The sequence below is a fragment of the Boleophthalmus pectinirostris genome, unplaced genomic scaffold, assembly GCF_026225935.1.
Source record: "Boleophthalmus pectinirostris isolate CB_2022bp ecotype Guang Dong unplaced genomic scaffold, ASM2622593v1 HiC_scaffold_17, whole genome shotgun sequence".
Lineage (NCBI taxonomy): Eukaryota > Metazoa > Chordata > Actinopteri > Gobiiformes > Gobiidae > Boleophthalmus > Boleophthalmus pectinirostris.
The window spans coordinates 22917032-23200647 of NW_026571115.1; the positions used below are offsets into that span (position 1 = coordinate 22917032).

Consider the following 283616-nt stretch of genomic DNA (forward strand, 5'->3'; position numbering starts at 1 on the left):
AAATGTTATTGTCATATATATGTTCATGTATATGTACCTGTGTTAGGAGCGTTAAAAAGGAATCAGAACCTTTCACACACTTCTTTCAAGTGGCCCTAAAAAAACTGAACTGTGACCTGCCTGTCCTCGAGGCTCTTAACAGATGTAGACCTTTAAACCGAGCTCTTCATTCATGCCTGACCCCTCTGACCTCGTGCAGAGACATGTTCAGGCATGTTCTCTCTGGTATCTGGACGATTTTGCTCCCATATATTTAATGCAGTGATGCTAACAGCCTGAACAATGCTTTGATGTAGCACCTTCATATTTTAGTTACTTTTAATCTTTACATTTTGTTTATTTTACAGTGTTAATATATTGTGCAGCTATTTGCATGTTTTTCCAATCTGATTTTTAACTACAAATGGCAAATAACCTAACATAACCTGTGGTATTTAAATCAGATAATGTTTCTTATTTTTTGTGTTTATTCTACTCTTTAGTATTTGTTTTTATACCACATGGCCTACCCATCTTTTACCCTCTTGAACCAGCAGCATTTTTTTTGAATGGGCTGATCAAGTAACAAAGTGTTGTTGGTGCTGTTCCTCAATAGCAAATATAATTTATTATATCAACTTATTTTATTTATTTTTGTGTGGAGATATGCCCAGACGTAAATACAAAAATAGTAATTTCCAAATTTTATAGTGTTTCAGGTTGTTTTATTAATTAATGCTTAAAGTTCAATACAAAGAGTTTAACTTCTGTCACTCACACAGTTTTCACTGTTTACTAATTGATTTATGTAGAAGTGCTTTCTTTCATCTCATATTGGACCAGATTCTTTGGGGGATCATTGTGGAATTGTGTTTTTTTAATTTCTGGTTTGGGAACAGAGGTTATCTTAAAAGGATTTGAATTATCACTTATTATTATTGCTTTTTTTCCTGTGAATTGTTTGATTGCGATTAGTGCAGGAGCCAGCGTGAGTGGGGCTGCAGACGGGATGGTGTGACAGCCCAAAATGTCATCTGTTCACTCCATCGCACAAACACACAAACACACAAACACACACACACATGTGTACACACACACACATGCATCTATGTGTGTGGCGCCTTAGTAATGTCTCCATCATCAGAATCTGACGCACTGAACCTCCTACCTGCCCCCCACCCTCGGCACCACTCGCCCCTCCCACCTCCACCGTGGCTAAAGTATAAGAGGAGATGCACCACAGTTTGGAAACAATGTGGACGAGAAACACTGACTGAAACCAAAACATCTGCAGATCTGACCCACTCCTGCAACAGCACTCAAGTAAGTCCAGCATTTTTATCTTATTTTGTACATATAGATTTTTATAAAATACTATTTAAGTAGCTGATTTGTAATCTTCATTAAATTTGTTATTACAAAAAAAGTTTTTTTTTTCTTTTTTTAATATATATGATTTATATTCTATTTTCATATCATAAATGATAAATAAGTGACCAAATTAAATATTAATTGGTTTAGCTTTAAGAAAGTGCAGAAGAATGCCAAGAAAACCAAACAAACAAAAAACAGCAAGGGAGATCTCAAATGTCAGCACCATGGACAGCACCATGTACTTTTTTTCTGTTTTTGTAACTCTCCTAGACTTTTTCAAATGATATATATATATATATATATATATATATATATATATATATATATATATATATATATATATATATATATATATATATATATATATATATATATATATATATATATATATATCCTTATCTTTCTTCTCTAAAGGCTTTATGCTAAATCAGAAAATTGTAACCAAGTCATGTTTTTTTTTTTTTTCTGGAGATGTGACAACAGATTATAACTCAGACTGCGCTCATTCGGTCACTTCTCACCTGCAGGGGATGTGCTGCTTTCAGCTTTATAGATATTGATTTTATTATATTTCTTTTCCCACTTCATTTTTCCATGTTGATTGGATGCCTCTTGTGACAACTTAGAACAGTTTCATAAATGCATTTATATCTCAAAGTTAATACTTCCATGTTTAGGGAATACCTGTCACCCCAATCTCCATGTTGAGATACTGTATGGTCATGAATTAAGAAATGGTTAAGAAAAAAAAAATTTTATCATCTAACAAAAAATAGTTCATTACAATGTTTTGGCTTATGTGATTTTTATTTTTTTTTTAAATGTCAGATGCCTTTCCTGTCAAAGCCTCATGTAATGTGCTCTGGGGAGAACATTAAACCCACTATTTCCTCACTAATCAATAAAAATATGTTGGTATGTTAAATGTAAAAAAAAAAAAAACATGCACATTTTTCTTCATCGTTGTTCTTCAGATGGCCATGATTTTGAAGCCCTGGACAGTCCTGGTGGCTGTAGCTCTGTGTGTACTCATGTGTCTGAGTACTCTGTCTGACGCCTACCCCCCCAAACCAGAGAACCCCGGAGAGGACGCCCCCCCAGAGGAGCTGGCCAAGTATTACACCGCTCTGAGACACTACATCAACCTCATCACCCGGCAGAGGTACTGTTCTCACGGTGCACTTATGGTCATATGCTCACGTTAGTGTGACATTCATAGTGTGGTTAAAATGAGAGTGGACAGTGATATTTATATTTTTTCATCATCTGAAAACAATCAAAATAACTTTTACTTTATCTGAAGCGACAGAAAAGAATCGGGATGCAACAGGTCCATGCATGAAATAAACATATTCATCATAGCATCATAATAAATAAAACAAAAACAAAAAAATCCACAAATCAAGCTCTGCCTCAGTGCAAAGTTGACTGCGGTGTGGTATATTAGCTGTATAGCAGTTCTCACTATATTGGCTGTTGGTGGTGGTGTAGATTTGTCAATCATTCAGTTGTTTCAAATAGGCAAAAAAAAAAAAAAAAAGTCTAATTTAGTCAAATTCATCAACACATCAGTGCTCACAGGACATGAAGTTCACAATGGCTGTTTTTCTCTAAAACACAAAATATGATAATTAGCCTGTGGTGAAATCTTCTCTCTGGACATTTAAAGGAGTCCAACAGACAGGGGTCAGTCTGGTTAATGAGAATAATCCAATGGAGATCTGTAAATGGCTGCTTGATGCAATGGACCAATACAAAAAAAAAAATCATTTGCATTCACTTTTTCCTCTCATGAGAAAATGTATTTATGTTTGGAAAGCAATCTAAGAAGCCTACTTCATGCCCACAGAGAATACTCTTAACACAGACACTGAAACGGATCAGCTCCATTTATTGCATTTCTGGAGATGTTCACCTTTGTTAGTTTGCAGCCTTATTGAACATAAGATCCAAGATGGAGGAGGTGACTTAAATTCTGCGCTCATATTTTACCAGGGGCAGTCTCTAGGTCTCACATGATGACAAATGTAGATTGGATTATGTACTCTCTCCCAAAGCTCCAGGTCTCCACATCAACAGGTCCAGAGCAATAAGAGAGGCCAAAACAGTCCCAAATATAGTTAGCGTGGCCTGCCGCTCACACCTCCAGACAGCATGTGATCTGTTCTTATTCATGAAAGTCAAATGCGCCATTGATATTTCAAAGAGGAGCTGCTGCAGTCTGCTTCATTTTTATATAGACTACATTTAACAGAGGTTTGAGGAAGATTGACTGCTCTTATGGTGAGGCACATATCCATAAAGGAAAGAAATGTCTATTGAATTGCATTCATACAGTGTGGAAAAATGTGATGTCCAAAGATAATAACAAATACAAAACAAATAGTAACTTTGACAAAAATCTTTGAAAATGTACTGTAATTGTGTAGATTTATATTTCTAATATTACATCGATCCAGTGTGTTTTCATTTCTACATTTGATGGCTACATTTTAGGGACCTTCAGTTTAAAAAATAGGAAAAAAAATAAATAAAGAGTGGATTAAGGGAAAGACTGGAATAGCACCATAGATAAGGAGATGTTTAAGATGAGGGCCGTCATACAGAGCAAAAGTGCAGACAGTGGTTTGGTGTGACTCTTGGAGACTGGTGAGCCTGTCATAATGAGTAAAAACATTTTCTTTGGAAATGTGCTCATCTGACAGCTGGGACCAGACGCCTGCGATCGCCCTCCCACAGGCACGAGTAACCGACCATAATATTGGATGAGGGTGTTACCGGGCTGCTGGAACAGGTGGTTGATGGGAAATAAAGGGAGGCACAGGTTCCACAGTCAGTTTGGCTCTCCACATACACACAAATACAAGCCGCTTCTATGGTTGTGTGGCTTTGCATTTGCAGCTCTCATGGACACGGATCTCTATATTATGGGACAATAACATTGTCAGTGACACAGAATATAACCTGAGTAAAATACAATGTGTGCCACTCATCGTGGATGATAAGATGAGAATCTGCCAATTTTGTTATTGCCACTTTTTTGACGTCATAGGTTGTAAAATTTCTTCAATTGTGCACTATACAAAATAAACCACTTAGATTATCTTGATAATAATAACAATAATGTTGAGAGCTATATTGTGTAGTAAACCAGTTGATTGGTGTTTGATGGTTATTTGTATGTGGCCTGAGATTAGCTGGCTATCAGAGGTATCCCTATGTTCTAGATACAAGTGCAGACAGGGCAGCCGAAGCACAAGGAGCTCAATGAAAACATTGTACTAATCTTTTGACATGTTTTTCTCATTGAAGTGTGGCCTTAAGATAAAATACTGAACATTTTTCATTGTCCATTCCAGGTACGGAAAACGTTCCGCTCAGGAAGACGTGGTGGCTGAGCTGCTGTTTGGGAGTGACAGCAGAGATCAAAGGTCACGGTGAGTTATCAGAATAAGTCATGTGACCTGCTTTACAGTTTAACCCTAACGTGTTTGTGTCTTTGTCCTTAGATATGATGACTCCTTCATGTGGTGACTTCATTGTGCTCTTCCTCTGGGCGTTCCCACTATGCACCTGGAGGGGGCGTCGTTGACTGTCAAAGATCACCCGATCATTCGCCATCACTAACCGCAATGCACCTGTCTCACTTCATTGAAGTACAGTGTACATAATTTGTTATTAATAAAGGACATGTGATACCAGAGCTAACCAGTAGGTGGAGCGGTCTGTCTGCGTATGTGTGAGCTGTAAAACATCATTGGTCGTCTCACTCTCGCTGCTGTAAAGATCTACATCTGAATAAATTTATTTAAATGTTTCTCTGTGTCTGTCTGTCACATTTTACTACATTTTTAAGTATGCTTTAGTAGCCTAAGGATTCAAACTCCGGACTATGACAGACAACAAGGAGCCAGTGGGACTTACAAAGCTATACTTTGCCAAACGGGTCCACTATGACTGTGCGGGTCCCATAACTTATCGTGTATACTAACATTTTCAAATATAGTAGTAGTATTTGTAGATGGCTGGTAATACCAGCTGCCCAGGTGGTGCAGCAGTAACTAAAGTGCAACCTGTCGTTGTGCCCTTAAGCAAGACCCTTCACCCACATTACCGGTCGGAGGGGCAGGGCCGATGGCGCAGACTGACAGTGCAGCTGTGGCTACAATAACAATTTACCAGCCCCGAGTTTGGGGCAAAGTAAAGGGATTTGGGTGTCCTAAAGACCCATTAAATTATAATTATTACTTTTATTATTATTAGTATTATTATTATTAGTAGTAGTAGTAGTAGTAGTAGTAATATTGAAAATAAAATGAAATGTACAACCATCTTTTCTTGTGTCGTTCCTTGAAAAGTGCCTTTAAATAGCCGTGTGAGCTGCTCATTGACTTCCTTCAAAACATACATTTAAAGCATAGGCTGTATTATTTAAAGCCTGCACAAATATGAGGAAAAAGTGTTTTACTTTGAAATGTGGCCGGAGGTGGAACCTGTATCATTAAAATTGACGACAGGAGAACGCAGACGACAACAAGGAGCGCACGAGACATCACTCACAGCTTTTTGTAGCAAAGGTAGGGAATGTGATTTTAACATGTGACAGGAACAAACCATTTAACTGCAAGCGAGATTCATCCGGATTTCTTTCGGACCTAAATGGAGGTTTGAGTGGAATCGTTTCCCTTGACTGATGCGCGCGTATTGGAAGAAAGCGGCTACATCGGACAGGGCTGACAAAGGTGCGTCGGTGAACGTGTGCGTTTCAACTCCTCTTAAAATAGCGCGCAATCCAAAATACATTATTGCTAGTCCATTCCATATCATTCCCATTGAAAGATGTTAATTTCTCCCCCCTTTGCCATATATACATGTTCTCATGCTTTGTTTTTTCAGACAACCATATCAGGAGACCAATCAAAATAGCATATTCCCCTCGGGTCTCTGCGTGGGGTAGCAGCTCCAGCTAAACCCATGACCATGTTAACATTTGAAGCTGCCATAAGAAACCTGGCTTGTACGTAACGTAAAATAAATAAGAAACGTGACTACGCATGGGACACCACCCCTTGGCTTTCTCTGTCATCTCCAGTATATCTATGCGTAATATGTGGCCCGAATAAACTATGAGACAGCGAAAGACCTATTGTAGTTTCTCTTCTGTTGATACTGAAATACTCTGTGCATTTGTGTCAGAGAGACTTTAAACTGTAGGAACAATTTTAGGTCAGACTGCCTATGTAATGAAGTGCCTCACAGTAATTGTCCCGGCACCTGGGTCCATTTGTTTTGTGCTTCTTTACATACTGGCGCAGAGGAGCAGATGGGAGATGGAGGAGCACGAGGGGAGGGAGGAGGGGCACGTGGGGTGGAATAAATCAGAACAGAAGATGGGGGTGGCTAGGTGGGTAGGTGGTGGCTGGGGTGCAAATGGATAAAGAAAGGGCAGCCAATTAACTAAAATTAGCTCGTTTTTGCAGGCAGGTTACTAATTGTCCCCTTCCCTTACGTCACCTCCTGTGCTCCAGCCTAGGTGTTGTGTAATGCCCACTCTGAAGCAGTCAAGAGGAGACTAGCCCGTTTCCATGGCAGCCACGAGCACTAGCACCAGCATGGCCATAAAACAGTCCAAGTAGAATAAGACATGGCGGTTTGATAAACATAGTTATTAGTTCCAAGTTACTGCTCAGGAGCCCTCCCTGAAATCACAACGGCAGCATGTCGGTTGTCATGGTGATGTATAGATTAGTCACGCCCCACTCCTCTTTCCATTTTCTCTCTGGTGAATTACTTTAATATTTCTGCCAAGTTTGTCGATGCAGAAATAAAACAGTCACTAAACTCCACCATTTAATCATTTATTGTAGCAGTTCCTTAAGTCTCCTATGTTAGACTTTGATAAAGATGAATCTGTGTTGTAACAATTTATGTACCAGATTAAAAGAAGCACAAGCAAGACAGAAGGTCATTATAGCTTTGAATAATCATCCATCTTTCAATTAGGGCTGCACAATATATTGCAAGCAAAATCGTAATTTGAGTAGGTGCAATTATCAAATCACAAAACTGCAATAATTTTGGTAAAAGAATAGTCCCTGTAAACAATTAAATATCTTACTGTTTAAAAAACTTGTAATTTAAACCTCTACAAACATGTTCTGAAATGCATTCAATTCTTTTATTGGTTTGGAAGTTAAAGTCATATTTGAATCTTTTGTTAAATGCTCCTGAGTGTCTGAAATGTGCACTCAGAACAGAATCCTTTTATCTACTGTATACATGAACTGCAAATCTAATTAAAATCACAATATGTGCCAGAAAAATCACAATTTGATTTATTAAAAAAATTGTGCAGCCCTACTACAAATATGCCTATACGTTTAGTTATGAAAATCACATAAGTAGAACAAAAATAGTGGTAATTAAAGTAATATATTGTGGTAAACCAAAGTTGATGGGGATGTGATGTCAGAGAGAATTTAGTACAAAAAACCTTCTACTGCAAACTACAAGGATTCGATCTTAATATGGCTCTGTGTCGTAGCAGATGTAGAACATTATGTGACGTTCATAACTTTTTACTGTACATGTTCTGCCATGTTTCTTGTGTCTCAGATTGACTGAAGCTGTACCATGCCTGTGGCCTCCACCAGGACAGAGCCTGGTGAGAGCACTCTCTTCATCCGCTCCTATTACATCACAACACCCCCACATTCACAATGACTCAAACACAGAAGACATTGTTACTGTACATTTGGGTTTATTGATTCTTTGTCTTCTCTTTAGCTCCCCAGGTGTTGGACGCCATGAGTGACAGCACAGCCAGCTCCACGACGGCCAATGACCTGGACCTCATCTACCTCAAGGGCATCATGGAGAACCCTCTGGTGAGCACCATTCTATTTTACCAAATCACATCAAGAACACACACTACACATTGCAATTTGTATATCTTTGAAAACAGTGATACACTTTCCCTTACTAGTATGTCTTAAAGAAGACATGTCTTAAAGAAGACATACTATGCAAGATTTACTTTTTTGAGTTTTTAACCACACTATACTGTTGTCTCCTCATCAAAAACAAATCTGGAGTTGTATTTTTGCTTCATTCACACACTTAAAGCCGTCTTCTATGAGCAGTAAAATGCTTAGTTTACCATTTAGTTGCATTACAGACTGATTCTGCGGTCTAATTGTGTTCACAACAAACGCATGGCCTCATTAGCATTGCAAGCAATGTTGTTCATCCAATGCCTAAATTGGAAATAGAAGTGATGTTTATAAAGTACATTCTCCAAATGCAAAGTATTCTCCAAATGCAAACATTATTTTAAACATGCAAACATATTTAAATGGAAATTAAAGCCACAAGAATGCATAATATGTGCTCTTTAATACTTAAAGAGTTACAACTTTCATATTGTGGGCATTGATTTGATCAGTATCTACACAGTTACACAGATTAGTATTGTGAGGTTGTATTTGTGAGGGTGTGAAGCCTTTTCGCTTCCTCACCAGCTGCCTGTTTTTTTCCAGGAGCAGGATGAGAGCCTGAAGGCACCACGGCTCTCTCCGGTGCGAGAGAACAATGTGGAGCTGCTCCAGGAGATCCTCCGAGACCTGGACCCGTTCAAGAGTTGCTCCGACACAGCGGCCGAGCTGTCCAACATCCTCACACAGCCACACTTCCAGGTACCATCCACAATATACTGCTATAAATACTTCTTTACATATAGGTGAATGGGATTTTAAAACATTAAGATATTTTTTTGTTTTAATCTTAAAGAAGACATATTTATATTTTAGACAAATTTATTTTATATTTATATTTCAAATTGTAGTAACAAAGTAAGTAAAGAGTAATGGCCATGCATGAGTGGTAAAGGGAAATTTTGTGAGCTATGGCATAGAAGACTACAGGAGAATAAGATTATTAAAACAGCATGAGAAGGGAACCTAAAGACAAACCTTCTTCATCCACTGGAGCCTCTTTTGTCTAATGGCCGCTTTATGTGTATTTCCAGTCCCTGCTTGAGACCCATGATTCAGTGGCATCCCAAGCATGTGACAGCCCACCACCCAGCCCCTGTGACTTTGTGGACCATGATGACGAAGACGAAGATGAAGACGAGTGCGACACACACAACCACCACCCGCCAGACGCAGTCCGCATGGTGGGCATACGCAAAGTGGCAGGAGAGCATCTGGTACGGCCTATTTTTAAAGGCATTTTCTGTATTGATATGGTTTTCCTTTGATTTTCTTTTTTTTTTCTTTTACAATTTCAGGGAGTAACGTTCAAAGTAGAAAATGGGGAACTCGTCATAGCCCGCATTCTGCACGGAGGAATGGTAGACCAGCAAGGCCTGCTGCACGTTGGAGACATCATCAAAGAGGTATTTTGGGGGATAGGATGAGATGTATAGCATTTTTATATCGCATGGGGTCAGGGTTTATGTCAGTAATTTCATCATTTCAAGCTTATATTTTCAGATTTAAAACAGGAAAAGTATTCTTAAAAAAGTTTACACTTATAATGTTTTCATCAAGAAACAATAATATGATCTTAAATCATAGTGTTTTTTTAAATGCCATATAAATAATGATGTGTTGGGGAAACTGCAGAATGCTTTTGAGATGTGCATGTGAGTTATTTATGAGCTGAGATCTAAAACTTTCAAAAGGATATTTTAGGAAATTATGTCCTTGTAAGTGCAGATGATTGAAAGCAAAACCAAACTTGAAGAAACTTTTATCTCTCTCTCCCCAGGTAAATGGGCGAGAGGTGGGCCGAGACCCTCGGGTGCTGCACGAGGAGCTGCAAGCTGCCAGTGGGAACATGGTACTGAAGATTCTCCCCAGCTACCATGAGGCCATCCCCCCACGAAAGGTGAGAGAGCACACAGATGATCAAACGTGGACATAAAATAAGACATTTTCCTCCCTGTGTTAGGTGTTCTTCAAATGTCACTATGACTATGACCCGGCCTATGACACCCTGATTCCCTGTAAGGAGGCTGGCCTAAGATTTGAGACCGGGGATATTCTGCAGATTGTCAACCAGGATGATGTTAACTGGTGGCAGGTAGACAAAAATACTTAACATATGAGATATTTTAAATATTTGTATGTGATTTAGAATGTAAGATGTCTTTTTTTGTTTTGTTAATAGGCACGCCATGTGGAGGGAGGAAACACAGGGTTGATACCCAGTCAGATGCTGGAAGAGAAGAGAAAGGCCTTTGTCAAGAGAGATGTAGAGCTCCCGCCAGCAGGTAACCATCAGGACGCAGCTGAGTCAAAATAACTCTTCCAACTATTTTAATTATTCTACTACTGAGAGTCATCTAGTTTATGAAGTAAAATTGTTAGTAAGGCATTTATAATAATAGTATCTAAAGGTCCTATATTACACAAAGTTGATTCTTCTGTTGATCATACATGTCTGGAGTTGTGTATTGTTTAATTCACACATGTTTGAGTAATCTTTTATTATCAATGTGTTTATATCTTCAAAGCTCAAAATGTTTCCAAATTAACAGCTACCTTTTACCTTTTGTTCAGTAGAGATTGGAAATTCCACAGCTGAAACTCATCCAAAAAGGAGTTACATAAAATATTTAAAGTAAAATGGTCGGTGCACCTGCTTTGCATCACCACAAGGAACACGAAATGTTCTCCTTGTACTATTCCAAAAAAAGATCGCTAAGAGTTTTAAGTGGAGTGGATGTTCATGATTACATCTGTAAAGTGCTTGAATCTGTGTTGAACCTGGTGCACTGGCAGGAGGGCGGTTTCAGATTAGTTACAGTAATCTCTTTGTGTAATTGATGTATAATGGTAGTTAGTGATTAGTTGGGTTAATTTTGGAAGAGAACGCTCCAAAACCTAAATACTATAATTACTGGACATGTCACCATGCACTGTACAGCTGTGTATATATACAGGGTATATCCAACATTCAACGGATGCTCTGCACATTATGCAGTGTAATGGAGGACACAACAGTAAGAAAAAAGAGCTATTTTAAATGTACCAGTAGCTATTTTTAAAAAACAAAGCTTGCGATATGAATAGCTGCTGCTTTTACTGAAAAGGACAATAAACAATTGTGACGACGTGTCACAATGAAACAGTGGAACTTATGTGTGTGTAGCATTGTTGTTTCAAGGCCATATGAATATTGTACTCTTTCAAATATTTGGGAAAGCACTGTTTTGTGTTAAATTATTATTATGTCTGGTATTTGTCAAAAGTGCAGTGCCACAGCTGCACACTCAGTTGTTAGACAGTGCCCTCTGATGGTGTCACAGTAGATGACAATAATAATATTTTATTTCTGAACACGTGACAAAAACAAACGCTCCAAATCTAATTCTGATCATTTTACAGGTAATCTGTGCACTGGTGTTGGATTAAAGAAGAAGAAGAAAATGATGTACGTGACCACTAAAAATGCAGGTAAACAAATATATTTATCATTAAAACCAACATAGTGACTGCTCTTCTCTTTACTTTACTTACAGTGCACCTTTTCTCTTTTTTAGAGTTTGACAGACATGAGATTTTGCTGTATGAAGAGGTGGCTAAAGTCCCGCCTTTCAAGAGGAAAACCTTGATTCTAATTGGTGCTCAGGGAGTTGGGAGGCGGAGACTGAAAACCAAACTTCTACTGAGAGATCCCCTTATCTTTGGCACCATTATTCCTTGTAAGACCATCAATTATTTTTACATGTTGTTTATTTGTATGAAATGATAAACACAGACAAATGAGTATCACAGTACTGTTCATCAATGTCACTATTATACTGACTATATTCCCTCTCTCTTTCTCCAGACACCTCCAGAAAGCCTAAAAAGGGTGAGCGTGAGAGCCGCATGTATGCCTTCACCAGTCGCAGCAAAATGGAGGCGGACATAAAAAACGGGCGCTACCTGGAACACGGCGAGTACGATGGGAACCTGTACGGAATCAAAACCGAGTCCATCCATGAGGTGGTGGAGGCTGGACGTGTGTGCATACTGGACGCCAACCCACAGGTCAGAAATACAAGACATTTCACCACTTAAATTGTCTTCAGTATAAAGCATTTGTTCGAGTCATGCTTCTAAAAGTCTTGCTGTTTTAAAATATGAAAATTAAAATTAAGTGCACATGACAGGTTAGACTTAAAATTTCACAAAAAGAAACGACTAACATAATTTTATTTAAAGGTACAACTTTTCTGGTGGAGGCTTCTGTTATTGCGTTGCCTAGAATGTTCCATGGTACGACATTAACACATCTGTCTCACATTTAATCATTACAGATGTTTCTATTGCTCAAAAATACAATAATTCCTTGGTTGCCTTTCCACAGATCTGACCGGTAATGTAGCCTATTGTCTCCCTTGAGATACATGGTTTTAATCTCTACCATGGGGCATTCTAGACAAAGCAATAACATCTCCATGAAGACAAGAAGGTGACAGACCCTCCACTAGAAATGTTGCTCAGTATGCCTTTAAAAACGTGCATACACTGCAAAAACTAAAATCTAACCAAGTTAAGATCACTTGAATTAACAAAGTTTGACCATGATTTGAGTAAATTTCAACTCAACAAGTAAAATGGAAGACTTTTTGTACTTAAAATATAGCACTGAAAGTTAAGAAAAACAACAACTTTTTGCACTTAAAAATAAGAAACAAAATTGAATGTTGCTTGAATTAAGAAAAACACACTTATTACATTGGTAATTAAGTTGAACTGACTCAAATAAAGTAAAATGTTGTTAATTTAAGTAATTTTAACTTACCTAGATATAGATTTTTGCAGTGTAGTTTATTTACTTAAGTATAATTTTACTTCCTGCTTCGACATCGGCAATAGATGTGACATGCGTAGAGGTCACATCTAGCAACTAGCCACTGTACTGCTACCAGCCAAAATCTAAATTGCACAAGTTATGACTAGACTAATAAAAAGTAAACACCATTAATGATGAAACTGCTCGAAAAATGCTTCCTTGTCCCTGAGTTTTAGATTAAATTTTCTTGGCTGATGAAATAGGCAGAGGTGTTCATTTTAGATTTCACTGCTATTTATTTTTTTGTACTTCTTTTCAACAAACTGCCACTCAACTGATGTAAAACTGTGATAAATATTTCCCACCAAACCAAGTAATAATCAGATATACTTTTTTTTTAAGTAACACTGTCGCGATAATTACTATATTGTTCAATACATGACAGATGGAGCGATAATTTTTTGGCGTCACTATTTATCGTGGGAACTTTTCTTTGTGCTAGCGGGACATTTTTTGCAATATAAAAACATTTTAGCTGTATAAGATTTGTGGTTTAGTTTCAGGATTATCATTAACTGTCTATATTTACTTAACAACTGGAATATTTGTTAAAAAAAAAAAAAAGAGTGCCTGATTTTGCTACATACTGCCTTTTATTTTTGGAATTTAGGTTTGAGGTTTAGTTTTTATCTTTGAATTAAGCTCATCGCACGGCATTCTTACCACACTAATTTGTTTAATGCCGTCACAGACTTCTTGGGGAATAAGTAGCTTCAGTTTTGAGTAAATCAGCTGGATGTCATGTGTTTAGTTCTAAGCTCTAAGGCTTATTTAACAGTCAAACATGAGCCTTTCTTTGTCTCGTCTAGTCTCTCAAAGTGCTGCGGACTTCAGAGTTCCTACCCTACGTCGTCTTCCTCCAGGCTCCAGAGTTTGAGGTGCTGAAGGCCATGAACCAGTCGGCCGTAGAGGCTGGTGTGGTGCCCAACACACTAACGGTAAGACAGAGCAAGGTGCCCAAACGCTTCAGACGCACACGCAAGTTTTAGTCAGTCAAGTCAAGTCAGTGTCTCCAATATGTCACAAAAGCAAAAACAGTGAGGGCATTCTTACACTTGTTTTGGGAATATCCCCTATTACAGAAGTTCTGGACAAGCAGTTTTTTCTTTTTTGGTCAAGGGTGTATTCAAGGATATTTTCTCTAGACAGATTTTGCACAGTTTGAAACCTCTGAGTCTTCACTGTATCTATCAGCCATGTTATTGAGCACCATCAGAAGAAAAGACTAATATTAAATGTTGGCAAGAGAGGCGCTACTATAAAATAACAAAAAAAAAACTATGAAATAAAATGCTTACTGCCATTCACGACAGTTACATGAAAATTAAAAAAAACAAAAAAGAAAGTTTAGGTTAGGGTTGTCAGAAGTACTGAAAATCTTGTACTAATCGATACTAAATTAGTATCGAAACTAGATACTCAAGTGTCACTACTGAGAATAAATCACATAACTAGATCAAATTTGACCTTTCCTGAACAGTTTCACCTTGAGTTTTATTAGAACTAGCACATACTATTATTTTGTTGAAAATTACAATACTGTCTTAAAAAAGAGCTTTAACATTTTGTATCAAAATCGGTATTGGAGAATTGAATCTATTCTTTAGTAATGAAGTCAAGTTTGAAATTTTAATATTGTGATAAGACTAGAACAGGGTTGTCAAACTCAAATTCACAGCAGGCCAAAATTAAAAACTGGGCCTAAGTCATGGGCCAAACTAAATATTTATTGAAAATTTTCAAGAACATATGCATGTTTTCTCTTCTTTCGAGATATGTACTGGGGCCCGGTCAAGCAAGGCCAAAAATTCAAGTTAATGCATCTGATGTAAAAATTTATTCAACAGATACATATGTACTCTAGTTTATGAAACTGTTAACCTTTTTTCTGTACCATTTTTGGTTCTAAAGTTACATACATTTTAAACAGACCATGTATGCAACATTTATTTCCCAAATTTCAAAGACCTGCAAATCATGTAAATAAATGGATGTATTTCATCATATCTTGTGTTATCCATCTTTGATCTATTGATTAAGGTACATGATTTTTCAAAAAAAAAAAAAGTATTTAAAATGATAAAAATTTGCTTGGAAGGACTGACATATTTTATAGAAATAGTTTCCTTTCATTTTGAAGTAATATTAAAGTATTCGGAAGAAAAAACTGACAAATTATGCAAAATCATGCACCTTCTACTTGCTTGCACAATTTTCCCTCCGTTACTTTTCCCTCCATTACTATGACCTTTCTTAATAAAAAATCTCATTACTCAAAAAGTAAGAGGTTTTTCAACCTAATCTTGTACCATATAGTAGAAAACTATATGAAGCAAATATTCAAACCAGTTTGTTAAGGATATGTAAGTGAGAACCGCTAGTTATCACTGTTTGTATTTATTGCCCAAAAAGTGCTGCATATTTCATTCCCTCCGTTACCAACATTAGTTTTTTAAATTTTTTGTCAACAACTTGAAAGAATATCGCAGGTTTAACTATACCCTGTTGGAGTTCTAACTCTTTCCTACATTCTGATACTTTACTTATTTCAATAGTCCCTCTAGTTTCTGAATAAGAGCTATTTGAATGTAAAAATCTGCCCCTGTTTCCCTCCATTACCACTTGACCGGACCCACTGTTAAACCTTTTCTTATCAAAGTAAATGTTTAATAATAGTTTTGCTCAAACACTGAATCCAGAACAAGCATAATATAAAATAATAACAAAATTTTAAATAAATAATGTCTCTATACCCTATCTGTAGCTTTTGAACTCTTTTAAATGTTTTTTTGTTGTTGTTGTTGTTTGTTTGTTTTTTTTTTTTTTCCACAAACCAGCAACCAGTCAAAAATAACACCTTGCTTCAATAAATAATCTTAATAAAAATGTACTTTCAACTATGAACAGTCAAAAATCATAAAGAAACATTCATCCAAGCTCAGACTACACTGTGATTCACTCTGATGCACATGGGTCCAAAGCAAATACTTGGCATCTATTCTTAGATACAAGTTCATCAAAGTAGTAGTAGTAGTAGTAGTAGTAGTAGTAGTAGTAGTAGTAGTAGTAGTAGTAGTAGTAGTAGTAGTCATCTGACACTAGAACAAGCATATATGTAGTATAGTTGAATTATTTGTGCTGTGTCAATATGCTCCTGTCCAGCAGAGGGGGACAGAATCCACAAGCTTCACTCAAAGGTAAAATGAAAAAGAGAAAAGACATTTGTAACAAAGCAAGGCATTTAACCTTATTTGTCTTCAAAGTCTGTATATATTGGTGTACGAATGACTGCTTTGAGTGGCCATTGGTGCACTGTATACATGTGACTGTATATCATTCATTTACCTCTCATATTCCACTTCACATGTATTTCTCAGGACGAGGAGCTGCGGCCGAACATGTGACCAAAGTGCCAAACTCCAGGCAGCCTTCGGTCATTACTTTCGACCTGACCATCGTCAACGACAACCTAGACGAGACCTACCGCACCGTCAAGGCTGCCCTGGAGACGGTGTCCAAAAACCCGCAGTGGGTCCCCGTCACCTGGGTCTTCTAAAGGCAGACAATAGGGAATGGCACAAGTAATGCGTAAAGGAGACAACAAATAATTTCACTACTGCTTTTACTAGAATTACAAAGACAAGAGGTGGAATTAATGGGCAAATATGGTGCAGAATAAAAAGCCACCATAGTTTACATAAATCTTGGAGTATTCAATAATGTGCCAACACCACTGCCTCTTTAAAGGGCCTATATTATGCAATTTTTTTTCTGTTATAATGCTTTATACACATCAAAAAATACACCCGGATTTGTGTTTTGTTTCATTTACACATGTTTAACACACCAACCCTGATTATTTTTGGCCGACTTCTTCTCGAAAAACACTCCACCTTGTGATGTCATGTGATAATATAAGAAGTGCTGCACTGTTTTATAACTTTGTACACCTTCACTAGAATCATTTGGGTTATTTCAGACCAAAAAGAATGAGAACTTTGCACATCAATTACTTGAGACGAGTGCGTTGGAGGAGAGGGAGCAGCCCAAGAACATAGAGAAAAATCCCACACACTGTTTAACTTGCAAAATGTGAGATTTATTAGGACAAACCGTTTCTACAAAAGGCCTTTCATTTTTTGTTTTTTTTGTTTTTTGTTTGATGAAGACCTAGTGCCAAAACGTTGCACAGTTTGTCCTAAGAAATCTCACATTAATTAATTTATTTATTTATAAGGGAAGGCCCTTGAGATGTAGTATCTCGTTTGCGAGGGGGTCCTAAATACATTAACAAAAATAGCGTTTACAGAAAACACAAATCAAAACAGAACAAAATACAAACACAACACAAAGATAACATTCACACAATACACAGACAACATTCACACTATACAATACAGGATTCTAAGATATACGTCTCTGATTTTGTCATCAACACATCTTTTTTATAAATAAGATGGTGTGTGGGATTTTTCTTTAGGTTATTTTAGACCTGGAATGATTAATCTCTACTGAACTAAAGGTAAAAGTTAGCTGTTAAATTGAAAACGCCTATGTGAGATCACAAGGTGGAGCAGAGCATTTTGAGCTTTGGAAATGTAGACAGACTAACAAACCAGGATTACTCAAACGTGTGTGAATTAAACAAAACAACTCCAGGTATGTTTTTGATGAGGTAACAGCATTTTAACATGGATTAAAGGTCACAACAATCCAGTTCATGTAATATAGAACCTTTAAAGCATCCCTACAATTTTCAACATTATTAAGCGATTTAAGAAAATTTGCTGACTTGATATGTCCTCATGACTTATTCCACATCTTTATGACTAGACAAGCTGGATTTTAGTAGCGGGTGTAAAAGGATGATCAAGGTGCTTTACTCTCACATGATGAATTGAATGTCAGTAAACCACACATTTTACATTACATGGTTCCAGGAGGGGGAATGGTGGTTTATACTGGACGGGTACATGTGCGTGAGCCATTAAGATTAATCTACATTTTGCCATATTATCTTTATAGTCTTTGTCAATGTTTACATGTAGTATTATGTTTACACCGTCAATCAACAATTTCATCAAACATATTTCTATATACTGCCAGCAATAACCTCTTATCTGTCCCGTTTTATAGGTCATACATAGAAATCCTGGTGTGTACATAGAAGTCACGTTTCAGACATATACAAAACTCACACTTTGCACATTTATTTGTTATAAGCATTGTATAGCTGAATATTTTGTTATAAGTTCTCCATTGTAAATTGTTGTAGATAGCATGTAGATTGACAAGTATATTCTAGACACTCATATATTAGGTATGAGTCTTTTTCCTAGTACATTAGCCAGAGCAGCCATCTTCTAAGCAACACTTACTGTAGAATTCATTATAAAGGCATTTCCACACATATAACTTGTGAATGGGCATGGCTGTCTACTAGTATTTGCATGTCAACCGTGCATAGATGTAAAGCACACCAGAGCAAAGTGGTGACTATAGTCCTACATTCAAATCGGGCAACGCAAAAGTCATTATACAGTATTTTCCTAGCCCGTGGATGGTGGATGGTGGATGGTGTGCTTTGCTCTAATTGTCATTTGTGCCAACACTGCAGAGGTGGAGATTCTTATTTTGTGGCAGCTAATAGTACTTGGATGCACAATATTTTATTTAGAATAAACATATCTGGCAGCTTCTTTCAGATACATTCCAATAACCTAACTGTGTCTTTTTTTACTATCCTCATAAATGCAATAAATGCATACATAACCTGTCCTTGTACTACACATACAGTATAAAATAATATGCACAAGATAACATTCACACTATTGACGAGTCTTGCTTTAAGTGTTGAGATTTTGTATTTCCAATTAAACATTGTATTTATATGTACTGGTATAGGCTGCCACTAGCTACAACTTTGTTTAAAAAGTCCACTCCAAGCAGGAATGTGGTCTTCATTGGAGCGGCTGACTTTGTTAATGCTTTTCTTGTGTAATAAATGAGCAATTTGCTTTTTAATTTGTACAATTGTTTAGTTTTTTTAAAATATATATATATGTTATATATAGATGTGATATGCATGGACTATTGGAGGAGCCACTGAAACTGGCTTCTCTTACACAATTTATTCAACTGCCTTGAATATAATGGCATTTTAAAGGACTTTGAACACTGGGAAAAACAATATCTAAGTAAGTTTAAATGACTTAGATTAAGAACATTTTACTTTATTTGAGTAGATTCAACTTGACAAGTAAAATTATCTACTGATGGAATAAGTGTGTTTTTCTTAATTCAAGCAACATTTGATTTTGTTTCTTATTTTAAGTACAAAAAGTCTTATTCTACTGGCAGATAATTTTACTTGTCAAGTGAAATTTATTCAAATCATGATAAAACTATCTGAATTCAAGTTATTTTAACTTGACTAGATTTTGTTTTTTGCAGTGAAAATGTTATGGCTCTTTTTAAGACAAGAGCAACTATGATTATACCTGGTTCATCTCTGGTTAAAAGGGTCTATTTGAAAAGGCTTGATAACTATCAACATCCAGTCTGAGGTCCACTCATGACTCCATAGGGTTATATGGAGAGCATGCATGTTTTCTATAGAGTTATCTTTGTGTTTTTAACAGACGATGAACATTTTGTGGTTTCCTTTATGCAGTGAAATGATCTGTTGATGTCACATAGCCCAAAGCTTTTCTGTAACAAGCAGCAAATGTGGCTAAACAGTTTTTAAATATGAATAAGAAGTACTTTTCTCTTGCCTAGTCTTGTGTCTGTGGTGTGGAGAATGTACTTCATGTCTCCCTGGTGACTTTCCCAGATATCATAATTCATTAAACATCATTATTGGAAATTTTAACCATTCTTGAACTGCACCATTCAGTCGCTCCTGTTGTAGAGCATTTGTGTGCTTCCTTCACAGTCTTTTAGGTTCTGCGAGGCTGAGGCAGTATGTGGTGGTGGGTCTTGGGTATTTTGAGCTGTGTTCTGCTGGCTGGAGTGGTCCTCTTCTTCCTGACCACCGGGCAACGGTACAAAGTCTTTAGTGAGAAATGTTTGAGGCCCCCGGGAGCTCTGGTCATCGACAGCAAGAAAAGGGATGAACGGCTCAAGAGAGGTGAGTACTGTTTATTCACGAATGATCTGAAGCGTTAAGAGGTTTCAGTAGGACAGTTTTTTTATATGAGAATAAATGGTAATGTAATATAAATGTTGCTGAGTAATCATGAAAATAAAATATGATCATTTGAATTTCAAAAAGGATGATTCATGAGAACAAATGCAGTAAGGAAAGTGTATTGCAGATACTTAGCATAACCTTCAAATGATCATGAGTACATATACAGTCCAAAAGGTATTCCCTTGTTTCTCTATTGACTGTTGAACATGTATTAATTAACTTCTTATTGTACATTTCTTCTAAATTATTGTAATAATTATTATAATCATTGAAATTAATATTATTATTATTATTGTTGTTATTGTATCATCACTGTACACAATTAAACCTGTGGTAATTGTTTTTGACAGATTTATTGCCCCTTTATTATTTTCAGATGAACAGATATTTTTAGATAAGTAGTGGCAACAGGAAACCAGAGTATGGATTAAATGATGCAAATGCCACACACTGGCGTCGAGAAACCTGTAACCTGAGCAGGTTGTTTTACATCTTAGGCTTTAAAATTTGACTTACACAAACTTTATTGATCCACAAAGGAAATTACTTGGACACAGTGGCTCACATCTCACATTATATTAAAATAACGAGTAAATAAAGAGTAAATTAAAAGTATATTAAGAGGATATTAAAATAAAGAGTAAAACATTTAAATAGTAAAAAATACATTCTAAATAAGCAGCAGAAGAAAAAAAAAACAGCAAGAGACTGGTGTCATACAAGGCATAATTATATAAATGTATATGACCAAGTAAAAATAAAATAAAAAATAAGTAATAAAAATATCTATATATACAAGAGGTAGTTAGGAAAACAGTGCAAAGATGATATAATGATTGACTGGACATAGGGTTATTTGCTATATAAGTGTGCTGTAGGTGTGCTGTAGGAGACTGAAGGATCTGTTGACAAAAATAGAAATAAGAACTTCATAAAGAATTGTGTTTCATTTTCACCTAGGTTTTCGGGTGGAGCGTGTGCCCCCGTCCTTGGATGCCATAGTGATTGGCAGTGGAGTCGGGGGGCTGACAGCAGCTGCTCTGTTGGCCAAAGCTGGTAAGAAGGTTGTGGTTCTAGAGCAGCATGACCAGGCTGGGGGCTGCACACACACCTTTGAGAACAAGGGGTTTGAGTTTGATGTAGGTAAGAGCAAACACAAAGAATTAAAAACTATTAGAAATGTTCTTGTTTGTTAGAAGTTAGTTTTGCCTGTCACCTCAGGAATCCATTACCTGGGCCAGCTCCACCAGAACAGCTTGCTGAAGGTGGTTCTAGACCAGATCACAGATGGACAGCTGCAGTTCACACGGTTAGAAGAGCACTTTGACACAGTGATCCTGGGTCAGGCTGAACAGCGCAGGTATGACCACCATACATAGAGAAAAGGCTTTGTTTTATAATCACACAGATGTAAGACCTAGTGCCATCTCAACTTGGAAAATTGACTAAGAGGGTAACTATGGCCAAAATAAGATGAATGCATGTGTTGTTGTCAAACTGAGATAATTTCTCAGCCAGTTTCACTTTGTAGAAACCATCTGACCTTGCAGTGTTAGAATTAGTTCGCTTGACGGTAGGCGGGTACTTTTTATAATTTAAACAATCACTGCTATTTGGTCGTGACGTATGTAATGCGCCGCTAATGGGATTAACTGGTATATAAGTTTTTCCCAAATCCTGTAGGAAGAAGGGCAATAACGTCTTTCCCCTTGATGAAATTCACCAAACATTCTTTTTTGGCTTTAAATCCTCGATCTCGGGAATCTTTGACAACGCTGAATATATGGCTCTTCGCTGATTAGCTGGTGCCTGAACTTGCACTTTCGGGGTTTTTGTGAACCTATTGTATTGTGAATCTATTGTATTTTGATTCCTGACCTAGTTGCTGGAGAGAAATGAAATTGAGCAGCGGCACTAGGTGGCACCAGCCCTGCTAGGTAAAAGTAGTCATTAAAGTTAAATCTATTTTGTGGAAAAAAGTGCTATAGATAAAAACCAAGCATTGTCAACTGATCTCTGAGGTTTGCTTGAATTAGAAATGACATACTAATAATACCATGAAAGTATGGTGTCATAATTTGAACTGCTATTGTAGGGAATACCATATTCATGCTGGAAAAACCGAAATGGCAGCTAGCCTGAAGAAACAGTTTCCTGGAGAGGAGAAGGCTATTGAGGAGTTCATGAGACTGATGAAGGTACTGTTGTAGATCATGGTAACTGTTGGGAATGATGATGAGATGAAATGAGATAATGTAATTTGAATGGATAAGTGTTGTAGAATAAATTTAATCTCTCAGCTACTTCAAATTATACTACAAAAGTATGGGACACCACAAGGATCAGTTCTAGGGCCACAACACTTCTTTTTCATTTTAGTATTTGAACTATATGAGAACAAGTTCTACATTTGCCTTCTGTTTCCCCTTTTTTTCTTGCAGTTAGCCTCAAAACGAACACCTTTAATCGCCATACTCAAAATCATTCCATACTGGTTGGTGAGGTTCCTTGTTCGGACTGGCCTACTAGACCACATTTCATCTGTGTTCCGTCTAGCTACAACCAGCCACTCAGTACTGATGTCGCAACTCACACAAAACAAGGACCTACAGGCCCTCTCAGCGTATCTTTTCTACGGTGCCGTACAAAAAGCTAACATTATTTAGGCAAATAGCTGGATGTGTGTCTGAAACTTGTACTTTCATCATAGGTGTCTCTCCAAAAGAGTCCAGTTTTCTCATCAATGTTCTCCTTCTTCATCACTACAAGCGTGGTGCATACTATCCACGAGGGGGCGCTAGTGAGTTTGCTTTCAATATCATCCCTGTCATTCAGAGGTCAGGGGGAGCTGTGCTAGTCAGAGCCCCAGTGCAGGGCATCCTGATCAACAATCAGGGAAAGGCCTACGGTAAGTTTACTAATGAACTCTTTTCTACTATTTGATTTTTTGTGTCTCATTTATTTCACTTTCATTTAAATCAACTAATAGACGTTGTATGCCAAACATTATAGAATCTTCATTCTATAATACATTTATCATAACTTCCCATGTGGTCCTCATGGTTCATAAAATGTCTTCTGCTGCAGGAGTAACAGTGCTCAAAGGCAAAGAGGAGATAGAGGTCCATGCGCCTGTTGTCATTTCCAACGCAGGAATCTTCAACACGTTTCAGAAGTTTTTGCCCCAGCACATACAAGAGAAACCAGGCACACTATTCTGTTAATTTGTTAAATGTAATTAAGTTGAGTTAATATTGTTATGTATATGTAGAGATTCATTCATTGCTGGGAATGGTGCGACATGGAATGGGCTCCTTCTTGGTCTTTGTTGGTTTGGATGGAACAAAAGAAGAGTTGGGGATTGTGTCCACCAACTTTTGGATGTACAAAGACAACAATCTGGATGAACTGTGAGCTTGTATCTATTTAATCTATTTCTTTAAAGCTTTGATTTCCATCAACAAGATGTAGTGATTAAAGTGTCTTCATTGTACCTGTGTGTTGTTGTAAAATGTTTTGTGCTATTGTACTTTAGCCAATATGAGCTCAATGCTATGCAATTACATTGTCCATATCACTTGGTCTGCTGGTAATGGAAATTTTAATGCAGATTTGTTTTGAAAATATGCAGCCATGAATGGAATTTAAACACCTGTTATCTTAAAACAGGTTGAACATGTCTTTTTGGCACAATCTAGAAACACTTCTTTTACATGTTGAGTTCATGTTGGTTTCTCTGATATCGGCAGAATGGAACGATATTCCTCTCTTAGCGGGGAAGAGGTGCTGGGCAACATTCCGATGATGTTTATCACATTCCCTTCTGCCAAAGATCCCACAGCCAACATGAGACATCCAGGTACCCCCAGCAAACTGTTGAAGTCAAGGATCAACAGCCTTGATTTGTCTGTGTCTCATACAGGAAAGTCCTGCATGACGTTGTTGACCATGGCCCGCTATGAGTGGTTTGAAGAGTGGAAAGACACTAAGCTGGGTAAAAGAGGGCAGGACTATCAGGATCTGAAAAACAGCATGGCCCAGGAGCTGCTGGACTGGGCTTTAACTGTCTTTCCTCAGTTGAGAGACAAGGTGTGTGTTTGATTAAGCAGTGACCTATTATACTTGTATCTTTTAGTATTCAGTGGCAAAATAAATATAGTGCTCCTGATTTTGTAACATATTACAGGCTGATCGCAGGTGAAGTAAGATACATGTATATTTTAGTATATTATTTTGCATTTTTTGCATATTATTATTATTTTTTTCTTTTTGCCAACTTTAGTACTGATAATTTACATCAGTATTATAACATACAAGTCTCTAGCTGCTCAAAGTTATACAGCTTTCCAGAGCTTGAGCAACATGTAACCCTTTTATGCCAAATGTAAAGACGGAGGATCAAGTCTTGCAAGTTCATATATTTCCTCTTGCAGTAATTTGATCTCGCTAGATCTCGTGATCTCTTCCCATCCCTTTTATATGCCAGTGTAATGCTTCTTTCATGTAGGTGGTGATGGTTGACGCTGCTACCCCTCTCACTAATGTGCACTACCTGGGTGCACTGAGAGGCGAGATGTACGGAGCAGAGCACAACTTGGAGCGCTTCACACCGGACACTGTGGCCAGGACGCGGCCACAGACCCCAGTGGAGGGCCTCTACCTGACAGGTGAGCCCACAGCCTCAGAGAAGGGTCAATGGACTACTCTATGTGTAACACTCCACCTGTGTTTGCATTTAGGTCAGGATGTGTTCTGTAATGGCATGGCAGGAGCTCTTCATGGGGGACTGCTCTGTGCCTCAGCTGTACTTAACCAGATCCTCTACATTGATCTTTTGGCTCTGAAGACACGCCTCAAACAGAAGCAAACCCAATAGCACCATTGTGTAATACTTAAAGGCATATCATATTTGGTTTATATTTATGTGGTTCTATGATATGTGCTATTTATAGATTTTTCATATTTTGAATTCTATAGAAAGTGAAGTGATAGTGGTGTTTGAAAGCTGTCCTCCTCCAAGACTGCTGCATGTATTGGATGTCAGTTCAGGTGCTATAAAGAAATTGTAAACCTTTATACTATGGTCCCAGGTTAATGTGACAGGAGATGGTTATTCTGGTTTAAGGTTACTGAATCTGGATGGTTTGTGTTTAAAACATTTCTATTTGCCCTTGTGTTTAAAACATTTCTATTTGCCCTTTCTGGCACACATTTATATTAATATACTTAATAATAATAGTGTGACATTGCATAATTTATTTACTGAACAGTTAGAAGTTACATAGTGAAGAGTCACAGACCAATGTAATAATTGTATTTTCTTTTTATTCAAGGTTTTCAACTGTGGTATATGGAACACTTAGTAATATATATTTATATTTTCATCTTTATAAGTGATTAGGAGCTTCGTTTTCGCTGAGTTCGATCTTGATAGTGGCAGTGGGACAGTTGGACATGTTGGCCCTGATGGTCACAAGTTCACTGCTGTGGGTGAGACTGGACCCTTTGGCTTTCTCTCTGCTGAAGGCCAGATCAGTGTTTTTGGACATCCTCCGGAAAAGCTCTTTGTTGCACTCAGTGCTCTTGTCTACAACTCCTAGTGCATATGCATTATGTTTAATGCAGCGGTCAAAGGGCACTTTGTACATTACTGCCATTCTGCCCATGCACTTCTTGGTTGAGTTATTGTACAGGTCATAGGTGAACACTCCCACTGTTCCTCATGCTGTGTTTGGGGTCTTTGAGAAAAGACCATCTCCAGATGAAGATGCTTCAATAACAGATGGTAAAGGCTCAAAGCAGTTGCCACTCTCTGTATGCACTCTGCATGGGCAACAACAGCACACAAATACAGGTCATGTCTCTTAGATTACAGGGCCAAGATCGTGTCAATAAGAGAAACTCTTACCAGGGGTCACACAGGCTGTAACTGGAGCACTTATTCCTGACGGAGCATTTCCGATCTGTTAGTGTGGCTTTGCCAATAGATTTACCAAAGGTTAATCCCATATCCGTTGCATTATTGCCAATGTCAAATGCAGATTGGATTTTCTCAAACGCATCCATCATAGAGAGTGAGAAAGCTTTACCTGTTGCTCTCACTGTCGCACGCACAAATGTAGTGTGACTGCTGTGTACACACTTTTAAAACAGGCATGGAGGAAGTAATTGTCAAATTGTTATGTTTCTTATAGTATAGCTGAGAATCAGCAGTCGTGAGTCAGAGTAATTTCCAGAAGAGAAAGCTATCTGTCCTCTTCTGTCTTCTTTAATCATACAGGACAAGCAACATTTCTATAGTCATGTTACTGGTATGTGTAAACGTGGGCAGAGTAAGGACGCATGTTTTCTTTTTTCTTTAAAAATTGTTCAGTGCATTTAAAACCAATATTTCAGTCTATTTTTTTCTAAAATTTACATTATGTGGCTTAAATTTATAAATAAATACATCTAAACTAATACTTGATTCTGTCTTTACTATGTATATACTTTTTTCTCAGTATATATGTAATATTCCATTAAGGTTTGACAGGTCAAAATTCCTCATTGCATATTGTCACACTGATTTATCATAGATTATATTCTTAATGTTATTTTTTGCTTTATGCTGAACCATCTTGCCAAAGCAAGTTTGGGAATTTGGCTCACTGACAAAGGCAATAAAACTTTCTGATTCATACCATACGCTCTGCCTCTAATATTGGCACTAATGACAAGCATACTTGATATACACACATGATTTTATTTTAGAAGTAAATACTGAATCAAACATGTTCTAGAAATGAATATATTATACCAAGGAATAGACATGATTCTATCCAGAAAAACAATGTTGGTCAAGAGTCGCTGACATGTATTCTCATGACTGCAGAGCAGCTGGTGGACATGGCTGCTCGGACAGTCACAGTGTCTCCCTTGTGAGTGAGACTGCCGCTTTTAGCTTTGCCTTTGACAAAGCTTGGATCAGTGCTTCGGGACATCTTACGAAACAGCTCCTTGTTGCATGGAGTATCAGTGTCAAAAAACCCTATTGCATATTCGATTCTCTGCATATTGAGGTCAAAGGGCACCTTGTACATGACTGCGATTTTGCCAGTGCAGCTCCGTGTGCAATTGTTGAGGAGGTCGTATGTGAAAACTCCCACTGCTCCACGCGCCACCACCGGAGCTTTTGTGAACCTCGCCTCTCCGGATGTCATTGACTCGATCATGGGGGGCAACGGAACAGAGCAGAGCCCACTCCTGGTGTAGAAGCTGCAAGATTATTTTGGGGTCAACCTTTTAACAAACATTTGTATTTACCACATCTAATATATCAAAACAAGCCCAAAATATGAACAGGTAAAATCATGAAAGTATACCTAATAACTACATAAATTAAATGTAGATTACTAACATTCATAAACATAGTACATTTTGCAGTTTAGCAATAGAAAGGTTACCTGGGATTGCAAAGAGAGTATTTAGAAGACTTATTGCATATTTCCACAGAGCACTCTCTTTTTATAGGAGATGCTTCAGCTGCGGCACCCCCAATTGTGCCCGCTGCACCGATGGAACTGGCTGTGATCTCCACGATGGCAGAAGCTAACTCCATCTTGACAACACAACAAGAGACATGCATCTGCACTGGAACTCAACTTCAGCATTCTTTTGTAGCATATAAGGAAGTTTGTTACATCACAAACAATAAAAATTTTTATGCAATTATCATTCAGTAATTTGCATAAACTTGGGATCTTTTTGTGGTAAAAATTAGTTTTCCCCCCAAATTCTGATTTTGAATAAGGGATTATGGGAGTAGTTATCAAATCACTTTATCTGTTCATTTTTCTTCCAAGGGCTTGTACTTGATTTTGAAACATGTGTCAGAAACATGTGTTAGATTGAACCATTAGCCCCACCCACTAGTACATTTTGGTGTTCTGATATTGCACAATGACACAGAAACAAATGTCTGTAATGTCTTATGTGGTTATTAATTTATAGTTGTCCAATATCTACTAACTTTTTATTCTGGGATTTTATTATCTGGGATTCCAAAATAGATTACCTTATCAGTATATCTTTTGTATTAGCTGGCTGCTCAAAAAACTTAAAGGAACACTTTGAAAACACTTCAGATATGAAAAAATGTATATATCCTGCATCTAAAATAAATACAAATATAGACAGGGCAAAATTTAATTTCTGCAACTCAAAGTGCTTCTCAATATCTTGTGTGGCCCCCACGTACTTGTTTCACTATGTCATGGCATGCTCCTAACGAGACGATGGATGGTGTCTTGTGAGATATCCTCCCAGATCTGTGTAAGGGCATCACTGAGCTCCTGTAGAATCTGAGGAGCAACCTGATGGCATCTGATGGATCCAAACATAATATCCCAAAGGTGTGCTATTTGCTTTAAGTCAGGTGATCTTTAGGGCCATTTAATTGTATCAATCCCTTCATCCTCCAGTTACTGCCTGCATACTCTTGCCACATGATGCCAAGCATTGTCGTGGATCAGGAGGAACCCAGGCCCTACTGTGCCAGCATAGGGTCTGACAATAGGTTCAAGGTTTTCATCCTGATAAGTAATGGCAGTCAGACTGTTGTTTTCTAGCTGTAGAGGTCCATGTGTCCCTCCATGGATATGCCTCACTGACTCATTACCATCACTGACCCACTACCAAACCACTCATGCTGAACGATGCAGCATATTATCCTTCTTGTCTTCACCAAACTCTTTCATCTGTGAAAAGCACAGGGCACCAGTGGCGGACTTGCCAATTCTAGTGTCGTCCAACAAATATCAATGGAGCCCCTTGGTGCTGGGCAGTGAGCACAGGGCCCATTACAGGACGTGGTGCCCTCAAGCCACCCTCATGAAGTCTGTTTTTGATTGTTTGCGCAGAGACATTGTGTAATAACCAACTTTTTTTCACATAGAGATCAGATGTGTTAAATACAATTAAATCAGGTTTGTGGAGTTGCAAGCCTGCAGAGTATGGACACATGTTTTGTTTGTTTGTTTTTGCTGAGGAGGTCCTGTGTGAAGACTTTTCACTGTTCCAAGCACCACCACCAGAGCTTTTGTGAACACTGCCTCTCCGGATCTCATTGACTCAATCATGAGGGCCAGCGAGCAGATCAACATTTCAAAACAGGCCCAAAATATGAACAAGTGAAATATTGAGAGTAGACTTAATAACTACTAAAATTAAATGTAGATCATTAATATTCATAATAAAAATAAATAAACAGAGTACATTTCCAGTTTAGCAATAGATAAGCTACCCGAGATTGCAAAGAGTATATTCAGAAGACTTATTGCATAGTTCCACATGGCACTCTCTGTGTGAAGGAGATGTGTTGATCACAGCCTCTCCAACTGTGGCTGATGCCCCAATGGCATCGGCTACAATCCCCATGATGTCAGAGGATAAATCCATCCCGATGGCCCGACAGGAGACTCACACAGAACTGCAAAGAACCTGCACCTCGGCATTCTTATGCTGCAGATCTCAATTAGGACTTACTTTAAATTTGTTACATCACTCAGCTATTTTAATTTCACTGCGAACAGTTATCATTTCACCATTAAATGTTTTTTGAATGTTTCACAGTATGGTATTTATTGGTATATTGGTAATTAACAAAACCAGTGCTTTTATTTCAGTCTGTTTTTTGGCTAAATGTTACATTCTGTGACTTTAAAATGATGCATAAATACATTTAAACTAATACTTGAATCTGTCTATCTATCTATAAACTTCTATCCTATAACTGTCTATCTATCTAAAAGGTTTATGGGCCTTTGCTGGAGGATACACTGGCACACCCAGTTTTATCTTGTCAACAGATTTACTGGAAACAATTATGTTTATTAGTGAGTCTGAATCATCTTTCAATTAACACTTTGCTCTCACCGACCTACACACAAGGTGAGTTAATTCAAAATTTTATGCAGTTTGCAAGGTTCTTTATTTGTCTTTACACATATTCAAACAAACATCAGTTCACATGTTATGAATTGCTAATTTCCTTTTGACAAGTATTAACCATTTATCGAGAAATCAATTCAGCTGAGAATCATAACTCACAATCACTTACTTCAATTTTCATGAAAGCCTTGCCACTGGTGGACATGGTGGCTCTAATGGTGACAAAGTTACTCTTAAATGGGACACAGGAGCCATTAGCTTTGACTCTCACAAACCTGTCCTCCTTATTATTGAACATGCGGTGAAAAAGTTCTTTGTCACACTGAGTGAAACTGTCAAAAAAGCCTATGGCTAACACAATGGAGTGGAGGTTGAGGTCATAGGGCACCTTGAAGAGAGCAGCCACCTTCCCCAGACACTTTTGGTTTTGGTACAGGTCATACGTGAACACTGCCCCTGTCCCTCGCATAGATCCACGGGACTTGGTGAAGAGCCCCTTTCCAGAAGAAGAGGGTTTGATGGTGATAGTTAAGGGTTCTGCACAGACTCCAGTATCAGTGTGCACTCTGGAACGCAATACATTTTCAGTTACAGAGTGCAAATGTGTGGATTTTGAAATAAATAGATAAAATATAAAATAAAATAAGTAAACAATAGATTAATCAAATCTGGAACACATGCATAAAATTATTACTGTATGGATAAAGTACACATAAGCCATCTTACCCTGGGTTGTTCAGAATATATTTTGAAGTCTCATTTTGGATTCGAACAGAGCATTGTCGATATGGGAGAACTTTAGAAATGAACCCTCCAATATTACCAGCTGCATCCAAAACATCATCTACCATACCCGCTGCATCACCAATGTCCTCCAGCACCTCACCAATATCACACTCCTCTTCTTCTGCCATATTTGTGTCTACCAAACATAGAAACAGTGAAATTATAGTCTCAAGGCACAATTCACACAATTCAACCACAAGCATACTGCGTAAACATCTTACCGTGTGTCCAGGACTGACTTTCCACAGTGAGACACTCAGCTGAAATATATACACGTTCAAAATCACAGTCATAGTTCAAAGTTCTGTTCATAATTCTGGGAAATGTTATAGGTTTACTGTTCATTTTATTATCAACAATCAGTGTTTATGTTCATGTTTATTATGTGAGTAATAAAGTCTCCTGTGGGGCTGTAGGGCTCCCGTTGAAATTAGGGGTTCAGCCTCTTATCTTTCTTGGGTGACTAAATGGCTGAATAAATAAATAACTACATACACACCTTGTTATAGGAATCTTTACTTACTGTTATTCCACAACAACCTCATCATGTTACATAAAAATGTGTTGGATTAATAGATAAGCCTAAAGTTGGATAATGTTTAAATTCATTTTTTGAAGTCTTGAAGTCTTTGAAGCCTTGTGGTTAGCTTTTTTTTGGGTTTTTTTTTTTTGAGTGAGTTCTTCTTGGCTTCAATTTGGTTTTTTTGTTTTGCATATATAGAGCTTCCATGTTGTCCTGGTGTGTGTGTGTGGAGTTTGCATGTTCTCCCAATGTCTGTGCAAAGTTTGCATGTTTTCTCTCTGTGTCTGTGTAGAGTTTGCATGTTGTCCCAGTTAGGCCAAATTTTGAAGAAAATATTGCTGAAGAAGATAAACGATAACACTGAAAGAAATTTATTCCACTGACTCAAAAACAAAAGAGCAGATTTATACCACAAAAACTATTCTAATGTACAATACTTTTATAAAAATCATGAGTTACCATAAACAAACAGCAGAATTAAGCATTTTAGTACTCAGTTTGCATCTGTAATGAGTCACAGAAGTTATTAATTCCAGTTTGCATGTTCTCCAGTGTCTGTGGAGTTTACATGGTGGGCAGTGGTGTCATAGAAACAAAACAACTATCAGTACATTATTATTGTCAAGTGTTACTAAGTGTGACACACCTGGAGTCTACTTTCTCTTTTATTTTCAGAACAGAAAGCTGTAAGCTTTCACACACACACATGCACGCACACACCCACACCTACACACACACACACACACACACACACGCACACGCACACACACACACACACACACACACACACACGGCTTAATGCATTTTGAACCCTTTGACTCCAATATTTTAGGTCACACTCCTATCCTGTGAGCCAAAAGCTGTTCCCAACAAGTTTTACAAATAAGAATTCATTATTTTCTTTTTTTCAAATTTCATTAGATCAAATACTTTGTTTGTTGTTTGTTTGTTGCAAATAAATGATGTGGGTGCCAAAAAACTTTTTTTTTTCATATACTCAATGCCCTCCCTGTTTCCCTGAGTAATTGCCAGAGTTTTCTGTACAGTTTCACTGGTGGGTTGATATTGTGTTTTCTCACTGTCCTTTGCACTTTTTCTTTTATGCCCCTGATGCAGTAACCTGTATAATCATCTGACCAGACACATCACAGCAACATCATATGACCACTCTGAGGAAGACTGTGAGTAGTTGAAACTGTCAGGTATGAAAACAAACCCTTGGTCTGAAAAAATAATCTAATACCCTAATATATCTGAAAACCACATGAAGCTAATTGGCCAAAAGAAGTGGATTATTTGGGTTCATTTTATTAAACCCTGACCATTGATTTTGGTGCATAATTGTGGATTGTACAGCAGCAGATTACTTCTTTTAGCATTGGTATTTATACTGGTACAATGCTATACAGTGCATAGGTTCATGTTCTATGCACTCTATAGCATTGTTTCACAAAGACTGGGTCGCAAGAGATTTTTTTGGGGTCGCTTTGTCACTATCTGCATGGAGGTCTGCAATATACAGTTCTGACACATGAGAGAGCTAGTGAGTCAGCAGATCCTATCTGTCTGCCCTGAACAATGTTCCTGCAGGTTAAGTTGAGAAATGCTTGCTTGGTTGACCAAAAAGAAGAGTGATGAATCAGCAAAGGTCAGTGCACTTCAGGATATTTATGGATCCCTTTTATTGCTGGTTTTTCATTGTTTAAAACTTGAGTAATACTAATTGTTCAGAGAGACATGATCACTCAGTCAATGATTAAAAAAAATACTCCTTAAAGTTCAATAATGGTAAAATCCACCTTTATCCCATCACGAACAATGTCTTTTGACTTGGGTCGCGAAGGCTTGTGACTTTTAAAATATGAGTCCAGCGAAAAAAAGTTTGGCAAACACTGCTCTATAGAAATTAAATAAATTATTATCACCTTGAACATGGCATCAAACATACAGTGTTTGACTCTGAGAGGAACAAACCTCATGTCTTGCTGTTTTTCACATAAACTATAAACTAAAGGAAAACTAGGTAAATCAAAGGTGGACTTTTAACAATTCAAAGACCAGACACAAACTACTTAAGCACACCAAAATGTAACTCAATGAAGTTAATATACAAAATCAATATATAACAAACTAAAGCAAAATAAATACTATTCTAAGACGAATTATATAAAATGTAAAACAGGCAAAACGTGATACACAAAGTCATACAGGTACAGGAAACCAGACCAGCACTTAACAGCAGAACATAGCACCAATACTCACAACTGCAGTGACAGCAGCAGGTGCTCTTAAAAATAAGCAGACATGAACAAAAGAACAAAAAGACAACCACATTACAAAAAAGCATAGGGGCTCTGGGGGTTAAGAGAGGCCAACTAATAAAAAATGTCAAATAATTATGTTTAACTCAAAAGATAATGAGGCTTGATTCTGAAGGATACCAAACTAGGGCAAGGAGATGGGAGGGCTGAAGTGAAGTCTGAAAGTGGCATTTTAAACTGTGATCAAATATTATCTTATGGTTACCTGAAACTTTTCATGACTCTAACTGCAAAATAACCTGTAACCTGTACCATTGTTGGTATCCTTATGTATTATTGCAATGCAGTTATGTTGCCAAACTATAACAGTGACTCTTTGTCCACACTTGTAAATAGTTCATATAGTTTAATGTAAAATGTCTGAAAATTCTGAAGGAAACCTCTTTGTGTTAGATTAGAAGAGGGGGATGGGATTAAATAAATTTTCTTCTTCCCACTCCTTTTTTAAAATTTTTTATTTATTTTTTGTTTTTTTGTTATTTCTGCTATGAGTTCATTAATGTTATGTGTTTCATTGTAAAAGAATGTACATTTATTACTTGCCCAAAATAAACTCCAGTCATCATCACCGAGAGGTAAGGTTATGGTTCCCTTTTTATTAAATACAGTTGCACAATTCGTTCTGGCATAAAAAAAAAACAACAACAACAAAAAAAACAAAAAAAAACAAGGGTATAAAAATAACAAAGCTTTTGTTGCGCTCTCAAATAATGGACACAAATTGTTCAGTTTTGCAACATTAAATTTATCCACCGGTTCAATACATTTGAGGCACACAGGGCTACAACACCTGAACGCACCAAAGCCACACTCCCAACAACAGGTAGGCATGTCAGACCTACTTTTAACGCCAGACCCTCAACAATCAGCGCTACCTATTTCCTGGCCTTCGTGATCACAGTGTCATATTTACTATATAGATTTAATAAATTAGTGTATGTAATTGATTAGTACCATATTATTTAACAGCAACATTGTATCATAATATATTATGTAGATGGGCTACACTTTATTTTCTACTATGGACTTTTAAAGGTTATTTAATTTTTCAGATGCAACTCTATATAAAAATTTGACCATTTCCCATGTCATCTGAAACCCAAGAGGGAGTCAGGGGGTTCACCAAACGGGTGAGCCACAGGACATCCCTTATAACACCAACCTTTATCTCCCATCTAAAGTCCAGGACCAAACTTTAGGAACCAGTTCTTTATTTGTAAACGACCCCAAATCAAATTTCTTCTACTTTAGGATATAAACACAAACAATTGATTTACTTTTTACTTTTTTAATTTAAGATACATCAAAACAAACTCAATCAAGTAGTAAAAAATAATCAGCCAAAATACAATATAAAACTAGCTTTCAATTACACAAATGTAATTCTTCATTAAAAACATACCTTGAGGTGTGTTTTGTTTCATTCATATGTTTGAGTAACCTTGCATTGTTATTCTGTCTACATCCCCAAAGCTCAAAATGCTCTGTTCCACCTTATGATGTCATGAAGTGGTAGTTTTCAAATTAACAGATCCTTTTACATTTTGTTGAGTAGAGATCGGAAATTCCAGGGCTGAAATTGTAATAATGACTCTAGGGAAGGTGTATGGAGTTTAAAAACACAGTGGAGCACTTCCATCACAAGATGAAACAGAGTGTTTTCTATTTGAGAGAAGAACTCAGTCTAAAGGCAAGTTTTAGGCGTTAAACCTGAGTGAATGAAAGAAAACAAAAACTAGGCATGTTTTGGTGAGGAAAAATATCATGGATCAGAAAATAGTGTAATATGGGACCTTTACATTTATTAGAACAATAAAAATGATAAATAAGTTGTGCTGCCCAAAATCAGTCCTTCAGTCACTCCTTCACATGCACCTTCATGACTGGGGTGTAACAATCTGACATTGAAGCCAAGACTGAGATATTTGGACCTTTGTACTCGAGACTTGGTCCTGAGGCTCTTCCAGTGTCAAATGTGCCCGTGGTCTTGGACATCTCCTGGTACAGCTCACAGTCACATGACCTGCTCGTGTCAAAGATGCCCACTCCGTACATTATGGGATTTTTCATGTTATTAAAGGGGACCTTGAACATGACGGCTACCTTCACCATGGTGTTGCCGGTTGCGTCACATACATCATAGGTGAATGCTCCAGCTGATCCCTGAGTTCGAAATGGAGTCTTGGAGAACACAGCAGTGGCAGATGAGGTGGGCAGAATGGAGGGCGGTAAGGGGTTGGAGCAATGGCCGCTTTTGATGAACGAGCTTTCAGAACGAGAGCAAAAAAACTGTTAAATGTTACTTATAAGAAATCTTGAAATATATTTACTCTTGGAAAATAGTAGTTACCATGGGTTGCAGAGGGAGTAGGTTGATGTGTCATTGGAAAGCTCCACGGTGCATTCACGATGTGTTGGGATTACTTTAGCAACACGTGAACCAAAGGACAAGCCTGTGTCTGTGGCATTAGTGATGATGTCAAAAATATCCTTAAATTCCATGAATGTAACTCTGTCAGGAACTGCAAGGACAGTAGCCTATTATTAATATTACTGTGTCCAAATAAGTTAATTTGGACTAATGTACTCGAGAAACTGTATGTTTTTACATATTAAAAGGTTAAACTTGTGTTATATGACAGAATGAATGAATGTTGACATGTTTTGTCAAATAAAAATGGCTTTCAATATTCATATCATGAACATGAAGTATGGAAGATCATTTGTTTCATCATATTCAGAATGTTTAATTTTAATAAATTTCCCACTTTCACTTGAAAATTCAACTTTTAAATATTCAGCACAAATATTTTTAAGCCCTCAAATTCAACAGTATAATAATATATATAATTTATATATTTATAATATATAAATTCTGAGTATAAAATTCGCTGTGAAAAATTTGACAGCAAAAATCCATGATGATGATTAAACCTAATCAAATGCAAAATCTTTTTCATTCCTCGACTATAAGCCCTGCCCACAGAAAGATGAATCTCTCCTGCAATTTTTTCACTGTGAATTTCACACTTAAAAATTTTGCTACGGAAATTCAGAATAAAAATCATTCAAACATGTTTTTCAGAGAAATTCAACAGCATGTAAAATTTTAAATCTGATGAAACAAATTCAAGACCAAAGTCCAAAATCCTCTCCAAGCCATATGCTTTTACAAACAGAAGACTGGCTGTAGACTCTCAATTAAATAATCATGTCCACAATAAGTCACTCAAGTTCAAGTCATAGTGCAATAAGAGTTGCGTAGCATTTCTCCATAAGCATTATTATATCTGGTAATGTCACACAACCAGGGATGAACATTGCATAAGACCCTTATTGTAACTGAGTGCATTGGTGAAATTAATTAATTAATCTCCAGTGTCTTTTTTATGCAGATGATATACCATAATAATGTGTAAGAAATTCTATTCATATAATTTTTTAAATGTTAACTTACACAATCCAAGATAATTCCCCAGGCAGGACAAAGCTGTAAAAGAGAAAACAGTTATTGAGTTATCATTATTAAGTATCTGCTGATGATGCATGAATAATGCTCTTACCTCTATTGCAGATCTCTAGATTGAGGAATACCAACATTTTATGTGTCTTTTAAAGCGCTTGTATCAGGAACCTGTTTTTTCAGGGAATCTCCTCCAGGCGTTAACAAGGTTTGGCCACCTACACACATCCTTAGAAAGCTCTGTAAGTAAACGAAACCCACAGTACTCCACCTTTAACGCCCACAACTTCTATTTTTTATCTTCATACAAGGAAGTGTGACTGGTTAATTGGTTTACAACTGTAATAGTTAATAACATTAGCAGGATTATGTACAATTACGTTAGGATATTATAAACAACGAGTCATAAAGGTCCATGCCCAGGATTTCATAATTTGTGATGCCTTTATCATCATGTAGCTGCTCTGGCATGCAGTAGACTGTGACACTCCTCCGCTCTAACCGTCAACTCTATACACCCAGCTTTGATTTATAAGAAACACACCATCATGTGCAGTTCTCTAAAATGCCTCAAATGTGTGTCATAAGGTCCTTTAGGAATTCACATGAGCAAACATAAGTGGAATTTTATTTAAAGATCAATTAAAACATGACATTGATCCTTTAAAGGACCCATATTCTGCTATTTTCTGATCTATGTTATGTTGTTCCCTCATCAAAAACAGACCTGGAGTTTTGTTTTGTTTTGTTTCATTTGCACATTTTCAACACAAATCCTGCATATTTAGGCTGAGTTCTCCTCTCAAACTAAAAACACCTTGTGATGTCACGTTGTAATACAGGAAGTGCTCCATTGTGTTTTTAAATTGCAAACCTTCACTAAATTCATTTGGGTAATTTCAGTGTTTACTGAGCTAAAGGTAAAAGGTCGCTGTTAACTTGAAGACTACCTGTAACAAACAGGTTGGTTTATTACCCATAAGTACACTCAGCACCTTCCCTCTTCACTAAGACACTTTAAAACACTACACTTTTGATAGCACATGGCACTTTAAACATATTTGCACATATTACAAAAAGACATTGCACACAGTTGGTTGTAAAATTTATTAATTGTCTTTCCTTTTTACCGCTTTTAATCTTGAGGCTCAGTAGCACTTCAATTGAAAGCTACTGGTCTCTGGTAGCCTGATTCATCAGCCGGTTTCACTTTGTAGAAACCGTCTGACCTCGCAGCTTTAGGATTCGTTCGCATGACAGTAGGCGGGTACTTTTTATCATTTAACAAATCGCTGCTATTTGGTAGTCACATATGTAATGCGCCGCTAACAGGGCTGACTGGTATATTAAGCTTTTCCCAAATCCAATAGGAAAAAAGGCAATAACATCTTTCGCCTTGATAACATTCCCCAAACCTTCTCCTGGAATCATTGACAACACTGAATATATGACTCTTCGCTGACTGGCTGTTGCACTTGCACTTGCACTTCCAGGGTTTTTGCGAACCATCTAGTGTATTTTGATTCCTGACCTAGTCACTGGAGAGAAATTAAATTGGCCGGAGGCACTAGGTGGCACCAGCCTGGCTAGGTCCCTGGAGGAAAAGGAGACAGAATTAACCAGTTACCTTTTAAATTGAGGTAGTGCAGTATATATGGTGCAATATATCTGTTTGGGAATGTTTTAAGTGTTGATGTGTGTGGTAATGTATTTTATCATGTTTTAATGAAGGGTGTGATTTCCTTTTTACTTCTGTCCAGATCCCAAAAGAGTACCCCCTGCACATGTTTGCTCCCTCTTTTAAGGTTCCGAGCAGGACCAAGTGTAATATATTGTACAGGGGTAGTAGGTTTGGTGTTTTATTGTTTTATGGCTTTTAAAGTTACTGTGGTGTATGGTTTTAGGGTTTTATGTATATAGTTGGCGTTTTGATAATTATTTTTAATAAAAATTTGGGTTTGTTTTATGGAGTGTTAGGTCAAGATTTTAAGCTAATGATAATTTTACCATCCTTGTTTTAGCTGTAGTAGTTTTATTCAATCAGTCCATCCATCCATCCATTTTCGTCCGCTTATCCGGGGCCGGGTCGCGGGGGCAGCAGCCTAAGCAGGGACTCCCAGACTTCCTTCACCCCAGACACGTCCTCCAGCTCCTCCGGGGGGCCTCCTCCCGGTGGGACATGCCCGGAACACCTCCCAAGGGAGGCGCCTAGGAGGCATCCGGAACAGATGCCCGAGCCACCTCAACTGGCTCCTCTCGACGTGGAGGAGCAGCGGCTCTACTCCGAGCTCCTCCCGTGTGACTGAGCTCCTCACCCTATCTCTAAGGGAGCGCCCAGCCACCCTGCGGAGGAAACTCATTTCAAGCGCTTGTATCCGCGATCTCGTCTTTTCGGTCACTACCCAGAGCTCATGACCATAGGTGAGAGTAGGAACGAAGACTGACCGGTAAATCGAGAGCTTCGCCTTTCGACTCAGCTCCCTCTTCACCACAACGGTCCGATACAGCGACCGCATCACTGCCAAAGCTGCACCGATCCGCCTGTCAATCTCACGTTCCGTCCTTCCCTCACTCGTGAACAAGACCCCGAGATACTTGAACTCCTCCACTTGAGGCAGGGACTCCCCACCCACCCGGAGAGGGCAAGCCACCTTTTTCCGGTCGAGAACCATGGCCTCAGATTTAGAAGAGCTGATCTTCATCCCAGCCGCTTCACACTCGGCTGCAAACCGCCCCAGTGCACACTGCAGGTCCTGGCTCGATGAAGCCAACAGAACAACATCGTCCGCAAACAGCAGAGATGAAATCCTGTGGTCCCCAAACCGGACCCCCTCCGGCCCCTGACTGCGCCTAGAAATGCTGTCCATAAATACAATGAACAGAACCGGTGACAAAGGGCAGCCCTGGCGGAGTCCAACATGCACCGGGAACAGGACTGACTTACTGCCGGCAATGCGAACACAACTCCTGCTCCGGTCATGCAGGGACCGGACAGCCCTTAGCAAAGGGCCCCGGACCCCATACTCCCAGAGCACCCCCCACAGGACACCACGAGGGACACGGTCGAATGCCTTCTCCAGATCCACAAAACACATGTGGACTGGTTGGGCAAACTCCCATGAACCCTCGAGCACCCTATGGAGAGTGTAGAGCTGGTCCAGTGTTCCACGGCCAGGACGAAAACCACACTGCTCCTCCTGAATCCGAGGTTCGACTATCGGCCGGATTCTCCTCTCCAGTACCCTGGCATAGACCTTACCGGGAAGGCTGAGAAGTGTGATCCCCCATAGGTGGAACACACCCTCCAGTCCCCCTTCTTATACAGAGGGACCACCACCCCGATTTGCCAGTCCAGAGGTACTGTCCCCGACCGCCACGCGATGTTGAAGAGGCGTGTCTGACAAGACAGCCCCACAACATCCATATTCAATCAGTCAGTCCAGATAAAAGGCGCCTCCAAGCATCATTCTTTGTTCTGCTGCTGGAGAGGAAACTGCTGCCTGCCTCCATTTTGCACTGTGCACTTTTTGCACTTGCACTTTTTTGTATGATTGAAAATCAAAAACGTAAACTGTGGATCACCGCTTCAAGTTTTTGTCTGTGTTTTTTTAACTTTACTCAATGAACCCCAACCTACTCATGGTCAATTTTGAGCGTTACAGATACACTAGTCAAAAAGGATTACTCAAACATGTGTGACTAAAACAAAACACTTCTCCACTCAAAGTATGTTTTTGATGTGGTAACAACATTCTTACATGTCTTAGAACTCACAGGAGTCAATTTTGTCTAATGTAAGATCTTTAAAGATACGATCTGCACACAATTTGATGTTGTTTATAGAGTTTACATGTTTGGAGATAATTAGGGCTCATTTGAGATCAGAAACTGATCCTGAATATTCAGACAATCCAAATCTTGTTTATTTTCATAGCACTTTTTATTTACAAAACAGTTTCCAAAGTGATTAAAAACAATATTCAAAAATCAGCAGGGGGTGCTCAATGCTCAATTTAACCTTGTCTGTCCTAAAACACCAGTAAAGTAAAATAAAAGCAAACCCATAAAATAGCAATAAACAGCTAATTCAATAAAATAATTAATTAAAAACAGAGGATAAAAGTGGGTCTTAAGATGAGAATTAAAACACTCCTCTGTGGAGGATCAATGCATGTTCAATATATGTCATTTTGTGATGGTAATGACATAAACTGTGTGTTGTGTTGGTGATTACATTATTTAAGGTTAATTTAGTACATTTGCATTGCCCTGACAAAATAGTTTCTGCAAGAAGCATTGATGGTTTTCCGATACCAAGTTGTGATGATGCCATACTTCCAGATGTTTTTCCTTGTTTACATTGTACTTTGCCATGAACTATTGGAAAGGTAAATTAACAAATATAAAACCTGATCATTTCTATTATTGTCTAGACCAAAACCATGCCATATTACAACAAAATCTACAGCTGAACAGTATTAATTTTACCTGCCCCAGTCTGTATTGAATAATACACTACACTACACAGTGATGTCATCTGAAACCAGTAATACTGTTTGATTGTAACATTTACTTAACTTTTTTAAGTGAATCACTGGATTTTTAGAGAAACTGTTATATTTATAATTTTACAATAACTCAATCTTTGACATTTGCCCTTTCATTTTGTCTTTGCCACTTTAGTTTGCCCTTTTTGCATACTTTTCCTTCTCAACTTGCACAATTATGAACAATTGCAAAGAAACTGGATTACTCACATCAGATGTTTTTATGACCTATTTTCATAATATTATTTCAATAATCAGACAATGACAGTGCACAGTTTGTCTATTTAGCCCAATGTTTCTTAAATAACACATTTTGGGAACCCACGTGTTAGGGGCATCTGTTGTTTTCTGCACAAATGGATTTGTGTTTGCATAAAACAAATAAGATAAGACTAGACTATAAACTATACATTGCATTAGATCTTCCATTCTGTGAGAGAAGAAACATTTTATAGCGAGTGAAACATTCATAGTCAATACCATTTGCTCTATACAGCAGGCATGTCCAAACTATGGCCCGGGGGCCAAATGCGGCCCTCAGACAAATTTTTCTTGGCCCTCAGGCTTCCAGATGAATTGGCCTAAATTACCTTGCATCAACTAAAAAATATTTTGTTACTGCAAGTTTTTTGAAAATTTACCTTGATAAAGTTAATAATTAATATTTACTGTGTGGGTTTAAGGATCTTAGCATGAATAAAGTCTGATGGCTCACTCTAATGTGTTAAACATGCACATATTTCAATTATTCACTGTACTGAGCAGCAGTCTACGGCCCTCGATTGGCCCTCTGCGTCATCTGTGTTTAGATACATGGCCCTTGATGAAAAAAGTTTGGACACCCCTGCTGTACAGTGAACAAATAGCATGGTTATTTCTTCTGATCCTACATTTGGGTGAGTTGCATTTTACTTATTTATTGATTTATTTATTTTTTACAACAAAAGGATTTTATGGGGTAGTTTCTTTACCAAATTTCACAATTTCTCACATCACTGACATTATATAAGACTGTTTTGCTGCATCATCATCAGATTTTTCAAGTCCTGTTTTGTCTGACCTATAAACATTAATCAAATTAATGAAATGTGTGCTATGAAAAAATTAGGAGATAGTAGTGACTTATGTCAAGTATAAGCTAAATGTGCCAGAAAAAAGCCATCAACAACTGAAATGTAGATAGTAAAATATAAGAGCAAACTGATTTGACAATGGCTGAAAACAGTTGATTTGGGCTTTGCAGAGATTCTCTGCTTTACCTAAAAGCCATTAGGCGCTCTATAGGCACACTTTGCCTAGGCAAAGGAAAGATTCATGATTTTCTAGAAATGACTTTGCCTGTAATGCATGTGGAAGAAGACGATAGCAGAGGACTGGAAGGTACAACTTTTCTATGGGTGTGAACTGGTTTTAAGGAACAGGGTAATTTCTACCCAGAAATTCTTTAACAGTGATGTGTGACAAATGTTTGCATGGATTAATTTCCAGGTTGAGGAAAGAGGGACTGAGGTGGCCCATGTTTCTGTGACTGTGAAGGTTGCAGAGCATATGGACAGGATAAAGGAGGTGACAGAGAGTGCATTTATATTTGAATGGGATGTATATTTGAATACTGCTGTTTGTCCCAGGGAAATTACCAAATCATGCAAATCATGTTTAATTAAAGAGAACATTTTGGTACACATTAGTTGACCTTTTTTCATATTCTTTCCTGTCAGAAACAAATCAGATATAAGATAAAATAAGCCTTTATTGTCTCCAAAAGTAGAAATATGCCTTGGACACCAGAGGAACAGTGAAAATAGACAAAATCCAAACAAAATTCATACCCCACTCCCCTACTCAATGCATTCAAATGACATAGCTACACAATGCACAGAAAAAGAAAAGAGCTATTACACATATCCACATCCACAGTCCATAGCCAATGTTTGCAGCCTTTTTTAAAAGTGTGTGTTGTATGCTTTTTTCAGCTAATATCTTGTAAAAGTTTAGATATGTGGTACTTTACAGGGCCTGGCAGGATGCCCAAAGTTACTGCCGGAAATACCACACTGACCTGGCCAGTGTAAGGAATCAAACTGAGAATGACCAGATACATACTGAGCTCTCTATTTTTACCTTTATCGTACTCTACAGACTCTAGTGGAAGTGGTCTGACAGCAGCCCAGTGTCATTTAATAACTCTCTATGATATTAGCATGGTGGCTGAAAACTGCACTACACCCTATCCCTTTGTCTGTAATGGTGAGCTGTCACATCTAGTCACAAACATTTTCATTTTGATAATAAGCAATATTTATTTCACCTTTTATGTTTTAGATTATCCAGTGAGGCAGGTGGTGAAGGTGAAAATCACCAAAAATTCTGCTTTGAACCTCGAAGCAGGAACTGTATCCATGTTGGAACAGGTAATGACGGAAAATACTTAATAGTCATGCTTTTAAAGGGTTAATAGTATTTACTATTACACTGTTAATGTGTTTTTATACCTGATCTTGTAGAGATAAATATCATCTTTGTCGCATTATTAATGCAACATAATGATTTAAAAAGTAATGTTGTTGTTTTTAGCTTAAAATGATTTTGATGAAGAATGGATTGGAAGGGAATCTAAGACTTACATGGAAGAAACAGTCAGACGGAAACATCTTTGGCCCCGAATGAAGAGAGACACACACAAATCAATTAATGTGTATAAATGAACACTTTAATCCATTTGTTTCTTCTCTCCAGTCAATGTAGAACATGTAGCCTATGTAATAGAATTATGTCAACCAAAATATACGAAATATGGTTTAACATGCACTGAATAGGCTAAGGTCAATGGCCTTAATGGAAGGAGTCAGTTAAAGTGTCACTGAAAATCTCCATAGTGCATGTGCAATGTGTGTGTGACATTTTTGGATTTTTGGTGTACATGTAAACACAGTTAATGTCTGTTTATCACAATATGTATCAAATAAAAATCTCTGGAAACACACGTGTGAATGGATTAAGTTATTTTGCATAAAACAAATGAGAGAGGTATATACAAGTTGCATTAGAGCTCTCATTCTAAAAGAGAAGACAATTTTCATCGTGAGTGTCATTAAAACATTCATAGTCCCTTTACAGTGGGCAAATATGATCATCAGGTCCCTTCTTCTGATCCTGCATTTTGGTGAGTTGCATCTTACATATTTCTTGGGATAATTTCTTTACCAGTTTTTACAGTTCCTGTAACACTGACAATCTTGATTAGATGTACTGTAATTATATACATAGCCACATATTGTTTTGTTTTGTTTTGATGCATTATCACCTAATTTTTAACCCAAAGGCCTGTTTTGTTTGTCCGCCCGTGTTCAACGAGCTTATCGAGTCATTGAGGACAAACTACCATGGAGTGAAGCTCAGAGCTACTGCAGAGCCCACTACATAGACCTGGCCACTGTAAGCGATGAGGAACAGTTTAACCTCCTGATAAATGTTACACAGAGAAATTCTCCTTTGGGCCACATCTGGACTGGACTGTACGATGACATCAACAGCTGGAGGTGGTCCTTTCAGAAAGAGGGCTACTATGACGGAGGACTGGACCAGTTCAGACTGTGGGCACCAGGACAACCTAGTAACAATAATGTACGCAGGTGTGGAGTAATGCTTTTGGATGGGACATGGAAGGCTGATGACTGTGGTTTACTAAGGCCTTACATCTGCTACTCAGGTAAGAAGAATATAGTAGCTGGACTTGTAAACTATTTTAGTCATGTTAAATGAAAAGGGGTTTTAACACCACATAATCATGAAAACAAGTTTTATTGAAAATAAGATGACAGAAGACTGACATTATGGGGCATTGTTGTTTACATGTTTGCAGCCTTTATAAAATGTATATTGTGTGTCCTTTTCAGCTAGTGCCCCACAGAAGTTTCAGTATTTTTCAACTTTGAGGTCCTGGTCTAAAGCCCGAAGTTACTGCCAGCAGTACCACACTGACCTGGCCAGTATAAGGAACCAAGCTGAGAATGACCAGGTGTATGCTGTAATCTATGATATGTTTGTCCACATCGGACTCTACAGAGACTCATGGAAGTGGTCTGACAGCAGCCCAGTGTCATTTAAGAATGTTGTAAACTCTGACCTTCACTGTGTGACTCTGTATAATACTAGCATGGTGTCTGAAAACTGCACTACACCCTATCCCTTTGTCTGTAATGGTGAGCTGTCACATCTAGTCACAAACATTTTAATTTTGATAATAAGCAATATTTATTTCACCTTTTATGTTTTAGATTATCCAGTGAGGCAGGTGGTGAAGGTGAAAGTCACCAAAAATTCAGCTTTGAACCTTGAAACAGTAACTGAATCCATGTTGGAACAGGTAATGGCGGAAAATACTTAATAGTCATGCTTTTAGATGGTTAACAGTATTTACTATTACACTGTTAATGTGTTTTTATACTGATCTTGTAGAGATAAATAGCATCTTTGCAGCATTATTAATGCAACATAATAATTTAAAAAGTAATGTTGTTGTTTTTAGCTTAAAATGATTTTGATGAAGAATGGATTGGAAGGGAACCTAAGACTTACATGGAAGAAACAGTCAGACGGAAACATCTTTGGCCCCGAATGAAGAGAGAGACACACCAAAGTCAATTAATGTGTATAAATGTACACTTTAATTCATTTGTTTTTTCTCTCCACACATGTAATAATAATGGAAACGTGTCAATGATAATAGAAGTCTGTGGTCAACGTTATAATGTTGTTTAGAATAGGCTTATAGTTGGTTTTGTGTGTTTAGATTATTTTTTAATAGCATGCATGGGAAAAGGTGTTTGTGTGGCATTGTGTGGACACAGCAGACAACATTTATGCTATTCATTATCTGCCAGTTGGATTGCTGACTTTCTTGTATTCGTTTGGACTGACTTTGAATAAACTATGTAAAGCCTTTGAAATTTCCTCTTTATGTTCATAACCAGAGCTCAGGGGGTGGTCATTAAAAGCGTGCAAGCACTGGACACGTGCGTGGATGCTCCACTCATCGAAAAGACACAAAACACATAGAAGCCTATGGCCAGTATTTAATAAAAATTCGGCTATACATGTGGCTGTTGTGAGGGGCAGACCGACACTGGTTTGCACTCTAAAAAAGAGCTGGTTTTCAGTGGCTTCTCGCTGTACGCTTCGTTAGACCTACATAGTCTATTTCAGAAAAGTCCCAAATCAAACTGTTGTCTGTGCGCACTGTGGCTCCTCTCTCGTTAAGTCACATGGAAATGATTATGCGCGCATAAAGGGCAATTTGTGTTTCAGGCCTGAATTAACTTTGGTTCGAGCAAGACGTATTTCTTTCATGAATCGACTTGAGGTTTAAACTGCAGGATTTCAGAATACACCTAGACTTTGATGAATACCGCAATTATACGGAGTTCTGTTTGTATTGGGGACATTTTTATGTCACCGAAGGGGGGCAGCAAAGCAAAAGCGTCTAATCTACTGGAAAGCCACGAAGAAAATCTCAACAGCGGAAGTGGGGTTTCAGCGGTCATGTGGCTTTATTGACAAAACCTTTAGCACTGTATTTTATTCATATTTGATTGTTTGGGGGAACATTCACAAGCGAAGCAAACATGTCCGACAACGAGGACAAGTGAGTGCAAAGGCCAAATGATACAATTTCTTATTTTTGAGCAACACGTGAAATGAGGCTAACTGCACTGTAGTTTCAGTGGTATTTCGACTAGCCTAGCTTTATCTTTGTTATACTGTGTTGTAATTATAATATTTTAATTCTGTAGTTTTGATGATGGAGATTTTGATGATGCCGAGGAGGACGAAGGGTTGGACGACCTGGAAAATGCAGAAGACGTAAGATTTATATTTCATAGTTTTTATTAAATTGGTTATTTCAATGAGATCCTTTGCATAGCTTATTTTGGTAATAGAAAACTTAGGTTATAGCTATATTTTAATAATTCCAGATAAAATAACAGAAAAAAAGAAATTCAAATGTGAATCGAAATCCAGTCAGGTGACTGGGTATTTTCTTTTTAATCTAGAGATCTAGAGCCAATCTTTCGTCAGTAAAAGTGTGTGGTTTGGACCACAGTTTTGACTTGGAAAGAATCAAGTAGATATTGTTTATGTTATTTAGAGACTTGTTTAGATACTGTCTCGTTTAGAGGTGTGAAATCAATGCTTAAATTAAGCTTCTATTTACTTTTTGTCATGAAAAAAATCAGCCCTACAAAGTTTATTGCTGCATTGTCTAACAAATGCTTATGATTATAGATTAATTGATAACCACTGTATTTCTGTCACAAAATATTTTCCTTTTTATAGTTTATGAAAGCTACCTTAAATTAATGTATTTTTTTAAATAAATGTCTCTTAAGGTAACCTTACATACAAGTACAAATATTATATATTATATTATATATTTATGGAGATTTATTAAGTAACTTCAAACATGTTTCTGGCTTACATATATTCAGCTAAATGAAACTGTGAATAAGATGTGTCTCTGGAAACAGGAGGACCAGGAGAATGTTCAGATACTTCCAGCAGGAGAGGGCCAGCAGGCCAACCAGAAGAGAATCACTACTCCATACATGACAAAGTATGAGAGGGCCAGAGTTCTCGGGACCAGGGCATTACAGATAGCGTAAGTGTAACACCTCCCTTTTTGTCCTGCTACTGTAAACAAATAAAACCAAATCAAGCAATTCAAATAACTACCAAATCAAGTAATTTAATTATCTCTTTGCACGTATTACTTCAAAGAGGTTCAGTTTGGTCTTCCAATTTTATATGCGAATATTTGGAACCTCTTCGCATCCTTCGACACTTGCTTCGAAAGTTGCTTTCAACATTTATTTTTTCTGACAAACAGGATGTGTGCCCCAGTCATGGTGGAGCTGGAAGGAGAAACTGATCCCCTGCAAATTGCCATGAAAGAACTTAAGTGAGTAGATAAAGTGTCAGTAGCACTGACAAAAACATGAATGGGTTTGCATGTCACAAGCTTAAGTAAATGCCTGGCTTATTTGGGCAATCCAGGCTCATTAAACCTTAGTTCCATTCCACCAACAGGTCTTGACGTTATAAAAACACTCAAGCACAAACTTGGTTGGGACCAGGCTAATTGTCAAAGCTAAATTATTTTAACTTTGTCTCCAAGAATGTTTAAAGACAGGCGCTGGTTTGAACTCTTGAGGATGAATTGGTTTTCAGTGGATTTTGGCTATGCGCTCCTTCATCACATCTGTCTCTCCTTCTCTCACCTCTCACTCTGTCAAACTATATCATAATCGCTTTGATTGGCCAGGTCTCTGTACATATGCAGAGCGCCATTACAACTCTACTTTTCCCAGTGGCCCCAGCTTCAAACAGGGAAAAAGACAAAACTTTAAGACCACTGCACTTTACAAAAAGTATCTGACAACTTCATATTCTGCAGTAGCCTATATAAACCACTCTGGCACTCTGTGGGCAGAGAGGGAAAGCAAATGGGAAAGGAGGGGAGGAGGAGGGGGGGTCTTTTCCTCGTTACGTATTCCAAATCAAACCATGCCTAGTCCGACTCCTATCTCGTTTTGACTGATCATAAAAAAACATCACAGCAGATGTTGAGCCCATTTTCTATGATGTTGTTGCTCCATTGCTGTGGCCTTCACAGGGAAAGCCCAAAAAGCGCAGCTTGAACTCCAGGCCTGAATTAACACTGGTCAGACCCAAGCTTATTTCATGGAGCGTCTTGATTTTTAAACTGGAGATGAAGCTAGTTTCATCCCAGGAATTCTGGATAAACCTGGACTTGTTAAGCCACTTTGATCAATTTGAATAAACCCATAAACTATAAACTTATGACTTTTAATACTCAAACATTTCTTGTTCCAACAGGAGCAGGAAGATTCCCATCATCATTCGCAGGTATCTTCCCGATGGCAGTTATGAAGACTGGGGATGTGATGAACTTATTATAACAGACTGAGATGTCAGTACAGTATTTTTGCCACCTTCAAATGCTTTGTGTGCAAGTTGCATAGCACTAGTCATTCTTAAAACTGCCCATTACACAGAAAAACATACAGTTTCCATATCTTGGTAGAATACATTAATTTCTTTATCTATTCACTGTAGCTTGTAACTTGATTTTGTTTTCTGTCATGTCCATTGGACATGTTACTGTGTCTAGGGAATTTTACAGAATTCAAGATTCTGAAATGGTGGAATGAGAAAATATGTTTTATGTTTATTTTGTGTGAAGACTGAATATTGTTTAAAATGCATAGGGATGTTACCCTTTGAAATGGGCACTATTGTTCAACTCATAAAGCGCAATATTAATCAAAAAAATAATTAAATGGAAGATAATTTTGAAACATAATATTGGCTTGATTTAAAGAAAAGTCAGGAAAAGTTGCTAATGAGGTGGAATACATTAGAAAAGGTTTGTATTATTTATCAGATCATTACGTGCCAGTCACAGCACTCCACCTGTAAAATCACCAAGAACCACAAGGGGGCAATGTAATACAGTTTCTTGTATGTTATTTTTATGTTGTAAAAATAAACTTTTTTTAAATGAAAAATTAAGCCTTAATAGCATGCAGTTAATCACGATTAACCAGTCAACTCTATGTTTCCAAAAGGAGATAGTACACTATACATTAAACTATTAATTAGAGTTTAAGAGGACCAAGAATCTTAAAGAAACTTCGACACTTTCACTTTCGCATCCCTTCGTCGTTTGGTAATGCTCTTAAAAACTACATTTTGCCTTCTTGGGTTTACTGTTGTTGCTGTTTATAGAACTCATGTTTTTATGATGTTCCCCTCACCCTGATACACGCACGCACATCACATCCAAACAGTTGAGGTATTGTGTAGAAACTGGGTTGCAACTCAAGCAGCAGGATACTAGACATAGGATCTCTCCCATTTCCAACATCGCGGTAGTGTGCGTTTAATTAAAACCAAATCAAGTCTGACTATGCTGAAAGTATTCAAATTTATTTAAAACACACAGAATATTGTGCATTTGTAGTATGTAATTGTCCAGTTGTTCAGTAGCAGCATGTTTTTGTTCACAGAATAAGTGGTATGCTTTATTTTAGCGTGTTTTTAACTGTTTAGTAGTAATAGTTTAGTGGTCATGAGTACAGAGGTGGTATTATGAGTCCTTTAATAAAGTATACAGTTCCTCGGGCCACTTCAAGGAGGCGACCATGTGACTATCAGCAGCACTAGCCTCAGTTGTGCTGCTCTCAAGTCATCAATACTTATGTCAGATGCTCAGGTCTTATTTATTTTACTTTTTTTACCCTCCACACCCCTTCAGGTGTCTTTGGTGAAATATGATAATTTATAAGATGACAAAAGTTTATTTCTGTTGCAATGATTTATTGTGATACGGTAAAAGGTTTAACTAATGATGAAATGAACATTCCTATGTTAGGACTAGTTCATTCTAGTTCAAGATGTGTCTGTACAACCAGGAGGACCAGTAGAATGTCCAAACCCTTTCAGCAGGAGAGTAAAATAGTCAGATTTAATGTCACATTTGAATAACACCTACAGCTGAAGTGAAACGCTCATTAATTTCGTTTAAAATGCATGTATTTATTTATGTATTTTCAGACTTTGCAGCCAGTTACAGTCCAAGCCCCTCCTCCCCCAGTGGTACTTCATGTCAATGGGCTTCTTTGTCCTCCCAAAGTATCACACTGTTCATTACAGTTGGGGAATTAGTCAGGCTTAGTCCCAAAGTATATACACAATGTAGTACACAACTTTCAAAATATCCAGAGAGGTACCCACTGTTGAATATTGTCCTCATGCAAGACTACAGTCTGATCTGGTGTATGAGAGTGTGCAGGTGAATGTTGCTTATAAGCATCAAGTAGCCTTTTACCTTTTTACCATTGTTGTAAGGACCTGGTTAAATCTCATTAAAACATGTTTGTTGCTGCTTGAATCATATCCTTGTACTTTGAGTTGTGGTTCTTGGCAAGTTGCTTCTACTGTTAAAATAATATATGCATATGTATCATTCACATCAGAGTCACTTTAGGTTTAAACCAACTGGATTTCAGCATTAAAACTGTCAACTCAAACGAGACTCGTGTGGTTAAGGCACACTTTATGGTCCCAGCAGGGAAATTTGTACTCTGCATTTGACCCATCCCTCAATGCCACTGGGGCACCTCATCAGGAGCAGTGTGTGCCACAATGCTGCGCCCAGCAGCTCTTTTCTGTGATCTTGTTTCTAGGCTTGATCAAGAGTTCTTTACCTGGAGAGTTGTACTTATGCTGAATGTTTTTTGTGTTGTGTTGTGTTAAAATGCTAAAAGGGCAAACATGCCAATAAACAATATGTAGCTTATATTGTATATATCTGAAAAATGAAACATAGTGTTTGAAACTGCTTTGTGATACATTTTTATGGAGCTTAAAGGTGTGTTACTGACAGTGCCACATGCATCAGCTTTATATGTGTGACGTAAAAAGTAGTGCAAAAAAAAAAAAAACAATATTTGTAGAATACATATTGTGCATCACATGCCATAAACATTGTCAGTGTTTTATAGTAAGTAACAGTTCACAAAACCTTCAAGTGTATTGAGAAACACAGTGACACTAATCAGAGATTTCTATTACATTCTCAAGGTAGTTTTAAGTTGGGAGAAACATTTATTGGTGTTTCTTTTTAATGTTTGTTTCCTAAAAACAATTCAGTGTATTGTAATGACTTCACTTTAATGCACAGTTTAAAATTGTATCTTTATATTTTTACCATTATATTGCCACAAAAGGCATTAAATGAGGCACAAAAATAGAGGCATGGCATTGTGAGTGATCACTGATTATAATACAGCTTTGTATCTCTACATCTTTGATCCACACTGGTGTTCAGCTTTTACATGCTCCACCCTGTGGCCTCCTCCCTGCCCTTTCATCAGGCTTCCCAGAGCTCATGCCTTCAGTACTCTAAAACAGACCTGGACCCCCACCACACTGACACTTTTTGTGTCTCTTGCACTGTGGCAGCTTTTCCTTGGGGCCCCCCGCTCTGTGAAAGCACCTCTACCTCTGAGCCAACAGCAAACAGGGCTGGGCCCTGTCTGCCCCCCCAGCCCACTCTCCTAGTGCTGGTCCACTCCCTCCAGTCCGTAGCACCTTCTCCTCTGCTGCTGCAGGAGCTGCTCCTAGGTTGTGGCATGGATCTGGAGGCAGACCCTGCACTAGTGCCCTGGGTGTTGGTTGTTTGTCATGGCCGCGTCAGAGTGGTGTAGACAGGCTGTTCCCAGTGTGTGGGGCTGTGTGATGTTTGTACACTAGCTGGCTCAGTGATTGCAGTGTACAGCGGCCTCTGTGAGGGCCCCATGTAGGAGAATGCTGAGTACAGCCCTGATGTTTGGCTTGAATGGGCATAGTAAGGACCTGATCCCTGATGTTCAGCATACTCTGCAAATTGGGCCCTGGAGGCTAGAGAGGGGAAGGCTGAGCTGTAGTGGGGCAGGCTCAGAGAAGTGTAAGCTATGTGGGCCCCTGCTGCCTCAGAGAAGGGAGCTGTGCCAGTGCCTGACTCACTCTTAATCTGGGGTTTAGTTGCTTCAGCCCCAATAGCAGAGCCATGGTGGGGCTGCTGTTTGGACAGCCAGGCTGAGTGTCCACTCGCTGCGGCCAGAGCACTAGAGATGCCATAGGTGTAGGACGAGACAGGGGAGGGGGATGACCCAGATGCTGCACCTGTGCTCTGGGTCACCCCTGGGTGCCCATTCGGAGGCAGATACTGATCAAACTCATTGACGTCAAAAGGCTCCATGTTAGCTATAACCTCATGGCTCATCTCTCCAATGTCCACATTTCCAAAGTCAATGTGAGGTTTTCCTCCAGGGCCTCCCTCTGTTGCCATGGACCCCCGACAGATCCCAGCACCTTCCCTCTTGCTGTCTTTTCCAGGCTGCAGCTCTGTCTTGGGAGTTGTGGGTGGTGTCGGAGGGCTGTGACTCTGACCTGTCAACACAATACAAAGAGATCAGTGTTTGATATGTTCTCCTTATGACAGTCAATATACATTCTTTTGTAAACTGGGGGAGTGGGAGAGGCCTGCAGCCACCTGCAGCATGAGGATGCTGCCCACCTGCCAAAGGGGACCCATCCCCCCCACTTTCAGTCTCCTCCAGGTCAAGGCCCGTGTAGTGGGACTGCCCGAGCTCACCCTCCGAAAGGCCGTCAGCTTCAGTGCTTGAGCCTGAGCCCATCTTGCCATTCTTGCGTCGTCTTGGCTGATACTTGTAGTCTGGGTAGTCCTTCTTGTGTTGCTTCCTCAATCTCTCTGCTTCCTCAATGAAGGGACGCTTGTCATTTTCATTGAGGAGCCTTAATCCAAAAAAAAAAAAGTTAAATACTACAATATACAAAAAAAAATGTAACTACTACAATATATTTTTATACAACGCAGTTCCATGTAGGCTATACGGCTTCTAAATGGCACAAAGACACGCCAAATAACTCCATAGGGTTTAGTCTCAGGATTGCACTCAAGGTAGGTTAATTTAACCTAGGCTTCTGTTAGGCACATTCAATTCAACCAAAATAGGACAGGCACCCTCTCACCTCCAGAGTTTGCCCAAAGTTTTGCTGAGCTCGGCATTGTGCAGATGAGGGTGCTGGTCCGCCAGTTTCCTCCTCGCGGCCTGGGCCCACACCATGAATGCGTTCATGGGCCTCTTCACGTGCGGCTTGTTCTTACCACCGGTGTTCACCCGCACGGGCATTGGCACGAGTGACCAGTCATAACAGTTGAGCACCTGGCTCACGGCCTCACGGATGCCAACGGGAAAGCGCTCATCCTCGTCGTCAGACTTGACGGAGGATGGTCCCGCGGCTGCGTCCAGCTCGTGCAGATGCTGCTGTCGTCTAGTGAGGGGAGAGTCCCCACCGCGGCCTGGGGACAGCGAGTGACTGTCGTCTGACCCGGGGCTAAGCTCCACGTCCGACAGGCTCTGCTCCTCTCTGGACATGGTCCCGCCGTGCGCACAGGCTTCTGGGTGTGCTGCGCTCGCTGCTCTCCGCTTGTGTAAGAAGACAGTTGTCCTACAGTAGCCCGTGTTATGCCCACTGCGGCTCTTTGACCTGCCTCTGCAGATTATAATATAAACTGCCAGTCAGTCTCTACTCTTAGCCTCCGCTGCAAAACTCTGTGAGGGTTCCACATTAAAGTTCTTTCCATCCGGTTGGCTGGTATCATAGGCGGCTCAGTGCGCACCTTGGACCCCAGTTTACCTAGTTGAGACACCACGACCTGTGTCAAATCCACGAAGTCTTTCAGCAGCGCGTCCTGGACGCTCTTCCGCGTACCACAGCAAAATCTCCACGAGGACCTGAAACAGAGGGTCAGCATCAGCAAAACATCAGTCCAGACTCAGGGCTATACATTCGTGGCTTTTTCATGTCTTCTTTGTTTTATTTGAGGACAGTTCTGAATGATTTTGCAAGCTTAGGCATGAACCGTTCTACGCGTGGACTGTGCGTCGCGGCCGCTTTCACTTGCAGCTGGTTTTGACAGTTCCAGAGGATTTGAAGCTGGCGCACAAACCCAGAGAGTAGTCCTGTATAGGATCAACACAAAGTGGATGTAGACACACAAACCAAGTAGTTATACACAGTTTGCTGAGCTAAGCGCTCTTGTTTAGCCTTCCGCTCGATCACTTCTGGTCATTTATGGTTAGCTACTGTGAGAGTAGTTTTCACATAGGCCTACAAATCACAGGAACTGATTGAACACAATTTGTAATGATAAACTGTAAACACATTGTTGAACTGATTAAACTGACTAAAAATACTTCATGCAGTGAGCCGTCGAAGTAATGTGCGTAAAATATAGCTTCGACTCGAATCACGCTCTATTGTCCTGATATTACGCTCACATCAATAATGAGTGTGCTTTGTGCTTGTGCTCATTAGCCATGCCTCACTTCACAACAATTTCTTATGGTGGTTGTGAAAAAATACTTTACTTGATAGTAATAATTGTAATTGTAATAATGTTTAACTTCTGGGAGCATTCCAACGCAAAATAGGCTCCTGGCTAATTAATCCAAATGTAGTTTTTAAACCGGTATGCACACTTGTTGCACGTAGAGGGGACAAAAGTTAAGAAGGTTTAAGTTTTAAAAACACTAAGCTCATGTTATCATTTCATTAAAAAACCCTTTCAGAAAAAAGAATAATGTGAGTTTTGTTAGAATGGTTGAAACACTTTGGCTAGTTAAGTGTGAAGACGACATCTACGCGATTAACTGATGTAACAGCGTCAAGCACTAAGTGTATCTTACTTCTTGAATAGCAGGTCTCCAGGTTAACTCGAAAATCCACGAGAGCCTTGTTTCCACTGATGCTCCCTCCCTTGCGCACTTGTTCGCCCTTTCGCCGCTCGCGCTCGGTGCTGCTGTATGAATGTGTGCTCTGTAGTTACCAGGGCTTAAAGAGCCCCTTGTGTAAGGACCAGAGGGAAAAAAACGCACACGTACAATTTTTAAAGAAGCAGTGGTCTGTGTCCATAGAGCGCATTGATTGGACCAAATCTGATCACCATTAAATGTACACAGTTTTCAACTATAGTTAAACAATAGTTCAACATTCAGTAGCCCGAGTGTTAGTAAGGCTACTCACAAACTGTTTTAAACTATGTTATCATTGGCAGTGTTGTCATATCAGTTTTGATCTGTTCTTCATTTACAAGTCGTAGTTAACTTGGTATTTTATAAGGATCCAAAACGCACCAAACACTCCGGCCGTGTCGTTTTTGTGTACCATCAGTGCGCACAGGTATGACTCACGCGCACCCACACCTACAGCGCGGCTGTTCCGCCAACAATGACCCTTGTGAACTTGCCATGCGACACAGTGGCCCGGATAAAGGACTGATGTTCACTGTAGTAAATAACCAAATAAATAAGGGCGCGGCTTGATTTTCCAGCGCAAGTACAATATTTCTTCTTATTATTAACGAGTTCTTATAAATCCCATTAGACAACTGATTAAAAAATTCGTATTTATTTTTTTTTATTGATAAAGCAATTTAATTCCATATAAATACATAGGCCTATGTGACCTGTAATAGGACTACTTTTATTTTATCACATATATGTAATAGCAGGTTCATGTTAAAGTGAGGCACAAGGACTCATGGGAGCAACAGCGCATTGATTTGTATACAGAAACAGAAAATGAAAAAAGTAATTACAAATGACGCAAGAACTGTAATTAAAATGAACGTGAGTCTGGTCGTTCATTTCGGGTGTGCCACAACATGTGTTATTTCTTTGCGGCCTTTGTTTTATCTCAGGTGAATTGCAATCATAGGATAAAAATGAGCGCCCCCATTTCACGCCAAAAGAGAAGAGGGCAACAAAAAGCACTTTTGTCCAAATGAGAAGAAAGACAAGCAGCCTACACTAGGGAGAGAGTCAGCGTCTTGAGACCGGGGAGTGCTGCACATCATGGGCTGATGAGAGGCCTTCCATGGGACAGGCCACACGCGAACGTAAGTGGAGCTTTTTGGCCCAGCGTGCTACTTTTGGTGCAGTAGGCAGATTTGAGGAGCAGATTTGGGTAGCGTCGATATATTAACTCAGATATTTGAGTAGACCTAACTTTTTCATAAAGTTATAACCTACCTTTCTGAGTAGGCTAATCTACTTGAGTATAGTTTTGGTTATATACTTTTACAAAGTAAAAGTACTCTTATTTCAGTAAAAGGTTTAGTTACTTTACCAAGGACAAATGCTTACTGCTGACAAGATAAGACAAGAGGCTATGATAAGCTTACTTTTTCCTACATCGCTCTGATGACTTATAGTTTTTCTAATTTTTGCAGTAGGACCCATGAATGCCAGGTTTTATTCATGCATAAATATTTTGTCCTTTAAATTACAAATTAGATGTTACATCCAGACACGCAGTTACCCTTATTTAATTACTTAATTTCCTCAAATACTTTTTTACTACTTTGCACTATTTAAGTAATAGTATTTTGAAGTGACTATATCCAAGGTCAAGGTGTGTAAATTCTATGACCCCAGCTCCAAAAAGCACTGTGCATAATAAAGCACCTGTATCATGTGACAATAAGTATCAAACTAAAATCCAGAAAGCACACACGCACAGTAAGAATTTGTTTAGCAAGATTACTCTTGAACCATATAGGTCCTATCAGGGTTGCCTTTTAGAACAGATCTACAGTCACAAAGATGCCATGTCTATTTTGCTATTTAATTATCAGAATTACACTGCCGGAAACCTGTTTCCTAACAACTGGATTTACTATATTTGTGTACTGTAAACATTTTGGTCCATCATCAAGTGAGTGTCTCTGTAATAAATTTTTATAAGCATCTAAGTTTTCTGTAGTAGTGTTGAGATTAAATTAATTCTTTAGTCTTGCAGTGTACACACTACTGCACACTTTTTATGATTAATAATAATGGCAATAATGTCCTGTAAAACAGAAGGCCTATGCATTTATGCATTTTCAAGTAAAAATGGTGCTGATAGCCTTCACCATTTCTTACTAAAGCCACAGTATTACCAGCAGTTACTCTTTGGCTGTTTTTCAACTAATATGTCTCTGTGACATTATCAGAAGCGTTTCAAACTTTTTATGTGCTGTGCGACTATGGGGCATGCTTGAAAAATGATAATTGGATGGGATGAGAGGCAGGGGGACATGGAGATCATTTGCAGGAAATATGTTCAAGAATTCCGTGAACAAAAGTGACCTTTGTTCGGATATTTTTGTCTGGCAATAATTGCTGTTTGGGACGTCATTATGGCTTCCTCCAGTGAATATTCCAACATAACTTGATAAAACAATTATGAAGTCTTAGAAAAGTTTGTTTGTTAAATGAAACATATACAGTATTTATTAATGTTATTCAATATCTATATAATCAATCATTGTGTGAGTATTGCCTGGATTAAGCTGTTTTAGTTGCTTTGCAGTGTCAGTTTCTATGCAGTGTGAATCCAAACAAAAGTCATATATGGACAAAAGCCATCATTGGACATGTAAATAGAACACATGTCTGATACTGTGGATTAAAATAGAGGGAAGACGGCTGGTGTATCATCGTAGGAGACATAGGAGGAGTAAGAAGTCACTTTCCAATCATGGGATTTTCTCGGAACATTGAATTAAGCAGCATGAACAGCAGGGGCCTGGAGGGTCCGGGGGTGGCTTGCCGCAGAAATGCCTGCATGAAAGAGCTTGTTGTTTGGTTCTCGGAGAGTGAGATGAAAGTGGAGAGGCAGACTGTTGCAGATCCTTCTCTCATCTCCTTCACACCCTGCGGCCTCCCTCGCTCTGCCCATGTGAGCTGGGGTTCAAACTCCGGGCCTGCAGCTGGGACACGCACACTCTCTGGGCATGGGCATCTATTCTCTGCCTCCCATTAAGATTAGCAGTCCTGATAAAAAGTGTTGAGATGTATATTTTTGGATTGTAGTTTTGGAAACTTTCTGATCCATGGGCCACAGTAACCATTATCCAGACTTGTTAACCCTCACAAATATCGACTGATCAGTTAATAATGACAAACTGGTTGAAGTTTATATGAGTAAAGAGAAAGTTTCTTAATATAAATTTGCATGTAAGGAGATTAAACAAAGAACTTGGACAAATTTAAATCAAGAAGCACAAACAAAGCTAGTCTCATATAGCCCAGTTATAATTATTTAATCTCTACAAAGACTTGCATGCAGTCAATGAGTGGATGATGAGATTGAACCATCGACCTTTGGCTCTCCTGCTGAGCAACAAATACAAGAGGGTGACAGAGGAAAGAGAAAACAAGGATTTGAAAGGTTTACAAGTTGTAGATGACTTTATCATCAGGAGTTTTGAACCTGGGGCTATAAAGACGTCAATCCTTAAAAAGCGATGGAACCAATGAGGAGATCACTCGCACATATCCCATAATTAGCATGCTAACTGGCAGTTAAATCCTGCACAAAAGGCCAACTGTTGCTAACTCAAGGGACAATGGACAAAAGGAGACAGGAGGAGCCCCCATATCACCCTAATAGTGTCCCAGCCTGGCTTCTCCAGTTCCAGTTCACCCAACGCACTAATTCATTCACTCACTGACTTGCTAATGAAAAGCTGATAGCCTCCAGGCCTAAGGTTATGGGGAGCTTGAACCTTCATCCCTGTTTTCATCGCTTTTCATCTGAGCAGACTGAAAACTCTCAGGGAGCACAGAGCTGCAGCATATGGCTCTCTCTTCCCCTCCTGGCTGGGTGCAGGGGATTTTGAGTATGGGAACAGTCTGGAAAACAGACAAACAGAGGATATGTAATTATAGTAGGGATGGAGGACTAGCTGCTCGTTGGAAGTGCAGAGTAATAGAAATGTAATGAGTTTTTTTTTCTTTTTTTAATTAAAATCAGGAGTGTGAAATTGCTAGGTATTCCTGAAATGATGCAGACAAATAATCACATTTACCTTCATATAGGCCTCTCCAGATGATAGAAAGCTCATTTGTTCCTTCTCTAAATTCAAATGAAATTACAATTTTTAACAAACACTTGGTGTTTCATATTTAGGTTAGCACCAACCTGAGTATGAGGTATGAGATAAATGTATTTTCATACGCTGTAGTCATGTTAATTTCATTTATTGTCTTTAAAATAATGTAATAATTTCAAAAGTTAAAACATGCTGTTACTCCATAATTGCTAGAGAAACAAACACACACACACACTCACAAATTGTAATCTGTCTTTTTTCTGACCAAATTATGTGTTTATTTCATTTGAGAATACAGACTTCTAGCAAAACTGACCAAGACATTCACCATTATATTGAAATTACTGAATACAATTAAAATATCTGGTATCTCTTTATAATAACTACACCTTAATTTGCCGTAATAAAGCATTAACAAAGACCCAAATCTCAATTGAACAAATAGTTTATCAAGAGTGATTCAGGCTTAGTAACCTAATTAAGGGGTTGGGGTATCAGGGATTATTGATTGTTATTATGAATGAAGTCTTTCATACTAATTGAGATTAATCATATGGGAGTTATCATAAGTGTTTCCTAAACTGGGGTTTTCAGATTTTAACACATCATACTTCCCCAGATATGCTTGTAACACATAAGGTTTGTAGCTCTTTATCTATGTAGTATAATGGATTCCAGGGCCATCTAGTGGCTTAAATTGAGCACTGCAAGTGAATTAAGTACTCAGATGTCCATTATACTGTGGATATCAAAAAACACATGTCAAACTATCTAATTATTTTCTTTATTTGTTTGTATTCTCAGCTTTTAGCTTGGACTTGTTGTGTGCTCCGGAGCTTAAATAAAGTAGGCCTATAAATGTACAAAGCTGGAAGAATTAGCAGCCGAGACCATTTGTATGTTGCACAAATTAACATTCACAGTCTCATCAAATCTTCCTCTCTGCAAGTTTATCATTGTCCAGGTTCATTTGACCAGCAAGAACATTCTGTACCGTACCACAATACAAAAGAAAAATATTGCACAAACCAAATAAATATTGCACAAACCAAAAGATGATGAGGCCTATAGCCCCTGTATTTTACCTAGAAAAAAGGTGCAAAAATTACGAAACGAAAGAAAAATGTGTTGTACTCTGCAGAAGAATAACCTGCTGAAAAAGAGTAATTGGCGCAGGCCTGATTTGATATTTGTTTAATACAAATTAATTAAATAATCAAATTCTGACTACACAAAACCCTTAGAGAAAAATCATATCCATAAGAAAACATTAGGTTGCACTAAGTAAGGCAAATGGGTTAAAAAGTGTGCTGAATATCTTGTTCACTTTTGTAGGTGACTGGATCCAGGGGTAAGGCGCTCTGCAGGATGTCCAGCTCCATCTGGTTGTTGTCCATGTCCAGCACACACATGACATTGTGGTTCCCTGATGTGATGGAAGTCCTTCTGTCCTCAGGCCAGTGGTTGCCTGATGTGATCGAAGTCCTTCTGTTCTCAGGCCAGTGGTTGCCTGATGTGATCGAAGTCCTTCTGTTCTCAGGTCTGTCCTGACCCACTGCTGGACATGCAGTCAACAGGTCTTCCTCTTCCTCTGCGCTGCTCAGAGTCACCTCGTTTTCATAGCAGAAAGAGCTCAAAGATTTTGGGATCAAATCTTTAGAGGTCTTGCATTCTGAGGAGGCACGACTGCATGTTTCTTCTAAGTCTTTGACACTCAAATGAGGTGTGGACGGCACCTCATAAGTGTTGTGAAAACGGGCATAGTCAACCTTATAACGATCTCTGTCCTTATAGATGACTGGCTCAAACCTGTGCCCCCAAAAGATTTCTTGTGCCAGATAAGAACTACGGAACTGTGTGGTCATGGCTGTAGCCTCCACCATGCCCTCCAAGATCACTATTATCTCAAAGTCATCCGTTTGCAGATCATCTTTGCTCAGTGTATACAGAGGACTGTCTTTGTCAATCTCATGCACTATAACCAGTGGGGACACTAAAAACAGCCTGTCCGTGCCTTCATCATATCCCACATTCAGGTCCATCTGCTCCAGTGGGATGAACTCCCCTTCCTCTGTCACATAGGAGCGTATAAGCTGGGCCCTCACGTGAGCCTCCACAATGTGGCTCTTCCGTAGGTTGCCCACCCTCCACATGAGACACATCTTACCGTCTCGCAGGGAGATTACAGCATTTTTAGAAAACATGAGAGTCTGGTTCCTCTTCTTGGGACGTGCCATCTTGGCCATGATGGTGCCAATCATAAAAGATTCAATGATACAGCCCACAATGCACTGCACCACCACAGTTATCACTGCCACAGGACACTCCTCTGTCACACAACGCCAGCCATAACCAATGGTGGTCTGAGTTTCCATGGAGAAGAGGAGCGCCCCCACAAAGCCCTGTATGTGGAGGATACAGGGCATTCTCAGAGGCTGATCAGTGGTTGTTTGGCCCATGTTTGGTCCACTCATCATACCATGTCCGGACACATTACCCTGAAAGTCCCCATGTGCCAGAGACACTCCATAGAAAATCAGTCCAAAGAAGAGCCATGAGATAACGAAGGCAGTAGCAAATAGGAGTAGCAGGTACCTCCAACGTATGTCTACACATGTGGTGAAGATGTCAGCCAGGTAGCGTTGGCCCTTTTCCTCCATGTTTGTGAAGACCACATTACATTGTCCATTTTTCTTTACAAAGCGGTTCCTTCCCTGGGTGGAGCTTCTGGTCTGGATCCTGCCGTTCATGCGCTGTCTGCTGGGTCCAGACCTCCTCCTGTTGAAGTCATCTCCCTCTGTGTCACAGGCTGTCTCCAGGCAGCAGTTAGAAGAGCCATGGCCATTTCTAAGACGCAGACTGCAGATCTTCTGATGCTCCTCTTCTGGTAAAGTGTCGGACACAATGCTGTACCTATGATAAGGATAGACCAGGATTTGATCAGAAGTTATCACTCCTCCAGAATATTACATCATTTTCAAAGTGATACTGTAACTGGAAACTCAAATCAGTCTGGTCAAATGGTTGAAATCAGCATGCTTAAGTCAGTTTGACCTGGCCTGCTGACATGATGTCCCTCTCCTTCAGCATTATAATCTGGAAGGTGAGTAGAGTTTATCTCTGTGGGAAGAACTTTTGTTCCCGCAGCTAATGGGATTATATTCTGATGCCTGGATTTATTGGATTTCGAATATATATGTTAATATATGATCTGAAAATACAGATCAGATTTTAGGCAAGGGACAAAGGTAATTATATATATATATATATATATATATATATATATATATATATATATATATATATATATATATATATATATATATATATATATATATATATCCATCCATCCATCCATCCATTTTCGTCCGCTTATCCGGGGCCGGGTCGCGGGGGGGAGCAGCCTAAGCAGGGACTCCCAGACTTCCTTCACCCCAGACACGTCCTCCAGCTCCTCCGGGGGGACCCCGAGGCGTTCCCAGGCCAGCCGAGAGACATAGTCCCTCCAGCGTGTCCTGGGTCTTCCCCGGGGCCTCCTCCCGGCGGGACATGCCCGGAACACCTCCCGAGGGAGGCGCCCAGGAGGCATCCGGAACAGATGCCCGAGCCACCTCAACTGGCTCCTCTCGACGTGGAGGAGCAGCGGCTCTACTCCGAGCTCCTCCCGTGTGACTGAGCTCCTCACCCTATCTCTAAGGGAGTGCCCAGCCACCCTGCGGAGGAAACTCATTTCGAGCGCTTGTATCCGCGATCTCGTCCTTTCGGTCACTACCCAGAGCTCATGACCATAGGTGAGAGTAGGAACGAAGACTGACCGGTAAATCGAGAGCTTCGCCTTTCGACTCAGCTCCCTCTTCACCACAACGGTCCGATACAGCGACCGCATCACTGCCGAAGCTGCACCGATCCGCCTGTCAATCTCACGTTCCGTCCTTCCCTCACTCGTGAACAAGACCCCGAGATACTTGAACTCCTCCACTTGAGGCAAAGACTCCCCACCCACCCGGAGAGGGCAAGCCACCTTTTTCCGGTCGAGAACCATGGCCTCGGACTTGGAAGAGCTGATCTTCATCCCAGCCGCTTCACACTCGGCTGCAAACCGCCCCAGTGCACACTGCAGGTCCTGGCTCGATGAAGCCAGCAGGACAACATCGTCCGCAAACAGCAGAGACGAAATCCTGTGGTCCCCAAACCGGACCCCCTCCGGCCCCTGACTGCGCCTAGAAATTCTGTCCATAAATACAATGAACAGAACCGGTGACAAAGGGCAGCCCTGGCGGAGTCCAACATGCACCGGGAACAGGTCTGACTTACTGCCGGCAATGCGAACACAGCTCCTGCTCCGGTCATACAGGGACCGGACAGCCCTTAGCAAAGGGCCCCGGACCCCATACTCCCAGAGCACCCCCCACAGGAACACCACGAGGGACACGGTCGAATGCCTTCTCCAGATCCACAAAACACATGTGGACTGGTTGGGCAAACTCCCATGAACCCTCGAGCACCCTATGGAGAGTGTAGAGCTGGTCCAGTGTTCCACGGCCAGGACGAAAACCACACTGCTCCTCCTGAATCCGAGGTTCGACTATCGGCCGGATTCTCCTCTCCAGTACCCTGGCATAGACCTTACCGGGAAGGCTGAGAAGTGTGATCCCCCTATAGTTGGAACACACCCTCCGGTCCCCCTTCTTATACAGAGGGACCACCACCCCGGTTTGCCAGTCCAGAGGTACTGTCCCCGACCGCCACGCGATGTTGAAGAGGCGTGTCAGCCAAGACAGCCCCACAACATCCAGAGACTTCAGGTACTCAGGACGGATCTCATCCAACCCCGGAGCCTTGCCACCAAGGAGCTTGCCAACCACCTCAGTGACTTCGGCCAGGGTGATGGATGAGTCCGCCTCCGAGTCCCCAGCCTCGGCCTCCTCCTCGGAGGACGTGACGGTGGGATTGAGGAGATCCTCAAAGTATTCCTTCCACCGCCGGACAACGTCCCCAGTCGAGGTCAGCAGCTCTCCCCCCGCACTGTAAACAGTGTTGGTGAAGAACTGCTTTCCCCTCCTGAGGCGCCGGACGGTTTGCCAGAATCTCTTTGAGGCCGTCCGATAGTCCTTCTCCATGGCCTCCCCGAACTCCTCCCAGCTCCGAGTTTTTGCCTCCGCGACCACACGGGCTGCAGCACGCTTGGCCCGCCGTACCCGTCAGCTGCCTCAGGAGTCCCCGAGCCAGCAAGATAGGACTCCTTCTTCAGCTTGACAGCATCCCTTACTTCCGGTGCGGGTTCTGGGGTTCGCGACAGGCACCACAGCCTTCCCCCAGCCCACTCGGACTCCATCCCGGAATCCGGGAGAAGTCCCGGAGGTGCGAGTATATATATATATATATATATATATATATATAAAATGACCTTTGTCCCTTGCCTAAAATCTGATCTGTATTTTCCGATCATATATTAACATACATATTCGAAATCCAATAAATCCAGGCATCAGAATATAATCCCATATATATATATATATGTATACTAGATCTCTATCTAGAAATGTCTTACCTATTAGACCGACTTGTTCCCATGGCAGTGGGGATCATTGGAGAAGGCCAGACTCACCTCACTTTGGTAAACTGATTTTAAGTGTCCTGTAACAAATTCATAAACAAAGTCAAGAGCACTGAAATAAAGGCATTTACTTATTTACACCTTAAAAAAACATGCACTCATGCTGTGAGGGGTTTCTTCTCCACAGACCTGATTTGTATCTTTTCTGGTGGATATAGTCTTCTGCTTGACATTATTCCTTTGCCTCAAATATTTCGCAGACTGATGTAAATTTGATCAATTGATGTGTCTCTTGGAGACTGTTCCTAAGAACCTGCGCAAAACCTAATGTGATTTCAATGAGGAATTTGGGACTGACCAGAAACTATCACAAAATATGAAAAAATAAGGGGTTTGAAAATCAATAAGCGCTCTGATACATGCCAGTTTTATTGTATTTGACATTATTTGTTTATTCAAATATATTTAAACATAAATACAGGGTTTTGAGACTATAAAATAGTGTGTGTTTTGTTGAAAGACTTAAAACCCTTAGCCATAAGATCTGCTGTGTTGAAAATGTGTTATGATCGACATTTTAAATCCAGTCATCTTCATTCTTCTATTAGCAGCACATTTACCTTTGTCCATTGTGACAATTATCAACATCCTTAATGAAGCTGTGATAATTCAGTCATATTTAAAGACAGCTCTTTATCGGGACAGTGATGGAACAAGGCTTTAGGGGGTCTCCATGGTAACGTGTGCTGTGACATTTGGGATAGGCTTTAAGTGCACTCTTTCAATGAGTCACACCAGAACAGAACAATACAACATTCACTCATAAATGAGAGATGTCCCTTATCCCATTCAGACTTCAATAGCAATGACATTATAAAAGTGTACTGGTGTAACACAAAGATGATGTAGGCTGCATCACCATTTTTTCAAAACATTTCACATGTAAAGATGCTTGATCACGTAGACATTGTTATAGTTGTTTTGATATTAACCCTACTGTTTGCATTGCCTAAATTGGTAATCAAACACATTTTAATGTATGTGTATGTATTCAAATTATCTTAAATTGTAAATTTATAATTTGTCATTTAGATTGTCAAGCCTTATTTATCAAGTATTATTCATAAATTTACTTTTTTTTACATACATTTTGAAATATTTGGAGTAAACACAAAATATATTTAGTTACAGAATACTGAATACCTGCATTAACATATAATTTGTACTTTTACATGGAATAGTATTTAAATTATAGTGTAAAGATGCAACATAAGATTGAAAACAGCTTCATGTTCATCTTCTTCATATTTATCAGTAACTGGAGAAGAAAAAATATGCATGCACTCTCTCACTGATTATGTGCAGTTTGAAGCCTAAATTTTGTGATTAAGTACTGCAATTATTCCATAAATTTTAGAAAAGTAACTGTATTCTGAATGCAACCAAATGAAAGAGGAACTGTACCAGAATACAGTTACTCTGAATTAGTATTCAGAATACGTGTTCTTGGCACATGTATTCAGTTACTTTCCAACACTGAATATAATGGATACTTACCCAGTTAGTCACCTGCCACTTTTATGTTGAATTCTTTCCCTCAGTTTCCTATTTCTCCTGTAATCCCTTATTGTGCTCTGGTGCTTTCTTCTCCTTCCAGAGGAGTGTATAATCCGTCTGTCTGCCCGGGTCTGATCACTCAAACTGCTGCGTCAGTCCTCATCCACACAAACCCTTTCTCAAGCTTTGTCTCTCACCACCAGCTTGTTTACATTCTAAATTCATTTGTTGTTATTGTTATAATTTTTATTTTTTATTTTTTGTAATCAAATGTAATTGTGTAAATTACTTTTGAGTCACAGTAAACCCGCTCACTAAATGTGTTGCCTATATTAAGCAATTTACAGTCTTAAACTGCAGTACTACAAACTGTGAAGAAAAAGGATGCATGGAAATAAAGCTGCAACAGCCTTCAAAGTTGTCATTGAAAAAGCAGAAGTTATAATACTGAAGATATTAAAAAAAAATCTGTATAAAGTTTAAGAAACCTGTGTATAGTGTATTTCTATTTCTTGAGCAGTTACAACCAGTATGATCTTAAAACAACAGCAACAACTGAAGAGTGCACCCTCTCCAGTAAAGTAGCTCTCTTTCTTGCCTCTCTTGCTTCTCTATCCAAAGAAAGTCATTATAGTGACCAAGATGGAGGGACATAGACAGACAGATAAGACAAACAAGACAGTGACAGAGGGAGGCACCTGAGCAGAGATGACCAGTGAGACAAGGCGACCTTTATTGATATATAAATAGCTGCTAATCAGACCTGGCGTCAGATTAGTTACTATAACCTTTTCCTTAGTGAACCTACAGGTCAATACAGACTTTGCCCTCTCTTTCTTCTTTTGCATTGCACTTAATTGATATTTAATGGTGGGTGTTACACGTGTCATTTTAACTTAACAGTGATTTGAATACACTTGTTGGCACAAATTCCAAAACATGTTACTCGGGGACGAAACAATCAACTCATATTGGCACAATCTTTCATCCATTTTCAAGCCTTAATGACTCCCATATCAAAAATACATGTCACTTTTTGAAGGATCTTTAACAGAGTTGTCTACTTTTAAACAACTGTAAAAGCTGTTTGTTTGGACTTCAGTCTGTCCACAAGATTACACACTTTAATCAGTTCACTAACAAAAGACAAAGGAGACACAACAAAACAAAGGAGTCACAATATGAAGATATTTTATAGTAGTATTAGAAAATACATGAAAAAGACTTAAGTGATAGTTTAGCATAAAGTAATGAAAATGGGTGTTTTTGATACATAAATGATTGTGTACAGTGTTTTATATTTGCCGCATATGAATCTACCTCACTATAAAACTATCAGGAACAGTGTGAAACTGGTCCTGATGGTCTCCTCCTTCAAAGAACAAATCAGAAAGTGTTGTAGCATTCTCTGGGCATTGTCTGGATGATGATTAGATACCCTCTGGTGATTGTATTTCAGTCATAAAGTGTCCTTTTTACACAGTGTGTTTTAAGTTTTGTCCACCATGTTAACCTTTTCAAATCTCCTGAATGGCTATGCGTTACTTGAGTAATCAGACTTTCAATGATGCAGACAAGGATCTGCCACATGTAGACCTATGTTAAGTTTCAAAGAAATACCATAGCGATTGAAAAAAAAAAAAAAAAAAAAAAAAAAAAAAGACCAGTCCATGGATCCAACTCATCTTCTCACAAATAGTCTTTTGTCGCCATCTGCTGTTCAAAATGTAGCGCTTTTTTAGCCTACAATTTCTAAATGTGTTTTTAATAATACTGTCCTAAATGCCATTTGCTTTTATTTTCTATACCTCTTCATGTGAGCAAGGTTCTTTAATTATCATTTGTGATATTTTTTGCATAAAATGGAATAAAAGAATATTTAACATTTTGCGACGAAATTATACCCTATACGGACCTTTTAAATGTTAAAGATCTAGTAGACCATAGTCCATTTAATAATAGTAGTAAAGAGTAGTACGAGCATGCCATTCAAAAGACGATCTATAATTATAATGTTTATTTTGTAAAAAGAACAAACCGGAAAAGTAACCCTATTTCCTCTTTGTGGTGAATCTGCTTTGAGGCGTGAGCCACGTCACCTCCTCTAAAACAAGTTTCCCCCCGGACCAGTGAGCGCATAGCTGAGTTGGCAGGACAGATAGATGCTTTAGACCTTTATCACGTTTGGGCTTCTATTAGATAAAGATCCTGCCGACTGGAGGATTCACTGGAGTTGACTGTAAACGCTTTAGCTGCTTTTTGACTTTTTTCTACAAGTACATTGTGCATTCACGTCTGCGCCTCTGTGGGGTGGACGTGGACTTTTTGGGGCTCTGCAAAACTTTGGATAGTGGGGGAAAAGAACAGCTATGAATATTTTTCGTCTTGCCGGTGACGTGTCACACCTTGTGGCCATTATTATTCTTTTGCTGAAGATTTGGAAGTCCAGGTCATGTGCAGGTAGGTCAAAGCTGACATCCTTGCCTTTATAATAGTTAAAAAACATGTTGTGTTGGATTCAGCTGTGGCGAAGTTCACACATCTCTATAAGGCCTGTTGCACTTTTCAATGAACTGTATTGGACGATGAATCACATTTTTCTTGTTCTTTCTATAGGCATCTCTGGGAAGTCTCAAGTGCTGTTTGCCCTGGTATTCACCACCAGATATTTGGACCTATTAACTGTTTACATCTCTGCTTACAACACAGTTATGAAGGTAGGTACCACACAACTAAGTGTCTGTGTAACGAATAGGGTGTGTCATCTCATTTTAACCGCAGCATAAGCCATATAGTTAGTAAGAGCTAATGTAAATACAACCACAAACCACAATGTACGCTGTTCTCAAATTATTATTTAGTCACCAACCTAATGCAAACTAAAATGGAAATCCACCTTCCTGTTGTACTCAGGTGGTGTTCCTGGCTCTGTCCTATGCCACAGTTTACATGATCTACATGCGCTTCAGAAACACGTATGACTCTGAGAATGATTCATTTCGTGTGGAGTTCCTCTTGGTGCCCGTTATTGGACTGTCCTTTCTGGAGAACTACGCTTTCACCCCAGTGGAGGTTTGTAGTAGTATACATACTACTAGTTGCTTTTAGATTTCTTCTTGTCGTAAATCAAGTCTGACTTTCTTTCTCAGATTCTGTGGACTTTTTCCATCTTCCTGGAAGCTGTTGCCATCATGCCGCAGCTCTTCATGATCACCAAGACTGGGGAGGCGGAGTCGATCACCACACACTACCTGTTCTTCCTGGGCCTGTACCGAGCCTTATACATCGCTAACTGGATCTGGAGGTACCACACAGAGGGCTTCTTCGACCAGATCGCTGTAGTGTCCGGAGTCGTGCAGACCATCTTCTACTGCGATTTCTTCTACCTTTATGTCACAAAGGGTAAGTAGATTCTAAATTCCCCTAGTTCCCTGTACTGTACATAAGATTTGAATGAATTTTTTGGGACAAATTCCAAAACATGCCACTCGGACAGGAAACACTCAACTAATATTGGCTCAGTCTTTTATCCATTTTCAAGCCTCCCATATCAAAAGCACAGTATACTTTTGCAGTATATTTAACACAGTTTTCTACTATTTAAACACAGATTACAACTGGACAAGCTTTTTGTTAGTTTAATCAGTTCACTGACCAAAGACAAAGGAAACACAACAAAGCACAAGTCACAATGTGAAGATATTTTATTTACTTGGCCAGCCACAACCACACACTATGAAAGAAAGTTTACAAAGACGAGTGGATCTGGAGCCTTATCCTGTCTCCCTGATTTCAGAGGGTGTGATTGACATGCGGATTAACCAATCAGAGAGACGCATGCTCCGTTCGCAACAAAAACAAACGTGGCTGCTTACACGCAAAAAGGAGAAAAAGCTACATAAAGGACTGAGAAACAGTGTGGATTATTACAGAATCAACATTCGAAGCGCCAAACTATTACTTATTTCAGGTAAAAGAAGTATTTTGTTCTCAATGTCATGAGAATTTTCGAGAGGAGATGTCTTCTGCTACAAATTAGCCGCTGTGGTTGGACCGTCTCAAGTTTCCAGTCCCTTCTGGATTCCGACTGAATGTAGAAGGGACTGGCTGGTCAGGCAAATATTTTATAGCATCACTGTATTAGAAAGTGCTAAATTTTCACAACATTGTACAGGTCAATAATATTTAATACAGATGGGGGGCAGCTAAAATTAATACTGAGGAAATGTTTTTGTTGTAATACAGAAAATTCTATGGCTGAATGACTATAAATTCTTCAGTTCAATGGTTCTGAAATCACCTTTGCAGGTTTTGAGAAAGTGATGAATTTTGAATGTTGAAGTTTGAGAACAGTTACACTAAAAATACAGTGATTAACACACACACAAATATGTCATCAGGTGCTTATGATGATCAGATACTGGCCATGTAAATGTACCCAATTTCTCTACAGTAATTGCAATAACTTTCTTTTTATTTCTGTGCAGTGCTTCGTGGAAAAGGAAAAATGTCACTGCCAATGCCTGTGTAGGAGAGAGGTCCACAGGCCACAGATCACCATGTGCCTGCTACATCCGCCCGTCCAAGAGTATGAAACTGTAAATATAATTAGCAAAAAAAGGGACTCATGATCTGACTGATTAAAAGGCTCAGATTGTCAGATTCTTCATTGAGTGTCAATCATGCCCCCAATAATCATGCAAAAGGGAATGTAGCGATGTCAAGTGTTTTCTTATTTGTGATATTTTTGTGATTTCTTGGGCTCTGCTGAGTTTATGCATTTTTCACTAGTTCTCCCAAGATCACTTATTGACAAATGCATTACAGCTTAATTTGCTCTCAATTTTTTCTTCATTTATTCTTCCTTTTTTTCTTTTTTCTTTGTATCTTTTTGTGTTTTTTTTTTCTTTTCTTTTTTTGTCAAGTATTGTCATGTATGCAGTACATGTTGTGTTGGCGTTCAAGGGCTATTTGCCATGAAGCAATATCCAAAAAAGTATGCCAATTCTAGGTCCTAGTCAATTTTAAGCAGAATTGCACACTATTTGTACACCTTTTAATAATATAAAGAGTCTTTTACGTATTCTTATTGTATGTTATTTGACCAGGATGTTTACTTTTCGTTGCCCCACCCACAAAAAAAAAAAATTCAAAGTGTCATTGTTGAAAGACAAATACTGTTATGTCCTCTCAATGCAAGAATGTTTTGCGATGCTTAGAGAAGACTTTAGTTCCTTCTCTCATGGCTCCCCCTACCACTTTGGCTGCTGAACCTATAGAAAGTGGGGAGGCCGCCAAAGCAGCTATTTTCTTTATCGCTTTTCCTTTCCCCTTGTTTTTACCCACAATCCCAGCTCCTTCAGCTGCACCTTTGCCCATCGCCGTCACCAGTTCACACCAGAATAGTCTCTCTGCTCTTTTTCTGGCCTCTTCGTCTTCAAGCCTCCTTCCTTCAACTTCCTCTCCTTGCAATTTAAGCCCATTTGTTGCTTTTTGAGGAGACGATACGGAGACGTTTTCACCCATCATTCTTTCTTGTACCTCCTTCATGGCCCTCTCAGCTTCGTCAAACATATCTCTGGTATAAAACCCATTTTCATTTTCAGACACCATCTTGTCTATCTTCTTCATGAGGTCCATTATCTGCTCTGAACTTTCTGTATTGCTATTATCAAAGACATGATAGCCTCCATGACAGCCACTTACAAACTCTGATAGCTCCTCACTCTCCCCAACATAGTCCTCTATACGTTTTCCATGTAGCTTGTCTCCACAAGTAAACAAAACTAAAGTGTATTTCAAAACTTCAGAGCCAAAAGTAGCTTTAATCCAATCCAAGCAGTCTTTCTCCTCTTGAGTAAACTTGCAGATCTGGACTGTCAGTATGAACAGATGGGGTCCTGGTGAATACAGTTTTATGCATTGTCCCATTTCGTGTATGACCTCCTGAAGGGACATACTGGTGTGGAAGAAGCCAGGAGTGTCCACCACAGATATGCTCACTTTGTTTACCTGTCCGCTCTGTTTTCTACACTTGGAGGTGATGGAACAGGGAGAGGTCTCTACCCAAAATGCACTTCTGCCCAGTATGGTGTTGGCTGTAGAGCTTTTACCACTGCCTGTCCTTCCCACCAGAACAATTCTCCAGTCACTGTCAGGGTCAAGGGCGGATGTAGTGCATTCTGCGATATAGAATTAAGTTTATTATAGTTACTGCTAAACAGGCAAAAAAAAAAAAAAAAACATAGCCTGAGTAAGAATGCATGACTTCAGTGCAATTTTTTGAACTAATCACTGTAACATTATTTCTTTTATTGAAGATATCAGCGCATAGGCTTTAGAATACAATATTAGTGAAAGTCATCTATATCACTCTTTCAAATGATTGTCTTTCTTACAATAAATTAAGTAGTCAGTTGAGATTAAATCGACAAAACACTACATAGACATAGTATTAACTGATAAAATACTACAGATGAATTGCACAGTACACCTGCATTTATTCTTTGCGTATCTAGCTTGCTTGTCTTCCAGCACGTACCTTTGAGTGACGCAGCATTTTCTTCTGTCGACATCCCTGCAGGCTCCCAAGAACTAGGCCTACCAGGCTATTTCCGCACAAGGGTTTTTCTGTCAAGAGAATAAGTGTCGGATATGGCTTATGTAGAGGCTCAGATTTGTGCAGCAGAAATGCCAGACCACTCAAATGGAGTGAGTGGGCGCAACTTTGTACCACGTGACGGATTTGATCCAATTTCAATTCCAAGATTTGGACCAAGTGTATAGCTACTAGATTTGATCAATCGTACGAAAAGAAATCGTATTATTGTACAATTTAGGATGAAAAGAAGTCTTGGACTTCGATCCGTATTTGAGTATGTTGTCCACTTGGTGGCACCAGAAGACTAGATGATCATATTAAAGGTCCCATATTATACCATTTTCTGATTTATATTATGTCGTTTCCCCATCACAAACATACCTGGAGTAGTGTTTTGTTTCATTCACTCGTTAAACACACTAACCCTGCATATTTTTCATATTTAGAGTCTATCTCTCAAACATAAAACACTGTTCCAACTTGTGATGTCATATGGTAATACATGAAGTGGGCCACTGTGTTTTTAAACTCCATACACCTTCACTAGAATCATTCGGTTAATATCAGCCCCGGAATTGCCATTTGCTACTGAACTAAAGGTAAAAGGAGCTGTTAACATGAAAACTACCACTTCATGACAGTGGTGGAACAGAGCATTTTGAGCTTTGGAGATGTAGACAGACTAATAATAAAGGGTTGCTCAAATGTGTGAATGAAACAAAACTAACATTCTAATATGGCTTAAAACTCACAAGACTCAATTTTGAGTAATATAGGACCTTTAAAAAGGAGGCTACTGCCTTAAAGAAAGCAGAACACAGTGCAGACCATTTCCTTGTGGTTTAGATAGCTTTTACTCTTTGTAAACATACAGCAAACATATTTTGAGGTACCTATTTCCTAGACATTGTTTTAGTTTAAGGAATGACATCACCTTTTACTCACACATTTAATGTGGTTTCTTGGTGCTAAAATAAAAACACTTTTTCACATACATACCCTGTACACCGGAGAAATAATAAAAAAAATGTAAAAGTGAAGTGTGATAGCCAACATTAAAAAGATATGGTTACCATGTCTTCATTTAATCAACCAAATAAATACCTTTGGCTTTTTGGTACGTTATGTTGTTTTTTTTAAGTTGTTAATTGATTAAAAAACAGAGAGACACTTGATTTGTGTGGTTATATATAAATAAGCTACCATTTGCCCATAATGTTGAAAAAAAAATCATCCTTGTTTAGGACTGCTTGGTGAAGGGTTGTCAGTCATAATATTTACTATATATATATATATATATATATATATATATATATATATCTTAGTCTTCTTAGTACTAGCTTTGTTTTGTCTCACTGTAGTGTAATACATAAAATTATATAATATCATGTTTATTTAAAAACAAAAAGAGAGAGCCTGAGAAGGACTTTTTTAACATTGGTGAAACAATCTGATACATGAACAGTACTTTTTTGGTACCACAGCTCTACTCATGTGCATAGTTTACCTAAACTATCTGTACTCTAAAAAAAAGGTACCAGATGTACCAGATGGATTTGTGGATCTGTCAAGATGAGCTGTTGGTTGGTCTGTCCCACTCCACCTGGCTCCTCGCTGGAAACCCAGAGGGCAGCTGCAGCCTGTCTGTGTCCTCAGAGGGAAAGTTTAAGGTGAAAATAGGTCTTCTATCACCTTCAGCGACAGGCACTGCTGTGCTCTGTAGATCTGTATTCTCAGTGAGGGTCACAGTGTTGCTACTGGACTGTGACACCAACCCATCTCCACTGGTCAAGACTGGATTTTCTAAGTTAAAAATAGTATTACTTTCACTGATCCCCAGACCAAAGCTCTCTAGCATGTCCATGACAGTGGGGCTGGAGGGGTCACTGGGGATCTCTTCTTCAATAAGTGTCAGAGTGGGTATGATATCCACCAGCTCAGCCATCTCCATTGGCCGAATGACGTCTGTGATGCTTGAGGGGTACTCTGGCTCTTCACTCTGGGGCACTTCCACATTTAAAACTGGATAGCCTACTTCTAGTTGAGCTGCAGCTGCAGGTTCCAGTCCTGCTTCAATCAAAGTACTGGCACATATTAACTCAGGCTGGTCCAAACTGGTCAAATCCACAGTTGATGGTGAGGTGATGTCAACAGGGTACCCTCCCTTTGCAACACCCTCCATTAACACCAGAGGGGGCTCTTCAGGGATAGATGTGATGATCCCAGTGGGAGCAGGCACCTCTGCTGAGACAACATTTGGAGGAGTCACACTCAGATTTTCTGAAAAAACAATATGAACAAATTAGTGTTGAATAATTGTTTCTAGTTTATATACAATAATGTGACAAATGTGGTATTTCTTGAGCCTTGTGTTTGAAACTGACATACTTTGTTATGATCACAGACTATTAAAGAATAAAACACTTACATTTTTTAAGAAATACATACACAAACAATTCACATAAATTTTGCATGTAACACTTTGCTTTTCCTTGATTGATTGTATTTGAGCATTTGAAACACCGGTCTGTGCTGTTTTTAGATGCCACAGCCTTTTCACATTTTTTTCTTATTTCAAAAATAATATACACTGAACTGTAGTTATTTCCAACAGTTTTGTACCACTCTGCTAAATGTACAGTTTAGAGCCAGAGTCTTAAATTTGATATTTCAATATGAAGGTGATATTGTTAGTACCTGAAATAGTTCTCTGAGGTGGTATTCGTCTGGGCCACGTCAGTCTGCCAGTCAGACTCTCCTCCTCTTCCTCTCCCTCTGGGCGCGGGGGTGGGTCTCCTCCCATCACCAAGCCCAAAGGCACTGCGCCCACCCACTGCCTGGACCGAACACACTGAAGACAGTCCATGATCCAGCGCGCATCCCGCCACACAACATCCAGCCTCTGTAACATCCACACAAAAGCTCCTGAACAGTGACCTTTTTACAAGCAGTTCTATTGTTTAATCTATTTGTTATAGTTAGTCTCCAAATTGAAGACGATGCTTGTCTTTCTGCAATTGTCTTTTTTTGTAAGTGCTCCTCACAAAAATAAGACAGTTTTTGCATTAACTTGTTAGTGATCCTGGTCCCTGCTTACATGTGCTAGTTCAGTGATGCGGTTGAGGCGTTCCCGGGCCTCCTGCACCTCTTTTGTGTCCAGAGCCTCCCTCAGAGCCTGCTGGGCCAAATGAGTGTCCAGTTCCAGCCTCACCCAGGCTTGGCAGTAGTGAGACAGGAAGTCACGCTCGTACGTCCAGAAGTGAACTGAAAAAACAAGAAATTCATTAGTTCATAATTTTGACAAAGAGCCAATCCTGAGCTGAATCTGCCCATGGTACCCTGCAATTAGGTGTTACAGAACTAAAAGATTCTAGTATATGAGAATTGGTTTAAAATTTATTAGAAAACTTTGCATGGAGATCAAGAAAAACTACAAAGGATTGTTTGCTGAACCAATTTAATGAAAATCTTAAAATGACTGGACAAACAATATTGATTTTATATCATCTGATGTCGGCCTTCTTGCCCTTTGGTTGATAAGTGAGTGAACCCCTTTCAGAGATTCCTCGACAACTGTTTTAGTATAAAAGAATAGTATAAAAAGTTGTTATTATTTACACTTTAGTCATAACTTACCAATTTCAAAGATCTGCAGTGGCATTGTCAGACCAGGTTCCTTGGTCCCCACTAGGGGCCAATAACTGGAACTGAAATCCTCACTAGGAGGCAGAAGGAGCAATAAGGACAGCTTGTCTCCAAACTGCACAAGTTCCCGAGTGTAGACTCCATACTGATACGCCTGCCAAAAGAAATACAAAAGCTAAAGAATTTGTATACTATGATATACCCTGTACAGAAGCACAGAAAAAGGAAAAATTAAAAAAAAAGTAAATAATGTCCAGATCCAGTTGTATTGGTTAAAATTAAGCATATACACTTTTAATGATTCACCCCTGAGGAGTAGAAAAACATGAATATCATGAAACACAAAAGAGTTTACCCTGTAGAGGGGGATGTTGAGCTTTGTCAGCAGATGTGTGATGGCCGCTCTCAGGGATGTGACAAACTCCACCAGGCTGCTCTCAATCAGGTTATCATCGTCTCCTCCACTCAGCAGGTTCTGGACACTGCCATTGACTGTAGTGTAAACATGACTCTGAAGCCACGCCCACTCGTCCCTACCACACCATAAAAACACACTTATGTAATGTCAGCTTACTACAGTTGAACTGTGAGGTCTGACGTGTTGACGTATAAAACAAGTTTGTGTGTGGCAGACAGTACCTTGTTACGTGGGCGTTGTGTCGGACCCTGGTGTGACAGAGCAGATTGGGCAGCCTCTGAGGCACCAGCACCCGGATCTGCTCCACAGAGCTGCACAGCTTCAGTATCCCAACATAAAGACCAGGCTGGGCCCACTGGGTGCTGTGGCGGTGATATGACAGCTTGTCCTACACGCAGATGGAGATAACATGGTTAACTTTTACTTACATGAACAGCAAGTCTGCTTCTACACTGCAGCTCTAAAGTTCAATTTATTATAATGCTGTCGTGCAGAAACTGTGTGGTAGCAACTTGGGCCAATTACTACCAGCAAGAAGGTTTTAGCCAGATGTTCACTTACAGCAAAGAAAGTTATTGAAATATTTTTGTCAATGAACTGGATAAGTAATGTGGGGTTCAGCAAATAATGTATAGATGAACTATGGCTGAAATTCAGATTCCACACGATAGTATCTTATGATTATGGGATGGGACCAATTACTGTAGCAATACCTGAACTGTTATGTTGGTTTCTGTGCAAGTGGAGTAAAAAAAAGTTACACTTGAGCTTTGAAAGTTGGGAGACTTTGGATGTGTTTAATCTGCCAAGCTAATTTGTTTTGTGTGCTATTTAATTCCACTACATTAGATTTAAAGTGTTATCTTAGTTTAGCCAGGGAGAAAAACATTGCTCAATAATCCAGTCAGGAAAGTCAATACACTCAATCACTATGTACTCCTTGCTTCAATTCACTTGCACTGCTGCTTTGCAATATGTCCCACTGATGAGTCACACTGCTTTTCTTTCTTTTTCCCCAAAGAAAAAAAGGACATAGAAAGCAGTTCACCTTGAGCTGTTCATAGAGCATATCCATGGCGGTGGGCTCAGGCAGCAGGGGGGTCCGACTCCGGTTCTTTTCCAGCCGTACGATGGGCATCCAGTGGAGCGGCGGGTCAGGGGGACTGTGAGTTAAGTGAGTGAAAAGGAACACATTTTTCAGCTATTTTCAGCAACTATGATCAGAATCACACAGCAGCCAGTGATATCCAAGGACAACATCTGTATGGATTCAGGGCAAGCTGACGATTATGCAAGATTACAACATTATTTCCTGAGACATTTGTATGAGACACTTTAGTGCCTGATTGGGTGTGCCTCCTACATTGATTAAAATTCCACCTGGGAGAAATTTATTATGTTTTTTCAAAGAAGGACACACAGTTTCTAGTAGATTAATAAGATAGCTCTGACCTCTATCAGTAATCAGAGGTCGGAGCGCCCTCTGCTCTGATGAGGGCAAAATCCTTTAGATTTAAGCTTCAGTTTTCTCATTACCCTGCTCAGTGTGTGCCAGGTCCACTTATACCACAGACAACACTGTAAAGACCATTAGGTTATTTTATGTCCTTGTAACTTAAGGAATGTGCCTTAATTTGTAACAGCAAGTAATCATACAAATACAAAGCAGGGTCTTGCATTGTAAACAAGCCCAGAAACATGTTCTACTACAAAGGGGGGATCCATTATTGTAAATATAAAGAGAAAAGGTTGTACTGTTAATAATGCCACATGTCTTACTTGGGAAGGTTGGAGAAGTCCTTCAACGTGACTAGTAGCACATTTCCCTGGCGATCTTTCAGAGGCTCATAGTAAACCTGACCTAAGTCCATCATTCCTAGAGAAGACTGCAGGCAGACCAGATAAACATGAGGATGAATAATTACCAGCATATTAGAGTCTAATTTAGTAGGAAGTGGTTGTGGGGTGACAGGAATGAGATATTAGCACTTGGAAAACTGTGGGTGGAGGAAGGGGGTGTAAAAAGGTAATTAAGCTAGCAATGAATGTGGTTCACAGCTTCTTATCAGAAAAATAAGCTGCTTAACTTCCTACCTGCAGCTGTGAAACTGCTTTTAAAATGTTGTGTCTGTTCTGAAGCAGGGAGGAGGAAGATGAATGAGCAGAGGCTAGAGATTGCTGCAGCCATGGAACTTGTTGCCACGCACAAGATAACTGCAAAAATAAAACATAAATTCACAGAACACAAGTTAGACATGAAGAAGGGGGAAAAAGGGGGGGAATGTGTGACAGGTTTGCTTTGTTTTAAACTACCACAATATGCAGAAAGACAAAAGAACATCTGTGTTCTTGATGCACACCTTGGCAAACCAAAGAAAGTCCTGTGTGATGGGCGTGGAGCAGCACTGGATCTCCACAAGAGGTATCTGATCTTCAGCTGTCACCAGGATGTTGTCCTTGTAGTGGAAGACAGCTGCCAGGTAGACACCTCTATTCATGTCAAAATATAGGACATCAAGATATTCGTACCGCTGTCAGTCACAGCCACACATGCTTTATACTGGATACTGCGCTGTCACATGAAGCTCAGAATTGTGAATTAATTACATGTAATTACTACCCTTTTCTCCACCCTCGCTTCATTTCCTGAAGTCATAGTGTAAACATGGACTTAATTATATACTCGTACATTTAAATTGAAAACCCAGATAATCAGATTACAAAGTCAATTTTCTGATTGTTCCCTGTTCTCAGTAAAGTTTTACTTGTCTGTTTGCTCAACTCTGTCAAATTCTATAGTCTATAATGTAATAAAATTGAATCAATGAGGAAAAAATACATTTTAATAATTAAATTATAATACTTTAATTTACTGCAAAATTATTCCTTTTTAAAAATAATTTACGATGATGTCAAATGACAGTTACCATATTATGCAAATGAGCTTTAAATCTTGTTATAATGTTGTGACCTCATCAAAAACATAACTGGATTTGTTTTTTGTTTTATTCATACATGTTTGAGTAACCCTTTATAATTAGTGTCGTCTACATCTCCCAAGCTCAGAATGCTCTGTTCCACCTTGTGATGTCATAAAGTTGTAGTGTGTTTCAAGTTAACAGCTCCTTTTATCTTTTGTTCAGTGGATGGGGAATTCCAGGGCTGAAATTATACAAGTGATTCTAGTGAAGGTGTATGGAGTTTAAAAATATCACTTCCTGTATTATCTGACACAAGTCTTTTCTGTCTGAGAGAAGAACTCTCTTTGTGATGAGGAAACAATATTATAACATAGATCAGATTAACACTAGCCTGGGCCCTTTAAACAAAGCATAGGTTTTAACGCATCAAGCAACCTTTTTCACTTGGTCAATGGTGCATTTATTTTGTCCAACCAGTCCACTGACTGCTCATTGCAGTTCAGAGCATTTGTCACTCACTTGGTCTCTGTCACGCCCCACTGACCCCTGCCACTGAGCCACTCATTAATCTTTAGACTCATACTGTTTAAATGTAACTACTCCTCTTTGGCCAGAACAAGATAAGAGTTTGGACATCCTTTGTTGTTTTGCACCACTACAATCCCATCACTTTAAACTGCTTACTACCGGTAGCCTCAAGACACAGTGGGGACTGGTGATGTGGGAGTACCGTTGGAGAAGACGAACAAACTTGGTGGCGGACTGGAAAAGCTGTTTGATGCCTCGAGACATAGACAGGCGCTTGCTGGGACTCTGGGGCTTACAGCTCTCTGTAGAGTAGAGGAGAGGAGGACAGCATGACAATCTTCATCTGCCAGTACTTTCACAGCTACTCAGCATCTTTCTTTAGTAGAATTTCTTCTCACGTTGCAGATGTTTAAATTGTATGAGCTAATATCGTAATACAAATCTAAAACTCATTTGTTAACAAAGAGTAATTTGATGTGGGTGAGAGGACTGAGTGTGTTCACTGCAATGTAGATCAGTATTTCCCAATGGGATAGATTCCAAAATGGGTCGGGGAGATGTCAGTGGTTTAAAATGTAGTGCACATGCCACTAACGCAAGAAATATTTGCCAGGAAAAGTAGGTCAAGAAATTATTTACAAACCATGTCATGGTATATTCTAAAATCAGCCATATAGTGTATTTTCGTTTGCTATCTCAGTTATAAAAAATATATTTAATGCCATACTGTGGAACATTCCAAGCAAAGCAAAAAGGTCTCCATGGGAAAAGCAGGTGACAGTCCACCATCTACCATGAAAGCAAAAATAGTTCAATCATAAGTTTTAAATTGTTTACAGTGGTCCGATGTTATTCCTCATTTACATAAGCACTACCCTAACATAATCAAATTATTCACAACGATGAGTTTATGAACACTTTTCACAGCTATCAGAGAATGTAGTAGGAGTTTTGCCTAACAACAAAGCTAACAACATATTGATTCATAAAACCCACGCTGGAGACATATTTTGACCTCAAGAACTGCTTTTACAATATAGGTCTATTTGTATGGGGGGCAAGACAAAAGAACATTTTGTTCAAATACATGGGAATAAATGGGTACAGGGGCTTTAAGAGCACAAGTCTGTTGGGAAAAGAGGGAAAAAAACAGCAATTACCAATCCAGATGTCTACTCAAGCGCTCCCACATCAATGTTCTTTATATTCTTAGCAGCAAAACACTGTGCTGGTGTAGTCTCATCATGTGCATCAGTGTGTAAATATACTCAGTGTGCTTACCTATGCAGTATCCTCTGTACTGTGGTTCACGGGCATCTTCCAGCAGCTTCCTCACAAGGCCCTCGTGGTTCCTAAACAGCGATTTCACACCCACGCACTCTCGCCAACCTGCATGGCAAACAGTTTTTATAAAAAGTTTCGTTTTGATCCCATTAAAACAATCTTTCAAGACATCAAAAACTAATTTACAAGTCAGTCCATAGAGGCGCTTCTTTTCATTGTATCCTGGAGATTAACAGGCAGAAAAGGTTGGCTGTAAAACTGCAAAAATAACGATGTGTGTATCATTTGGATTAGTTTAATTTGTGAAATGGTCCAGACTAATCAAATGATCCACAAAAGAGGTATTCTGTTGATGCCTATTTGACTTCACTGAGCAATTTGAAGAGGAAACTAAGAGCAAGCAATTCAGTGACAAGAAAGACTATGTGCGCCCTATTCTCCTCAGCTCTGTGACATGGCCCATTGACTTCTTTGACTGCTTTAGGTCTCCATGTTTTAATAATTCATAAATCCACAGACTGACCACTGGATAGGAATATTGATTATTTGAAATCAGGACAGCAGAAATGCACAAAAAACACCTATGGTTTGATCTTAAAAAATTATAACTATCAAAATTCAACTACCGGTAATACAAAACGAGCAGAGGTGAATAGTAAAAGTAGTTATATTTGTTTCAGTCCATAAGTACTACTTACTAATGGTCAAGCAGGTAATGGAGGCATTTGTAGTGGTGCAATGTAGGACAGTATAGTGTAGTTTTTATTATGAACCAATGATAATAAAGATCTGCAGTTCTCTATACTTACTGGAGGGGGCAGCACTAGCTGGGGTAGAACATTGAGGTTGGCCCCATCCTTTTATATTGTAGGCACTGACTCTGACAAAATAATGTACGCCCTACAACACATAATAAAACAAAAAAAAACATGTTTATTTTTTCATATAAAGGGGTGAATGTTGTTGCAGGTCTTACCGTTGTCAGCCCCTGTATAGAATATGTTGGGTTTTTGGTCTCTGTAACTTGGGCTGAGCCAGAAATACGTTTGAATGTCTCTGTGTTGCTCCATTCCACTGCAAACACAAACAGGCTTATTCACAGTTGGTTCCCTGGTTTAACTCTGAGACCCTGGTGTGGGAAAACCGAGAATTTGAGTGTTTTGGGATCATAGTGTAAAGAGGCTTAATCTACAGTTGACTGCACAGTCGTTTAGGATGAAACAATGAATGAAAAGGCAAACATGCTCAACTGTTTACTGTCAGATTATCAGAGTGATCACATTAAGGTCAAATTAAGGTAAACACATTAAAACAAGAACCAGTGTTACCATGTGATGGATTTTCATGCAGTTTATTTCATGTAGTGGACCCCAGGAAGACAAGTGACCACTTTTTGGAAGCTAATGGGATTCCAAACAAACAAAATATATAAAAAAAAATCTAAATAGCTTACCTCTGTAACGTGTAATAAGACCAATGCCTGGACCTTCTGGTTCTTTGATTACCACTAGCAGGGATGATGTGCTCGTCACAAGTATGGACACATGAGAGGGAGGACCAGGGAGCTCTAGAAAAAAACAGATCTATGTTCAAAAAACAAACAGCAAAGTTTTCTTTGTTGTATAAGTTATTAGTATGTATGTAAGCCTAAGCAGACGATAATAATTCAGTGGTTTTGAGTAAAATATCATCAGTGACCAATGAATGCAGGAGTGAGAACTATGGGGAAGTGAGGAAAGATTACAAGGCAGTCTGATCAATTTTGAATGCATAGCATCAGACTGTGGGAAGACACTGAGGCCAAAGTGGAGAAAGATCAGCACAGGCAGAATGTGGAATCAAGAGAGCTCATGCAGAGAATAGATGAAGATGTAGATAAAATGACACTACTTGACAGAACAGGAAAATGTTAAATGTTTTAAATTATAGTTATTAATTATATTAGTTATAGTTTATAATTATTTTGTTTTTTGTAACGACCAACACTTTGTAGTTTTATGATGACCATGATATGTCTATAATTTATTGAAGCTACTTGTTAGGTCATAGGCCAGCAAAATTTTTGACATTTATGCCTGGCATTTATGTGCCTGTGTTAGATCATAAAATGATGGGCTTCTTATCAAACCTCACAGATGTTTAGCTTATCAGCTAAATATTTATTTTTCATTTTATTTATACTGAAAGATTTTCTCTGTAAATAGTACTATGCATTTCAGATGCCAATACCAAACAAGGCCCTCAACTCATTATTTTGCATCAAATTTCTTACACTGTAAAATCATAAGATTTGAGATTTTAATTGCATTTTAAACCCCCAACTTCAAACACCAAAAGGAATGGATGTTGATTTGACTGTATGTATTTGTATAACCCAGCCTCATCTACAGAGAGCATGTTGAAGTGGAGTTTGAAGAGGTCCCAGTGTCTGTCCCTAAGAGCTGACCTGTTTTGTTGAAGTTCTCTCTCATGCGACAGTACAGCTGCAGCCTGAGGCTCCAGAGGCGGATCTGTCTGTGCACATCTGCCTGAGCCTGCGGTCCAGCCACCACCCTCCTGACCAGCTCCTTCTTCCTCTCCTCCACACGTTTACTCGCCAGCGTCACCAGAGTGTCCAGCTTCAGAGCCCACTCTGCCGGGCGACTCACTGAGAAGAAATACATTTAACAGCAAGAGCATGGAATGCATTACAATATATTAGCATGTCATTGTAGCCTGTCCCTGCTTTAGAATCTACTCCCAGTACAATATTAAAAATTGTTCATTGCATACATATATATAACATTATTGAGCCTGTTTCCACTACCAAATTATTATAATTACTTGGGAAATGTAATTAAATTAAATAGCATAACATGAATGGATTACAGTTTTACTAATTATTATTTTAACTTTTGCCATTGTGAAACTATAACAGAGAGTGGTTAAATAGTCCCCACAACTAAACTCTCAATCAACATGTCTGTTTAACACGTCACAAATAGAAACAATGAAACCCTCAATTTAAACACAGAATAAAACAACTCACATATAGGGTTATGACGGGCTCCAGCCTTTGTCAGCACATGGAGCAGAGGTGAATTGTGGGTAAGTGCTGCCACATCCAATGGAACCAAACCCTGATCACTGACACGGTTCACTCCTTTCTCCTTCTCCTGCTCCAAATCCCTGTCTCTCTTCACTGCCTTCTCCCAAATGCTCTTCTCCCAAATGCTCCCTCCTCCTCCTCCACCTCCTCCACTGTTCGGAAGCTCTCTGGACAGCAGGCTTTGCACGGCCAAAGTGTCCTCATTTTCCACAGCCTCCCACAGGGTCTTGTACTAAAGGAGGAACATGAGGAGTATTTAAAAAGAATATATATATATATATATATATATATATATATATATATATATATATATATATATATATATATATATATATATATATATATTATATATTTTTTTTTTTTTTTTTTTACAAGGCAGAACAACTGATCATCCAGTGAAAAGAATACTGCAGATGAAAGTCAATAAGAGACATTAATCTATAAATACATCACAAAAGCCGTCAAGGCAGAGATAATGAATGCTCAAACGGTGAGCGACTAATGTCAACAAAGGATTTCATCAAAAAATACACACACAATAAATTAGTTTTCTGTTAGTTTTTTCGTAATATATATTGTGTGAAATGAATGGGTATTAAGATTAGAGAGACTACAAGATTAAAAAAAGTATTAAAATGATTAGAATTACTATACAAAGAGATTATTATTACATTTGGTTGTAATGCTAAAATTATTAATAGAATAGAACTGATTTATAATTGGTACATTATTAAACATTTGTACATTCAAGTCAAGCTGTTCTTGACTACAGAAATCTTAACTAATACATTAGTAGTTTATTATCAGTTTGTAAAATTTGTTTTTCAAAGTATGTTTAGCTATTGAACCAACTGTAGCAATAAATAAATATTAATAGCAATTGTTATAAACATTAACCTTTAATTATTAGTATATGTAATAATTTGGAAACATTTAAATGAGGAAAAAATATTGTTACATTCAGTTGTTTAGGGCTTGAAGATTTGAACAGGTTGCACAAGTGTTACTAGGGTTCAAGTCATTTCATAGAAAAGACTGAGTTTGTTTTGAAAATACACCTTAGTTCTTGAGCTTCACCTATAGCCATAGTTCAACTATGATATTGAGTAAATGTTTAGTGTTTTTATAACTCATGAAAATGTGACAGTGAGACCAAACTGCCTTTACTTGAACTTACAGCATCTGCAGACTTGTTTGAATGTTTGGGCATCTCTGTTTCGTCAGTGCCCGCTGCCTCTGCGCCCCGCAGTCTGACAGACAGATTCCGATAGATGCGCTTGGGTGAGACAGGCCCCAAGGATCGGCGGCGCTGGGGTGGGTTCCTCATGGATACAGACATTACAGGAATTGAGAGAGAGGCGTGGAAGAGGGAAGGAGGGTGCAGGGCAGTACTGAGGGGCGGTGGATTAGTTATGAACACATGGACAAACAAGTAGAAAATGGCACACTACAAAGCTGCAGACAGATGTTGAATTGAAAAAAAAAAAAATGGCAGATGGCAAAAGTATGAGAAAAGGTAAAAGTCATTAGAGACCTGTAAAGAGAGTACAGTGGGAAAAATCAATATAAAGTTATAATGGACTATATATATTGTGTCTGGTTCTTGTATTGTTTAGCTACTTTTTTGCTGACATAAGACTTGGATGAGTAGTGCCATGGTGCACTCAAGAGGTATAAACACATAAAATAAGAATGCTGAAAAGCCCTGCAGCATCAACAAGTAAAACCATAAAAAAAAATACTTCTAATAGTTGGGTCAGGACACAGTGAAGTTATAAAAGATTACAACTGGCTAAAAACAAATACGTATGGTCAGGTGAAACAGCTCTTGTATTCACAATAGTGGTAGTGGCACATGTTACAATGATCATATTGTTCAGTTTTCTGTGACGCAATTTAAACTAAAGGAATGCTTAGACTATAATAAAACTACAAAACTATAATATTTGCATGTTTTAACAGAAAAAAACATACTTAGTTGTAAAATAAAGACTCACAATTAAAATTTTGGTGAGCTCCAGTCTTTAGGCAGCACATTGAGCAAAAAGCAGTGTTGCGATATTCAACTGGATGAAAATCATTAAAACCTGTAAACAATACAATAAGAAAAAATATAAGAATATAAATGTATGTTTAGTAGGGATGTAATGACATCCAAATCTCTCAATACAATATTATCACGATATGCATCTCACGGTACGATATTTATTGCAATATCTTGAAGAGGCTGATATAATTGTAGATGGGACACTTTTTTGCTTTTAAAATGCCCTGACAAGATTTTGGTGTGAATTATTTCAGTCGCAATCCCAAGAATTCAAGTCAAAAACATATCTCTTCATGATGTCTGCGCTGAAATTAATCATGGGATATGTAGTTCACATTGTTCATAAACTGTTGCTTCTATAAAACCATGCATTTAAGCAAAGGAACTTGTGATTCGATATATTATGACAGCCCAAGATATTATTGTGAGATTTTTGATGATACGATATCACAATATTTCAGTTATTGTTACATCCCCAATGTTTAGTATAGGCCTGTCACGATAAAACCAATTTAAGGATACATTTAACGATATATTGCTGAAGTAAATATAGAATAATAGATAATATTGAAACCAAACCATAAAGCAGAATATCCACAAACATATTTTTTAATATTTGCAGAATACAACATTTGGTTTATAATTCAACCTTCTTCAGTTTCAAATCTTATCATACTGTAGAAAAAATTACAAAACAATTCCCACTAGTAAAAAGGAAAAGTACACACAATAAATATTGCCCCCCTCCAAATAATTGTTCCATCTATCATGTATTGAACGATAAGTCGATATAGTATTCATAGTGACTGGCCTGGTATAGTATCATAAAATAAAACTGTGAAACTTTCTTAATGTATTATACCTGCCCGAGAATATGAAAGTCAAAATGTCTGCGTGTGTGTTCTGTTTCCCCCCTTTTCTCTTTGCAACACCGCATATTGCCCACCCACAGATTTTCATTTTTTCACTTTGATTTATCATGCTTTACGCTGTGTGATCGACATGTGTATTATTTTACCACACAGGAAATACTAGTTTAAAACAAATTGAGGAATACTCTATACCTCTGTGTATCTGATTTCATGTTCCCTTTTGTAAACATGAATGTTATTGCAAATGGAGAAGCAATAGCACCCTGCAGTAAACCTATGTGTGCAGCAGTGTAATAACGGCTCATTATCAAGTCTCTTGTTCACGGTGTTACTTCAGGCTTGGAAATCCATCTCACAATTTTTTCCATAGTCCTTTCTTCCTGCTTCTCCTCCTCAGTCAGCAAGCCCTGTCCCTGCTTTGTTCTTATTCCTCTCACCCCTTCGTCTATTTTCACAGTGCAACAGTTTTCGGCAATTTTCTTGTCACTTCAGTTTACATCATATTCACAGCATTGAGAACTGAAGAGCATCTTTGAACAAAATGGAGGGGAGTGCCCAGAGTCTGTTCTGTCTCTGTCATCCTAGTCACTCACAGCCACTTAGACAGGCTGACAAAAAATTTCAGATATCAGCTCTATCATTTTGTGAAAGTAAACCCCACTGACTGTGCTGCATTGTGTAAAAGCAGCTGCTCCTCATTCTTCTAGACCACAATAATATAATTTTTTTGCTATTGTCGTGTATACAAAGATATAGGGGTATTCAAGCCACTGTTTTAGGTACACTTACCCAACCCAAAGTTTGTTTATTATGTCTTCTTACACAAGTTGCGGAAAATGCTGATGGGGACAGATGGGAGAGAAGATTAACTTGTAGGAGGACGCATAAACACCTGCGGGACAAGAAACAGTGTATTTGCGACCTTTTTGTGTTGCTGTTGATAACAACTGTATTATCTGGGTAGTGTAAAGTACCAATACAGAGTATTATAAGCCACAAAGAGATACTTATGACTCTTTAATCAAGATTATGCTATGTTGCTTTGTGCTTCTGTAAGTGAGGCCAAAAGTACAGTCCTGAGTCTGCTTATGGTTACAGCGTCCCAAATACATCTGATAGCATATGAACCTCAAAGGAGCAAATTTGGTTTCACAAGCTCAATGTTGCGCTACATTTGTTGTTACATGGCTTTATCAGCGCAGCAAGTGGTGGTCAGAACATACATAAAAGGGCCCATATTACACTATTTTCTGATCTATGTTAAAATGTTGTTTCCACATCAAAAACATACCCAGAGTTTTGTTTTGTTTCATTCACACACAGAAACCCAGCATATTTAGACTTCTAGAGTTCTTCTCTCAAATAGAAAACACTCTGCACCACCTTGCGATCTCGTGTGGTAATACAGGAAGTGCTCCACTGTGTTTTTAAACTCCATACACCTTCAGTAGAATCATGTGCATAATTTAAGACCGGGAAGTGCCAATCTACTAAACAAGAGGTCAAACGTACCTGTTAACTTCAAAACTACCACTAATGGCATCACAAAGTGGGACATTTTGAGCTTTGGAGATGTAGACAAACAAATAATCAAGGGTTACTCAAACATTTGTGAATGAAACAAAACACAACTCCAGGTATTTTTAACACAATGGAATCCATGCACTCTAAAGAACTAAAAATCGCACAAGGAAAAATATAGTTAAAAGGCCTTTATTTAGATGGCCAAAGCCAACATGTTTCGACCAAACTGGTCTTCATCAGGGCTGGCAACTCCGCGTATGTTTTTGATGAGGTAACAACATTATATCATGACTAAAAGCTGATAGGAATCAATTTTACGTAATGTCATATAGTGGCCTTGTAGTCTACATCATATAGCCTAGTTATTAGGTTCTTTTTTCAGACCAAAGGTTGGTGTGAAAAAAGAACCTAATAACATAAATTATCGGAAGACCAAATGAACCTCATCGGATCATATAGCCTAGCTGTAACGCGATACTAATAGGCCTATGTCTAATTTAGTAAAAATAGTGTATTACATTCATTAAACGAATTCTTTTAGACTTTTAATAAGATTATATGTTTTACTACTACTCTTCTTTTCCCTATTTTAACTGGAGTATGAGTTTAAGTGTGGCTAAGTAAAACACAACCTCTGCTAGACTATACAACAAGGTTAAAAAGTTCAGCCAAGTTTAGCAGAACTTGCAAAGGTGAATGCACTAATAAAAGCTCCAACATACATAACATAACTAAATAAAAACAAAGTGATCCTGGCTGTCTTACCGTTTTGCGCTCCCCTTTTCCCAAGTTGAAACGACATTTAAATTACAATGAAACTTCCTAAACCTCCAAAATATTCCATCACTCCGGGGTTAGGAACTTTTCACCACAGAGGGGTGAAGACGCGCCTGCACCACGGCCTGCACGCTGTAGCACAGTGCGCACAAGATGCACATCAGGCGCGCACACTCTCCGCCCTCTTACATTCATTCAGTCAGTCTCCGCCCTCTTACTTTATTTCACTGAGGTCTATTTTCAGGAAGCTATGTTGGCGATTTGGGATTGTTTGGCTGTATACTCAGTGGTTATTAATCTGTGTTGTATGGAGTTATCAAATTACAATTTTAATTATGTGGCGTGTAAATACAGCAGCCTAGGCCTACAGGTTCAGCGTGCAAGATTTTGTGTGGGGTGTACAGGAAGTGGTTTAACACGTCAAAGCAATCATAAAGCTGTCAGTCCACATAGGTATTTTTTCCATTAAGCATAACTCACCACAAGTTTGGTTTTTCATGTTGTTTGTTTCATCTGTCTCTAAAGCAATTGCTGTGACGTTACAAAGTTGTCAGATGGGTGAAAGGTGGTCTCACACGTTCAGAGACCTATTTTTGTCTGTCTCAGTATAATGGTATTATTTGGCGTGCAGGATATCCTTTTACTGTGTGTTTGCAGTGATCTGTGCATTCTCATCATTATCATCAGCATTATCATCAAAACACAATAACCAAGCTAAGACTAACTTCTCTCCATATTTTATCAGCAATAGTAATTCAACTAAGACACACAATTTCAATACTTTGCAACACAACAGAAAACATAAATCAGCAGGAAAGACCCTTGAACACAAACTTCCTAATTTGGAATCTGACATTTGGGCCAAATTTTCAGATTTCCTCTCGGCCAAATATATGACAACCAGATAATATCTGGGTGACCCCCTTTCGGTGACAGAAAATGTGTCCATTATTTTTACTCATCTGGCTGACTTTGCAGAATTCATTATACATTTTTTTTTTTTTAGAAGATGGCCAGGCATAAGTTTAAATTTGATTAAATGAAAATGGGTAAATGCATAAATATTACATATCCAAGTTAGAGTCAAACTGATTGGCTTCAGCCTCGTCACGTGTTTATTATTATTATTAGCCAAAAGACGCTAAACACTGAAAGTGTGATAACGACTGTAGCGAGAAAATAACTTCTGTATTGTGATTTGTAAGTAACATGACTTAGTGTAGGGTGACCAGTTTTTCAGAATTAAAAACTGGGACATCCCCGGTTTGGAGTTAGTAATAATAAAATTGTGGAACGAGTGCGTAATTAATGTAGACTGGACTCGGCCCATTCATAACTAACGTGAGTATAGTCACAATTTCTTTGTGTATTGGTCATTTTAAGAATCCTTTTCTGTATTTTACTTTAGCAAATGACAATATATGCCTCTTTTTACTGTGGGCAGGTGTCAGATTGGTCAAAAATAGGGACATCTTGGACGTTTCTTGTATAAAACTGTGACAAATCAATGGTTTTGTATAAATCTGCCGTGACGGGGACACAGGGCTCAAAACTGGGACTGTCCCGGGTAAATAGAGACGTCTATTCACCCTCACTTAGTGTTTATTTAAAATACAAAGTTTGAAACATAATTAAATTATTATCGTAACACTGTTACAGTGCTATTAGGTGAAGTTAGCTTTTAGTTATTGCTAGGTCTTGCTCTGGTCACGCCTCCGTAATTGCTTCGCGTTTCGTTTTTTCTGACAGATTTATTTATTGACAAAATGTCTGGCGTGGACATTGTCTGTGATAAGATTCACTTCAGACATGAGGCTCAGTGGTGTGGGCGCCTGGGTCCGGCTGAAGGCGGCGGGCTCGTGCTGTGCGTGCTCTGCGTACTGGAGATGATGGAGCGCGAGGACGTGGCGGTGAGGCTCAGTCTATGGGGTCAACACATCTGCATAATAGTGCTATTACCTGCAACTATGACACTGCCACAACTAATGGGAGGCAGCATGCTGAATAAATATCAACAATATTTTTAGTCATTAGGCTTTTGGAGTTGGAACGCATAAAACGCGTTACTTGTCTGTGAATATTGCTAATGATTGGGTTTTTTGTTATACTGTATGGCGTGTATATGCTGCCCTTTAGTTTAATAAATGTATGAATTTGGTATCAGTTTTCATAATCCTATCTTCGCTCCTTTTTCCACAGTCTGTGAGAAAGTCCTATGCCCTGTCTGGAGTCAGTGGAGTATTGAAGTGCTCTCCGGGGGCCTTAAAGGAACTGCTTCAACAAGACCAACGAGTCTCATTGCGTTTTATAGCTTCTCTGCTTGGTGAGAAACTCAGACATACCATAAAAAGCAATACATGTTCTCCAGTAATCTTGAAGGTCAGTTGTGTGAGTGACTTTGTGGCAGACAATGTGATATAAAAATAGGAACATATTAATGCAGTGCATTTCAAGTTCATTTTCAAGACCACTGCTCAGTTAGTTTCCTAGCCATTTACTTTATTTGTTTTCTGTCAGGGACCGCAATAAGGTGAAACTTGAAACTTGAAGTGGTAGAGGTAAATAGGAAGGTTTATTAAAAGTCTGAAGTTCTTCTCAACGGACACATTCAATGTGGTTATTGCAGCTTGAAGCTTTAAGTCCAAACCATTAGTGCACTAATCAAATTAGAGTTGTGTGGCAAATGGTAATCTGTTTCAAGTGCTAACTACTCTGGCAGAACATTAAAGGGGTCTGTGCACTGCTCGTGGGATGGTTTTGTTGAACTAAGCAGCACCATGCGCCAATAAAGGCCTAATCTAATAAAAGATATGCCTTTCATCTCACCATTACATGCTCAACTTTGTTCATGTTGGTACTTAGAAACAATCATATTTAGACTCAGAATGATTCTTTAAAAATTCATATTTTGAGACGCTATTTGTACAAAATCTGTATCTGTACTCAGTCACTACTACACAAAATTAGGATTAAAAATACTGTTGAGAAGAATGGAATAGGTCTTTCCACTTTGCCTTTAACTATTATTATTATCATATAATTTAGGCTAATCTGCCATCCTCTGTCTTTATTGATTTTTCTTCCCGTTGTATCTGAACTTAACTTGCTGTAGGCATGCAGAGTTTGTTGCATAACCTGCCTTTTTCTCTTTCTTCAGGGATGCTTCAGACCACAGAGGACACATGTACTTTGGAAAAGGTTGACCAAGGTGAAGGAAATATACATGTTTTAAACATAGACAGAACTTTTAGCTTTTGTACTCAGAAAATATTTTTAGTAGCTGTCTGCTAAACAAAGATTTATTTGCCTTTAATGGCAAACGAGCTGCTCTGTCTCACTGGTAGGTTAGAATGTTAGGAAAGAGCAAATAGTAGACAGACTGTGAATTTCTAATATGCCCCCAGGACAGTTTTTTTTAATAGTTTATGGATAATGGAATGGAATCATTTGAGTTGAATCATCCAAAATTATGCATTATTATTTTTTTAAAGAATATTTTTAGGACACATTAGCACTGCTGTTTTCCCCATTTCCCATTTTACATCTTAAAATATTGTATTCCATTGTGAAACAGTAAAAGTAATGTAGTGAAGCAGTGTAAAGAATGAATAAAAAATTGTGAAATTGGCCAAAACATTGACATTCCAATTTTCTTTCTTGTTGCACACACCTTGATGAAGCAGTGCTGCTCCAGTTGCTGTTAGAGCTGCAGAGTGAACCACCCTTTCGCTTTGTCTTGGATGAGATACACAAACAGGTAAGACATTTTTAAACAACACATTTATCTAGATCTGCATCATAACCACATACTGTGAACAGTCATTTAAGCGGCATTACAAACAATAAAATAGGCCAGTAAACTTTCACCACTTTTTACATCCCACCCAAACTCCAAAATAATCTACTGTGTAATAATATTTACATTTTCTACATTTTTTTTTACATTTCTTTGTAATTTCATCACATTTTATGTATGTGTTAACCAGCCGTACACATGCTCTGTCCTTTCATACAGTACCACTGCTGCACCAGTGTTTATGCAGCTATACACATCACCCCTCTAATGTGTATATAAAAGTGCAACTAACCTCCTCCAAGGCTCAAACAGGTGGGCTTTCCTGCCTCTCATTGGTGCCTCTCTCAAAGGGTGGGCCTCAAAAGCCTGTTGAGCAGATGATGCTTGAGGCGGAAAATAACAGTTGTGTCTATGCTGGGGTGATGATGACAGAGGAGCAGATACGACTCATTTATTTGATAGAATAGAGCCTGATTAGAACTCATCCAAAGAAATTAGTCATACTAGCCAAAACACACAGTATAGCTGAGCTGAAAATAAGGCTACTCATTATGTTGATGCTAAATCCCTCCAGTGTTTAGATTTATTGCTCTCCAATTCTTACATAAAAGTCAACATTTGCGAGCCTCATTTTTCACGCCTGCTCTGCTGCCTTTATAATCCTACACAATTTATCAGGACTGAAGCTGTGGCCGCATAGATTTTGCCTCATTTTTACTTGTCTGTTTTCATTAGATATTATCATTTATAACAGGCTCATTATTGGCTAAAATATTGTTGATTGTGTCTGTAGTGTGCATTCTTTTTATATTTTCCAGCTAAGTGGTCCATTCAATGCCAAGGGTTGGTTATCAGCATTTAATTTCATTGGGCGATTGTTGGAAGCAGTCCCTAACATTGCCAATGTGCTTGTGACGCAGTATGGTAAGACAATTTACATCTTAAATTAAAAGACAGAGAATGTATTTACAATATGTTTTACTTGCTGAGAGGTAAAACCATAAATGTGTCACAAATAGATAATAGAAGACATATTTTTGAGTATTATTGCTGATTATCAAACATTGTTTACTTTTTAATGGCTTTTTATAATCTGACTTTTTTTTTTTTTTTGGCATTTTGGTTGAGGGGTGCTAGAGTGACTGTCCAAGATACCATGGAAGCTCAGCCCACCAATGATACATACATTAATCAGCATATTCATGGGTTTCAGTTCCTGTTATATGCAACATTTTGAGGACTTACAATAGATAAAATTGCTAATTGTCATGGCCCTAACTTTTCATCATTCTGAAACCCATGGATAGTTCCAAAAGCTATTCTCCAAAAGTTGTCTACAAATCTATGACATGCTCCACTCAGACTTTTCTCTGGCTTAAAATTCTCTCTGCATAACTAATTTCCATATTTCTTAGGAAACATATAAAAACACTGCCATGAGGTAAGTGCTTCTGTCTCTGCTACTCTACCACCTGCATGTTTTCTGCCTGCTTACTAAACCATTACTCTTTTGAATAATGGGTGCCATTAATCAATGTCATGTGGGTGTGTATTTAGGTGAGGTGTTGTAAGTTTGTGATAGTTATTTTACGTTGCTTTGTGTTCTCCCGCGTGTTCAATAGATTTTAGAGGCTTTTCTGGAATTGGCCAATGCAGTGCTGATTCAAGATGTGGGCCACCACTATTGACTGTGTGGCTCTGTCCATCGCTGTCAATCAACAACTCTCTATGGGGCTGTTTGGACTAATGACAACAGCAACACTTCACAACACAGCTTAAAGCACATGTCACATTCTGTCACATTCTGTCTTTGGCTCTCTACTGCTGAACTCACCTGAACCCATCTGGTTTTCTTTTGCTTATGACCCTTTCCTGCTTATTTTTGCTATTTTTTGTGTCTTGCATTTTAAAATTTAACTTTATTGTTTAAAATTGAGATGGTTACAAATAAGCTGCATGGAGGGAAGAAAATAAGAATAGGAAAATGCAGAAGTAACAGAGGAAAGAAAACAAAAAAACAAACAATACATTGGGCATTATGTCACTTAACCAGTCATGTTATCAGAATCTAAGTGACTGATATCACCATATCCCTTACCACTTTGTTTTTTCAAAGCATTTATGAAAAAAGGCATTCTAAAATGAAAAGCTTGATATTTTTGTCTTTGGTTCTTTGGTTTGAAAGATATTAATCCATATCAAAAGTCTGTGGAAATGGCTAGAAGAACCAGACAGAGAAAGTTTGAGTTAAGCTCGCTGAAGCAAAGCAGATCACAGATGAGAGTGCAGGATCACAGCGTCTGGCAGAATAGTAAACAAGGATATGAGCCATTGCTTTTCTCTGACACAAGAAAGCAAAATAAAATGGTTAAATCTGTTTTTCTTGTAGAGCCAAGGGAGGGGGTCCCTGTGCTTAAAAAATAGTGGTATTTTCCCCAGTTGTTTCTGCAGTCCTCTTATCCTCTGGTTCATCCCTAGCACCGTGTCTCTGCTCAGTGTCCCTGGCTCTCATCTTTGCCGCCTCATATATTTTGGTTTAATCAAACATGTCTGGGAGCTTCTGGGAGCTCACGTGGGGTTTTGATGTGGCTCACAAAGCAGCGAGGGCTGTTTCTGTCTGTACTCCATCATTTCATTTACTCTGTTTTATTTCTTCTGCCTCTCTTCTCAGCTGTCCTGACATTAACTGTTTACCTGTGTTTTCTCCACTGCACTTTGTTTTTCTCCCAAGTAATTTAGGCAATTTAAAACTGTCATAGTGTGGACAGCTCTTCCAAATAAAACATCAGCGCATGTCTTGTAGTTTGTTATTACTGAAGATATGTGTAATTATTTTCTCTTTCCTGTAGTGCCCTTGCTGGATCTCTTCTGCTCAACTCTGCTGTCTCCAGATGAAGAGCTGAAGGCTTCTATAATATTTGTGTGGATCAAGCTGTTTGGGACGACCGCTGCAGCTGTACCTGTCCCCATCAGGGACAAAATGTGTATTCTGCTTCTTCAAACCTTAACTTGTGCTCACTCCACTACACTCATCACCAATTGCACTGGTAAGAGTCAAGTCCTGTACAAAGTAACCACACTGTGCTCATAGCTTCATGGGATTTAATCTCCTGCTACTTGATCTCTATTTGTTATACATACAATTGAAACAGTGCTTTCTGAAACATTAACAAAATCAAGCAAGTTGCCAGGAGAATGAAATGTTGTTCTCTTGTTTTGTGCCTACGTAAGTATTATGTAGTATAAAGGATAAAAAGTCTAAATCCTGTGAATTTAGATTCAAGTGTTTGAAAAGCTGTTTAATGAGAAATATTGACGTTAATTAATCTGACTGAAACCATTTTGCACTGCTTTTTCAAGGCTTTCATAGAGTATTCATACTCATGATTGAAGGTATCAAATTAAATCTTCTCATCTTCTTTTCAAACAAACAGAGCCTTGAGTGTCATGGTTTGATTTGAGGGAACTTGAGCAGCTCACTTGAGAGGAGCATTGTCTTTTGTGGGGTTATAGTGCATTTTTCTTTATGTCATATGTGTTTTCTGTTCTCTCCCTTAAACATTCTACTTAGAGTTTAAGTCATTGGTTTGTCACCCTCTCAGGCTTGCTGTGGCTGCTGGTGCAGGTGGCAGCAGCAGTGTCTGTTCTGATGAGCAGTGCGTCTGGTCCGCTCATGTGTGAAGAGTCCCAAAGCAGCCAGAGCCCAGAGCAACAGCCCCTGGAGCACAGCCCTCTGCCTCTCATCCTGAAAAAGGTCTGTCCAAACATCCTGCTCCAATCAGCCACATGTGCGTTTGGACTCTGACGTTTATCATAACAACAAGTCCACAGCCTGCATTTTTGTGTCTTTGGGTGGGAATCACACAGGGCTTTTCACAGGATAAATATTAGTAATCCATGTCTGGGAAATCGATGTGAAGATTACAGACAGTTTGATTTTGTCCATAATAATTCACATTACACTGCAGCCTGTGAGGTTGGGGTCAAATGTGCCAAGTCCATTAATTAAATTATCATTATAGTTTCAATACGTATGTATGGATTCAAAGAAAAAAAAAGCTGATTTTTTATGGAAAATACTAAGATTTAGGATTGAATTTTAACTGGAACAATTCAATTCCATAATTATTCCTTCGTCACAAAATGTTGTACTTGAGCACAGCTGAATACATAGATGTAGACATAGCAAATGAGCAGATCTTTTCACACATATGAACAGAGACTGAAACAGAGAGTACATGCATTTGAAAACACACAGGCAATGAAATAGAATTAAGCTGTAGGCTGATTTTCCTTACAGAGAATTTTCCTTACAAGAATAGATTCACACTTTCAATTTAATAGAGAGTGTATCAGAGATGAGAGCTTCTTTTCATCTGCACTTCCATCTGCTGTGGGCCATGTTATGCTAATAGATCTCTTATATCTTATAGTGTATCTAAATAATGCCACCACCAAGCACACCATTGTTAGACAGTGTATGTGCCCCATTCTAATCAGATGTTTTTTTTTCCAGTTGCTGCTCAGTGGCGACGAGATGTTACAGGTGAGCAGCGTCAAGTGTATTGCATCTGTCCTGGTTCATTCTCCTCGTCAGTACAGCACTCCCTTCATTGAAGCGGATGTTCCCGGTATTTCACACACACACTGCCAAAGAACAGCCCTCGGTGGTTTGCTTACTAAGCAAGATTTTCATCCAAGTTCAATATTTTGTTTGATAGTAATTGATTTTTATGTTTTCTCATGCCTTTGTCCCTTGCAGAGTTTCTGTTTGACAGGCTTGCTAGTACTAAAAGTGAAAGTCTGCTGTGGTTCTCCTACACCTGTTTGAAGCTTTTGACTGAGGACTCACTGTTCTTCACCCAGTGCCATTCTGTCTATGGTATAGCAGATATTTACATTGAGCTGTCATACACATTCATCTATGGTTAGTTAAAATGATCAAGTTAGATTCTCAATGATCAAGTCAGATTTACTTTATATGTTATGAGATGGAGGTCTTCATATAGCACATTTACAACTTATGGCACCTTAACTGCTGTACAGTACAAATTAATAGAAAAAAGAAAAAACACAATTAATGTTAAAAGACACAAAAGGCAAGGCTGAATATTTAAAACAATAAAATAAAGATATACATACATAAAACAGCTCAACTTGTATAAAGCCAAACAAACGGGAGGCAGAGCATAAGCACAACATCTGAGCTTGAAGAAGTGCAGGTTAAAACACTATTTTTATTTTTAGGCTTTGGAGAAAAGCACTGGAAGCAAGTTCACTGCCAGATTGACTGCATCTTATTGTTAGATTGTAGATAAAATTAGACAAATAGCCTCAGTGCCACAAACGGAAACTAATTTGTTCTTCCCCTGTTTATTTTAGTTCTACTATTACAATGAATTATCTGTTCCTTGTACTGTCTGCGTTTCTGCAGCACCACAGTAATTGTTTAACAACACAATCAACTTAATTTCCTGGTAGCCAAGATGTTTTCCTGCTACAGTTTCTATTAAGTTCTGATTTAATTTAATAAGAACAAAGATTGGTTCACAGATGTGTTAAGTAGTGGAGTTGAAAGAGGTTGCACACCTTCTGATTGTCTTTGTATTATACTCTTATAATAATAATAATAAGCTTGTTGCATGATTTAATGTCATAAATGCTTAGAAAAATCAGAGTTTTTAAATTTTTTTAAGCAAAAAGGAAAAAAATGTAAACTTCTTTGTTTGAGGTATTGAATCTCTGGTGCGCAGTCTGAAGGAGGCTTTACGGCTGACCAACCTAGAAGTACCTAAACAGGGACTTGTTTTACTCGCTGACATACTGGAAAGGTGAGTGTGTATGATTTAATTTCAAATGATCAACTTACTTTATTGCAATAATTAACTATTAATTTCAGTTGAGATCTGTAAAATTTCTAGTGAATGGATTGCCACTTTCAGTCATTATGCAATTGCCAACAAATCCTTTTAAACAAGACCATCATTAAAACACACAAAATCACCTAGATCCAAGCCAAAAAGACATTTTTCTGTCTCTTTATTGTTGATGCCAAATGGGAGATCCCTGCCTTGCAGTTGGAGGAAGTGTATGTAATTACATGCAACCAAATGCTGTATTTCCAGGCTTTACTTATTTTGTCAGTTATTTTGTGAAAATGGAGAAATGATCACTGCATCTCAGTATAAGTTCCAGAGACAATATGAGTTTATGAGCAGATTGGCCAGTGTGCTCTAACGACCCTGAGTGGAGGTCTACAGTAAAACCTGTTAAATATGGTGCACACTTAATTAGATAAGAATGAACTGTCTCTGGCTAGCAGATGAGAATATATGACCAGTCACTAACACACTGTCATATTTCTGCAGGGTTGACATTATTTTAATTAAATGTTGAGCCTGTCACTTGGTGATGGTACAAGGGATAAGATATTTTAAATGGTGAGGTGATTGTCCTTTACACTGAGGAGAACTGTGAAGAGATTGGAAGTGCTGAATAAGCTCTTCTGGACCCAGCTCTAATAGGCCATTAAGGTGTCTCTTAAGTCTTTGCACTGTGTGGCCCTAGTCTGTCCCTTTATAGGCTACTGTTTTTCAAACTGTTCTACGTGGATATTGTTGTGTCAACAGTGACAGCAAGCAGTTGTGATGCTTTATCTTAAGCCAGAGTTAAACTTTAGAAGCTCAGCAGTCTAATTAGTTAGTGTCATATGCTCAGGTAGCCTGAGCCAGGTTACGCAATATGTTAGCTTTTACTGAATTGAATTGTCTGAACTGTGCTGATGTATTTACACTGGGACATTTTTTAACTGTTTGTATGTGTACATAGGCAGCCCCCAGAGGTGCGCCTCTTCCCTAGTCGCCCTGGCTTTGTTGCAGTGTGCGAGGCTTTGGAGGTTGGGGTGTCCTCCCCTTGTCTGCTAGTGTCCACACAGGCTGTGAAGGCCACCTGCATCCTGTTCAGGTATACAAAACATGCACAGGGTATAAACATTAGTTCTATAATGCCAAGGACACTAATGATGCCATAGCCACTTCTTGTTTTCTACTATTCTAAGTTTTTACTTTTTACAAGACAAAATGTTTGAATGTGTTTTTTCTATTCAGATACAACAAAATATCAATATAGAAATATAGATTACACTTGAGTATTTACAGTTTTTCTAATATATTTAAAAACAGGGTCATACTCACAATTGTAGTTCATCTAATGTCTAGCATCTGATGAGCTGAAATTGTGAGACATTTTCTCATTGTAACTCACTTAAATAAGTGAAAAATAAACCACATATGTAAAGATCTTCATTTGGATTCTTTTTACACAGAAAACAACACCAGTCACAACCGGTCCAGTTCAAGGAGATAACAGGACTGACAGAGAGCATCACCAAGAGATTTTCAGAACTGTCTTTCTCTTCACGCACACACCACCAAAACACTGTGACTGAAACTTTAATTTTCAAAAAACATTTTTGTTTTACTTTGAAACTAAATGCCAACTAGTATGATGTGGGATAAGATCTGATGTCTCTTTAATCCTTTAGGCCAGTCTGAAGAAATCCAGAATCCCCAGCCATGTTTCTATGTCCCATGTCTTCCTACTCCAGGCTTTGGTGTGTTTTCAGTCGGCTTGCAGGTTAGGCAAGGCACCAGCTTGGTTCTTAATGCGATTTATACCACTGTTAATGAGAATTCCAATGGCTAATTGACATGTGTTAATACTGCATAATGTACTAGTAGTCTTGCAACAGTTCAACAACAACAACATTTTATATCACTGCACTGTGTCCCTCATTCTCTGAGTAGAGCTTAATTTAAAACACAAAAATGACATTTACAGACAGTGAACAGGCTTTTCAGACTTACAGGTGAGACATTTCAGTTTGTAGCTGTGGTATAGCGTATTAAACAACTTGAAGCCATGTATTATGCTGTTTTAACACATCACTCCACTGAGCTTCATATGACTCTGTGTCATGCATTAAAACTGCATAACGCACGGCTCCTCGTTGTTTAATGCTTACGAGTCATATACTGTATTTTGCTCGTATCTTCATTTATAAGGTTGGCTGTGGAGTGTGCGTCAGAGCCGAGTTTAAGGGAAAATGCATTTACAGCTCCTTCAAAAACACAGCAAAATGAAGATTCCCTGGAGTCCCTGTGCCGGTGTATGCTGTGCTGTTGTGACTCTGTTTGGATACCCGCTGTCATCGTAAGAGATAATATCAACACACATATATGTACTCAGCTGCTTTGTTGTTTTCCTTATCTGTGCTCGTGAAAAAAAAACACTTGAGAAAAGCCTTTTGAAGCTACGTCCTGATCAAAAGCGTCTTCTCTGACCTTATCACACAATGTCCATTACGGCTGCAAAATAACTATTATTTTGTGTGTGTGTAGAAGGCAAGCCAGCATGGACCCAGTGCTCAGATACTGCAGCACTTCTACTCTGTACTGTCCTTTCAATTCTTCCTCCTTCCATCGTTCATGCCTGCCTTTGCGAGGAAGCTTGGTAAGTATTAAAAGAGTGTATAAAACAAAGAATAAACACATTTATTAAACCGCCACAAGCTGAATCTGTAATATTTGATTGTCTGAAAAGATTCGTCCAAATAGCTTTCTTTCGTGGTTCAATTGTGAGACATTCATTTACACACCAACTCCACTACTACTACTGATTGTTATCAACTCAAAATGATACCACAAGAATACAAAACAGTAAAATTAAGTTTATGCCCACAACACCACAGCCTGGGTAACAATTTGAGTAATGTTTATGATATGCTAGAAAGAGCGCTGGCGGTTTGTTTTGGGGAATTTTCAGTTGCGTTTTATTTTTATAAACCTTACAAAAACCTGATATTTTGAACAGAGAAACTTAATTATGTAAGAAAACCTGGGGCACTTTGTTGATATGGTGGCATTTAAACACAAACTGCTGAGGTTAAGCAGTTCACAGCTAAACACCTACATGAGGAGCTCAACGTTACATTGAGGTCTCATATTAAGTAATTTTTCTACATCAGCTTGATCATGATGGTGAAATAAAACTGGAATCCTCCTGCATAACATCTCAGTTTTTGTGCTCTCTCTTTCCCCTCGTCTCTCTTCTCTGTCTCTCGCTTCTCTCTCTTTCCCTTTTTTTATATTGTCCCTCTTCTTTCTCTCTCTCTCACCATCTTCCTATTCTATCTTTTTCTGTCTCTTTTCTTTCCTATTTTGTCTCTCTTCTCTCTCTACTTCCCTCTCTTTCTCTCTCTCTCTCACTCTCAACCTTTTCATGTAATTTCTTTCACTCCTCTCTCTCCCACTCCCTCTCTCCTTTTTCCTATTCTGTGTCTCTTCTCTCTCTCTCCCTCTTTCTCCCTCTTTCTCAGCATCCTCAGGTTTCCTCAAACTAGCGTTGGAGCACAAAGGGCTTCTCTGCACAGGAAACAGGTAGGGTGTTACAGCATGATGATTGCCCCAAAAGACACAAAGTTCACACTGCTCCTGCCTATAATAAGTAGGAATGTGTATAAATGTGGAGCTGGGGAAAGTATGTTCTCATTATCATTCTCTGTCAGACGGTGGGAGACCAAAGTCACATTCAGAAGCTTCGGTCGCACTTTGGTTATGTTATATTGTTAACATAGATGTACATAAGCCTACTTTGAGCAAATATCTGTAAATAAAAGTTAGGTGACAAAAATATTCAAGACACAGGGTTCCCACAGTCATGGAAGTCCTAGAAAAGTCATGTAAATTTAAAATGTCATTTTTCAGACCTGGAAAAGTCATGGAATTTTGGAATCTCTTTCATGCAACTACAGCGTTCTTTTAAGTTATCATTAAGCTATTCTGATTATTTCCAAACGTATGCACCTTTTTTTTAAAGAGACGACGATAAATGCATTGACAGTATTTTGAATGTTAAAAAACTATAATACCAAAACATAAGGTGAGTGGAAAGGGTTAACATTTCTTATTTAGCCCTAAAAGTATGATCAATTCTACACATGTAGGTGGCGTAAAGTCATGGAAAATTCACCTTAGGTCATGAAAAAGTCATGGAAAAGTGTAGAAATTTTGTCAGTGAAAAAGAGTCCTGAGATCCTGAAGACAAGAAATAATATAATATGCACTAGACTAGGTTTTTTACATCTATACTATCAGTAAATTGGATAGCCGAGTTAAGAGAGTATTTCTTTGTTTTACAAATGGAAAATTCTGATCAACGTCTCTACCCAAATAGGTGACTTACTCTTTGATGTTTTTTTTTTATGTATTTCATTAACACTGTAGGAGACCTCCTGAATTGTTTATTTTGCTTTCTTTGTTCTACTTTCAGGAACCCAAATCTTAACGCATCTTGCTGCGAGTTTCTGCTCAGGCTCAGTATGTGTCTTTACAAACAGTCTGACCAAGACCAGCTCGGTAAATGTACACTTACACTGCACTTCCACTCTCATCAGCATCCTTTCATTATTGACTTTTACTGTCATAATAGCTCATCCTGCTTGCAGAGTTGTTGTTTTTTTTTTCTCATTTTGACCAACTACATTTTCAGTTTCATCATTCTTTACTGAATTCCTTCACAAAATTGTATTGAAAGCTAGTTTGTGTTTGTGAGTGATGGCTTTTGCAGAACAAAATTCCTGTGTTATTCTTTCATCAACCTTGTGTCATTCAGCTTCATTATACACCCTCTGCCTTCAGTCTTTTAATTTTGTTTTGTTTTTTCCTTCAACAATCTACTCTACATTTCCCTCTGTAATATTTTTATCATAAACTGAAAAAGTGTATTCAGAGCCAACAGTCTGCTCTCCAAATCCACTCCCATCTGTTGTTTGCTTCATTTTATTTTTGTCCACTGATGTCTCTTTTACTTCAGACGTGCTTCTGTAATATTTTGCTAATTTTACAAGTTTCATTTTTTTGTACTTGTTGCATATTTTTATGTCAGACATAACAAATGAAGGTACAAATTAATGTAGTCAATGTATGCTGTATGTATCTATTACAATGAATAATTAATAACTCAGCTCTGGCCTTATACTTGTCACGTATCGCTGCATCTCAAAATACCTTTGAGTCATTCTAGTTTTGCTCTGTACCAGCTCTGCCTTGAATCAGTCATGAACAAGATGCTGCTGCTTTCTTGTTTGCCCTCTGTAACTTTGACTCTACCCTATATAGTTTCTTGCCCTTTTCTGTTTCATTTTCCACAGCCCCCCAAAGACCACCCACAGAAGGGGGCGACCTTCTTGTGCAGCTATTGCCATTGTTTTTCTGTTTGTCATTTCAGACGGTTTCCATTGTCCTCGTTCAGCTTTTTCATCCCCCTATTCTGTTTAAGATCTTCCTGTTATTCATTTTTATTTTATATGTATGATGTATTATGAATAATTGCCATTCCTTATAAACCCCCACCACTATAGCACATGCATGTTCTTACCATGTTTTTACATAATCATTATTTTTAACTCGAAAGAGAACTCATTTAGCAGCCTTTACTGTTACTGGATTACCAGTATACCTCATGAAAATATACATATATACCTTGATGTGAGCATTAAGAATGAATGTATATGTAAGTTTGTGGAATTTTGTTCTCATTTTACATGCTTTTTATAAACCCTCTGGAAAGTTTGTTAATAAGAGTTAAGGTCAAAAGATTTCCTCCACACGCTGCCCTAATTTTCTGTTTGGTTGCAATGAAAGCTCACATTAAATTATCTCGCTTCTTCCGGCAGAGGCCGAGGAGGTGGAGAACATTCTGCTGTACCATCTCCCCGCTCTGTCTTGTCCTCTGTCTGATTGGCCGTCTCTGCTGCGCGAGGCCCCTGGGCTTCAGCTGTGTGACTACAAAGGTCAAAGGGCAACTCAGTACTGTGTGCTGGTGCTGCTCCAGTTGGCTTTTCAACAAGGTGACAGGTAAAAGAATACTGTAAACTTAAGTATAGGCCATTAGTTTAAAGTTTTACACCATTTATAATGGAGAACATGGTAAATAAAGAATATTATTGGGACTTGCAGACTACAAACTCAATGTGTTATTGACTAATCAGAGAACAACTGTAAAAGTAAGGAGTGCCATAAAAACATTATGCAGTTTTCATCCTCAGCTTTGCTTTGAGGTTAAAAGCAATCCATGTTTCTACATTATTTAGGAGCAGACTAGATGACACCCAATAAGAGCTATGCTCTGCAGGAAAGGCAATTAGTACAATGTTCTGTCCAACTCTCTGCTGCCTCCAGTTTTCCCTTAAGTGTGCTTAGTATTTAGAACAAGCTTCTTCCTTTTTCTTATGCTGTGGGCTTTCAGTATTAGTATTTAGGGTAAGGAAGGAATACTACCATAGCATATTTATGTTTTGTTTTCATGACATCCCTGAAGATTATTGACTTTTTGTAGATTGCATATTTTATAACTGGAGAGAGTTCCTGTGTTATAGTTGAATTTGCTCATTACCTCCCTGGGTGAATAAAATAAAACTCTCCATGCTTTGTGCTGTGAAGCAACAATTATAGATTTACATTATGTAGGAGGCTTAAGTGTACTTTAGTGATCAGAATTTTAATTATCAACAACAACTCTTTACTCACTGGTCACATAATTAGATAGACATTTTTAAAAGCAAATATGGATTCAACAAATGACATTTCAGTGTATCATTCAGATTTACTGGAACACTGGCTATTGAAATGCAATCCACACACAATTTAGCATAGGAACAAAAATAATATTGGAATGAAAAATGAGCAAAGTGGAATGTTTGTGAGAGACAGATGAACTTGTCTCAAACTGTCGCTGTGATGGGAATTTCATGATAAATGATCTCTTGAGATTTAGGGAATGCTCTAAAAACAGAAAATATGCAGAGGGCTGCAGCACTGTGATGTCAGAGGTTAAATGAAATTGTCAGAAAAGGTCTCTATGATGGAAGGTCAGTGTAAGTTTATAGCTTCTCGTATAGAAATACACCTCATACATAACATCATGGCCAACCTTTTTGGAGAGGCACCATCAAAAGTGTGTCTATCTGTGGCCAGTAAACGACTGAAACTGTCTGTTGTCTTGTTATTGTGTAATCATGCACTATTGCAGACTCCTTCCAGACCAGACTGTGTTCACTAGTGTGGTGTGGCTGCTGCACTCAGTTCAGGAGCAGGGCAGTTGTGTCCTTCCTCATTTTGTGCTCCGCTCTGCCCTCTACCTGCTGTCAGTGACACAAGACAAAAGCCCCAGCCTTAATAAGGTGAGGATTCAGTCTTAACCCAAACAATGCATAGTCAGAGGAAGTGTAAAATACTGAGTTACAATTATATATTTTAGAGAACAAAATATGGGGTAATTTTTGTGACATTTGACATTGGAATTTCTCTGAGACATTTGAAATTACTTTTTTAACTACTACAATTAAACCATGAAATAAACTGGAAAATCCTGTAAATAATATATAATATATTTTTTCTATGTACAATATTTTACTTATTCACCTTTTTTCAAAGGCTCAATTGAACTGCCTCAACAAAGCCCTCTCATCCTGCCAAACACTCTCCTCCGTGTACATTCACCACCCACCTCTGCTGCACTTCATCTGCCTCTACTCTGAGTTAGCAGAACGATTCAGAGCAGAGGTCTTAGAGCTGTGGCTAACCAGGAAAGCTTCACATTCAGATTTAAATAGGGTAAGATAGCATTTATTTAAAAGACCAATAAATCACTTCATAGATAATTTTGCAGTTCTAAGCTCTGCTGAGTATGCTCAGCTACAAAGTGTACAACAGTGTCTGGTAAAGGAACAATGTATTTGTTTTTATTACACAATTTAATGAAGGTTTCTTTATATTATAATGTGAATGTGTATATTATGCTGCCCTGTGTATACACAATGCAATTAAAAAGGTATGCCAATGTTACTATGTGAATAACTCTTACAGCAGTTACAGGAAGACAGTAGAGAAAAACAGCATGGTGAAGAAGACAATGAACCCGAAATAACAGAGCTCCTAACGTTGATAGAAAAGTACCCCGCTGTTGCTGCTACCCTCCTGGTGCGAGCCCTGAAATCAAAACAAACAACACTCACTCTCATATATATTATTGTTTTTTTGTTTTGTGCTTGTACACTGTATTTTGTCTCTGGTTCCAGGAGATGGTGTGCACCAGAGAGACTGGTCTGGCAAAGAGAGCCCTGAAAGTGTTAGAAGTCTTTCTGAGCAGCCACACACATTACAAAGCAGAACTGTGCACTAATCTAGGGCCAGCATTGCTCCAAGTTTTCCAGAAGCTCAGTTTTGAGGAGGTAGGACATGAGCTTGGACAAGGAAACATCACACAGGGTAAGACACTTGAAATACAACTTTTTACTATTTAGTGCAGTGCAAAAATGTGTATAATTTCAGTTAAATCCAATGTTAAATGTTGTGGACTGATGAATCGATTAAACAAAATCTATTATTGTCAACATCAACAAAAACAGCATGCAGTCTTACTTACAAATTATCCAAAACCTCTCATTCACAAAAAAAAGATCACAAACATTCATTTTATAGCTGTCTTGCTTTTGTGTAGTTTCAAGTACTAGAAGGTAAATGGGTGAGGGGGTTGTGATCGTTTGGCAGTTGACCAGATAGTATTTCCTGAGTGGATATTTGGCCAGGGTAATGAGCCTGGTTAAGGGGTATATCACTGATGTGGCCTCTGGGAATGTGGTTAGCCTCTGTTTGCATTCTGCTCATTTTAAGGCAAATGGGAATATTTACTTTTCTTTTGACTTGAGTTCAATATAATTTGCATTCATATATGTTTTATAATTGCCTCTAATGATTTGCCTTTTCCAATGGGAGTTGTTTAAATATTCAGCGAGATACCTACTATTTATTAGCTATTGAACTTCCCACCTTTTTCCTTGTTTTATCTTTCTGGCAATAAACACATAGGTCCATTGATCTTTTTCTCCACATATAACTGCAACCATTTTGGTAGTCACCGCATGTTAAGCTTGCTTTCCTATTCAAGTCCCATGTTTGACAGGTTGAGTGATGTTGTTTATTTTGGTTTGGGCTAAAAAATCCCAGGGAACATCAGTATTCCGTGCCGGGAGTAATGAGGCCAGGTGAAATGTTGTTCAGGGTAAGTGTCAGGCTGCAGATCCGCATGACACTTTCCCCTGTTTTTGTACACAGACAAATGTTGGGTACACCTGCATTCTGATTTTGTTATCGCTCTGTCCATCTCTGAGGGTTAACCCTGAAATGTTTTTTGGCTGAGCAGTCAGGTCCCTCCCACTGGTGCTGAGGCTGCTGTGTATGACCCAAGCCAGTGAGCCACTATCATCTGTTTCCTGTAGTAAGATGGATGGAGGGAGTTTTAAGCTGCTTTACCATGGTGAGACCAGAAAAATATAGCTCTCTACAATTACAGCAATAGGCCTGTTCATAAAGACTCACTCTTAATGCCAGATATTAATGCAGAACATAGTGATCACTCTCTCAAGGTGAGCGATTTAAAAGGCATCAAGTGTGCACAAAAAGTCAGACTGACAGTAGGTGGGAGACACAGTAAAATGGAAGATCACATTCACTGTACCATGAACCATTTTAAAAGTAGGGCATGTACGCTTATTAGGTTAAAAAATGAACTACAGTCACAGTGGAATTTAGATTTCCAGTGATTTAATTCGCAAATAGTGGACAATAAATAAACGTTTTGGTCATTCTCAGTTTGAATCAGACCTCATGTGAAAGCTCCAGACCTCCAAAATTCACTCACTTTTATCAGGTAAACTCACATATATACGTCTTTTGGCAGGCCATGACCTAAGATTCATTGATATTATTTGCTCAGTAATTGTTGGTGCTCAAAACAGGCTACTGTGAGAATGTCTGGTAGATTATAATGTCATTGAAATGCCAGACAAATTCCTTGACGCTGCTGTCTTCGCTGAATTTTACAATTTTAATATCCTCCGTAAACCCATTTTATCTCACGGTTAAGTAGGTCGCCCGTACTTGTCAGTCACTTTATGTATCCTGTGGTGATGTGTGTGACAGGTGGAAAATGAAAACACTCATTTTCATTTGATCTGTCCTTCATGTTGAATAATGTTATTTGTGGAGATGGATGTATCAAACTGTGACAGTGATTGTGTTTGTTTTTGTCAGTAAGTAATTTAACAGGAAAACTCAAATCTGATAATATGGAGAGTCTGCAGCTTTCCTTCAGATACCTGCACAGCTACCTCAGTCTGTCTGCTGCATCTAGTACTGACAGAGGTAAGACATGGACCTTAGCGCAGTGTACAATGAATGTCATATTTTACATCACATTTACATTTACAGTGCAGACAGTTCTCTTATTCTGTGGTTGACATTTAAACTTTACACAGATGGGTGCTTTGAGCATTGAATAACAGTCTGAGCTGACAACTGGATATATAGAGAAAGAATTATTACTACTTCTAATACTGCGATACTGTGATGATGTACAAATATTAGGAATGTAACAATAACTGAAATACTGTGATATTGTATCGTCTAAGTTCTCACAATAATATCGTGGACATCACAATATCGAATTACAAGTCTCTTTGCTTAAATTAAGAGTTATGGTGTAGCAATAGCTAAAAAAAGACAGAGGGAACTACATAGACCATGATCCTTTGCTCCCTTTCAGTGTGGACTACATGAAGAAATAATAGTTCTAAGCACTTTTAAGTCTTTGTTCTTTGAATTTTAAGAGGAAAAAGTAGCATATTAACAGTTTTATCTGTTTAGCGTCCACAAAATATTGCAATAAATATCATACTGTGAGATGTATATTGTGAAAATATCGTACTGAGAGATTTGGATATTGTTACATCCCTTATCTTGAACCTCCCTGCCATATCATGAGCTTTCCCACGATATCGCTATAAATATCGTACCGCGAGGTTCATACCGTGATGATATCGTATCATGAGACTTGGATATCGTTACACCCCTAACAAATATTAATAAAAATTGTAACTGATGAATAAGGAAATGCACGCAAGCAGTAACTTTAGCACTACAGCACAAGATTAAAAAGCCACAGCAAGGATAGAAACCAAAACTTTGATTTGAAAAAGAAGTTATTCTAGTTCTTAATGAAATCCTCCAAGAAAAAAAAAACATCATAAAAATTATCATATTCTTCTAGCTACCCTTGGTGACCACACAATCTTTTGCTTTCTTCATGTTTCCCATTTGGTTACAAAAGATCTTATAAAAGCTTCCACTGCAACAAATGATCTTCATGTGATTAGTTATGAATAAAACCATGGCCAAATGAGAAGGAATTGAAGTGAAGCTCATTAGACTACCATTTGTGCCATGTTTTAGCTGCAGCCAATGTGTAATAACCATCTGTGCCATTATTATTTGCTGCTGCCGAAATATCCCAGTTAATATGACTCGATCCAGACTGTTATAGGTAATTCATATATAAGCCCACGGGGTTTGAAACAGCTGCCATGAAACTTATCTAACTATATATATATATATTTATAATCAGTAAAATGGGTATGATCAACTTGTTATTTATAACGATCAAGTGTGTTTGGGCAAGTGTTTGGGTAAATTGTATGTGTTCTGGCTCAGGCAAAGGTTAGAAGGACTTTTATCTGATATGTTCCTCTATTTTAAAGGATTCAAATCTTTAGTTTAGAGGGCAAAGGAACACAACAATGCAGTGCGGTATTTAAGGTTACAAAAGTATCAAAAATCTAATACTAATACTAATCAACACTCAAAGTAGTATTCAACAAGTTTTGATAATAAAAAAACAAATCAACAAAATGAAATCAATGGGACAGAAATTAGGCTTTTCTGATTTGCTTTAGAATGATCTTGAGCTGTGTCAGAATCATAACAACATATATCTGGATGACTAAGATAAGACCTCATGGTAATATAAAAGAAAGTACCATTTAATATTGAAAAAGACACTCTACCAGAGGTGGGGACTTGCAAGTCATGACTTGGACTTGAGTCAGACTTGAGTCTTGATCTTTAGGACTTGAGACTTGACTTGATAAAACAGACTAAGACTTGGGACTCGACTTGGACTTGAAGCTCAGTGACATGGGACTTGACTTGGACTTGAGTCCTGTGACTTGAGAAGACTTGATGCTTCTCTTAAAAAATATATGTTTTTAGAAAATACTTTTATTTTTACAGTTGATAAATGCGGTGTTGAATTTTACACAAACAAACTGGAACATGTCCCTCCCACTTTTCTATTTGTTATTGTGGAAGGGACTGAAGTACTGTGATATGGTATCCTCAAATGTACTACAGTAAAATATAGTACATTACAGTAAAACAGAGGGAACTACACAGAACACGATCCATCCATTTCAGTGCAACTACATGACAAAATAACTGTTTTTAATCACTCTTAAATCTGAATTATTTCTGTTCTGATCATAATAATTCAGACTAAGATCTTGTCTTGTATTTCTACAACTCTTACATAAATACTCATATATAAATATACCATGACTTAAAATTCATATAAATTGCAAAAATCTAAGCAATATTTGGTGCTTTGGTTTAAAGATTTGAAATGACTTGAAGCTCAAAGCAGACGATTTGGACTCGACTTGGATTTATGGGCCAGTGACTCGAGACTCGACTTGGACTTGCCTGTATTTGACTTGGGACTTGACTTGGGACTTGACTCGGACTTGACAACGACTTTGTCCCACCTCTGCATTCTCCTGTAATAAAGACTGTTTTTTTTTATTATGGTTGTGGTATCAAAATCAGTACTGAATACCTTAGTAACGAAATTGAGATTGAAATTTTATTATTGTGACAACACTAGCCCTATTACCAAAAGAAATTCTAGTTTTCATTTGAGTGTAAATCCTTCTAAATGTCATGTTGTACTTGCTTTTCCCAGCTGTCTCTATGCTGCTGTCCAACATTGCACTGATGGAGCTTTTGCAGACCATCATCTCCTCCTCTCCTTCCCCAGCTTCAGCAGCCCTTCTGTGCAGCAGCCACCTCCTCCTGTCCTCTCTCATTACTTTGCAGAATCTACACTCTGCTAAGGTACTCACCGCAGTCCAGCTTTTCTTTTATCACAACATGTGCAGAATCAAGGTCAAAAAGCAAGGTTTGATCTATTTCCTGATGTTGTAACAGTCAAAAAAATGATATATTTATAAGGAAAGTCATCAAGTCCATTTGAGATAAATACACTTTGAGGCTGCAGTTCCTTTGAAATCCTTTCATTAAGCCTTCTTGTTTCTTGTCTTTTATATTTTAAGGTCCATAAAAGCATCAGTTGGAGTTTGGACAAAGCCATGCAACTGCTAGTTTTTCCGAAAAAGAACTTTGACAGTCTCTTGCTGGGTAACTAAAGCAACATTTGTGCTATGTCTGATTTTCTAAAACATAAAAGACAGTAGAGTCAGTTTTATTAGGCTGCAAATGTGGATACTCTTAGGGTTAAAACCAAACCGTGTGCTCGATTTAGACCCACTTTCATTACCTTTCACACACGAATCGTCCTGCCGTTCTTGTGTCTCTGTCTGTCAGCCAGATAAGTGGGCTGTCGGGCTCCATGTGATGCATCGCCTCTTCCCTCTATCCTTCCATTCATCCCTCCCTGTCGCTCTCTGCCCCCTACACGACCACTAATTGAGAGCTCCCTCCCCAGAGAGCTCTAATCTGAAAAAGCTTGGTCTAAGTGTAGTTTAGACGGCGGCCTCAGATCACACTATACTTTACGTCTTATTTGGCGGAGTGTGTCTCTTACTCGCTGTCCATCACTTAGCTGTGTTTTTCAGACATATTTCTAGCTCTGCCTTTTACCACCCTGCATTAGCTTTATTATACCCCATCAATCTTAACTGACTTGCTCGCACTCACCCTTCTCCACAAACAGCTCTATACATTAAAAAGGTGTGTAAAGCATATGTTAGGATTTAATTCTCTTAGTTAGTTCCTCTCCATTTAAATTATTATTACATATACACAGATTTTTTTATTTTGAACAAAGACTTTTGATGAGTAATAATGAGTACCACACTTATATGTGAAATTGTAGCCTAACATCTTTCCGCAGTCGTCTAGTGATACTTGTGTCTTTCTCCACAGTGAGCTACCTGAGGCTGCTGCAGGCGCTTCTTGATGTGGATTTTGCGTCTCCATTGCTGTGTGTTGGCACTGCTCCCTGCCTAGTGGGCCCCAGACCTCTTGGGGCTGAGGACGGCGCTTTGTACCCACTAGGGTCAAAAGGAGCCCAGTTCCTCTCCATGGCTCTCTACGAACTACTTCTACAGGTTGTGATGTCTCTCTAAGCAGGGTCACACACCACATCAAAGTGTCCATGCACCGAAAGTAACTCATCAAACAAAACTGCAAACAAGCACCTAATTAGACACCATCCATGTGGGCATTACAGGGAAAAAAATTGTAATATTTTACTCGGTACAAATGTTAGTAATCCGCCTTACAGTGCATTTTTAACCTGGATTGAAGTGGTGGGTTTTTAGTTTTTCTTCGTACAAACTGGCTTAAATCACCACGATATCAGCAGCGGTGAAATGCCATCGTTACGGTTCCGAAAATTGGGATGGGCCCGGAGCTGCCCCCACGTAGACTGTCAGGTAACCGTGGGCGAAAGAGCCCAGCACAGGGCTAATCGCAGCTGATGCCCGATCACACTTTGTGGACACCCTGCTCCGCGGGCTCGGGGCTCTCTCAGGGACAGTCCTAGATTCTAAATCCTAGTCCAAGATTAGCCCTGGTTTAGGCCTGGTTTAGACCTGGTTTAGTCCTGGTTTAGACCTATTTTAGTCCTGGTTTAGTCCTGGTTCAGTTCTGGTTTAGTCCTGGTTCAGTCCTGGTTCAGGTCTGGTTTAGTCCTGGTTCAGTCCTGGTTCAGGTCTGGTTTAGTCCTCAGCGAGAGTTATTTTAGTGAGAGTAACTTAAACATAATGCAGTAGTCGTGTAATGCCTTACATTTTAAATGCAGTAATACTGTAATGTAACGAAATAACTTTGAAATGACAGTAACAAGTAATAAATTACATTACAGTTTTGAAGTAACTTACCCAACAGTGAACGCCATGATTTGACACCATGGTTGAAGCTGAAAAGTTTACCTGCAGTGTGATGAAATGGGGTTTACTGGTTCATAACAATGTATCAATAAGTCACTTCAAACTACTACCATCAAAATTATCTATAATCTATAGAGAGTGAAGAAAACAGATGAGATCAGGCAGAGATAAGAGATGCTCCAGCCTGTGTCGGAGACTGTAGTGCTGAACTAAGCTTTACTATTATGGTTCAGCACATTTTGTCATCAGGAAGTTGATTTAAGAAATGTTTTTCTCTTGGATGTATTTGGCTCTGTGTTCCCTTTGGTGCCCTAGCTTGGCAGCTGAAAAACACTACTGGATTGGAGCACCTTATTTTTATTCTCATTCTTTTCTCTCTTTGCTTTACCAGTGGAGCTCACTTACTCTAGCCCTTTATCCCAACTTTTAGATCCTCTTTTCCACTCAAGGATTACACTACAACTCTCCCTAGTCTCCTCTATATCCGCCTGGCCTACTTCAGTATTTTTGGACACACAACATAGCGCACCGCTCACTGCCAGCCTCACTTCTGTGCAAGAGGCATACATTATTAAACCCTTATTTAGTTACTCTCTCTGGTATTCCCCTGGTTCTTTTTATTTCCTGACTGCATTTTTACAGACACCAAACATGTCCAGGAGTGTATGCATTTTTCTGTTGTCTTTTATTTGTAGTAGATTTGTGTTTAATGAGAAAAATTAAAGCCTTTGTCTAATACTAACATGCATGTTTCAGAAACATGAGGTCTTGCTTGGAGCCTCAGTGAACTGCCTGAGCTCCCTTTTGGGATTCCTAAAGAGAAAAAAAACCCACTACAGGTATAGTCTACACATACCAATAAGAGAAATAAAAAACAGTTCTATGCAATCCCTTACAAGAATGTAAGTATAGTTATTTTTACCACACCAGAAGGATGGTTGGTTCCAAGAGAGCCTTTTTGAAAAGTGTTGTTGGATTTTGTCATACAACATTGTCTTTGAATATGTGGCTTCCAAGTTTGCTTTCAGACAGAGGTTTCTAGCTCTTGTAGCAATTTTACTTTAAAGTTAGTTACAGTAAGCTCCCTGAAACATTATGAATCTTAGTGTGTATCAGCCCTCAAATTCACAATTGGCTATTTTAGGTTAATGGTAAAATATATGTTGAATATCAAAATACTAGAAAACTAGTGTATTTTTTCAGATGTTATTTTTTTTTGTTCATTAGCTCGACATGTTGTGTGCCAGCCCTGGTGTCGTTTCTTGCTCTTCTGCCTGCTTGGCTCTGAACAAAGCAGCCTCCTGCATCCTGCCACTCTCCAACTGATCACTCTGGTGAGATGCACACATTACTAAAAAAAAAAAAATACTTAGTTTTACCAACCCCACCCTTGGTATATTTTATTTACAGTCATTGAATGCTCGTGTGGGATTGGTGCAAACTAACCACTGCATTGTTATGAGCCCATTGCTCTATTTTCCATAAACTTATTTTTTTCTCTGTAGTTGTTTGGAGTCTACTTAAAGAAAGATAATTAAAAAATATTTGTATGCATGCTGTGTTTTTTCCAGTTGCTGAGACACAGCAGCACAGCGGTACTGTGGGAGCCTGACCTGCTCAAAGTGATGGAGGTTGTGGAGAAAGTAGGAGTGAAGGAGCTCGGCCAGGAAGCAGCAGAAGCCCTCAGGCTGCTCCTCACACAGGTACACAAAGCTTTCATGAAGGACAGAGCATCACACAACACAAGAATAACTCAGGAGCAGTGATAAAAATACAAAATATTCACGTTGCTGACTCTACACCATTTACATCGTGCTAAAACTATGATCGACTGGGTGGCCCAGATAAGCATTGAAATTTAAAAATGAATGCAAATGCCTCAGGCATCAAGAATAGCTCTGAAATTTCCAGTGCTAATGTCCCAATACTGTAGGCTTTAGGGAGATGGTTGGTTGGAAAATAAGTAGGTTTTGTTTTTTTTTTGTTTTTTTTTCTGTATATTTCTATATCTAGCCATATATACTTTGTGTACATTAGCACTAGGATAGTCGTAAAAGCCTCATCGAGTGGCCTCAGATCAAACTAGACAAAGGGTTCTGAGCAGTACATTCAAGTGAGCCAGTGTTGGGAGCCTTTAGCTAATCACAGGTCTTTTCAGTGAGGGAGATATAAATCCAGCCACAGTGACAGCTGTGATGAACAGTTACTGTCAGGGCTGTGCCAGATATGTCTTTACTGCACTGTCTATACTTTCTGCTCAAGAGTCTTGGCATTTCCTCAAACCAATGTAATTGAACCATTTTTTGGGAGTTTCACTGCCAAACCAAACAATTTGAATATGTTGGTGTTTGTTTCTTAATCAGTTCTTACAGCTGTAACCAAAGGGCCAGATTATAACTCTTATAAGGTGGTTTCTTTTGTCTTCTGACACTACTGTCCTTGAAGCCAGTATGGAGATTGCCTGCAATCATACGTCTCTTTGGTATTATGTGCATCAGGTCCTGGTAGCATAAGTACAAGTATAAGGACGTTTGTCTTCAGTGTCAAAATCACTTTTCAGGTTAAACGTAACAAGTTTGGTTATTCAGTTGCTTTAAGGTATATGCTTCCAGTTCAGCTGAATTTAGTTTTTGTGCCCTAATTCGTAAATGTTACTACAAGTCAATTCAAAGGCAAAGCCTTCTAGATGTGTTATTATCCAAGCTTGTATGCTTGTATTGTTAGATGAAGAGAGCCTATGCTGAGGATTTTTAGTGGATTGTTACCTTCCCAGTATGAGCATAAATAAGATCTGAGACACAGAAGCAGCCGCAGCCACATCCCATTGTGTAACTGGGATTTGGCATCATATTGGACCAGAAATGTGTTTAGTATTCTGAAAGTAGCTCAGAATCAGAGAGGTGACAGAATGATGGCACACTCTGCAGCTCCCGGCACGGTGTGCCAGGCTCATACACACACGGCTCTTTGCACATCTTTCTGTCAGCGTGAGCGAGTAGCCCAGAATGTGTAGAGACATGAGACAGTTTAGGGAAGGCAGGGTTTAATATGACAAACATACTTCTTACACTGGCTGGAAATGGTCGGGGCCTCTCACTTTTGTCAGTGCCCCCCATGTAAGACTCTTTTACTGTCATGTTACTTTTATATAGGTGTATGATTTTTAGTGGCGCTTTGCTGAACATTGAACAATGTTAACATAGTCTGCTAAATATTATTCAGTCAGGACTAAATTTAAACCTTGAACACTGTGAAAAATAAACCAAATTTTGGGGGGCAAATTAGAGGTAAATGAGTGCTTCAGTGGATAAAAAATATTTGGCCACATTAACTTAATTTTCATAACCAGGGTAGAAAATTCAGAAAAAACTACACTCACAACTGAGGAACATACCAAAAATATATTTATTACTACTACTTGGAAATATTTGCCTTTTTATACATTATCTATGCTGAAATTATAACTATTCTGTGATGTTCATGCAGTAGGTCGCTACTAGGACTTATTTCTTTCTTTAGCTCTTTCAGTGCAAAGGTCTTTGACAAAAACAAATATACACGGGTCTGTTAAACAAATTTGACTTTTAGACATTCAGTTTGATTGTTGTTATATCACTGAGTCAGAAGGTAGATTGAACTTCTTGGTGAGTAATAGCACTGGATTTTGTGCTTGTATTAACTTTTGGTGAAAAAGGTGTTGAGCAGCAGGTCTGCAGGGGACAGTGAGAAGTGAAAGATGACAGTACTGAAAGATAACAACAGGAGCAAGGCACATTGGCTGGTCTGAAATTTCCAGCTCTTGGACAGAGATACCTGAATAAAAGTACAAAGATAAAGCAGTGAGTAAGACACTCAGCAGTATAGCACACTTTGGTAATTAACACCATTGTGTTTTCTTCCCTATTATGTATTATATGTAGTATAGTATAGTATAGTATAGTATAGTATAGTATAGTATAGTATAGTATAGTATAGTATAGAGCTCTGTGTAAAAGCCCTATAGTCATCTTGAGATTGACACTCTAGAGGATATCTGTAGGGTTTTGTCCTTCAGATCTCCATAGACCTTCTTGAGTCAACATGACCTTTATCATAGCCTTCTCTATCTCTTTCTATTGTGATCCCTTTTCCTTTCTCCTCACTGTTGTGGATATTTTTCTCACTGTGAAATATTTCTAAAATGGCTCATTCTATTGCAGACAATTGACAGGATTTGTTGGAATTCTTTACAAATACCGTTAGATTGGCATTTGGGGAGTGCACATGTTTAAAATCTTGGATTTAAGTTCACTCTCAGAGTGTACACGGTTCATGATTCTTGTGAATTGTATTATTCTCTCATTATTCTCTCATTGCATACAAGTACACTCAATTGCATACAAGTACACTCAAATTAGAGAGTACATTTTTTTCATGCTTGGTAATGCTGTGCTTAGTAAATCCCTTTTAAGTAAGTATTTTTTTATTTGGTTCTTCAGTGCAATGCAGTTTTTGGACAGCAAAAACATTCACATTGTGGCATGCTAACCTGTTGCTTAATATTGGTGAAGTGTCAATGCAGTTCTTGGCCTTTGTTTTGTTATTTTGATTATCATTTGTATTGTTGCACAAACCTCATCCTCCATCTGCCTCAAACTATGTCTTGTTCTTGTTCTTGCAGATCCTGCAAAGCACATTGCACCCACCTCCTACAGAGCAGGACAAGCTACGAGTGAGAAGCATCCTGGAGTCCCTCGGCCCACAGACAACAGACAACATCCAGTATCCTTCAGTGGAAGTCCAGTCACACGTTTAGGCACACAGCGTCTGCCTGTAGGACCACTTAGATACATGGTTTCCCTATGAAACAACCTATAAACTATTGATTCTGCTTTGTCTGCATTTCATAATTTTTTGTGCTATCACTCTTTAGTTGACAGCATTCAGGGCATACACGGAGTACATGAGGTTTGAGTAGCTCATTTGATATCACCTTCCTGTAATTATAATTATAAATGTATTATTATTTGTATTAGTAGTAGTAGCATTAGTAATAGTAGTAGTAGTAGTAGTAGTGTGTCGTTGTATTATTCCTTTAATATGTGTAACATGATTTAACTTGTAACTAACTTGATTTATTTCCAACTCTAATGTTCACTATGATTTTAAATATTGTTAATAAAATAAAGAAAATATTGAAAGCGTTTGAAAATTATAACTGAATTTATTATCATTATTATTATTTTTATTGTACTAGCATTAAGAGCATAAAATGTAATGTAAAATGACTGGGTGTGGATGAAGCGGAACGCACGCACCCTGCGCTCCGGCTGTGTCCACCGCTAAACGCTCCGTGCAGAAACCTTCCTCCCGTGTGTTGATTACTCGCTCGCTGTCATTCGTTCAGAGCGAGCCCGCCGGTGTGATCGTGGCAGTAGTGGAGTGGAGCAGTGAGAGCTGTATGTAAATGAACACCTTCACCTCGGTCCTGTTGTCAGCTGAGGGTCTCGGAGGGACAAAGTGACTGTCCCGGTCACGCGCATCGCCACGCTGACCTCGAAACGATTCGCGTGGAGGTAGAAGCTGTGAGGAGAGGAGAGAGGCTCTCCATAGGAGGGAGGCTCTCCATAGGCTGTCCGCCGATCGCCGCTGTTTTCTCTACGTTACAACACGGTGAGTAAATTGCTCGATTTTCCGGCTTGGCGTTCCTCTCTTTATCGCTTGGGATGTCTGCGCTGACCGCTGGCTGGCATACATTCTGCAGGGCATACAGAGCTGCAGTGGCAGTATCACTGATCAATGGATAATGTACCAACATTTCCAAACATTTCGCCCCTGAGAAAATCTTACATAAGTAATGGGCAGACATAATTGTGGTGTTATGTCATGATTACTATTATTGAAATAAGTCCGCTTTGATGTAGTCTAGATGAACTCCTAATTACAAAGTGTGTGTTGACAGCAGGTCAGGGAGAACTTCTGTAATTAACAAATAAAATGTCTAATTGATAGTCCACATGACAGTGATTATTCAGATATAGCCTTCAGCAGGAGCATTACGCGCGTCCGTGGCTCTGCTGAGTGTGAGTGATGACAGAGGGAGAGCCTCACTTACCCAAGCGCAGGGAGGGATGATGCTCAAACCCCCCGCAGCAGGCGCTCAGCCCGAGGGAAATCTGGCTCTGCTGCTGCTCCACATCAAGCCGCTTCATCTGGGTAACCCTCCCACCACCACCACCTCAAGGGTCAGCGGCTGCCACTTGGAATAAATGTCACACAATTGCCTGCTTAACAGTGGAGTCCTATTGCCACACTTGATTAGGAATTGTTTTTCTATCCCCTGCTTCTCCGAATATGAGAGGCTTGATGTCACACCTTATTGGAGAATATTCCATGAGAGTCAGTGTGATAAGAAGTCTGTCAGTGATTAGATACCGTATGTGAGCCTACTCGTATTTCCCTCTCACAGGAAATCAACACCCCCAAAAAGACAATCTCGTGTAAATATAAAGATACCTGAACTTATTTGGATTCAGCAATAACTACAAGCAAGTGACACTCACAATATGAACCAAGTACTCTTTCCTTATGAGGATTAGCATGTCAGGAAAATAGGAGACCTAGTTAGTCCAACAGGAGACAGCACTCATGAGGCTCATAGGGATACTTGGCTGTTCACCTTGTCACTGTCATATAGAGGCACAAATCTCTTGCACTTATTTGTCAAATATGTCATTTCTTCTTTTCAGCTCAGCACAAGCTACAAGGGCTACTTCTTATTAAAATTTCTGTCAGCAAGTTGTTCTGCTGCCTGTAGTGCAAAGCCGGTGCGCCTGTTTTCAAGACTAGGCCTATTGCTTTTGCTTTATTTCCCAGACCACCCGCTATAATGCGCCCTGCCGTATGTCTGCTTTTAATGGATGCATTTAGACTCATCTGTGCTGCCTGGCCACATTAGAGGTGATTGATCCATGTTTTTAAATGCGTTACTTCTTTAAGTCACTTGTATGTGCAAAGAAGTTAGTTGAACATTCTGTTGACAATAATGTAATATGCAATGATAAGCACGTCATCAGCAATACCCCCATACTAACGTGACTCTCATACTATATGTCATTAACCCAGTTGAGCCCCTGCCGCTGCAAGAGAAGGCTTTCTCTTGCTATTATAAAGAAATATGGAGGCTTTCGACCAGCTCTTAAAGATATTTAGTGCTGCATTTTCTCAGAAGGCTGGGAAGCGACCCAAATGATGTTCCCAGAATGCACAAATTGGCCTTAATAATCGAACATTGTCTCCACTCAATTTGTTCTCAAAAAACACATTTTTTTGCTGACAGTGTAACTTTTTTTTACTAAGAGCCTGTGAGAGGCCACAGGATACCACTTAAGCTATGGAAGTCAGAGCTGTCAGGTAGAATCTATATAAAATGTAGTTACCTTAGCTGAAGTTGTGGCCCTAAAAAAGAATCCCCTGATTTTACACTATCCCAGTTCTGAACAAGTACATGGGTAAATAACAGTGAGCATATTCCTTTCTCCTCTAATTCACAAGATTCTCAGAGGATCACATTTGGTTTCATTTAACCCAACGTTCTTTGCCATCTATATTGCAGAATTCTGAGTTTTGCATGTACAACAAATCCAGCGAGTTCCATTAGGTGCTCTTTATCATCATTCTTGGCAGTACGCTCCTCCTCTGTCTTGTACTTTGCACTCTTTTACATTTTTTGGTATTAGGAGCATGTCTTAGCTGGAGCAGATAACTTATTCTCCAGAAAGCTGTTGTGTTGTAAAGATTCTCCCTGCGTTTTCTGATTCATTATTGGCTCTTCAGATCGTATTGCCCCAAGCCAAACCTGAATACCCTTCTGTGCCCTGTCGATAGAGTAGTTGATGGAGTGATTCCTAAATTATTCATGAATTATATGCATTTTTCCCTGTAGGGTTTTCATTAACATTGTTTTCTGCCGTTAGTAATGTTTTCCAACAAAATTAGCATTCATAAATCTTTTAGTTGATGAAAATCTATTTTTACTAATTTTTCCACTCAGCCTTCCATCACATTAGAATCTCAGAGGGACTGAGAAAAAAAAAAAAACAAGACTCGGTAGTATATAGTAAACACACTTCACTAACTCAGTTTATGCCAGCCTTTGCAATCTGTGGCTATTTAAATATCAACTTCGCTTTTATTCAATGCAGTTAATCTTGCAAACTCAGTAAAAAAAAAAGAACATTTATGTAATAATGTGTTTTAATTATTATTATTTTAAACATTTACTCTCAAAAAGTCCAGAATGTCACTTGTTTTGAAAGTGGAGTGTGGTTACCTAGATTAAACATGTCTTTCATATCTCTGTAGTATGCAGGTTGCGATTAACATTTTCCTTCTCTGTAAGTCTTTGACCACTGAGTTCCATTATGTTGTACCGTGATGTGACATGATGGCTGGAGCTATTTTGGACCCACCGTGGCAACAATAGCCAGTTAATCACAAGGCTAACACTGGCAGGCAACCTTTCTGTCTCACATTTATGTCATTCACTTGAGGCATTGTAGATTCGCAATTTTGGTTTCAACTGGAATATAACCCTTTTTGATACAAAGTGTGAAAATGGCACATTTTATGGTGACAATGTAACATTTAAATTTCCTATGATTGCTTTGTGGGGGGGGGGGGTTATTCGAAACAATAACACAATATAGTATTTAAGATCACAACTTGCACTTGCTGTCTTTCAGAGGAGTGCCTCTCTGCCTGCTGACCATGCAGAGTGTTGTGGCAGTGCTTCTGGCTCTTGCCGCTGCTGCCTTTGGGTCAGTGGACACAGACGTGCACAGGCCAAGACAGGACTCCAACCTGGAGATCTGTATCCTTTCCATGTAGCTCTGTTCATGTCTACAGTCGTGTGTGTGTCAGTCATGAGAGAAGAATAAAACATGCTCATGAATATTTGAGACATTACAGTGTGAGCTGTGTCCATCTGGAGAGGGTGTTATCCTCCTGACCTCATGTTGTCAGACAAGCGGCTGTTTGAGACCAAAAGGAAAGACCAGCTGAATGCACTGAAGAACCTAGTGGAGCTCAACGACATCAACCAGCAGTACAAGATTATTGACATCATGCTCAAAGGACTTTTTAAGGTACAAATTGTCATAGATGCAATGAAGACCTAATAAAACAAACCAAACTCACTACTTGGCTAAAAAAAAAAAAAAAAAAAGACTTGACATAAAAGTATTTTCTCTTTCATCTTTATGTTTCTATAGTAATTTCCCTTAAGGCTGCTATCTATGCATCTCATTTTGAAGGACAAGTACCGTACCGTCAGCATTCTTTTGTAGCACATGTAGAGAGATAAGATACTTTATTCAACTCTAAAGAATGATGCAGAATATTAACATCAGTCAACTATTTTAAAATAACAAAGCACAGTTCACTGCAATGACTGCTCAGGGAGTGTTTTTTGACTCCATTAACTTCAAGTTAACTTGATGCTTAAAGTGACCATCCGTGGTTTATTAGATTTTTTTTTTATCCTACTCCCTCACTTGGGCTTTGTTCAGGCTCATCTGTGCTCTTTGGTCTCTTTGGTTATATTGCAGTAACATAGATAGCACCTAGTGGTGTTATGTCAGATTGCAGCATGGCGAGGTTGACCAGTCTAATTACAAATGGTAGCTTTAATGTGGTTTATGTGTTTTGTTTTCTTGAGAACTAAAGTTTTGTTAATCCAATCAGTGTGTGTTTATGTATGGTGAAATACACATTCAGAATGCATAGTATATTTATGTATAAATATAGAATCCCTAATTCTAATTTACCGTAAAATTAATAATGAACATACACCATAATAATAATAATTTTACACTTAGGTATTGGAAGACTCACGACAAGTGCTCGTAGCAGCTAACATGCAACCAGACGACCCATTCCCCATGGACGACAAGATCAAAGAAGGTTTGATCCATTATTATACCTTGATAATTTACCACTGCCTTAGGTTTTAGTATAGATATTGTAACCACTTTTTATCACAAACGACAACCCCCAGCCTCTCATATTGTGCCAGACAATAATACCAAATACTTCTTTGTCTAACAGCTTACTCCCATGTGGTAGAGAATACAGCCTTTTTTGGTGATGTTGCATTGCGATTCCCACGAATTGTTCACCACTACTATGACCGCAACGCTGACTGGGGAGGCCTGCTGCGATGGGGGCTAAACTTCTGTAACCAGACAGGTGTTTTCACCGGAGGAGCCCACCAACATGTTCTGACGCTCGTAAGGCCACTGTGATTAACCCGTTTATGACTGTTGTTTTAGCAACTCAAGAAAATGTGAAAATTAGTAAGCATTTGTGTAATATTTAACTACAGCATCACATACATCTCATTATTGAAAATATAAAATTATCCATAAATATGCAAGTAATTGGTTTATTCTCATAGCTGTAGTGCTTTTTCTATAGTAAGTTTTTTGCACAACAGTGCTTGGTGTCAAAAGCTGTTTTTGGTGTTTGATAAAAAAAAATTAAAAAAAATAGCACAGTGGTTTTTAACATCTAACATAATAAGATGTGTGAATAAACAGGGAAGTGCAAACTACTGATGGATAGTCATGTGAATGAGAAGTGAACCCAGATGTTTAGTATGAATCTGTGATAACATTTTTGTTGACATCTCTATTGGGTTTTAGCTGAAATGTGGACATCTGCGCTGACTCATGTAATGCACCATTCTGAATGTTAATAAGTAAAGTATATGGGGTTTTGCTTATTGTGTGGGTTAATGAACTAAACTTTTGCGGGATTAATCTGTGACCTAAGAAATGTGCCAAGAGGATTATACTGTGGATTAATTCTCAGACTAACAGCAGCGCATTTATTATGCACCTGACCTAGTCTTCACTTTGACTCAATAAGCCTGTGTTTTTGATCATCTCTCAATTTCACTCAAGTTGGACTCAGAGGCTGTTAAACTGCAGACAGTGCACAGTAACAGAAATGACTGTGTCTCCTTTTTATGCCTTTGAAGAAATAAGACGGTCCCCTGTCTGCGGCTCCTTCTTTGATTTGTCTGATCTGGTTTTATTCTATAGATGTCACAGGAATTGGGAATAACAGAGAAGGCTCCAGACTTCACAAACCCGTACCGGACAGAGAGAGACGATGTAAGTCACACTGCGGACACATAATACTTCAATCAGCATAAAAGTATAAATTAGAATTTGCTGTAATGAGTTGGAGATTATGGACATGATTATTCATGGACTTTGACTAGTATTATCAGACCAACATATTGTTGAAACATTGAGTATTATTATCACTCCCTTTTATTAGGTTTGTAACCGCCTGTATTGCTGTTTTGTTTAAGGTCCTCCATACAGCTGAAGCTTTCCAGAAAATCCTCAGAGAAGAGGAGAAGAGGAGACGGAAGGAAGAGAAGAGGAAAGAAATTAGGAAAGGCCCCCGCATTTCTCGCTCCCGTTCTGAGCTATAGCCCTGCACTCTCGTACACAGAGCTAGGGGAAAACCTGGACTGGAGGAAACGCACAGTCCACAAGAGCTGGTTTGACATGCAGACTCTAATGACAAAGAGGGGAGCTGTCAGCGCTCACACAAATGTCAGGTGCTCTGTTAAAAACTGACGAGAAACTCTCATTGTGACAAAAACTGGGAAGAGGGTGCCAAGGTTAGTCATTTGGACAAAAGCCTGCATTGCTGAACTCCCACTATCGTTTATAATTGGAAAATCCAACTGGAGCCGCCCACAGAACATCAATGCAGAAGGAGCTAATGAGGGAAACAAATTTTTTTATAATGATTACATAATTGTGCTTTTGAACATGACTCAGTTTAGTAAAATATATTTGAATCCATATTTTTGCAATTAGCATTTTGTGTTTTGTGGACTGAAACAGCTATTACTTTCTGTGCATCTTTTAGATTGGCTTTAGGATGAAACTTGTTAACAGAGAAATGTACTCATTGGTTCATAGGCTCAGTAGCAATTTATGTATGTTTTAAGTTTTGTTTTTTTGGGGTTTTTTTTAGATATCCCTAGTGGTGTGTGTTTTTAATTACTAATTACACACAATTTTCCAAGTTATAGGCCTTCATTTTGTGACTTTCACCATTTGTTGTTTACTTAATCCTTAAAATAATATTTGATATTGGAAAGTAATTATATTAAAGCGTATGTAATTATCATAATATTATGACTGTTATGAGATTATATGTATAGTATATTATTCAAAGAAAGAGAGTTTGCTGCAATGAACAAGCCATCGGATTTATTGAAATAAAGTAACTATCTGAAGTCCAAGCTCAATCAGTGTGTCCCTGCCCCAACATACCTCTCCAATCACGTAATTATTAATAATCTCCAGAAAAACTGATGTCACACAAGAGCAGCGCAGGAGCAGCCAGCAGAGGGCGCTAAACCACTACCACACTTTGTTTTTAGCTTTGTCCAAGTTTGACTTTGAGCAGAGCGGAACATTTTGTGCTTTTATTATAGACTGTATATATGGCTTTTACTGATAAATAATGTCTCATGGTTAAACAATTTTGGGACCTCGCTGCGTATCATTAATGTGGGAAATGTCATCTGAACGAGACCACGGTAATGTGTTGCGTTTCTGTTATTCTTGTTCTACATTCGTGCTAAAAGGCTAAAAGCTAACAACAAAGATAGGAAACATGGCCTAAAAGCCTCGTGTTTATTTGCGGGAAAACTTATTTTCACGCACACACATTATTTTAGAGGATCTTTGACAGCTGTTGGTCCCATTTCATTGACTTATGATTCTGTTTGATATGTAGAGGTTCCCATGGAAGTTGCTGAGGAGCCTGATCACGCTGGGATAAACATAGAGGACGATACCAGCAGGAACGATGAGCTCAGGCTGGTCCTCATTGGAAGGACTGGGTCTGGCAAAAGTGCATCTGGAAACACCATCTTGGGCCATAGACAGTTTGCCTCCAAGACCAGTGCCAGCTCTGTCACCCAGGTGTGTGAGATGGGCAGCGCAGATCTGTCTGAAGAGGAGGGGGAGCACTGTCCTGTGGAAACGCTCAAGAGGAAAATGCCAAGACTGAAGAGAGTCCAGGTGGTGGACATGCCCGGCTTTGGAGACACTAACCTCAACGAAGAGCAGATTTATTCTGAAATAGCCAAATGTGTGTCTCTCTCTGCTCCTGGACCACATGCCTTCCTCCTTGTGGTTCCAATTGGCAGATATACTGACAGTGAGAACCAGGCAGCCAATGAAGTAGCCAGAATCTTTGGAGAAGATGCTCTCCGTTTCAACACTCTTGTTCTGTTCACCAGAGGTGATGACTTGGAGGGTGTTGACATTGAAACATATTTGAATGACACAGCCCCAGCTATGCTTAAGGCTTTGATTGATTACTGTGGAGGAAGGTATCATGTATTGAACAACAGAGATCCCAGTAACAGAACTCAGGTTAAAGAACTCATTGCCAAGGTTAACATGATGCAACGTGATAGAGGATTTTATACAAATTCTGTCTTTCTGATAGCAGAGGATGTCATTAGAGAGGAGGAGAAAAGGATGATAAAAGAGAGAGGCCAAACAGAGGAAGGTCAACTTCTGGGGAATGAAGTGATCAGAGAAGAAGCTACACTTGCTAAAAGACAGAAGCGTGAAGCTGAGTGCAAAAGTGCAGTGAGATTCAGAATGGGTGTTGTAGAGGATGATGTGAGGCAACAATGGGCCGAGGAGAGGAGGAGTCAAGGTTTTAGGTTTTGGAGAGGTAGGAGAGACATTGAAAGACATTCACTGCGCTCTTCTTTAGCTCAAATAAGGAGGCAGGCTGCCCTTTCTCCCGTGGTTTTAGAGAGAATTAGGATTCTAATTGCTGCTGGAGCTACAGGCCTGGCGGTGGGGGCAATATTTGGAGCAGCTGTCCCTTTATCAGCTGCAATAGGGGCCTCTTTAGTAGGAAACTCAATCAGTCTGACTGCAGGTCAGCTTGCTGGCATTTCAGCTGCAGGGAGTGCTGGTGTGGGGAAAACTGTTGGGGCCATAGTGGCAGCAGCCTCTGGAAAGACCGCGGTGACTGTGGGAGCAGCTACAGGCGGATTGCTGGGTGGATCTATAGGATCTGTTGTGGGGTCAGAGGCAGCCAGTCCTCGGGAGGGGGCACATGAGGCCCTGAGGCAGGTGGGTGTACTTGGCGTGGCTGCAGTAGGAGCAGCAGCAGGTGTTGGCTGTGCTTTAGGCGTTGGTGCGTCTCTGGGAGTTGCACTAGAGGCAGGAAGTGAAACTGTCATTGGTGGAGCTGCCTCGGCTGTTGGGGCAGAGTTATCTAATGCATCATCACTAGCCCAGGCTGGTTTAGCGGCAGGAGACCAAGCTCTGTCACAGAGTGCAGTAGCTTTAGCTCAGGACATGGCTACAAGTGTCCCTGCTTTGACTAAACCAGTGGAGGCAGCAGTTGTGTTAGCAGAGCCCAGCGTGTCCTCAGTGGCCAGCAGTGTCGTGGCCAACACCTGCAGCACTGTTTCGGTAGCCAGTCGATTGCTGAGTGCAGTCGCTGACATCAGCAAAGCTGCTGCAGGAATCGCCCTGGCTGGTGGACTTGTAGTAAAAGTGGTTAAAGAAAAGGTCAGGGGTAGCACAGGGACAGCCGAAGGCAGTTACTCTGAGAAATCATCTTTTGAGATTTACTTTAATAGTCAACATTAACTTTAAAATCTTAAAGCAATACTGAATTGTACATTATTACAAATTTTTGCCCTGTAAAATGGTTTCCTCTTCCAAATTGCTAAATTATCCACCAATGTTTTTTCCTGTCCTTCAAATTTAATTTGATTTTTGTATTTAAATAAAGCAATTTGAAGCTTTGTCACATTTCTTCATGCACTGGTGTATCTCTACTAGGCATTAGGTATTCTTTATATTATTTTCTCTGTTTTGTTTTTACAGGTTCCTCCCATCATAGCCTTTTGCATCTAATATTTTAAAAGTACCACCACTTTTCCCGTTTCATTTCCTGCTCACGTGTTTATGTGTATTTTGCCACTGTAAACAATTACAGAAAATCAAAATAGCCAGTGAACCTAGGTGCAGAATTTGTCTCCGGGGCTCCAGTTCCTTTCATAAAGCTAGGGGGCGCGGTTTATTCAAATAGAGCAGAAGCTTCTGATGGTTGACGCACCATCAGACCACGGCCCAGGCCGCGCGCTCATTGGCTCGAGGCGCTGGTCTCATGACAACAACAGGGTCACGAGGACCAATCAGCGCGCGCGTGTGTCCCACAGTCTGTTTGGGAATGACGTAAGACGCGTAAAACAAGATGGCGACGTCTTCAACATAGATCTGCGTGAATGATTGTATCGGTGTAAAGACGGCCTCTTTTGAGGCACAGGTGTGTGTATCGCACTATCCGAACAACAATAGACGCGGGGCAGTCCTTATTTGTATTTTGGGCGTTCAGCTACGCCCCCGAACCGTGCGCGGATACTGTTTCTGTTCCCGTCGGGCGAAGACCGGGGAGGTGATCCTCTGACAGGAATGGAAGGAGGAGAGTTTATATCGCCCATGGAGAACATGGACCCGACTTTGGCCGAACTGGGCGATGAATTTACACTGGGAGACATAGACGGTGAGTGTCTGTTATTATTTATTATTTTTGGACTGGGTTGATGGCGCATCATAATTACGCTTCCGCTGCTGTGTTTAGTACATACAGTATTTAGTGTTTAGTGCGCTATTTTTCATAGCATCTCTTATTAACCATTAGATTAACTATGTATTTAACTCATAATATGCTCATGTGTAGGAAAGATTTAGAATTGTTTCAGTGTATTATGTAGGTTACCTATATTTGTGTTTATTTTGACTGTAAAATTATTACATTATTATTATATTATTGATGATGAGTGTAGCAATAAGTCTCCAGTGGTCAGCCTTTTAATCCACACTGTTTTGTGAAAACACGTGCCAAAGCAGAGGTTTGGTTGGAGTTGGGCAGCCCGCAGTTTTCAGAATCCTATTAGGGAGAAATGTCATCATCATGATCATGAGATAGTTTTGTGACGAGGAGGAAGATGTTTTTTTCATTTAGACCTCACCCCTTCACTGGCTGCAGCTACATGCTCCCTCATTAATATCAGATTTTTGGAGTTTAAAATCATTTATATGAAAAAGCAATCTAATTTCTTTATGCTCATGATGCCTCTGACTACTCGTATCATATTCAGGTTACATGCCATGTGATTAAAGTAATCTTAAAGGTCCAGAACTCAGATCATAATCAGATTTTGGTGTGCATGTGAACAAGGCCACTGACATGACAACATGCTGTTGTATGTGTGTAGAGTAGATCTATAAAGATAAAAGTGTCCTTTCTACCTTTAACCTATACCTCAAACAGCCCCTTCAGAGGCCATGCTAAGGCCACATAATCACTGTGTCAAAGACTTTGACTCAAAATAAAGAGCTTAAAACTGCACTATGGAATATTTCTGAATATTTCTCCCTTTGTATTTACAGCCAGAGGAAAGAAAGAAATAATAGAATAGAATAAATTCCAATACTTACAAAGGTAAATCTAAAGTATACCATGTTTTATATAATATTTTTGTGCACACTTGATGTATTGTCTATATAGTAAAGCTGTAGGCTTTGTTCAACAGAACAGTTTAGCCTGAAATAGAAGTGAAGAGTGAATCTGCTTTGCAGGGCCGCTGCACAGCGCACATGTTCTTGTAGTCGTGTAGAGCACTGTCGCTTAGTGGTTGTCCCCAGACTACTGTGGCCCCTAGTTATGCAACCTATTGTCTTTGCTCTGAGCTGAGGAAGCCATTCCCTTTTGATAAAATGGGCTTTTGTATTAGCCAAAATCACTGGGGTGTAAAGTGTGTTTTCTTTACTCTGGTGTAGACCGTCTGCCTCATAAAGCTGTGCATGCTCTGTCCACTTCCATTAGGAATTGTTTGCATGATATGAGAAATTATGAATGCTGGTCATATCACATAAGCCCATGTGCTCATGCAACCCACCCAGAACTAGACTGAAATTATTTATATTTTTTCAGTTTCATTTAACCTAAAAAAAAAAAGAAAAAGATCCTTATTTACATTTTTTTCAACACTGGCATACACAATAAACAACACTAGAATTTATAAGACTAAATCTAAAACTTCATTGTTGATAAATTCAAGTTTTAACCTGGCCTAAGGTAAGGTGTTACACTAGAGGAGCTCTGCAGACTGTTCACTGTAGCTGCAGCCAAACACATTTTATTTGTTATTATTAAAAGTTATTGAAATTATGTATCCTCTCTGTGGCGTAATCTTCCTTTCAGATTTTTGTAACCATCGAAAATAGAAACCATGTTATCCTCATCATCATAAGCACCAGTCTAACTTAGTCTAATGAATAAACCACAGAATTCACTCTTTGTCTAGCCCATGACTCAGCTGAGTGATCGGGCGACTTTATCCACTTACTTAGACTCAACAACCACAAGCATTTAAACTGTAAAAACTTGTGCCGTCATGTCACATTCTCCCTGATCACCCAATGAGTGGTTGCAATTTATAACTTTTCATTTGCGTGATGTATCTGAATTTTCTTAAATTAAAGAAATAAAATCAATTTCTGTGATGAAGTTCTTGTTCTTGTTCCTGTTTCAAAGGTTTTGTTTCTGACTTTATGTGCATCTATTTAAAAGTTTTTTGCATTTTCTTATTGTCCTGGCCTTCACTTTGTACATAGAGCTGTCTATCTGTACTTTTTCACCTTTACCTCTCACTCCTGTCCCTCAAGGCTAAATGTTGAAGGTCAGTTCATGCTCAAACAGTAGCTGGTCCTGTGTAGTTTCAAGGCCAGGGCAGGACTGTCTCAGGCACTTTTCTTATCTATGTCGGCTCATATCAAACCTTCACCTCTCAGTCATTCAACGATACTAAAGAAGAACCTAGAGAGATGCAATTTTGTGCTGTTTATTTGGTCACTGGTTCTTCGACAAATATATACTTGATGTGATATAGTTAGGCAATGGAGCCACTGCACGGAAACAAGGAAAAAAAATCTATTTCCATTTTACAACGAACAACTACCTCTGCAGTGTTAAGAAATGTCTTCTGAGTTGCACAAACCCAAAAGGCATAGAAGAAAACAAAATTCAATGCAACCAGAACACAAAAAGCAAATAAATGAAGGGCTTAACTGACTTCTTTAATAATGGCACTTTGCTTTGTAGATTGTACTAAGGTTCTGTTTGTTTTTCTCTCTCAGAGATGCTGCAGTTTGTCAACAATCAAGTTGGAGATTTTCCAGATCTTTTTGAGGACCAGATTCAACAGGCAGCTTCTGTGCAGGGCAACAATGCCCCCCAGAGGCCTGTGCTTCAGACCCCCCAGCCCATTCAGACGTCTCACACCTCTGCCCCCACTGCCTTCCAGAGCTCAGCCACCCCCCTGGCACCAACCCAAATCCTCTCCCCCCAGCCTGTCCCCTTGACCCCTCCCCTCACACCAGCTCAGACTCCCTCCCCTGTTACAGTGGTTTCTTGCGGGCAGCAGGTGACACGCAGCCCACCCCTCCTTCAGCCAAGACCTGCAACCATTCAGCAAATCCAGCCTCAGCTACAACACACGGCTCAGCCCACCATCCAGGTGAAGAATACACTAAATTATTCAATCATTATTCAATCATTCTTTCTCCAAATGTGAAACCACAGTTACTCACAACTACAACTGCCAGCATTTTCTCAGTCACACCACATCCTTGTCAAAGCAGTTATATACTGTTTTGATGTCTATACTCATGTAATATATTCTTAATTGCAGATGCATACACAGGGGATCCCCATGCAGACCCAGAACTTTCCTGTGCACACCATCGTCCAAACGCACACTCAAACAGCCCTGCCCATCCAGACTCAAGCTCCTCAGACGGTCATGATCGCCTCCAATGGAGGGCAGTCCCGCTTCATCCAGAACCAAGTCATCTGCCACCAGAGCCCGGCACCAGGTTTTCAAGGTTTGTTAAACATGACAGAAAATGCTTTTATTACATAAGCATATAGGTAGCTTTGTAGTTGGCTATAGTTAGTTTTCTAGTCTGTTTTAATATATTTTCACCCAAACAAAAAGCGTTCTTCTTTCATATCTGCAGTCCTACAACCACAAGTACAGAGCATTATGACATCACCACAGCTTCAGCCTGTGACCATCCAACACCAGCGTGTCCTCACCCCTGCCGGACAAACAATACAGACCCTCTCCACAGCGCCCACTACAGTCCATACTATGCAACAGCCAATGCAACAGGTTCAACAAGTCCCAGTGGGTTACCTTGCATCACTATATACATTATAATTAATTGATGTATTTCTATTCTGCTTTTGTGTCACCGTATAAATGTGTCATTATTTTGCATTTAGGTCCTCGTGCAGCAGCCTCAAATTCTAAAAACGGACTCACTGGTGCTTACAACACTGAAACCAGATGGGACACAAGTGCTATCAACCATGCAGACCCCAGGGATCACCACGTTAGCTGCACCTATCCAAAACACTGCTCTACAAGTGCCGGTAAATATCTGCAATTACTATTTATTCTCAAGTCATGTTATATTATGTTATGTTATATTTATTGTTTATTATCTTTTGTTATATTACTTATGTATACATTTTATGACCATTTAACATAATTTATATTTTGCCTTCAGACTTTGATGAGTAGCAACATCCTGACCACAGTCCCAGTTGTGATGGGAGGAGGGGACAAATTACCTATAAAGCAGCTTCAAACGGCCTCAGGACAGTGCACCAGTGCACCCAGAGCCAATCTGGACCACCTGACCGCTGGAGGACTGATTCAGGGAGGAGTGGTAAAGGAGGGGGAGAAGAGGAGTACCCACAACATCATTGAGAAAAGATATAGGTCCTCCATCAATGACAAGATTGTGGAGCTCAGAGACTTGGTCATGGGCAACGATGCAAAGGTTAGTGGTTGTAAGAGAATAAAGAGAAATGCATTGTTGCATTTTTGACAATAAACTGTATTTTCTGTTCTCTTTCTAGATGCACAAGTCAGGAGTTCTGAGGAAAGCTATTGATTACATTAAATACTTGCAACAGGTCAACCATAAACTAAGGCAGGAAAATGCAGCACTGAAGATGGCCAACCAGAAAAACAGTGAGCATGCTCTTCATTTGAGACACATGAATTTCCTAACTATAGCATTTTGTAATTCTTGCTTAGAAACAACACATCTCTTAATACTTAAGCTCAATTCAAATGCAATATTGGGATAATGGGCATGAATACTTAATTAGTTAAATTAATAATACATTTATAAATGTAATATTCCTTAGAATTACACTGAAGAATGACCAGTGTGTTTTTTCATCTTCCCAGAGCCCCTGTCTCTGTCTGAAGAGATGGAGCTTAAACAGGAAATAGTGATGATGTCCCCCCCAGCCTCAGATTCAGGGTCAGGCTCCCCTCCCCAGTTCTCCCCTTACTGTGTGGACTCTGAGCCAGGCAGTCCATTAATGGACCATGACCAGGTAATAAAACCAGTATTATGAATGGTTTATTGACTTGTATTCAATTCCTGTTCCATTGTTGTAATGATTTGCTACTTTTTATCAGGTGAAGAGTGAACCTGATTCTCCCTCTTCAGTGGGAGTCATGGATGGCTCACGTCTTCTGCTTTGTGTCCTAACCTTCTTCTGCCTGTCCCTAAACCCACTGCCCTCCCTGCTGGGTTCTGATACCCCAGGGACCAGTGGTCTCACTTTGGGTCACGGGCCGTCCAGGACACTTTCTTGGTTTCCAAGTCATACTCAGGACTTTGGTAAGCAGCATAACATTATATTTTAAAAATTGATCCAATTGAATGATTTAAATATGTGTCCTGTTTTGTTCAGGGTCCTGGGTGCGGTGTCTTTTGCCGTGGGTGATGGCCTGGGTCTTGAGTGGGGTGGGGGCTGTGTGGGGCTGTGCCAGAGTGCTGTACCTATGGGAGCCTGTCACACCCCTCCACTCCCCAAAATCTGTGTCATTCTGGAGGCATCGCAAACAAGCAGACTTGCATTTAAAGAGAGTGAGTATTGAGTTGTATACCATGTTAAGTTATCCCTCAAATAATGAGAACATTGTTTTTTTTCTCTCTGATATAATAGTATATAGTAAAACATCTTCCATCTGTCACTTGTCTGAGCCTTTTAGGAGTAACATCAGTGTTTGTCTTTTTGAGAATCACTCTTTGCTTGTGTTTGATTCCCACATTTCAGCATTCTGTTCACTGCATGGGTTTATTTTTAGCACTTGTTCAAATCTAAAGTGTGACCTTCAAATCGCTCAGCCCCCTGCCTCTGCTGCCAGCCTTTACTGAATATTAAACACAGGACTATTGTGTCTGTTGTGTTTTGTCTGTCTACAGGGGGATTTCACAGCAGCCATGGCAAGTTTGGAAACCAGCCTGTCCATTTTGAATAGAGCTCTACCATCCACTAATCTCGATCTGGCCTGCTCCCTTTCCTGGAATCTAATTCGCTACTTCATACATCGCCCCACTCCCCTGGGATGGCTGGTTCACCAAGTCGGAGGCAGGCATGAGGGAGACGAGGCAAGAACTAGTGCGAAAGATGCAGCTCTAGTTTACCACAGACTGAGCCAGCTGCAGCTCACAGGTAAAAAACATCTGCAGATCTTGAAGCATCAGTCAAATTCTAAGTTTTAGATTCAACGGCCTCTGTCCTTGTAGGAAAGTTGCCGCAGCGTAGCCACTGGTGGGCCCTCTCCCTGTCTTTCAGCGCTGTTAACTTGAGTGAGAGCGCCCAAAGCAAGATGGTACCCGCTGAGCTTATTCAGATTTACATTACTGCAGCCACAGCCTTGCGCACTGTTCTGGGTCATCACCTCACCTTTCTGCCTGTAAGTTGTACATTGATAAATTGTGTTTCCTATGACCTGGTTCATGGCTGTTCTATTGGGACCCTGGGACATTTTTAGGTTGCTTATATGAAATGTCATCAAGTTTTATAAATCTCTTTCCATGTGTAAAAAAAAAAGCTCTACAGTCAATAAATAGTTATTATTTTATGTTAGGAAACATGAATGCCATGCTTGATTCATGAGCCGGTTTCACTTCGTGGAAACCATCTGACCTCGCAGCATTAGGATTAAGTTTGGTCAACGGTAGGCAGGAACTTTTTTTTATATAACCAATCGCTGCTATTGAGTCGTGACATATGTAATGCGCTGCTAACGGGGCTAGCTGGTATATTAAGCTTTTCCCAAATCCCGTAGGAAGAAGGGCAATGACGTTTTTCCCTTTCACCAAACATTCTCTTTGTTCCGGCTTTAAATCCTCGATCTTGGGAATCGTTGCCAACACAGAATGTATGGCTTCATCTACATCAATCTGGGCCGCTTTGTTTACTGTTGTGCTGTACCATAAAAAGGGACCCAGTCATGGCTTCACAGCTCTTCGCTGATTGGCCGGTGCGCGGTCTACAACTTCCAGGTTTCTTGCAAATCGTCTAGCGTATTCCGAGTCCTGACATAGTTGCTGGAGAGAAATGAAATTGAGCGGAGGCAGTAGATGGCACCAGCCTGGCTATGAATGCCAGGGTGTCCAAATTTTATTTAAAAATCACAAGTAATTGACAGAACTATTAAAATATTTTGAGATGTAAAAATAAAAATTGTGTTTACTTAGACAAACTACTGTGTTCAAATAACTTCCACTGTGACAGGGAAGTTATTTGGACACAGTAGCTCACACGTCACAATATAACATAATAACAAAGAGAAAAAATACAAATGGTCATAATACATTCAAGTAGCTTTTTGCTACTTGAATGTACTGGAGTCAGTTAAGGCATAATATATATAAATGTATGGTTTTTGTCTTTCCCAGAGTTATCTCTTGAGCTGTGCTGAGAGTGTGGCTAACCAAGCAGACACCAAGCCCATCCCTGACCAGCTGCGGTGGCTTTTCACTCCATTAGGCAAACAGTTCTTCTTGAGCTGTGATTGGTCAGTGAAGTCTGATAACGATGATGGAGTCTACACTTCTCAGAGGGACCCAGGTAGAGCAGGGCGTCTGACACATGCCATTGATTCTTCATAATCATTCTTCGTTTTCAACTTTGACCTTTTCTCTAATACACTCCAGCTGATCCTCTGGCCCAGCTGCACCGTGGGTTCTGCAGAAAGCTTTTGGAGAGAGCAGTTCACACTCTCATTCAGCCTCAAACAGACTCAGATGCAGATAAACGCAAGAGTGACTCAGGGTAAAGACTACAAATACTTATTTAACTATGAATAATAATTTAATCATTTAATCTCTGCCTAAATGTCTTTTTTTTGGGGGTGTTTTTTAGGGAGTTTTCTGGTGCTCTTGAGTTTCTCCAGTTGCTGAACAGCTGCACAGATGAGTCATCTTCACCGCCTCCTTCTTTTGCCACTCCCCCTAGTCACACCATCACTTCAGGTAATGTTGAATGAACTGTGTAAACAACTAGCTAAGAATACAAAGTTAACATTTTTGTCTCCATTGGTTTTAGTGGGAGATCCAGTGAGTCGCTGGTGGGCGTTGGTCTTAAAGGCTGCAGTTCATTGGCTGCAGGGGGACGATGTCACTGTAAAGTCATTGCTGGCTGAAGCCGAGCGCATGCCCAGAGCTCTACACACTCTCGAGTAAGTTTAAAGTACAATACAATAAATGGTCAAAGCTCATTATATACTAAAGAAAACATTGCTGTGAAATACTTAGTAAAGCATGACATTTCACACTAATAATTAATTAAGATGACGATTTTAAACTATATGCTGTCAGTGAAAACAAATTATTTATTTTTGTCATTGCAGCCATCCTCTTCCCAAGGCTCTGCTGCTGCTTTGTAAAACAGTGCAGATGAGTCTGGCTCCTCTCAAAGGAGAAGGCCTCGTCGCCTGCCTGTCCCACTGTGACAGGGCCAGTAGCTACCTGCGCTCCAGCATCTCTGTGCCTCTGACTCAGTCAGGCAACTACCTGCACAAGGTACACTTTTATTATCATCTACTCTGTCAGTTCCTCTTCTGCTGTGCCTTTGCTACTTTTCTACCCTTTTAATCACGCATGTTCATAGACATTTGGAAGCTGGTGGTTCTTGTACTTGCATGCTACTGGAGCCGTGGGGATGTGAGTGTGGCGGAGTTTGGGTGGCAGGAGGTGGCTGTGGTGCATTGTAGTTGCATTGCATGATTCTGAAGCTGAGTGCAATGTGCCTGCAGTGCAACACAGACGCTTTCCCAGTCAGCACGCACCACTGACACCCCACTGTTTCACCTCCAGCCGGGGACTGGTGGGTTGTAAAATCATGTTTTTGCAACATGGGACGTAGATTTGCTGGATAGAATGATCAATAGTCAAGAGCAATTAAATATGATGTTGAATTTTCCAAACACTGACTGGCCTCAAAATTCCTCTTCTTAAGGGTGTGGAGCTCCTTGTGTGTGACCTCCTGTTGACCTTAAGGACAAGTCTTTGGCAGCGGGGTGGCAGCAGTAATGGAGAACCAGCTCCGGGACCATCATCTATACTGCCTGGGTTTCAGAAGGACCTCAGTGCACTTCGAAAGCTCACTCAGTGTTACAGACAAGCTCAGCACAAGGTAACAATAACAATGCATGCATACATATTGATCATGGTTTGCTGTATGTCACTATTCCACACGGTAATTAATCAGTCTGCCTAAGGGATAGAATCGGGATTGGGCCTTGGTCTCCAAACGTGAGTAGTGGGGGGGGAGTACTGCAGGTGTGGTTATATTCATATACTTCCATACTTGCTGCTGAGATCTGACACTACAGACATTGATCACAGGTCTGCTGAACCAATATGAACTGTCAACACAGCATCTCTAACAACTGCTGATACCGCACTTTTGTGTTCATTATTTATGTTTTTGACATGTGTAAGCCTGAACTGTGACAGCTACATTATTTTATTTTTCTGTTGTGCTGTACCCTGAAGCACTGACAAATAAATATTGTCTCAAAATGCTGTGGAGCTGTCATAGACTGCAGCTTTGTAACAATCTAGGCCCACAGTTATTATGTGCATCCCCAATGTGTAAAGAGGAATTATTTGACAGATTTCTGCCTAATGAAGTTAAAGTTGAGTTTTATGTGTCAGGTTTTTCTGCATGAGACAACGGTTCGACTGATGGCTGGCGCTAGCCCCACACGGACACACCAACTTCTAGAGCACAACCTTCGACGGAGAACAAACAGCTCCTACTCAAGCGGTATTGCAGCTCTATAAAACAGTTTATATCTTAGGAATTTACAAGTGAAGTGAATTTTACAAGTGAAATTTATCTCAAACATTTTACCATTAGTATATTGGTCATAAATTTGTCTCTACTCAGAAATCCTCTGAGAGTTCAATAGTAGCAAAAGTAACTAACTGAACATCTATTTGTTAACGTTTAATGATTTGTATGTTTTTTCGACTTACTGAAGCTTACTCTACAATGGTGTAAAACATACAGTATGTGTTTTTGCTCATACCTCTCTCCTGTTCCCTTAGGTGAGTGTGTCCTAGGAGAGAGGGAGAGGGCCCATGCCATCCTACTGGCCTGTCGCCACCTTCCTATGCCTCTCCTAACCCCACCCGGGCACCGCGCTCGCCTGCTGGCTGAGGCCAAGCGCACCCTGGAGAGAGTGGGAGACAGACGTTCTCTTCAGGACTGTCAACAAATCCTGCTCCGCCTCAGTGGGGGGACTACTATTGCCGCTTCATGAACCCATCCCAACTCAACAATGACCAATCTCTGACCATGACTTATTACTTCCTGTAAATATCTTTTTCAGAAGCACTTGCAGCTGTTTATTTTATTACTGTATCAGCCTCTGTCAATTTGACCACCTTTTATAAACAATCTAAACATTTTTGTAATTGAGCTATACCATAGCACCCTCTGCAGATCATAAAGGGTACCACATTTGCTCAAAGCCAAATTTCTAACATGCAACTCCACCAGGAAAATCAGGTTTAATTGCTTCCAAAGGGAAAAGGGACCATCTCCTGTTTGTATAACACAATTTCAACACTGTTAATTGATTAGAAATTGAAAACGAAACTGTACAATCATTATTGGCACATAGCAATGATAGTGCTGCAGGCGTGTCTCATTTATTTATAAATCTACACAAAGGGATTTCAGATGTGTGATCTGTCAAATATGGTCACTTTGGGGCTGCAGCATTTGCTTTTTCTGTACAGTGCTGAGTGGTGACTCTTCTTATCTACCTCATACTGTACAAACCCAGCATTGTGCTAAGGAGCAAAATCGGATATGTGCCCTCACACCCATATTGTATAACCCGCGAGTACATGAAGTGGACTACTGACACTTTACTTTATTGCAGCCGTAGTAGGGAAAAATTCAAAGCATATTCTATTTTATAGGTTAGAAAACAGCACAGCAACTGTGTTATTGTTCAAGGACTGGATAGGACAGTGAGGTCATTGGATAGGATATTTAAAGTTTAACTTCATCTATACAAATTTCCATAATTTTGTATATAGTGTATATATTCAAAAAGGTCTAGAGATAAACAGGATGACTTGATTTACTGCTGAGAGGAAACATATAAAAAAAAAAAAAAAAACTGTGAGGCATCAACTGAGGAAGCCATGCTCCGCTCATAGAAGCAGAGGCCATTAAGGTTCATGTGAACACAGTTGAAAATTAATTACTATAAAGTTCAAACTTTTCTGTACATTGATGTTGCTCTTGAGCTGAAATTGCCTTGATAATGTGTAGAAAGAAAATATTTTATAATGTTTTATTACATTTAAAATAATGGATGAGAGGTGTCCTGACAAATCTTTTGTCCACTTTGCTTTTTATTGTGATTGTATGTCTTTTGTCTCTGCAGTTTTGTGTACTTGTTTATTTAATGCCTATGTTCATATCAAAGCATATGCTTCTCTGTGAAGCCCTTTAAATCCAGGTCTTTTTTTATTCTTATCTTTTTCATTTTCAATTAGATCAGATTATGCAGCATTACAGTTACAGTGAATGCCACAGACATGTTGTATTTGAGCTCACAACACATAACTGAAATAAATACACAAGTATTTCCTTGCAGAACAGCGTATGATCTTGCATTCTGAGCTTCACTTCTCACAAATATACAGAAGGGTAATAATAAAGGTTTTATAAAAAGATAAACTGTGTGTATTTCTTCCTCTTTATTTTTTTAATGTCGGATTCTTTTTTTTATGATTACTGTTATTAAAGACAATATTTATTTACTCAGAGCGCAGTTTACCCAGCCTTTATCCTATGACGCCATTATGTTAACGTTTTATTTGAGAAACCACAGCAGTAACTAGGAGACGTGATTTAATAAAGTAAAATAAAATAAACTGAATGGATGACACAACTTTCTAGAGTTGTGTCATCTACTAGTTTGATTTCTGAACGGAACCTTTGTTCTTCACCTTGTTTTCAGTCGGAACGTCTGACAAAGCACCTAAGCCGGAAATAGCTTGAACTGAACTCACGTGTTGAAATGAAACACAAAAATAATCATAATAATATGTCTAAGAAGAAACAATTTAAGCCAGGGTCAAAAAAGAGAGAAAATAAATGCATCGTTACGTTTGACGAAAAAGATCGACAGTAAGTACTTGGGTTTTTTTATGTTTTGTTTGTTATACTTGCTATAGCTTTCTGTTGCCAGGATTTTAGCAACATCTACATTGTTTTATGTGCAGAATGTTGAGTAATGAAGTATAATAGCATAAGAATAAGTAGTCATTATTCTTATACATTTCAGTTTTGTGATGTTGTTGTTTGTTTGTCAGGGAGTTTCTCACAGGTTTCCACAAGAGGAAAGTGGAGAGAAGGAAAGCAGCAGTGGAAGAAATTAAGAGAAAAATTAAAGAAGAACAAATCAAAGTCCGAGAAGAAGTACGAATTAACTATTTGATATAATTTCTGTGTATTTATTGTTGGATCAAGAACTAAATCTTTGTTTTGGAAATTTTAGAGACATAAAGAATACTTGAAGTTGCTGAAAGAAAGAAGAGAAGCTCTTGGTATGTTGATGCTTTAATTAGACTGTATACATTCTGCTTTATTGCATAAAAATGTGTACATATGAAGTAAATTAAATTATGTTAGGTGTGTAGTTACGTTTATGTAAATACTCTAGCCTACATTACAGGGCTATACATTTATGTAGTCATCTAACTGAGTCAACCTGTACTTCACTATTATTTATTATATTATAGCTTATCATATGGTAGTGGTAAGTTTTGACTATGTTCTCTCCCTGCCTTAATATTTATATCCCCATAAGCCCCCCCTATAAATCCATATCTATTTCATGTGGATGCGTTGAGTGGCAGTGTGGATTAGAAGCACTGCACTTCTGTCTCCAGTCTCACTAATGTTGTTACGTGTCACTTGTGATATTTCTGTATCAGAAAGTAGAACTTTTTAAAAATGTGAATATTACATGACAGGCCATTTCATCACTGTATCGCCTCATCATTCAGTATATGAAAGCTGGAACCCCAATATGGTTTGGGGGTCTTTATTTATCGTGTGTACTTTGTCTTTGCATAAGTGCAAAATATTTGTTTATATTTTGGTTATGCAATATGACTTAAGCCATAAAATGTTGAATTAAGAACTTAAATCACTCCTTACAAATGAAAACTAACTATTAGTGTTTCATTTTGCTATTTTTTATTGCAGCTTGTAATATTTTAACAATATTGTAGATTTAAAATATTTTTTGTAGATTAAATCTGCTCTTGGATTATTGTGTCAGTGGCATAAAGTAGTTGCAGTATTATCATTTATTGTTTATATTTTCTTCAACAATATGTCGTACTTCTAAATGTTTTATTGTGACATGACAGGTCTAATGGTACTCACAGGCTTTGTGTTGTTTTTGTTTTGTTAAGATAAATCAGAAAAATGTTGACACTTGCATTGGTCTGTGTTAATAGTGCTATACGCTATTTTTGTGTCTACAGTATAATATAATTTTTTTTTTTTTAAATCTCCATTGCAGATGAAGATAAGGATGATTTGGAAGATGCCATAACTGCAACTAAGGAGTCTGTTCAATATGATCATCCCAATCACACTGTTACCGTGACAACAATTTGTGATCTTGACCTGACAGGGTCTCACCTGCTAGGCCCTGTGTCAGACCAGGTAGATGTTTCTTTTCAAGCTCAGTGCCATTCACTATAATGTGTGTTCAGTTCAAAAGTTACAAAGAACTTTTGCTCACAGGTTAATGGTGAAAGTGATAAAGATGAAACAAATGCTGAAGAGGAGGAAAAGAAAACTGCCATGCCAAAAAAAGCTGGAAACCCTATCCTCAACAAAAAGTAACCTTTTTTTTTTCTGATGACAATTATGTAAATGTGTTGTATATCACATATCATAATTCCAAAAGCTCAGGGTTTTTTTTTTTTTCTTATTTTCTTCTAATTTTCTTTTCTGTGTCTTTGATTTCTCTTCCAGGATCCGCTCCTTGACAGCTTCACTTAACACATTTACCACCAAGCGGAAGAAAAAGGGAAAACAGAAAGGCATGGGCCGAACAGCAGACAAAAAAGTCTATGAAACTGAAAGGAAGTCCAAAGGTGGGCGAACCACTAAGCGAGAGAGACGCAGAAGGACTGGGAAGAATGAGACTTTAAAAATGTAAACATGGGACAAAATGTGTTGACGGAGAGTGTTGGAGTATTATTCCAGCCTTGTTTGTACATACTATCTGCTGACTGCAACTGCCAAATGTGTTTTAACATCATCACATATTTCTTGTAAAATTATAATATTTGTTTTAAAAAACTGTCAATATTAAACAACATTTTTAACTGGTACTTTGTTGACATTTTTGCTTTTTGTCAAAAGGAAAGCTGATACTTTTCTCATCAAGGAAATCAGCTCTCCATTGCCTTCTTTTGTTTCCTGTGTGCAAATCAAGCACTTGTGGATCCAAGTTAGCCATAAACCATATTTGTTTTAATGTATGTGGCCCCCTCCCACCTCAGTGTTTATTTATTTACGTTCACCTGAGCCAGCGAGTGCCAGCTGTCCCCAACATGAGCGTTTCATTTCGCTTTCTAAAGCCCATGATATTTAATACAGGTGCTTACTCGAGGAACAGGCTCGTCACCGGCTCCATTTTGGATCAAAGTCTGTATTTGCATGTCGGCCTCTGTAGGGTAAACTGAGAGCCAGTATGGCTACAATTGATACCTCAGTTTCACTTATTGTCCGACCAGCCAATGGGATGGATTTGGGAGTTTGGTAGAGCAAGTGGATGCAGCATGGAGATGAGGTGTGTGTCTGATGGGGGTCTGAGGGGCAGTTCATCTTCGAAGTGGAGCTGAATCAGAAGACAGTGCTGCTCAGGTAATGCTTGTTTATGCCATTCTAGAGAAGATTTTTTATTTGTAATTGCCACTTTCCAAATAAATCCTATAGATGACTACAATTAAGTTGTCAAATTACATAGCATGTGCCTGGTTTGTAGTCTGACATGGCACAATGTAGTGTGGTGGTGGATTGTGTTACACTATCCCTCAATGTAATTAGTTATCACCTTCCTTGCAGATCTGCATTACACGTTAATGTACAAGACATTTCTTTTTGGTCTCTCATTCTCTTGTAATGTGCACTTATTACCCCTTGCAGGATTAAAATATTATGCAAGTTGCAAAATTGTAAATTGAGCTAATAAATGAGAAATGTTATGGGTTTACTTAATTTTTTTTCTTTATTTCTTTTATCAGTTGGAATGAGTGGAGCAGACTCATTATGCCCACCTCTCCTGATGAACCCGTGTGCCCCAAGTTCCAGCCAAACATCTTTGACCCCTCCCGCTGCCACGACTGTCTGCGGCAAAGGCACCTTCACTCTGGGGCAGGAGAAAGCACTGAGGTAGCACTACAGCAGAAAACTACTTTAGAAACAAGAGCTGGGAATAAGACCGACATCAGCCACAAAACTGAAAATGGGATTGGAAATTGCATTGGACAGAGCAAAGGAGTGTTGTTAACGCCAATCCCATCCCAAGCAGAGGAAAAGGACACCAGCAGTAAGGTAAGAACGCTTCCTTACCTGAATTGGAGGAGCTAAGAATAGAAACTAGGTAGACTTAAAGCTTGACAAGAATATTGTGTAGTGAAGATACTACAGTTACATGCAAACGCTGACCATTTTTAGTTTTCTGTTATGATTTTATTGTGGAATAATTTATCCTTGACACAAATTGTCTGAAAGTACATTTCCTTGCGTCTGTGTGTTAGTTGTAAAAAGGTCATGAACTAAGATCCCAAAGAAACATAGACAAGCAGTGTGGTAGCTGTGACTCCTATTATATATTTACAACAATGTATCGTTTACTGCCCTCTTGGGAATCACTTGTAATATTATACCCAACAGTGATGTTCTCCAAGGTCTGCCATGCCATGTGTCACTGTAATTCCAAAAGTACACTGCATTTTTTTATTGACCCACTGGTTTGAGTTCTGTCACAATACATGATGTAAACATGTCATGATTTGTTAGTAGAGAAGTTCACGGCAGAATTCTGACACTATGCAACTTGTCTGGTGGAGGATCTGCCACCTGCTTGTTTCCATGGAGATACTGGGCTATTGCTTTGCCTATAAAGTTTCCACATTATGGCATTAAACTTACCTACCTTCATGGAGACAAACAGGTTTTGTTACCAGGCCAAGTTACAAGTCAGATCTTTGAAAAATATGTGTGCTCTCTGTAAGCGGGGTCTCCTCTCCAAAGGATTTTTCAGAATAAAATGTCTGTAATGAAATAAATGCTTAACTGAGTAGTTTAATGCCATACTGTAATATTCCAGGCAAAGCAATATCATCTGGAGAGCAGTATTTGCCACCCCCCATATAAATGCACTTTTAAGATCCATTTGAATCTTTACAACAAGTCGTCTTGATAATAAAAAGAATGGTTTGAAGGTGGGAATAGAGCAATGAAATTTTAATGAGGAAAGCCACTAACAAGGTCAGGTTACAGAGGTGTAACCCTAATCGAACAGCAGCCTGAGCTTGTGAGTATGTGCCAGAGAGGACAGAGGCGACAGACACTTTTGAGCTCATCAACACTCTAGAAACAGGACAATACATACTTCAAACACTTAATTATTTGGTACAGGAATGTATACCTACCTAAATCCAATATTATGCATTGTTTCTGTTCATGCGGTGTTCTAGGAAGATTCTGACTCTGTGGTGAGTAGTTATTGTGATGTCCGAGGAGGGCAGACGGGTTACAGGGAGAGCTCCTTGTGCATCTTGAGCCCCGACTGTGCACTCTACATCTGTGAAGGAGAGGAGGACTGCAGCACTGTCAGGTAGGACATCTTCAAGTTCAAATCCAAGTCAGTCAAATGTGTTTATTTACATCAGTCATCAGTTATTGGGGCCTTCTGCAAAATATTTCTTATACATGTTTTATCTATATGAAATGTATAAATGAATATGAACCAAAAGTCAATATCATGTCTTACTCCATTTGATTATTTAGTCAATTTAACATTAAAATACAGTTTTATTTACATTTCGCACCTGTTCCTTTGCACAGTTCTCGTGACCAAAGCGACTACCAGGAATTCAGCAGTTCTATCAGCACAGAAGACGACGAATACCTACCTGCTCAACGCGATTCCACTCACTTCACCATGACCCGGCTTGACCCCCCACCTCATCGCCCCAACCCTCGAGCGTGGATGGATGAAGCCAGAAGTAAAGACGCATTCAGTAGGCGTTCAGGTCGGTTAGTTTATTAAGTTCAAAACGAAATAATGTTACTTTCAACTAATTCATTTGAAATATAGTATCTGTCCTTGTTGCTTTTGGTGACTAACTGCACTTAACACAGTCTGTATTCAGTTACAGCCAAAGGTGTTCTTTACTTTGCCTTACTGTTTGATGTTACCAGCTGAGGTGTCAAAAGGCAATTATTTGTAACTCTATATTGGTGGGTTTGTGTCAGGAAACCACTGTTAGTACTTGAACTTTAGTATGTGCTTCTCGTCTTTCTGGCATCCCCTAATTCTTCCTAATTTAATCACACTTCCGGCTGCAATGTTTTTCAGGTTTAAATGAAGATAAGGGGAAACGGGAAAGTGGCTACTTCTCCTTGGGAAGGGCCTCAGGTGCCAGCTCCATACGTGATAAAAGCCCCCCCAGCCCTTACCGCCATATTGAAAGAGGGCACCCGCTCTTCAAACTCAGGAATGTTGAACCAAAAGATGCAGTTCCATTCAGAAACCCAAATCTTGGAGTTGCATCGGAACGGATCATACCTGAACCTGTAATTGATGATGAACCAGTCGAAATTATTCCTCCAGACCCTTATGAAGTAGCCATAGAAGTTGAGGCACAAGTTGGCCCACGATCACCTAGTCCTACACCCTTTAAAATAGCAGAGTCTCTAGCTTCCACAGGGCGAAAAGGGGCAGCCAGTGTTTATGGGAGAAGAAGCCCTACTCAGATGAGTTCATATCAACCGTCCAGGCAAACCTCTGCTGTACCATCACGGTCTGCATCACCATCACGGACCAGTTTAGGATTCAGACGCAGTGAATCCACTACTTCCCTCAACAGACACAACTATGATGGAGGAGGCAGGATTAAGGGGGCAGAGATGGCATCTAAAAGCTCTCTGCAAAGCACTTATGCACGAAGAGGTGAGTCTGGAACCATGCCTAGAAACTTCAAATCTTACACAAGTGCTGTGAAAACTCAATCAAACACGGTTTCAGATTTTAGAAATGCCTTGCGGAAATCTGAAGGTGGGTTAGTAAATGGGCGTGGGCAACCCAGTAGAAATTCTTCTCCAACAAGAGGTGACTATAACCCTCCAGGCCAAATGTCTCTGAGAAAGACAGAAACTAACAGCAGCACATCTTATGCACGTAGCAGAGAAGAACGGGCCTCAGCTCCGTCCCACAAGTTGGCTGATAGTACAAGAAACATACGCAGCGCTTCATTGCCAAGAAGGACTCATGACACATCTAGTCATTCTGTTCTACATAAATCAGAATCTATTTGGTCTCTAAATGGACGTGGTCACCCTGGGCGTTGTGGTTCTCCTGTCAGAGAAGGCTATGATATTGAAAGCCAAGCTCTGATTCGTAGTCAGATCAATAATTATGGGACAAATGAAGATGAAGATGAAACCCTGTCTATGTCTCCTACTAAAAATTACGAAATGCCAAGTAAATCTATGCTACGTAAGACTGACACTGAAAGTATTAACATTCGGGGCCACGACAGTCGGAGTTCTTCTCCTGGCAGACGGGGTTATAATAGCTCAAGCCAACTTCGAAGAGCTGACACCAGTGGGTCACTGTACAGCCGCGGTCATGAAAGCCGAAGTTCTTCTCCTGGAAGAAGGGGTTTTGAAAGTTCTCGTCAGCTTCAGAGAACAGAAACCAGTGGATCACTGTACAGTCGTGGTGAAAGCCGTAACTCCTCCCCAGTGAGGAGAAATTTTGAAGGTTCCACTCAGTCTCTTCTCCAGAAGACTAGTAGCAGGTCAGATAGAAACTTAAGTCGAAGTACCTCCCCCTCTAGAAGAAGTCAGGAGCCTCCTGAACGTTCTCTAAGAACATCTGAAAGTATAATGCACAGCCACTCTCCTCCCCAGAGGGGCCTCAGGGACCCTCCAGGGTACTCTGTTCTTCGAAATGCTACAAATGGAGACTTCAGTCGTTCTTTTCAAAGAAAAGAAACAGAAACCAAATCTGAAACATATCACTCATCTCGCTCTTGGAGAGAATCTGCTCACACAAATCGCAGTACTTCTGTATCTCGAGCTGCTTCACCCTCCAGACAATCCAGCACTGGGAACAGAGTCTCCTATGTTACTATGGAAAAGCACAAAAACACAGGAAGTGTCAGGTCTGTGGGCAGAAGACGCAGTAATGAGGATCACCACCCTTCACCAGTTGACAAGCGGTCGAGTAGAGCATGGAGCCCCTCAAATTCACAAGTGGATCTGCGGAGGCACACCTCTTCCCAGAGCTCTATGGAGTCCTCTGAGTCTGGCCAACTGTCTGCAGGCTCTACAGGACGCAACAGAGAAGAATACGCCATCATGGCTGACCTGCCAAAAGTCAAAAAAGTCCAACAGAAGGAGGGGTCAAGCCAGCCAGAGCGGACAAATGTACAACTTTTCAAACCAGCCAGGTGAGCTTCAGGTGTAACTGTCAATAATACACTGAGAATGAGAAATATGATTAATGATGTCTTTGTTTTGTCATTTTTAGCCATTCAGTGACCAAGCAGCCATCCAGAGAATGGGACGACACGTGGGATACAGAATGGCCATATGGGGGCAGTGGCTATCTGTCCAGAGCCCACTCCACCACCTCACTGCATGTAGGTTCTGTGAAAAAGTTGTGCCGTTTTAAAGTCTTTAAGAGTGTCTTTAGATTGTTGCACTATTTTATTTCTTATTGTACACATTCAAAAAAAAGTGGCATAAAATGAGTTGTTTTAGGTTAATCTATGCTGCTATAGGCTGCTGATTGCAATAATGGTCTGTCTTATGCGGGAATGTTTGGTTTGATGTTTTATAATAAGCCAGCGCATATCCACATACCTCTCATAAAAAAGGGTGTTTTTTTTTTGTTTGTTTGTTTGCTTGGTCAAATATTGATTATCTAAATGACAGCCATCTGCTCATTTCCAGAGGTCTGGCAGTCCAACCACAGAAGAGGGCACTTGGAAAAGCAACCAGCACAGGTCAGAACAAATGCAGGTATGTGTAAGCATTTCTGCATTGCATGTGGATGATTCAGGCCTTGTGTGTCTCTTCCTAGAATTTGGTAAAAACAACTTTATTGTTTGATGGGGAAAAATGTTGTTTGTCATTATTACTTGTAGCCTAATTAAAGTTCACTCTTAACTGCCTTGTTGCGTTGTTGTTACATTCAAATACATCTTTCAGTAGCTGTCTGTGAGGCTCCTACACCCTTGAGGCATTTCATGAGTCTTGACTGAGCTTTGACAAATTTGGTCTGCTTGGGCATGTGTTGAAATTCCTTAAGCGAAACCAAGAGCTACCAAAAGAGGATTTTAGAAGGGAAATGTGCCACTTGTTTCAGTCCAAAAAATAGCCAACAGCTGTCAGATGAAAGCAAAGATCAGTCACCTATAAATGCCAGCTTTAAATAATTCAGATAGTCAAATAAACCTTGACAGGCTTTATTTGCACAGAGTGAGACCTCTTGTCATTCATGCATTTTCCTGGAGCAATAATAAGGTAAAAAAATAAAATAAATTAAAAAAATTAAAATAATGAAGCCCACGTATTTTTGAAGCTGTGGGTCTGTGTTTAGCCTTGTGACCCTAGAATAAATGCTATGTCCCACCAGCGCGTTTCTGTCACTGGTTTCTGAACAGTGGGCTTGTTTTCACTAAGGATCTCGGCGGATCCGCCCAGGAGGAAGTTACAGAGTTGCAGCCAGGCACCGATCAGAGACAGAAACACGAGAGATAAACTATTATAACTTGTTAAGACTACATCCAGATCGATCTTTTTCAAGAAACGCTGTTAGTTGTCGTTTTATTCGATTGTCCGAGCTGTTCTCTGAAACCCAAAACGCAATCGCTGGCGGATCTTGAGAAACTTAAAATGGAGATGAATGGCGGGCTTTTATCTACTTAGGACTGAAATGCGTCAAGATAACAGTGAAATTCTGAACTTTTAAGCTGCAGTACTTTCTGCTTTGAGTAACGAGTCCTGTGTCTGACCTGCCCTCCGTGGATCCTGTTATCATGACGGTGAGTTGCTTTAGAGTTTTAGAGCTGCTTTTGTTTTTCCTGCTGTTGTCAGGCGTGTGAAAATTTCCCTTTGCAACGTCGCTTGGTTTGTGGTGTTTTGCAAGATGTCGCTTTTCTAATCATACTTTTGGTACCTGTGGTTGATAAAAGTATACACTGTGTTTTATTGCACATAACTTACATAACATAGCCCAAGTTATCCAGGTGCGGTGTGGTGTAGTTGGGCACACTCTCTTCTATAAACATACAGCTTTATCGACAGTGTCAATAACCTGTGCATACATGTGTGTCAAATGTTACACACGGCTGTGACACGTTGCTCGTGTTTGCTTGTAAAGTAGGACACAGGAGTCAAAAGAGTGGCTATCATGGAGTTTGTACAATAGCTCTAGTCCTGCTGCAGAGAATGGAAATCTATTAAAATGAAGCACATATCCATAGAAAACGCAAAGGAACATGACACAGCCAGAGCAATAATAGAGTAAATCTGATATTTAGGTTATAGGAAGCAGGAAAGTTGTCTGTCTGTTCACCAGTAATTGACCTATTTTCTCCTGTTCATTGAGCCCATTCATAATAAAAATAATTCTCCCCGTCCTGATTTCTACCATTGCTGAGTCAGTTTGGCCCTATAACATCAAAGGAATACAACTAATGAATGCTTACACGATACTTGATTCCATGTAATATGTAATGATATAAAAAGGAATAGTAACAACTGTAGCACAACAATTGGATGAATGTGGGTGTTGGCTTGTTACATTCTTACCACTAAGCCCAGGTGTGGGGTAAATAATAATAAATACACAACAAATGTGAATCCAAATGCAGAGACAGGACAGTGACATTACCACAGCAGCCAATAACTTCAGTTTAAAAGTGTTGGAAAGCTGCAGATGAATTAGTTTGAAAGAGTGCTACGTGCCTTTGTAGGACACGTAATCCTCGTGTGGAATGTACATGGAAAGGATTGCATTATCTTAATCTAGGATCTTATCTGGTGGTGGTTAGTAAGCATGTTTTGTGGATTTTTCCCCTGGGCATTCTCCCAAACCCAGTAATGTTCTTTTTCCATGTCTATCTGTTAGTTGTAAGTTTGACTGTTGCTGGCACACTTGCTGTTTCCTGTTGTTTTCACGCTTCAGTGTTTTGTATCTGCTTGCTTTGTTCAGCAACTCTTCTATTTTAGATACAGGTGAAACCTCTAAATGAAGGTCATGTAACTGAAACACTGTTTTCTCTGTCAGCCTGACCTACTGAACTTCAAAAAGGGATGGATGTCGAAACTGGACAACAGTGGAGAGGTAAATATGGTGAGAATTGCCTGTAATGTGAAACCAACTGGTATCTCTTGTGCTGAAAATGTATACTTGAGTACATGTTCAATTTGTTAAAACTTACTTGCCACAGAATTTCTGTGATTTTAAGTTAGTGGAATCAGTAGTATCTGTAGGGTTATGTTGCGTTATACTTAAAAAGTTGTATATATTTTTATTTTAATAACTTTAAAATACATGTAATAAGTCTTGTGTTTTCTTTTCTTTTAGTGGAAGAAGCATTGGTTTGTTTTGACTGATGCTGGACTCAAGTATTATAGAGACTCCACTGCAGAAGAGGTGCCACCTCACATACCTCTCTTTACGATTTAGTTGTAAAATCAAGCATAGAGTCACTGACAGCTTTTTTTGTGCAGAAAGATGACTTGGATGGAGAGATCGATCTGAAATCCTGCACCAAAGTGTCTGAGCTGGATGTGGAAAAGAACTATGGTTTTCAGATACATGTTAGTAAACCTTATGCCTGTCTGTTCCCTTCTTGTTTTGTCAGTCTACTTCCATCAAATATTTTGCTTGAACCATTTTTATCTTCTGTTTTAGACACGGGAGGCGGTGTTCACACTGTCGGCCATGACAGCTGGCATCAGGAGGAACTGGATAGAAGTATTAAAGAAATGTGTTCGACCCAGTAGCTCCCCAGACCTCACACAGTAAGTACTAAATAATTAAATTGTACATTTGTAAAGGCTAAAGCTTATGAAGCTATTAAAAATGTGAGAATGGTAATACTTATAGTTGTAATGTAACAATACAGGGCAATAGGGCTGGACAATTAATTAAATTGATTTGTGTTTTTAATAATCAAGATTTTGAAAAAAAAAAAGTGACATGGAGGATTATTAAGTTACTACATAGTTTAAATTTAAAACTTGAACCATTTAAATTAAATTAAATATCTATACACATGTAATGGAAGGCAATTTACACTGTCTTAAATACAACAATATAAGAATGTAGAATGTAAAGAGCTTCCCCTGTTTGAAAGAAAAGTAAAATGACTACACCAGCACCATTCAAATCAGGCAGTTTCAGAAACTGCACTTGACAGTGACAATTTAAAACATGGTCCATCTCTACAGCACCTGAACTTCTCAGGGCATTCTGTGTTTATCCTGTCCCCTTCTTTCTGCTACAAGTAAGACTCTGATTTTAGAGAAAAACAAATGAAATGATTGCTTTTTAGGGTTTGTTGCAATCTGGTTTTAGTCACAGGATTGGGCAACTGAGGTGCTCATTCTGCTTTTAATATAATAACTGGCTTGAATCAAACCACAAAATGTTTTTTGTTCATGTGAATCAGCATTACATTTGTTACAAGTAAAATCAATACTTGATCATACCTGAGGATGCAGATATGTTTATGAGTTATGTAAGAAAATAAATTTAAAGATAATGAACCAGCTACATACATTTGTTCATCATTTGACTGACGAAGTGGCTTTTGAGCTTCTGTCCCAAAGTTGATATGTTGAACAATGAGAACCACTTGTTCACTATAAGGTCATGGAAATGTTCTTCTATTGATGGGACTTTGGAGGACATGACCCATGAGTCATGGGTTTTTTGTTGGTGGTGAGTTTGTGTTCAACAAAGCCTCGTTTGAACATCGGCATCTTGTTTTTTGGCACTGCCTGGTTGCTCATGCCTCATGGAGGTCTTTACTGTAAAACTGCAGGTAACATTTGTTCAGCTGTTCTGATGAGTCAAAGCTGTGATGTAATTTTGTAATTTTCATTTTAAAGTTTTGCTTTGGATCACCAAACCCTGATGATGAACAGGTTGCTTGGTTTAATAGATACTTTGATTTTATTGACTATACATTTTCAACACAAGTAGCATGCTTTAACAGCTGCATTAAAGAGGGATTGTGTGTTAGGCACCTGTTGACTGTGATGAATATACTGTGTACTCTTGTCGACACTGGCTGCCAAAAATATATTAAAATATCCAGTTCCCATTTTGGCAATGGAGTAGGATACAAGGACTCCCACTCTCAAATAGTTGAAAGAGATAACGACTGTGGCATGTCAGAGAAAGTTATGAAGGGTTAATGGTGAGAGGGAAGATGTGCAGGATCAATGGGATAATCTTTTTTTGTTTTTTTGTTTAACAAGGACCATGTAAGTGTACATTAAGCAGCATGATTATAACATTTACATTATTTTTGCTTTTTGGGTTCTCACTCTTTTAGTCATATCTTTAAAAGCAGACCTATAATGCAGAATCACCTTTCAGAGCTTTTATCCATTTTATAGTTGTTCCCCCCTCTCGTTACCCTCTCAGAGTTGAATTCGGAGTGATTTGTGCATGTTTGAGGAATCTTTAATCACTTACCTTCAAGATGCCATATTACCGATCAACCCCCGTTCTCACCACCACTGGCATACACCCACTGCTCTCTATTTTGTTCTCCAGTTTAATTTTCTTAATCGGTGACACACCAAGTGTTGTGTTATCATTTTGGTACAAATGAAAAAACCATCCACTGCTCGGTAGCATGATCTGAGCTATCCATGGGAGTTGCAGAATCTTTGTTGCGATGACGTTTACAGTGATATCTGCCCCCACTGGGCATCTCATTTTTCTAACGCAGAAGTCAGTAGACTTGTTTCAATGAATTGATTTTAGATGAATATTGCTTCTTAAAATGTGCAAATTATAACATAATGATGCACGGGTATTGTAGATTATAACTACATTAGGCTGTGATGCACAAACGTTTTGGTGTTTCCTCTTAAACAATGTAATTAAGGATCCCCTGATTCATAATCTGTTTCTCTTCACAGATTACCAGATGGCCACAGTGACAAAGAGAACTCCCACGTTCGATTTTCTCGTCAGTCATCAGAACATTCATCCCACACGCCTTCTTCTCAGAGGAGGTTCGACTATGTTGAGCTATCACCTGTTCCCAACTACTCTGCCCCCCCTCCATCCAATCAGAGAGAAGCTGGTGAGGGCCAGGGCAGAGAACACAGCCAATGGCAGGAGGAGAGGAATACTAGCAGCCAATGGGAAGCATTGCTTTCCAGAAAGACTCCTGGTGGAGAGACCAACCAAAGACTTCACAAAGAAGAGGAAATAGAAAGAAAATGGGCAGAGTTTGAGCGCCTGCCGCTGAAAGACATGAGCTCTTTTAAAGCAATGGGATCACGGTCCTCTAGCCAGTCAGCCAATGAGGCGCTGCAGAGGGAGGTAGTGTGTGGAGTTGATTTTCTAATTTGCAATAAGTCAATGCAAATTAACCCATCATCTGCCAAGATGAAGGAATATTCCTTATTTCACACTTTTTAACATTTCACTTACTCTATATTGCTTTGTCTGTTTGGTAGTTTCATTCTGCAAAACTTGACAAAAAGTTAACATAACAAAGTTTGTGCAGTTTGGAAACTGAAAAAGTTTTAATGTGTGCTGTTGACCTGCAGTGTTGAGAATCCACATAATTAGCAACTGTGCTATTCAATGCTTGTGCCAAGAGATAACGTTAGCACTTTTTTTTATCATGGGTCACCAAAGCAAACCAGCTGCACTGATTTTGCAGTTGTTGTTGTTGTTTTTACTACTGCCTGCTCAATTTGAATCAAATTGTGATCAAAGAAAAATTTGTTGTTGAGTTATTTGAATACAAGTTGCTCATCATGTGGCTAAACTGGTTTGACTGAACTTTGATTATCTTGATTTATGTTGTTGTCAGTTGGCTTTACCTATGTGATTCTCCTTTCCTGCATAGGTGGCGTCACTGAGGCAGCAGCTGGAGAATCTACAGGGGGGAGGGCGAGGTGGGGGAGGGCAGGGGAAAAGCTGTGGTCCTGAGGCTCCCTGTGGCCGGAGCCTATCTGCGATGGAGCGGGCTCATCGACAGGCACTGGAGGAACTGAAGAGGCAACATGACAGACAAATGAGAGAGCTACAGGCAGAGAAGGACAGGCTACTGCTGGAGGAAACCCAGGCCACAGCACAAGGTCTGGACAAAACACACAACAAACACCTGATTTATTAGATTTAAAGTTCATTAGAGACCACTTTTTTTAGTTCTTTTATGTTGGTGGCTGTGACTATCAAGTTAAGATGATTTCTAGCACATCTTTGTTTTTGTTAGGGATGTAACAATAACCAAAATATTGTGATATATTGTATCGGCACAGGTCTCACAGTAATATCATGGACCATCAGAATATATTGAATTACAAGTGTCTTTGCTTTAATTAATAGTTATGATGCAGCAATAGATAAAAACAGAGGGAACTACATACACAGAAATAACTGTTCTAAGCACTTTTAAATGGTAGTTCTTTAGATTAAGTTTTGTCAAGCCATTTTAAGAGGAAAAAGTAGCATATGCAGTTTTGTTAGTCTCCACAAAATATCTCAATAAATATCGTACAGTGAGATGTATATTGTGAAAAAAGATTTGGATATCGTTATCGTTATTTCTAGTTTCTACATACACAGTTTAAAATACAAATACAAAATTTATGATTTATTTTCCATGCAAGGTCAAATCATTGATTGGAATAAGATGTTGCTTGTAACTGCAGAGGAACATTGAAAGTTGCCCGAGGTTCCAGACGTAAATGTCCCATTCATTTTCTCACATGGACACAAGTTTAAAGGCATGCTAGACACTAACCTCCTATGTGATAACTAATGACCATAACACGGTTGTATTTAAAAAAGATTATATGCAATTGTGGTCATTACATGTCTTTTTAAACACGATTTTTCATTTTTATTTTTCTCTGAATATCTGTGGAGATAATGAGTGAGAAATTTAATTCCAGAACCTCTAAGTGGGTAGTCACAGTTGAGCTCCAGGGCATCATAGGTTTTCACTTTTAAACGCTTGTGCCATCTTGTGATTTAGGTCTGGTTTTGTGTTTCTATTTTAGTAATAAAAACTTTGAAAAAGAACCACAAAGAGGAACTGGAGAGAGAAGTGGAGAAAGTCAAGAGACTTGGCAGTGGGGCAGATTCCCAGACACTGCAGACACAGCTACAGTGAGTACAGACGATAAAACATGTTAGCGGTACACATCCATGCAGAGAGCATGCAATCATGTGAACCTTTCCACTGTATGCTGTTGTCAGAAATTTGGGAGTGTTACTTTAAAAATCATAATTTTGCACCTTTTTCAGAGCAGAAATACAGTCATTGCAGAGGGAGTTGGCAGGTTTGTCAGAGCGTTACTCACAAAAGTGTCTGGAGCTAAACAGAGCTGAACAGGACAATGCTCAGAGAGAAAGAGAGATCAGCCACAAGGAGAGGGACATGGAACAGCTGAGGAAAGAGAACCAGGTAAGTTACAAAAATGCATGTATTTTGGATGCCCACTTTTATAACGGCAGTGTGTTTTTCAGGAGTTAAAAAGCCGGATAGCTGAGGAGATTAGTCGAGCACAAGCCACTGTTGCACAGCGGGGCTCTGACGACAGAGTCACTACATCATGTGAACTAGAGGTATAAGTTAATGTCAGAACAATACACCAGTATAGATTTACAAGGCTAGAATCAATTTGATGTATTGTGTTTTCTAGGTTCTTCTCAGAGTAAAAGAAAGTGAGATTGAATACTTGCATAAAGAGATCAGCTGTTTAAGAAACGAACTACAGTTTCTTAACACGGTAAGGTCTCTTGTTTTCACTCTACGCAACCAGTGCTGAGTGTACTGCATTATTTTGCATTGCATTAGAGTACAATGCAAAATTTTCTAGCACTATTTCCTTCAAATCAGTAATGTGTTACTTTTAGTCAAGAGCCGGTTGGTGTAGTGGTCCTCTGCCACCTCCAAAGCACAGACAGTTACAGGGTCCAGTGCATGTGATGCCCATCCGTGGGCCTACAGCTCTGTGCGCTCTGCAGACCTGCAGCCTGTTCCCCACAGAATGTCGGTGCCACTGAATTCCTCCAGCACAAGGCACCTTCTCTACAGGCCTCTGAGCCAAAGTGTGCAGTTAAAAATGTGTATCAGCAAAGCTCTGTGGTTAATGGCAACACAGATTAGTTTTTTGCTCTTGGTGTGTTGAGGATGTGACAGACACAGCAGGTGCTGCCACTGTGATCATTCGCTTATTAAAAAGTTGTCAGCTCCAAGAAATTACTGCACTATAATTTAAAAGATTAAAGGTACCACATGCAATGCAGTATTTTTATAATAAACAAGCACAGTAACTTAATGCATCAGTTTGCTAGTTACTTTTAGTAATGATACCCCGCACTAACTTGAAACTTCTGTCTGATTTTGCAGGAGAAACGTCTGGCATGTGAGCGATACACCGAAGTGCATGAGGAGTTAAGTGGGCTGAAGGGTCGAAATGAGCGAGAGCTCCAGAACCTGAGGGAGCACCTCCGACTCGCAATGGCCGCCCTACAAGAGGGCCAAAAGTTGGGCAACAGCCTGGATCACTGAGGGCCTGTGTATGGTACTAATACTACTGCAGATACAGCGGCAGGTGTCGGGATTCCCATGCCCTTCACTGCAACAAGAAGAAATGGAGTAAAGCCGAGCATCACTGTGTGGCATACTGTGCTCGCTCTGCGCAGGCTGAAACAGTGCCTTACTTTTTAATCTCCCTGCCAACACAGTCGCATAGACTCGTTTTTTTTTACACTGGTTCACAATTTTTTACTGCACTTTTGTACTTGCTTTGGTCAGTTAAGAATTGATTTTGGGGTCATGACTTGTATTTGAGTGACATTTTGAATGATCAGGTAAAATGATAAATGTTAAACAATGTTTTTGATTCCACAATCAGGGGTAGCAAGGTCATCGTAGTTACACATGAGCTACTTCCATCTTGTTTATGTGGATATCTGAGCATCTGCTATTTAAAAATCATTTTGAAAGTCATACAGAATGCTGTATGTAACTTTACATGGGAATATGAAGAAGTGATTAGTGAATTATAGTAATTGGTACACTTGTAAAGAGCCAAGTGTTTTGATAAGTGTCTGTTTAAATACAAAAAAATAAAATAATCAAACCTCTGTTCATAAAAATAGACTTATAAAAAACTCTTATAAAAATGTCCCATTTCAAGTGTCCTCAATTTCAAAATATCTGGCAAATAGAAATATATTTAATGTCTTTGTGGGGATTGCATTGATGAGCCAATTTTATTGATATTTTGTATTGTAACAAAATAACGTGTTTTGAACATTGTTCATATTTAATGTACATCTAATGTACCTTATATCAACTTTGTAAATTATTTGTATTTTGGAGTCTATTAAAGAAAAAGTTACTAGGATTACTTCTCTCTCTCTCTTTTTTTTTTTCAAAATAGTTAAAAGCATTAGATCCTAAAACTCACTATATAACAACAACCAATAACATTTGAACTTCAGATGCCCCTCATCTGTAACTGATATTTTGCAGCTGATATCATCGACATTTCCCGGAGGTGTGTAGCTGAATAGAAATCTGTAACCCACTTATTTTCAGTCAAATCACCAATTCAGAGAAGAATCTGGACCAGTTTGTACACCAAAACCACAAATAAAAAAAAAAAAAGCATTTCATAAGAATTCCACCTGGTCTTTTTTGCCTAATTACAAGTCCCGAAATCTCATGTTTAGAGAGATATGCTTCAGCTTTGACATGGGAATTAAGATCCAACAAATGCTCAATCTGCTGTCTCACGCCATTCTTATATTTACCCCAAAACATTTAGAAACAAATTCTGTTTGTATTGAGAGTCATTTTTAGTCAGGCATTTTAGGGAAAATAGGCTGAAACACTAAGGGGGTTTTAACACAGTCTGACCATAAAAGACTGACGTATTTGGAACTACACCAGGTGAAGTACACTGATGCTGTTAAACAAGTCTTTCCCATAATAAATTACAGTCACAACGGTTTTCAGTTTCTCAGTTTCAGTTTTTTTTTTTTTTACAGTAACTTAGATTAGAATATTTGTTTTATTTCGAGCATGGTAATGAAGGTGAAAAGTAGGAAATAAAACACACAAAAAACAAAGCAATACATGTACATACATACACGTCTTTCTGTAACTACTGAAATTTCTACCATAGAAATACATGTAGAACAACCCCAGTGTGATGTCACTGCAAAGTATACTGGCCTGTAGAATCCCGTAATCTCATCTGAAATCGACCAGTGATTCCATCAAATTCTGTAAACTGAACAATTCAAGTAGCAAAACGAAATAACTTTTTTGACAAGTCGATTAAATTAATTTTTTGTCAACCATAAAGCCGCCCGACCTCGAGGTGGCGCTCCTCTAAAGCTGCTACTGGTCTTGTGTTGAAACAAACGGAAACGCTTGTGTAGCAGCAGTGATGGCGTCCACAGCGGCGACCCGAGCGGCGGCTGGAGCTGCTAAAGTTGTCAAGCCGATTTTTAGTCGGGACTTGGATGAAGCCAAGCGCAGGGTTCGGGAGCTGTACCGGGCGTGGTACCGAGAGGTCCCTAACACAGGTAACCGGCCCCTTTAAGATTCGTAATGTGCCGGAAACATTTGTTTAAGTCAAGGTCGTGTCTGCACAGCCTCTCGATGACAGAAAGGCTGTGTGTTTATCGCGTTATCTAAAACTTTTTATGGAGGTTTTGTGTATTTAAACTCACCTACCCTAAACTACTAGTTACTACTGAATGGCAGGTCTAAATGAAAAGCATGTAAATTACCTTGTTTTAATGCTCTTTCGCAGTGGCCATGTATCAGCTGGATATAACAACACGCCAAGGAAGAGACAAAGTGAGAGAGCTTTTCAACAAGAACAAACATGTGACTGACCCTCGTGTAATTGACATGCTTGTAATTAAGGTAAAGAACTCTACCATTTGTACTGTCAGCTATTCATATGCAGTTGATGCTCAGTCCAAACAGTGCACCACGTTTTTATGTTATTGGGCAAGACACTTCACTGGTCCTGTCCGTGTAAACTGGGGCATGAATGTGTGTTTGTCAGAACAGCTCACAACTATTTGGTTTATCTGCCAAGTGCAAGTTAATGTGCACTCTTCCTTTCAGGCAGGGCTTGGTACTTAAACTATCCAGAGGTTTCAGCATTCACTTATAGACAACATTTTCAAAACTATTCACCATCCAAAAGATACAAAATATGTGTGTTTCACTAACTCAAAAACATGCATTTTTATTGTAAGTGGGCTTGCCTCTCACCCTGTAACTTGGCCCTGTGGCATCACTTGTTGTGCTTAGTTGAGATATTTAAGTATCACACAGTGGAACACTCCAAGAAACACAATAAAATGTTCATGTAGAGAAGCATGACAGACCCTCCACCAGACAAGTTACATAATGCACCTTTAAGTAAAAGTACATGTACAAATACTGCTGCTGCTGAAAATGTGCGTAAGTAAAAAGTACACAAAGAAAATACTATTCAAAGTACTAGTTCCTAGTATGTCATTTAGTAGCACTTTAGATCAGTCTCAGGTCTTTTTGACAAAACTTGATCAATCAAACAATTTAAAGCTGACATATTTTTAAACCACAATCCACATACTCTGGCCACTCAGACCAGGTAATGCAGTGACATTACTTGTGTTCCTATTGTTGTATTAGAAAGCTGGGTACATTACTCAGTAACTGTTTGTGTTCATTCACAGGGTAAAATGGAACTGGAGGAAACCATTCATGTTTGGAAACAGAAAACTCACATCATGCGCTTCTTCAGGGAGTCAGAGGAGCCACGTCCTACTGACTTTCTGTCCAAATTCTACAAAGGTCATGACCCATGAACTGTGAATTCACCTGATGTCCATGTCCTTAGTCTTTGTGATGTCCATTTATTGTAAATATAATCAATATCTACAAAGTTGTGGTTCGGCTGATGATTTTAAATGAATATCTCTAAATACTTTTGGTGATGTAATAAATTAGCATCCAATTAAAAGGTTATCTACTACTAACAACAGTTTGGTTTATTAGGCTTTTAGTACAGGCAAAACAGTACAGTAGCAGCAACAGACACCTGGACAGCCCTAGTGTAAATTAATGAATGTATAGTGCAAGTCCAAGCAGAGATGATGTAACATGACTTAAGCAGGATCACTTGGGAAGGTGTTCACTTTGATTCTTCAGATCTCCCTATGGTGGTTCTGTAAAGTCTGAAAATAAATAAACAAAAGATTAGTGCACAGTATGATCTTTCACGGAGATACTTTGAAGACACAAAGCAAGCCACACTAATCGCTCTTTAGAGATGAGCAGTGCATCTCTGTGTAATGTGTTTATAATGCACACGGACTCCCACTGCACAAGCCTGGTACCTGGAAAACCCGCCTCAGTCATCATCATCGTCGTCTTCGGGCACAAAGATGTCGTGCTCCTCCAGCAGTGCTGCAAAGTTCTTGCTGATCAGAGTCCCCACATACAAGAAGGGCACCACTACCAGAGCAATCCGGATAAGGCCGAAATGGGTCTGCTCCCCAGTGTCACATACCCCATAGAAATAACTAAATTAGTTCATGTAACGCAGCTTCACTGTTGATGATTCTGTGATGATGATGTGTGACAATTTCTACAGAAAATGCCCTGCTGAGTTTTTCTGCTGTAATTTAACCCTCTCACCTGTGTCTCCACAATATCAGGAAAGATTTCAGCTCTTAAAAGCCCTTACCTTTTTTGGTTTGGGCAGAATGGCTCCGGATGAGGTGGTCACTGCTGTCCGACATGCTGTGACAGTGTTTGAGTGACAGTCATGAAGCGATCGATGAGAAATACGGGCGTTTCTCAGAGCCGAAAAGCAAAGCAGGCGAGCCACGGGCGACGCCATGTTGACAGCGCCTCATGCGGTGAAAACAAGAGTCATACAGCGCCGCCAAGTGGTACTAATTTTGCATATCACTGCAGCTGTTTCATTGGTTTCATTTTATTTCACGTAATTAACATATTAAGAAAATCAAAACTACTTTATGCATTTGACAGTTATGATAATAAAAAGTCAAACAGTTATATTTTTACCACACACATTTTTGTGAGGTTTAATAAATTAAGTTGAAATATAGTACAAAATGTATCAGCAAAGAGATGAGTTCCAGCACATTTAGCAGCCACATTCTGATTACAGATTAATGATAATCCTAACAAAACGAAAATGATAATCTGCAATTTAGATTAAGATGTTTAACGTAAACAAATAAATACTGTACATATTTACACATTTACAATTATCTAGTGGTGTACAGTCAGCTTTCTGTGCAGTAGTCAATCACATACATCTTGCTGACCATTTCGATCAGTGACTGAGTTCATTTTTGTGCTTCATCAAATTGTACCATTTGTTGCCATCCAGTCAATATGTCACAATCAGTGAACACAAAAAAATGTATACAACACATTAGATAATAACATTATATTGAAAAACAAATTCTATATGACATAGCTTACTACAACTCAATAATATAAAATAATAACGATGCAAGTAAATGTAAACAACTTAAAAATTAGTTCATCTTTAGTGCAATTATCTGAAGAATCAAGTTGAACACAACAGGCTATTATAGCTGCTACAAAGCATCCCAAAGATTCCCATCACATTTTTTTTTCTTTCAGTGCTTAAAAGACAGGCGTCTGAAAAAAGTATTAACCTCAAATGCACTTGGTTTGACAGAGCTTTCTTGTGTTTTGTTTTCATTTAGTCTGACCATTTTTGCTTTGATGATTGCAGCTTTGAGGCTCATGATTTTCACCACACAAGCAATGGGCCTGGATCCAGGAGTAGGTTGGGAAGACACTGTAATGTAGGAGGCATCTTCCTGGACCTCATCAAATGTCACTGGAATTGTTTTCAGATTTGTATTTATTTTTTAACATTTGTGATCCACCTATTCTATACTTTAGATTAGTACTTTACCTGCTGAAGTTACTGCAGTGTCAGTGGTGCTGTTCAGCTCCAAAACGACAGTGGGATACGTAGGGTGCAGGAGAAACAGTTTTCTAATAAGAGGTTCTCCTGCAGCAACACCAGGCGGGACCTGCAAAAATACTAATGCTAATATCTCAACAAAATAAACAAAATAAACATAATTCTACGGTTTTGTCAAACTCTTTAATTTTAACAGTATGCTATGTTATAATAAGAGTAAATATTGTATACGTTTTTGTTCCTTTGTGTAGTGTTTGGTAGGTAGTATAGTATTTGTCCACTATCTCTGCTAACTAATAAAATAAAACACCCTGACTTACTGTTGTCTTGGTAACATTCTTCTGTGGTCTGATGGGTTCACTGGCCCAGAAGAGGAAAGCAGATTGGCCCGATGAGGTGGACATCGTAGTAGAGCCCAAATCCAGACGAGGACATGCAAACTCTGCCGACCACAGGAGACGGCCACTTGCTCCATCAATGATCTGAACCTTAAAAAGTTGAACCAAACAACTGTTAAAAATGCACTTCCATATTAAAGCGAATATTTGTACTAGGCTACATGGATGCTGAATGTTACCTTCATGACCCCATTTGCTGAATGTTGGAGAAAAATGTCCAGGACTCCATCATCATTGAAATGCCCAGAGGTCGGTTGGCTACTTACACAAAAGTGTTAGAAAATTTTGGATTCAAAACTTTATTGCCATTGTCAGTGAACAAATTTTAAGAATAAATAATCTTTATTTTATACATAAAAACAGAGATTCACAAAATACATAAATAAATAAATAAATGAAAGACTTACTGTACCTATGAATAAGAGGCGAAGTGAAGGTCCAGTCTTTCCTTAGATCCTTCTGCCTGAGCACTGACAGTTTACTGGAGCCATACACGAGAACCCAGTCACTTTTGGTGCTGTTCTGGTTGGAGAGTGTGTCTAGGTTGTTGTGGTTACTATCATAACCAACCACATGGGGATACAGGAACGTAACATCTTCTGCTCCTCTAAAGGATAGATACAATACCTTTAATGACATTTTCTAATTCATAAACTAATGAAGCATTTAATAAAAACAATCTAGGAATCAGCACTGAAGAAAAAGACCAAGTCTAAAACAGTAAAAACTGAGTTATTTAAAGGCTGACAAACACCCATCTGTTCTATACTTTAAAGCACTTGCTCTTGTCAACGTAACTTTCAAAAGACCCTTTGTTTTGCTCCTACCTGACCAGTCTTCAAAACACAAAGAGGGGCCTCAGTGCCTGTAACATGTAACTAGAGCTTTAGCTCATTCACTGAAGCATACCCAAAAATGTGTATCAAAGTGGAGGAATTGGTTCTGGCCTTGAGTCCCTCCCATCCTGGATCCTTCTTTCTGAGCTCTTGGTTTGAAGGCATTTTACCAGTAGCATGAATGTATAGGTCACATAGCGATATAGCTTTGATGTTACCTGAAGAAACAGACATGTGATTTAAGATTAACAACACTGTTACCATTATATATATTATATATATATATATTAATATATATATATATATATATATATATATATATTTTTTTTTTTTTTTTTTTTTTTACCTAATCCAAATAAGATGTAATATGCCTCTTGGGTTTTATGCAGCAGTGGACCAATCAGCTTTCCTTGGCCAGATATGTTAAAAGGTACTGAACGTCCAAGTTTTGCCCCTGTCTGTCCAGAAATTAATGTGAAAGACAGATCCATAGTCTGTAACACATTTTTTTTTTATGTAATTAGATTCACTGTATACACAAACATAGTGAGCATATTTGTAAAAAGGTTTACAGTATCTGCAGGTAGGGTGGATATTAGCAGATCTGGGATCGAATCTCCCTGAAGATCTGGTAGTAAAACAACCTGAGATTCAATGCTCTTGAGCTGCACCGACCACAGACTCATCCCTGGGGAGGAAAGAAGAACCAGTGACACTTGTTAACAATAAATAGGTAGGGCACAGTGGTTCCCTAAACAGTGTGAGCTTTGAAAATAAATAGTACACACAAAACTACATTTGGAAGAAGACTATAATGTACTATTCACAAATTTTACATCCTGATACAATTTAGTTTTCTTTTTAAAATCCTTCAGTCTACCTTCTGTTTACAATACTGTCAAACCATAAAGTTGAATCATAAATTAATATTATGAGGTTGTTAATAGCTATAAGGGAGAGACTGATAAAACAATAAGCAGAACAACTCAAAACTATTAGCATGTAAAAAGGTTTAGGTTAAGTTTCAGTATATACAAATCTAACAAACTAACTCCCCTCCCTTTAGGTCAACATCAGTTCTAGCTTCTACCTTTAGATTGATAATGGCTTTTGAATGGCCAAACGCCTTGACTTTAAAAACATTGTACATATGCCTTTGAAACCTTTTTACCACGGACCACTCCTGGATTCCCTCTTTCTCATTAGTCCCCCTTTAACTGATTATATTTACGTAATATGCAATCAAAGCTTATCATACTGACTACCATGTTGAACAGCCAATAGTATAGCAACTATGATTGTAGTGACTATTTGTCAAATAAAAGTAACAAACAAAAGCGTGGGCAAACTCAGAACTAAACATAACTCAAATAATCACCTTTGGGCACCATGGGTATGTGGTTTACGCAGTACAAATCAATGTCCATGACTAGAGATGATTTTCCAAGATTTATTTTCCAGTTTTTTGGCAAGCAACAAGGAATACATGTTTAAGGCCTACCCCTGCTGCCTCTCCGGGTGACTGATAAAAAACCATAGGCCCACCCAGGTGCCCTCTGGTCTACGTGTACCACCCTCCTTTATCCCCTAGGTGACCCAAATTAAACCAAAAACAAAAAAGAGGTGCTAACGTAAATAATACCAACTTAGACTAAGAAATTAGTAAGAATAATATTAACATATCAAAAATATATTATACAAATTAACAAAACTAAATTAGTAAGCTAATTAACAAACAAAAATAATAAACTAATTTTAGAATCAACAAAATAAGCAAATAGCTCCTACACTCCGGCCCCTAATTGTGCATTAAAATCACAATTACCACTCAACTGAACATGTTGTCCAAAACACGGAGCTTAGCATTTGCAGCAGCGAGTTGTGTTTGAAGTTCGAGTTGTTCCTTTTGCCTTTTCAATTTTTCACTTTCGATTTTTATTTTTTCCTCCCGTGCCTCAATTTCATGTTTTTTATTCAGACCTGCGAAACGTTCCAGTAGCGCTGCTTTGTCGGCCTCTGCTTTGAGGCGCATGGACACAGTAGAGGAGACGCGCGAGGTTTGAGAGCGCGTCTTTGATATACTGGACTTTTCAAAGCACAAATTTGAGGCACTGTCCTCTGGACCCAAGTCATCCACATTTTGATTATTATCCGTATTTGATGGTGGGACATATGAAAGACCCAGATCACTCAACCAGCTCTTGACACATTCAATAAATTCACAGTAAGTACTTATTTTATTTGCAAAATATTCATTTTGTTTTGAGAGTTCATCCAAAGGAAACGGCAGATTTGTGAACGCATCATGCGCACTTTGTGCGTCTTGCTGGCATTGAACGAACACGTTGAGAAGTGACATCACTGAATTTGTATTATGCTTTGATTTCATTAATATGTTCAAATCCTCCATCAGTCTTTTTGCTTGTTTGCATTTTCCTTTCCGTTTTTCTTGGCAAGTTTGCATTCTAAGGCTCAGACCTTTGGGCGTAAATTTGAGGTTCCTTTTGCCTGACACTTGCGGGTCATTTTCCACAGCTGTTTGTACTTTTGAAACGTTCGACATTTTTTTTTATCAGTTTTGAGTTTCTTTTGTTTAAGATCCACAATTCAAATTACAATGGGCACACAGCAACAACACCTTTTTTTCTTTCCAACTTGTTACGTGGTTACTAGCGGTGCGTAAAGGTACTGCACATAAATCCAGCTTTGATTAATCTCCTTTTTGACGACTTGTATGGCAATATAAATCACTATCATCAAACTCCAATAGTTTGGCCGTTTTCCTTTACAGCATTAGCAATCATATTACACATACCATTGACTTTTGAGAGGAGGAGAGAGCGTTTAAAGGTAGAGGCAACTTTCCCGCTGACGCTGTCCGGAGAACAAAGGCATGAATCACACAAACTTTACGCTGCCATCCGCGCATTAATCCACAATAATCCACTTGATATCGATCCAATGAATCGTCTTGAAGGTCCAAGGGCAAGGTTTTTTACTGCTGTAGTGACTATTTGTCAAATAAAAGTAACAAACAAAAGCGTGGGCAAACTCAGAACTAAACATAACTCAAATAATCACCTTTGGGCACCATGGGTATGTGGTTTACGCAGTACAAATCAATGTCCATGACTAGAGATGATTTTCCAAGATTTATTTTCCAGTTTTTTGGCAAGCAACAAGGAATACATGTTTAAGGCCTACCCCTGCTGCCTCTCCGCGTGACTGGTAAAAAACCATAGGCCCACCCAGGTGCCCTCTGGTCTACGTGTACCACCCTACTTTATCCCCTAGGTGACCCAAATTAAATCAAAAACAAAAAAGAGGTGCTAACGTAAATAATACCAATTTAGACTAAGAAATTAGTAAGAATAATATTAACATAGCAAAAATATATTACACAAATTAACAAAACTAAATTAGTAAGCTAATTAGAAAACAAAAATAATAAACACATTTTAGAATCAACAAAATAAGCAAATAGCTCCTACAATGATAATAGGGATGGCAAAGTAATATTAATGTAATTAAAGTTTATGCAAAGAGTGATGATTGGTAGTAGTCCTTTTTTTTACCCATCACTAGAGCCAGAAAAAAAATTGTTTCTGTACAAATTGCTCACCTGTTGTTCCATTAACTGCCATTAAAATGGATTTGCTGATGAGGAGACAGACTTGTGACTTCTGAGCACTGATCTGCAGTCCACATTGGATGTACATCACCCTCTCACGCATGGGTTTCTTCCATATAATCTGCCCACTTACAGCAGATAGGGCCACAGCACTGTAAACTAAAATAAAAAAAAACTGTAAATCAAAAAATACTTAGATGAATAAAATATTTTGATTTTATATACCTTTATTTCCTAACGTGGGCGATTCAGTTACTCCCAATAAAACATCCTCTACAGAATCATCGCTCACATCCCACAATGCCAGGGCAGGGGGAGTGATACCTGCAGGATCAGCACACCTTCATCAGGCAATTACAGTATTCAGTATAAACACATAACAACAATTTAAAAGCAGCCACCAATTACATATTTACACTGAAGGATGGTGAAGAGAACACAAAATTGGTAGTTCAGTGAATAATTGTTACTCTTGATATAGATTTCAGGCTTATTTCATGATTCTAGGTTTTTAAAGCTCTACAGTGATCATATCCTGCTGAATGTTGCTACTTAAAAGTCCTATGATTTAAACATTTTACCTATATTGTACATTTATACATTTAATTACAGTGTTCATACACATTATTGTAACACAGCAGATTCTGTAATGCATCTTACAGAAGTGGGCAAATCAATAGATGCCACGTTCATTACAAATTTTTGGGATGACTTTATGAATTTTTTAGACTTAATCCTTCCTCTCAGAGCACAATTATTGGACAACATGGCATTTGAAATAAAACATTTAACTCATAAGAATCAATCTTTTCACATGGTTCTTAAAGCTGACAAATCCCATAGTCAGCACTTGGATTCTACACTTTGATAATTTCAGACAAAGAGTAGATCAAACTATGTAACTCAACTGGAAATCACAGGCTTGTACAAATATCCAAATTGACAAATATACATCAATTGTCTAAAAGATCCAACTTCGTAATGCCAGCTTTAGATGCATTGCCCTATTGACCAAAACCTCTTTCATGGTGTTACCAGGAGATCACAGACACCAGGGGCGGAGCCAGAGGTGACGAAGGTCCTCCTCAGATACCTCTGGCCTCCAAGCTAACACTTTCCATTAATGGATAATCCAATAATGATAAACTCACTTTTCTATTGAGACACTGCTAGTGTGGGCTAATCCCCATACAGGCTTGCTTCACATGGACCTGCATTTGTTCATCAATACAGTATTCTCTCTCTTATTAATTTAATAAAAATGTAATCTAAGGTTACACAGGCTATGGCCCAGATCTTAAGTAAAGTATTTTTATTTAAAATGAGCAAAATTAATGCTCCCAGATCATATTATGTTTTCTGGCTTTTTAAATACTTTTGGACACCTGCATAAGGTGATATATCATCAGATAAGATATAATACTTTAAAATAATGCATATGTACTTATGTCGGTTGATTTCTTGTTAAAATAATCTTACATACATGTATAAGAAAAAAATAGTGCATGCATTTATTCTACCCTGGCTTGATCTGTTTTGTTTGATGTACCTCCTGCTCCAAATGCTCTCTCCCACTGCGGCCGAAGTTTTCCTTTCTGACACGGAATCAGAAATGCACAGAGCAGCACCAGGAGTGTAGCACACACCAGTGGCACAAGGAAAGCAGCTATACGAACAATATCTTTCATTCTCATCTTCTTGGCATCAGTGTCTGTGGCGTGTACCCCGACAAGAGACCCAGACCCCCGCCTCTGGTCTCGGTACTGCATGTCCTTCAGGTCGTCTCCCTCCAGGCTTGGAACATGCTCTCTCCAGTCATCATCATCATCCTCTTCATCCAGCATTTCATCTACTGCCCCGACAAATCTGCCAGACCTGCTGCTGCCAGGGCCGAGACAGCTGTCCCGACCCAGGCCGTTCCGGGGATAGCTGAGCACAAGGTCATCTTCCTCACTCTCGTCTTCACTGTCTGCTTGGGTCAGAGGGTCATACTCACCCAGCTCTGAGCCCTTCTTTCCTGCACACAAATAAATTATAGTATGAATTTCAATTTAAAGAGAGTATAGGTATTTCTGTTCAAAATGTTCATATTCTATACTGAGAAAAGTATTCAACAAATCATTGTCCACATTTGATTTAGTTAATGTGGAATATTGGTTTAGTCCAACTTAGAACTTCTAAACAAGCTTTAAACTGCTATAGTAGTTACTTTATAATGAATACATATGAGATAATAACACAGCTATGAATTTATAGGGCTCTTGATTTCAATCCACGAGTCAAATGTTTCAGTTTTAACTTTTAACCCCGCCTCTGTCCTTATATCACCTTGTCCCTGATACTAAATCTATGCCCTGATATCGCAACATGGCACAGAAACAGGAGTGAATAGGCTCGGTTATAAAAATGTCTGTCTACATTAGCTTTCGAGTGAATTTTAACAGACATTATGTGGCTAAATGAATTAACACAACGACTACTATTACATAATATACTAAAGCAGGGTCTTCGGTAGTGTTTTTTCTATTAAATGTTACAAAAGTAATACTTTACTATTGCTGGGGTACGAGACTTAACGTTGGCAAATGCAATTTACAAAACATTACACCTTTCGATCATTCATCTCATCCATACTCGAGAGAAGTGATCGAGCGATGCAATATTTAAATTCCATCAATCTCAGTACATCATTCCTTATAGTATTTTCAGTACTATGATCTGAGCAAGCTACGGCTGATATTGTGTTGTGCAGCGTTGGTGGGAGCTAGCAAACCGGGAACACACGGTGGACACCATGGATTTATACACGGTGGACACACCGAGGAGATGCTAGTGTCAGTGCTCATCAGACTGATGCTGATGAGCACTAGTTTCATATAAGAACAGAATTCCTCCTCTGTCTATAATATAACACAGATGTTATGGCAGGTCTGTTTGTGCGCATGCATTTTATGAGAGAGGTCAACACATACAAGACAACAGACAGCGTAATACTTCTAAATAAGATGACAGCGGCTCCGTGGGTGTGTTTGTTCACATTATAATGTTGTGTGAAAAAAGCGTATGACGCATATCTTACCGGGCAGTTTGAGGGCTCGAGACAGAGCTGATGCCATTTCTTCTCCACCGTTACCTGCACGAAGCCAATACAGCGACGTGCTTCTAGGGACGAACGGACAAGCGGGGCTGGATCACAGACTGTGGGCTGGATGCATTTGAGCCGCTGCGCCAGCCTAAGTGCATTGTGGGATATGTAGTTTAACACTGTAGAGCGTGGAGGCGATGGGTTGGTAACTCACTGGCAAAACCTCCTACACTGATTTATCAACACGATACATGAGTGTAGGAGGCATCAGCGCTTCCTGCAGAGAAAGTTCTGCCTGGAGAAGGAGCTAAAAGAAAATGTAGTTTACCTACAAACATAACTGCAGGACTAAAGTGTCTTTTACTTATTTTATAACTTCACTTTATAACCATCTTTATGACATTTGGTTAATTCACACCTTTTGATAACATCTTTAGACATTACAACTCAACATAGTCCTCCTAGTCAGTTATATGTAGAATTCATATTCCATATTTAACTTTACATTTTAGGGGCGGGGCAGATCCTAGTACCAAGAGGCATCTCGCAAAGTAGGCAAGTCACCTCCGTGGTCGGACCTGAGCCCTTACAAAAATTCTTCTCGTAAGTTCACGAGGGACGCGGGCGTCACCCCGCATCGTTATTTTCCTTACTCATCAGTTTAAGGCATAACAAATCACATGTCGAGTGAGAGTTTGTCCCAGTGCCTGTACTTCTTCGGTCACGGTGTCAACAACAGGCACAGTACCGTAATACCAAAGGGTTTACAAAATTTTTACATCATATTGTTTGTTATACGTTTTAGCTAATACATTTACTGCTCAAAACAATTACAATAATTTGGTGAATTTGTTGTGAATAAAAAGTAACGTTTTATAAAACGTGTACCGCAATGCATTATGGGGGGAGATCTCTTCTCTTTCACCTTTTCAGTCAAGAGTAGTAGAATGCAAATGTCTTGATGTGAGTGCACGTTGCCTTCTCTTAAACTTTATGTTACTTCAGGTTAGAATGTTGTGAATAGTCAAATAGTGATTTGTCACTAAATGTTAATAACGTACAGACAGTGAAACGATACACGATAAAACACGTTAGGTGTATTCCTCACCATTCTCGCTGCCATGGACTATGCCAGCCTCGGTAATGTTTTTATTACTAGAGTCCACGCATGCGCATACAGCACGGTGAGAGAAAATGGCAGACGTTTCTTTGGACGAAGTGATCCGACAGCGCGGCATTAATCTTAAGGCAACTACAAAGCGGTAATCAACATTAATTCTATATACTTCTCATTATTATCTGAAAACCAAATACGTGCAATATTTTAGTAAAAATGTGTACACACGAGCTTGTTTAAGTCTTTCATTGTGCTATATGTTAATGCTAACCCTTTCGCTTTGCACATATAGCACTAGCATGTAGCTAGAAAAATCAGTACATCCGAAAGCCAACTGCCGTCGAATTTACTTTTAAGGCATTTTGTACCCTATGTGTAATATACAGGTAAGCCAAGTGCTGTGATGTTTAGTGTTCTTTAATACAAACCGTAAAATATTGCACGCTTTTCTAATATGTGCCTTAGCTGATGTGTAGACGCTTAGCCAACACTAGTGTTTACTGTATATTTTGTATGGCGGTTAACTTTACAAGTACTGTAAACGATTTTTTTTAAAAACCATAATATTGCCAAAGTATGCTTTCTAAATGTTAGGATAAAACTGGATTATGCGCTGCGATTACAAATAAACAATATTCTTTATTTCAGACCAACATTTGGTCGAGGTGCTGGGGGAGTCGGTATGAGTTTTGACGCCAGGCAGAAGATTGGGGCAAACGATGTGCGACAGCGTATGGGTGGAGTAGGTGCTGCAGGTAAAATGTCCTAATTCCAAAGCGTTTTACTGGATTTTTACTACAGTGTATTGTATGTTATATGTTTTTATTGTTTACATTTTAGGTTTTCAAGTTAAAGATGCCAGAGAAAAGCTTGGTCAGAAAGATGCTCGCTTTAAAATTCGTGGTCGAGGTGGAGCAGGAGGTGTGCAAGATGCTCGTCAAATGATTAACTCACGCAAACAGGGGCAAACACAGTATAAACCCACAACACAGGCTTTGCCATCCCAGCTGCAGAGCACAATGCCATCAGTACAGATACACCCAAACATTAGTGTTGTTGGTGCACAACATAACACAAGGCATTTTGGTGGTCAAGGGCCGAATCTTAGAGATGCTCGAGACAGACTAAGCCTGAAGAGAAGCCTTGGAGGAACACAGACACTGGCTGGGGCAGGAATACCATTAAAAATTACAAAGACCATTCAGGTGAGCATAGGTTACTTTACTTCTAGAGAAATTGCAGAAACAATAAACTTGCAGCTGTGTTTTTCTTTTAACGTAATATAATGTCTTATTTTTCCTCAGCAACGGCCAGTGGGTTTGTCAAGTGGGATACGCACATCCATGCAGGTATTGTTGCTAGATTAGTAGATTATCAGGTTGTAATAAGATTCTCATTTTAGTTATGTTTGATCAAATCACAATAAATAGAATAGATTTTAAGCATTTGAATATAGACCATCAGTTATACAGCATAACCTCTTCTGTTCTTTACCAGCCTGTCTCAAATGATCTTGATGGAACTGCTAGTAAACAAATAAAGATCACCACTTCTAATGACATTCTGCAACCCCGGGTAAATTAAATCTTTCACATTGCTTGAATTTAACTTTTTGTATTTTTAAACATTTACTTACCATCACTTTTTATTTAGGGGGGTGGAATAGGCTCCTCATTCTCCATGTCAGCTCCAATCACAAAGGTGGTTAAAAATGATGCCTACACAGCACCTCGTCCTCCGGTACCAGTGGCACCCACTCGACCAAGCACCAGCATGTCTGCACCTCGGCCCTCTGCTGCAGCCTTACAGCAGGTCTCCAGAACTCTTCAGCAAAGCACTGCTGCTTCTAATACAGCAGTGGCTCCTCCTCTGGTGATTTTTCTTTAATATAAAATCAGAGATAGGAATTTAAGTTGGTATAAAAATGACATGCCATGGTGTACTTAATACATGTTTTTGTCATTTTAGCCTACATTCAGTCCATTAGAGGGAACAAAAATTACAGTAAACAACTTACATCCTCGGGTAACTGAAGAAGACATTGTTGTAAGCAATAAGACCACTTATGTTATACTTTGGTTGATACTCTAGTTGAAGCTTTTTGATGATTTACTCTCTTTCCCTATAGGAACTCTTTTGTGTATGTGGTGCCTTAAAACGTGCACGGCTGGTGAAAGTGGGTGTGGCTGAGGTGGTATTTGTTCGCAAAGAGGATGCTGTGAGCGCATATAGAAAGTATAATAACCGCTGCCTTGATGGTGAGTCTATTTAAGAGTACTAATGCTGTCTTTGTCATTTATAAAGACTTTAATCATATTACATGTCATTAAAATGCAGGTCAGCCCATGAAATGTAATCTTCATATTCAGGGAAATGTCATCACTTCTGATCAGCCCATTTTATTGTAAGTAATATTAAATGTTTCATGATGATTTTGAGTTTGATTATTGCATGTGGCCTTGCATTACTGGGAGAGTTGCTTCCATTTTGATAGTAGTATTTATATTATGGCTAGCCATAGATATGGAGAATCCTCATGCCCACATGCCTTTCTGAATGCAGAATTTGCAATATGGTGTCTTGAGTCAACCTAAAAATATAAGCATAAACTTCTACATAATGTAAAACATTTGTTATAATAACAAAATCAACATCACAATTGTCAAAGTAAACATTAAACATACATACTTGATATATGGAAACACGGATGGGTGGGTCGTGTTTATTCGAAGTGCCTTAAATATACACTACACTACTGTCATACTGTCAGGTATGAAAACAAATGAAACAGAAACTTGGAATAAATGCCTTTTGTAGTTTTTATTAGTGAGATTTTGTTTTCTCTCTTCTGTGTAGTCTTAACTACAGTACAGTGATTTGTTTCATTTCATTTTTTCAGGAGGCTCAGTGATACACCAGGCAGTGGCAGCTCTGCAAAGAAAGATGGTCTGCCTCCCTCCTTGTCACGGCCTGCTGGTCAGCGCGCATCCACTCAGCCCACTCCAGAGGTGGACCCTCAGACAATTCTCAAAGCTTTGTTCAAGTCCACTGCTCAGTCCCCCTCTGCTCCTGAACCGCCCAGCTCACAAGCTACTGCCTTTCGCATTAAGATTTAGGTCATGTCATGTGTTTCAATATTTTACTGCATTCCCAGTGTTAAAATTAACAAAACTATATTTCACTTGGATGGGAAATACACATGGAGCTTTTTTCACCCATTTTGATAAACATGGTTTCTCACAAAATGGAGCAGTTTAGTTTTATCCCAGGACGTTGGCAAGCAATGTTTTTTTTTTTGTTTGTTTGTTTTTTTGTTGTTGTTTTTTTAAATCAGACACCGTGATCACAGTATTTTAATTCAGTAATATCCCAATTTGGATGTTTTGTTAAACCTTTTAAGTCATCAAGTTCCACCCAGTCCAGATAAGGCCTTGTGGTCAGAGGGTTAAATAACCTTAATAATGTGTAAAAAAAAACAAAAAAAAAAACAAGTTTGAACAGGTATGAAACAAGTGATTTGGGTCAACTTGGACATTAATAGTTGGCATTATGTGACATACAATTTATGAAGTATATTCTTTGTAGTGTATTTGACAATTTCAAAACATGTTGAATGGTCTACTACAACTGTGTTGCTTTTTACTTTTCTGGTATGTCAGTCTTCTAATGCGTCTAGGAAGGTTAGCTTCTGTAATGTCACCATTAAACTGTACATTTATACTCTATTAACTGCATCTTTTCATTTTGTTTGGTATAGCATACATGCAGATAACTATTCTTTGCACTGCAATAAGTATATTTTATTCAATCAATCAATCAACAACTTTATTAATCCCAAAGGGCAATTCAGTTCGCACATCTCTGGTCACGCACAATATATAAATATATAATAATTATATAATAAAAAGAAGGACAGACACCAGACGTTCAAACCACAGTGCATCAGAGACACAGTAACAAATTCACTTTCCATTTAAAATCCTTATGGCAGAGGGAATAAAAGATTTGGCGTAACTGTTAGTCTTTTGCTGTGGGGTAACATAGCGCCTCCCAGGGCATTTTCATGAACTGTGAGCGCAGGAACATGGTTAGGCTGGCTCGGTATAGCCTTGACACCCGATGTCTCCACACAGAGGCCGCCAAGTCCTCCATCTGAACACCACTGATTTTGCTGCAGACTTTTACAGTCTGGTTCAGACCGTTCTTGTCTTTCACAGATAATCCATAAAACCCAGTGTTGGGAGTAACGCATTATAAAAGTAATGTATTACAGTAATGCGTTGATTTTTGCTGTAACGCAGTAATGTAAGGCATTACAGGGGGAAAAATTTTAATATTTTACTCGGTACAAATGTGAGTAACGCGCGTTACAATGCTTTTTTAACCTGGATTGAAGTGGTGGGTTTTTCTTCATAGAAATTCGCTAAAATCATCATGAAATCAGCAGCGGTGAAACGCCGGAGACGCGGCCGGATAGACCTTCAGTTAACCGCGGGCGAAAGGACCAACCCGCTGTTTAGACCTGGTTTAGACCTGAGTCACTTCTGGTTTAGACCTGGTTTACAGTCGTCCCTCGCTCTAACGCGGTTCACTTTTCGCGGTCTCGCTGTTTCGCTGTTTGTTTGTTTTTTGTTTGTTTGTTTGTTTTGTTTTGTGCAATTTTGCTTGCCTTTTGTTTTTAGTGTATGAACACGTATTGCGTTCCTCCCGCTGCGTCCTGATCGGCTGAGGGACACCTGTCTCCTGAACAGTACAGTACAGAAGGTGTTCAGCTGCCAAATTTAAATAAATGTTCAATCTGTAGCAGTGTGATTCTGAAGTGCTGTATGTCTGCAAGTTTTCTCTCCGACAAAATCCACAACGTCGACGAAACGTTCTGCACTGACAAAGGCTCCTGCGCTCACACCCAAAAGACAGAGGATGATGCAAACCATCGCACAAAAAGTTGGACTTCTGGACACGTTGAAGGAAGGTAGAAGTTATGCGATGTAGCAGAATCTTGCACCGGGTCTTGTACCTGTAAATAGTTGCTGAAATTAGGACCGCGAGCCTGAGCAGCAGGGTCCATAAAGAACGATCGGGCGACAGCCGCTCTTACCTCCATGAGGTGCGGAGCAGAGCCGCTCCTTTCTCCTGCGGTCACCTTCGAGCCTGTCCTGACAGTGAGTCTTGTTTTAGTCCTAGTTCAGTTCTGGTTTAGTCCTCCTCTTCAGTCCTGGAATCAGTCTGAGGTTAGTCCTGTTATAGTCCTGGTTCAGCTCTGGTTTAGTCCTGGTTTAGACCTTGTTTAGTCCTGGTTCAGTCCATATACAGCTCAAAAGTTCAGCTTTTTCAGTTATTTTGGTGAGAGTAACTTAAAGTAATGCAATAGTAATATAATGCCTTACATTTTAAATGCAGTAATATTGTAATGTAACGAATTACTTTGAAATGACAGTAATAAGTAATAAATAACACATTACAGTTTTAAAGTAACTTGCCCAACAGTGATAAAACCAACAGATAAAAGAAAAGGTCAGCAAATATTGTTGCAATACCTAGCAGAAATAGCCCAGATAAATAAGAGCCACTAACATGTACACCTAATTGGTACATTTAATAACATTTCTTATAAGTAATTGATGAAGACTGAAAAATAATAAGCCACAGTAATGTGATATGTCACAGTAACAACCAATTAGTTTTATTTATCCACATGGGGAAAATGAAGGGAGTCCTGAATTTATTTGAATATTACTGGTTAAAAATATAGACAACTGAAACTGAATATAACAATACAGAATTAAGATGTCATGTACATACATATGATTCGTACAAAACACAACAACCCAAAACAGTAGTCCTGATAAAGCCTCTAGATCTGGAGATGGGTCCCAGAGTTCCTACTCTTTCATCAGGTTGCACCAAGCGGCACAAAGCGGCATAAAGCGGTATTGAAGGATGAGCCAAATAAATGCAGAGACAAATTTCCCTACGGAGACGAATTAAGTGTACCTGAACCTCAACTCAACCTAACAAAGCGATGAGGATCCATGGAAATATGAGTTATAGGTCCATACAATGTAACAATATCGTACATGCATGAAGTATAGATCTATTAAAATATCGTCCATGCCTTTATTTGTTTACTTCCGGTGTGAAAGGCTGTTTCCAATATGGCCGCCTCCAAAAAGCAACATGCCACCAACCAAGCTTGTGTTATTCCTGGAGGATATGCAGGTAATTTTGCCCTACATATTACGGAAAATGTATACGTTCTTGAAATTTTACTGTTGTTGAATGTCGCTTAAGCCTTTTCTTGGAAAAAAAAACACGATAACTTTTCGCTAATGTTCAATCTGTTCTTTGCAGTGCTGTCCTTACAGTTTGTTTCCAGCAGCGTTGCACACCACAAACTTTATGTAAAAGAGCACAAAGTCCGGGATGAAAAAAGTTCACTTAGACCATTGGACAGGACCTTGTTTGTCCTCAACGTGCCCCCATATTGTTCAGAGGTAACGTCAGGTCATACATACATACATACTCTTTACACTTCCAGAGGGCCGAGGATCTAACATTGCATTTGACTTTTCAGAATGTCATCAAAAGGATATTTTCTCAGTTTGGAAATGTAAAATCAGTGGAGTTGCGAGACCAGCCAGGTTCCTCTCAGCACCATGGACCAAAGCTTTCCAAAATTTTTAAACCAGCTGAAAAACATGTGCGTTTTTAAAAGCATGCTGTACACAATTTTGGAAAAAATAATTAATGAATGAGTCGAAACTGATCACCTTTTATACATTTCCCACAGGGATTCAAAGTAGGATACATTGTTTTTGAAAATTCATCCAGTATCAAAGCAGCTAAATCCCATCCACCCAGTGAGCCTTTGGTGGTTTCCACAGAGGAGCATCCAGTGAAAACAGGAGTTCAGAGTAACTAGAAATTTTCACGTAATTCCTGTTTAAATTGTGTTGATGTTTGCTAAATGTAACCTTTTCTATAACAGAGTGGATACAGCAGTACAAAGATTCTTTTATTCAACCGGAGAAACTTCAGAACATTGTTGACTCCTTTATGGAAGACTACGACAAGCGTAAAGAAAATGTAAGACTTTTTTTTTTTCTGTGACTCACCTTCAGTCTGTCTGGCTTTACATCTGCATGTTTTATCTGTGACAGGAAGCAGAAAAGCGAAGAAAAGAGGAGGAACAACAGCAGGAGGAGGATGAAGATGGTTGGGTCAAAGTTACCAGGGGACACAAGGGAGCCAAAGCCCGACCCCACAGTGAAATGGCTAATCAGCGCACTTTGGCAAAAGAGATGAAGAAAAAGAAGAGAAAGGAACTCATGAACTTTTACACCTGGCAACACAGAAACACACAGAAAGAGCGTAAGTACTGTTTTCTGGAAGGACATTTTAATAAATGGCTTTTTATGAGAGTGCTTTATGTTCTGTTCTTTTTCAGACATTGCTGAGCTAAGGAAAAAGTTTGAGGAGGACAAACAGAGGATAGCCTTGTTGAGGGCACAGAGAAAGTTTAAACCCTATTAAAAATTGTCCTTTTTTATGTTTGTAGTTTTAAAATGCAATGTTTACTATGTTTAAATGTCTACCATACATGCATCCTCAGTAATGTATTTAGATGTAAAAAAAAAAATAAATAAAATGTAAACCCGTAATGATTTGTTTTATTGAGATTGTTCTGTATTTCTTTGTGCATCCAGGGTCTGTGCCCGCATCTGGCACCTTCTAATGCTTCTAAATGCCATAAACATCAGTAGTAGAAGCAGAGCAGCTCCAACCCCAGCCAGAATATAAACAGTCACCTGAAACACTGACACAACATTGAATTTCAACTACTGCAGTCAACTTATGTATTAATTTAGATGGTTTTGTTTATTAAGTTAAGATAACTTGTCATACTTTTCTTAGATTTTAGAAATGGGTTGTCCTCCACATCCGTGCCATTCTGTCCTGCCAGTAAAGGTCCCAAAGAAATGAGATGGAGATGATCAGAAGTGTGTAAAGCGTCTCTTCTTTGTCTTTCACCCCCTGAAGCTGTAAGGCAAGTTTTAAGTTTAAATCTAGTCTGAAAATTGTAGGCAAAAAGGCAAATTACTGTACTTACAGGTGATTGAGCAGTACTGAGCACACTCCACATTTTCAGAACAGATTTCCACCCAACAATAAAAATACACCTAAAAAAATAAATTGTTTTAAGGAATGTGGGTATAGATCAGAACACTGAAATGACATAACATCCTTACTGGGTCTGTGCTATGATGGCCTGTGTGTGGGTCCAGAAATGCAAACGTTTTCACATCAAACCTTCTGACTTGGGAGTGAAAGGCAATCTTTCCCTTATTGTCAACAGGAATAGAACTTTGCATGTCATCCAGAGGGTTTGGACAGCTGCAGTAGAGATTGCAAAGAAAATCCTCTATATATCTAAGTGTTTCAGATATAGAAAAAAAATAAAACATACCCATCAAAGAGCAGATTCCACACGGAGTGTTTAGTCTCTGGGTAGGCAAAGCAGTCTCGTACACGGAGGGAAAGAGTTGGGTCTGGGGATGGCTCAACAAATGATATTTCTACATGAGCATTTTCACGCAATGGTAGGGATACAGGTAATTCATCTTCAGCAAAGAAGGATGTAAAAGAGGCATCTATATGAACAAGTTATATGGTTATAAAAACTACAGTAGCAAACTATAATTATTATTAAAATAATAAAGCTAACCTTTGGCAATTCTCATTTGAACTCCAATGCTTCCCAAAGCAACTGCAGGTGGTGGATTTGTCGCCAAAAATAAAGCATGCAAATTGGCAGCTTTTTTCAATTCTGAAGGCTCATACTCACATGCAACCTCAAGACTGAACAAAAAATGCATTCATTATAATTATTAGAGCACTAAGAGTATATTAAATATTGTATTTATGATGTAACATTATAGAGATGGAGGATTTACCTAAATGATGAATCTATGGCATCCACAACCTCAATTTCATAAATCACTTTGTTTCCATCTTTCTTCAAAGAGAAAAATGTGTTGGTCAGAAATATTATGATCATCACCTCATTGTTAAATATTCAAACACACAAGAGGAGGTTACCTTCATCTTGGCTCCACACTCCATTAGTCCAATTTTGAACACTGCAGTGTCTGGGGTGGTAATTACTGGAACACACTCTGGGTGATCCTTAATCATTAGGCTCCTTAAAGAAGTGGAATAATCAGTGTCTGCCGTTGTGACAGAAAACACAAATTTTCTGTCTAAAGAGCAGGCTGGAGGATAAAAGGAAATAATGAATGGTTTGTACACTTTACAGAAAGAAACAAATATGGCTTACAGTTCAGTCTGTAGAAGCACATATCATCATGATCATCATAACAACATCCAAGTTTGAAGCAGTCTTCACTTTCATGGTGACCACAGTCCATCCTCAGATTTTTGGAAGTTTTGCATTCTCTTGCTAAAGCACTTGCTAAAAACACTTTTTAAACATTTTGTAGAACACTTTTTAGTACCATGATTGACCACCAAATACTCACCTGTTTTGGACAAAATTGTCCTTTTGTCACTATATCTTTTTATCAGAGGGCAACTGATGTTCACTCTGTACCATCGTCGTTTTCCTTTCAGTTGGACACGCAAAGGAATGACAACTTTTCTGTCCTGAAGACAAAAAGTATTCAGCCTTTTTTGTTAAAGTCATTGTGCAACATCATTACCTTTACCTTATACATGGTGTAACAGCTGTCATATTTGCTCAGGAAAACTAGACCACGATTCTTGTCTGTAATCAGTTTGACTCCACAGGACTCCCCATTCTCAGAAACAAAGTTGACCACACCTGTAGGACCTGTGAGGACATTTTCAGTGAATGATAAAATTATTTCTAACCTGTAAGTTCAATAGTAATTTCACTTACCTTCGACTGTCACATTCCTATTGACATGGGGCCCAAACACAGCTATTATTCTCTCACTAGAACATGTTACTTTAGGTAAAGCTAATTTTTTCCTATCATGCATTTTACTCTTCTGAATTGAAAAACAATTGGCACCAAATGCAAAAACAAAATAAATCAAACAAAGTTCCTTAAAACAAGAAAGCATAATTTTTGACATTGGATGAGGCTTTGAAAAGCACGTCAAATCAGTCATCAGACTACACCAGACATTATGGGTCACATGACTGTCTTTAATTAGTGTCAACTACAATCACCTTGTCTCTACACTTGACTTAAGCCCATTATCAAAATGACTTAAAAACCACCAAGAAATTACCTGGTTGGTAGCCAAACCACTCTGATTTTACTTTTTATAACCTGTAAGGCCTAATAGGCCTACATTTTGAATTTGTATTCAGTATACATTACATGCAGACATTCAAATTCAGTCAATGGTATTGGTTATTGATATGACCTTTTTGTTGATTTGATGAGTTACAAATTCAATGAAATGATTTATTTCAGTTAAATGTACAATCACCAGTGAACATGGGTTGCCATAGCCTTAACCTACATTGAGGACACTTTCTTATTCTCAGTATATGGACAGGCCATACCTCCTATGAAAGCTCAGAATCTCAAGAATTCACTCATTGGCTGCAGCACCACAGTGGAAGTATAAGTTCTTATTTCTTCTCTGATTAATGATGATGAAGGTGTATTCAGATCAGAGAGTCCGTTCAAGTTTTAACCAACTAGATTTCAGCACTGAAACTGTCAATATAATGTTATTATGTGCGGCTGATTTTGCTTCCTAATTAGATAAGCTTTTTGAGAACACCAAAAAAATAAAAATAAAAAAAATAAATTATAACATAAATAGATGGGATTTCATGTCCAATGTTTTTGTAATTAAGAATTCATCTGGATTAGAATTGTCTCAGGTAAAGATATATTTGATTTAAACATGTTTACCTCATGTCTAGGCACACAGATGCGTAAAGTTTATGAAATTCAAAATCAAAATCTTACATATAGTTCCTTAAAGTTGATGGAAATGTGTGTTTATGAAAGAGATTAGGGAGCGTCACGCGCTGTCAGCTGGCGCAGTGACGTAACCCTTACGTACCGGGGTTTCCAGTGTTTGGGTCCAGTCCTGGTCCAGTCCCTGAACCGAGCAACAGATGAACCTTCAGCATGGCTTTAAATCGTAATCACTCACAGAACGGAGGTGTTTTGATTAACAATGGCGAAAGGTGCGTTGGACACATTTTCTGCTTCGTTTTATGTGTTGTTGGACACGTAGCTAACGCGTTTGTGCTTGTTGGAGTTTGTTTATCTCTGCTCTTCTAAATGCGTATGGTGTAGCTAACTGCTAGCTCTCTACTAGCTTGTCATGATTGTTTGGTCGCTAACCAGATATAAAACACAAGTCACTTGTGTATTGTTTAAAAAATGTCACACGTAGTTATGAATTGTATGAATTATCCCTTTACTTTAAAATAATTTGTTAATAATAAGCTTCTAAGATTAGTCAAGCAAAGCACTATGCTAACGTCAAGCTAACATTCTAACTTAAAAAGCAAAGAAGGAAGTTGCTATGTTGACATGTTCCCTCGCATCCTATTTCATAAACATAGATTTCTTTGCATTCCGAAACACCGACGCTTTAAATGAGTCTCAATTGTTGTTTATTACAGCATTGTCCGGGAATGTAAGAGTGTGGAGCTGTCACTCAATGATGTCAAAACCAAGGCAGATCTGTTGAAAGGCTCCAAAAAGGGCAATGTGTACCTCACTCCTTATAGGGTATGCTGTTGAGTAATTCTTGAATAACACATTGTGCTGAGAAATTACTATTACAGCTCTCATTTACACTCGTTTGTCTTTGTTTTAGTTGGTATTTGTCTCCACTAATGCAAAGGACCATGTGGTTTCGGCAATGTTCCCTTATCACCTGATGAAGGGCTGCAGCATTGAACAACCAGTCTTTGGAGCCAATTACATCAAAGGGAATGTGATGGCTGAATATGGAGGTAAGTTAGTGTCAGATGTGTTTGGTGACCTCCATCTTCTGTTGTCTATGTATTAGGGTGGCTCAGTTATGGATACAAATATAATACTTAGTCGTTTCATATTTTACTTCTCTGAAAGCTACCTTTACTTCTGTTAATCCAATAAGTATCATCATTACAATCTAAAAATCAATAATTGTCAGTTGAATCTTGCACTACTAATGTAACAACCATATAATCTCATCATCCAGGTGGCTGGGATGGCACAGCACAATTCAAAATGACTTTTATGTCTGGTGGAGCCATCGATTTTGGACAGTATCTTTTTAAATTAGCCACAAATGGTAAGTTTCTCAACAGTTATGTCAGACTGTACTTACTGCTTTCACTCTTATTTTATTTGTATTGTTTCTAGCCTCTCGTGCACCCCCAGCTCAAAATGGGGCTGCTGCATATGGCTATCCTTCACCAGTAATGATGAACTCTTACGGCCCACCCCCTCCTGCTCCAGCCTATCCTTATCCTGGCCCTCCTCAGCCCAGTGGTTACTATCAGGCTCCCCCACCTGCTGCTGGCAACATGGCGTATCCCTATCCTCCACCTGCTCCAGGTAGACACAGTGTTTAGCATTTTATGGCACATGTAGGTCTGAGCATTTTTTTATGATCACAAATTTTAAAACATTAGCATATTTATTGTTTTATGTAACAAGATGATACCCATGTTTAAACATTGTATCCTTGTCCCTGATGAACACTTCACTCACCCTGTTTGTTTGTATCAGGAATGTTCCCATCTGGATATGACTACATGGCACCACCCCCATATCCTGGACCACCACAGAACTGGACAGCACCACCAGCTACTGTTCCTCCAGGTTTTATAATGTGTTATCTTTTCTATGTCACTACACCTGTCAGATCTTATGTTTCCACCTTAATCTGAATTGTTCACAAACAGTAAAGCGCAAACAAAATAGGCTGCTGATGTGTCATACACTTTAGAGTTATAGTATCTGATGGCATCAGCAAGAAAACTCACACTTGATGATTTGAAGTTTCTCCATGCTTTCTTGGGGATAGGCCACGTGGAACTCATTTTGATGTCTCTTGTGAAGTTGAATAATAGAATGTAAATTTTTTTGTAAAATTTTCCTTTCTTATTGCTAAACAGGTTCAGCATCAACATTAAATTTTAATTAATATTATTTTCTGTGTTCTACACAGGCAATTCCAAAGCAGCTGAAGCAGCTGCTAGTGCATATTACGATCCCAGCAACCCTCACACTGTCTACATGCCCATGGTAAATGGACATGCATGTGAATTTTCTCATCAAACATTAAGTGCCACCTTTTCTAATTGAAGAATATTTTTGCAGGAGCGACCACCTCCTTATGCACCAAACTTTCCAGAAAAGAAAAACAACTGAAGGACTGCAGGAACCGGAACAGAACAGAACATTAAACATAGCATGATTTATGTGTCACAATACACAATACAGCATAATACATGTATATACTCTTAATTATATTCACTTTGATGATTGAAACTGAGGAAAGGAAATGGTGTATTTTTATGAAAGATTTTATATGATTCCATCAGAGTTCAAAGTAGAATCTAATGTGTAGGTTTTTATTATCGATATGTATTTTATCATTGCAAGTAGCATTTTGTACTGAAATTCTATTTGATAAGATGCTGAAGATTGCGGTATTATGCAAGAACAGTTTTCCAGTATTCTCCATCTTTTCTTTAAGATTATTATAAACAAATAACAGGTTAAAGAGGGTTGTAGTTGACTGTATGTGCAATATAATGATAAAGGACAAGCTGACCTAAAGTAAGTTCAAGCTGTTGCGGTGTTCAGGTATGCAACTCCAAGCTGAAACAGAACCCCTCTCTTTGTGTAAGTACACCAGTGTGGGGTTACAAGGCCATGCTGTATGTTAGTCTCATTAAAGTCTCATTACAGTGGGGAGTGCCATCACTGAACTGTGTAAATCGATTTCTACCTTTTAATCCAGAATTTATTGAAAGCACTAAACTGCAAACTTGTTCTTAGTCAGTAAATTTTACTTAAGAGTTTAACTACTAACAACATTATTTAGTTTTATTTTTGCTTCAATTTCAGTTTTGTCCATTCAAATAAACTCAACTCCCAAATACATTGAATGAGTTTTGCTCTGTTCTCTTGGCGCTGTGAAAGTGATGTACAAACATGGTTTGTCTATATTTTTTATATTTTTTAGTTAGGTACAACCTTTTTATAACTAGCTTTAGCTTTAAGATTCTGCTGGTTTTGGCAATACTAGCATGGAGATGTTTCTTTGCCTGAAATGTTCCACAGTAGGGCTTAAACATATCTCCCTTGTATTTGTCCAAGTACAGGTGTTTTATATCTTAAAATATATTAGAAATATGAACATGAACACAAGCAGATAGCAGACCCTCCACCAGAAAAGTTACATAGTGCGCCTTTAATGAATAAATGGAAAAACAACTCATCAGTAAGATAGTGACAAAGAACGCTATTGTAACATCATGGTTAAAAATGAATAATACATAGTGTTTCCCCTTTAATTAAATAATATTTCCCTGAAGTACAAAAAATATACACCACAGAAACCACAAATATATTATTTTAATATATGATTAAAATAATAACAGAGCTCTTTCATAAACACCATTAATCAAAGATAAATCAAAATGGCGTCATCATGCATTTAACACAGACCACTGTACACACAAAGGCTACACAAATGATTTTGTCAAAAAAGTATTTCACAGTTTAAAACAACACTGCCCAAATCCACTTGTTGATAAAGATTACTTACATTTTATGGCTCAGCTCCTATATATTTCCTGTGCTCTTCTCAAACTGGTTATGCAGCTACTTCACAGCAATCATTACATCTCAGCTACCCCACTTTGTAAACTTAACATCATGTGCAAAAACCCAAAAACCTTTATAAACATATAGAAACATAGATTACATACAGATAACATAGAAGAGAAAGTAGGCTACATGGATCATAGTTCAGCCTATGGGGAGTTCTGTGAAGCCACATTGAGTTGTGGATTTTATCTGAGTCCCTACGGCTCCTCTTGGAGAAACCAGACCTCATTGCGGCGTCCATAAGGCTTCAGGGGTGGGTCAAAGCTGCAGCAGAAGTATTGCTTACGTTGGAAGGGTGCTGTTTCACCCAAAGTACGTGTCAAACGCAAGGCCTCTGCCCGGTACTCAGTCTCTCCAGCAAAGCCCCCAAATTGTCTGTGAAGACATACAAATTCGGTGGATAAATTATTTTACAATTTACTGAACAACCATAATCTCAAATTAAGTGCCCTTTTCAATAAGTTAATATCATGACAGAAATAATTTAGATGGAGCACTGCAATCTATTAAAAATAAACAATTAGGAAAAAAGTGATTTTAGTAGTCTTGTTTTGTTTTAGCTGCCATAGATTTATGGATTTTGTGTTGGGACACTTTGTCAAATGTGTTTAAAAGTTTAAAGGTAACTACTTCCAGCAAGATACTGTGTTATGTCACTGAGTCCACTTAATCCCAAACACATTCAGTAAACAATGAGGTCACAGATCTCCAGTGACTTTCACAGACACAGCTTCACCATCTAAAACAGTGACTCAGTGGAATGTTGGAGGGAAATTATTTTGCATCATTGTATCAAAATGTCTTTTCAGGTACAGTTTTTACTCTGGACCCAATGAAACACATTTGTCCATGTTTTTCTTGTCCACGATCAAGACAGGCAATATTTATTTTCAGGTCCTTTAAATAAATAGAGGGGTGCTGGAAATACCTTTTACAGGTTTAATATACTAAATAGTTTTTATTTCTAGACTCTTTTGTTCAGCTCATCATGTGTTGAAATGGTCCATTGGGTCCCTCTCTCTGGTAATGTACAAGGGGTTTTTAAATAACAATTTCACAGTGAAATGGCTTTTTACATGGTAGACAAGTCATTGAAAGACCATTTTGTGACAAAAACTTACAAAGCATAAACAGTCATTCCTGGTCGCTCCTCGATGCGGATGGAGGTGTCTGTGGGAGGAGGCGGGGCCTGCTGGTACATTGTCGGGACACGAATGCCTGCCACCAAACGCCGGGATAGAACTCCATCGTTTCTTGGGTACACGGTGATGATGATAGGAGTGGCTGTACCCATGGCCTCAGCTAGAGAGGAAAATACATGTTTATATTATTATTTAAATTAATTACATTAAGGAAATTTGCTGCAAAAAAATTGTATAGTGTATGATAGTTTAATAGACTACTTATATCTTTTAAATTTTCACTTGTTATACAGATTCACTCTTATCATCTCTTGATATCATATTTATTTATTTAATGTGGTGTTTTGGTTCTCAATATGATGATCAATCAAAAGATCAAAAGATTATGATTTAGTCCCACATGAGGTTCTCATCTGGGTTGCCAGTTTCAATGCTGAAATCCAGTTTAAACCTAAAATGGTTTACTCTCTCTTATCTGAATTCTCACTAAACCCCGAGGACCAAAAGCTGATCATTAATAAGTGAATTCCATGTCCTCTATCTGCAGGTTTGGCTCTGGCAACCCAGGGTCAGTTGTTATTGTTGTACTTTAAAAAACAAAACAAAAAAATGGTAAGAGCGAAGGTTACATACATTTCTTTTAATATGAAAAATATAAACATGTATTACATGTAACCCAGTAACACTAACCCTAACCTTCACCCTTAATTGTTACAGGTACAGTAAAATTAAGTATATTTTCTTTATCTCATCTTACAGTATGAGATCATTTGTCTTACCTGGCTCATTGCTTCCACCAATGTACATGAGCAGCTTCCTCACCAGCTCTCCACTAACCTGGTCAAAGGTTCGACCCTCAGAAGACACAACTGCATATTTAGAAGCATCGTATCGTCTTGTCTCGAAGCTTACACCATCCTTGGACACAAATCGGAGTGAATACAAAGTGGATACATAGCACACACATCTTTTAATGGTTTTATTTCCTGGAGACAAAAGAAGTAGAGTCATACATGATTCACCTCTGACACATGGCTGTTGACAGCCTGCTTCAGGGGAGGAACTTCAATGTTTGTGTAGGTGGGGCACATGATTCAATGCAGAATTTACATATTCACTAAACTGATTTGGTTACATTTCTTCCTTTTTTCCACAGAGTTCAGTCAACCCACAGGGAATAATAGGTCAAGGTCTTACATAACAGAGATGCGCAACTGGCCCCCGCTCCCATATGCACAATGTTAACATGATGCAACACTTTGCATGAAACAGGGTTAATGCAGCACAGTCACTCAACTGTAATGTTTAATAATAATATGGGACCTGGGTATTTAGGGCAGACTTAATATTTTATCACTGTTTTCATGTCTCATTCTGTAGGCCAGTGAAATATATATATATATATATATATATATATATATATATATATATATATATATATATATATATATATATATATATATATATATATATATATATATATATTACATATATTTATTATATATATATATAAATATATTTTACAAGGCTATACTGTATAAAATTATATATACTGTCTATGGTTTCAACCATGTATTCAAAATCTTTACTTTTAGTTTTAAATAATAAAAAAACATAACTATATGTTATGAATATGCAGTTAAAAAAGGCCGACAACAATTTATGAACAAGATTATTAAAGTAAATGCAAAAGCTGCTATAATAGCTGTTCTTAACCTTGTCCTTTGCCTTGACATGATACACTGTTCCATCTCCCGACTCTTTTCTATAAGATAGTTGATCAGCTTGACTCTATTAAAATCATGCTTCTCAACATCTAAGTCACTGCTCTTCTCCATAATGTGACAGGTAGGCTACTATTCATGGTAATTACATAGCCTGTTGTCAGTGGGACCACCATTAGCATTGTGAACACTGGCATGGAACGAAAGCTGAGCCTGAATCTGGTTAAGAAGTGCAATTAATGTGTCTGTCATGTGTCGAGTGTGCAGTTTTGTGTGTGTTTGTGTTTGCCATCTTATACAATAATAGCAATAATTCTGCACTCAAAGGGTATTATTGGCACATCAAGAACTTTTCATACCCCCCCTTGTAGTTTCTTTCACAAGGAGCTGGAATGAGCTGTTATAACGGCATTGTTCAGCTGTGATTGTGCCTGGAATATGTGTGTGAGTGCTGTCAGACACGTGTATTCAGTGTCAGTTTTAATTAAGAGTGTTGGGTGACAGCCAGAGGGTGCTTCACAGATCAGGTGACTAGCTCTGATTTCAATACCTGGTGTTTAGACAAGTCAAGACAACAGATTTCTATTTTTGTCTTTTATTTTATGTTTTAATTTATGATGATTTTTGGTAAGGATGAGTGGAAACTCCAAACTAAAATGTGTAGAGGATGGAGGCTTTGTTATAGCTTATCTGCAAAGGGGCTCAAGTTTGCTTTATTTGTCTTTATCTGCGTTTTAAAACTCCATCTCTATTTTTCAGTTATATCAAGTTATTTTTCTGAGCCTTTTGCTTTTTATGTTGTGGGCCGTTTCAAAAATGGATTGCACTTGAAGTGTAGAGTAAATGCCCTTATCTGTTTTGGGTCCAAGTGTTAATGAGAGTCACTTAAGTAATTTGACCCTGGTCTGTGTCTGGTCAGTTTGGTTAGCCTCTCCGTCTCCCAGTTTGCCCTATTTCTCAAAGAGGCGTTAGGTTTTCAGTAGGCTAAAAGTCACCCAGCAAAACACAGGGAATGGAGGAATGGACGTAGAGAAAAGCCTGTTGGGCATTGTTTCACACATCACTTACTTTGCTGGAATTTGTCCATTGGCCAGACCCTGTGTACAAAATTATACTGAAACGTCAAAAAAAACAGAGAGCGAGCGGGGATTGGACAGAGGCGAGGAAAGGGCCCCTTTCACGTCACTGCCTGACGTGAACGGGGCCCTTTGTCACAGGGGTCAGCGGTGTATCGGAATACGCAGTCAATCCATATCTGAGCTTTCGGGGTTAACCACAAACTCGTCTCACACTCAGCCGCGTCCTCTTCCATGACTGGGTCAGTAAACACAGCACACAGCCTGTTCTTGATGTCTCAGTGGAAACAATGACTTACGACCTTGCTGACATTCACGGACAGGTGATTTAAGGTTAGCTCTCTCACTCGTGTATAATTCTTAGGCACATAAATTACTTGCATAAACTTTTACGCATCGGTATAACAAGCGGGAGGATGCAGCAAGATGCACATGGAAACAGCAGAAAGCACATAACATATTTAGTGAAGCGTAAAATATTAATGCCAAAGTGAAACCGTACAACTGTACAGTATAATTACAGTGCGTAGCGTTGCCTTTACGCGCGAACCAGACGCTAAGAAGAGTGAAACTTGTGGACATGCTTCCTTACCTTGGTCTCGCTGCTCAACAGTTTATATTCCGTCTCCTCTGTGACTCCAAAGAGCGTGTTCTTGATCATTCCAAACATTTTATTGCGGCGAAGTCACCTCTCCTCTCACCGAACGGATGGGCTGCTTTCTCCGTCTTTGCCTATATTTGATTAACCGTCCCTTCTATGAGCTCAAATTCTTAACCTCCTACTCACTCAGAAAACAGTCCAGTTAAAATTAAACAAGCTTCACAAAATGTCATTTGTCACCTATTCAGAGTCAGAAGTTTCAGGTCCTTGCTCCTCGCCTCTTCACTGGGCTTAAGGATACTCTGAACAGCCTCCTCTCCAGATGCTGATGTCTCCGCCCACTTTTCTTCCCTTGGTCCTACCCGCCTCGCACTAAGCATCAGTCGTGAGCATTTTCAACTTCATGTGGTGCATCAATGTGACAGCATAAGACAGTTTTCTATGCTTTATTAACCACAAATGAGTCAACTGAGATTAAAAAGGAACATTTCTTTATTCATACACATGCACAATTACTTCTTCAGTTACATCCATGTTCTGAAAGCACTGTTGATTTTGGTTCGTCTGTACCTGCCTCCTTCAGGACACGAATATTAAGAAAAAAATATGTACAGCGAGGTTTTGTGTAATGCCTATTTTGACACACATGCTGTGGCTTAGTCGGTATGAATTGGAGTTTGTGAGCAATGCAGTGCAGTGACTTTTTTGCTTTAGGGTTAGTCTATTAAAATTCACACTGAAGGCAATATTAAGTCACCACTGACTGGAGAGAGTACAAAAGAAGGTTAAAATAAAAGGATGGATTAAGTAAGATGAAGAGATTCAATCGGATTTAAGCAAAGTGAAATTTATAACAGCTGTGTCATGCAACATTACATTAGCATAATGCTGACATAATATAAAATTGGGTTTCATTCTGAATGTCATTTAAAAATATAATTTGTGAATGCCAACAACAGAAGGTGGTCATCTATGACAACAATCTAACTGGGTCCCATGTGAACTAATATAATAAACTACTGAAGAGATTCAGAGATGTGCAAATAAAACTATAACCACAGCCTTAAATAATACACAGCACACATTTATTTCAGTAAATGAAAATTTATATTACAATGAAAAGTCACATTAATTATCATGGTCATCTTATTCACACTGATCGATTTAACCATGTTATCATAGTTAAAGCAAAGTGCACTTTCTTTTAATGTCCACAACACAGCATTGGTATTCCACAATTTTATATCCTTTGAGGAGTTACACTGAATGAAGTAAATAGCCATTATGTAACCGTGCTTCCAAATCCGTTATGGTGAATAATGAGGTGTTCTTTCTGTATCGTCATTCCTCCCAGCCTTTTCCCCCAGGCTGTGAGGGTAAACGGAGACCCACTAGGCTTGCTGCTTGTTCTGTGCTGCGGTCTCCCTTGCCATGGTAGAGGTTGTGTAGGATCATGTGATTTCTTGTGGATGACAGCAAACAAAGGTATGTGCAAGCAGCATGGTGCGCCTCCTGTTGTGCTCTACAGTATCGTTCTCCTGTTACCTGTATCAATAAAACACAGACATTGTGTTTACACAGACAGAATCCACAACATACGGCATACAAGCCTACACAGAAGCAAGTATAACAGGTGTCCCACCAAAATGTTTAGCTTCCCCACAGCTGAGACATTCTGGTCATAAACAGTTTATATATATTACATCCATGTTCCTTTGGGTCTCTCAAGTGAACTGCAACAAACATACACTGACAAGCTCAGTCCTTTTTGCTTCAGTGACTGCCCATGCATTTAAGCCCCTGATGAGCCACACTCGCTCAAGCATTATTAACACAGGCTTTGAGCATAAGAGCTCTAATACAGATAATTTAGCTTGGTACTGCTGAATAGGTCGTGGAAATCAAGCATTTGGGAAAACTGTGATTAATATTATTATTATTAACAGCGCGGGGGCAAAGGATGTAACCTGTCACTTTTTAGGTGGATGATCCGCCATCTCCTTTTCTCTATGAAGAGGTTAATTGAATAATTGAATAAATGTAAGCTAGATGTGTTGAATACTACACTGTGGAACATTCCAGGCAAAGGAATGATATCTCCAGCCCCTGCCACCAGAAAAGTTACCTTTCAAATGTAAACTTTACTCATAACCTTGCCGCCGCCTGTCCTGCTAATGTATACAATCGTGTTATAATTTAGCTGTTTATTTCCATGTGTGATGTAATTATTAAATGCACCGCGCAGGACACACACGTACAGGATTTACTGCTCAGTACAATGAAGGGTAAACAGATAAGTCTGCTAATGTTAGCGATAGCAACCACGCATCCAAAAAGAAGTGAGAAAATGGTCTCACCTTATTTTTACGAAACTGGTCCATCACATAGTTATAAGCCAGAGATTGTCTATATTTTGACCCGTGCACAGCGCGGAGCTCTTTGAGTATCCCCCTGCAGACCCTCAAAGGCGAAGACAGCGTCGCCATCTCGAAAGACACATGAGTGTTTTCTGAGGTCGCGCAGATCGTGGATCAGATCATCAGCAGACCAGATGTAGACCATAACAATCACCGACAGCACAGTCGAGCACATGGAGAGAGCGGCCACGAGAGGGCGCCACATGCACGAGGCACACAGGGGCATCACGCGCTCTCAGGTGACCCGCAGTTACAGGTGTTTGTGCGCAGTGCACGAAATATGTTCTGCTCAAGGTAAACGAACCTTATGCATAACATTAATCTAACCTGCATTTGTACATTTAAAACAGCGAATGTTTTTGTTTCAAATAATTAAATAAATAACAGCAACAACATAAACTGACTTTAATTAGCTAGTCTGCATTAGCATCGTGGATCTATTAAAATATCGATTAGCTTTACTAGACGGTTTTGTGCGTGTATTACCTTTTATAACAGAACTTAAAATGTATAAATACCAGGAAAAGCATGTTGGCTAAAGCAGCAGTTTGTTTAACACTAAGCTTTTTGCTTTTTCAGAAGGAAGAGTCTTCTGCCTTTGTCCGTATGGAGAGAACGGGAAGGAGTAAGTTTTATTTATTACAGCCTCTTTGTTTATTCTTCCATTGTGAACCAAATCTAATGCTCACTCCTATTTAATGTTATAACATATGGTCCTAAGCAGATATCTTTGCTATAATAAAATATTTTTACATAAACTGATCTACCACAAGTTATGACACAGAGTAAGCTTCAATACATCCATCCAAACCAGTCACCCCTCTATATAGACCCTAATTGAGTGAGTGATGTAAAAACAACAACAACAAAATAATAGTAATAAAATAAGGATTGCACACAATTAAATTAATAATTAAATTAATAATACACACAACACTGAAGGGTCAGAGGTCATTGCTCTGGATTCCTCTGCATTCTCCCTGTAAATCCACTGATAAGAGCTGGTAGGTAAATTGATGATTGACTCTAGGGGGAGCCAGTTTCTTATCAGTTTCAAACACTGGTTTGGTTCCTAGACATTTGTTGGATGCACCTCTCCTCTCCTTCCTGGTCCCTCCCTCCCTCTCACACTCTTTCAATGAATACTAATGCAGTGAGTGGGCCCACCTCCCTTCCTCCCATCTTTTTTCAGGGAAGGGAGGGAGAGGGGAGACAGAGCGATTCCAGCTCAGTATCCCTCCTCATGAGGCAGCCAGCGCTTGACTATAGCAGCAGCTCCAATGCCTTTTTTTTCCTCACTGAGCAATACTGGTAATCCTGTGCGTTACCGCTGCAACAATGTCTAACCTGTGTGAGTGGCACATTTCTTCAGAGCAGAGCTGAGAGCCGAGAGGGCGCCTGTGCCTGCCTTTCTCATCTGGATGGGAAGTCTTTTTTGGGAGGAGAGACAGAAGAAAGCAGAAGGCAGTCAGGGAAGGGGACCAACTGGCAACAGCCAATCCCCCTACCCACAAAAAGACTGTAGACAACGGAGGCCACTGGAGTATTTGCTTTTATCTTTCGTTTTTTATTCTTTTTTTTCCTCATTGCGCTGCTGGGAGGTGCTTTACCTTTTCATTTGCTTGCTCTGTCGGTCCTCTGTCTTCTCATCTATTTCGCCATTTACCTGGTCAACAATTTCTTCTATTTATGAGCCTGACAAGGAGGGGAGAGACAGGCAGAGAGACAGAGACAGACGAAAAGACAAAGAGGACGGGGATTTTTTTCACCCCCGTTGTCTCCTCTTTTCTTTCCCTGTTCATTCATTCATTCCTCCCCTCCGCTCCATTGCTGTCACTCCAGCCTTTTCTCACCGTGTGCAGCCCACGCTTCCCCCCTCCGCCTCCTCACTGCTCCTCTTCCTGTGCACCCCAAACTTTGACCACTTTTTAAACCCACCTGTTTAATCATGTCCTCCCTTTAAAGCCTAAAATAGACGTATCAATTTGTGTTTTCTCTTTTTTCACTTTTGTACCCCCTTCTCTTTTTTCCTCCCATCCTATGCATCTTTTTGGGGCGATTCTTAATGCTAATCATAGGTAGGTCTACTTAGTGTTTAGTGTGTGTCTCGGCGTCTTGTTTTTTTGTGTCGTGTGGGGTCTGTGAAGCACCCACCCACTTGTGGCCTACACACTGGAGCTTGTGGAGAACCATGGCTTCCGTTCCATCCGGCGCTCAGCTTATCATTGCCTCATGCCATGTCATCGTCACGTCACTGCTCCGTTAGCGTTTGATCGTCCGCCATTTTTGTCAACAGTTTACCATCAAGCACTCCATCACACACGCGTTAAAAACTATTTTGGCCCTGTTTTACATGTAGTTTTGTTGTTGTCCACTTCCATTAAGAGGTGTCCGATTCTGAACACACACTTGCTTCCATGATACATTTACAAGTTTAAGTTTCAAGTTTTACCATGTGAAGGTCAAGCTGTGCCTAATTTCTTCTTTTCAAATCAAGTCTGTCCGTCCTATGTTCCTGTGCCCTCTTTTTTTCTCTCTCCTCTCTCTCTCTCTTTCTCTCTGCCCCCAATCTTTCTCAACAGACTGTCATTTGTGCAGACACATACTACCACTCACACAGCATGGACTAGAAACTAACCTGGAAAACTAAAATCCATGGATCTTTACTTGAACTATTTTTGACATTTTTCCATTGTTATCATGTGGCGTCAAGATGGAACCTCTTAAGTCATGTCACTTTCTCTTCCTCATCCAAATTGAGCCAGTATTCTGTTTTTCTGATAAACCATTTCACTCCACTATCATGCATCAGCTTTAATCATTACTTTACATGTCTGATTGTTTTGGGTTACATACAAGAGCGTGTTGTTTAGAATGGGTGAATAGATGTAAGAATGAAGTCTAGAGTGAAGCTGGCTGCAGAGTATAGCTCATAAGGTGATGTTGAGGGATAGAAAAAGACAACCACAAGACTCACATCCTTGTCCATTTCTTTTTTGTATATTTCCACATTTTTCCTAAAGGCGCTTTATGCCTCTCCTCCACATGAAGCAAATGAAAAGTGGGACTTTTGAGCGAGCTGCGTTAAAGACTGTCTGGATATAGCTGTCCTCTTCTGGAATTACCCTTTAAACCTGGATTTGGTCTCATTTGTAAAAAAATTAAGTGATCAAAAACTGTTCTATAAATTATTTTTCAACATTTTCTAATGGACTTGATTTCAATATTTCCTTTTCAACCATTGAATCTTAATGGGATTTTACTGACACGGATTAAAGACTCAAGCACCATCTTTGTCTATTAATTGATATTATAGTGGAGATTTCTATGGTTGCCTCCAGTGATTTTAAGTCTTTAAAAGGCTAAATGTTAACAAAATGCTAACATTTAGCAGTTAATAGGTGAGTACATGCTGTAACTGTTGCATGTTTTGGGTCATGCTGGGTGGATGCCAGATATTTATCTAAATTTGAATCCATCATTTCCCTGCATGTGTGCATGCAGCATCGTGTGTATGAGTGGTCAATCAGTCAAGTTCTCATATTGTATTTAGTCCAGATTTGAATCCTCTTTTGTCATAATGGGCATGCCAGCATCCAGATAAATGAGCATACTGTACATTTCATTTGTTTTTAGCCATAGACCATAAACCACAGCGAATCATCTACTGGGCCCAAGTCCCTGATCATACATAACAGTGTGTGTTTGCAGCAAGAAGCAGAACACTGGCAGATCAATAAAGTAATCTACATGATGAGGCCGAGTACATTGCTCATTTCTCAAAGCAATCTTTTTTTCATTTAAGTTTTTCCTTTTTGCTGGAAAACCAAGTTTCACAATATGACAGTAAACCTCATTTTAAAGCGGTGTGTGTTGAATGAGATGTTTGATTGTGCCTCTTGAAGACATGTTTCATCCATCTTGAGTGCAGCAGTGATTGACCCCTTTTCTCTGATTAACTTGGATATCATTTGTCTGACAGCGCTTGGGATTTATGTAGCATGTGTGCGAAGGTTAGTGTGTGGTACCTGCGCTGCCCACCTGGGACGTGCTCTCATAACCCGGCTCCATTAGCCCATAGTCTCACTGCTATTGGCACACACGTGACCTCTGTGGCCTCACTCCAGATGGGCACTTGAGGCTGCGCTCCTCTGTCAGAGCTGTCACAGCTGCCACAGAGCTCCATGATAGTCTCCTGATCAAAGCTCAGCACACAGCTCACTGCGTCCTTATGTGGGATGCACACCTAACAGTACGCTATAGTGTGTGAACAAAGCAATAGATATATCTATCGTTTTCTTTAGCTGATTGGGCCTGAGCTACGGATGGTGTTTGTGCCGGCAAGTACTCCTCGGTAAAAATCTCCAAAGAACTACAACAACAAAGTACAGTTGTGGGAGAATTGACTAATTATAGACAGAACTGTGCTTTTCAATCTCTGAAGCACAAAATATCAGTCTTTCTAATTGAATTAAAGCTTTATTACATTTCCAAGTCACAAATTTAGTTCTCTAAATGGTAGTTCCTGCCAAATGTCACACCCCATTAACATTTGTGCGGTTGTATAATTCTAAAAATGAAAGGCTATCTCAATCCTAAATCAATACACTTGTAAATAGCCTCCAGTAAATCACTACAGAGCTCCGGACCTCACGTGACATTTGATATAGACGCCATATTGGCAGAGAAGAAATAGTGCCAAAGAATGGCTACTGTTCAAAGGGTCCTGTTTTGGCATTTCTTGGTGATTAAATGAAATATAGATCATTGGTTTAACTTTAGTTTGTGATTTTATTTTCTACAATCAACATTTCTAGGCAGTCAAGTGTTTTGCGAAAAGCATTGGATTGTTTCTCTTCAAACTACTTTAATTAATAGACTAATTGGTAATTCACCAGCCTAATACAGTTTTTAAATTGTTATGAGACAATGGTTTAACTGTTCCCCAAATAAACCTGCCGGGATTTCATGCTGACAGCACAGGAGCTCTATTGGACGACAGGGCTCACAAATCTACTTTTAAGATGTTTTGATAAGATGGTGCTGAAGATCAGGAAGCAGAGCCCCTGTCTCAAAGTATCAGTGTTGTAATGCTCAACAGTGTGTTTGTGAATGCTCCTGACCCATTAGTGCTCAGACGTAAGCTTATGTTGAAGTGCACACATTTTATTGGCAACAAATCCACTTGAATCAATGGGAAAATGGGTCATGATCTGATATAAAAGGGCCTTTCAATAATTCATTAGCTCTGATTAGAGCGGTCTGAGCTCAGACAGTGTATATCAGAAAGCCTGAGAAGTTGTCTCTTCAGAAGCAATGGAATTCTGTGTTAGGGAACGAGCACTTGACTGTGCAGTTAACATGCACTGATCTGTGTGTGGTGCTTTGTCAATGTCCATGTTGTGTGCGAAGCCCACAAGTCAATTAAATATGAAAATTACAATCTGTTACCCCACAGAGAACACTTAATTATTTAGCATATTTTAATAAATCATTTACCTCAAGTATGAGCAACACTAATATGCCACAATGTGCTGCCCTCTACATACTTGCAGTTCACAGAGAAGTTTAATTATCATTCTTTGTAACATAATTTGGGAGTGCAGGTAGACCTAAGAACATTGTGTTATTCCTGTTGAATTCCCTATATAAGATGCTAATTGGATGTAATGTATGAACTGTAATGGGCCTATGTCAGAGGTCATGTGTGGTGCTAAAGGCCAGGGCAGTTTTATTTGAGCTCACCTGAACCCGACCTTGGGCTAATTCTCAGACCACTGTGTTCCTTTCTACAGAGCAACCATCACCAGAAAGGCAAACAGCTCGTATCTGTGAGGAGGAGCCAGCAGAGCGAGCAACACTGTCACCTCCAAAGAGCTGCTTTACCCTCCTGACCCTCGAGGATTTTTACCTGAAGCTGTGAGTCTGAACACTTGATTAACGACATCAATTACAGGTCAAAATTGAGATGAATGTTTAAGAGTATCCCTCATTCGTAATCTGAGCCTCCCTTTCACAACATCTGTATTTCCTGCAAATACACTCCTCACGACTAACGAGGTTTGCTCATAGAATGGTGCAATTCAATTAATCATAAAGAAGAAAAGGCATCTCTTTGATGAATTACAGCCAATCGGTGTAAACAAACTGCTGCAAAGGTGACGTCTGCAAACGATAAAGACTGACGTTATTCCCAGACCACTTAACTCCAGTGCTCCCAGCTGATTACTCTCATATATCTGTAAACGCACTCATTTTGAGAACCAAATACTCTGCTCAGTTTGTCTACTGTTGGCCATCTGTTCATTAAAGCATCTTATCTAATGTCGTAACCATATTCCATCAGAGCACAGGAAAGATTCCCTACAGCCAAGTACAAGTGTAGATAGATAAATACTTTATTTATCCTGAAGGAAATTCATTTTTTGGCAGCAACAATGATACATAATAATAACAATTCATAGACATGCATTGTGGATTGAACAAGCAACTTCCAGAGTGTTTGGAGCATAATAGGGAAAACAGTCTGTCCTCAAAGGTGCTCGTGTGTCAGGAGATGGTGTTGTGCAGAGGGTGCTGGGGATTATCAAGGAAGTGTGTTACATGGGCTGCTATAAAAAATAAAAATAAATAAAATAAAATGTCTTGTAATTAGATGTGTTTCTACAGTAGAACAAAACAGACATAGTTTAGTTGTTAGACATTAAGAGAAGCAAAACAAAAGGTGATGATGTGACAAAAATAAATAAAAGATAAATCTTGATCAACTCTTTAACATTATCGAGCTGTTTCATGTTTTAACACAAACAGTGATAAGAATACAACACATTATATTTACATTTTTCTTATTAGAAATGATGATAAATACACTAATGACAAATTTGAATGTTTTAATAATCTTTTTTCTTGTGTGTGGACTGCAGTGGCGCCTACCTCAGTCTGAGGCTATGAGAGGGAGAGAGGAGTCCCAGGCTGCACCATCATGCTACTTCTGAGAAGCTGGGATGAGACTTTGGCCGGCAAATCACAAGGTAGGCCTGTGTTCAGCTTTCTGCAGCCCGTCGTCCTTGTAAAGCAGTCCAACAACACGCCTTATCTTCTCATACCATGTACCTTCTTTACTGCACGATGATGAATGGTCGGAAACTCTCCAAGCCTATTTGCTTTCTATCTCACGCCAGGTTTTGCTCAGGGGTCAGGGCAGTGGTTCAAGGTGGAGCTCGCTTAAGAATGGTTTAATCCTGGCTCCTTAGCTCAGTTCGCACTTTGATCAATGGCATGCGCGCGGACGCTCAACCTGGCCCGGCCCCGATTGACTATTGGCTTCATTTGCATGGCTTTACAGGTATCGATCAGGCAATTAAAGGATTTGTTGAAGGAGATGTTTGTGACCATTTGAGTGCAGATGTCCATTCATTATCTAAGTGGAAGAAAGAGTTGGATAAGGTATAGGACGCTCATCTTCATATTGTCCACATTCAGCCCATCCTTCTCTCATGCGTTTATCTCGCCACTTCTCCGTGTTCCGCTTTTACAAAAATAGTACTTCTCCACAATCTTTCATCCCCAAGTACCATTTATCACTGGCGACTTTTAAGAGCTTTGCCGCAGAGGAGCAGGAATGAGAAACTAATTTTCTCTTTTTTGTTTAGTTTTTTGATCGGCGCAGGTGATTGTGAGGCAGCGATAGGCTTTGAGCAAACTCCGAGCAGCGCTATTACAGGGGCACGTCGCGGCGCGGGAGTGTGCAGCCTGGTAATGAAGTGTCTGCGCCTCAAAGTCACACAGGGCCTCACTCACGGTGCTGCTGCTGACTCCGCACATTTACCGCTAAGGCCTGACGTCACGAAGCATTACCATATAGATGAATTAACAGTGGTGCTGAATCTCATTAGCTCTTCCTCTCTTTTAAAACCAAGCATTTTACTTATTATTCTGGTCCTGTCTTCAGTTAAAAAGCACTGTGTAATAGGTGTAATCATTAAAAAAGACATATTAGAATATTAATGTCTCGCGAGCAGTTGAAAAGCTTTATCTTCAACCTCTGTGTACCTTTCAAAATGGGTTTTTGACCTCTCATTATATCATCTGGCCTGTGCTACCATTCAGTGTTATTAATTAAGCACAGCATGGCTTTTCTACTCCATTTTCTGTCAAATCCAATTAACAGGCTCAGACTATAGCACTACAGCACAAAAAAAAAAAACATTTGTCATTTTTTCACATATCAATTTGTTATGAAGAGGTGACATACATTACAGAATTTTCTAAAACCTTTACACAGCATTTTCCTGTTTAATGTTGAAGGCATAGTCGTGATGACTTAATGTAACAAAGATTTTCATGACTAGCCTCTGGTACAGTACCAGCCTGACTCAAGCAGAAGGTCTTGGATTCAGGCCGTTGCTAAGTTTTGCTAAACCTATCACAGCTGTTTATCTGCAGTGTGTCATTCAAAACTTGAAAATACTTCCACGGAGAAATAACCAATACACAGAGGGAAGTTTAAACTGCTCATACCTCATCATTGACTGTGTTTAGTGCTTGGCTGCTGTCCCCATTCACAAATGAGAACAAGTTGTGAGCTAGAGCTGGTACTGATACTGGTGTTTCAAACGTGTCTCTCTCTGTCTGCTGTTGTCATTGCTTCATGTCGTCAAAGTTTTGAGGAATTCTGATTATGGGAATTCTGAAGTCTATCCCAGAAGATTTATGTTAAATGAAGGCTGGATACCATTAAAACGTACTAGTACGGTTCCAAAAAATCATAACAAATAATTGGTTCACCACCACCACACATAAAAAAACTTTACCAGGCATTGGTACCAAAAATACCCAAAAAGGTACCCTGTCCTTAACCAAATAAAGTTTGTATAGAATGTAAACATTGTTTGATAGTTTGGTATTTGAAACATTTAGACTGCTAATACTGTAATAGTAGTAGTAGTTCAGAGGCAAACCTGCTGAGAATGCATGTTTTTTATGATGCTATGGATTCTACCCAGACAAATAAGTGATTACACAGACATCTGTAAATAAGTAAATGGTGCATAGATGGGAATTTTAGATAGCGATACTGTGGAACATTCCAGACAAAGCAAAACCATCACTATGGGGACAAGCAGGTGGTGAACCTTATATTATCATTTAACTGAATCTTTGCATCACATGTTTTACTCTGGCCTGAAAACACGAGCAGGACCTGTGCAGTGGCATTGATTGCGTTGCAAACAGCTGATCAATACGGCACAGAGCGGGAACATAAGTCACCTGGCACTCGCTGCGCTCTGCACTTCCAGCATTTGCTTTGTGGCATCTGTTGTTTCCTGGCTTGTCGTCACACGCTCGCGGCTCCAAGAAGCAGAGAGCGCCAGAATGATCACTTGATTAGTTGATTGACAAAATGTATCCGACAGCTGCTTTTTAATTGATGGACTGGTGTCTACTCTGGAGTTGAAAAGCCCGCTTCTGCACTATAAATGCAAGAGGCCTTTTAAAGGTACACACTAATGTTGCTTTTCCAACAGAAGAAACGTAAATGTAAAAGATGTTATTTTTTATTTGTGACAAGTGTGCGTGAGATTTCAAGTGTCACAGTATGTATAATCCTTATTTTATTTCCCTTGCACTTGTATTTTTATGTGTGCGACTTTATGAGGCGGTGTAGTGTAGTGTGTAAAACCCTCACATAAACGTTCACATCTGTGCAGCTTGAACAGGTAAAACGACTGCGGGCTTTTGTGCAAACGCTTTAGCTGACTGTTATCCCGGGCTACACCTAAAGGTTGTGTCGTGTTGTGAACGCCGTGAGTGATTTGTTTCACTGCACACACCACAGGTCAGCACATTTGAATCTGCACCCTCCCAGTCGACCGGAAACTCTTGTGCCTTGTGGACAAACCCATCCCATGTCAGAGAACTGGAGAGACCAGGAGACTAAATGAAGGGCAAAACACACTGCATTATTCAAAATAAGGATTGTAAGAGAAGAGGTGGGAGATAAAGTATTGAAAGATTGATAACATTGCAATAGTTATTTTGGAGAGTCAGCGAAATCTTTCAAACAAGAGCTTGAGGATTTGCAGATATTTTTACTCCATCCATTTAGTTTTTGTGTGATACTTGAACCTCAACCACGACATTTGAAAGTGGTTTAGTACTTCAGATGGATTGCCATTATACAATCATTCAAATAATCCAAATATATCTTTGATATTCCTTTTTTGTCAGTATTCCTCCTCACCTTAAGCATACTTTGGTTTCATAATTGCTTTCATGGGCTTGTCTGTAATAATTGCTCTACTTACTTGCAGGATCAGGATTTGCTCTTTGTAGAAAGTTTATCCTTTTGGCGAACGGCAACTTGATGTATTGGAATCTGTACCAACCTGAACTATACTGTACTGCTCCAGTGGGTATGGCCTTAAGTCTATATTGTATTTGTGAAAAAAGATTTCTCAGCCTAACAAAGCACTCTTCCAGGGGCAGGTCGGCCTTTGAATAGGTTCAGTAACATCCTCCAGATAGGAAAAAAATGCCTGTGAGCATTTTTGTGAGCGTCTGGAAAGGTGAAATGGTCAAATCTGGTCACTGACCCTCAACAGTTCCGGGGTGTGCTCTTTCATAATCTCTCCATTCAGTCCCAAATGTTCCCTCTGTGCGGTACTCAGCCTCCCTTTGACATGAAGCCTCTCACTCACTTTCCTCAGACAATATTAAAAGTTATTGATTATCTTGTATTAAGGAAAAATGTCCTCCAGGGGTTTAGCAGTAGAGGTCCCAAAGGGAAGCTAATGCCTCCTTCAGAGACTTCATCCATGGGCTGTCACAATGTTTGATATGTGGAGCCCTGGTTGTGCGGACAGAGAGAGAGAGAGAAAGAGAAAGAGAGAGAGAGTGTGGAACAAACAGGCAAGTCTCCCAAAGATGCAGCAAACGGTCCCACAGACAGATACAAACAAACAACAAGTTACACTGCATGTACCGGAGGATGGCAGCAGTCAACCCTGTGTCTGTTCAGTAGATGGGCAATTTGCCTCTCACAATGGTCTTAGAAAGCAATTGTTACTGAAAAGTGGCCAGCACTTGATGTGGTAAGGTTTTGTAAATACAAACATTTCATACATGTATTCAAGCATCTTCTGTGGAGCTCAAATGCTTTGGACCATAATTTTTGAAGCATTTTCTGTGAATTCACATTTAATCATTTTAATTTGGTGAAAGAGATTTGAAATGGAGCCAACAGTTAAAGTTCCCAATTTTTACAGATATATATGTTCCTATCCTATATGTTTGGGATCCATTTTTGTGTGATTCTAGACATCCACAGAACTTTGGTTGTGAAGGAGGCACTTGAAATCAAATGCAGGTTTTTCTGTTTGGTCAGTTATATACTATATATATTATATAACTATATTATGAGTCATTGATGGAGAAGCGACTGCCCTCGCTGTGTTCCAGTGTTCCACAGTGCAGGTGTACAGGTATATGCTGTAAAGTGCATATTAAAAGAACTTGAGATTGTATCATCACACCTCATTGAATTTTCATTTAAACCTGTGGAGATGCTCAGCTATTTAGTTTACCTTTTAACAGTGTTTTGGTTAATGCATCTCAGTGCACATTTTGTACAGTATCTAGAATAATGGAATAATTTTCTTTATAACAATTTTAAACAAATCTTTTTTGTGTAGTCTCCCTTTTTTTTGACTAGTACAAAAGTGACAAACTCAAAGTGGCTCTTGAAATTGTTTCCGCAGTATTCAGCAAGGTGCCTAAGTTGCTAGCACTCTTGCCTCAAGTCAAGAAGGTACTGGATTTAAGTCCCAGGCCACCTGGAGTTTGCATGTTTCTCCCCTGGGTGGGTTTCTAACCCAAAAACATGTACAGTAGATGGTCCGTGGTTGCTGCATTTTGGTGTCCATTGACAATTTGCCCCAGTTGGATAGAAGGATTGTTCAAATGCAGGGGACAAATTTTCCTACGAAGACAGTTAAAAAATACCTTAAAATAACTGTCACACAATACACACAAAATATATTTTTATGTACAGAGAAAAGACTGCATTTTTTTTGTCTCATGTGACAGATGATGTGACAAATTGCATAGTAGAACCAGCCATGCACTTACTGTTCAGGTTGAGAGAATATTGTGCTGCTGGTACATAATTAAACACTTGAGAGCTTTTGTGATTTAAACATGAATGTATCTTTTCATGTGTGGATAAATGATTTAAATGAGTCATTTCTGCAAATTGTTGTTACATGATGGGGTCATCATGGGGCATGCTGCTCTGAATTAATGCTCTCTGCTGCTTGTGAACTAAATGTACAAAAAGCCTGTACAACTGCTCAGAATGGAGGAGAGAGGAGGCTGCTGCTCCACAGTGCTGAGCAGAACTGTTGGGTGACTGCAGTAAAGCACTCAAAAAGACAATCATATGAGAAGTGGAAGCAGAATGGACTTGCGCTTTGTGAGCTTATCTGGCTGCTGTAGTCGCTTCTCACTCTTCTTCCTTCTACTCTTCGTTTATCTCATTTTTTCCCCTCCCTTTCATCCATGCCTTAATTAAAACCCTTCTGTCATTATGTGGCGGATTTAAGTGAAAAGGCTCACATGGATGTAACATCACTGTCAGACCCGGGCTAATTTTGCAGCTCTGGCTATTTTCAAAGAGGTTTTCTGTCCTACAGCCAATATCTATACCAGCACTTATCCATCATTGATATTTCCCTATGGTATCTTCCCTTTTTCCAAGACAGAGTCATGTATCATGACAGAGAACTGCTGCATACTCCGGATGCAGCACTCCTTTCCGTCAGCATGCCTTCTGCTTGTTGCTGTTGAGATATTGGTGCTTTCTCGATGTCATTTGGTCACTGAAATGCTCTGTCCACAGCCTTTAGAGTATTCTGGTCTGGCCCCTCCCCCCTGTGCTGGACTCGCTTCTTCTTGTGGATGAGAGGCTGTGGCGGGTCATCATAAATCAGCGTGCTTCCACTGGCGCTATAAGGCCAGTTTTTAATTAAAACTGTGAATCAGTCGACCCTGATTATGAATTGTACTGCCTCTGAATAAAATATACAGAACTCACTCTCTTTTGTCCTCTGGCCCCTCCTCTCCACTCTTTTCTATCTTCAAATTGACACCACGAATTTGGAAAAGGCCTTGGTCATTTGCTGTCATTGAAGGTTGTGAAATAGCTGAGGAGCTTAGTGGTTGGACAAATATAAACCCCCACAATGAGGGTCTAATGCCAAGGCTGCACTCAACTTCTGCTGTGCTAAAGGTGCAATGCATTTTCTGAGAAATCTAAAAAATCAAATGCTTGTTTATGTTTGTTTATGTTTGCTACTCGGAGTGTACTCAGAGTTGCACATGTAAATGTGGTGACTGTGATACTACAGTTAAACGAAATAGATACAAGTTCAATTTATCAATAGGCAATACGCAAACAGTCTAGCTTAAATGTTGCTCTTAAAAGTATTACGAGGCTAACAGTGTGTCTCCTTGAAGCCTCCTATTTCTCATTATATTTCTGGGAGCGCAGCACTGGAGCTGTGATGCTGCTACCTCCGCTTCCCAGACACAAGCAGGCAGGAAGGACTAACAGAACAGAAATTCAATCTTCCAGCTTTGCACAAACAAACTCATGAATGATAATGGCTCGCTAATTGAAGGTACTGGAGCTCCTCTACGCTGACTGTGGCGCAGCAAATGGAGTCCTCTGGGTCGTCATGGCGACAGGCACAGTTTTCTGACCCAAACCCGAGTCAGATCGTCTTACAAGCTCCCTGCCGTCAGCACCACCATTTGGTTATATTTGCTTTCATGAATATTCAGCAGTAAACATTTGGCAGATACTGTCAGTAAACCTGGCGGTGTTTGCATATGAAACACCATTTTGATACATATTTATTTGTTATTCAAGAGAGTTCACTCTGATAGAGCTATTGCTGTGTAATTATCCACATTATTCCACTTACGAGTCATTAGTTTAGACTAATGGATTGGAATGCTGTTAATAATCTAATTTACTGTATTATGTAAATTTTCAGGTAATCTTTTTGACAATGGACAGTTCAAAAAACAGTATAAATAGTTGGATTTGCCCTTTAAAAGAGACTGAATTCTTGCAGCCATTGTGTGCTTTAGACCATAGACAGGCTGTGCAGACCAGACTTTTGTATTTGCCTGCTGCTGCTGTCGGAGCTGCCTGATGTGCTGCTTTGTGTGTGGAACAGTTGATCGCAAGACTGTGACTTCATTATGAAGTTGTACAAGCATATAAGTAGTTACTGTCTAAACCTTTACTTTGACTTTGAAAATTCCCTTATAATTTACAAGATATGATCTGCTTGCTCCAGAACCAGGTATTTTACTTTTAAAATTACAGTTGCATTGCTGTGACTCTTAAAGCTTTGGTGTTTCAGAGCCTATCTCATCCGAGTAGCCAAGGTGAGCCCACTCCATGGTTTGGGGTTCGATCCTCTCTCAGGATTCTGAGTGTTTTGTGGGATTAAGTGCAGGGGACATCCACTGGAGAAAGTCTCTTAGATGTCATTACTTCATTACTTCTTGACTTCAAATGCACTGTCTGAAATGAAGTGTAGTATGTATAGTGAGTAATGATGTAACTGTAACTGTAATATTGTGATATCGTATCATCAAAGTTCTCACAATAATATCGTGGACCATCACAATATATCGAATTACAGGTCTCTTTGCTTAAACTAAGAGTTATGGTGCAGCAATAGCTAAAAAAGACAGAGGGAACTACATAGACCATGATCCTTTGCTCCATTCCACTGTAGACTACAAGAAGAAATCAGTTCTAAGCACAGTTCTTTGGATTAAGTCTTGTCAGGGCATTTTAAGAGGAAAGGGTAGCATGTTCACAATTTGGTTGATAAAATATCGCAATAAATATCGTAATGAGAGAATTGGATTTCACTACATCTGTAATCATGAGCCTCCCCACCATATCTTGTGAGTTTTCCCACGATATCGCTATAAATATCGTACCGTGAGGTTTACCGTGACAATATCTTATCATGAGACTTGGATATTGTTACAACCCTAATAGTGAGTGTGCTGGTGTTATGTACTTTTGTGTGATTGTGCATGCTGTGATTCCAGACTTAATATTTATCCAGACTGTTTCTACATATTTCAGCATCATGTAATATACAGAAATCATACAGAAGTTCAATGCAGGAATAAAATTTTAAGTGTATAAAGTTTGTAACAACATTTGCAAATAAAAGCAATGATCATTATTGAGCTTTGTTGAGCAGTGTGATCATGGTTCTGTGTCACTGCTGCTGATTGTGTCAACTGAGATCACTGTGTGTGTGTCTGTGTGTATGTGTGTGTGTGTCTGTGAGAGACAGAGAGAAGAAACAAATATATTTTAGTGTGAAACTTCTCAGCTTTGTTGCAGGCTGACCATGTGTTTGGGAGTATTGATATGAAACACTTTCCATGTAATCCTGTTATGCACAGAATCCAAATGTGAACACATAGCCAGCAAGGATGACTATTCAAGCTAAGACTTTATGGGACCCGTTGCTACAGCATTTGAACAAAGCTCTGCAGATAAATGACCGTGGTGAGTTCATAAAAAGTGATGCAGTCTACTGTATAAACCATGCTAGCTCCTTTTATTAAACTCTGACTGCTTGTGTGTACACAGTGCTACAGCTCGACTGCCATAGTTGGATGTTGTTTTAGGAAAACATGCAGACTATCCTAACCTAGCAAACACTTGTGCACCCACTAATCCAAAAAGGCAGACCTCTGTGCCAAAAATAACAGCTTGGAATGAGATTGACGGAGGTGGACAGATTATTGTGGCTCTAATCTGTGAAAAGCTGACAATAAAACACATTGAAAGTGATTACACTACAGTTATTGGCAGTGGGGTCACCCAATATATGCTTTCCCTCTCACGCATGCATTATCTGTAAAAGACAGCCTTGTAAAGGATGTATAATAGCACAAAAATGTGTGGAAGATGTGAAATAAGGATGCAGAGAAAAGAGAGTGGCAGATGGATTTTAGCGCTGAAGCTGCAAATGATCCGAAAGCTTAAGCATCTGCAGTGTGCGTCGGTGTAGGTGTAAATAGAAACATGTCCCTTTGAGACATCATGTCCAACCGCTTATCTCCCCAAGTGTTGTCACTACAAATTTGTCAATGTCTTCATGTGCCCAGACCACTGTCTGATTTTTGTTCATGATCCTCTATCCTTCTGGACACATGACCCTGATGAGAGAGAATTCAGTGTGAGGCAGATACAGCATTGTCTTCATGTCTAAATCATAGCTGCAGCACCCTCCGCACCCTCCGACAGCCGCAGGCACTCCGAACTGCTCTACAGCTGCCACGTTTGGGAAACGACAAGAAGCACTTCTCATGGTGACTTGTCTCCCAAGTCATTTAGCCGAGAGTGTGGGGCTCTGGCAGCGAAAGCTCTTCCTCTGGGTTGTGTCTTGTTGAAGCAGTAAGCTCATTTTCATTTTGCTAACATCTTCAGAGTTTAGATCAGCTGTACCAGGTGAATAGCAAAATGGGTTGTATTCGACCAAAGTACGATACTATCTTATGATATAAAAATATTGTTATCTCATAAAATGGCTTTGTAGCATCTTTTATAAATGGTGAATAAGACAACCATATTGTGTGCAAACTTGGATCACAGAAAAAATAAGCTTGTTGTTTGTGCATCATTTGGAAGACTATATCTGACTTTGGGAGGACAATGTTAACCTGTTCCCCTTTTAACAATAACATTTTCAATTTTTTATTTTTTATTTTTTGTAGAGAATGTCAGCGCCGTAGAAGATAGGTCAAAGAGGACTCTGGGTGTTCATCATGGAGGCAGACACTTGACATATAAATAAAGCAGAAGATGTTGTGTGCAGAGGCGTAATCATAGCCCTGCACAGGAAGTGTCTGTACCCCTCTGGGCTGTGCTCCCGCTGCTCCAGTTGTAATTATCCCATATAGGACAAACATCTGCGCATCAAATCTTCACCAAAGCTCACAGGCAGGTCATATATGCATCACTTGATCAGTGGTGTGCCTGAATCCCGCTAGGTCCAGAGCATGTGATGTCTGCCCCCACGGCTCTGTGCCGCTGTGTGGTCAAAGAGGTTGTCCAGGTAACGTTGTCTTTTATCACGTCAGGGCATGTTCTGGGCCAGGCCTCGTCTCCCTCCTGACACCACACTGCCCCACACAGTGTGCTCCATGTGAAACCATCTAACCCCAAGCCAGAGCTGTTCGGCCCCAGTTCTTTTGGTGCCTTGGACAAGATTTTGGATGGCTCTGATTTAGTCATACATTATTTTTCTCCAATATTTAAACAGGGCCATTATTTACTATGATAGTATAGTTGGGGTAACCTGTGTTGGTCAAATAATCTCTGTCACTGGAAACCTGAATATTCTGTGTTAAAGTCAGACAAATGCCTGGAAACACAATTCTGTTGTGAGTATTGTCACTCTAATGGTAAAAGAAAAGTTTAATTGTCTTGGTGTATTGATCGTTGTGAACACATTGGAGGCTTTTTAAATATATTCTGTCTGCCCCAAGCTCTTTTATCACAACTGATACAAGAACAACTCATTGTGACATTTTCATTTCAATTAAAAGGAGAAATGAGGGCTGTGCTACACGCCTGGCTTAGCACTTAAGATAATGTACATGGCCCATAAAGTGTTTAAAGTCATCCAAAGAGATACAGAGACAGACTCTTTCAGTACAATCTCTTTCTGTCCTCCTAAATATCAAGCCAAGCCGTAAATGTGAGAAATTGCCAGTTGCCTTTGTCCTCCAGTTTCCATGCAAATAGCACCATTGACAAACCTGACACTTGGCACATAATGAGAGGGTGCGAGCACACCAGAGAGACAAGTGGGAGAATTGAGCGGAAGTGTCGTTCTGAGAGACAAAATGATAACATGGAGACTTCTGCTACAGTCCATGCCCATGGAAGACCACAACATGAGGAGAAAACAATGGACAAATCAGATCACATGCATTCTGGTAAAACAACTCATAAGTAGGTTAATTTTATGTTACAGTTTTGTACATTATATATTCCTTTTTGAGTTTGACATTTTTTCACCTGTGAATTAGACACTGAATAAATAGTCAGTCACATCAGTTAGTTCAGAGCATGAGGTGTGTCTGGTGGTGGTATTGTTTCCTTTGTAGAGGCAGGTTAATGAGTGGCAGTGTGTGCACATTAGCTATGGCAGATCCAAACAACCTCAGCAGCCTCCTCCACAGACGGCGTAGGCAGTTCTCGCCATCACCATTATTTAATAGCGCTCTTCTTACAGACTTACACATTAGTCCGCTGTTTATGCTGCATGTCTCTCTTTTTCCTGAGTAACTTTGCTTTGCTTAAACTTCACTGTCCAGCAACTCTCATCAGTATGCTGTGCAGTGACCTGTGTTGTGGCCTGTCACATCCCCAGGGCACTGGGGCTCGCTGTCTTCAAATGGTACCATGGACTAAAAATGTTTTTAATTTCACTATGGGCTGTGTTTCTTTCTGCCTTGAAACAAAACCCGCATTGTTGCAGATTTGAGCCCTTTAAGGTTATGTTTTTTTGCTGTTTTCAAGACCTTAACTGTCAATCCTAAAAAGACACTAGGTAGAGCAAGCCCCTGCAAGCTCCGATTACAATCATGAATTCACACATTGTTGAGCTGTTGAGTTACACAGTTTGAACATTTCTCAATTTAAAACTTGTATTTCTTAGTTAGTGTTTAAAATATCATGTGCTGGCATCTATTTGGCACATGCAGTACAGACCTTACTAATTCTATACAGTGATTTATGAACAGTAGACATTATAATAATAAAAGAAGAGGAGAGCCAATTACAGGGCCATATTGGGTGCTTCATGCCTCATATCGCCTGCTCCATCAACTTTTCCCTACAACAGTAAGTGTTCGCCCTGACGTTCATTAATGGCTGTTCCACCGTTTATCGTCCATTAGGACCCACTCAAACTTGGCGTTGTTTGGCGGCGCGGCTAACTACCTGTAACAACATGTTCTTACATTGAGTGCCTGCATCTTGTTGCATTGGTCGCTTACATATATATATATATATATATATATATATATATATATATATATATATATATATATATATATATATATGGTTTAGATGTTGCTTCAACAAAAATATCTTGGTATCTGGTGTGAACAGTGGTCTTCTGGGTGATCCGTCCTCTGCTCATGTGTAACTGATACGGATGCTGTGTGCACTAGTGTGGCTAATGGAGCAAATGGTGGGTGAGACGTGAAAGCGAGTGATGGCAGAAATGGGGTTAGTTAGTGTCATAACCTTTTACTTTCCGACGGCCTTTCTGTGATTCCCTATTTGAATCGCTGGGAATCCTGATTGGAGCTAAGCCGTGTCTCTTCTTTTAGCCTGGGGGTGAGTGCTGTGTTATGACAGGGAATAAGATTGTAGATGAAGTGTTTGTATTCATAGGGTCTCTATGCTAATGCAATGAGAGGAGTCCGTTCTACAGAACACCAAGTTGCCCCATTTGCTTGATCAATGCTTATTGCTCTGTAAGTGTATCGCTCTGACCATCTCTGTGCACGCATGTACGTCTATTTTAATTGTTGCCATGGAAACAGAGTGCTGCCACAGTCCAGAATCAATGAGGGCATCGCTCACTCTCCGCCATGTCCTGAACTTACTTTTCTCAAATGGTTCATGTCATACTTACACTGTCGTCAAACCATTCTCCAAGTCATACTCACATTCAAGTCAATCAGTCCTATGGTTGGAAAAACATATGAACAGATTCAAGTGTTGTACATTTCTATACTGCATGTTATTCTGTGTAAAGCTGTTCAGATTGATATATCAATAATGGGAGACTATATATTTTTTTAAAGTTACAATGACATGAAAAGCATAAAAAATTGATTTGGAAGAATATGACTTTTAATGTTTGACATTATGTTTGACAACATGATTATGTATAATAGAATTGTTTATGTTTTGTTTTTATTGTTTATTTTTTGTTTTGCTATCTATTTCTCTTTTAACCAACAAGATTAATCATTTTGTCTATTTCAAACTGCTAAGTACAACCTAAGTGCAAAGTCTGTTCTCATTATAAATCTCAAATTCTTCTTTGACCTCCGAGAGAAACAAAATGTACCAGGGTCTGAAGAGGGTTTTAAAGGAAAGACCTCAGGGCTCATTCTTCATAGCCATTTCCCTTCTTCTGCTATACTTTTCATGGAAGTTCTGATGAACCTAAAAACTATTTGTTTTCCCCAAACAAGCAATTGTCATTGCTGTGCCACATGCTGTATCACATGTGTTGATCATGTTCAAGTGCCAGGTTTTATCATTAAAACATTGTAAATTTATGAACAGCAGCACCTCCTCTGTGTCTGCCTACGAAAGCTCCATTCCTACTGAGTGAACACCTACACAAACTAAATGCTTTTAAATTCAGAAGGACATGCTCCCGCCCACTCTTCACATAAGCATACAGCCCCGTTCATGTGGTTTAAGTTTGGTCAGCAGTAAGTGTCTGTGAACTGCCAGTAGTGAAAAGAAAGAATATCCAAGCCTGGCATATTACTCCAAGCACCTTCACCGTCACTTATTTAATCAGTTTGATGGTCCATCAGTCTGTCTGTGTCACTCATCTGACTCCAAACTGTTTGCCAGTCAGCCGGTGCTGGCACACAGCAGACGCTCGTTTGATTCTCTTGGATTCTACGCTCTGCGTTCCCTCTACGTTTACATCCTCTATAATATATAGTCATTTTGCTGCTAGCAAACGTTCACTTGAATTATTGATCCATGTGGGATAGTACGTAAACTGTATGTCATCATACTATGTTACACTGGATGTGTTAATGCACTATTCATGTGTGTCAAGTGCGACCTCCACTCTCATGTGTCTTATTGGCTCTAGCTACATTTTGTCCTTGTTTCCCTCATTCTACATTCTCTTCTTTAAGCCTATTTGTGGATTCACAACATGCATGGAGGTTCTCATTTTTTTCTATCTAAGCTACATAAGCCTATGTCAAGCTGTATGTTTTTTTGTGTGCAGGACCTCCTCTCCCGACACCCTACCATGCCTGTCTGTGGCAGCCCCTGCCCTTTCCTCTACGATGGAGAGAAGAAAGGGGGCCACAGCTTGGACTACTCTTGTGTCCAGGAACACCCTCCACGGAGGCTCTGGGCCCAGCGCTGCTCCCGCACCCTGCTCCACCTTTCTCTGCTGCTGCTGCTACTGCAGCTTCCTTCTGCCTACTCCTCCCGAAGAGAAAAGGGCGGAGGAGGCGGCGGTGGTGCCCAGTACATCCCTATTCCCCAGCCTCCGCCACACCACATGGCTCTGCCCAACATCCTACGCGGCCTCAGCATTGCTGTGGTGCTTGTGGGCAATTCCAGTGAGGTGGCGCTGGCCGGGGCTCGGGAGAAGGAGGATTTCCTCCACCTGGCCCCTAATGTGGAGGTGCTTACCATGAACGAGACCGACCCTAAAAGCATCATCAAAAGCATCTGTGATCTGATGACAGAGCACTGGCTGCAGGGTGTGGTGTTTGGAGACGACACAGACCAGGAGGCCATCGCTCAGATCTTGGACTTCATCTCAGCCCAGACACACATTCCCATCCTCGGGGTCCGCGGAGGCTCCTCCATGATCATGGCTGCCAAGGTAGGCTCTTCATTCACTCCAAGCTCAGCTGTATCAGTCACATTTACACCTCAGTTCTTACAAGGTTTGTCTCAACAGTATTAGCAGCACCATTTAATGAGCACCATTTCTCTGGCACCTTTCACCAGCTGTATCTAAGGCTTTGTGTAGCACATTTACACAACCGTAATAGTGCCCAGTTTTCTACAGCCTCATATCGAAATCGCTGTAATAGCTATAGCTATAATTTTTATGTACAGTATAATGATTAGAAAATGAGGTTATTTCTTCTTAGTGTTGCCTTCTTAGGTTGTCTGATGCTTAATTGAACATTGAAAGGGCAAAATGGCACATAATCATCAGAAGTTGTTATGCTTTAGTTTGTACATGTTTCAGTAATTTACACCTTTACTCCTTATCCAGAGCTTTCAAACTTTTCACAGTACATACCACCCAAGAAATGATTTGGCCTTATGTGTACAATCACCAGATATTAATTGGGTCATTATGTAAAAATAACTTTTACCCCTGTTATAAAAATGTTGCCTCAACATTATCTTACTCAAAGTTGTATTTTGATTGATTGATCCACATGTGAGTTCTGTATTGTCCTGCATTCAAGGTGCAAGTGCTCATTTATGTTTTAACTTATCAATTTATGTTCTGCTAAAGATTAAAAGATACCTACTATATGTTGCATTATAAAAAGAATTAAAAGTGCATAATACAGACCCTTTAATTTGGGTCATAACCCAGCTGTGATTCTCTCCCTTTATAAATATGGTTTTGGTCAGATTGGCTGCTTTCTCACTGCAGCATCATTCATTTGGGTGCACTGTGAGAAGCAGAGTAAACTGGGGTGTGCTGATGCCAAGGGCAGGATCAGCTGGAGATTGAAGCAAAATTCCGAGCTCAGTTGCTGGCTGTTGACGAGGCCTTGTCTAATGGGATAAAACAATCTGCTGCTGCTTTATCAGTGTCGCTCTGTGACTGGAGCCAGGGCTCCTTTCCACAAAAGCATCTGATGTTTGAAACTTTTCACAGAAAATGCATTTGAAAGTTGCAGAAAGCTTACATGTGAGAAAATGGCATTAGGCTGTTAGCACCCTGAGTGAGTCCTATATGAGCAGTTTGCCTGTGACGCTGGTGTCAACAGGTCGCAGGCCCTGCACAGACAGGAGGCGATCTGACAGAGAGGAGCCCGCGGCCATCACTGTTGCTCTTCTCTCTGTTCTGTCTCATCAAAGCTATAAGAGCAATGCAGCCACAAGTCCTCCTCCACTCGACTGCACTCACAGGCCAGCTCTGCTGCCAGTGTCAAGTGAAGCTGTGCTGTATTTAATTGTTGTAGACTACAAATGTGGTCACATGAAACATGGTAGAAAAACTTTATTGGCACAATACAGCTTTAGTGGCATGTGCTCTGCCAGCTAAACTTAAGAATGGTGTGTTTGCTCAACTAAATGAAATTGAATTTGTCCCGTAGCTGTTGCCAACTTGTTGGTTATAGGAAAAGCACTCGCTCCTGTCAAATACAAAATCATGCAGATTAGTGTCACTTAGCCTCACAACGCTTTCGGCTTTCACCTGTATTTGTAGCCCACAGTCCCACAAGCCATAAGTCCTTAAAGATGTAAGTATAAATCTTCAACTGCTCTCTGACTACCCCTTCCTCATAGATGGCAACATTATGTGTAAAATTTATGTTTGTTTTTTATTGCTGGGTTAGACGCATTGACGTAGGAGGAGGTGAGAGTGAAGCATGGGGGTGTCTCAGTACAGCATGTGTGTGTTGGACAACAGTATTGTTCATTAAGTGCACATGGGCCACTCTTGTGGCACAGGTTTAAATGGATTTCCCCCACCACAGCCCAGAGCCTACCTCTCCTGAGAGCCCCCTGCTGCCTGCACCACGACCCAGCAGAGCCAGGCTGCGCTCTCCAAACGGATTTGTGTCTGCTTAATGGGCTGAGACAATAGAGTGGCGAGAATACGATAGAGCCGGATCACAAGCAGAAGGGAGGGAGGGAGAAGTGCAGGAAACTGTGGATGAGATGTTTTAGTTCTTATAAAAGTGGTGAGGAAAGTAGAGACTGTGGGCTTAAACTGAGCAATTATAGATTAGATGCAAACTATAATGACGAAAGGGCACAGCTGCTGTAAAGAGGTTTTAGCAAAGAAGAGGCGACAAAAAAGGATTCAAATCAAGTCTAAGTGGAGCTGGTAAGATGTTCAGGCAATGTTTAGATGACAAAATTATTTCACAGAAGCCAATACAGACACTGTGATTGCAACCTGGTGCGCATGCTGGCATTCAACATTTGGCAATATTATTGTCTATTATTTTCTTTTTGTCAAAGCTCATCTTTATAGATTTTGAATTTTGACATGAGAAATACACACAGATGATGGAACCAGACAAGTGTTTCTGGACAGAGTTTACTAATTATTTGTATTTAATGAACCCAGTGCAGTGGCCAAATGTCAGACCTCTGAATCAAAACATCTTTAAGTTTTGCTAAAGAATGTCCCGTTCAGTTCAGTGTCATAGAAGGCCTCACGCAGAGCCATGTTGTTGAGGAAAGTGGTATCTCAAAGAGTAAATGACATTTTTCAGTACATCCGCAACCAAGTGGTGCAAATTTATCCAAAACAGTTTATCATTTAATTCTTTTTTCCAAATATGATATTAGATTTAGAGCTGAATAACCCTTGTTTTTATGTAGCTTTCAATGTAAACACTCAAAGGTTCACAGTTAAGAGTTAGGATTTTAAAGATTTTTTTACACTGAAGAGTTAAATGAGTAAAAGAAAGGCACCAGGAAGTCCGACAGCTCCAGTACTGGGTAAGAAGATGGATGGTGGCAAAGATCACAGGCATCTGTATCAATGAATGAGGGGTAAATAAGATGCGAGTGAGTGCACAGCAGTGTGACGGAGGAAGAGGAACGTCAGGGCTTGAGTGGAGGAAAAAGCTCTGTGACGTACAGCCTGTGTTTGCAGAGAGCATCTCCCAGTGAAGGATGCCTTGTGAAAGAGAAGCATCCTCTTTGCCCAGGAAATCACACACTAAATACAAGTGGAATGGAGGAGGAGAGGGAGATGGATAGAGCACAGCTGTAACCACATCTGTAAGGCCAAGGAAGATAAAGAGCGGGAAGTGAAAGCAGGAAATGCAACCTTTTCACTGGACTGTGAATGTGTGTGCAAGAATACCACACAAATCTAGTTTCTGCGTCATTCATGGAAGTCTGAGTGAGATGTGACTTGATGGATCCAGAATTCTTGTCATAACTGATTGAACAAGAGTTCTTTTAATTTATTTGAAGTTAAGGAGCCACCAGAATCATTAAAATTAGCTTAATGTTGGGTTTAATGTACAATTGTATGTGAGATAGTCTCAAGAGCCTTATCTAGAATGATTTGATCAGCTCAGGGCTGGCCACTGCTACATGGTGATAAAGGAACATAGGTAATAATAATAATTGACTAAAAGTCTGCTATTGACTCATTTATTTTTCACATTTATTTTTTTTTTATAAAGCCAGAATGTTTAGCTTTTGCTGTCACAGTATTTACCCGATGTCACTGAAGCCACTGGCCCTCTGCCTGTTAAACGCTGTCTTTGAGAAGGCCATAATCAGCTTTATCTAAAGCTCTGCCTAATGCTCACATTATCAAGACATGGACAGCCTTTTTCCTCTGCGGTTCTAGAAGGTATGGCTTTGTAGTGGTACAAATAGCTGTAGTTGTCGCTGATCACCCCAGGGCCGCTACATAATACGAGCAGTGAGCTAATCCAGGAGCGGAGGTTGCCACTGCTGCAGATTAGGACAGAGATAGCATTCACTTGTGAGAGGGGCTTAATTGTGAGATTGCTAGCAATTAATGTAAAAAGGAGAAGGCAGCCAGCTCAGATGACCTGAGGGAAATTATGTGAACAACATGTAGCCATATTTAAAGCCAACACCCGCCCACATACTCATACACACACGCTTGTTAAAGTGGAAGGTCAATTAATATATGAAGATCTATGTAAGGGGTGTATGACATCAGCATAAGCCCCACACAGTCTTTCATCGGGTCTCACTGTTATATTTAGAGATGTGCCGCTCAGGACTCTGAGGAACAAACCAACAGGAAGTGATCTACTGTCTTATGCCCAAACAGTAGGTGTTCTAAATATGGCCATTTAGCGGCGTGAGCCTCAGATGCTGTGAGGAGAGGGACAGTTTAGTGTCCTTTTGCGTGCTGCATTATGAGCATGCAGATTCTTCCTCTCATGTTGAATTACTTTTGAACAGTGTCCAAGGAGAATTGCTGGTAATTACTACATCAGCTTGATTTAAGCTCAGTAATTAAAGCCTAGTCTTCATTTAGGAGAAGTATGTTGCCATTGTGAGGACATTTTTGTGCACTGGTCTATGCAGATGTCATTATGTTTGAGGTGCACTCATCACACCTTGTGGGGTTTACACCTGTGGCTAATTTTCATTACTGTCCTACAATAGCACCTATACAGACACCCGTACTAATGTAATGCTCTGTTAGCATGGCTGCACGCTGGCTAGTTGAAACAGACGAGATTAGGAGCATTCATAGCCTGATGCTGACACCTCTTCTTACTTTGTTATATTCGTAGTTGAGACAGGAATATGTCTTTGAAAAAGAGTTTGTTTTCAAAATACAATTTACCGATCAAAACGTTTATATGTGGATTTTATTTGAAGTCTCATATATAATCAATATCAATAATAATTTATTTCAGGCTGACATGAGCCAGTATTATGTTCAAATTGTGATTGTACATTGTAATCAATAGATGGAAATATGCCAAGATTCTGACTCCTTATGTCCTATATCTATAACAGTGAGACTCTACACTGGTTTGTTGATTGATGATGTGGAAGAAGCCTAACAGCCAAATGATGCCCCATGACCTAGAGTATAATGTAGTGTATCCATATTAACTTGTACTGTTATTGTTCCTGTTCCTGTCCTCGTCTCACCTGATGTAATGGGCTTCTGTTTGTCCTGGTTTAGAACAAGACGGCTCAGTGTGTTCCCCTTTTCCTGCAGGAGGAAAAAAAGCCACAGAGAGAGGGGGGTGCAAAGAGAGGGACACAGAGAGATGGAAGAAGAGAGAGAGAGAGAAGAGAGAGAGAGGAAAGGGTGAAGAGAGGGGGAGAAGAGGGAGGAGAGTGAGTGGGAGAGATAGGGAGAGAAAGTGAGATATTGAGAGGCCTAAATTTATGTGGCCCATTTTCCAACCCCGTTGGTCTGAATTTACCTCAGCCATTTAGAATGTGGCCATTTTAAACTCAGCACATAACTTTATCTATAACCCACGGCTCTAGAAAGGCTTAAAGTTCAGTCTGTCTATCACATATGATGAAGTCTAAAGTAAGCTGGCGTTTCCTCTTTGTTTAGTTCTCATTCTCTGTCCCAATGGGGTGGTGTCCCACAACAGTGCAGCTTCCAAAAACACCTCCTTCACTTCTCTATGGCAGTTTACTTCCCAGCACACCTCTGTCCTTCGGTCTATTTAAACACACAACTTGCCCTCTCTGCTGTCTCCTCTCCTCTCCAATTCACTCATGGACCATACTTCAGCTCTTTGGTGAGACCCTTATTAACTCTAGCCCCACCTTCCTCCACCCTATTTTTTTTATTTCAACAGACCATTCTTTTGTTCACAGTCCAAGGATCCCAGATCCGAACTTTGTCTCCTAGTGATTTCCCAGCCCTGTTCTGAAGCAGCGTCCATCTTGTGGTGACGGGTGCTGACTATGTCCTGTAAACAAACTATCACAGCTCCAGCCTTTTCAACACTCTCAGTGTTCCTGTGAAATTATCATTCAGCCAGACTCACATACTCACTGCACGGCCTCCAAAATCCTCTAGCACCAGTGTAGCATTCTGATGATAAACAATTTTCATATTATTCTGCTCAAAGTACCTATTTGGCATTCAAATTCCTGCCACCATCTATGTGAATGTTAATAACAAGCACCCACTCTTAATTTCAGTTTGTGTCAGAGCATAAAGGATATATTCAGGTGAATTGTAGAACAAGCACTACTTCGTTAAAACCTTCAGTTAGATAAATATTGCTGCTAGACTCTGCCATTGGATTTGTATTCCATTCTTCACATAAAAGGTTTCAGGATTTGCTTTTATTTATTTTTATTTGTGTGTTTTTTGTTCCTCTGATTCTTATCCCACAAGCTAGTGTTTTTTGCACTTTCTTTGTTCAAAGTGCTTCTTAGCTGTGGCCTTATGTTTGGAATAGTGCTTAAAAGCCAAAAAGAGCAAATGAAGGTAAGACGAAACGAAACTGGCACAGGCAGGCGAGCTCAGAAATGGAAGGTTGGAATGTGGAAAAGGAAAACTAAAGACTGAAGACCAACATGTCCGAACCTCAAATGGAATGGGGTTAGATTAAGCACACTTCAAAGCTTCAAATTCGGTGTATGTAAAAAAGATTATCCACCTGTGTATCCACTTATGTCCATTTGTAAATGTTGACATTTGGTAACCAACACACAGAACAGAAGCTGGGTCACAGAACAAGACCATGTGTGTTAATTTGAAAATAACTAAGGAATTATGGATTCTTCCCAAAATCTGCTGTAGCAATAAATAGAGAAAGTAGAGAAAAGATGGTTTTCCACAACCCCATTCTGTCTGGCTGCGTCTCAAAGAACCTATTTTTTGTCTCAGCTGTTCTGGCTGATTCTGGCGCTCTCCCCCTCTCTTTCCCACGTCATGTGAGCCGAGGCGAGCTCCTGTGATGAATGTAAATGTTTGCCCTCCCTTCGCTTGTTCCTCTAAATTACAGCAAATACCACCTCCTCTTTATTCTGCATTTAGCCTGAGTGCTGCAGCCTCAGACTGTGTGATCCACACAGACATGTTCTGAGAGACACCACAGACACAGTGATGAGTCACAAATGACAATAACTCAAATGTCTTCCAGCAGCCTTCATGCTATACACACTTTGGCCCACTTGGCTCCAATCTCGTCTTCATGAGACGCGCCAATATTATAAGTACCTCTCAATTGGATTCACTGTTGCCTTTTAAGAACATGATATATAATAGTTAATTTGCACTCTGTGCATGTTTATTTGCTGGGATCAGAATACTGGACACATTATTAATATATGTATACCTCATACAGAAACTTCTGTTTGTGTATGAGATATACAGGTAGCAACACAGACACATACACATAGACAGACAAGTCCTACTTTTCAATTCAATTCATAGGGTTTTCAGTAGTGGTCCATAATAATTGATAATATCTTAGAACCATAAAATAATAAGGTTCATACATTCCCAAGACAATAGAATGTATACATTTTCTTTGGGACCAACATTTTTTGCTGCCTTATAGTTTGCCACAACTCACAACCATACACATTGTCACTAAGAGGTTGTAATATATTATGCGGCCATAATCAGTGCATAAATGTATACAAAATTTAGCACTAATGTTTTTTTCATTCTTGATCAAATCTCCCCCAGGCAGGAATAAACACTAACGTCTTTGTCCTCCATACATAAAGATGGCTGAGTCTAAAAATATGCCTTGTGATTATTGTCATGTGCAGTTGTACCTCTGGACATCATAATCATTAGTCATGCGTTGTGTATCACTATGCTAACTATCATGGGTTATTATCATCAGCCTCAGCAGAGCCCTGCTGGGCCGTGATTAAAGCCTGAGTTTGTGTATTTGTTGGTTGTCACATCAGTCCTGTGTCAGACACTTTTGTCGACTGGTGCCCGGACGCCTGTTCACAGCTGAAGAGCAAAGTCAAACACACGGAATAGATGTTATGGGCATAACGCGACCAGACACTGCAGTTAAACTGTGTTCCTGATAAACAGAACTCTATGTGGAAGAAGAACTATGCTATAATAGATTTGTATTTACCATATACTCTTATCAAGTCAGTAGGCAAAAAAGTAAAAGTTTATATTTGCCTTTGTGTTGGAGATACATGGCCGATATAGTCTACATTTTATGTTTATCCCATATGCAGTCTATGGTTTTAGCCAGTGTTTCCTATGGCTTTATACTGAGACTATGGTGGCACAAGTGATCCATTTGTAAATAATTGTATTTAATATAAGTTTTGGAGTATGAAGGTCACTTAAGGAGTCTCCTGATCAAATGAGCACTGTTTACAGATCAAGTAGGAATAGTTACTTCTATATGCTTATGTCTTTTATGTGTTTTACCATAATCATGTGTTTTAGATTATGGGGGCAAAATGATACTACCATAGTCTCCTCTGTTTACAGGAAAGACTGGTTTTAGCCCCTGCTTATTTTATTAATTATGAGAAAAATCTGATATATGTAAGAGATTTATACTTTTTGAGTAGTGGTCAGAATAGTCTGACTCAGATATCCATCTCTAAAGCTGCATGATGTTACACAATGTCTCGCTGTACAATCTTGCATTGTTTTTCAATTCGTGCCAAGGTAGCAGTGTTAGATAAGAAATAAAAACAGTGAGCAGATCAGACCTGTGCTGGATTCTCACTTCGTTGTGGATGAGAGCCAGCAGAAAGCAGCTACCTCCAGTGAGCATCACATCTGATCAGAACCATTCCACAACATACAGTAGTGTAGCTCAGCTTTTATCTCGCCGTGCGCTGCCAGCCTCTGAGATAAGTGTTCTGAAAAAGAGAAGTGAATTTGTATCTGTATGTACGATTAGATTTTGTGCGCACCCCGGCATGATTTATACGACCACACAAAGCAAAACGCAGGCTATACATTATACTCCTGAACTAAAAAGGCAGCATGCCACGTGAGCTTAGCATATTATTAACCATATTATGATGTTATATGGAGTCAGCACTAGTGTGGTATTCTCTATTTTCTATTCCATTAATTATGTATGTGTTTGTTTTTGTCATTTAGGATATACTCTCTAGAAGTTATTCAATTTTATTTAGAATTATGGTAAACAAAGATTTTTTTCTTTCACAGACCTGTTCTTACAGATGATACACCCTGTACCAGTGTAAAGACTGTACTGAGCAAGTCACTATAAAAATGAAATTTAAAAATCTAATTGGTGGTCATATTAGTTCATGTGTGTGGGTGGGATCATCTTGTAGATCTCAGCCGCGTTATGACCCCATTGACTTGAATGACTGCTATAAAGCGGTAAATCAGCAATAAACATGTACAAAGCCTGTTTCCAGGAATTGGGAAGCACCCAAAAATATTTCATACTTCATTCTGTTTCCCTTTCATCTGATCATTTTCCAACTCAAGTGACATTTTATCAACTTTTTGTAATTTGTTACTAGACCTGACTTTATGTGACCACACTGCTGTCTCTGGCCACAAGGAATGCATCACTTCTTTATTGTGTTACAGCCTGCAGGAGATTTTCTTCAAGAGGCCTACTCACCTGTATTTCTATTTGTCATAGCCATTATTTCTTACCATCCTTCCCATGAGTTACTTACAGCATACAACATCAGCAGGAGTGACACTGTCTGTCTGCCTGTGTGCAGGTCTGGAGTACGCCATAGCACATAACCTAAATGCATGTTGCTATTCGCAGCATTCCTCTGCCCTGCATGGAGCAGTGCCTGGGGAAAGTCATAATATACTCTCCAAAGCTGCTGGCAATACTCAACAACTCAATTAGAAACTCTAACAGGAGTATTTGAACTAGTCTTCAAACACTTTATTCATTAGTAATACAGAAAAGGACCTGTCCTCATATCAATCTGAGCAGCACTAAATAAATGTTGAAAAAAGTCAGTGTATAAAACTGGTTTACAGTGTGTTGTATATAATGTAGCATTTGAGCCCTGCAGTGGAAAGTAGGTTATTGTCTCAAATTGCCTGGAGCAGCGGAGCGAGTGCAACATGCCTGCTGCCTACAGTAATATCACCATGCTGTCTGTGAGACTTCCTTGTCCAGCCTGCCACTTCACACACTGAGCAAGAGCAGCACTACCCTACCACTGTATACTGTTGCATACCATGCTTAAGATAGAAGAAATGTTTTATTTGTGTAAAGATGTTATTATTATTAAATCTACTTACTCTAGTCTCCTTTGTGCTGGTAAACTAACAAAACAAAAAAAGTACTCCACTGTAAAATACCTACTTAAATACTGTTTGTTCATTTTCATCTCGCAGCTTCTCTCTGAACATGAATCCTTGAAGCTGTTGCCTCTCCTCGCAGTCGCGCTGACCTTCACAATCTGTACTTCTGACTGCTCGGTGTGTTATTGATTTACAATTTTCCCTTTTCACCCGTGGCCATATGCATGTGCTCCTGTTCATGGGGCGCCCTGCTGGTTTCTCAAATGTAAATGGTCAGCTTTACCATAGACAGTGTACAGCAGCAGTGCGGCCCCGCTGGCAGGTGCCAGACACATTATCCATGATATAGACTGTGTGGGCTGAGGGGTAGTGGTGGTGGCCGGATGCTGAATAGCTGGGCAGGAGCACTGTGTAGGTGGCAGCAATGGTTGTGTACTTGATGTGCAGAGCTTGTGAGTGTTTGTGACTAGTGTTTTTGTGCGCCTTACCCGTGTGTGCGCTCCATATACAGGCAGTGAGTGGCATTCTTTTTTTGTTCTCCGCTAATAGCATCCTTAGCAGGTCTGTTACGATGGAAACCATGTTGCCAGGGAAACGCAGCCTGTCTGTGTGGAGCCAAAGTGTTTCACAGCAACATCTCCTTGCCCCTCTCTATCTGTGTCTGTATGCATGTGCGGTGTATGGTGGTCCACTGTCCCATTTGTCCACTCCACACTCGCCTAAACCTGACAGGACAGCAGCGAGGACATGTAGAGTGAGAGGCGGCCGGAGAACAGGAAGCCACGCAGTGCCGCACAGTGAATTGAAGTGTGGGAGTTGAATATTTAGTGGTAAAAAGTGAGTGCAAAGAGATGGTGGGTGGAGGGATGGATATACAGATGTGTCAGAAGCACCGCGACAGGAACCAGCAGTGGATTTAAGTGCACAGAGCACTGAGGCAGAGTGCTGTGTAGAATGTCAGAGTTATATGTTCAGACTCATCCTGTCCACTAGATATTGCATAACTATCAAATTTGTGTGGACTACAAAAGCATACAAACATACATGTAGACACTATCCAACTGGTCAGAAGGAGCTTCATTTGGTCTTCACATAATTTACTCTAGCAGACTACTTTTTCAGACCAAAATGTAGTTTGTTTTCATACCTGGCAGTTTTGACTTCTCACCTGCTCTCTTCCTCAGAATGATCACGTGACGTTATTGTGATGTGTCTGGTTGTGGAGGCGCAGGCAGGAAAACGGCACCATCTGCCATCCAAGTCTTTTGAACCATATCACTTTTGTTTCTGGTTCTGATATTGTCATATTTTAGTTTTGGGATTCGGACATCGTAATTGTGTGGTTGTTGGATGAGTATTGATACACAGGAAGGACGAAAAAGGTAACCTTTGGCTGCCTAAGAAATCATCCTCAGTTTGCAGCAAACATTTTGTATGTGGAGCACGATAAAAACAAAATCCCGATCCCTCACTCAACCTTGGTTACGAATTTAAAAAGTCAACGCTAAAGCAAAAGGCCACAGCTGTTTGCCAAGAAACACATTCCACTGCAAAGCGACCAAGAAGTGATGTTGCTGTAAAGTCAGTCGAATAAGAAAGTGCGAGCTCAGCCTGCTCGACTTCTGTACCTCTCTCTTAACAAATGGGATCCAGCTTTGATGGCACTCCACATATAAAATGTCGGGATGATTTATTAGGCAACCAAAGGTTTCCTTCTTCGTCGTTCCTGTGTATCAATACTGCCCATCGCCTTCACTTTTCACTATTTTTCAATTCCACTGTGATAGGAAACAGTTTGAACAGAGGTTTGCAGTCACACAGATCTGATTCCCTTTTGCATTTATGGAGTTTGCAAACTTCCAGAGCCTGTTTTCCGCTGTTAAGACATCCAACAACCACACAATTACGATGTCCGAATCCCATAACTGAAATATGACAATATCAGAACCAGAAACAAAAGCGATATGGTTCAAAAAACTTAAAAAGACCACAAATGCTCTGTGTCCAGTGCTCCGTTGGCTCTCTTCCCACATAAAGAAACATATTACATATACCCTTGAAGGAATGTTAAACAGAAATTTCTGGCTGAATCCTTGCAAAATGTAAAATTCATCCTGCAGACAGTACAGTAAATGAATGCTTAAGCAATACATAGAATGATTTTGTCCATGCTAAAAACAGGAAATACAAAAATTGAGTGAGAAAAAGAAAAGAAGAGAAAGGGAGAAAGCGTTGTAAAGATTGATTATATTCTGCTAAGTGCTTTCGGCATTATTGGAACAGCACTGTCCTCCCAAAGCAGGCAATTTGAATTAACATTGCAAGGAGAGTGATTGAGAGGGAAGAGATGGAGCAGCAGTGCGGAGATACCGGGAAAGAGGGAAGGTGGGAAGGAGAACAGCAGGACGAGGGGACGAAGGGGGCTGAGCAACTGCAACCAGACAGAGGAGAGAGAAAGGTGGAGGGAGAAAGGAGGAGAGAGAACGGAGAAAGGAGGAGCGAGAAAGGAGGAGAGACAGAAAGGTGCAAGGAGAAAGGAAGATGGAGAAAGGTGGAGGAAGAAAGGAGGAGGGAGAAAGGAGGAGGAAGAAAGGAGGATGGAGAAAGGAGGAGAGAGAAAGGAGGAAAGAGAAAGCAGGAGGGAGAAAGGAGGAGAGAAAAGGAGGTGAGGGAAAGGTGGAAGGAGAAAGGAGGAGAGAGAAAAGTGGGGGGAGAAAGGAGGAAAGAGAAAAGAGGAGAGAGAAAAGAGGAGAGAGATAGGAGGAGGGAGAAAGGAGAAGAGAGATAGGAGGAGAGAGAAAGGTGGAGGGAGATAGGAGGAGAGAGAAAGGAGGAGAGGAAAAGTAGGAGAGAGGAAGGAGCAGGGAGAAAGAAGGAGAGGGAATGTAGGAGAGAGAAAGGTGGAGGGAGAAAGGTGGAGGGAGAAAGGAGGAGGGAGAAAGAACTAGACTCCAGAGGAAGACCACGAGATGGAGGGAATAAGTGGGTTTAGAAGTAGGACATATATTAGGACAGTGTAAGACAAAAGGGAAAGTGTGACTTGTTAGATAAAACAGTTTGATTGTCTTTATAGACCAGAGATAGGGAAGAATTGAGTCAGTAAAAGGTGGAATGATTTGGCCAGACTCAAGTCTTCTGTACTTCTCATTGCCTGGTGAGCAAAAAATATTGACCAAGCTTCTCAAAATTGTATTTGTTGTCTGGGAGGGTGAGCTCTGTCCATCTCCAGATCTGGAGCTTGGTTCATTGTAGCCAGGCTGGCGCCACCTAGTGCCTCCACCTAGTGCCTCCACTCAATTTCATTTTTCTCCAGTGACTAGGTCAGGAATCGGAATACATTAGAGGCTAGGGGTGTGCAAAAATACTGAAATATTGATATATCGTATCGTTTAATGTAATGATACAGTATCGATATTGTGGACTGCTGTATCGATGCCGAGAGTATTTTTTGGTATATTTTACTAAATTCTTTTGTAACAGCGCCACCGTTTTGTTATTTAGAGAAAGGAAACTCATTTATTTGACATATTCACTGTTTTGATGATTAAAATGTTTATATTTCATGTGAACTTTGCACAAGAAGTGGTTTAACAAAGACTTTTAGCATCACAGCCATGATTTAGCCATTATTTTTTACTGTATTGAATCGATTTAAAATATATTGTATCGAACTGAAAGTGCACTGTATTGAGATATATATTGTATCGTGCCCTATGTATCGAGGTATGTATCATATTGGCAACTTCTTAATTATACCCAGCCCTACTAGACGGTTTGCAAGAACCCCTGAAGTTGTAGACCGCACATCGACCAATCAGTGAAGAGCTGTGAAGCCATGACGTCAAACTTAAGCGCCTATCTGGGTGACTTTTGTGATACAGCACAACAGTAAACAAAGCAGTCGAGATGGATATAGACGAAGCTGTACATTCTGTGTTGGCAACGATTCCCGAGATCAAGGATTTAAAGCTGGAACAAAGAGAATGTTTGGTGAATTTTATCAAGGAGAAAGATGTTATTGCCCTTCTTCCTACGGGATTTGGTGAATTACATACGTCACGACCAAATAGCAGCTATTGGTTAAATACCGTCGAGCAAACATTCTAATGCTGCTTGGTCAGGCGGTTTCACTTTGGCTGATGGATCAGGCTAGGTTCATGATACTTTGCTGGAGAATATTTATGGGCATGGCCTGTACCTGATTTTTTTCCATACATTTGAGAAAGATGTATTTTTGGCCCAATACTGTAAATATTTGTAAATATTTTCCCCAATATTTACAGTAATGGGGCAAATATTTACAAATATTTATGGGCATGGCCTGTACCCGATTTTTTTCCGTACATTTGAGAAAGATGTATTTTTGGCCCAATACTGTAAATGTTTGTAAATATTTGCCCCAATACTGTAAATATTTGTAAATATTTGGGGTTCTTGAGCATTTAACGAAGAGATAATCAAGAAGTGTGCGGTTAGCATGCTAGTCATTATTAGCTTCAAGAACTTTGCTCTGGTCTATGAAAGTTGTGAAAAACCTTTAGCTCATCCTGGTGAATAATTAGGATCCTGTCAATGTGTAAGGTAAATGAGGAATATCTTGGACCTTCGCAAATTGCTTAAAATGATCTAGTGTTGTTTTTTAAATTTTCAAGACTTTTAAGCTCAGATCATTTGAATTAAATTAAACCCCTCATGTAAACTTAACCATCATCCCTTAGCGACCCACTTATCTCCCACTATCTACTGGCATGTCTTTTAATTGTTGTCACTGTGCCATTTATTGTGGCCTCCCAATTGGAAAGGAGTGACCCCTGGCCTATTGACTGTGCAGCACAAACAAATAAAGCAAACATTAAGTCACGCTTCCCAGTGCGTGCCGAGCGCATTACACTGAAGAGGATGAGGCCTGATGGAAATGAAATGCCAATGATGGAGCACCTGCCTCTTTAGTCTAATGAGGGCGCGCTCAGCTGATCCTTTATATCGCTCAAAGATAAGACCAGAGCGGAGCAGGAAGAACCTTTTCAGATTTGGTGATAAAACCATTTACCCTTTTCCCACTTCATTTAGTTTTGAGCAATATAAGAGTTTTTTTTATGTCACATCACATGTCCATTTCCTACCGCGTGACTCTAGTCCATTTTGCCTCAGCTGTTTACTTTCACCTTGGCAAAGCTTTTTTGGTAAGTGCACCTGAACCGTGGTCACAGATGCGTTAGCCTTTCCGAAGCTCACTGAGTTAGCGTCCAGCTCTATGAAAGCACCGACAAGCATCTTTTATCAAACAGCACTGAAAGCACAACAGACAGGACTAAGTAGAACTGCATTTCGTTTTTGTCTTGTCATTCCACTTCTGTTTACACATAACCGTTTCTTCATGCATTAAAAAAAAAAAGTCTTTGTAGTATTTGTTACTGGCTGGCTCAAGTGAGACAATGTAATCCTAACGCCACAAAGCCTATTGGAATGATAATACAAATCTTTTTTTCTTTTTCTTTTTCTTTTTTTGCTGCTTTTGCTCAGAGAGAGAAAAAAAGGATGACCTCATACTGCTGAAAACATAACCCTAAATTACTGAAAGATACTGGCTCTACAGCTATACATTGTTGCGTAATCTGCTGATTATTGTTTCAATTATCCAAGTAATGTAAAGCTAACAAGAGGATTTTATTTTGATTAAAACATCCACAATAACAGACATATTCTGTTATTATTTAGTTAAATTTTTTATTATTTTGTTATTATGTTATACTATATAATTCAAATAAGCTGCTTCTAATAAGAGTATGTCCCATTTCACACTGTCTAACATTTCAATGTATCTGTCATTTACTAGTTTTTCATTGTAATTCAGTTATGATAAGACAAGATAAGACATTTGAAGTGTGATATATTACTGTATAAAAGATTGCAATATTATGTATTATTTTGTTAAACATTTGTAAATGAAACAAAACACAACTCCAGGTATGCTTTTTATGAGGAAACAATATTAATATTAGGGGTGTCAAATTATCGCTTTAATTGCGATTAATTAATTACAGTCATATTTAGCGCGTTATGTTTTTTAATCGTGTTAATCTCATTTTTAATCTCTAACTTTAGTGTTTCTGTATGCGAGTTGCTTTATTATAAAACCTGTTTTTATGTGTTGTTGGGACAATAACACACACACACATACACAAAAAAAACACATTTATACATTTTTTTATTTCGGTAATTCCACTCATTGCCGGAAACCCACACAAAACGCGTGCAGTAAGAGCGATGTAAACGTCATGTTCACGTTGGCGGCGTCAGTCGCACAATGGACGAGGTCGAAGAGCCAGTAGAACAGAGGTCAGCAGTGCACAGGTAAAAACACATTCGTGTCTTGGAAATTATTCTCCCGACGTGAAATATAAAAGAAAATAACAAATATAAAATCGCCTACAACTTAAATGTCACTGGTGAAAACAACCTGCATAGACTCATGATGTCTGCACTACTGTCCTATAGTGACCTGCCACATGAGGGGACACGCACACAAACACACACAAACACACAAACACACAAACACACACAACACAAACAAACACAAACACACACCTTCATCATCGTCATCAACCTGAGAACGCGGACCACGTTTCCTTCCGTAGTTACTGCGCGGACACCGATGTGCTCCCGTGAGCCGCGTGTGGATCGTGTTTTTTCGCGTACGCTGCGTAAACCGCGCTTCCTCCTGTGAACTAACACCAGAACTAACACCAAGACTAAAACCAGGACTAATCCAGTCCAGGACTAAACCAGGACTAAACCAGAACTAAAACCAGAACTAAAACCAGGTCTAAAACAGGTCTAAACCAGGACTAAACCAGGACTAAACCAGGACTAAAACCAGAACTAAAACCAGAACTAAAACCAGGTCTAAACCAGGACTAAACCAGAAGTAAAACCAGAACTAAAACCAGAACTAAAACCAGGTCTTAAACCAGGACTAAACCAGGACTAAACCAGAACTAAAACCAGAACTAAAACCAGGTCTAAACCAGGTCTTAACCAGGACTAAACCAGGACTAAACTCGAACTAACACCAGGACTAAAACCAGGATTAATCCATTCCAGGACTAAACTAGGACTAAACCAGTGATCTCATATATAAAGCATTTCTCTATCAATAATATTTTTAATATGGTTAAGGAAAGACTGGACTTTTTATTGTCTTTAAGTAGACAAAAGTTATTATGTTCAGATTTCCTCGTCTTTGCTACTTTACAGGGAACAGTTTCTTATTCATGGAGACTTGGGCTCAACAGCCAATTTGGAGAGATTTGTTAAACAATAAATTGACTTTATAAAGTCACTTTTTTAAATCTATATCAGTCTTTTGATCTGCCACAATAATGTAATAATGAATTTAAATGAAAATACCTCAAATTGAAGGCTTTTCTCAGCAATATTTAGGTGAGATTAAAATGAGATTAATTAGATTAATTAATTACAGATCATAATTAATTAATCTCTCAATTTTTTAATCGCATGACAGCACTAATTAATATAGATCAGAAAATAGTGAAATATTTTTGCATACTTTGCATGACTGACAAAATAACTAAGCATGATAATCTGTAAACCCTTTTTTTAAATTAATCATGCAGAAAAAACATGAATTGCTGTAATAATGATAGTGACAGCCTATGTGTGGCCTTTATTGTGTTATTACCATTTAAACTCACAGCAAAAGTGTCAAAATGAACATTTAGCATAAAGTGTCATCTTCATCATAAAGCAGTGGATGACCCTGTTCTTACGCTGTAGGACACTGGCACCTAGACTGGTTTAGGTGCAGTTTAATTCCATCTTCCATGTCACCCCATTCACTCACTGGACAGGGGCCAGGCCTATCTGCTCAATAAATATAGCATCACCCCGGCTCCCCTCTGCTGGTGGTGCAGTCCATTGTTGCTGCCCGCTCCATACCCTCAGTGTGGTAAGTCATTACACAAAGCACACACAGCGCCACTGCAGCCCATTACCTACTGCAGGGTTTGTACAGGCCTTGTAATCATCCTGCTCTGCTCTTAGTTTCCCATTCGTGTTGCTGTAGGCGCTGCACAAATTAACAGTTCACATTTGTCTCAGCTGCAATACACTTACATGTGTTATCAGCAACTGAGCTCAGCTCTTTCCTCGCTGTTGTTGGCCTTTGCTCATGTGATTTTCATGTCTAATTTGTTCTTGTGCAGTGGTAGACATCTCCGCTGGCACTCATGTATCAGTACTGCTGCTGGAGATATTTCTGCAGGGGTAGTTGCAATACTAATATTGTGTTGCACTGGATACTACCACTGTGCAATGAATATCATTAATTCATCACTATTACACCTAAAAAAAAAAAAAAGAAATTACATAAATATAATGAGTGCACCAACTCTGAAGTGTGTGTGTTATATCGTGCATGTTTATTTTATTATTTTATTTATTACTCATGCACTAATATTTTTGGGCTGATATATGGGGCAGAGTTTTTTGTATATTTCCCAAATTCTGTCATTCATATTTACTACAAACTCACCCACAGCCATTTTACCACAGACCTATACAAGAGTAATGTAGTCATGTTTTGTGCAATTACCTCTTTGCACTAAAGTGTTCAAATAAAGCTTTATGTTCTTTAGGCAGCAGGTTGGCCAAAACTAAATATCTGCCCGTGCTGGAGATTTAAGACCGCTAGGACTTTCTGGTCCATTTGCTGCTGTTCAAGATCCAAATATCTCTCACAATAACTCTTTGCTTTTTGTTTGAATCACCCTTTTACTAAGGAAACATCACTGGACAACTATAATAAGATTTAGGATGTTAATTAATCTGTGAAGTCAAACATATTTGTCAAGTCATCATAACTCTAGTGTAATAATTTCAATAAAATGTATAAATGTTAGAAGCATTTATGTGTGGAAGCTGTGCTAAAGTAAAACTTGAATCTAAATAGAAAGCATTTATAATATTTTACGTATTTATATAAAATGAGATGCAAGTAGAGAATGTCCACATATGAACTCCTGGCTCTGCTTGTATTGCCTGCTGCTTTAGTGCCAGTACCTGTCAGTTAGAATCTTTCCTAAAGCTCGTCTCCGGTTTTTGGTTGGATCATGCGTGTTGTGAGTCAGAGGTGTCAGTTCCAGAATCCTTCTTTGCCGTATGTTGTGAGACACGGAGCGGCTGCATGCACTGCCTGCCAAAGGCCTCTTTCTCTGGCACAGCTGGTGTGTTGAAGCGCTCGGATGTACACAGGTGCATGTTCTGTGTGCTCACAGGCTCCAGCTCTCATCTGCGTTGTGGTGCCTGCTGCAGCAGAAGCTTTCTATGCAACCATCCATCCCTGAATGCCGCCTCACCAGGAGGAGCACCTCCACTGTGGAGCATCACTGACTGCTGCAACCAACTGTCAGCCAGAGACCAGGGAGAGGGAGGGGAGGGGAAGAGGTGTGAAATCACAACCAGGGCTTAGAGCAATATGGAGAGCCATACATCAGAGGTGTTTATGCATATGAAATCACACATGAAAGGTTAATCGCTCCGTGAAAGGTTTATGCTGATGTTCACCCTTTTGTCAGTGACCCGAAAAACTATCTCTAATCTTAACCAATCAACACTTATTAAGGGTTTAGAGGCAATGCCCTAGAGTACTTACTTACATATAGAAGTCATGCTATAGTTTAGGTGCATGTATCTAAGATGAATGTGTTTATTTTTATTGTTGATTCTTATTGTGTGTAGCACTTTGGAAATGTCTTGATAAAATTTATACAATGCAAATATTATCTCAGACTTGAATTTATAACATCACCATGCATAGTTTTAGAATTATTTTTAATTCTTCATGGTGATTTTAATGTGGCTCTGATTGTGCTTATTGTGCTTGACTACTGGGAGTCAGCTGTGCATTATATCAATACCGCTTTGACATGCGCCTGTATCTCGCCCTGTTGTCAGCAGACACACTTTCACCTCCATTCTGCCTGCTATCTTGCTCCACCTCTCCTTCTCATTTCAACTGGTTCTTTGTAAAGGCCGTGTCCGGCCGCGTGAAATCTGTTAATTGATGGTGACACTGATCGTAGAGACACAAGGAGTAGAGCAAGAGAAGATCAGGGCAGGGGCTATAATGGTACGAGGTGGTCCACGTGAGTAAGGAGGAAGGAGTGGGCTGGGGGACACGTGTGGAGTGGACCAATAGGTGTTTATGGGTTGGGACCATCGAGGCTCAATGAGTTTCCTAATGAAGGGTGATGGTCGCCGCTCAAGGCTGTAGTGTTACTGTTTAGCTACTGTTCCTGTTAAAAACAGTAACAGCCAACTATGTGCGCTGCCACGATAACACTGTGAAAGATATGGGGCAGAGAAGAGAACGTTTTGTGTTTTCTATAAGTTTTGCATTTGCATAAATTTTAATGTTAAATGTAATAGCATGGATTAATCAGCACAGACTACTACATGCTCATATATTCCAAAAAGTGTAAAATAAAAAATGTATAACTGGCAGAAACAGAAGTTATAAAAGCAATAACAATGTTTTCTTACATTTTACAACATGTAGGGAAAAGAAATGCAGTCATAGATATTGACTGAACCAGCATAACGTCTTGAATTTGACCGTAACCTCGGGCCTTTTTTACAGTTCAATTAACACAAACAGCTATTAAAATCACAGTAAAAACTAAATTGAATGTTTTCACTTACTACACTGTGCATTTTATTGTGTTGACACAGCACAGTGGATGCACTGTAAACCTTTGGCAATGAGAAGGGTTGTTAAACTGTTTTTTGTTTTTTGTTTTTTCTCCCGGGATTAAATCTTTAGTATGTCAGTTTAGTATGCAGTGTTACCGTCACAAGAATCTTTACTGTATCAAAACACACTGGACACTGAATAGCTTTCCTAATACAAACCCGCTGATGGAGCATCCACAAGGAGTAGCAACTGGTGAGGTATAAGAAGCAGAGCATACAGATTGGCTTATTGTCTTTGGCTTCTGCTAACATGCCTACGCGCCGCAGACAAGTCCCTGTCATTGTCATGCCAATAAAGCAGATTTGAATGTTAATTTTCCTCCCAGCAAATGGAGGCGCCCTGTTCTAGGGGTGGTCTAAAACCTTTTCCCATCCCCTCCTCTTCTCTTTAGTCATTTCCTTTTTGCACCTTAGTGACGCAGGGCATTTGTTACATCTGTCACAGAGCGTCCACAGAGCTGACCTCCACACCTCTCCAATTCCGAAGATGGCGCAGTTTGGTCATTAAGACGCTGCACACGGGTCTAAATGCCTGAAATGTAAAGAAGCAGTAAGAAGCAGATGAAAGAGGTACAGAGATACAGAGGCTAGTGTTTGCTTTGGGAGGGCCGGGACTGGAGAGGAGGAGGAGGAGGAGGAAGATAAAGAGGGTGGTCTGCTATCTGACAGTGACTGAGAGCCAGCCTTTATGGTGTTGCCAGGAAAAGAACACAGGAGCACATATCAAGCGCACTCTCACTCCATTTCCTCTGCTCTCTGCGCCGCGCTCCCATCATCCCACACTCCTCTTTTCTCCAGGCTCTGTCTAGATTTGCCGGCTTTATGTGTGAACTTGGCCCTCGTTTTGGCACCTGAGCGCATCCTGACGTATCAGAGCTGTGAAATAAGGTGCGCTGCAAAACTCCTCACAGTGGATTCAGATGAAGTGTGAGAGGCATAATACTAATAATACTCATAAACTGTAATGGCAATGTAAAATGTAAAATGTTTGCGGAGCCAGTGATTCTAGTAATGATCTTTGTGGAAAAGGGTCCAGCTTCTTATTACATGTAATGTCTCAGGTCTTGAATATAGCGTGAATATGGGCGTTTAATGTGCCAACCTGAACAAACTATTCTCTTATTCTCTCCCTAAAAGCTTTCAGTAGATTTTATATGTTATGCAATGGGTGATGGGTTCTGTTACCGACTGACTGTATGTTTCCATTTTCAAAAATGTGGAGTCTTGAAAAATGCTGAACATATTTTATTTACTACGTCTTTTGCGAGATAATGCATAGAACTGTATATTGACACACTTTCGCATAATTTATATTATACTAGATGTGTGCATTTTCAAAAGTGCTTACTGCTAAATTGCTCTTGTACTACATATAGGAAAGTTTAAAGTCACATTTACAATATAGCTCGCAATGCTGGCAACAAGCCCATTTTTAGTGATTTGGTAAAGCGAAAATTATGTTTATCATAACTGTAATTCTTTGTTGTTAGTATAGAAACATTTCTGAAACAAAGGCAACTTTATTTTTCATTAAATACTTTGTCATTTTGACTTTTATAAAAGAATGAGAACTTCGTACATCAATTACTTGAGGTGGGTGCATTGGAGGAAATTGAGCAGCTCAAGAACATAGAGAAAAATCCCACACACCATCTTACTTGCAAATTGTGAGATTTATTAGGACAAACCGTACAACGTTTTGGCACTAGGCCTTCGTCAGGCAAAACTATATCATTTTGACTTTATAGATATGTGATAGGAGGGATGTAACAAAAATCAAAATATCATAATATTGTATCGTCAAAAGTCTCACAATAATATCGTGGGCCATCACAATATATCGAATTAAGTCTTTCTGCTTAAATAAATAGTTATAGTGCAGCAATATAGCTGCAAAAAACCGAGGGAACTACTGTTAAGAGCAATTTAAAGTTTTCATTATTTGGATGACAGAAGCAAAGTCTTTTTAAGGCATTTTAAGAGAAAAAAGTAGCATATTCAGAGTTTTGTTAGCCTCCACAAAATACTGCAATAAATATCATACCGTGAGAGACATATCGTGGAAGTATCGTATCAAGAGATTTGGATATCGTTACATCCGTATTTGATAGTCTTGCTTAAATCTCTGTGACATTAAGGATAATTTCTGGGCAGGGATTGAATAGATGAATGGATAATGAAGAGTTAAGTGAGTAGATGGAACAAACTGAAGGAATAAATGTCTAAAAGGATAATATGGGAATCATAAGAGGATAATGGCAGGTGAAACGTGCGTTAAAACCATGCCGGGCCAGGATATTGAAATCCAGGGACACGACAGCAGCGCACGAGATGGCAGAGGACAGACGGGGAGAGCGGTGGAGGGATAAATGGATTAATAAAAGCCCTCATGTGGCCCAGGTGCCCAGGGCTCAGTTCAGAGCGCATGACAGGAGCACAGAGTCCTGGGGCAGGTGCAGTGCCGTAGAGGTGAATGTGCACCTGCACCAGGACTCTACTCCTGTCATTTCTACGTTTCTTTAGACCTCTGGTTTTGGTTTACCACAAAACACAACACCTTTTTCATTTGTCATGTCAGTCAGAGTGAGTCAAAAACAGTAATTAGGTAACAATTCTATCTCTTCATTTCTGCATTAACAATAATCCTTCCACAAATGTTTCTGGCAGGTGTTCTGTTGTGGCATTGCCAACACATCCAAACTTCTAAGCACCAACAACAAAGTTACAGCTTTTGCAACTAAATGCACTAAAGATAATTCCTAATACATTGTCATCATTCAAACATGTTTTTTTCTCTCTCAAAATCACGATCAGTTTGCTAAAGTAATAATCACTGTTAGTCACCACAACAGACCACAATAGATAAAAAAAACAACAACATGTCTTTCAGTTTGAGTTAATATTTGGCATTTACTAACAAAACAATACAACAAATGTTTGATGCTATAACAGATCATTTTCTATCATTTTAGCACCCCAAATGCTCAAAATATTTTTTTTTAAATCCTTTTTTTCAGTATTTCTCCTCGCTTGATAGGCTTTTGCTTATCAAAAACACATCAGCAAGTATTTACTACATATTTTATGGCTTGCTTGCTCTGATGCTTATAAATATATGATACCACTGTCTACACCAACTTTTTAGTGTGACTCAGTGAGACCTTATGAGAAGGGAACAGAGAGCTATAGTGCAGCAGAAGCAGGAATAAAACTTCCAACTGTACAGGCCCCTTAGTGACTCGTCGGCTAAACATAGAGCAGAAATGGGCCATAGAGAAACAATCTGTGCTTGCGCACATCTCAGCATTCAATCGCATTAACCACAATCGCTATTGTCTGACTCAAGGTGTATAACAAGGCTTAAGGATGCCCTAAAAAGCTTTACTTCCTTCAACTCCACTAGAATCAGTCAAATAATGAAGACTCGTGCAATGTAAAAATAAGGGCTTAGTGCTAAAAAAGGCCTGTTAATTAGATGATGGCCTGACAAATGTGGAGGCTAATTAAGCTTGTATGTGTTTGATTAAAGATAAGTAGGCTGCCATGATAAGGGACGCAGTGATGAGCCATGTGAGCAGGAAGAGGGTGGTGAGGGGAGAAAGCACAGGTTTAATTGAGGTGGTGAGATAACAACCAGGGATGAAGACACATCTTGTCATGGGCAAGTCATTTTTACACATAGTAACATCCACTTTTACTTACAAACCCCGTCCGCACTCCACTTCCCATCAGCCTTTGCAATGGCAGTCAGCAGCACCCCCAGTCTAAGTTCAAAGGCAAGTTAGAAATTATGCATTGCCAAAAAGCTCCCAGCAACAGACACCATCATCTCTCTCACAGGGAATATCTTTATGGCTCAGCCTTCACACTTTTAAACCAATCTTGTTGCTTCATAAATCGCAGTCATATTTTTTTATGGTTAAGCGATAAGCCTGTGTTCCACATCAGATCACACACGCTGACTTGAAATAACACATGATACATGTCCGAGGCTTGTGCACATGTAGTAAAACATATAAAAGCTGAGAAATGTCCTACGTATCTGTATTTACTGTGTGTAATAGCTCACACAGTAACACAGTTTATCTCTATTCATGCAATATACTTTTATAACTACTACTTGTTGTGCTCTCATTTTGAAAGCGGTTTTATTCTTCCTTTGTTCCTTTGTTGTTGAAACATCCAAATAACCTTGCAAAATGAACATTTACACACAAAAAAAAGATTTACAAAAGCCTTTTACTTTTACTTGATATTGTATTTCATATAGCCATATTCTCTGTATATCAGTCATTCTTGCTCTAATTTACTGCAGTGTGGATGGGCTGTGCTGCTGTTTGTAGATGTGAGTGTAGGGAACTATTCAGATTAGTGTGCATGCAGTTCTCCCACAGCCGCTCTTTAAGCGCTCTATTCTTCTGCGGTCACTGATGTGCCTCTGTGTGTGTAATTGAAATACCTGAGTTATTGACTCTTCCCTTTGCAAGTCAAAGAATGGCTCCAGGAGAGTGAGAGTGCTCTCATTTGGGCGCTCTAGGGAGAAGCGGCCCTCAGGCACACAAGACTTGTCAACTGTGGAGCACACACACTCATTCAGAAATCTCAATGATGCTGAATAGAAATAATTCGTTTGTATTGTATGTTTTGGTAACATACATATTTGATTTAACATAAACATTCACAACCCTAGAATTTATGTTGGTTCCTGGAATTTAAAACTGTCATTGTCACATATTCTCTGTTTTCTCAGTTTTATTTGTAATTATTTAGTCCTAATGTGTATACATGAGATTCGTATTTTAATGCTACATCTAGCATAAAAGTCATGTCTGAGATACTGCTGCATATACAACACATATGTTGATGCCCCTCACGCTTCTGTGTTTGCTCCTGCCCTCTTTATCTGCATTCATTGTTGTCTATCCCTGCTTATTACATGACATAGGGTCAAGGGGAATGGCACAATAACTAAAAAGATATTAGAAACAGGCCATGAACAAAGAAGGGAGCGTGGGTAGGTGTCCAAAAAATTATTGAACATGCGTAAATAAATGATTCATACAAAAATAAACTATAAATAACTGAAGATCAACTAAGGTCGCTGCAGCTGAGGACGACAAATGTAAGAAAAATAGGACACGGCTGCTTTTCGTACATCTCTTTTTCTAATTCCTCTCCATCCTTTTTCCATTTTTTCTGCTCTTATCTGTTCCCCCACCGCAGGTTTTACTGTCTTTCATCCTATCTTTCCATCTGGATCTCTTTGGGCTGTATTGTGTTGTGGAATAGTGAGTGTACACAGTAGCCAGCAGTGACGTCAGTGGACACTGTTCAAATCCTTGCTGGCTTGCTTCCTGTGTCTGGCCCACTGACTGGCTGGCCTCGCCGTGCACTCTGGGATTTTTAAAGACTGAGTAATCGATCACCTTCTGCCAACTGAGGCGCTAAGTATTGCACAACTATAATTGTTGCGGCATAAATTAAGATGTGATTTCTACTATGAGATTTGCACGACTTGGGTTATTTCAGTTCCTATCTGTTCCTCTGCTTAGCATTCACTTTGCTTACAGGCTAATGAGAATTTTTGCAGACCTTCGGCACTCAAAATAAGTTTGCGAGACAGTGTATTAATAGTGCTTTTAAGAAGGCCAATACAGAGAACAGAGTAACTGGATAAAAAAACGCAAGAAGAAAAGTCTGAAAATTCAATTATATCTTTGCCCTGGCAGTAATTCCACTCGCACAAATGGGCCAGCAGAGCCCGAGGATAGAGATGGATGAGGGATGAACGAAAATGAGGCAAAGGATGACTAGGAAGTTGAGAGAATAGTTGAGCTGGATGTTGAAAAAAAAGAGGAAAACTAGCAGTCAGTGCCATTACTTGTACTTTGCATAAAGGCTGTAGTAATAAGGCTATGTTTATATAATGATGGTCTGAACAGAAGACGCAAACGTGCCGTCGAATCTTCATTTTTTTATTCTGCATTTAGAAATCTGCGTGCATACGATGACGCATGAGTGTGTGGAATTCGATTGGGTATGCTATGGAGCAAGAAAGCTTTCAGAAATATTCATGTGCATAGGATAGTGCATATTTGGGAAATCCATGCGTATTTGTCTGTAGTTAAAAAATAAAATAAATATTCGTAAACGCTCAAATGAGTCCAGTCGTACATAAAATAAATGTATGTATGTATGTATGTAAATGTAAAATGTATCCATCAAAATACTAATTGATAGTTACGACATCAATAATTACAATCATGAAATGAAAAATTCACAGAAGAATACAAATTCACAGACGCAGCTTTATTGACAAAAATACGTCATCATTTCACAGGCATTATTTATTGAGCTGAAGAAACATCGATCGAGATGCCGGACTTTTGTGCAACATACGGACTGAACCAGGTTTTAGTCCTGGTTCAGTCCTGGTTCAGTACATATGCGGCGCAAAAGTCCGCCATATTGATCAGTGTTTCTTCTGCCTGTGAAGTGAGGCTGTATTTTGGAGAGTAAAGTCACATCTGTGAATTTGTAGTTGTACTGAAGAAAGCGTAATCATACATTTTCATTTCGTGATTGTAATTCTTGATGTCGTAACTTGTCAATTTGTATTCTGATGGATAAAATACACATAATACATTTTATGTGCGATTGGACTCATTCAGGAGTATATGAATATCTGTTTTATGCTCAACTACAGACAATTATGCACAGATTTCTATCCTATGCATACAAATATTTCTGAAAGCTTTCTTACTCCATAGTATGCATGCGAGGTGGCTAGGTGGTGACGTCACACTAGGTATGTAACGTAAACCCGTATGCATCGTGAGCATATCTGGGCAGAGTTTTGCGTCTTGGGCAGTGTAGATGGAAATGACACGGTGGAGCGTATTCAGCTTTTCCACTCTGGAGGGTGGTTTAAGATTTTTGCGTTTTTAAGCCCCCAAAATGCTTTCACCGACTAAACCAAAGGCTCTTCTGATAAAATATATTGTCGTTTTTTCCCGCAAGCATTCTTGTGTAAACAGGCTCTTAACTGACACTAGCATTACTTTTTATTGTCAGATTAAAGCCATTTTCCTCAGTATAATGTGCTGTTCATTAAGTCCATACACACATACATTCTTGAGTAGCCCTAATGGTCATGTATGCTTGTTCCCACGTGTAATCTCATGCATTTTTTTTTCATCGGAAGTAATCATTAAATGTTACTTTGGGGTAGTATCTTTAACTATGCCCTCAATTTCCTTTTTTGATCTTATCTCTATAGACCACAATCTTGTACTCGTTGAACGTTGGTGTACATGATTGAAAAATTGCTGTTCCGCTGCCATCTATTTTTTATCTGTTTTTCACTGAATATACACAAGTGCCATATTTTAAATTGCTATCAACCTCTAATAGAAATGGCTTTGAAACACCAACAAAAAAAAAACAGGTTATTAGTTGAAAAACATTTATATTATTATACTATTATTATAACATTTCTAGTCATATTTATGTGCATGGCAAGTAATTATTGACCAATGTCATTGTAAAGCCTTTAATGCCAACGTGTATACACTGGGGATGTAACAATAACCGAAATATCGTGATATCGTATCATGAAAGTTCTCACAGTTACAGAAGTGAGACTAAGTCATTGTTTTGCAAGTCTCAAGTAAGTCTCAAGTCTGAGCCAAGTCCCAAGTCAAAGACAGGAAAGTCCAAGTTGAGTCTCAAGTCACTGGCCCATAAGTCCAAGTCAAGTCCAAGTCGTCTGCTTTGAGCTTCAAGTTATTTCTAGTCTTTAAACCAAAGTACCAAATATATCTTAGATTTCTGCAATTTATATGAATTTTAAGAGAAAAATGTTCTTTTAAAATCATATTAAATTTATATATGAGTATTTATAGAGTATATAAGAGTTGTAGAAATTAATTTAGTTATTTTTTCATTTTTAAATGTCTTGACAAGAAATCAGATTTATAAGTGTTTCTCAAGTCTTCTCAGGTCACAGGCCTCAAGTTAAATTAAGAGTTATGGTGCAGCAATAAAAATAAGACTACAGAGGCTTGTACAGACTACAAAGAGGGAACTACATAGACCATGATCCTTTGCTCCATTTCAGTGTAGACTACACGAAGAAATAACAGTTCTAAGCACTTTTAAGTCTTAGTTCTTTGGATTAAGTCTTAAAAAATAGCATATTAACAGTTTTGTTTGCCTCCACAAAATATCACAATAAATATCATAGAGAGAGATTTGGATATCGTTACATCCGTAATTGTGAGCCTTCCCACTATATTGCAATAAATATTATATCGTGAGGTTCATACCGTGATGATATCGTATTGTTACACCCCTAGTATACATCAAAACAATATGATAATAATGACATGTTTTTCTAGCAAATTACCCTCATCACTGGCAGGAACATTTGGCATTGTAGCTCTCCACATGCCACCCTTACAATATAGGCCTGATCTCATTAATGCAGAAACAAGGTAACGGATCAGCCCATGTGGTCCCCCGGCAGGGCCAGGTTAGACTTTGATGTTGAGTGAAGCGCAGACAGCAAGAGCCCTCCAAAAGCCAGGGAGATTTAACAGCCTGTCTAAATGCCTGGGCTGTCAGCTACCACTCATTTTGTACAATAAAACATTTTTAAAAATCCCATTCACAAGCACACATAAAGCATGGATATCCAGTTATATAAACAGCCTAGTGTATGGTGCGTACAGGAGAAGGTCTGACTCACACGTGCAGCCACAATAACATGTCATGGAGTCTAGACTAATTTTTCACACCTCCTCCTCCTCTTCTTCTGTCCAGCTCAGGAAAACACTTTGAGACGGGCAAAAAGGGATTTAGTGTCTGTTTCCAAATCTTCTGTTGTATGCATTCATTATCTGAACTCTGTATTTGTGTCTGTAGCTTTTTCAAGAGCGTGACCAATCAGTCCTTTGAAAGCTGTTCTTGCTTCTGATAAATAAGTTCCTCCGATGGTTTTGGATTGCAGAGAGTCCTCGGTCAGGTGTTTTTTTTTTCTTAATGAGCTTTTAAACCCTCGCTGTTGAAAGTTAAGTGTGTATGTATTTTGCAGTCCAAGGTTATATATTGCTTTATCACATTCTGCAAATTTAAATGTTGTTTATGTCATCCATGCATGTTTGAGTAATCTAGTGATCTTTCCTGGGCACTAACTTCCTTAAGGTTAGGAGTAGGGGTGGGTGATATATCGATATTTTAAATATATCGAGATAGTTTTTAAACTCGATATGAATTCTGACATATCGTATATATCGATATAATGGTTATATTCAATTCTGATTTCGCCGCTTCGCTTGTTTACCTTCTCTCACATCGCCCGCGCGCCCCCGCCTCCCTGATTTTGTTCGCTCGTGTCTCCTTCACTTCTCACTATCACCGTAAATGCCGAAAGTTGGTGCCAGTGAAAAGCTTCAAGCACCACGAACCTTTTCCACCATTTACAGACAAGACCATCAACAGCACATCCTCATATTCCACCGAGTCGCGTCCTTTAGCCCGAAAGAAGCTAAACGAGCTGAGCGGCGTGAGAAGTGCGCTGTTTATGCAAATGAGCCATGCGCTTAAGTTTCGTTTCTGTAAAATGTAAACACACGTGCGCAAAACTGCATTAAACACATTATTATCGCAAACGGGCTGATGTGGCTCCAGAGTCGTTATGTTTTATATATTGTAAACTTTAGCAATGTAAAGTTTATTTATGCAGAAGATTTTAATGAATAATCTGCTGCAGTGTCACTTGTACAATTGTGTTTGGAAACGTTGGGTTTGATCTGCAGTGGATTGTGGGATTAAACCTCAGAGCTCTTTACTGCTGGACAGGAACATGGATCTGTTGAAATAAGGAACTTCCTGAGCTTCTTCTGCTAAATGAGCTCATGGTTATGGTTCTGGTTTGGATAACAGAGTTAATGCAAAGATGAGCTTGAGTTGAGTTGTTTTATTTATGAATGAAAAGAAGGAAATATGTATTATTTATTTTATTTTACAGTTAAATTATTTATGTAATTAGGGTTTTTTGTAATCTTAAATTTTCCTATATGAACTGCCAACCTCTTACACTTCAATTAAAAAAAAAGGACCTTGTGGAATTTGGCAGATTTGTTTTTGCAGTTTTCAGTTTTAGGGGGTTATTTTTTCTTGAAAATATATCGAGATATATATCGTATATCGAGATATAGCAAAATATATCGAGATATATTTTTTGATCCATATCGCCCAGCCCTAGTTAGGAGTATGCGTCTGTACAGTGCTCAGCCCACAAGCCCACATAATCCGTGTATCATTCGTTCATTTGTTTTTCAAAATAAAACCAAAAATTAAAAAAATTGAGAAAAACAACAATTTTCTTCAATATTTGTCTCCAAAACCAAAATGAAAAAAATGGATAACAATTTGTTTTTTCAGTTCTCGTTTTTGTGTTTAAATGAATAATGGAAAAAACAGATAAGGGCCGTTTCCTGTTTCCGTGACTTAAACTGCGATGCTGGACCAGTACTAAACAAGGACTATAACAGGTCTAAACCAGGACTAAAACAGGTGTAAACCAGGTCTAAACTAAGTCTAAACTAGTCTCAGACCTGATCTCAGTTTTAGTCTGGTCCTGGTCTGGTGCTGGTCTCAGTCCTGGTCTGGTCCTGGTCTCAGTCATATACCAGGACTAAACCAAAACTGAACCAGGACTAAACCAGGACTAAAACATATCTAAACCAGGCCTAAACCAGGACTAAAAAAGGACTAAACCAGTATTAAAACAGGTCGACACCAGAACTAAACCAGGAAAAACAGGTCTAAACCAGGTCTTAACCGGTCTCAGTCCTGGTCTGGTCACGACCTGGTCCCAGTCTGGTCCTGGTCTCAGTCCTTGTCTGATCTTGGTCTCAGTCATAAACCAGGACTAAACCAGAACTGAACCAGAACTGAATCAGGACTTAACCAGGAGTGTCAGTACGGGCCCAGAGGTGCGCCCACGTAGATTGTTGGGTGATCAGGAAACCAGGACCAGACCAGGACTAGACTGGGACTGAGGCCAGGACTGTGATCAGGACTGAGACTGGTTTAGACCTGGTTAAGTCCTGGTTAAGTCCTGGTTTAGACCTGGTTTAGACCTGTTTTTGTCCTGGTTTAGTCCTGGTTCAGTCCTGGTTCAGTCTGGCATTGCAGTTTAAGATACGGAATCAGGAAACGGCCGTTATCTGTTTTTTCCATTATTCATTTAAACACAAAATCAAAAACTGAAAAAACTTATCATTATCCGTTTTGTTTTTTGTTTTTTTTTCCATTTTGATTTTGGAGACAAATAATGAAGAAATTTTTTTTTTTTTTTCATTTTCTTATTTTTGGTTTTATTTTGACAAACGAATGAATGATACACGGATTCTACATAAACCATGCTCCCACACAACCGTTCTTCATAAATATACAAAAGCAGGATACAGCTGTTTCATTTGCAGAAGGCATGCTGATTGTGTTATTATAGCACTCTGACGGGGGAGTGACTTAGCACAGAGAGCTAGGGGAGCAGGGACTCAGAGTGTCAAAAGCAAAACTGACACTTAATAAACATTTTAATCCTTAACAATAAAAAGTAACATGGTGAAATATGTTATGTGTTTACGAATAATACTCTTGATTGACTGATTGATTGACTGATTGATTTATTTCACAGACAGTCATATTTAACATACACAGACCAAAAAGGTGTAGGCTGAAGCTTGAGCTTATTCTGCATTACCATTTATTGCTTTATCAGAGCATCATCTTGACACCAGTTCATCTTCATCTAAATACAGCAAGAGGAAACAAACAAATCAACAACAGTACAACAAAATACTACAGCACAAACTAAGTATCATAATTCATGTATCTGCCCAGAATTAAACATTTAAACTTTTTCATAAAATGGAAGAAAGTGGTGAACAATTTTAGGTTTTCTGTACAGTTGTTCCAGAGCTCCACCCCTTTAACAGATACACAAAAATTCATAATGTTTGTTCTGATTTTCTTTTTGATAAACATGGCCTTACCTCTGAGCTATTGGCTATTTCAGATTTTGAACATATTCTGTAAAAGATTGTTGTTTACTTTGAACATGATTTTCAAAATGTAGAGGTCTACTAAATCATAAAATTTCAGAGTTTGAAGGTTTATAAATAACACATTGGTTGATTCATTGTAAGTTGATAATGTGATTGCCTTTTTTTTGCAAGATAAAGATTGGATTTGTATTAGTCTTATATGTATTGCCCCAAATCTCAATACAGTAGGTTATGTAGGGCATTACCAGCGAGTTGTATTTAATAAAAAAGACAGTTTTTATCTAGGATATATCTATATTTGTATATAATTGCGATTACATTGGATCATTTATTTCTAATTTTATTTATGTGTGATTTCCATGAGTATAATACTCCCTCTTTAATATATTGGTTTGCTCAGATACATATTGAATGTTTTCTGTGCACTGTTTATATAATCCTTTTATTAATCTTAATCTAACTAATCTAAGACTACATAAATAGAGTGACTTAGGATACAGGGCAGGTGGTACATTTACTGTTCTATTAGTTCATTTGAGGCCACTACGTCAGCATTGTTATTGCTCTGCTGTAATAAAACCAATTATAGGAAATGATCAATGTTATCAAGGACAGCACACACTTCACTCCAGCCACCCCTATGTACAAGCTTATTAAAAAAGTCATAAAGACCCCTAATGAAAATCACAACCACTATCAATACAAGCCGGCCACTGTCCCCTCTTGGCCTCCTGAATAAAGCCCACAGAATTATTGCCACACTAACAGTAACTGAGCCGTCTCTGCGTGTTTAAAGCCAACTAAATGAAAGCTGCTGCCATTTTACTGTTGCATAATCCTGCCACTCTTCTCTGTGTGTTTTTCAGGATGACCACTCCATGTTCTTTCAGTTCGGCCCATCCATCGAACAGCAGGCATCCGTCATCCTCAACATCATGGAGGAATACGACTGGTACATCTTCTCCATTGTCACCACATACTACCCGGGTTATCAGGACTTCGTCACCAAGGTAACGGCGCTCTGACCAGACGCCACACACACACAATGGGAAAGAAACTGGATAAACCTTTTATTTTGTCGTACAAAGACTCAATGGTGTTGGGAATTAAAAAAACATTTTACTCTACTTAACGGTTCCCAACTCTCATGGGCCCTTACAAAACTCTGACACTTTTCAGAAAATTGCCAAATTGCACTGTCGTTAAGTATTCCACTCTCCGAGGCGTGATGCTTGTTTGCGGCACATGCTGTCTTTGTGTCCCTGGGTAACATAGGCCCTACTCCAGTCACACAGTCACAGTAATGTGGCTGATTGCCATAGGAACAGCATCCATCAAATCACTGTGTGACTGGTTGGATGTGACAAACCCTGACGGAAAAGGGAGCATAAAAATCAAACTAAAGACAGATTGAGGTATTATTTTATAGAAGGATAGCAGTCAAATAGGGTGGGTTGTGGCATTAATTACCACTGATATACTCCCTTCGCAGGTCATAAATGCTCACAAAGCAATAAATGAATTAATACAATGTAATGTAAATACACAGTGTGCACATGAGAGTCTCCTTTTCTACATTGTTTAAGGGAGGGTGATGTGACAAAGTGTATATTTTTATATCACTTTATATTATCCCAAGGGCGATATTTGGACGATATCTTAAATTCATAAACTTGCTGAAACGTATCGTCTTGGCTGAGGTTCCAATATTGCATAAAACGTGAAGGGATTGTAAAATATGCACTTAATATGACATTTTATGCTTCATTTTAATTGCACTACAAGTTTGTGTTCTTTTTTAATTCAGCAGCCTTTTTAAATAGCTTTGTTATATTGGATGTATTTGATGTCAGATTGTCAGATTTTATGTATATTGTTATCTAATTGCAATATTAGCTGTGTATTAAAAACATGGAAGAAGTGAGAGCTTCAGGGCATAGTATCTTAGTTCAAAGTCCAGAACAGCTCCTCAAGGCAAAGCTCAAAAGCTAACAGACAGTGACGATGACCAAGCTTGTAGTATAAAAACTTGCTGTGATAGAGTAAAAAGCCGTTCTCTCTTTTGTCACTGTCACTACCTGTGTCAAAATGTGTTGGCTTGCCCCCATGTAATTATTAAAGGACTTTTATTATAATTCCAGCAGAGTGCCTCTGACATTTTTGACCGCTTTTTACTCTATCACAGTAAGTTTTTATACTACAAGCTTGGTCATTTTCACTGTCTATTATCCATATACTGTTTTTGTGCTTTTGAATTTTACTACTTCCATAACTGTGTATGTGGGAAACCAAATCCCCACATATTAACATCAGTTTTATTGGCAGTATATAAAATGTCTCATTCAGATAAAATGCACTACAATCAATCTTTTACATTAAAATTTATTAATAGTGATAGTGTCATTAGAGCTGGGTGCGATATGGCTAAAAATTACAATCACAATTTTCTTGGAGTCAGATAGCCTTTTCAGTTTTATTACTAAACACTGTTAAATCCAGCTGTCTCTCACTCAGTGCCCTACAGAGAGGAGAAGTGAGTGGGAAAAGTGTCACTTTCAATTATTCATTATCATCATATCACCCAGCCCTAATTGTTGACTATTAAAAAGGTCTGTAGTTTTATTGTGTGTATGATTTGATATTTTTTCCCCATAAATACCACTTTCATTGTTTCCTTCCAGATCCGGAGCACCATCGAGAACAGCTTTGTGGGCTGGGAACTGGAGGAGGTTTTACTTCTGGACATGTCTGTGGACGATGGTGACTCAAAGATCCAGAACCAGTTGAAAAAGCTGCAGAGCCCCGTCATTCTCCTCTACTGCACAAAGGAGGAGGCCAATACCATCTTCGAGGTGGCCCACTCCGTTGGCATCACCGGCTATGGCTTTACCTGGATCGTGCCCTCACTGGTGGCAGGAGACACTGATGTAGTGCCTGCAGAGTTCCCCACAGGTACATAGCTGCTAATTAACTGCTAATTAATTCATGCTTTTCTCGACACACATTTGGTCCAAGTCTGTATGAAAAATTTAACCCTTCCATTGTTCATTAACCTGGCTAAAAAAGATTGATGGCTTTAAACAAGAATAAAAATAAGAAGGAAGTTGGAGCATAATCTACTTATGCTTCAACTGTGACTGTTGATTTGACCTTCTTAGGTACAGTTCAGCCTGAGTGGTCTGATAGCAAGGGTTATGGCACTGCTGTAGCCAAATAGTGCTGCTTCAGACAATTAATGACGTGATACATTTTAAACAACTGGCAATTCCTCCTTCAGAGCAGTTTTATTACTCTCTCATCTCACCAGTGTAGCTCAGAATCTTGAATGAGACAAATGACGTTTAAACTCCAAAACTTTTTACTTCAGATCTTAGTTTAGTTCTAATTCTAGAGGGTCTGAAATGTGGGCCATGGATGTATTGGTTCATCATAGCATCACTCATTATATATGGAATATTTCCTCCCAAATCAAGGTGGTCTGTTTGTGAATTGTGGCAAGGCCAGGTAAGAGCCTGACCTTTCCCTATTAAGAGGTCTCCCTCTGCATCTCCACTGGAGGTCATTGTAACCTTTGAAGGTCAGCGCAGGGACACAGAAATGACATAGAAGTTGGGGTTGAATAACCACTCTGCTCACGCAACACACTCTTCCAGTGCAAGCAAACAGGCTTTCAGCTCCTGGGGGTGGTCCCAGCCTCTTCAGAAAGGCCAGCTCTCAGTAGGAACCAAACTTTACCTCTTAGCACTGCTGGCACCCTCACAACTAATGGAAGATTTCACAACTGGAACCTAAGAGAAGGTAGTATATTTGTGGCGGATGCACACGCCTGATAATTTGTTGGGCTTTGGCTTCCTGATTTACAATGAAAGGTGGATATTACACTGCTGCCTGTCCTCAGCATTTTCTGGGAACCTGAGATTGTTGTACAGCTCATGCACAGTAACTCAAAGTTTTTACCCTGCCTCTGGTATTGACAACCATGGATGATTTACTCTAAATGGTTGTCTGGGGTGAGGTGGGTCCTGGGATTGTGTTTTGTGTCTAGAGTATTTGTGCATTTGTCTGTGAAATGCCTGATTTGGATTAATTTGCAAGACAAAAGACAGAGTGTGGCCTAATAGGCTTCATCAGCTGAGACCATGATGTTTACTTCCCAACCGAGGCCCTTGTGTGTGTTTGTATTAGTTTGTCTTTTCTAAATTGGAGTTCCACACTATAAAGTTTGATCTATGACCATATCAGTTATGTAAATCACAGCACAACTTTCCTCTTGATTTATGTTGCCACGGTGATGATCGTGACTAGCTCAAGCGCCGGCTGGGTGCTTAAAAAGTGGAGCTGGCAGAGTGGCTGTGTTGATGGACACACGACTCCTCTTAGCTAACATTGAATTATCATAGGATGAATCATATGAGACATGATGACAGATTGTAGGCTAAATGTCAATGATGAAAGATTTGACAATAATACCAGCCACATAATGGGCACCTATAGTGCAAGGTAAACAACTGACTGATAAACATTTATTAGAGTCAATGCACAACAGCAGCATATTAATCACTTGCCCATACTAGCCGGTGCAATTATTGCATGTGTTGTATGTGTGTTGTTTCCAATTGTGCACCCACATGAAAACAACAACTGGTGAAAACGAACTTTATGTTTGAACTATATTTATTTTCATTTGATTATTTATTTTCTCAGGGATAACATGTTCCTATTTACAGTAACAAACTGACTGGTTGTGAAAACAGTGTGCTTACCGGGAGTATTTTCAGGGTCCAAGGAACATTCTCTGCTTTTTTCTTTAATGCATTTTTTCCAAATCTCTTAAAAAGTAAAACAAAGGTTCTGACAGAAAATCATAGGGAGAGATCCATCCAGGCCTCACGGTTGTAGTTTTTACAGAGCCACTGTTTGTGTTCTATCTTTGTGTCTTATCTTTACCACTGCTTCATCCTAGCTCATCAAATTGTTTGTGTCTTCCCTTCATGTTCTTCTTGCTCTTTTTCTTTTTTGAACAGACTGGCACACTCAGTGCTACAAAGGTCTGTACAAATTACTCCAACTGACATCACAAAAAATACTTCTAAAAAATACTTCATTCATTCATTTAGATTTATTTACATTTTCATCTGTATTCAGTTGTGCTTGTGACATTTACCTTTTAAGTGAACTGATTCACACATGTAGTTTCAGGATGCTACATGACCTGCCCTGAGAGCTGTCACAAAATGTACACTTTTTATACCAATCGTTCCAGTTCCTGGCTCTACTCACTGTGATACTACACTTTTCTGAGAGCATGTGCTCCATATAAAGCAGTGCATAAAAAGGAACTGTGATGGAGGTGGTTGAGTGCAGAGATAGTGTCAACAGCGTCTGACATTAGATGTGGTCCTGGAGGGTTGGAGCTGTCAGTGGCGAGGCCCCAGGAGGGCGTAGGTTACCAGGGCGCTTGTCTATTTCAGCCCACTGACACGGGAGCGCTGTGGCTGACATGTGCTCATAGCCTGTCGCTGTCCAACAGAGAGGAGGCCATTAAGAGCCACATAAGCACATAGCCATTTGTCACAGTTTATTGAGAACAAAGAGAGCCTTTATAGGAATTATATCAGAGTATGAAGCCATCAGGTCAGTGGAGAGTTTTGACATCAGCAGCCATATCCTGAAGGCCTCTGCTTATTGGACAAGCTGAGTTGTCAGCCACAGCTGCATGTCAGTGCAGAGGTCAAACTGTATACTTGAACTTGACATGAATAAATGTTTTGTAGTAACATAAATATCCAGGAAAGCAAGCGCCCTTGTGCACTGATCCTAGGTCAAATATGATCAAATCCAGACAGAAAGAACAAGAGTATTATGTGCATGGTCATTAAAAAGAGATCAGCTACCTGCACAAGCACAGCACTGTGTCATCAATTAATGCTCAGTATTTGTCATGATTTAATCATGTTATCAATAACAGCAGTTTAACATCAATGGAACTCATTATCAAAATGTCAGCTGAGTTTGAACACATGCATTATCCTTCAGTAGTAAGCAGCATCTTTGTGTTGGGCAATGTGTGAGGCTTGTCTTTCAACGAGTATTTAATTACTTATAGACGAGTAATGATGTTAATTAATAATCATAATGAATTATTCCTGGTGGTGCAATAATATTACACTACCTGGTCGTATACAGACAGCAACTCTATAAATAAATGCAGGTTGTGCTGATAAGGATATTGCAATGTAATATTTGATCAGATTGACAGCTGGCTGCTGCTTGTCTGGATTTGGCAGTGTTTTGTTTTTTGTTTTTTTTCTGTGGACGTATGTCCATTCATTCTGTAACCACCCTCGTCCTCCAAACCCAGAGAAGGTCTGGAAGGGGAAGAGGCTATTGCCATTTGCTGTCCGGAAATGGGTGGAAGACTTGTTGGAAGGGCATGTTGACCAGACAGTTCAAGTGAATTAGTGAACATTGACAAACAGAGCTGGACAGGGCAGGCAGAAGGACAGATAAACAGCTGAAAGCCACACAAACACACAGACAGATGGACAAATACAGCTAGGTGATAGACCATCAGTCAGCTGCTCCACCACATCGCTCTTATGCCGCTGACACATGACTAACACACATTTGTACCTTCACACTTTTTGTGCCCTCATCAACCTCTCTGATTGTCCTGTGTTCCAGGGCTGCTCTCTGTGTCCTATGATGAGTGGGACTACGGCCTGGAGGCTCGAGTCCGCGATGGGGTGGCAATCATCACTATGGCCACCTCCACCATGATGATGGACCGCGGCCCGCACACACTTCTCAAGTCCGAGTGCCATGGAGCTCCGGACAAGAAGACCCCAATCTCAGGCAACCCCAACGAAGTGCTCAGGTGAGAGATAGCTACAAAAAAGAAGTGTGCTTTTGATGGAAAACTTTTACCTTGTTTTTATGAAGTTTATACTGTGAGACATTTACAGATAATTGCATTTGTAATGCTGCATTACCTATTGGTGCATGTGAGTTTCAGTTAACTTTTCAGCTCAAAGCCAAATCCTTAAGACCAAGGAGCAAGCTCAGAGGAAGGATACAACACCTCAGGACATCAAATAAATATACAAAGGTGGAGGAGAGATAGAACATTTTGAGACACAGAGTTTAGTGGTATAGCCTCATATGATTGTGTAAAACTAATTTAATGACTTCTGTAATCCCCCTAAATGACAAAGACACTGATTTATGAGTGTTTAAATCTCCACTCAGCAGCTTTTAAATAAGTTCACAGGTCCAGCTGGTGTAATATCAACACACAAAGCACATCAGCACAATAACAGTGTACAGCTGCTGAGGCGTTCACATGAGTGCACCTTTATCCTCTGCATACTGTCATCATCCACCCCCTATGTAATAACACTCTCCACTCACTCACCCCCATCCCCAGGAAAGTCAGACCCCGCCCCCTCAGCTGTCCGTCTCCACCCCAGCTCTTTTGAACCAGTTGTGAGGCGCAGTGCTCGCTGTCGCTTTGGTCCATGCGCTGCCTAATTGGTCCCAATGGCGTTTGAGTGGGAGAACAGTAGCCCCCGTCGTGCTGCGCTTCAGAGCTCACCACAGTGTTGTGTACACAGTCCGTGTCAGCCCTCTGCCACTCCAGGTCTGCCGCAGCTGGGGGATCTGTGTGTTTGAGAATAAAAGAAACAAAAGAAACAGCTGTATAGGAGCTGCTGTCACAATCTTTAAGTCCCACTCATTCTTACCAGCCAGAGAATATTAAACACTGTCAAGAGCTCAGAAATGTTTTGTGTCCTCTAACAGGCACCACTCAACTCAGCTCTATCAATGTGTCTACAAAAATCCAAATGAAATCCAGATTCTAGTCTTGGTTCTGATATAGACTATTAAAAACTATTCAGAAGTGATACTATTTTCCTATGCTATCCTCTTTTTGTTCTATATTGATACTTCAAGTTCAAATTATTATCTATTACTAGGGATGTAAGAGTAATGAAAATATCGTTACATGTTGTCAAAAGTCTCACAATAATATCATGGGCCATCACGATATATCGAATCTCAAATCTCTTTGCTTAAATTCATTGTTTTGGTGCAACAACAGCAAAAAAATTATGGGAACTACATAGACCACGATCCTTTGCTCTGTTTCAGTCCAATTTACATGCTGAATTAACTATTATGAAGCATTTTAAAATTGAAATTTTTTTTGGATGACAAGAGAAAGGTAGCATACTCACAATTTCATATTATTATTTTTTGCCTCCACAAAATATCGCAATAAATATCGTACTGTGAGATGGATATTGTGTGAATATCGTATCGAGAGATTTGGATATCGTTACATCCCTATCTAATAATATCTGATTAGTATCTGAGTAGAGATTTTTTTAATAGAGGATGACCATTAAATGAACCAAGTATTTGATATTTTGACACAAAGCTCAGACATTTGCTCTTGTATTTTTACCTATAACCTGTACTGTTGCAATTTCTTCCACATATTTACTGAGCTTCACCTGCCACCTGCTCTAAGACAGCTAGGCTCTGTAATCTGTCCCAGCCGAGCCCTCAGAAGTCATTTCAACACTCTGTTTGACTGAAGTCTGGCCATATCCTGTTCTCCTCTCCCCCTTTGCCCTGAAGCTTTGCATTTTTCCTCTAGTTTTGGTTCTTTTGGGTGCAATTCCTCTACCTCCCCCCGCTTTTCTCCCCGTGTCTCTCCTCCTCTGCCACCACAAGACCTCCAGTTTTATAATCGACTTAGCTGTGTCGATGATTAGATCAGTCAGGAGCGCCGCTAAGATCCTTCGCCCCTCGCTGCTTTAACTAAATTTGTTTGGTGATGGCCTTTGTCCTCAACTGCTCAATCAAGATATTACAATTTGGTGTACAGTCAATATTCTGGGAAGCAGTGGATGGTTAATGGGAGGTGGTTGGTTGTACCACAAGCCTTTTGCCCTTTTGATTAAGTGAGACACAGCAGAAAAGGTTTATTTTTTGTCAGATCTATCGTATTTGATTCACGTTAAATGTGTGAATCTATTAGCCTAAGGTGGTCTAAACTATTTTTCACTATATTTTGATGCAATGTTTTTGACGTTGTTGTTGCTGATTCAAATACTTTTTTAACATCATACATTATCACAGTTATCAATAAAAGTCTATGACAAGAGAAGGACAACAGCTGCAGCTCTTAAGTAAATTAAGTCTAGAGTAGCCAGCAATTTGACATCCTTTCTTTCTGAAAAATGAAGATAGCACTGTGTCACTGAGCAAAACAATAGTGAAAGAATTATAGGTTGACAGGACAAGAGCTGTCAAAAGTATCGAAATTCAGATGCTAATCGATACTAAAACTATATCAAAACTAGATATTGAGATGTATCAGAACAAGTATAAGATAGGATAGACTAGTATACGCCCATGAACTACTACAGAAAATACCTAAACGACTGAAGATTTATACACAGTTATCAATCAATCAGTCAATCTGTCAAACGTTATTTATAAAGTGTTTTTCTTACAAAAATGTAACACAACATGCTTTACAGTGATTAATAGCAATCCTACATTTCCTTCCGGCCACCCAATCCCCACAGCTGCCCGACCCCACACAACCAAACAACCCAGACACTCACACTCACAAACACACACGCACACACACACACACACATGCACACATGCACACACTCACACACACTAGCATGCGGCAACAAAATGTGAGGCTGAATACGGGCGAACCAGTTGAGAAAGCACTATCAGAGGAGCCGTCTACACCAACCCAGGAGCTCATGGGACAGACCCGGCAGCCACAGCCGACCTCCGCTCCCGATGCAGAGTGCTCCTACAGAGTAAACACTGTAAATCTTAAAAATATGCCTAACATAAATAAATATAATAAAATGTGTACAATAGAAACAAGTAAAAGTATAAAATTTTAATCAAAAGCGAAGCCAAAAAGGTGGGTCTACTCTTAAAAACATGAACGTTCTCTGCAGCCCTGAGGTTCTCCTGCAGGCTGTTCCATAGATGAGGGCCACAGTACTGGAAAGACGCCTCTCTGTGAGTGTGTGTCCTGACTTTGGGAATGACCAGGAGCCTGCTTCTGGAGGAGTGCAGGATCAGCAAGGGTTCATAGGGTAAAAGCAGTTCTGAAAGATAAGAAGGCTCAACACAATTAAGACATTTAAAAACCAAGAACTTTAAAATTGATCCTGAAACTCACAGGGAGCCAATGCACTGATCTTAAAACCGGTGTAATGTGGTCCCGCCCTCTGGTCCTAGTCAAGACATGTGCTGCTGAATTTTGTAATAACTGCAAACCTGATATAAGCCTTTGTGTTAATCTAAATGAAAGTACTATGATTTAATGTTGAAAACGGCATTCTATTCTCTAAAGAAAGTGGTTTTATTATCATCATAGTATCGGAACTGGTATTGAGTAACCTAGTCCAACCTAGAGTGGATATTTTTGAATTTTCCTGGGCTATTTGCGTTTGTGGTCTGCTTCGGCTTAGCTGCCATCTGACCCGACAGAGAGGAGGAGTGTGTGTTGATGAACCAGGCCACAGAGGAGTGTCGAAAACCTACCTGTTTGTGAAGAAGTCTGTGATTAGAAGTAGGTCAGGATCCTCCAGCACTCACCCCACCCCCTCTTACCGCTGTTTTTCGCAGGTTCTTTTATCTGTCACTAACTCTGAAGCCTTTTTTCTCACACTTGAGTTTCTTCTACTTCTATTTTTATTGTTTTTCATCGTTTTCTACATTGAACTGGTTCCCCTTGGCTCTAATTCCCTCAGCTGTCAGCTTTCAAAATATTAGTTTTTATTAGTTATACATTTCAAGCTATTGGACTAACACATAAAAACTATTTAAGTGGTAAAAACATTTCAGTACAATACTTTCTTCCCTCAGTTCCCAGCTAATCTATGTATTGTATTGTATATATTGTATTCTGTATAAAGTCTATATTGTTTATGCTCAGGAAATCAATAATTAATTTTACTTTTTAAGACAAAATATAATCAAATTGAAAATCTAAATAGCTCAGTATGAAAAAAGGGATTTTTGTTCTTATTGCGTATATTGTCCAGCCCTGATTAAAAGTGAAAATATAAATATAAAAGTTGACATGACCGAGCGTTTTGCCATGTTTCTCTGTTGTGTCTCTCTGTTTTGGGACCTCAGGGGTGCTCTAGAATCTGCTAGGTGCATATGTATACAAACTTGAATGTGCACCAAAATGACACCTTCCCCCACATTCACATGTAAACCTGCAGTGCATGTGGTGCTGCTACTCCACACAACAGCTAGTGCGCTGCCATATGGGGCCTGTTATCACTCAGAGTATAGACTCCCTATCACCAAAGCCATTAAATACATTGTGCGGTAATTGCTAAACAGTGTAACTCATGATTAATTCATATCAGGGTTAATTTATTAAAAACGACTTTTCAATATTCACACAACTCGTCCATTATTCACACAGAACATGGCTAAATCCTATCTATGTCAGGCCATGGAGATAGCAAGGAAGCAGTTTGTCCTGGTGAGTGAACTTGTTCTGATTTATGGCACAGCTTTTAGTCAAGGGAGATGGAGGAAAGTGAAACAGATTCACTTAAATGTATTTGCTGATGAAGAATGTGCAGACGTTATGGAGCTCTGCCTGTACAGTCCTCTGGCCAGGTGGAGACAGCTGCTGTTGCGCTGTGAATGTTAATACACCAGCTGTATGCTACTGTACAGATGGAACCAAACAATAGCTACAACATTGGTGCAGCTTTTGCCAGTGCATCATGTGTGAAGTGTTCGTAGCATGCAGCCTGCCTCGAGCCAGCGTCTCTGGGAATGCGTTTATTGGCTTCTCTGGCACGGCAGGGAAAGCAGTGAAGTTGTCATCGAGTTGGGAACAGGGCACTTAGCACCAGCCGCCCCGCTGGAACCGCTCAGTGGGTTGCAGGAGGTGTCACATGAGCCCTGATACTGTACTGTACAAGACTTAAGAGCGCTAAGCAGAGCCTCTCGTAATGTCCCTTTACTGTTTCCCTTTGAATCCCACCTCTCTGTCGCCCCTCCTTCTGTGAGATTATCGTCACCATGGTAACTCAGCTGATCAGTTGTGGATGCCATGGCAACACACACATGCTTGTATTTGTCTCTGTTCCTGCTGTCAGCATATGCAGGATGTAGGGAGATGTCACAAACACATAAACAATGTTCCTTTGGAACAATCCCTTTGCCAGTAAATATCAAACAGACATTGAATCTTCTCTTCTTCTTCTTTATTTATTTTTTTTTTTTTTACAATTTTTGCAGCAGATTCTTTGTGTGAATGCCATGACTTCAGTGGAAGGACACTGTGATGCTGCATCACTATGTAAATTATTGAAAATAGAGTTGTTTAATTCATCAGATAGCAGTTCATAGTCGAACAATTTAATAATGTAAAATGTTTAAAAGAACATTACCACAACAATAGCAAACACAATGTTTGTCCCATTTCGTCTCACTGGATAATTTGCTTGCTCTTTATTTAGAGTTGAGTGAAGTGGAGTGAGACAGAGAATTTAAAACAGTAGTTTGATCTGTTTATGGCAGTGAAATAAAATCTTTACAGCAACATGAATCCTTTGTAAATGAGTAAAACAATATTCATATATTCTGCACATTTAAAGCTGATAAAAAATCATGATGGAAAAGCTTAAATATGTGAATACACAACATCACCCCAAACAATTCTTGGTTTTTGAAGTATTCATTAACCTATTGTATATGAAGTGCACAGTTTTGCAGCCAAGCGTTGCCATGGAAACAACCACAGTGACTGGGGGAGGGCAGTAGAGAGAGCACACACGTGGTCCGACACTGAAGTGGCTTGTGTCCACCTGACGTAAACATGACTGCTCTCATATATTTGAACATTCACTGATAAACGCAACAAGCAGGTGTACAGTGCGCAGCTGACAGAAACAAAGCTGCTCTTTCACGTCCCTACTCACAGACAAATCACGATGGTTCCTCTCTGACTGTACGCTCTATTTTGTGCTCTACATTTATGTGCGAGCAGTTCAAAGAAGTCTAATTTGGGAGTGTAGTAGAAGGCTTATTTGTGTATTTCTTGAATAGACTCTTTCTCTGGTTGTAATTGAGAGTAAGATACACTACTGGCTTGTATTGTAGAATATTGTAGACTAGATTATTTTATGTAGCAACATATTTTTAACCAAAATCTTGCTGTTTAGAATTTATAATGTTTTATTATCTTTATTCCTAGAAGATAGAAGTTATATGTTTTTGGGATTGGATTGTTTATTGGCTTCTTTGGCAAAAAACTGAAAAGTTGTAATTATACTAGTATTATAGTCCTCATATAAAATCACCACTTACTGTTGTTAATGTTTAATAATCTATACAACAAGTAAAAGCTGAAATAATCTCATTATAAATTTGCAGTGTGTCACAGTGATGGATTGAAATGACAAATGTTTGAACTTGTAAAACCAAATTTCATAATTTAAGCAGAAATAATAAAGTTATAGTAACACAATATAACCCCAGTCAGTCACACGTTCCCTCTGGAGGAGATTTTACAAGTACCTGAGTCAGTCACACGTTCTCTGTGGGGTTGTTTTTACAGGTACCTGATGAATGTGACGTTCGAGGGGCGTAATCTGTCGTTCAGTGAGGACGGATACCAGATGCACCCCAAACTGGTCATTATTCTGCTCAACAAGGAGAGACAGTGGGACAGGGTAAGACTACTCTACATGAAGACATTATTACATATTAATTAGTTTGTTTGTTTGTTTTTTGCATAGTATCTGTAAAACACTCAAAACATTGCTCTGTTCATCCAGATTATTATTTTTTTTCTTAATTTCATGCTAGGAAGTCAGTGGTTTTATACTTGGGTGTAAAATGAATAGTGAGAGTTTAGAGTTATCCTGCATTATTAACTTGTATTCTCTCTGTGTCTCCTCCCATAAATATTTACCAACCCCAAGCCTTTTAAGCAAAATATGGATGAGATATTATCAACTTGACAAGGTGCCCTTGAGCAGGACAGCACCTCAGACAGCCAAGTAGCACTACGCCAAAATACGCAGTTCATTTTGAGAGTTAACATATGTTTGCTGCTGACAGAAGCAACATAGAGTGAATCAAATATGCAACAGAGGTTTTACAGCTGTGGAAAGCTTGCTAGGCCTTTGAATCAGTGGTTGTTTAAGAAATGACCATGTACCAATAATGGACCTATTATGGACTAGTAGTAGAATAGGCTATTTATGTTTATATTTATAATCTTTGCTACACCGTTTACCTTGTTGCTTTCATTTCATGTCTAAATATATATTTTTATATTTATGTGGATTGAATGAACAGTAAACATTATACAGTTATTTCAAAATGATTAAGATCACCTTTAAAGACAACACAATAACAAATGTACTTCAGACTCTCTATGAGAGGGAGAACCTGAAGGGACGTGTGCCATCTACACACACTATGCATATGTTTGTACCTGCTCTCCTCCTCTCCCTGTTCTTTACTCCCAGTATTTCTGTCTTTCTCTGGCCTCTAATCTAAATTCTGTCCTCTGATCAGAGAACAAGGTGAATGGCTCCCATCCCGGCTCCCTTCGTCCTTTCTCTTTCTCTTCCTTTCTCCTCGGCCGACCGCTCTCCCCATCCCCTGGCTCCCTCACTCATGTTTAATTCTCAGCCTGACTTGTACAGCAAACCACTTTTCTTGGATCCTAATGAGTTTGAGCTTATACAACCTATTGAAGTGTTATGTCGACTGCGTTGTGTCCAGTTCTGTTTAGTCCCCTGCAGGCTGATTTTAACCCTAAATTCCCTTTTTTTCTCATCTTCTGCTCCTTTGTTCTCTTTCTTCTCTCTGTCCATCACTTAGTCTGGCTCTGCATTTTCGCCCAGATAGGAGAAGGCAGCATTGTGCCCCAGGGATACACAGTGTTAGCTTGTCCACTCCAGGCTGCATTGCCAAGTTTGTTAGCACGCCCCGAAGCGGAGTGTGCATGTGTGTGCATTTGCATATTTAAAGACTGTGCAGACCTTATTTTACACACTGGGCCACAGCTCTCTGTCCTGCCCCAGCTCCCATTACTCTAGTGTGTCCAATTAGCTGATGGTCCGTTTCCATGTCTTTCTGCAGCCACAGATAAAAGTGGCCAGTGTATTCTGGGGCAAGACCAAAAGTTCACCTCTAGGTAACATGAGGATTAAAATGATCAGGGACTCTTAGTGACAGGATAATTGTCTAGTGTACAGGTCATTGATGGCTTTCATTATTCCAAAACAAAAAGCATATTAATGTTAAATGTGATGGATTTATGTGAATCATTTATATAATGTTGGAGTACACACATTTGGAAATAAAAAATAAACTCTTAATACCTCTTAACCAAACTCTCTCTAAAGTTTATCTCAAATTAAAATGCCCCGAAGAACACATTTCTAATTTAGCTGCTCCTTCACTTCAACTTTGAGAAGCAGCGGACTTGCATTAGCAGCAGTTCACAGAGGAGGCTAGAGGCATGTGTCTTGGTGTCTCTCTCCTAATGAGAACCACTGTACTCTAAGTGATGCCTTACAGCTAATACTATAATGTACCAAAGCTTGCTATTGCTGTGTATTTTAATGGACACATAAAATATAGCTATTAGTCATTAAAAAGGACAGCAGAATCCCAGGCTGTTACATGAATCCTGACACCACTAGGAGGAGAGATTTAAGAGTGGGTTATGTCTCATTACTTTGGCCACAAGGACTCTTCAAATGTCCACAAGACCCTCTATGGATTAGAGACCTTATGGTTAGTGGATTTCTGTGTGAAATTTGCATGTTCTTCTTGAATCTGGGTGAACTGGTCTCTCAGTTTTCCAAACAACTTAAGATCAGGGCAGTATAGGATAACTCAGACCTGGGGATTGTACAGCTCTCAGGTCACATACGGTCCTTTGGTTGACTCTGACAAAATAAATGTATTTTATAATTTTACCTCATGCATGGACTAAAGCCACATTGCTTTTATTTTAGAGGTGTTTTGTTTTAATGACATTTTTTGTAAGGCAACCTCACTTTTTCATTGCTTATTCATAACATAAACTCTTACCAGTCTTACCAGTTCGTCAAAACAATTATATTTACTGCTTTTTATAAAGAAATATAATTAATATTTTGCAAAATTGAGTTAAGCATTTTGGCCTGGCCCTCCACAATATTTTCTGTTCTCTTGTGGCCCCTTGGAAAAAAAAAAGCCCACCCCTGAGTTAAATCCTTCAGTTAGGTTAAAAAAAAAAAAAAAGAGTGTGTACTTAAATAAAGTGGATTGGATTAACGCCTAATTTGTTTTATTTGTTTTTGTAACATTTTTCTTGTTTTTCTTGTCCTTCAGGTTAACCTTGCTTCCCATTACATCTTTGGTTAACCATGCCTGTGTTTCTTTATCTTACCTGCTCTGCTTTTCGAAGCATAATGTTGTCTGTCCTACTTTCCTCGGCAGGTGGGTAAGTGGGAAAACGGCTCCCTGTCCATGAAATACCATGTGTGGCCTCGCTATGAACTGTACGGGGGTGCGGCGACCAGGGAGGATGACCACCTGTCCATTGTGACATTGGAGGAGGCTCCGTTTGTCATTGTAGAGGACGTGGATCCACTTAGCGGCACCTGTATGCGAAACACTGTGCCCTGCCGCAAGCAGGTCAAAGGACTGTAAGGATCACTACTTTAATATTTGTGTATTTTTTATATTATTGAACTTGTGGTGATTGTCTTTAATCATACATATAATCTATTTTTATGTTCTATATCAATCCAAAATGGTCTCCTCACTGTTAACCAACACTTCACACCAATTCTGAAATGTTGCACTTTCTAATTCAGCGCTAAAATGTAATGTTGACTTAGTGTCTTTAAGGTTATCAGGTTGTCAGAATCTTTCACTGACCCACATCTATTTAAAAGTAGCCAACAAAGAAGAGAACACCTGGCAAGTGCAATATGTCCTGTAATGATGTTAATGTCCCGTGGCAGCTTGAACAGAGCCAGGAGCCCAATGAGCTCACACCTCATCAGTGCCAGAGTGACAGCGCCCCTCTCACCAAATCACCAGCACAATTAACGCTGGGGGTCATTTCAGACAGGAGGTGCTACTTAAACGATTATCTGTCTGTCTATGTGCCTATGCAGCAATGGGACCAAGGAGCTGGGTATCTACATCAAGCGCTGCTGTAAGGGATTCTGCATCGACATCCTCAAGAAGATCGCCAAGACTGTCAAGTTCACCTACGACCTTTACCTGGTCACAAACGGCAAACACGGCAAGAAGATCAATGGCACATGGAATGGCATGGTGGGAGAGGTGAGGACACTGGGATACAGGTTCACTGAACTTTTTATTGTGTTATATGTTTAGTTAGATTGCAAAAATTATCCTTCCGTCATACACTCCCTCATACACGTCAACAACTCTGTACGTACATAGTTCTAGTTTTTTCCTTAGCAGTGATACATGTAGGATTCAGCAATGTTGCATAGCCATTTGGGCACAGATTAAGGAAAAAAATGCTACTGTAAACTAAACTGATTTTGTGGGAAAGAATCGTTCAGGGTGCACACTTACATACAGTTATCAAACAACCCTATAGCCCTGTACAGTGCTATCTTTAGTTTTCACAGAGGTTGCCTGAAAGGTTCATTTCCTCTTTGAAGTGTGTTTTCATACCTTGAATTATGACGTTTTTTTCTGGGTCAAGCCTCTGCCCTGCAGGCAGGACACTCGTGTCATCTAGGCTAAGCACTTTACCTAAGGGTGCAGCAGTTCATTCAGCTGCGACATTTCACTTAGGACCCTAAACAGTCTCCAATGACCACTGTTCTCCAGGTACGCTGCCTGTCAGCTCTCATACTTCAGCCTGTGCCAGCTGTCTGCTCTTGGCCTGACTTTGGCTTTGTTAATGAAGGGAAAAGGCAAACAGATCAATAGAGCCCTAAAGGTCACGGGGTTTAGAGGCACTCTGTCTATCCTCCTGTTGACAAGTTGGAATCACCTTCAGCTATCTCACACAAGATTATGAAGATTATGAAGACCTTCTTCACCAAAGTAATTTTTAATGTACATGGACATTCCATGTGTTATATCAATTCTTCATGTCGGTCAGCCCATGGTCACTAGGCACTGCACGTTGATAATGGTCTTCTGCAATAAAGTTAGTCAAGCTAAAAGCGTATCAGTGCCCTTCTCACCTCCACAGATCACTGGTCACTCTGGAGAAGGGGTATGGCTTAGTGTACTGACCATGTCTCCTGAGGGTCAGCCTCAAAACATCATGTCATTTCAACTATGTGCAGATAGCATACATATGCCACTTTGCTTCCTTTTCTGCTCTGTCTAACCAGATCAATTCATGTCTTTGTGAGTTTGGAAGTGGGCCAGAACTCAGTCTCTTAATGGAGAAGGAGCCAGACTCACCAAACCTCTGCAGAGTACCCAATGATGTTACAGTTTTCTTTGGCAAAGCCTCAGAAACAAAACACACACAAAAAAGATTGTACATGTCATAGTCACCTGATCTTAAATACCGCTGACCTGTACTGGAATAAAAACAATTAGAGGTGGTAAACTTGATTACATAGATTCCACCTTACTGACAGAGGCACATAAAGACATTCCAGACGCGAACACACACGAACACTCATTCTCAATAACACCCACATGGGTCACTTTCACAGCGCTGCGAGAACAAGATGTGGGAGGGAGCTGGAGTGAGCCAAACACAGGGAGAGGAAGTGAGTACACTGCTGGATGGACTTGCTGGCTTACCCGGAGAGACATTCACTCACTCACATTACAGTTCTACAGAGCAAATATGAAGAGCTGAAAATACCTCCATGCACAATTTAGAAAGCTAATACCGCATGCATCAGGGCTGTAGAGGCTTGGTCACAGGTGAAGAAGAGAGATCACTCATACAAGTGCCCTATCACAGTCCTGTCCCATTTCTTCCACATGCTCTAGGCTCCTAAATTTGGGGCTAAATATACCACATTTGCCAAGGTACAAGAGGGAGGGGGCAGGTAGAGGAGCAGGAGAATCATTGGGGCATCTATTTCGAGCAGTCGTGACCCACTGCAGTAACCCATTTTCTTCCTACTTCTTCTGTCGTTATTCAGTGTCCACTTCAACTTCTCTGAGATGGCCTCATGTTGCTTCTACCTGCTTTGTTTTCTCTGTGCCCATTTTCTTTTTTTTCTGCCAAAAAGAAATTGATGTCTGTTCTCAAGTTGAACATAAGAAAAAATCTTGTTAAATTGTATATTTGACTGTTTTTGGTGTTATTTATCCTAACATTTAATGTAAAAAACAAATTTAAAATCTCTCTCCAGGATTTGAAAACGTCTCTTTTGTCCATCTTAGGGTTTGTGGATTAATAATAGTAGTTCATTTTCTTTTGTTTCTTTGAACTATAGGTGGTGGTAAAGAACGCGCACATGGCTGTTGGCTCCTTGACCATTAATGAAGAGAGGTCAGAGGTCATTGACTTTTCCGTGCCCTTCATTGAAACAGGCATCAGTGTTATGGTCTCTCGGAGCAACGGCACAGTCTCGCCTTCAGCCTTCTTAGGTGAGGATTGTCCATCTATGAGGAGCCGGGGGAGGGTGTTACAGACCAGTTCAAGGGTGCTAGAAGGATCAGGCTTTGTCTTTGAAATGTGTGTATGTCATGTTACTAATGTGTAACAGGGAGTTAGAAAGCAGTGAGAAGCTAGCATGGCTGTATTTTCACTTCTAAAGGGGCACTTGAGTACACAAAATATGCTCAACGTATTTATTCACTTTGTGTCTCTCTGCCCTCTGCTCTTACATTTCCCACTCCTACTCATTTTCTCTCACTCATCCTTCCTCTCCTCAATCTGCTGCACAATATTTGCATATTTCATATTTCTCTAACTCTCTTTTTTGGTTCCCTTGCTCTCTGTCTCACCCCTTGTTTATTCTGCCCCCTCCCCCAATGTGCTCTCTGTTCTGCCTTCATGTGTGCTGCGCCCTCCAGAGCCCTTCAGTGCAGATGTGTGGGTGATGATGTTCGTGATGCTCTTGCTGGTGTCAGCAGTGGCTGTGTTTGTGTTCGAATACTTCAGCCCTGTGGGCTACAACCGCTGTCTGGCTGATGGTCGAGGTGAGTGAGCTCCACTCACACACAGTTACCTGCTGCTACTGTAGTGAATGTAGATGACCCACAGCGGCCCTACACACGTCACACATCTTACGTCATATGAGACATCGACCAGCACAAGCAACTACAGTATTCATGTTTCTCAGGAGTATTATTCATAGACTGTATATCTAAATGGACATAGCTAACACACTAGCTGCTGCATTCCAAATAATAAATGAACATGCAGGCTCTTCCGGCTCCTACTGACCCTGGCTCTCATTGACTTACATTAGGATATTGTGAGCCCTCTCTCTGTAAATGCTGCAGTGAGCCTCATAATTTTCATCTTAAAATGTTTGTATTAACCCACTCTACTTGAACCTGGTGTTTTTTTGCAACTATTTTGTCCGTTAAAAAATCCTATTCATAATATAGAGCCTGACTCCAAATTCGCCCCTGTAACCATCAGCAACGCAAGCTTCATTTGAATGGAGCTGAACACTTTGGGTGACGTCACACTCGCTTAGTCTACTTTTTTATACAGTCTATGGGAGTATTGCAAAAAGTCTGCCTGTATACATTTTTATCTCCTATTTAACAAATAACTTGTTTTCTCATGTTCATTATAGTCACCATGCGGTAATAAGGTTATTTATTTCTGGCTCTTGAGTGAAATATGATGTGCATGTTTGCAAGTGTGCATGTCTGTAAGCTAGAAAACAAACTGGGAATTTAGTATGTCAGTGGGCGGATCAGTTCTTAAGCAAAAGTGCTGTATGAGTAATGTAGTGGAAGGCGGCACAGGTACAGACAGATTGCAGATTAATGCTTTTGTCCTTAAAGTATTTTTGAGTTGCTTCAGACTTTTCCATTCACAACGATTAGCATAGAACATGTGCAATCACACAGCAGCCTGACCGACTCATTCTTTTGTCCTCCTCCGCTTCAGCCTCTCTGTTATTTACAGGTGTGTCTCTAAGCACAGAGTTCTTGCAGATTTTCTTAATAACACTATTTGCATTTATTTCCATATTTCCTTAAATCACATGTCAACCCTGACAGTCGGGTTGTGGTGCTGTGTTAGATCTCTGCAGCCAAAAAGATAAGAAACGAAGGGAAACAAAAAGGGAAAATCAATGTCTTCCCACTGCTCCCATCTCTGATGTGGCTATATATAACCACGTCTATCTTATTTCATTTCTCTCATCCTTCATCATGTTCTGGAAGAAATGTGCTCCTCCTTGTGTCTTTGGTGTTTTATTTCTTAGTGGAACTCTAGCCTTTGGATTTCCAGAAAATATATTTTTTATTTACAAATAATGTTTTAAATGTTATAGTTTCACTAAGAGGTTCAAGTCAAAGCTGGGTTTTCAAGAACAAAGACTTATGTCATGTACACCCACACCGGCCTGAGTTTTACGCATTCCCACACAGTTATTCTGTGGTTCTTGCACATACACAGCCCTATTGAGAGATGGCTGCAGTAGGGCAGTGTGCTGCTGTATGTGTGTGTGCAAAAAGTCTAACAGTGCCCTGTGCTTCTTTCAGAGCCGCACGGGCCCTCCTTTACCATCGGTAAGGCCATATGGCTTCTATGGGGTCTGGTCTTCAACAACTCTGTTCCTGTGCAAAACCCCAAAGGCACTACCAGTAAGATTATGGTGTCTGTGTGGGCCTTCTTCGCTGTCATCTTTTTGGCCTCTTACACTGCCAACCTGGCTGCTTTCATGATCCAGGAAGAGTATGTAGACCAGGTGACAGGTCTATCCGACAAAAAGGTAACAAAGAACTCTGTTTTTTTTTTTTGTTTTTTGTTTTTTCATTTTAACAGTACAGCATATTATTAACATGAATTTTCCCGGTTATTTAGTTCCAGAGTCCCAATGATTTTTCACCCCCCTTCCGGTTTGGTACAGTCCCCAACGGCAGCACAGAGAGGAACATTAGGAACAACTATCCTGAGATGCACTCATACATGACCAAGTTTCATCAGAGGAATGTGAATGAGGCCCTGCAGAGTCTGAAAGCCGGGTGAGGACTGCTGTATACAGTACAGCCTAATCTTAAAACACATCAGCGTGAGCACACATCCACTCAATCTGTCTATGATAACCTAAAATTAGTCCAAACTATTTTCTCTCCACCACGGTTTCATCAACTGTTCCTCTTAGCTCTTGTGTGCCAGCTCCAGCCTTTGGCAAACCAAGCGGAAGTCTATTACACTTATCAGCAGCTTAGCACTATTTAGCAAGTTAATTGGAATGGTGAAGCTGCGATGTCTTGCTTCTAAATGGTAATTAATTGTAACCTATATTTTCCGTGCTCTTTTTTCAACAGCAAACTAGATGCCTTCATTTACGACGCAGCCGTGCTGAACTACATGGCTGGTAGGGATGAGGGCTGCAAGCTGGTGACCATTGGCAGTGGCTACATCTTTGCCACCACTGGCTATGGCATCGCTATCCAGAAGGAGTCGCTTTGGAAAAGACATGTGGACCTGGCCATTCTTCAGCTGTTTGGAGATGGTAAGGAGCAGCCTCCATCTTTTACTTGTGTAAATGAAAGCACTCAGCAAACAAAATCCATACCATGTACAGTATACTCCACTCAGCATGTAGAATAAATGTATAATCTGTCACATACACTTTAATTGTTACTTTTAGCAGAAGTTTATTTAGGTTTATGATTTTATTTGAAGCAGGTGGGTTGTCTGAACACATTTAAATTAGTCAGCTGGCATCCCTTTAAAAAGACAACATTTACAGCTGTTGTGATAAATTCCATAGCCTTCGTTTCTAATTCCAGAAACGGCTTGTGTAGACAGCGCTGAGTTGTAATGTGATTTTCAACTGTGTTGTTGGGGGCCTATACTTTACGATAGAGATTGCCTTTTATGGGAGAATGTCTGAAGCTCTCTGGGGCTTGTTCTTCTGAACTGCACTTCTTTCCTGTCATATTGAGTAGCAACATTAATGAATCTGAGACCGAGCCACCAGTGAAATGTAATGTGCTGGAGCCATCTAACCAAACACTATTCACTTTATGTGAAATTCTTAATTATACACAAATGTCACAGCTGACGCCTACTCTGCTTCCACAGTCTTGTTTTATAATAGCCCATTTTAATATACACTACATGACAACTAAGGCAGGACAATGCAATGGAAGTTTGATGAGCTGTAGCTAGTTAAGTTGGGTCTGATCCAGTGTGTTGTGAGCATCCAGAACCACGGGCCCTCAGGGGCCCACTATATTGCGTCCCAGTTAGGGGTGCCAGCATAGCTCCTGGTGCATTTTGACACTGTGTGAATATGGGTCAGCCTCTGGCATGTACCGTGTGAAACAGACAGAAATATTGCACCACTTTATTTATATCAGCCTACATACAGAACACTAATAATTAACGGTAAAAGCAACATACAATAGATCACTGTGTTTCTTATTATGTCACTGCATACATCTCAGCAACACATCAGAACACAAGCTCTACACACATCCTGTCTTAGTGCTCTCAGGATTTCAAAGTCACTTGGCCACGCCTCACCAACCTCCTGTTGGCCTAGAAAGTCCACACTCACATTCATGAAGTAGCCTGTACCAAGTCACCAGAGATCTGGAATACAATTTACAAAGCCTCTGCGTTATATGATCAGTCAGTGATAATGACCCAAAACAATCCAGATGTAGTTTCTGATTTTAGATTTGATGCTTTCTTGAGGAGGCTTTCATTTGTTCTAGTAGCTTGATGTAACAGGGTATTATGACAATTCACTTGGCATTGTTTTTTTTGTTTCGTTTTTTTTCCGTACACTCCAGACCACTGTATGCAAACTTTAATAGTTTAGACAACATCCCAGTCCAATTTGAGAGGCTACAGTGCTTTGTTCAGCTCTGATCATACCAATGCGTTGCTGCCACACTAGGGCTGATGTGCAGAGACAGCAGCTGACTGGATGATTAATTAAGCAGCGTCTGTCCCGCACCAGTCGGCTTTGATAGAGCAGCCCGTGATGAAACTGAAGGTGACCCACAAAGAGTAGCCAGGCTCAGGGACCATCCTTCTACATAGCTCCTCCTTACACATTCCTAATGCTGTGTTCCCTGGCACACTGCGCATAAGCCAAATGGCAGCAAATAGGATCGATGTAATTAACATTTGACCAGTGGCATGTGTGTCTCTTCCTGTTCAGCTTCTCCTCTGCAAATATCAGCCCTGCTCCTTCCCGTCTGGGTGCCTTCTTCCCTTGTGTTGCATCATTCTCTCTGTGTCCTCCATTTCCATCTTTTATTACATCATACTCTTCACTCTTAAAGTTTATCTTTTAACAGCCTTTAATTCAATCCCTCTGTAATGTGAAACTCATCATTGCCATTGTTCTGGCTTTTTCTCGCTACTTTCTTGCTCCTGTTACCTGGTTTCTGACATGTTACCTCATCAAATCGAACAGAATTGCAAATACAGATGTGGATACGGATTTATGGAAGAGGTCAAAAAACGTTTTCAATCACAACTGGAGTCTGTTAAAGGTCCTATTTTACACAATACTGACTCTTGTCAGGTTTAATCCATGTTATAATGCTGTTACCTCGTCAAATACATACCTGGAGTTGTGTTTTGTTTCATTCACACATGTTTGAGTAATTCTTTATTATAAGTCAGTCTACATCTCCAAGGCACAAAATTCTCTATTCCACCTTGCAATGTCATGTAGTCATAGTTTTCAAAGTTTACCTTTAGTTGAGAAGAGATTGGTAGAGGTTGGTAATGAAATCATCCAAATGATTCTACTGAAGGTGTATGGAGTTTTAAAACACTTTGGAGTACTTCCTGTATTACCACAGAAGAGAAGAGCTCAGCCTAAATATGCAGAGGTTGTGTATTAAACATGTGTGAAAGAAACAAAACACAACTCCGGGTATGTTTTTAATGCGGAAACAACATTATAACATAAAGAAAATAGTGTTAATATGGACCCTTTAAAAGTTGTATTTTAGTGGGCAACTCTAGATTTAAGCCTCAGCCTCTCTTCATCTTTGTCCTTTCACCAAGAGCAATGTCTAGACCTGAGGGTAATATTATGTGTGATAAATACTATTGCACCTTACTCATGAAATACTTGGTCATTTTTTATGCTGCTGTCTTTGGATTGCTGATAGTTTGTTGCACTCCCTTTAGGTGAGATGGAGGAGCTGGAATCCTTGTGGCTGACTGGAATCTGCCACCATGAGAAGAACGAGGTGATGTCCAGCCAGCTGGACGTGGACAACATGGCTGGAGTCTTCTACATGTTGGGCGCTGCCATGGCTCTGTCCCTCATCACATTCATCTGCGAGCACTGGTTCTACTGGCAGCTGCGCTTCTGCTTCATGGGCGTGTGTTCAGGACAGCCTGGATTTGTCTTCTCTATAAGCAGGGTGAGAACAGGAACTTCATCTCACTCCATTCACAATTTCCATCCTGGCATTACTTATAGATCTTTCATACCATTTTTGTTAATGGCCTTTTTGCAGTCTTCCAGTATTCCCAGTGACATGTCCAGGATACATACAGCCAATTGTGTTTTAAGAATAGGATAGGATAGGATAGGATAGGAGAATAGGATATCCCAATATAGTGACAATAACTGAGTAGGCATCATTCCAAAATTTTCCTGTACAAAGTATTGGTATTGGTATTGATATTTTATTAGTTCTGACCCAAAAGACGCTCTGCTAAATTACCTCTTCATTACTAAGTCACCTACACAATTCGTACTTGACATTTTCAGCTTCATTGCGTTTATTTTCACTTGAATAAGTGACATTACACTTCAAAGATTATCTTTTAGAGAGTATTTTAAGATTAAAGATGATCTAAAATTGCTCTTACGGCTTGTTCTGCAACACTGGTAAAGTCCACGTGGATAGAGAGGCTGCCTCCTTTTGTTTTGACACTTAACCAGGCTTTCTTCGTGTCACGAGGGTAAATATTTACAAAATGTTGAGCCGAAATCAATATTTCACTCAACAGAACTGAAGCACAGAACTGGAGAGGGTAGATTACTGGATCTCAGGAGACCAAAGTCACCCCAGAGGTATTTGATTTGCATTCCAATTGTTTTGACATGGCTCCAGTGTAATTCACTGTGGCTCTGAAGGTGAACCGCTGCAGGCCAGAGCACGTGGCTAATTTACAGCACAGAGTCACACCGTGCACGCGCTTTCCTATAACACTTGATATGCAGCCTTTACCTCTATAGCCAAACCAGTGCAAGGCTACAGTGGAAAACCCAGGCTCACACTTTCTCCTCTCCAATGCAATATTCCGCTCCAGTGCCCAACTTTGATTATTTTCTCTGGTGTTAATTTTATGCTGCCTTGTTTACGCCTGTGTGTGCGTGTCCTCGGCTCATTTGTGTGAAAGATGCATAAAATATCGGTCGGTGAAATGTCAGCTGACTTCTCATTTCCACAGACAGGCCTGGGTTTTGTTGCTTTTGATTATTACATCATTAGAATATGTACGGGCCTGATTCCAGCGGTAATTATGCGTTGTGCAACATTCAGCGATCGGTCTCATTTACAGAAATGACTTTTGTCTTTGCAACAATGTGACAGCCGCGTGTGTGGACCAATTCAACCCCATTATTCAGTATGTTAAAATATTCAAAGGAGACGTTCACTGAGAGGGTTCATTATCATAGTACATAGTAAGGGAGATGGACCTTGTAGAACAACAAACGTTCCATCTTTGTATAATGCTTAGCACAGCATTACATCCAGTGCTACAGTAATAAGAGTTATTTTACAGTCTTTAATAAATCTAATACTCTTCTGTGACTGCTTTGTAGGGCTGGGCAATTGACCAAAAAATCCTCATGATTTTTTTGTTTTTTTCATATTGATCAGTCATGATTTTCAATTAAACTATATTTCATCTAATTATGAAAACCCTAATCTGAACTCTCCTTTTAATCACATGCTCTTACTGACAGAGGATTAGCTGTAGAACCCTCCATTAAAAAGACCCAAGCATATCATTCATGATTAGAAATAACTGAATAACAGTTTTGATTAAAATTCAATTCTTCGCCCTACTGCAATGACACACACAGTTTGAAATTTCATCTGATCAACCCACCTGACTCCTCCAGAGGTGTAAGCAGTGCTCCCAAGACTGTTCCTCTGTTCTTGCATGGTCCATTTCTCTCTGTTCTCTCCACTGCTGCTCTGCCACCACAATTGATTCTGCTGTTTTAATTTCACAGCGTAATCCAATAAACGTATCACCACAATTAATGCTTAAGCCCTCAGTGTAAAAAATGAAACATCTGTCACGGTTGGCCTGCATCACGTGTTGTCGGACAAGGTTTAACGGTCTACTCCTCTCTCCCTCGGCTACCTGCTCCCACTGCCCCACCTGCACTGCTGCTACTAATTAATTATATTGATTTAGATGAGAACGGTAAATGTATTAGGGCAGTAATTACTCACTTCATGTTTTGCTAGTACACACACCCTTTAAGATGGGAGTTGAGACTGTAGGCTTTCTGAATTCTGTGTATAAAACATTATGTTCTCAGTAGTTTGTTTGTTTCTTGCCCAAATAAATGAAAATGAGCACCAATATGTCCTTCATTATAATGTTGACATGCAGAGTCAACTAGAGGTCTATAAATGTGGGTAACTTAAAACTTAGTGAATTTGTGAATATTGTGGAAAAAGATGACTCAACTGCTGTGTGTTTTTTTTTTTGTATATGGAAAAAGTTGTTAGTACTCATTATGGATCTATTATTCTTTTGTGTCGTCATGCAGTATTATCGTGGTCACAAGGCTTTTGAGCTCTCATGTTGCACATTTGAGTCAGAGTTGAAAATTTTAAACTTTGCTGAAAAAAGCCTCACGTTAATGTGTTTCAAGCGTTTGTCCTCAAATGCAAAGGCGTCCAACTAGAGGCATTTGGTGTGATTTTGACTAGTTTTCAGGGTAGTCAAGTGTTATAAATCTTAATCTGGTTAAATACGAAAGTAATAGTAACACTAACAACTTGTCAGAAATTTTAAAGGGAGAAACTGTAATTTTGTAAGCCTCCCTAGAATATTGCAGTAAACACTAGTATTGTGCCATGAGGTGAATACTGTAATAATTTTATACCATGAGATGTGGATATTGTTACTCTTGCATATGCGTGTCCTCTCTTAGCTCCACTCACACACCAGTGAAATCCCACACTCCTCAGACTCCTAGGCGGTAAAGGATTACAAAGCAAACCACCTTTCTGTTGAATACAGAGCAGCAAACTACTTTGACAAATGTCCGATGTTATTACCTTCTTCATGTCTGCTGCTTATTTATAGTGTCTTAGAAAGAAAACATCACCAAATTTAAGGTCAAAACCAACCAAGGAGAGACAATCCGTAGACTAGCCAAGCCAAAGAGGACAGGTGAATTTAGGACAAAGCAAACAAAAGGATAGAGTGATAATTATGTAAACTGACAGCACAGATGAGATGCCACATTCCAATAAGCAGCGGGAAAAAGTGCTAAAAGCATGCAGGTGGGAGTGTGCATTTATTTACATATTTCACAAATGATCTCCAGCATGCTCTCCAGGTAGTTATGCTAACCTCTCTAGACAAGCTTTACATACTCTGCTGCAAACAGAGTGTGAAATTATAAGAAGTAATGCCATTATCCAAGCACTGAACGAAGGATGAGGAAATGTTTGGTGCAATGCAGATTGTCCATACAGCTAAGATAATTAACTGGCTGAAATCAGTGTCCAGGGAGAAAGAGGCCTGGGTCATATTCGCAGAACAGGAGGAGGAGCCATAGCTTAGCAGTGGCTCTTAAGATAGACCATTTGACAGCTGCCTGAACTTTGACCCTTGAGCAGAGTCTTGTTCTTGACCTCAACACTACTAAAGGGTCACGCAGGGTCAGCTTTGTATTTGAAAAGATGACCGCTGACGCATATTTACTTTCCCAAATGCCTTGAGAAACAAAGTAAAATCTTTTTTTTTAATTGATCTGAGTCCCGGACATCCCATCTGTCATGCCCTGTTTGTCCCCACTTCGCTCCCATTTTTATCTGAATATTGTATGGTACATCACTGAATGCAAATGGAGCCGTTTGTCTTGGTGTCAGAGGATGGTAGAGATGGCGTCTCCCAGGGCTTGCTGACTGTGCTGAGGAAGGCGTACTGCTACTGAGGTGTTTAATAACTGCCCCAGGATATTGTTGGGCTGAATTCTAATCACATTGATTCAAGGTATTGACCAGTTGGACTCAGGGGTTTTTACAGCCCCTGTGCCTTTATCCATCATGTGCTGTCCCACTACACTATCTCCTGAATGCTGCTGCTGCTGTTGCCTCTGTGCGCCCTGGTTCTGTCAAAAAATCTAATGCGCACTTTTAGGACTTTTATTATTACTCCTTCATTACTGATTTTGTAGAATATTGACAGCATTAGCCCACAGAGCTCTTTTACTTTAGTCTTAAACTTCTAAACTTATTGGCTGAAGTGCAAATTAGTTTTATGCTTTTGCTTTTTTCTAATGTTTATTTTACAGGGTGAAAACATTAGTACAAGTACACACCCAGAATTCATCTGTCACTAATGTGTCTTTTTTATTCATGTGGTATATCTCAGTGATAACTCTGCCTGTTGTCTTCCCCTACAGGGCATCTACAGCTGCATACACGGGGTCCAGATTGAAGAGAAGAGCAGCTCAGCATTGAACTCACCATCTGCCACAATGAACAACACCCATTCCAACATCATGCGTCTCTTACGCACGGCCAAGAACATGGCTTCGCTGTCCGGGGTGAATGGCTCCCCTCACAGTGCGCTGGATTTTATCCGCAGAGAGTCTTCTGTCTACGACATCTCGGAGCACCGCCGCAGCCTGGCTGGACACTCAGACTGCAAGCCCCCTTATCTCCCTGAGGACAACATGTTTAGTGACTACATCAGCGAGGTGGAGAGGACGTTTGGTAATCTCCACATGAAAGACAGCAACCTGTACCAGGACCACTACATGCACCACCACGGCTCTTCTCTGGGTCTCAGTGGGCCTCCTCCGGGCAGACCTCATAGTCTGGGCAGCGCCAGCTCCTTGGAGGGGGGCATGTTCGACTGCGAGAGCCTGGGAGGAGGCGTGGCTCCCATTTTCACTACACAGCCCTGCTCAGCACTCACCCACAGAAACATGAGCAAGTTTGACCTGCTCCCACAGACTCCTCCTTCCAGCCAGGGCTTCAAGAGTGCCTTGCCCGATGTCTATGGCAAGTTCTCTTTTAAAGGAGGGGCTTCCAGCTCTACGTACATCCCAGGACATAGCTACTGTGGTGGTAGAGGTGAAGAAGATGGCAATATTCGGTCGGATGGATCGGATATTTCCACTCATACTGTTACATATGGGAACCTAGAGGGCAACGCCAAGAAACGCAAACAGTACCGCGATAGTCTGAAGAAGAGGCCCGCCTCAGCTAAGTCCAGACGGGAGCTGGACGAGATTGAGCTTGGGTACAGGAGGAAGCCCTACCACATAAGCCACCATCACTACCATGGCCATCGATCTATCTCACCACCGCCTGTCCTGCCCTCGGAGCGCAAAAGAGGAGGTAATGATGGTAACACCTTCCTCTTCAGGGAGAAAGAGAGTGTTCGAGATTTTTACCTTGACCAGTTTAGGCCCAAAGAGGGTGTCCCTCAGTGGGAGCATGTGGACCTAACTGAGGGCCCTGCCAACAGAGATGGAGGAGTCCCCACCTGCACCTCGCTGGTTCCAGTGGATGACTTCCTCAAAAGTAAACCCAAAAAGCCTGACCCAAAGACCGCTGGCTCTGGTCTGGCTGGGGGAGAGTGGGAGTGCAGAAACTGTCGAGGTGCAGGGGGCAAACAAATGTCCCTCCATGGGAGTGGAGGTTATGGTGGTATGAGCTGTGGCTCCTCAGCAGGAGGCAGCCGGCCCAGCTCCGCTACATGCATGCGCTGTGAGGGCTGCAAAAAGACTGGGACACTGTATGACATCAGTGAGGATAACAACCACATGTTGGAACAGATGGGGGAAGGGCAAAGTGGGGCAGCTCCTCAGTCCCAGGCCCAGCAGAGGAGAAAAGGTGGTTTTGGGAAACCCCTTCGACGGCAGGCCTCTTATGACACATTTGTGGACCTGCAGAAGGAAGACACAGAGGTGATGAGCAGCCTGATTGGAGGTTTGAGTGAAGGGGGAGGCATGGGGGGGGTAGGCATGGGAGGAATGCTGCCCCCACCAAGAAGTGTTAGCTTAAAGGAGAAGGAGCGCTACATAGAGACTGGTAGTCCTTTTTCAAACATATTTGACCGACATGGTGGATCAGAGCGGGACCGAGACAGAGACCCTCTGTTTTACGGAGGGGACAGGAGCAAAGGGCCAGGTTCTCCGTTCGGTCTGTTCAGAGCGGGTGAAGGACCCCATCGACGCTCCATTGGGGAAAGAGACATGCGGGACAGGTCACTTATGGAAGGAGGCTTCTCCTTATCCAAATCTCTGTACCCTGACCGGGTCAACCAAAACCCCTTTATTCCTACTTTTGGTGATGACCAGTGTTTGATGCATGGCGCCAAACAATATTATATGAAAAAGCAACAGCAGCAACAAGTTGCCAAAAACAGTCGAGGTGACTTTAGGAGCCAACTGAGCACCACATCCTATGGACAGGC

The 283616-nt window shown here is 39.5% G+C and overlaps 24 protein-coding genes, 1 non-coding gene and 1 pseudogene across 36 annotated transcripts in view; 17 read left to right on the forward strand and 9 right to left on the reverse strand.

Moving 5' to 3' along the window:
- Positions 1-1248: 1248 nt before the first annotated feature.
- On the forward strand, positions 1249-4917 carry pyya (peptide YYa). Its single transcript, XM_020927206.2, has 4 exons — positions 1249-1302; positions 2328-2515; positions 4713-4790; positions 4863-4917. Exons 2-4 carry the CDS (start codon positions 2328-2330, stop codon positions 4885-4887), a joined length of 291 nt encoding a protein of 96 aa, XP_020782865.1. The 5' UTR covers positions 1249-1302; the 3' UTR covers positions 4888-4917.
- A 924-nt stretch (positions 4918-5841) lies between these two features.
- Positions 5842-16759, forward strand: LOC110162341 (MAGUK p55 subfamily member 2-like; annotated as a pseudogene).
- Positions 16760-20169: 3410 nt separating this feature from the next.
- Positions 20170-25274, forward strand: LOC110162270 (inactive all-trans-retinol 13,14-reductase-like). The gene is made up of 12 exons (XM_020927138.1): positions 20170-20335; positions 21359-21541; positions 21620-21758; positions 22494-22596; positions 22840-23035; positions 23109-23306; positions 23486-23605; positions 23670-23808; positions 24148-24257; positions 24321-24487; positions 24906-25065; positions 25138-25274. The coding sequence occupies exons 1-12, from the start codon at positions 20170-20172 to the stop codon at positions 25272-25274; spliced, it is 1818 nt and encodes a 605-aa protein (XP_020782797.1).
- A 22182-nt stretch (positions 25275-47456) lies between these two features.
- On the forward strand, positions 47457-50553 carry polr2f (RNA polymerase II, I and III subunit F). The gene is made up of 5 exons (XM_020927254.2): positions 47457-47609; positions 47758-47827; positions 48493-48623; positions 48852-48923; positions 49862-50553. The coding sequence occupies exons 1-5, from the start codon at positions 47590-47592 to the stop codon at positions 49950-49952; spliced, it is 384 nt and encodes a 127-aa protein (XP_020782913.1). The 5' UTR covers positions 47457-47589; the 3' UTR covers positions 49953-50553.
- Positions 50554-52795: 2242 nt separating this feature from the next.
- LOC110162437 (uncharacterized) lies at positions 52796-66071 on the reverse strand. The gene is made up of 7 exons (XM_055152747.1): positions 66049-66071; positions 63327-63410; positions 62988-63245; positions 62173-62924; positions 54584-54740; positions 54108-54346; positions 52796-53980 (listed from the first exon to the last, which is right to left on the reverse strand). Exons 1-7 carry the CDS (start codon positions 66069-66071, stop codon positions 53232-53234), a joined length of 2262 nt encoding a protein of 753 aa, XP_055008722.1. The 3' UTR covers positions 52796-53231.
- A 3619-nt stretch (positions 66072-69690) lies between these two features.
- kdelr3 (KDEL endoplasmic reticulum protein retention receptor 3) lies at positions 69691-72694 on the forward strand. Of its 2 annotated transcripts, XM_055152640.1 has the most exons (6): positions 69691-70071; positions 70228-70328; positions 70525-70683; positions 70761-71013; positions 71408-71581; positions 72099-72694. In XM_055152640.1, exons 1-6 carry the CDS (start codon positions 69981-69983, stop codon positions 72140-72142), a joined length of 822 nt encoding a protein of 273 aa, XP_055008615.1. In that variant the 5' UTR covers positions 69691-69980; the 3' UTR covers positions 72143-72694. The 2 variants fall into 2 exon arrangements, with proteins under 2 accessions (XP_055008615.1, XP_020782871.1); XM_020927212.2 differs by lacking the exon at positions 71408-71581.
- A 65-nt stretch (positions 72695-72759) lies between these two features.
- On the reverse strand, positions 72760-74270 carry LOC110162271 (GTPase IMAP family member 7-like). Its single transcript, XM_020927139.2, has 2 exons — positions 74153-74270; positions 72760-73793 (listed from the first exon to the last, which is right to left on the reverse strand). The coding sequence occupies exons 1-2, from the start codon at positions 74184-74186 to the stop codon at positions 72802-72804; spliced, it is 1026 nt and encodes a 341-aa protein (XP_020782798.2). The 5' UTR covers positions 74187-74270; the 3' UTR covers positions 72760-72801.
- A 690-nt stretch (positions 74271-74960) lies between these two features.
- On the reverse strand, positions 74961-91449 carry LOC110162344 (ankyrin repeat and fibronectin type-III domain-containing protein 1-like). 3 transcript variants are annotated; one of them, XM_055152638.1, is made up of 21 exons: positions 91305-91449; positions 89805-89854; positions 88094-88183; positions 87274-87630; positions 86037-86328; positions 85455-85655; positions 84462-84575; positions 83985-84082; positions 83818-83908; positions 83006-83113; positions 81927-82026; positions 80636-80765; positions 80370-80489; positions 80055-80161; positions 79324-79438; positions 78497-78663; positions 78213-78390; positions 77849-78011; positions 77310-77476; positions 76910-77114; positions 74961-76492 (listed from the first exon to the last, which is right to left on the reverse strand). In XM_055152638.1, exons 4-21 carry the CDS (start codon positions 87433-87435, stop codon positions 75780-75782), a joined length of 3231 nt encoding a protein of 1076 aa, XP_055008613.1. In that variant the 5' UTR covers positions 87436-87630; positions 88094-88183; positions 89805-89854; positions 91305-91449; the 3' UTR covers positions 74961-75779. The 3 variants fall into 3 exon arrangements, with proteins under 3 accessions (XP_055008613.1, XP_055008614.1, XP_020782884.1); XM_055152639.1 differs by having other exon boundaries at positions 87274-87418; positions 89805-89907; XM_020927225.2 differs by having other exon boundaries at positions 89805-89907.
- Positions 91450-93079: 1630 nt separating this feature from the next.
- Positions 93080-121224, forward strand: LOC129408721 (meiosis inhibitor protein 1). Its single transcript, XM_055153082.1, has 31 exons — positions 93080-93226; positions 93516-93639; positions 94474-94524; positions 95000-95073; positions 95931-96036; positions 97962-98159; positions 98715-98866; positions 99629-99743; positions 99875-99994; positions 100844-100943; positions 101941-102075; positions 102437-102551; positions 102656-102747; positions 103176-103323; positions 103512-103623; positions 104489-104549; positions 105442-105527; positions 106847-107027; positions 108202-108352; positions 108606-108785; positions 109038-109151; positions 109250-109439; positions 110374-110487; positions 111264-111374; positions 114025-114176; positions 114395-114479; positions 115227-115411; positions 116951-117038; positions 117422-117528; positions 117766-117897; positions 120855-121224. Exons 1-31 carry the CDS (start codon positions 93083-93085, stop codon positions 120987-120989), a joined length of 3858 nt encoding a protein of 1285 aa, XP_055009057.1. The 5' UTR covers positions 93080-93082; the 3' UTR covers positions 120990-121224.
- A 312-nt stretch (positions 121225-121536) lies between these two features.
- On the forward strand, positions 121537-128510 carry LOC110162411 (coiled-coil domain-containing protein 134). Its single transcript, XM_020927304.2, has 7 exons — positions 121537-121846; positions 124918-125045; positions 125198-125319; positions 126052-126136; positions 126281-126462; positions 127279-127350; positions 127554-128510. The coding sequence occupies exons 2-7, from the start codon at positions 124943-124945 to the stop codon at positions 127677-127679; spliced, it is 690 nt and encodes a 229-aa protein (XP_020782963.1). The 5' UTR covers positions 121537-121846; positions 124918-124942; the 3' UTR covers positions 127680-128510.
- A 112-nt stretch (positions 128511-128622) lies between these two features.
- On the forward strand, positions 128623-131058 carry LOC110162371 (uncharacterized). Its single transcript, XM_020927256.2, has 2 exons — positions 128623-128804; positions 129005-131058. The coding sequence occupies exons 1-2, from the start codon at positions 128774-128776 to the stop codon at positions 130891-130893; spliced, it is 1920 nt and encodes a 639-aa protein (XP_020782915.2). The 5' UTR covers positions 128623-128773; the 3' UTR covers positions 130894-131058.
- A 420-nt stretch (positions 131059-131478) lies between these two features.
- Positions 131479-143401, forward strand: srebf2 (sterol regulatory element binding transcription factor 2). Its single transcript, XM_020927157.2, has 20 exons — positions 131479-131812; positions 134452-134831; positions 135006-135198; positions 135334-135503; positions 135602-135751; positions 135889-136164; positions 136244-136358; positions 136581-136732; positions 136818-137022; positions 137096-137271; positions 137611-137860; positions 137935-138104; positions 139093-139264; positions 139351-139468; positions 139559-139668; positions 139742-139874; positions 140046-140217; positions 140654-140830; positions 141355-141466; positions 141751-143401. Exons 1-20 carry the CDS (start codon positions 131722-131724, stop codon positions 141963-141965), a joined length of 3537 nt encoding a protein of 1178 aa, XP_020782816.2. The 5' UTR covers positions 131479-131721; the 3' UTR covers positions 141966-143401.
- A 268-nt stretch (positions 143402-143669) lies between these two features.
- nol12 (nucleolar protein 12) lies at positions 143670-146082 on the forward strand. Its single transcript, XM_020927306.2, has 6 exons — positions 143670-143854; positions 144040-144145; positions 144225-144273; positions 145260-145405; positions 145487-145584; positions 145721-146082. Exons 1-6 carry the CDS (start codon positions 143745-143747, stop codon positions 145905-145907), a joined length of 696 nt encoding a protein of 231 aa, XP_020782965.1. The 5' UTR covers positions 143670-143744; the 3' UTR covers positions 145908-146082.
- Positions 146083-146444: 362 nt separating this feature from the next.
- Positions 146445-152447, forward strand: LOC129408722 (serine/arginine repetitive matrix protein 2). Its single transcript, XM_055153083.1, has 7 exons — positions 146445-146512; positions 146998-147307; positions 148456-148595; positions 148826-149013; positions 149340-151437; positions 151518-151629; positions 151943-152447. The coding sequence occupies exons 1-7, from the start codon at positions 146445-146447 to the stop codon at positions 152099-152101; spliced, it is 3075 nt and encodes a 1024-aa protein (XP_055009058.1). The 3' UTR covers positions 152102-152447.
- A 241-nt stretch (positions 152448-152688) lies between these two features.
- triobpb (TRIO and F-actin binding protein b) lies at positions 152689-161620 on the forward strand. 4 transcript variants are annotated; one of them, XM_055152815.1, is made up of 12 exons: positions 152689-153036; positions 154284-154349; positions 154584-154652; positions 154730-154819; positions 154914-155023; positions 157160-157568; positions 158104-158335; positions 159263-159371; positions 159510-159669; positions 159720-159830; positions 159908-159994; positions 160618-161620. In XM_055152815.1, exons 1-12 carry the CDS (start codon positions 153031-153033, stop codon positions 160777-160779), a joined length of 1611 nt encoding a protein of 536 aa, XP_055008790.1. In that variant the 5' UTR covers positions 152689-153030; the 3' UTR covers positions 160780-161620. The 4 variants fall into 4 exon arrangements, with proteins under 4 accessions (XP_055008790.1, XP_020782902.1, XP_055008791.1 ...); XM_020927243.2 differs by having other exon boundaries at positions 152690-153036; positions 154284-154340; XM_055152816.1 differs by having other exon boundaries at positions 152691-153036; positions 159732-159830.
- Positions 161621-162632: 1012 nt separating this feature from the next.
- ndufa6 (NADH:ubiquinone oxidoreductase subunit A6) lies at positions 162633-164170 on the forward strand. Its single transcript, XM_020927253.2, has 3 exons — positions 162633-162809; positions 163040-163155; positions 163962-164170. Exons 1-3 carry the CDS (start codon positions 162671-162673, stop codon positions 164091-164093), a joined length of 387 nt encoding a protein of 128 aa, XP_020782912.1. The 5' UTR covers positions 162633-162670; the 3' UTR covers positions 164094-164170.
- Positions 163461-165144, reverse strand: LOC110162272 (essential MCU regulator, mitochondrial). The gene is made up of 3 exons (XM_020927140.2): positions 164975-165144; positions 164625-164776; positions 163461-164462 (listed from the first exon to the last, which is right to left on the reverse strand). The coding sequence occupies exons 1-2, from the start codon at positions 165128-165130 to the stop codon at positions 164639-164641; spliced, it is 294 nt and encodes a 97-aa protein (XP_020782799.1). The 5' UTR covers positions 165131-165144; the 3' UTR covers positions 163461-164462; positions 164625-164638.
- A 193-nt stretch (positions 165145-165337) lies between these two features.
- fam234b (family with sequence similarity 234 member B) lies at positions 165338-174271 on the reverse strand. Its single transcript, XM_055152827.1, has 12 exons — positions 174167-174271; positions 172637-173104; positions 171313-171411; positions 171079-171246; positions 168029-168144; positions 167803-167950; positions 167530-167674; positions 167033-167227; positions 166800-166878; positions 166543-166710; positions 166211-166331; positions 165338-166132 (listed from the first exon to the last, which is right to left on the reverse strand). The coding sequence occupies exons 1-12, from the start codon at positions 174201-174203 to the stop codon at positions 165906-165908; spliced, it is 1971 nt and encodes a 656-aa protein (XP_055008802.1). The 5' UTR covers positions 174204-174271; the 3' UTR covers positions 165338-165905.
- A 417-nt stretch (positions 174272-174688) lies between these two features.
- LOC129408780 (U12 minor spliceosomal RNA) lies at positions 174689-174842 on the reverse strand. The gene has a single exon (XR_008632103.1). It is a non-coding gene; the product is annotated as a U12 minor spliceosomal RNA (small nuclear RNA).
- A 298-nt stretch (positions 174843-175140) lies between these two features.
- On the forward strand, positions 175141-179014 carry poldip3 (polymerase (DNA-directed), delta interacting protein 3). The gene is made up of 10 exons (XM_055152822.1): positions 175141-175434; positions 175938-176044; positions 176130-176494; positions 176594-176638; positions 176787-176864; positions 176943-177161; positions 177258-177335; positions 177418-177547; positions 177627-177693; positions 178189-179014. The coding sequence occupies exons 1-10, from the start codon at positions 175367-175369 to the stop codon at positions 178403-178405; spliced, it is 1374 nt and encodes a 457-aa protein (XP_055008797.1). The 5' UTR covers positions 175141-175366; the 3' UTR covers positions 178406-179014.
- A 2268-nt stretch (positions 179015-181282) lies between these two features.
- Positions 181283-182950, forward strand: rrp7a (ribosomal RNA processing 7 homolog A). The gene is made up of 7 exons (XM_020927308.2): positions 181283-181508; positions 181641-181783; positions 181864-181989; positions 182080-182203; positions 182278-182375; positions 182450-182660; positions 182737-182950. The coding sequence occupies exons 1-7, from the start codon at positions 181445-181447 to the stop codon at positions 182820-182822; spliced, it is 852 nt and encodes a 283-aa protein (XP_020782967.1). The 5' UTR covers positions 181283-181444; the 3' UTR covers positions 182823-182950.
- On the reverse strand, positions 182940-186496 carry LOC129408662 (zona pellucida sperm-binding protein 4-like). 5 transcript variants are annotated; one of them, XM_055152813.1, is made up of 13 exons: positions 186359-186496; positions 185209-185225; positions 185015-185139; positions 184829-184952; positions 184627-184770; positions 184389-184561; positions 184244-184305; positions 184015-184148; positions 183757-183940; positions 183539-183683; positions 183400-183469; positions 183195-183329; positions 182940-183105 (listed from the first exon to the last, which is right to left on the reverse strand). In XM_055152813.1, the coding sequence occupies exons 3-13, from the start codon at positions 185021-185023 to the stop codon at positions 182960-182962; spliced, it is 1326 nt and encodes a 441-aa protein (XP_055008788.1). In that variant the 5' UTR covers positions 185024-185139; positions 185209-185225; positions 186359-186496; the 3' UTR covers positions 182940-182959. The 5 variants fall into 5 exon arrangements, with proteins under 5 accessions (XP_055008788.1, XP_055008787.1, XP_055008789.1 ...); XM_055152812.1 differs by lacking the exon at positions 186359-186496 and adding an exon at positions 186205-186224; XM_055152814.1 differs by lacking the exon at positions 186359-186496 and adding an exon at positions 185847-186196.
- wbp2nl (WBP2 N-terminal like) lies at positions 186344-189411 on the forward strand. The gene is made up of 8 exons (XM_020927220.2): positions 186344-186485; positions 186930-187038; positions 187127-187265; positions 187496-187588; positions 187660-187854; positions 188029-188121; positions 188471-188547; positions 188623-189411. The coding sequence occupies exons 1-8, from the start codon at positions 186427-186429 to the stop codon at positions 188671-188673; spliced, it is 816 nt and encodes a 271-aa protein (XP_020782879.1). The 5' UTR covers positions 186344-186426; the 3' UTR covers positions 188674-189411.
- Positions 189412-189706: 295 nt separating this feature from the next.
- Positions 189707-194960, reverse strand: LOC110162439 (heme-binding protein 1). 2 transcript variants are annotated; one of them, XM_020927338.2, is made up of 4 exons: positions 194675-194960; positions 192062-192200; positions 191262-191442; positions 189707-190515 (listed from the first exon to the last, which is right to left on the reverse strand). In XM_020927338.2, exons 1-4 carry the CDS (start codon positions 194750-194752, stop codon positions 190338-190340), a joined length of 576 nt encoding a protein of 191 aa, XP_020782997.1. In that variant the 5' UTR covers positions 194753-194960; the 3' UTR covers positions 189707-190337. The 2 variants fall into 2 exon arrangements, with proteins under 2 accessions (XP_020782997.1, XP_055008801.1); XM_055152826.1 differs by lacking the exon at positions 194675-194960 and adding an exon at positions 192296-192535.
- Positions 194961-195152: 192 nt separating this feature from the next.
- On the reverse strand, positions 195153-197213 carry fmc1 (formation of mitochondrial complex V assembly factor 1 homolog). Its single transcript, XM_020927305.2, has 2 exons — positions 197041-197213; positions 195153-196228 (listed from the first exon to the last, which is right to left on the reverse strand). Exons 1-2 carry the CDS (start codon positions 197167-197169, stop codon positions 196025-196027), a joined length of 333 nt encoding a protein of 110 aa, XP_020782964.1. The 5' UTR covers positions 197170-197213; the 3' UTR covers positions 195153-196024.
- Positions 197214-218633: 21420 nt separating this feature from the next.
- The window catches only part of grin2ba (glutamate receptor, ionotropic, N-methyl D-aspartate 2B, genome duplicate a), a 65155-nt gene continuing 172 nt past the window's right edge, over positions 218634-283616 (forward strand). Inside the window, exons 1-14 of the mRNA XM_055152804.1 lie at positions 218634-218828; positions 252613-252756; positions 254428-254698; positions 258431-258623; positions 265386-265500; positions 268274-268482; positions 268960-269131; positions 271240-271393; positions 271823-271948; positions 273476-273705; positions 273798-273958; positions 274265-274452; positions 277104-277342; positions 281593-283547. Coding sequence (XP_055008779.1) covers positions 218634-218828; positions 252613-252756; positions 254428-254698; positions 258431-258623; positions 265386-265500; positions 268274-268482; positions 268960-269131; positions 271240-271393; positions 271823-271948; positions 273476-273705; positions 273798-273958; positions 274265-274452; positions 277104-277342; positions 281593-283547 — 4352 coding nt within the window. The remainder of the gene's footprint in view (positions 218829-252612; positions 252757-254427; positions 254699-258430; positions 258624-265385; positions 265501-268273; positions 268483-268959; positions 269132-271239; positions 271394-271822; positions 271949-273475; positions 273706-273797; positions 273959-274264; positions 274453-277103; positions 277343-281592; positions 283548-283616) is intronic.

Excerpts from the sequence above, each read along its gene's own strand:
- rrp7a (XM_020927308.2), top strand. The coding sequence starts at position 181,445 with ATGGCCGCCTCCAAAAAGCAACATGCCACCAACCAAGCTTGTGTTATT. Across the intron at positions 181,784-181,863 it reads TGCCCCCATATTGTTCAGAG|AATGTCATCAAAAGGATATT; the intron begins GTAACGTCAGGT and ends TTGACTTTTCAG. Across the intron at positions 182,376-182,449 it reads ACGACAAGCGTAAAGAAAAT|GAAGCAGAAAAGCGAAGAAA; the intron begins GTAAGACTTTTT and ends TATCTGTGACAG.
- LOC110162439 (XM_020927338.2), bottom strand. The coding sequence starts at position 194,752 with ATGTTTGGAATGATCAAGAACACGCTCTTTGGAGTCACAGAGGAGACG. Across the intron at positions 192,201-194,674 it reads TGTTGAGCAGCGAGACCAAG|GATGGTGTAAGCTTCGAGAC; the intron begins GTAAGGAAGCAT and ends TTTGTGTCCAAG. Across the intron at positions 191,443-192,061 it reads TGGTGGAAGCAATGAGCCAG|CTGAGGCCATGGGTACAGCC; the intron begins GTAAGACAAATG and ends TTTCCTCTCTAG.
- LOC110162371 (XM_020927256.2), top strand. The coding sequence starts at position 128,774 with ATGTGGGAAATGTCATCTGAACGAGACCACG. Across the intron at positions 128,805-129,004 it reads GTCATCTGAACGAGACCACG|AGGTTCCCATGGAAGTTGCT; the intron begins GTAATGTGTTGC and ends TTTGATATGTAG.
- pyya (XM_020927206.2), top strand. The coding sequence starts at position 2,328 with ATGGCCATGATTTTGAAGCCCTGGACAGTCCTGGTGGCTGTAGCTCTG. Across the intron at positions 2,516-4,712 it reads AACCTCATCACCCGGCAGAG|GTACGGAAAACGTTCCGCTC; the intron begins GTACTGTTCTCA and ends TGTCCATTCCAG. Across the intron at positions 4,791-4,862 it reads AGCAGAGATCAAAGGTCACG|ATATGATGACTCCTTCATGT; the intron begins GTGAGTTATCAG and ends CTTTGTCCTTAG.
- LOC110162271 (XM_020927139.2), bottom strand. The coding sequence starts at position 74,186 with ATGTCGACAGAAGAAAATGCTGCGTCACTCAAAG. Across the intron at positions 73,794-74,152 it reads AAATGCTGCGTCACTCAAAG|AATGCACTACATCCGCCCTT; the intron begins GTACGTGCTGGA and ends TCTATATCGCAG.
- LOC110162272 (XM_020927140.2), bottom strand. The coding sequence starts at position 165,130 with ATGGCGTCGCCCGTGGCTCGCCTGCTTTGCTTTTCGGCTCTGAGAAAC. Across the intron at positions 164,777-164,974 it reads TTCTGCCCAAACCAAAAAAG|ACCCATTTCGGCCTTATCCG; the intron begins GTAAGGGCTTTT and ends ACTGGGGAGCAG.
- LOC110162411 (XM_020927304.2), top strand. The coding sequence starts at position 124,943 with ATGCAGAGTGTTGTGGCAGTGCTTCTGGCTCTTGCCGCTGCTGCCTTT. Across the intron at positions 126,463-127,278 it reads ACCAACATGTTCTGACGCTC|ATGTCACAGGAATTGGGAAT; the intron begins GTAAGGCCACTG and ends TTTATTCTATAG. Across the intron at positions 127,351-127,553 it reads ACCGGACAGAGAGAGACGAT|GTCCTCCATACAGCTGAAGC; the intron begins GTAAGTCACACT and ends GTTTTGTTTAAG.
- LOC110162437 (XM_055152747.1), bottom strand. The coding sequence starts at position 66,071 with ATGGGAACAAGTCGGTCTAATAG. Across the intron at positions 54,741-62,172 it reads AACATGCAGTCGTGCCTCCT|CCGTGCGGGTGAACACCGGT; the intron begins CAGAATGCAAGA and ends TCGTGCCAATGC. Across the intron at positions 54,347-54,583 it reads ACTTTGGGCAAACTCTGGAG|GCTCCTCAATGAAAATGACA; the intron begins GTGAGAGGGTGC and ends TTTTGGATTAAG.
- nol12 (XM_020927306.2), top strand. The coding sequence starts at position 143,745 with ATGAAACACAAAAATAATCATAATAATATGTCTAAGAAGAAACAATTT. Across the intron at positions 143,855-144,039 it reads TTTGACGAAAAAGATCGACA|GGAGTTTCTCACAGGTTTCC; the intron begins GTAAGTACTTGG and ends TTTGTTTGTCAG. Across the intron at positions 144,274-145,259 it reads AGAAAGAAGAGAAGCTCTTG|ATGAAGATAAGGATGATTTG; the intron begins GTATGTTGATGC and ends TCTCCATTGCAG.
- LOC129408721 (XM_055153082.1), top strand. The coding sequence starts at position 93,083 with ATGTCTGGCGTGGACATTGTCTGTGATAAGATTCACTTCAGACATGAG. Across the intron at positions 93,640-94,473 it reads TTTTATAGCTTCTCTGCTTG|GGATGCTTCAGACCACAGAG; the intron begins GTGAGAAACTCA and ends CTCTTTCTTCAG. Across the intron at positions 99,995-100,843 it reads CCAGTGCCATTCTGTCTATG|GTATTGAATCTCTGGTGCGC; the intron begins GTATAGCAGATA and ends TCTTTGTTTGAG.
- LOC110162344 (XM_055152638.1), bottom strand. The coding sequence starts at position 87,435 with ATGTCTGTATCCATGAGGAACCCACCCCAGCGCCGCCGATCCTTGGGG. Across the intron at positions 85,656-86,036 it reads AGCCCGTCATAACCCTATAT|TGAGTCGCCCGGCAGAGTGG; the intron begins GTGAGTTGTTTT and ends ATTTCTTCTCAG. Across the intron at positions 84,083-84,461 it reads TCTTATTACACGTTACAGAG|TGGAATGGAGCAACACAGAG; the intron begins GTAAGCTATTTA and ends TTGTGTTTGCAG.
- fam234b (XM_055152827.1), bottom strand. The coding sequence starts at position 174,203 with ATGGCATCAGCTCTGTCTCGAGCCCTCAAACTGCCCG. Across the intron at positions 166,711-166,799 it reads CAGCAAATGGGGTCATGAAG|GTTCAGATCATTGATGGAGC; the intron begins GTAACATTCAGC and ends CAACTTTTTAAG. Across the intron at positions 166,332-166,542 it reads AGAATGTTACCAAGACAACA|GTCCCGCCTGGTGTTGCTGC; the intron begins GTAAGTCAGGGT and ends GTATTTTTGCAG.
- kdelr3 (XM_055152640.1), top strand. The coding sequence starts at position 69,981 with ATGAATATTTTTCGTCTTGCCGGTGACGTGTCACACCTTGTGGCCATT. Across the intron at positions 70,684-70,760 it reads ACGCTTTCACCCCAGTGGAG|ATTCTGTGGACTTTTTCCAT; the intron begins GTTTGTAGTAGT and ends TTTCTTTCTCAG. Across the intron at positions 71,014-71,407 it reads CTACCTTTATGTCACAAAGG|AGGGTGTGATTGACATGCGG; the intron begins GTAAGTAGATTC and ends CCCTGATTTCAG.
- polr2f (XM_020927254.2), top strand. The coding sequence starts at position 47,590 with ATGTCCGACAACGAGGACAA. Across the intron at positions 47,828-48,492 it reads ACCTGGAAAATGCAGAAGAC|GAGGACCAGGAGAATGTTCA; the intron begins GTAAGATTTATA and ends CTCTGGAAACAG. Across the intron at positions 48,924-49,861 it reads ATTGCCATGAAAGAACTTAA|GAGCAGGAAGATTCCCATCA; the intron begins GTGAGTAGATAA and ends TTGTTCCAACAG.
- fmc1 (XM_020927305.2), bottom strand. The coding sequence starts at position 197,169 with ATGGCGACGCTGTCTTCGCCTTTGAGGGTCTGCAGGGGGATACTCAAA. Across the intron at positions 196,229-197,040 it reads ACCAGTTTCGTAAAAATAAG|GTAACAGGAGAACGATACTG; the intron begins GTGAGACCATTT and ends TTATTGATACAG.
- poldip3 (XM_055152822.1), top strand. The coding sequence starts at position 175,367 with ATGGCAGACGTTTCTTTGGACGAAGTGATCCGACAGCGCGGCATTAAT. Across the intron at positions 176,865-176,942 it reads ATGACATTCTGCAACCCCGG|GGGGGTGGAATAGGCTCCTC; the intron begins GTAAATTAAATC and ends CTTTTTATTTAG. Across the intron at positions 177,162-177,257 it reads CAGCAGTGGCTCCTCCTCTG|CCTACATTCAGTCCATTAGA; the intron begins GTGATTTTTCTT and ends TTGTCATTTTAG.
- wbp2nl (XM_020927220.2), top strand. The coding sequence starts at position 186,427 with ATGGCTTTAAATCGTAATCACTCACAGAACGGAGGTGTTTTGATTAAC. Across the intron at positions 187,266-187,495 it reads TGTGATGGCTGAATATGGAG|GTGGCTGGGATGGCACAGCA; the intron begins GTAAGTTAGTGT and ends CTCATCATCCAG. Across the intron at positions 188,548-188,622 it reads ACACTGTCTACATGCCCATG|GAGCGACCACCTCCTTATGC; the intron begins GTAAATGGACAT and ends ATATTTTTGCAG.
- srebf2 (XM_020927157.2), top strand. The coding sequence starts at position 131,722 with ATGGAAGGAGGAGAGTTTATATCGCCCATGGAGAACATGGACCCGACT. Across the intron at positions 136,165-136,243 it reads TCATGGGCAACGATGCAAAG|ATGCACAAGTCAGGAGTTCT; the intron begins GTTAGTGGTTGT and ends TTCTCTTTCTAG. Across the intron at positions 139,469-139,558 it reads AAACGCAAGAGTGACTCAGG|GGAGTTTTCTGGTGCTCTTG; the intron begins GTAAAGACTACA and ends GGTGTTTTTTAG.
- triobpb (XM_055152815.1), top strand. Across the intron at positions 154,820-154,913 it reads ACTATGGTTTTCAGATACAT|ACACGGGAGGCGGTGTTCAC; the intron begins GTTAGTAAACCT and ends CTTCTGTTTTAG. Across the intron at positions 158,336-159,262 it reads AACCCAGGCCACAGCACAAG|TAATAAAAACTTTGAAAAAG; the intron begins GTCTGGACAAAA and ends TTTCTATTTTAG.
- LOC129408722 (XM_055153083.1), top strand. The coding sequence starts at position 146,445 with ATGGCTACAATTGATACCTCAGTTTCACTTATTGTCCGACCAGCCAAT. Across the intron at positions 147,308-148,455 it reads AAAAGGACACCAGCAGTAAG|GAAGATTCTGACTCTGTGGT; the intron begins GTAAGAACGCTT and ends GCGGTGTTCTAG. Across the intron at positions 149,014-149,339 it reads CGCATTCAGTAGGCGTTCAG|GTTTAAATGAAGATAAGGGG; the intron begins GTCGGTTAGTTT and ends AATGTTTTTCAG.
- LOC129408662 (XM_055152810.1), bottom strand. The coding sequence starts at position 185,443 with ATGACTGATTTGACGTGCTTTTCAAAGCCTCATCCAATGTCAAAAATT. Across the intron at positions 184,771-184,828 it reads GACAATTTTGTCCAAAACAG|TGTTTTTAGCAAGTGCTTTA; the intron begins GTGAGTATTTGG and ends ATGTTTAAAAAG. Across the intron at positions 183,470-183,538 it reads GCCATCATAGCACAGACCCA|GTGTATTTTTATTGTTGGGT; the intron begins GTAAGGATGTTA and ends TTATTTTTTTAG.
- LOC110162270 (XM_020927138.1), top strand. The coding sequence starts at position 20,170 with ATGTGGTGGTGGGTCTTGGGTATTTTGAGCTGTGTTCTGCTGGCTGGA. Across the intron at positions 21,542-21,619 it reads GGGGTTTGAGTTTGATGTAG|GAATCCATTACCTGGGCCAG; the intron begins GTAAGAGCAAAC and ends CTGTCACCTCAG. Across the intron at positions 24,258-24,320 it reads AGCCAACATGAGACATCCAG|GAAAGTCCTGCATGACGTTG; the intron begins GTACCCCCAGCA and ends TGTCTCATACAG.
- ndufa6 (XM_020927253.2), top strand. The coding sequence starts at position 162,671 with ATGGCGTCCACAGCGGCGACCCGAGCGGCGGCTGGAGCTGCTAAAGTT. Across the intron at positions 162,810-163,039 it reads CCGAGAGGTCCCTAACACAG|TGGCCATGTATCAGCTGGAT; the intron begins GTAACCGGCCCC and ends GCTCTTTCGCAG. Across the intron at positions 163,156-163,961 it reads TTGACATGCTTGTAATTAAG|GGTAAAATGGAACTGGAGGA; the intron begins GTAAAGAACTCT and ends GTTCATTCACAG.